This window comes from Rattus rattus, chromosome 3, assembly GCF_011064425.1.
Source record: "Rattus rattus isolate New Zealand chromosome 3, Rrattus_CSIRO_v1, whole genome shotgun sequence".
NCBI classification, from domain to species: domain Eukaryota; kingdom Metazoa; phylum Chordata; class Mammalia; order Rodentia; family Muridae; genus Rattus; species Rattus rattus.
In genome coordinates, this window is record NC_046156.1 from 101,167,750 (window position 1) to 101,456,107 (window position 288,358).

The following is a 288,358-nucleotide window of genomic DNA, read 5'->3' on the forward strand; positions in this document are numbered from 1 at the left end:
ACTATCATATCATCTGCAAACAGTGATGCTTTGACCTCTTCCTTTTCAATATTTATCCCCTTGAGTTCTCTTTATTGCCCTAGCTAAAACTTCAAGAATGATATCGAATAGATATGAAAAGGGTGAACAAACTTGTCCCTGATTTTAGTGAAATCCCTTTGAATTTCTCTCTATTTAATTTGATGTTGAAGCCCACTTATGTCAGTCAACTATGGCTTTTTATTTGTTTGTTTCAGGAAAGAATAACCTTGTAGTTTCTTTTTATTTTTTGGTTGTGAGCCTAGCCTTTAACGGCTGAGCCATCTCTCCAGCCCGTAGTTTCTTTTTATGTAGACTTAAAAAATTTATTTATTATGTATAGTGTTCTCCCTGCATGTATGCCTGCACACCAGAAGAGGAGACCAGAACTCCTTTATAGATGGTTTTAATCCACCATGTGGGTGCTGGGAATTGAACTCAGGACCTCTGGAAGAGCAGTCACAGCTTTTAACCTCTGAGCCATCTCTCCAGCCCCTTATGTATACTCTTATACAAGAGTACTGTACCAGTCTGACTGAACCATGACCTGCGTTGCTGGGCTCACCAGAAAAGCATACTTCTTTCTGGTCTGTAGGAAAGAAAGCTAATCTCCTTTGTCTAGAACTCAATGCTAGCACTCCAGGGATGGCCCTGTGGCTTAGCCTCCAAATTCCAAATGACAAATCATACTTAAGGACATCGATTTCCTTTACTGGGAAGTTTTATGACCCCTGCATGTGCTTCATCTTCACTGTGTGTTTGCTTATTGAGTTATGCTCCTGGCTGTTTTTCTTGCCAAATTATTTCTTTAAAAAAAATCCTCTCTACAAGGTCTTCAGAGGTCTTCATCCCTAATCTTGTATAGTCATAGGCCAAGCTTTTCAGCAATAAAAGGGGGGCGATTACTGTAATAGAACTGTAGATTTTAAAGGAGCTGAGGGACCATAGACTCTATCCTGAGGGCGGGAGGAGGATGCTGATCTTCAGGGTTTAATCTGAGGGTTCTGGACTGGAGCAGATCTCTTTTCCTTTTGATATACCTGAGATTCTTCTCTGGTCCCCCATGCTTGAGTTGATCTTCGCATTACTTGAGTGTTTACTTGGCAAACACTAAGGGAAAGAGATGTTTACAAAGGGGAGGAGCTGTGAGGAGAGTCTAGTGGACATTTGAGGACTGGGCACCTCAGGAAGTCTGTGTCAGTTGATGCTGGAACAGTGCTGGCATGTCCAGCAGAAGTTATGAGGTTTCCTGGTTTGCAAGGCCTCGGTGGGACAGTCCAGCACGTATGCACAGGAACACTGGCATTGCTATGAGTATACAGACAGAAGGAACTCTGGCTGCTTACAGAGACCAAGCATGGTTAACCCCAGAGAAATGGGGCTCTAGAATGATCCCTGCTTTTGGATACCCTTGCTCTGGTCTTCCTCTAGCTGCACACACACATATGGGGGAGGAGGATGTGAGAATTACAGGGCATCCAGTTATATCATGTGTCCCTAACCATCTGGAATCATAAAAGTACCCCCTCCCCTGGGAATTCCAAAGGCTCACATCACTGTCAGATCAGCAAAAGGGCAGCCCATCTTTAGTCTTGGCAGTTTGAAGGACGGGAGGAAGTGCAGGCTGAGCTGTACCACACTTGCACATGTGATGCACAGTAACAGACAGCGCTGAGGGCAGGAAGAACTCAGCTCTAACGCTGTATATCATGGAGAACTGTCCATCAGTTGACATCTGTCATGACAGGCATCGTGGATCACTGGGCAGGGAATAGCTCCATAGACTTCCAGAAAGGCTTTATGCATTAGTGGATACAGAAAAAAGAAAGAAAAAAAAAGAAATGAAAATAAATTTTATAAAAACCACTAGCCTTTAACGAGTGCCAAACTTTGTGTTAAGACTTTTTTGAATATTTTATTTTATTTACTTAACTGTTATACATAAGAAATAGGGATTTCTACAGTTTTACAAATAAAGAAATCAAGACTGAGAAGTAATGTCTCCTGTTAACACAGATTGGAAGAGGAGACTGGGAGTTTAATCTAAAATCAAGTGCATTCTATCACCACGCTATCTCCCCATTTTCAGGTGCAGATTTTGGTGCTCTGAAATGGAACAAAAATCTCTAAATACATAAGAAAGAGGACAAGAAATAAGCAGGAATTATCAAAGAAAATAAGTGGCTTAGAAGTGAGAGGAACAAGACAGAGGTCAGGCTTTTAAATGGTTCAAAACCAAATTACTCTCAATTGCCCAGCTTTCTCACAAACAGCTACACCACAGAGTCCAGAGAAGGTCTATCTTTCAGATGTCCACGAACTGTTAGCTATGAATGACTTTGCTCTAATGAGGAGTTATTTTTTTCTTTCCCTTTCTCTTTATGACCTAAATATAGTTTATTTGTGAGTGGCCCTTGTCGCCTGTGATGGATTCACTACACAGTCTTCACAGCTGGGGCTGTTCCTTCTATGTCGTATACAGGATTATGCCACTGAGAATCCCAATTGTAACAATCAGATAAATCAAGGCAGCCAGGCACAAAAGTTCAGCTGAGAATTTTTGAAGAAAAAAATATTTTAACCAGAAAATGTTGATTCTCATATTTGTTATCCACGGTGCTGTGCTTAAGGGTACCGCAATAAAAACAAGTCAGACAGTTTGTTCTCTCAGAGTTGCTAGTTTTTGTGACAAGAAACAAATTGAAAAATAAAACTGCTCTTTCCAGTCAACACCGAGTGACGGATATCTCTCGGGGCAACTGGCAGAAGAGCCATAAGGCCAAAGTAAGAGAAAGCTGTACCACAGGAAGCGGAAGTGTGAGCTGGGATGTGGCCCTCATAATGTACACACGGTCTGAGTTTGAGGAAGCGGTAAGGAGTACCATGCCGTGAGATGGGATGTGAGGAACGTCTCCTGCGGCTCTGAGTGTTGTACTCACAAAGCAAAGATTATAATTGTTGTCTACCATGGATCCTATAATGAGCTGGTCTGCACCAAGACTCTGGTGATCAACTGCATTGTGCTTATTGATGGCACACAGTACTGACAGTGGTACAAGTCCCACAATGCACTGCTCCTGGGCTGCGAGAAAAGGGCCGGGCTGACTCCTGAGGAGGAAGAAATCTTAAAATATATATATATATATACATAATATATGTGTATTATATGATCAAATATAATTTCATTTCAAAGGGAATATGATAAAAGTAAAAAGAATGTCATAATCAGCAGTCTTCTGGGGGAGCAGTTCCAACAGGGCAAGCTTGTCTGTGTTACCTGAGGACCAGGCCAGTGTCACGGACCAGATGATGGTATGCTTAGAAGGCGAAGAGCTGGAGCTCTATCTGAGGAAGACACAAATAAACCATCTCTCACAGGAGAAGGTGTTTATTGTTCTGTGTGAGGAAAGAAGAAAGGAAGGGAGGAAGGAAAGAAGGAGGGGATTAGTTATGCTAATTCCAACCCTGACCAGCACTTTCTTCTACATCCTTGCCAACCTTCTTTTTTTTTTTTTTCTTTTCAGAGCTGGGGACCGAACCCAGGGCCTTGCGCTTCCTAGGCAAGCGCTCTACCACTGAGCTAAATCCCCAACCCCATACATTACTTTTTTTTTTTTTTTTTTTTTTTTTTTTTTTTTTCGGAGCTGGGGACCGAACCCAGGGCCTTTTGCTTCCTAGGCAAGCGCTCTACCACTGAGCTAAATCCCCAACCCCCCTTGCCAACCTTCTTATGTTTGCCTCTTCTATTGTAACATTCTTAGCATGTACAGGGTGGGATCCCATGGTGACTTTCCTTCTTCATGGTGGTTAGTGATATTGGGCACTCCGGTCTCTTTGTATTTTGTCTTTTAAGGAATACTTTTTCAGGACATGTGCCATCTTAAATCAGGCACTTTGCCTTTGTCAGGGTCTCTATCCCTGCACAAACATCATGACCAAGAAGCAAGTTGGGAGAAAGAGGGTTTATTCAGCTTACACTTCCACATTGCTGTTCATCACCAAAGGAAGTCAGGACTGAAACTCAAGCAGGTCAGGAAGCAGGAGCTGATGCAGAGGCCATGGAGGGATGTTTCTTCCTGACTTGCATCCCCTGGCTTGCTCAGCTTTCTTAGAGAACCCAAGACCACCAGCCCAGGGATGGCACCACTCACAAAGGACCCTCCTCCCTTGATCACTAATTGAGAAAATGCCTTACAGTTGGATCTCATGGAGGCATTTCCTCAAGGGAGGCTCCTTTCTCTGTGATAACTCCAGCTTGTGTCAAGTTGACACACAAAGCCAGCCAGTACAATTGACCCCTTGTCAACTTGACACACAAACACATCACTATTCAGCCTCAATCCTTACTTTCTTATTCATCCCCAAGATCTAAATAACTTTAAGAGTCCCACAGTCTTTATCAAGTCTTACCTATTAAAATTTCAATCCCTTTAAAATATCCAATTTCTTTTAAAATTCAAAGTCTTTTTTACAATTCAAAGTCTCTTAACTGGGGGCTCCCCTAAAATACTGCCTTCCTTCAAGAGGAAAAAATATCAGGGTACAGTCTCAATCAAATCGAAATCAAATTCTAACTGTCCAATGTCTGGGTTCCTCCCATGATCTTCTGGGCTCTTCCAAGGGCTTGGGTCACTTCTCCAGCTCTGCCCTTTGTAGTGCACACCTTGTCTTCTGGGCTCCAGATGCCTGTGCTCCACTGCTGCTGCTGCTCTTGGCGATCATCTCATGGTACTGGCATCTCCAAAACACTGCTGTCTTCCGCTGCAACTAGGCTTCACCAACAGCCTCTCACAGGCTCTCTTCATGGTGCAAGCCTCAACTCCCTTGCATAACACCTTCAGCCCTGGGCCATCAATTGCAACTGAGGCTATACCTTCACCAATGGCCTTCCCTGACCTCTCACTGCGCCAAGCCTCAGCTGTTCTTCATGACACTGTCATGCCTTCAAAAATAGTACCACCTGGGTGACTCTTACACAATACCAAGTCCAGTCATGGCATGAGGTACATCCTTAGCTATCTCTGGAACACAGCTCTCAAAAACCACTTCCCAGAAGGTTTTAATTCAATGATGCTGGTCTCTTCTTAATCACCCCTAATTTCTTAGCTCCAGCTGACAGCATCAATAGTCCCAGTAATGCAAAGGTTTTGCTTTAGTAGCTCTAGTATCTTGTTAATCACAGCTGATTCTTCAGCCACAGCTAACCAAAAGCACAGAATCTTACAATCAAAACAGCAACAGCCACAAAAAGAGTCTTTAATCTTCCCTCTGAAATTTCACAAGCCAGGACTTCATCTTCTGCATTGTTCCCATCATTATCTTCCAAGCTCCTACAGAACATCCCACAGAGCTCTTAACATCCTAATGGCTCTTCCAGTTCAAAGTTCCAAAGTCCTTCCACAGTCCTTCCCTAAACATGGTCAGGTTGTCACAGGGATACCCCACTATGCTGGTATCAATTTTTCTTAGTCAGGGTTTCTATTTCTGCACAAATATTATGACCAAGATGCAAGTTGGGGAGGAAAGGGTTTATTCAGCTTACACTTACACTTCGCTGTTCATCACCAAAGGAAGTCAGGACTGGAACTCACACAGGGCAGGAAGCAGGAGCTGATGTAGAGGCCATAGAGGGATGTTACTTACTGGCTTGCTTCCCCTGGCTGGCTCAGCTTGCTTTCTTAGGAACCCAAGACCACCAGCCCAGGGATGGCACCACTCACAATGGACCCTCCTCCCTTGATCACTAATTGAGAAAATGCCTTACAGCTGGATTTCATGGAGGCATTTCCTCTAGGGAGGCTCCTTTCTCTGTGATAACTCCAGCTTGTGTCAAGTTGACATACAAAACCAGCCAGTACACACTTTGCTTCCTCTTACTAAGTTGCTTGAGCTCCTTTTGTATTTTGCCTATTAGCCACTTGCCTTAGTTAGGGTTTTACTTCTGTGAACAGACACCATGCCCAAAGCAACTCTTACGAGGACAACATTTAATTGGGGCTGGCTTACAGGTTCAGAGGTTTAGTCCATTATCATCAAGGGAACATAGCATCATCCAGGTAGACATGGTGCAGGAAGAGCTGAGAGTTCTACATCATCATTTGAAAGCAGCTAATGGAAGACTGACTCCCAGACAGCTGGAGTGAGGGTCTTATACCCACACCCACAGTGACACACCTGCTCCAACAAGGCCACACCTCTAAATAGTGCCACTCCCTGGGCCAAGGATATTCAAACCATGACACCCCTCATCAGATGTATGGCTCATTGGTATCTTCTCTCACTTTGTAGGTTTCTTTATCCTCTTTTTTCTGCTCTACATAAGATTTTGTTTTGACTTGAGTATTATTTGTTGTTTGCTCGGTTTTTCTATTTGTCCCTTTGCTGCCTGTGTTTGGAGTCAGATTCAAAAATATCTTACCTAGATCGATGCCAAGAATCTTTTTCCCTATGTCTTTTAACGATGGTCTTTAAAAAACTTATTTTATGTGTTAGTGTTCTACCTGAATGTAGGTAAGTGCACCTCGCGTATGTCCAGTACCCACAGAGGCCAGAAGAGAAGGCATCAGTTCCCCTGGAAGTGGAATTGTAGATGGCCGTGAGCCATCAGCTACAGACCCTGCATCCTCTGGAGGAGCAGTGAGTACCCTTAACTCTGCAGCCCTCTCTCCAGCCCTGTAATGATATAATAATCTTAATGGAACTCATAATTAATAAGAGATTAGCACATGCCCTTTATCAAATGGAACACTGGACATGTTATGTTATGAATAGCAAGGAACAGAGTGATGACTGTGTATGCCGAGGGCATAAACCTCACAGGCAGATGAAAGAACATACTGTTTGGCTTTTGTTTTAAGCTGCTGGGAGGGAGTCATTAAACACTTGGGGTTCTCTGAAACGTTAGAGTCTTTTTGCTATTCGTGTCTTCTGCTTTCTAATAAAGTGACTCACTCAGGAGAGGCCTCTAGATAGTTCAGGATGGAGGCTAGCCATGCTGGAAAGATCAGTTCTGGAAACACAGAATGGCAGAGCTGTGAACCATGTAACCTTTCCAGATTTACCTCATAGATGAGTGGACACTGATTCCACTTGACCAAGGATTCAGTCCACGTGCCCAGTGATGAAATATACCCAGCAGAACTCATACTGAAGCTCAGTTGGACGCGGAGAACACAATGGTATGGAGGAGAGCGAGGTGACCGGACATCATGACATCATACAGTGGGAGTAGGAGCTGTGAGTTCTGGACTGGTGGCCCCAGACCCTGTCCTCTGCGCCTCTTTTTTTTTTTTTTTGGTGGCTCTGATTCATTTTCCTTGTAACAAAATACAATGTAAACTGTAACAATAACGCTTGAGTGGCATTTTTAATTTGTTCTAGCTACTTACGAACGGTCAGGGCTTATGTTATAAGGACTCCTCAGCAGTGTCTGGCCAGTCAGTCAGAGGTGCAGGTGGCCGGGCAGTCACCAGAAGTAAGTGAAATCCTTTTATTAAAAAAAGATATCTTTCCTTAAGTTTTTACGTGGGTGGGTGTGTGTATGTCTGTGCCCCACATGTGTGCTGTGCCCGAGAAAGCTAGAAGAGGGAGTTGGATCTCCTGGGACCGGAATCCCAGACAGTTGGGAACTACCATGTGGGTGCTGGGAACCAAACCGAGGTCCTCTGGAAGAGCAGCCAATGCTTTTAACCTCCGAGCCACCTCTCTAGCCCTGAAAACACTGTCTTATTGGGCTCCATGCCTTCAGCCTGCGTGACTAACTTTGGGTAGTCGGTGTCAGAACTGAGTTGTAGAATTACCCCGTAGCCTCGTCTTGATACTCGTGCATTATGTTTACTGTGGTGAAGGGCTTTACTGACATTTGGACGTGTTAGACACAGAAATGTAAATTTAGGAAACAGGAAATGTGGGAGCCTGAAGATGTGGCTCAGTCAGTGAAGTGCTGGCCATGTAACTGTGAGGACTGGAATCCAGATCCCTAGACGCCATTAAAAACCCAAGTGGATGTGGTAATCCTAATGTTAGGGAGGCAGAAATAAGTGTCACTAGAGCTCACTTCAGACCTTAGGGCAAAAGAACTTTCGAGGTGGGTGTAGCACAGCACCTAGCGTTCTTCTCCATGCTAATGAGGAGTCTCAATAGCCTTAGCCTTCAGCCAGTGACCTTCCCTTCCTGGATAGTCTCATGCACTTTCCCAAAAGTATATAATCCCTGCTTCACCCTGAATAAAACGTGTGTGTCCATATCCACCCAAATAAAGAAACATGAACAAGCTAAGATTGTCTCAGAGAGCTGCTTCATTAGAGACTGCCATTGGATTCCCATGGGGAAGGCCCTTGCATAAAACAGCCAACCCAGAGAAGGCCTTTTTCCTTCTTCCACCCCTCTGGTACTCTGCACTCACTCCCTATAGGACCAGATCCTGATTGTCTCATCCCCTCTCCGCTTCAGGCCTGGATTATATAGAGGGGCACTCTGATGCCCCAAGGGAGACTCAGACCACCAACCTCCATTCCTGACTTTCTCTCTGGGTGGTGCCAGGGTACATTGGGAGGAACCCAGGAACCACAACCTTTGTTCCAGACCCTGCCTTCCCTTCTGGTTTGGCATGCTGGGTGCTCTTATGCCTGGAAGACAACCACAGACTTCAGACTCCCCACTCTGGTCTTTACACTGCCTTCCCTGAGTTAGTGAATTGGCTATGTCCAGACACCGCCAGGGGAGAGGCAGAATTTTGCACCATATCAGATAGCCTAGTTGAATTGGCAAGCTTATATGTATATGTGTATGTGCATATGCTTATGATATATATGTATATGATATATATGTTAGTGATATATATGTAAATGATATATATGTATGTGATAAATATGTATATATTTGTATATATGTGTGTCTATGTATATATAGAGATACACACATATATATGACAGACAGCAATAGAGGAGCAAATGGTGGAAGATACTGGACATAAGCCTCTGGCCTCCACACACACATATGAACAAGTACTTGTGCACATACTACACACAAGCACATACATGTGTACTTGCTCACACATACAAAGGACAAATTTGAATTTGAGGACTCTGTTATTCATCTTGCAATAGACTAGAAAAACACTGTAGACTCTGTTAGTAACAAAGTGTGAGCTGAGGGCTCCAGGAGGAACGTCACTGTCCCATCCCACAAGCACTTTGCTCAGGGACAGCAGTTGGCATTGGTAAATGGTGGCTCATTTTAATCTGCTGGTGATAGTAAGTGTGATGTCTGCAAATCAGCCAAAAATACAAATGCATTCAAAGCTAAAGTCAGCAAACGAGATCATCACGAACGTGTTCAACTGCTGATTCCATGGAACTTGTCTAAATGCTGTGTCTCGGCGTGTTTAAAGGTGTCACCACCGATAGACCAATATTTCAGAGTTTAACCATCTCCCGGAAGTATAAAAGGCTTCTCTTTACAGGGAAATTAAAAAGGCCATGAGTAGGATATATTTTAACACCACCTCCACATGGCACAATGGAAGTGGAAAAGTGAAAGGCTTTGAGAATGGGATATGATCAACAAGACAAGACAAGACAAGACAACAAAACAAAACAAAACAAAACAAAACACCTCAGGCTCTTTTATCAGAGGCTCAAGCCCTGCCTATCCTCTACTTTGCACTTCACAGAGCTAAGAGAGGCATCTTCCACGAGGAGCCAGCCCAGTAATTCCAATGTCCTGGCATTGCCTTAGTGTGAGCAGTCACCAACCGCTTGCTGCCCCGCAGCTTCTGGTTTCTAGTTTACTACAAATCATGAGTAGGCGGTGATGTGTAGCAGGCGAAAGCTGATGCGGCTGACAGGCGGCTGGTGGTATTCCAGTCAAGCTATAGTGGCTTAGAAAACACTGTGTTCAACCGATATGTATTTACTGTTTTAAAATCACCCAGAACTGTTTTCACTACCAATAGCAATTGTATTCCTTTTGTACTTATGGACACCGACAGTCTGTTTGCTGGATGCCAATTAACTTAGCTTCAACTTTCAAAATTGTAATACTTCACTGACTAAGATTTGGCCAAGGGCAACATAAGGCTAAGTGGATGATCTCTGGGGAAAAAATTAATTGGTATAAAATATAAAAACAAAACAAAAATATAATTTACTATTCCTGAATTTTTTCAAGAGTAAATAACAAGTGGAAAATATTTAATCTCGTTAATAAATCCTACTGTGGATACTTTAGCATTCGGGTCATGACTGTCCCCATCACTCCACTCTTATTCTAGTTCCAGTTCATCAGAGAACGACTGCAGTGGACACAGGACATGGTCTCTCCTGCTCTCCCTTGCCGCTAGTCTAAGGCAACAATTTCACCTTTCAAAGAACAGGCCACTAGCACCATCCATCAGCTGCGGGTTCATATTGTAAAGCCTCGGTTCTGAATAGGCATGACAGTGGGAGCTAAGGTGTTTTCCCAGTCATCCCAGCTGACACACGCAGGTGAGAGCTCAGGCCCATGTGCTATGTAAGCCGAGCACTGATGGTCTCTACTGTGGCCCGCTCATAGGGAATGGTTTCCATGCCAGTGAGTCAAGACAACATGGAAGGTCATACTGTCTTGCTGGGTGTCCTAATAGAAAGCAAAGGGTACATGGCTAGCAATGGAGTGTCATCCCAATCCGCACTCTGGTACTGAGCTCTGAGGTTCTTTTCAGGGTGAGCTACACATGATCAGGATGGAGAACTACGCAGTTCTCTCTGAATGTGGAATAGTTCCTGTGTCAAAATCGATGCCAGTATTGTGGACCAGCATTTGTGAGGGGCTTGATAGCTCCATAGTTGTAGAGCAGACCATCCAACAGATGAACAGAGGTAATTAGTGCCAGGGTCAGCCAAGAGCAGCCCTGATGTGATACAAAAAATAAAAAATAAAGTTACCTCTGGGGGTCTGCAAGGCTATGTGTGAGTGCTCCTGGCTGTATCCACACAGGAGGGATTAAGGTAGGTATGTGATGAACCAGTCTATCAGGGAGGTACCTGAGCCTTGTGGAGTGAGAGACTTAACACAGATTCTGACCAAGCTCTACTCGAAAGGTAATTTCCAGGGATATGAAAGAAGCCATTGTCCTCTTAGTGTGCCTGGAGTATGTATGGATAAGCAATGGTGTGACACATCAAGAGGCTGGAAAGAGCCAGGATGGAGCCCTAGCTTAGTGGAGAGGGCATCTGTACATCTGTAAGTTCCCATAAGTATGAAACAGTTCACACACACACACACACACACACACACACACACACACACACAGAGTTTGTGATTTGACAAAGATCAGCTTTGTCATACACCCAGAGGAAATCCCTAAGGGGCAGAGCAACCTGTGACAATAAGGAAAAAAACACGATTGGGAAATCAGAAACAGTGTCCTCCCCAGACTCAGAAATGTCAGAAGATCGATACACTGGTACCCTGTTAGCTATGACGTCCAGTATTTAATAAAAAGGAGCAGATACACAACAAAGTAAAAATGTGTAACTCATACCCAAGCGAAGCAGCAAAGCGTCTGTGAGTGGAACAAAAGATGTCCAAGCAGCTATCGAATATGATCCAAGGACTGAAGGGGATCACGTGGAGTGAATTAAAGGAAGATCTAATAATGAGGTTTCTACAGGGTATCATACGGACATCTGATGGTCAGTTTTATATGTGCTGACATGACGATGCTCGATGACAACCAGATAGCAAAAAATAGCATTAATCCTAGTGTGTCTTTTGGAGGAGATTATCACTTGGAACAGGACAGTGAAGGAGCTCTCCCTCCCTAGTGTGGGTGAGCATCGTCCTTCCTGACAGAGTGGAGAGGCAGAGAAGCTCTTGATTTTTCTTGCCTTCTCCTCCCTCAGACATCAGCACCCATGCCTCCCAGGCCTTTTGTCTGAGACCAGAAGTCTAGCAGCTTTCCCTGACCCTTGTGCAGGTGGTAGGCTACACGGCTTCTCACTCCTGTTTACTAAGTCTTTCCATATTCACAGACCCTTGTGGATTGTTTGTTTCCTGACAACACACACACATACATACACACACACAGAGAGAGAGAGAGAGAGAGAGAGAGAGAGAGAGAGAGAGAGAGAGAGCAGCCGTTTGTTCAGAAAGAACCAAGTAGAAATTTAGATATTGAAAAGAACAAATGGGGACTAGAGAACTGGCTCAGTGGTTAAGAGCATTTATTGCTTTTGCAGAGGACCCAGGTTTGGTTCCCAGCACCTACATGCCAGCTTACAACTATTTATAAATCTAGTTCTAGTTCCTGGGGATCCAATATCCTCTTGTGGCCTCTGCCAGCACCAGACATGCATATATAGTGCATATATATATATATATATATAAACACATACATGCATGCATACATACAGGCAAAACACTCATACACATAAAGACAAATCATTTTTGAAAAGTACAAAACTGTGAGAAGCATGATTCATTGGTTAAGTTTTGCCTAGTATACATGAGACCCTTCATTTGATTTCTAGTACCATATACTGACACATCTATACATACATATGCACACAGAGACAACAAAATGAAATATTTACTTTACAAGTCCAATAATATATATGAATTGGGAGAATGAGCCATCAAAGTTGGACAGAAATCAACAGAAGTAATAGGATCTGAAGAAAAGCAAGGCCAAGAGGAAGAGGAAGAGGAGGAGAGAGGGGAGGAGGAGAAAGAGGAGGAGGGGAAGGGAAGAAGAGGGGGAGGGGGAGGAGGAATAGGTTGGAGGGGAGGAAAAGGAGGAAGGGGTTGAAGGGGAGGAAAAGGAGGAAGAGGAAAAGGAAGAAGAAGAGGGGGAGGAGGAAGAGGAGGAGGAGGAAGAGGAGGAGGAGGAAGAGGAGGAGGAGGAAGAGGAGGAGGAGGAGGTGGAGAGGGAGGAAGAAAATGAATAGCTTTACAAAAATGTGTTTCACCAACACAAGAATGGTGAGATACCAAGAGAGTCAAAGGGGAAGAAGGGCAGGAGGATAAGGCCCCGATGGAGGAGAAAACTCAGATCATTCCTAGAGAGGCTGGTGCTGTTCACAGCTCACTCCATCGTGCCCCGCCTCCTGCCATGGCTCCCCCACTCTAGCACACAATCTTCTTTGCCCTTTGCACTTGCTTTGGGGCACCCCCTCTCTCCTCACATCCAAACAGTGAATATTCATCCATTTTCATTACTGAGAGAGAGAGGTTTTCCAGGTAATATCAATATATGTTATCAATAATGTGGGTGATACCTTATGCCATCATTTCACATAGTTGTGAAAAAAACACAATGACTGACCAGTTGTGATTAATGGAGTTAAAGTTGGGCAGTAAAGGTGTTTATCAAGCCTCCTGCCCAAGCAGAATTCAGCCTTAGGTCTTGACAAATTCTATCTTATGGTTCCTAAAATCACATTCTAAGATCCTTTGCCTACTTCCGTGTGTATACTCCTGCACACGTGCATGATTTAAAAAAAAATCCTGACAAGCATTTGATTCAATGACTGCTTTTTCTTTAACAAGAACAAAGCTAAAGTGAGCACTGCTCTACACAGCTTTCCTCAGAGTCACAAAAGAAAGGCTGCTCCCTCTTTCTCAGACACTGAACAAGCTTCTGTAGTCATAACTGGACTTGAAGACATGGCTGCCTGCACACCAGGACTTGTGCAGAGATCTCTTGTTTGTAGTGCAGTGTGTCTGCTCACATAGCATGGTTGGTTGCACCTCTGTTTGCATTGTAGTGTGTCTGCCCATATAGCATGGTTGGCTGGCTCTTATCACTTCAAAACAGGATGCTAGAGAAGAGGAAGAGAGAGGGAGAGGAGGGGGGTAGGACTGAGGGAAGGGGAGAGGAGAGGAGGAGAAGAGGGAGGGAAGTGAGTATAGTATGTTTCAAAAGGCAGAGGAGGGTCAGGCCTTGCATTAGCCACTTTTGCTGTGAGCCCAGAAGCAATGAGGATTTCTAGGCGGTGCTGAATGTGGTTTATCCACATTCTAGAACATTCTATCAGTGTAGCCACAGTGGGAGCTTCTTGTGTGTGAGCTTCTTGTGTGCATAGTTATTGGACACTGCGAAGGGTTTCTCTTCCAATTTTTGTACATCTTATCCTGCAGCCCTTAGCTGGACACACTTAGGTCTGCTCTATCACATATATACCTGGGAGATGTAATCTAAAAAAAGATGATACAGAAAGAGATACAGTCCTTCATTAAGTAACAGTATGGGATGTCTAGACCTTCCTGTGACATCCTAGGCCTTCAAATGTTTGCGGAAGCCAGGCACACCAGGAGCAGGATACATAGCAGAAATAATACATAGCAGAGATAACTAAGTCATTAGGGTTGGGCTGTAACTCAACAGAACAGTACAGGTCAGTTCCTGAGGTTCTGTGTTCAGTTCCACTCCTTGCCAAGAAAGGGATTCTTTTAGGAACCTTGTCACACAGAACATTAGAACTTTAGGGTGTTAAATCATCGAATAAGAATACCCTCATTCAAAGAACATTCAGTATGTGCCATATGTTGTGTCGAGGGTGCCTTGGGTAAGAGGTGGCACTTCTTAATGGATGAGGACAAATTCCCAGGCAGCAGCCCTTGTCTAGGCAGGAATGGGTCTTCACCCTAAGCCTGTTTTTCACTGACAGATGCAGTTAGTACTCACTTGGTGGCTTTAAACGCCAAGCTAAAATAGAGTTTCAAATAGAACGAGAACAAAAGAATGATTTCACCTTAAAGAGCCCAGACAAGCCAAATGACAGAAACAGAAGAGGTCAGAGCTGCCTTGCACAGTTCCCTGGGAGGTCTTGTAGGGTCAAAGAGGAACAGTCTATAGAGATGGCCTGCAGAACCAGCCCTAACCTGCTGCCACATCCCAAAGCACGAAGGAGCAAACAGACCAGACATATGTGCAGCCCCTGCTGCCCATGCAGGAAGTAGATAAGGCCCTCGGTTTTATATTATTTTTTGCCTTTGTGACCCAAAGCAGCCAGTAAAATCATTTTGTTCTCGGATCTTCTGGCTTCACCTTCCCTGAGAAAATCCAGATGGAAACAGGATATTTGTGAGGAATTCCAGGGAATCACTGGCTTCGGCCAGCAGCCCTACAGTGCTGGTCATTATCCATGTATATACTCAGTCGTTACCCCCATGTTCAGCTCTGAAGCTTGGCTTGCGTCTGGTCTGTATTTTATCACCATCTTTGCAAGAATCAGCCTTGGGATGAATACCTCATTGCCATTCATTCCCGCCGTATCGAAAAGCTGGGGGAGGGGGGATACTTAAATACTGAGACATACCGACATATTGTCTTGTGCTCATCACTGACCTGCCAGCCTCTCTGAAAATGCATTTAGCTAATTGGTTTTCAGCTAAAATTTTGGAAAATTTCAATTTCCTGTTCTTTGCAATCTTATTGTACAGAAGCAGAACTCATTTGAATTCCCCAGGACTCTGAGCAGCTTCACCCAATTTGCTCTTAACAGTTCTGTTCCTCTGAGAATCCTTAAACCTCCTAAGAATGTGGGATTCAGGAGAATACCTGAGGGTCAAGAGGTCTGAACTGCTTTCTGAAAGCCTCCAGCGGATATCTGATAAGGTGGATATCTGGTGCGTGTGTGCATGCGTGTGTGTGTGTGTGTGTGTGTGTGTGTGTGTGTGTGCTTGTGTGTGCTTGTGTGTATGCTTGTGTGTGTGCATATATGTGTGTGCATTGTGTGTTCGTGTGTGTGTATGTGTGTGCTTATGTGTGTATGCTTGTGTGTGTGCATATATGTGTGTGCATTGTGTGTTCATGTGTGTGTGTGTGTGCTCCTTTCTGCTCCTAATTCGTGCTCTTCTCAGTCTATATAACCTTCGAAAAGAAAACTAACCTTTTACATTTCCATGTCGTAGCTCCACACCAACATTGTGTATTAATTTTCCAGAATTGCCAACTGAGCTGATGCCATTTTATGGGCATTTCTGCCCTACTCTTTCCCACTTAGCTTCCGAATCAGAGACACAGAAACCCAATATTTTCTTTTCAGCTGCTGGCACTGAGCTGTGCTAGCCCAGCTAGACTATCAATAACCAGTGAATGCCCCATTACTTGCCGACTGAGTCTGCTCTGTTCCACGTGTGTCCTCAGTGTGAGCTTCCTTTGGCCACGTGCTATGGTCCATCCTTCCTCATGGTGACCTCCTCCTCCTTCTCCCTTCTCCCGGTGATGCCTACCCGAGACTCCCTACTCCATCTCTAGTACTGCCTCCTTTCTCTCCCGCCCAGTCATAGGTCTTAGCCTTTTATTAACCAATCAGGGACTATCGGGGAACACTCTCTCCAGATCATTAGTTAGTACAGTGTCCTAAGATCAGGTAGCAGTCTGGACAGGGGCACAAACAGCTTCAGAATACACAGTGCACACGACCAACCCCAACACTGAGGAATGTTTCACTATTTTTATTTGAAAATAGATTTATAAGGAAAGCTGTCTTGTAAACCTGAGACTTCCTAGAGAGCTTTTCAGTCAGAGAACGGTAGGGATATTTGCCCATTAAACGCATTAAAGGAACACGTCCTTAGAATTACTACCCTGAAAGGCAAGAGCAGACTCCTTTCAAAAGTTGTTCTCTGATCTCTACCCATGTGTCAGTCTGTGTGGACATGTGCATGTGTGCATGTGTGCGTGTGTGCATGTGTGAGTGTGCACATACACACATACACATATGTGAATATAAATAGTAAATGTGTTAATGAATAGAGCTGAAAGGGGAATTCTGTATGTTCTTTAAAGAAAGAGAAAGGAAATAACTACCTGTTTGTTTGTTTGTTTGTTTGTTTATTTATTCTTAGAAGTTCATTCTTCTATTGGTTATTTTGTTTATTTACATTTTAAATGTTATCCCCTTACCAACCGCCCTGCATCTTCCTATGCTGGGGCATCAAGCCTTCACAGGATCAAGGGCCTCCCCTCCCTTTGATGCCAGACAATGTATTTTGGTTTTGTTTTATATGTTTATATGTGGGCCTGAATGTATGTCACATGTATCCAGTGCCCTAGGAGGACAGAAGGGAGCACAGAAGCACTTGGAGCTGGAGTTACGATGGTTATGAAACTCCATGAGGGTGATGGGAACTGAGCATGGCTTCTCTGCAGCAGGATCCAGTGCTTTCAACCCCTACATGATTTCTCCAACCTTAATTACCTGCCTTCTATTCTCTCCCTTACAAATGACAGTGCATCCATATTTAAATCATCTCTCCCATTGCCTCCAATACACTGTGGAGTAAAATTATAAAAACCACGCAACCCTTGCTGTGTAAGCAAATCTATTTCTAGTCTTGGTTTGCTAGGACAAATGGGGCAAAGACACTAGCACTTTGTAGTATTCCCACATGGAATCAATTTAAAGCACTGTTTCCAACTTGGGTCTGTGGGCAATATCCTCTTGTTGCTCTTTCAAAGGTCTTCCCATGCCTCCTTGACCCCTGACACACTTCCTTCAAAAGACCATGAAAAGGGGCCAGAGGAAGCTGTTTCTAGACGTGGTATGCAGTTTCCTGGCTTCATTCTTGCCCTGAATGCTGTTTTTACTTCACAAAGGCTACTAGGGGTCATCAGATAAGGGGGGCGGGGTTAGGATTTAAGTTTCAAAAGGTGTGACGTTTCTATCTTCTCTGTGTGTTTAACTTGAGTAGTCAAGGTGTCGTCATGCCATTTGCTAAAGAATAGCATTTAAATGTCTATCCCAAGGCTGATAAGACCAGCAAGCTGTCTTACAATAAGAAACAAGATGCATGCATGTGGCTGAAGTTGTTCAGATATAACACAGTCAATAATTCACTCAGATGTGGAGCAGATACTGAACACAGAGACGTGGACAGCACAAAACAGAAGAGACAGGACGTAGCATTGTCCTTGTAATGACGAGAGTCATGTACGGAAATAGATGTTTGGCAATTTAGCCCCTGTGACTCTTGTTCAAGGGAGAAGCTATCAGGAAGCTATATGATCTGGGGTGGGGAGTCAGGCCTGCCTCCTTAAACACTGGGTCTTAGTGCAAAGCCTGAGACGTGATGTATTTCTTTAAGGTCTTTAAGCTGTGACCTCAATCACTCCTGCAGTCCAGGAAGACCCAGAGAGTACAGAGATGTTCCTCAATAGGGAGGAGGGGGTTCACATGTACAAAGGACAAAAGGTCATGGTAGCTAAAGGAACATGAAAGAGGATGACAGAAAATGGAGACATGTGCAAACCAGTCAGAAGAGATGGCTAAGTCACAGCGGATGAGGACATGGACGATGGCCAGGCTTCCCCAGGGTAGGGTTAGGGGGAAGTGAACGGCCAGGAAGATGAGTCTGGAACAGGCAGAAAGCTTAAAAGATCATAAAATGTGATGCATAAATGCACGTAACTATAGATGCAGGTGGGTATTGCATATGCAATTACATGCAAATGCAGGTCAGTCTTTGTAATCTGTGCTTTAGAGATGATAACTTCATACTCAGTACACACTCACCAGATGAAACTGCTCCAAAAAAATGACTTTGAATAGCAACAATAGATCTTCACTGGTTTGTTGACTGACATAAAAAAAAAAAGTCAGCTAGAGTGTTTCATTGGTAACATAAGTGGCCTTCAAAATTAATGAATTGACTCCGGTCCATTATGCAGACACTTCTGGGACTGCGTGAACAGTTGCGAGAATTTGCTGAGTCAGAAGCCTCTCACCTCTCGGAGTGATATTCAAGCCTAGAGTCATCTGTTTTTGCGTTCTACTTCACAGAGGCATTGAGTGCTACTTTTTTTTTTTTTAATCCCAACCACAGTTTCCCTTCCCTCCTCTCCTCCCAGCCCCTCACCTCTCCTCAGCCACTCATCCCATCCATTCCTCCTCTGTTTCTCTTCAGAAAAGGGCAGGCCTCCCATGGATATCCACCAAGTATCACGTATGAAGTTGCACTAAGACTAGGCACCTCCCTGCCATTGCCTAGGCTGGACAGGGCAACCCAGTCTGAGGAAAGGGGTCCCCAAAGCAGGCAACAGAAACAACCCCTGCTCCCACAGTTAGGAATCCCACAAGAGGAATGAGCCACACAGCTGAAACATACATGCAGAGGGTCTTGGTCAACCCTATGCAGGCTCCCCGGGTGTTGGTTCAGTCTCTGTGAGCCCCTAAGAGCCTGGGTTAGTTGATTCTGTGGGTTTCTTCCTGTGTCCTTCATCCCTCTTGTTCCTACAATCCTTCTTCCCCCTTTTCCTCAGGATTCCCAAGCTCTGCCTAATGTTTGGCTGTGGTTCTCTGCATCTGTTTCTCTCAGTTGCTAGATGAAGCCTCCCTCTCTGATGACAACTGGATTAGGTGCCAATCTATGATTATGGGAGAATATTGTTAGGAATCCCCTTTTCTACTTGTGTTTGGTTCTATCCTAGCTCTCCAGGCAATCCAGCCTCTGGATTACAACGTAGCTTTCAGTCCGAGTGCCTTCCAAAGGCTCAAGCTTACAGAAAAGAGACTGACCGTAGACAGCCATTGTGCTTACTTACAAATAAATGACCAGGCACAAGGCTGTTGAAGACTTCCTCTAGGTATAACATCGCAGGCAATAGTGCATTTGTGGCGGGATGCTTGTCACCTTTACCCTACCTAAACATCCTAAGAACAGGCAAGAGGTCTAATAAGAACTTGAAGTTAAGATTGGTCTGGGTTCAGATCAGTCATAAGTAACCAGATTAACATAGTGTCCATATACGAGAACCAGGACAGTGACAAGGTCAACAGCTTTCTGGCAGTACTAACTTCTTCCACAGAAGTACGACAGACAGACAAACTGAAGATATCTGGTTTAGGCAAAAGACTGGGTTTGGGCAAAGATGTGTGTGTATGTGTGTTTGTGAAGTCTAAATGCTACATTTGTGCAGCAGGAGGCTTAATAAATGATGTCATCAAAGCCATAAACATTGTGAGGTTGCCTAGGTAACCAGTGATGTAGAAAAGACCTAAAACACTGAGATTTAAGTGCTCAGTACCGGAGCACACAAGTTAATGGTGAATTTGATGTTATTTTAGTATTTATATATACTTTACATAGTTTTGAGGCCTGGCAGCAAAGTTCCTTTTCAGGTAAGCTGTGTTTATTAGGGACATTTGATGTGCAGTCTGAGGTGGAGAACTTCTGAGGTGTGCTTCAGGGGAATCCCTGAGTGTTGAGATGGAGTCATAGGATGGACTACTGAGCTAAGGCCAGAGTATGCTGCTTGCTATTCAAAGAAGAGGACAGAGTAGTTAGCTCAATGTCACAATGTGGGGCAGGAAAGGGACTTCGGCTATTCACTTCTGCTTGTTCAGGCTGTGTCACTGTAACAGAAGGGGCTGATGTTCAGTGATGCTGTTCCTTAAAGTTTAAAGCCTCATCTGCATCCATTTCCCCTTTTCTCCAGTCACAGGAATCCAGCAAGTGTCCCTAGCTTCAGGCCTTGGTCTTCAACTGCTCCCTGGGCCTCTACCTTGCAGGCACCACACCAAGTCCTTGAGTATCTGCTCCTTCCTCTCCTGCTTCTTTCCCTCTCCCTGACCCCAGCAATCTCCTGAGCACACACAGGCTCTTCAGACTTCTTTACCCTCTTCTTCAAACTCTCTGCTGCTCTCAGGATCAGGTTTAAATTTTTTTTCCCATAGCATGGAACACAGAGTGCTTCGAACTCTTCCTCATCCTCCAATAACATGCAGATTTCATGAGAACAAATTCGTGGGCTTTGGCAAGCGTTTGTGCCCCTCAAACAAAATACATTGGGTGTGTCTGCCAGCCTAGGGAGTTTCCCATATCCTTAGTACTTGATATCTTGTCCCCACTCCCATAGAGTAGTAATAGTTGCCATCTTTTTGTCTGCTTATTTTATTTTTATTTGTGTGTGTGAGTGAGAGAGAGAGAGAGAGAGAGTGCATGTGTGTGTGTGTGTGTGTGTGTGTGTGTGTGTGTACATGCCTGTGTGCACACATACATGGCATTACCTGCACAGGCCAGAAGAGAGAGAGGGTGACAGATCACATGGTGCTTCAGCTATAGGCAATGTGGGTACTGGAAGTCTAGTCCTCTGCAAGAAGAGCAAGTGCTCTTCACCACAAAGCCATCCCACCAGCTTCTGTTTGCTTCTATTTTTTGAGACAAAAGCTTTTATCTCGGGTTGGTCTTGAACTTGCTATACAGCTGAGGGGAGCTTTGGATTCCTGTTCTCTCAAAACAATGTTCCAAAAGCCGAGGTGGCAGCTATCACCATACTCAAGTTACCACTGCCGTCATTCCTTATGGTTTTGACAGGATCACACCCCCCCCATGTGGATCCTATTCACCTCCCTCACTCACCGTCTACTATTCCTGTTGACCCCCTTCTTCCCAGCCACCCCATCTTGCCTTCCTGTTTTTTCTGAATGTGTGACCCAGCGGGTTTAGTTGGGGTTGCTTGAACGGCTGAGGGCAGCAGATTATTTAGTGAGCGTCTCTCCCTCTCCAGCTACTGCTGCAGTTTCTGTCAACATACGACCTTGCGTGTCTGCTGTCTTGGGTTCCGTCACAATGTCTGTGAGACCGAATCAGGTTATTCTACATTCTTCCGTAGTCACTTTGTGGCCATAGGTTCTTGTTTGTGTTTTTGAGAGTACAAATACCCAGGAGGGTGCATGTTCCTATGCTCAACATTGTGGATGGAACTGTGCCTGTTGTCCTTTAACTGTGAAGCCGAGGGCCCCTCAATGTGTAGGGTTGTCAGTACTTTTACTCTTACTCACCTGGGATGGGGTCTGTGACTCCATCGTGGTGCTGCGAGTCCATTTTCTTGTCATCTGATTTTGTTGACTGTCTTTCAAATGTTTAGAAACAACTTAATCAAGGTTTTGCTCATTTAAAATACTGAATTTTGAAAATCATTCACCCGCAATAGTTTTAAATGTATTCTGTATATAACGTTTTGTCGAACATGTAGCTTGGTCTAGTTTTGCTTCACTCGCATTGTATATGTTGGTTTATAAAGATGAGAATAACTATATATATATATATATATATATATATATATATGTATGTATGTGTGTGTGTGTGTACATATGCACACACACACACACATACACACGCATGCATGCACACACATACTTTTGTGTAGGAGAAGGTGAGCAAGACACTGGGGATCAAACTTCCAGGGTAGTGTGTGTGAGATTTCAGAGTGGGAGAGTACACATGTCAGCCGACCACTGCACTGCTGACCTAACAGCCTGTGAAATTCTTTTTTTGTTAGGTTTGTTTTATTTATCACTATTATTGTACATGTGAAGGCAGGCATGCATGCGTGTGTGTAGAGGCCCAAGGGCACCTTTCAGGAGCTAATTCTGTCTCATGGCTTCTAGGGATCAAACTCAAATCGCCCTGTTTGTGTGGCAACTACTTTATCTGCTGGGCCATCGCACTAGCGTATAAAAGAAGAGTGCAGAAAAAGAAAGCCAAAATGGCTGCTCTATTAGGAGGAAGGTTTACATTGTGGATAGACAGACAGAATATCCAGAGGTATCTAGAAGAGCAGAGAGAAAAAGAGACAGACTGGACATGGCCCGGGCTAGGGATGTGGGGCATGGAAAGGTCATACGGTTTGTAAGGAGGATGAGTAGCTAGTGGGTGGGGAAGGGCCAGGAGGCAGTGTGGACTTTGAAATCTACAATGCTAATTCAGGTTAAGTTGAGAAATGTGTGCGCACTACAGAAAATACTTCCATGCATAGATAGTAAGAACGTTCAATTTCTAAACATGATGTGTATGTAGTTTGAAAACCAAATGGATTTTTTTTTCTGAACATCGAGCCAAGCTAGCATTTATTCAGAGAGGACCATTTTATTAGGGTTCAAGAGGGGAACCCTGGAGCAGCAAGCTGTAAATCTTGGCAGCTGCCTGGAGGAAGAGAATGGAGGAGAGTCACAGAAAACCGTGCTGTTTGAGTTAAGCTAGCGTGGAGGCCAGCCGCATGGTGGACCAGCATCCCCACAGTGAGGGTGGCGTTTTAGGGATATGCACAATAACTAATGCTTAATTCAGAATGCATCCATTATCTGGCATGCAACCTTTGCTCCTGAAAGGGCTGGTTCTACTAAGGAGACATTGATAGATGGAAGGCTCCCCCTCAAATCAAGGCTTACTGTTGGGGCCACAGTAGGAGACAGGTACTGCTCAAGTGGCCAAGAGCCTTGGGGGAGAGTAGGGTGAGCAACCCCAGAGTTGGAGTTCAGAACACGCGCAACACCCCCTGGACAGTGGGAAGGCAGCATGTGGCATACTGCTTGTGATGTCCATCTTGAAGTCCTAGATCATGTTGGAACCCTGCCTGTATTCCAAAATTTATGTGTAACAGTCCTGAAACTCTTCTGAGAATCTGTCGTGACTGAGCTCCAAATGAGGCAAAGTGGCAGAGAATCTAGCTAAAAGTATAGTAGACACCTTTCATGCGCTTTGTGCGTATAGGGCTTGGTGGAATAATTAGTGAAGGGACTAAGGGAGGCCTTTGAGGAAGAAATCAGACCAACAGAGCTGCCCACCATGGTGGACAGGCATTACTTAAGAGATTAGGCAAACCTGGTAAGTGAATTAAGACTCAGCGACTCAGGGAGGTATTGATCAAAGAGAATTTATTCACAGAGCTTTCAAATACAAACAAAATAGTACTTTTTTTTCCCTTTACAAAATGAATATTGAAATAATTATGGTATAGCACAGTAGAATAATGGAGAAAAGAAAAGAAGATCCAATAAATGGAGAAAGAGCTCTCTTCACTCTCAAGTCTGCAACTGAATTCTCACCTACAGGAGACAAAAGCTGTCCTGTTCTTCATAAGGTTACTACAGCAGAAGCTACTCAGATCACTACTGGATGTCTTTGAAATGCGAAGGCTTTCCTCTAAGGATCTGCATAAACACCAAAGATATGCTGTGGGCATGGTTTATGCAGGATATCAAAAATACTGATACAGTGGCATATTGGTCCATGGACTAGGCTTAATGTATGCTTGGCGATGATGCTGTACTGATGTATATTTTAAAAAAAGAAACAGGAGCAACAGTACACAGCTGACCCCCTGTGCAGTGGCGTGATGACCTGTGTGTGTGACGTATGCTTGCAATGTATGCATATGACTTGTGCATATGGTGTGTGCATGTGATGTGTGAATATGATGTGTGCATATGACCTGTGCATATGTGTGCACATGTGTGCATATGTGTGCATATGTGTGCACGTGCTCATGTGCTTTCAGGCTCAGTCCTCATCTACAGGGAATGTCTGCAGGGTGCTCATCCTGCTTCCTAAGATAATACTGTTTCTACTAGCCCTTTTGACTCCCCTAGTCCTCATCTTTTTGAAGGAGAACGAAAATGAGATCCTCGTTTGCATATATAGATTTGCTGTGTGTGTGATATACATTAACGCTACTCTGTGGAACAGAAACACCAATGTCCTGCCATGTTTTAGCCTTTGGTCCATCATCCCCTATTCTCCATGCTTTTGACAATGTCCCCACCACCCTCCCTTCCTACAGAATGTTCCAGATTCAACCAAATCTCATTACATTAACACTGTTCTGCATTTACAACCGCTATTCCACCTTGTGAAAGTCGCGGGATGCTTCGGGCCCTTCCGTCTCTGGTGTCTGTCCTCTCCTCAGCTTGCTCCTCATGGCCTCAGTAGGGGTAGTGCTTTTGCTTCTTGCCTGAGAAGCACGCCAGCCATGTGCACAGCAGCATGGCAGCTGCAGCCCCGGCCCCGGTGCAGTAGTAGGCCCAGCCGATTTCACACTTGCCTAAGGACAGAGCAAGGAGAGAAAAGCAGACAAGGTGAGGATGCCTCTGAGGAGGATGGTTTATCTTCCACTGTGTGCACCTTGACAGATCCGCTGATGACAAGGAGTCCTCACTTGCAGCGAACGCTACCATGAGAAGGAAGGATGGAGGAATGGGTGTGCTCATCTCCATAGGTCCCTGGCTCAGTGCCACATGCCAGCTAGGACTAAAGACTACCCCCCAAAAGGACTAACAACCACAAGCACAGGGGCAGTGATGGTATCTGTTCTCACCTGACATCTTAGCCCAGACCCGCACGCATATTAAAGTGTGACAGGGCAACATTTAAACTAGAGGAAGAGTCCTCCTGAGGAGGGGGCCCATTGGAAGGACAACATTCAAGTAGGCACAGTGACACATGCGGAATGCGTCGAATGACCTGCGCTCTGTGACCTAAATTAGAAAACAAGGCCTCCCAGATTGTCCTCAGGCCAAAACCCACTTTCAGTTCAATGTCCATGGAGATGAGAACACCAAGACCAGAGCCCAAATAGATCCTCACTGCCCAGAGTAGTAATGGCAGACTTGAAACCCTAAAAGATTACATTTCTTCACCATATGCCCGCTGGGTTGATTTTTCTCACCGTGCTGGGAGGTGGGGTGTAGTTGACAAGGAGACTGGAAACAAGTGCCTTCAAGATCATGTTAAGTATCCAGGACTGGAGGCAGGGTTCAAACCAGCACAAGATCAAAAAGTGTAAATAGTCTACCTGGGATTGGTGGAGTGGGACTCCATGCTTGTGAACTTTGGTGAGGGCAGCCTTTGTTTGTGAAATGGTCTGAGTACATGGTCCAGACTGTCACTCAACTCAGCCTTTCCACCTCAGTTTCGATGGTGCTGGCCTTAGAGGCATGAGTTGCCATGGCAGCCATCTTGTTTTGTAGTGACATCGGAGTTATTCTATGTGTTATTCCATTGCTCAGTGTCCTTTCTGTTCTTAGGTCTAGTTATTCCTCTTTACAGCCTTCCTTTACTTCCTTTACTTTATGGGGGTTTGGGAAGCTGTGGTGGGGATGGACCCCTGGGCACACTGGGCAAGTACCTGTGCCTGAGCTGCATATTCAGAACCTATCCCTCTTTTCTCCACTTTTATCATCTTCCAATAGCAGGCAGCTGCCTCTTTTTTATTCTTCTTGCTTACGTGTTATGTCAGAAACCAACACACTTGGATCTAACAGGGATGGAACATACCAACCTCAGAGAAAACCGTGTTCCTTTTTTTTCAAGTTAGCCAGTTTAGCTCTGTTCATTTATATAATAGTTATAATAGTAGTAGTAGTAATAATAATAATAATAGTAATAATAATAATAATAATTATTATAAAAATATCTCACTATCAAAAATACAAAGACAGTAGATCTATCGGGCCACCCAACTGTCTTAACTATAGTTACAGTCGGTGTCTAGCTTGCCCTATGTACAAGACCCAGCTGTGTGAGGTCCTGCCTTGTCTTAGCCCTGTGGGCGGAGGTGTGGTAGAGAACAAAGGCAGACATCTCTCTCAGACCGGAAGTTTCAAGAAGTGGGGGTGATCTTTGCATGCCTTTGTTCCCCTCCCACATGTCTGCCCGTGGAGCTTGACCCACCCCCTGCACTCAGTAAACCACTGCTGAGTGAGAAAGCAAGGTAAAGGAAAAACAGAAAGGAAGGAAGCAGGCAGGCATCCAGGCTCCAGAAAAGTCTGAGACTTTATTTTAAGAGTAACTCTAGTTCTGTTTTGGCACTGAACTTTAAAGGGAAAATTTCCAACCCAAGCATGCATTTCTGCCTCCCACAGGCTGTGCCGTATTTAACAGGATAATATATTCAGAAGGATCAAATCTCCAGCTTGGGGCAGGTCCCGAGGCACAGTGACCCTGCTTCATACTGGTCAATGGGGGGAGCATTTTTCAAGGGTGACAGGATCCCTGCTTCATGACCACATTTACTGACAACCACAGGCTGTGAGTCTTGGGAACCATGGCCCCTGCGAATGATTCGTTAGCCATATTAAATAAATCTAGGAGGGAGGATTAGTAGGCAGCTCAGAGTAACCAGTGGTTTAGAACCTTTCAAAGAGTCAGCAGAATGTGTGGTCTCTCTGCTCCACACAGGGCGCATAATGAGGACGGCGATCCATCGCTCATTATTAACAGGTATTGACCTATGCATGGTCCTACGACCTAATGCAGAAGGCTGAGTATATTAATTATCAGACATTCTCAGGAAAGCATACCTGGCCTGGGTAGTTACTTGAGGATGTGCATGTGGCTGTATGTTACATCTATTAAGGATGATAAAAGAGAACCACCAAAGGGCCGATTATCTCAGAGCCAGGGCGAGGGGTGATATCACTCTAATTGTTTCCTGCACAGGAGTCGGTAAGTTTCAACTCTAGGAGCCTTTAGCTGGCAGGGAGCTGCAGCTGATAGCATCGTGCACCACAGTCCTCTGGCTCTCTTGGCTGGCTCTAGGCACAAGTCACCAACATCTGTTTGTATTTGACCTCTAACAACTTACACTGTACCACGCACACTCAGGGGTCCATGAGAGACTAGAGACAACTTTCCTCTACTCAGATAGCTGTGCTTGTCTCTGACATGACTGTAGTCAATGGGGGACTCAGAACTGGCTATCAGGGTCAACGCTGGTGGCTTCTTAGCCCTACAGGGACAGGTTCTATACCATATGGAATCTTCCAGAGCACCTGAAAGTTTCAGCTGATTCTTACATCAAACTGTACCCATGCTCGATGTTTAGTCCTTCACCACCTTTGGTGTGTTCCTGCCTGCCTGCCTTCTCTGTGGCATATTTCATGTGTGTGTTCACCTGTATGGGTACCTGAGTACACATGTGCATCTGGGAGCCAGAGGCCAACCTTGATTGCTATTTTTCAGGAGGAGCTGTCCACCTTGTTTGTTGGGTCAGGTTCTCTCTTTGGCCCACTGCTCACTTGAGTAGGCAAGGCAGATGGTCAGCAAGCCCCAGAGATCTGCATGGTTCTCCCAGGGCAGGCCCTTCACACGGTCCTTATGCTTGCACTCTGAGCACTACTGACTTAGTTCTCTTCCAAGCTCACCTTGGCAGAGGTCCTAAATGTCCACCTGAAGGTCTGCTCTGACGAACTGATTTTATCAGAGAGCCTGGGACACGTCTTCAGTTGTCAAGGGCTTAATGACCCCACTCACCGTGCACCCCTCACTCAAGCTGTGCTAGCTTGTGTGACTAAGGATAGAGCAGAGAAGAGATAGCCAGGGGTGGGCGTGGAGGCAAATGTAGTATCTGCCTCACACCAGCCCTGCCCCTGTGAGGTTACCACCCTCCTGGGGCAAACTCCATTCTTCGTTTTGGCCCTGTGTACTGTGACTTATCACCCCCTTGTTTCTTAAAACACACAGTCAACCCAGGAGACCAGGTGAATGAACACTGGGTAGAAAGTAAATAAAGGTTCTCAAAACGTTTTAGGATAAAAAAAAAAAAATGTCCTCTGACACATGCCATGTTAGCTTTGTGATTAAAGTTCAGTAACTGGTTAAGGGCCAGTATGAGAAACTAAGATTTCGTTTGCTTTAAAAGAAAAGTATCCCATTCTTTCAGACACAAAGAACTCCATTTACTCACTCATGAACTAAATAACTACTGTTTCAAAGGTGGTTTAGTACTTTGTAGTATTTGTATTAAATAAAAAATATAGGAGTCTATCAAACTAGCCAAATCAGATGCAGAGACCCACAGCCAAACATCAGCCCTGGAACTCTGTGGAAGAGTTGGAGGAAGGATTGAGGAGCCTGGAGGGGATAGGGACTTTCCAAGACTAGCAGAGTCAACTAACCTGGACCCTTGGGGGTTTCCAGAGACTGAACCACTCACCAAAGAACATCAAGGGCTCTTTGGTGACACATGTGTAACAGATGTGCAGTGTGGTCTTCGTGTAGGAGCCACAGCAAGTGGAGGAGGGGTTTACCCTGATTCTGTTGCCTTCCTGTGGATCCTGTTTGTCCAACTGGGATGTCTTGTCTGGCCTCAGTGGGAGAGGACGTGTCTAGTGCTGCAATAATTTGAGGTGCCAGGGTGGGTTGATACTCGGGGTGGACCTCCCCTTTCTCAGAGGTGAAGGGGAAGATGGGACTGAGAGGAGGGGCTCATGATCAGGATATAAAGTGAATATGTGAGTGAATATATTAATGGGAAAGAGGAGGAGTTTTTTTTGTTTTTATGTTTTGCTGCTGTTGTTTCCTCATAAAGAGAGGAATGTAAAGTTGCACTTTCTAAAACTGTGTATGAGGGATTAGATCTGCTGGTCGTAGACTTGACAATAAAGCCCAGACTTGTTCAAAGGTAAGGGAAAGTAGAAAATCTACTCTGATCATGATATTATGCTTAAAACCCAACATGCAACACTGGTAACTTAGATATTATCACCGTGTTTCACAGTCGCAGAAGAAAAATGTCTTTTGGGATACATTAGGCCATTAGCAAAGGGGAGGTCTTTAAATTCCAATGTTTTAAATAGCAGGATTATGCTGAGTTGTAAGGGAACCAAATTAAACCAGGAAATAGGGGCCGTTCTCTCCTGGCCTCTCCCCCCTCCTCAGGGCAATAAACGCTTGTTATTATAATGCAAACAGAAAGCATTTTACTAGAGGGCAAGTTTGGTCTGTGATCTTTCAGGAAATTAGAGAAGCAGATCTGTTTAAGCTTTCCCTCCTTGCTCTCCATGATGCCCCATCACACAGGACGCCAAGCCTGCCTGTTGGCAAATTGCTGCTTTCAACAATGGGGAATACCACTCCTGACAGATAAAATAGAGGTTAATGGGACAGAAAGCAGCACAGCACAGCCAGCTGCCAAGTCCACAGACAAAGGCTGACTGGCAGCGTTCCAGGGCAGCTCCGGTGGGGGACAGGGCGAGGCAAGGTGTGGCTGGCTTTTGAGGGCGATTCAATTTAGTCCTATTTGCGAAGCTTTTGGGAGGACTAAGAGACAAGAGAAGAACTAAAAGACTGGATCCGCCTCCTAGAGTTCTCCTGATCTTCTTTCTCATCTTTGACTGTGTAATATAACCTCTACCTTTTCCCGAATTAGCTCAACTCTTGTTTCACACTCCGGATGAGATTGCATTGGCTGGACTCTGGTTCTGTATTCTGGTACTTGGTTAAGTGCCTAGGTTGCTGGTTCTGTATTCTGGTACTTGATTAACTGCCTAGGTTGCTGGTTCTGTATTCTGGTACTTGGTTAAGTGCCTAGGATCCCTGAAGGCAACTGATACCCATTTGTGCCAGGAGTATATATCATATACTGTGCCAGGGCTGCAGGTAGAAATTTAACATTTATAATTGTGTAACAGTTGTCGGAGGAAGACCACAGGCCAGGGGCTAAACAGGGAGGGGCCCCTCATTTTCTCCTCTTCATCTAAGATTCTTTTAGGAAATACGGGATGCAAATCCATTTGTACTTTCTCAACACGATTCTCACTTCTCAGATGCAGATATCTAGTCCCCTGCAAGATGAGTAACTTGCCCCGTATCTCCAGCAAGTGCCATACTTGGCCGTGAACTTGGGTTAAATTAATCATAGAACTTTCTCTTAGTGCCAGATGCTATCTGAGGAAGGTCCAGGCTGACTCTCCTCTTCTTGTGAGGTGCACCTGCTTTGTCGGAACTTGCATGCTGGAGGGAAAATGTCACATTTTCTCTTACCCTTTGGTTTTCTCCCCTCTTTGTAGAAGATTCTCCCCATGTCCACATTGGATGCATCCGGTTATTAAGGATCTGCATTTTGAGGACTTAGCACCCAATCATGGAGCCACTTATACCACAGAGGGCACTCTCTTGGTAACCCGACGGTAGGGTTTGTATCAAGCCCTGTACTAGTTTTTCTTGGGGAGACAAGAGCGACTATCTCTTCTCCCTAAGTAGAGTACTAATAACAGATCACAACCAAATCTAGGTTGAGGAACCGATCAGTTTTATCAGGCTTATTCACAGAAGCATGGTTACAGGCAATGGACAACAGCAATATGAATAATCCTCCAAAAGTCCCACCAGAGCCAAGGTGACCTCCTGACAGCTGCATAGACTGCACCTGTTGTGATTTATAAACCAGTATAATACGGTGAGAAGGAGCCTCACCTCTGCAGGCCCATGCCCAGGTGTCGCCCTCAGCAATCAAGCCACTAGCAGACCTAATATAAAGAAAATTTATTGGTGGGGGAAGGGAGGAGACATCTATATATATATATATATATATATATATATATATATACACAGAGAGAGAGAGAGAGAGAGAGAGATATATATATAGATAGATAGAGACAGAGAGAGAGAGACAGAGAGAGAGAGAGAGAGAGAGAGACAGAGAGAGAGACAGAGAGAGAGAGAGAGAGAGAGAGAGAGAGAGAGAGAGAGAGAGAGAGAGAGAGAGAGAACACTAAGAAGTGGTCGTTTTATACACCTGACTCCTGGCTCTACCTGTGGACAGAGATGCAAGCTGTTGCTAGGTAACTGTTGGATAGAGTCTAGCAAAATGGTTTGGAAGCCAACAGTACCCCTTCCCCTCCAGTTAATCAATCTCCTGAGACTGCCATGTGAACTCAAGAATAGAAGAACTCAGAGGCCACAGTATGTCGAAGAGTACACAAAGTAGATTGATTCTCACATTTGTGGAGGGTTGAAGAGGATTGACATTTGTGGAGGGCTGCAAAAACATTATCTTGAGCTATCTATAGCTCCCTCACTCACTGTTGACCTCTGTGTCCGACCTTGTGACAATCAACTGAAACATTAACAGATCACCGACTTCCACCAACCCCAAAGCTAAGAATTGAGGTCTGCGGCAGAGACTGTCCTGTCCTGTTGTAACCAGCGTCCCTCTGTGTCTACCAAGTATTTGAAAAGTGCCTTGACATAACTTTCTTTTCTTCTGTATTTTCATGCAACTTCATGAAAATATTTCCTGCTTGGAGTATGATATCTGGGTTAACCCAAATCCTTGTTTCTAGATCACAGACTCTCATAGTCAGTTCCAGAATAAAGTCACCTTTTCCCCTTAGTAATGGAAGCTGCATTCCCACATTAATGGCCACTATAGCTGGAGCAGGATTACTTACACCTTGAGGGTCCGTGGGTGCAGGAGGCAAGAATCTCAGAGGAGCATCAATGGCCCTGCCCATCCCCTCCTCCTATGAAGGACTGTCAGGATGTCCCTGACTTGCTGGGGGTCTTTGTCTGGTAATGGCCGCAACTCTGTTCAAGATGGCGATGCTGTGTGATGCTGTATGATGCTGCGTGATGCTTATTCTACAGTAACAGGTCAGGTCTAATGTAAACTGGCTTGTGGAACTCAGATAGTCCTTGCTTGAAAACCTAGCATTTGACATGCTCTAAACTCACTGCCGTTAGCCATCCTGACGCTGATCCTATGATGAAGGTCATGAGGATTGTTCCAATTCCACACTCAGTTGTACAGACAGAGACAGACTATCCTAGCTCCTGCCTTGAGAGCCAGTGCAGGGCCTGAAGTCAGGTCCAACAGGCTTTGTTAGACACAGAATGGAGCAGAAAAACTCAGGTCACCCATGTCACTGGACTACCTGGCATTCGGTATGGTTCAGGCACCACTTGCTTAAGTTTGTCCCTTGTGGGCTACTGTTAATGAGAGTTATCATGTGGCTAACATGAATAAGTGGTGGAACAGGTTCTTGTGGGAAGCCTTTAGGTTACTGCAGGCCCTAGAAGGAACACAGTGGCCCCGCCTCTTGTCCTAGTTTAAAATGTGATTATTCTGTAGTGTATACACTCTCTCCAAACCAGCAGGCTCACCCAGTCTTGAACTTCCAAAGGTGTGAACTACATAAACCGTTTTTCTCCACCTTTTCTTCTTTCTCCCCCTCCTCCTCTTTTTGTATAATGTTAGTTGCTTTGAATATTTGCTTTCCTAATGAAACCTTGACTGACATTCTACCCCACTCCACCCCACCCCACCCATCTGTCTATCCTGGGCGTGCCATCTTGTGCTCTGCCATAGGAACAGGAGTTCCAGGGCATCCTTGCATATTTCTCTTTCCTCACAGGGACATTCCTGACCGTCCAGCATGCCTTGTCACAGATGCCCGAGTCAGGACTTTGTAAGATGTCTGGCTTCAAGTCACATTCTCTTTCACTGTGACATTTTGAGCCTTAGTGTACTAATATGTAAAGTTCGGGTAGAGAAGAAGCACGTCTTACCTTTGTCTTTTTTTTTTTTTTTGAAGAACAAAGACAAAAAAAAGCAAAGGATCAATGGAAAGAGAAGAAATCTATAGACTTAAATACTGCAGAAAGACAGGTATCTCTCTCCAAATCCTTCATACAGACCCTGCCCGCCTTTTCTTGCAAGCATGTTGAGACAAAGGATGGATAAGATATGTGTGGTGTTTATAGAATAATTTCAAAATCAAAACTAAGCAAATTTCATTAAGAAAATGAGCTATAGATGCATATCCACAGATATACTCAAATGGGGGCAGGGTTCATAATTGCAAATCTATATAGAAAGAAATTGATAAACAATGTGACTGGGGGACAGCTCCATCAGTAAAATGCTACCACACATATACCAGACTGAGCTTGGCTCCCCAGGATACACATAAAGCAGAGCATAGCATTTGTACTTACTACTCAGGCTTGGGGTCAGAGAGTGGGAGTGTAGACAGGCAGCTCACTGCAGCTCACTGCCCACCCCAACATATGCACACACATGCACGCACACACACACACACATGCACACACATGCATGCTCACACACATGCTCATACATATGCACACATGTGCGCTTGCAGTCACATCCATACACATATGCACGCATGTGCATGTACATACACACTCTTGCACACACACTCACACTCCTACACATGCTCATATACATGCACACATGCGCTTGCACTCACACACATATATGCACATACATGCATATACATGTACATGTGTGTGGGCACACAAGCATGAACCACATGCAAAATAAAAACCTAACAGAATGACCACTCCTTCTCCAAAGTGGGCGGAGGTGTCAAATTCAGGGACATGTGTCTGTGTTACCCAAGTATTGTACAATTTAGCAACAGTTATAGTCCATGGATCATTTTTTATTCTAAAAATTTCTGAATCAAAATATTGATCTTCCCTTACATCCCACTGGCATATGTGGCAGTGTAAGAGAGTGACCACGAGTATCTCCGTGGTCCCGGCACTCTCACTGCATCCTGTCTAAGGGAATCACAGCTAACTACAGTCAATGGAGCCAACAGTTGACAAATTAAATCACCCGAGACAAAGAAGACACTCTAGCCTTATCCCTGTAATCTGGTTGTGAAGTGACAGGTCAATTAGACCTGTGTGCAGGCTCTCCGTGCCAAGGTAGGAGGGAACAAGATCCAATCCAGCCCCCTGGGAGGAGCCACAGAGGGGCAGCACCTGGGCAGGTGGCCCATTTTCCTGGCAAAGCCTCTCTAGTCTGGCAAAGTGAAATAGATTTATACTCTATGTGGGCAACAATGCTTTCCGTAGAATGAAAGGAGTGTTGCCTAGCTGACATATTTGAAAGACAAGGAACCCACGAGCTCCACCCAGAACAGCTATAGACTTTTATGTGTAACCAAAGTGGTCCCCGTGTGGTGGTGGCAAATGCTTCAGGCAAGACAGGAAGGCAGCAGGGATAAGGGTGGACACTGTGACAGAATTAAACACAACAGAGCCTCCTTTAAATTCAAGACCCGCACAGAACCAGGGCATCCCTCCTCTGTTTCCAAGACCTTTGTCTTTTTTCTCTCATGTCTACCACTAAGTGAGCATATCACAGAGCCACAGACTTTAGCACTAAAGGCATTTTTGAAAAGGAAGGCACAGGTCAAGTCTGACGATCTTATTTTGGAAAGAGTCAGACAGTAAAAATTTTAGTTCAAAGGCAACCACAGATACCAAGTATGTCAGTGAGCATTGCTGCCTGCCCATAAAATGTAATTTATAGAAGCATGTAGAGCAGACTTGGCCCACAGCTTGCTAGCCCTGTATCTAGACCACTTTCTGTGTTTTAATCACGAGGACAGTTGTCCAGGACACTGATGACTTTCCAAGATCTCACAAAAGTGCTCTCCTGAGCATGTCGCTAGTCATGGATTTATGGTATATAATGTCCTGACTCCCACATTAAAGCAGGCTAGTGTCTCTGCTAATTGCAGCGAAACATTCACTCTTGACTCTTTATCTACACAGTCTCTACAACCAGGACTATGTGCTGTATCCGCTACTTCTTCCTGCTTAGGACCAACCCTCTGACAGAGGCAGTCTGAGAAAGGGAGGATTCTTTTGGGCTCCCAGTTCCTGGAGCTTTCAGTCCATTGGATGGGGAAGGCGTGGCTGAGCGGTTCCTTGGCATGGTGAGCCTATGGCAAAGCCCCTCAAGGGGGACACAACAGGAAGGTGAGAGAGTCAAACCAGAACTAGAGTTTGGAGATGTACCTTCAAAGGTTGCCTTCAGCCACCTACCCATGCCAGCCAGTCAGAAGTGGCTTAACCTCTCAAAACAGCACACCATCTAAGAATGTGTGTCCCAACACAGAAGCCTGTGTGTGTGTGTGTGTGTGTGTGTGTGTGTGTGTGTGTGTGTGTGTGTGTGTGTGTGTGTCATAAACAGAACTGCAACATTGGACTTCATTAAAAAAAAGATTTATTTTTATTTTTGTGTGTGGGAGTTTTGCCTGCATGTACATAATGTGCGATGCCCACAGAGGCTAGAAGAGGGCATTGGATCCCATAGAACTGGGAGCTGAGAACTGACCCTGGGTCCTGTGAAAGAATCTTAGGTGTCCTTAACCACTGAGACTTCTTGTCAGCCCTGGACACCTTCATTCTTTAAAGTAATTTAACATGCTCGAAGCAAGTAAGTATAAGGTTGTTGGGGGTGGGGTGGGGAATAAACCAGAATCATTTTCATCATCAAATTAGGACATCTGGACATTGTGTCTGGCCTTGCTATCTACTGATTTTGGAAACACAGACTTGATTTAACTGAAAATCAAGGTACTCCTTACCTGCAACGTGGTGTGTACAGTGAACATGTATGTGTGCCATATCCTGTCCTTATCCCCCTCGGAGTGTCCTAGCAGGGTTATTTACATTGGAGCAGGTATTATAAGTCATCTGGAGATGAAATTAAATGTACAGGAAATATAGGGAGGCTATGGGAGTACACTACACCAACTTCAGTAGGAATTTGAACATTCTCTGAGACTGGTGTCTGCAAGGGGTCCTGGGATCATTCTCACTGAAAGGCAGAGATGACTGTGTGTAGTTCATGTGAATTTAAATTGCTTATTAGGTTTTTTTTTTTTACAGAGCAATTAGGTATGATGGGGGTTTTAGGCAGGAGGATGGGTGGTCTTAAAGAAGCCCCATTGGAAGTCTGCACCCAGCCTGGATGATAATTCCTCCTTAGCTGAGGGAATGAAAATGGGAAAAAAGCTCATTCTGCAAAGACTAATAATTGACTAACCAGAACTGTGGTGCTGTGGAACGGTTGGAATGTTGCAGAGCCAGAAGCTGGTTACCTTATCTTGGGCTAGCTTTAGCCCCCTGAAGAGCCATTCATTACTTACCTCTGTTGGAACTAACATCCACAGATTAACCTTTCTGGAATCTATTAACTTAACTTTTAAGTTGGTGGAAGTTAGTTGTCTGCTAAGAATGTTGTCAGATAGCATCTGAGGCCTATGTAGAGCTTTCTCCATCTTGCTTTAGCCTCCTTTCTGATGTACCTACTCATTACTGTATTTTAAAATTGCCTTAGTTATAGCTTTCTGTGTTCTGCAGCTATTTTTCTTAAAGTCTGTGAAACTGCTTCCATGTGGGAATATGGGACCTGAGATGACCTCGCTGTGTATTTTCCAGGCCTGGGTCACTCAAATTTGGCTCTAGAATAAATTCTCATCCCCTTGGACACAAGAGCTGTGTTTTTGCCTTGACAGCCGCAGAGTCAGATGCCCAGTTTGGTGCTTCCCAGCCAATAGATTTCTATCTCCTCCCTGACACCATGTGCACTTGGGGAAGAAGTATATGCAGCCGGTTTGGAGGAGCGACTCATTCTCCAGTAAAGGTGCTATGAGCCTCCTTCTGGGAGGCAATCAACAGTCAAGGCACCCAGATGTGCTGATATGGGGAATCTGGCACAGCAAAATTCATGAAAACCTGGGCATTTGGCTTAGGAGATACTCATGTATGACAAGAAGTAAACCAAGAAGATAACATAGGCAAAAAGGAGCAGGGAGGTCCAGGGTCTTGACTGTTGATTGCCTCCCAGAAAGAGGCTCATAACATCGGTACCAGAGTATGAGTCACTCCTCCAAACCGGCTGCATGCAATTCTTCCCCAAGTGAACATGGCCTCAGGGAGGGGATAGGAATCTATTGGCTGGGAAGGACAAAGTGAAGGATCCTACACTCAGGGAGGACACTCAGGGAGTCTAGGGAGGACACTCAGTGGGACAAGGGACTGGGTAACCAGATGATGATGTGGCCATGGCTGCATAGAACAAAGCTATTCATTCCTCAAAATCTCAGACTCCCCAGGTAACCTCGTTACCACTCCTCTATTCGATTTTCTTTGGTCTCAGATTGTCCAGGGTCCTTCCTTCTGCACTTTACATAGAATAGAGGTTCTACATCCCTCCATCCCAGCAAACAACTAAGACCCACAAAATCACCAGAGAGAAGTTAAAGGTGCCTTGGCCACCCAACATTCTCTAGTGCACATGCCAGAGAACCCCAAACATCCCTTATAAATACAGTGAGGCTTGGATGTGTGGAATGACTCACACGGTGCCCTGTGGGACACATTAGCCACACCTGTTACCATACATCCTTGCAGCATTCTTATTAAATGCAGTTTTACCTTTGTCATTAACCAGCTGGGCATCTGCCATCACGTGCACTGTTGACCTTTGCCCCTGAACACTGAAGCAACCTAAAAGCTTTACTAGAGATACCCACTGTTTGGTGTTACTGGTTGTGTGAACAGAGGCGGCCTGTGTGCTCACAGTGAATGGACACAGAAGCCAATCTCCAGGTGGGAATGGCTAAAATAACCAGCAAGGCTTCCTTCAGTTTATTGCCACAAAGACCATGAAGATCATCCTTTAGTTTCTGTCTGGGGGTGCTTTTCATAAAGGCAGACTCTTCCTGGGAAAGCCTGATCTTTGATTTCTGAATGGCCCCAAAGAAAAGAGTGAAAACCCCAAGTCTGTCTCCTAGTGCTATTGCTTGGTGAGACCCACAGAAGTTTTGCCACGACCCCGTGTAAAGAGAGGCAGCATCCAACTGTGATGGCAGCAGTCATCCACCCTGTCTGTGTCACATCTCCACTGAACACAGAGTGCAGTCAGCTTACTCTCCTTAGGCGCTGAGCTATTGGGAACCCAATGGCTCCAGGCAGGGCTTTGATGCTGGCTATCTGTCCCCAGCTAGGAGGATCTGTCCCCAGCTAGGAGGATCTGTCCCCAGCTAGGAGGATCTGTCCCCAACTAGGAGGATCTGTCCCCAGCTAGGAGGATCTGTCCCCAGCTAGGAGGATCTGTCCCCAGCTAGGAGGTTTTCCCTCTACAACCTCACCATGCTTAGAAGGCAAATCAAAGAAATATAGTTAAACCAAATCCAGTCAGGCCAATCTAGTGATTCCTTATGGTATATTCCAATACCCACCTCAAAAATCTAACAGACAATGGATAACCTCATTTTCAAAGACATTATTTCCGAGATATAAATAAAAGCAAGCCTCAGACCGAATTCCACTGTACACACACTTACTTAACAAACAAGCACCAGCAAGCAGGTGTAACACAACTCATCAAGACACATGTGTCTGTAATACCAGGTTTTGGAAAGCAGAAAGGCTGGAAGATCACAAGTTCAAAGCTAGCCTGAGCTACACAGCGAGACTTGGAATCAACACAAACTGAAGCAGACAAAAGATATGTGGCTTGTCAGACTGTTCGAGATTGCTCTTTGTGTTTGGGCCACCAATGTGTGTGTGAGAGCCACCACTGGTAAATACTGCAGGGGTCAAGCAGGATTGGGTTCCCCTTGGCAATTCACACTCACACATCCTTCAATAAAAAGACTAGACAGACCCTTTAAGAATGATCAAATGGTGCCAGACGGTGGTGGCACAGGTCTTTAATCCCAGCACTGGGGAGGCAGAGGCAGGTCTATCTCTGAGTTTGAGGCCAGCCTGGTTTGCAGAGTGAGTTCCAGAACAGCCTAGGCTACACAGACAAACCCTGTCTAGATAGATAGATAGATAGATAGATAGATAGATAGATAGATAGATAGATAGATAGATAGGCAGGCAGGCAGATCAAGTGGGAGATGCTGATCTAAGCAGAAGGCCATGGCTGGGCTTCATCACTAAAGATGACATGGTTATAGCAGTACTCTTGTCTGTTCCCTGGTAAGGAAACTGCCTTTACCAAAGCTCCCCAAATATCCCACTGGTCTTTTCTTCCCTTGAAGATGGTGGAGATTCCTAGCTTCATATCCCACGAACCAGAGTTGATTTTTCCAAGCCTCTATGTGAGCCTGCTTCACCACCGTGGACACATAGGTTCGTATTGCTCAGAACTTATGTCATACATGTTGATCAATCTAAATATCACTCGTGGTTGGACTAATGCTTCTATTCCTAGATGGAAGCCAGATTCCTTCCATGACAGGGCGGGAAGAATCTTCAGTCTCAAGTATCTTTATCAGTGAAAGTTCATTTTAAAAGATTCATCACGCTGATTAAGAAGGCACACATTTTACCAGTGAAGATCCATGTCTGGCAACTGCTATGTCCATTAAGAAAGCTTCTGTGTTGATCAAGGTTTTCCTGACAGCAGTACCTGCACTGTAGGGGAGACTGTGCACTTTATCTGTGTCTTCTTTGGATTAAAGCAATGCCACTGTCTGGGTAGAGGTGTTTTTAAAGTATTTAAAGTACTTAGAGTATTGGAACAGTAATATAAAAAGAGACAAAAAGCTGAGGTTTTACTCCACCTGTAGGCTAGCACATTAGGCTGGCATGGAGACTGTATTATTATTCAGAGCAGTGCACGAGGTATGAGCTTCATTGCATTTTCTGCCTCCCACAGTCCACTAGCGCTGAAACTTAAAAGTCCAGGTCAATAAGGCAAGGACAGTGGATCTGTGTCACAACTGATGAGATCCAGGCTTAGGGAACCTGAAGCCTCTAGAAAATCTTGGGAGAAATGGCAAGAAAATACCCCCGACTTTTATGCTAGATAACTTTGTCAATTGGGCATCAGAAACCCTCACCTCTGTGGTGTCTCCTAAGTCTATTGATGATAAAGATGTATTAGTTACCGTTCTGCTGCTGTGATAAGATATCACAACTATAGAGAAGCTTAAGGAAGAAGGGGTTTATTTGGGCTGGTGGTTCTGAGGGATTCAGTCCGCCATGGTTGGGAAGGCATGGGGCCAATGCAGAAGCAGGAGGATGCTGAGAGATCATTTTTCATCTGTATTCAGGAAGCAGAAAGAACTAAAAGTAGATCAAGGTTATAAACCCTTAAAGCCCATCCCCAGGGATGTACCTCCCCCATCAAGCCCCCATCTCCAAAGGTTCCATAACATCCCTAAACAGTATGTGACCACACAGGGGACATTTCTCTTTCAAATCACCACTGCAGACACTTTTGAGAAGGCAGTCCAGAATAAAGTACCTCAACTCTCAAGTCTGAGAAACATGGAAACATGGTGATATCCTGGAGCTCTGTCCATGCAATGCAGATAAAACTGGTTCAGATGTAGCTGGACAGATAGTCAATTCACTGGGAAGACAGGTCACGTTTTCATAGATGTGACTTAAAGTCAGAACTGTGCATGAGACTTATTTGTATTATATTGAAATAAGGGTGTTTTCCTCATAGCATTCCTTGCAAGTAATTTTCACAGATAATGAATTAGGTCTTTACAGTTTCCATTCTTCCTGGGGAGATCTGAGGCTCCTGAGGAGTCTTGAGTTTAGGGTTCAGGTCATTATACTTTCCAAGGTCAGATGAACAATGCTGTCTGCCAGAAGGGCTAAATCGTCAAACATCAAGAATGTCTTTGAACGCTATGAGTGTTCTCTTTTGAAAATAAATGCATGAGTAAATAAAATTTAAAATAACATAACATGTAAAAATTACATAAAACTTCAGTAGCTCTCTGAAACCTATGTCAATGAACTGAGTTGCCTACAGACAAGCTGAAACCCATCTGTGGGTCAAAAATTCCTGTAACACTGACCTCATTTGCAGTACCAGAGACTGAAATATATAGTTGTTTACCAAAATGAGTGCATTCATACATAATAAATAAATAAATAAACAAATAAACAAATAAATAAATGCAAAATATAACATTCTAAAAGACAGAGTATACAGGAACAAAGAGCAGGGTGGTGCTATAAAACACAATTCTGAAATGACTGTGATTAGAAAAGATATGATTAGAAATAATAGAATAAGGATGAGAGGCGTAATAGACAGCCATAAATAAAAATGACAGTATGACATAAAAGCATAGAAAAGCAACAGCAAAGCCAGAAAGAAAGGTGGGATTTCCTTTAACCTCTGATACTTTGTTTCAAAGGCGGGATTCCTTTAGCCTTTGATACTATGTTTCAATGGTCCATTTCTTCTTGCCTCTTGAAGAGGATCAAGTTCTGAGAAATAACCCAGACCTCAAAAATATACTGGAAGACCAATTCAATTTAAAATGTTTTCTGGACCAACTAACATCCAAGCAGCAGACAAGAGGAAACCATCAATGCCATATAAAAAACACCAGGGTGGCGCTGACCAGTTTCCACAATGGTGTCTAGCAGGGGCACACCACTAACAGGCACTATAACAAATGGAGAATCTTCTAAAGGAGATGAGCACAATCCCAGGATTAGTTGGCTGTTGAACATCAAGAAATCTTACTTCACACAGGTTTTATATGGAGAAGAACTTTAATCCCAACATAGATGCAGCAGGCACATCTCTGTGACTTCTAGGACAGCCCAGCCTACAGAAAGCTCCCAAATAGGCAGGGCTACACAGAGAAACCTTGTTTCAAACAACAACGACTTTTTTTTTTGAAGTGCTGAATTTCATTGCCAGAAATTGCTGCGTGGAACTGAGAAAAAAGGCAGGGGCATCCCAGCCTGCACGGGCAAAGAATTCAAGTTTTCAAAACCTATTGTCTGGTTCTTTAAATTGTGAGCCATCTGGCTGTTTTCTGAGTAGTGACTAAGCCTGAGTCCCTTAGGGAGCCATGCCTTTATTCCTACCTGGGTTTCAGATACCAAAATCTATAGAAATGGGTATAAGCCGGAAGCCATCAGAATTTTTGTAATTGTTCAGAATTAGCAACCAAAGTACAGCAGCTTTCCCTTTTAGAGGGACTAGACACATTTACTGACGGACAGCTTGAAGTGGAAATGTCTGCACACCACTGGCAAAGGTTGGCTGAATGAATGCTCCCGGGATGAGCCTGTGGTTCTTTGCTTTTCTGGAGAATAGGCAGAGGTTACCGGAAATCATAAATAATCTGAAAGCTGATGGGTTGTTCGTTGTTTGGTTGGTTTGTTGTTGTTGGTTTTGGCTTTTTTGGGGGGAGGGGATGTTTTTTGTTTTTGTTTTTGTTTTGCCTTGGTGGTGCCTTTGTGCTTTTCCAATCAGGTATCAATGACTAAATTGGGCTTTCCTGGCCAGTTTCTCTGTATCATTTAAAGCTAGGGTCCTGAGATCTCCAAGGTTCCTTGGAATATACAGGTCAGGTCTCAGCTGAACCCCCAATGGCTGCCTGACTCTGCTGTAACATCCTCCTGCACTGGGGACTTTGATAGAGAATCCAGGCCCATGAAGAAACTCCTAGATAGTATCCAGTAATCTGGTCTTAAGCTTCAAACGTTTTGAACTGGTCCAGGGACTCCCTGTGAGTGAGGGTGACAGCAGAGGCAAGAAGAGGGCGTCAGGTGGCTCAGAGCGAGTTACAGGCAACTGTGACGCACTAAACATGGATGCTGACAATCAAACTCCCGCCCTCTGCCAGAGCACCACACACTTTAACTGCTGAGTGGTCTCTCCAGGTTTCCTGGCTAAATCCTGATGTGTGTTCGGACCGGACGCTCGCTAGCCTCACAAACAGCCATCTCACAATGGGACCGTACGCCTACTTTAAGCAGTGACTGTTGAGTTGGGTAAGAGTCTGCTGCTAAATGGGAGGATGGGAAAGTAATTCTGCCTGAGACAAGGAAAGAAACAAAAAACCAACCAAACCACAAAACAAAAGGACATCTGACTTCAGCATGACAGTCAGAGGCAGGAGCTGCCGGCACGCGGTGCAGTTAGCACATCCACACAAGGCACAGGAGACTGTAAAAGTAGCTAAAATTATATAGGTCATAGTAAATGTCACAGAGGTCAACCAGAGGGTCCTCTGTCATTGTTTTTACTGATGGAGGCTTCTGTGTGTCAGCTGGAAGGCAGGTCACACGGCTGGAAAAGCATCATGGATACTACCAGGCTTGGGGAAAGCTCAAAACTGTAAAGATTGGAGGTCGGGGAGTAGGAAGAACTCCTTACTTTTCTCCTCAGCTTTACCCACTGTCCTTCATATAACTTATAGATCAAGTGTAGTTAGATCTAAGGATGGAACGTATGCCTCGGGGGTCAGGCAGCTGAAGAAGGTGAGGTTAGGGTTTAGAAAGGTGAGTTTGTGATGGCTATTCTTGGTTGTCAACTTGACTACATCTGGAATGAACTGCAATCCAGAAATGGAGGGCACACCTGTGATCCAGATCTTGAGGCTGAAGACGCAAGGCTTCTGACCCAGATCTTGACTTTTGATCCAGATCTTGAGGCACAGTGGCCGTGAAAAGCTTAGGCCCCGGCATGGTGGAACATGCCTTATAATCCCAGGAGACGGAGGCAAGCGGATCTCTGAGTTGAAGGCCAGCCTGGGGCAGCACAAGTTCCATATCCAGGCGTGGTAGTTCACAACTTTAATCTGGGCCATACCTTTTGCTGGAGGACTACATAAGGACATTGGAAGAAAGAAGACTCACTCTTCTTTGCCTGTTTGCACTTACTTCCAGCACATCTGGTGGAACCTTCTTCTTCAGGATCCCAGCTTATACAGAAGCCCAGCTGAAACAATGACCCTTGTGGGACTGAGCAACTGCTAGACCTTGGACTTCCCACTCACAGCTGCCCATTGTGGGGTTAGTTGGACTGCAGACTGTAAGCCATTACAATAAATTCCCTTAATATCTAGAGATATTCTATAAGTTCTGTGACTCCAGAGGACCCTGACTAATACAGTGGTCATTGTTTAAATGGTGGTGACGATTTTTCCTTGGATTGGAAATGCAGACAAAGACTACACATCTCTCTGCTGCTGGGATGCCGTAGCTCACACCAGCAGCACAACCTCCGGGACAGAAAACACGGTGGCTTCTTAATCAAATTAAATAGCAAAGTGAAAGCAATAATTACTCAAATTTACTTGGCAAATTAGCAAGACAAATTAATTGAAACGCTCCTTTTGAACATAAGGATGTAATTATAAAATCTTCAATAGATGAAGATATCTGTGAGGCATGAATTAAACCCATTAGACAACCTGATTATGAGCACCCCAGGTTTAGTCTGTTTTAAAAAAAAAAGAACATATTAAAAAAATACATTAAAAACGCCAGCCTTAGATAGATCAGTGGAACAGAATTGAAGACCCAGAAATGAACCCACACACCTATGGTCACTTGGCCTTTGACAAAGGATCTAAAACCATCCAATGGAAGAAAAAAAACATTTTCAACAAATGGTGCTGGTTCAACTGGAGGTCAGCATGTAGAAGAATGCAAATTGATCCATTCTTATCACCCTGTACAAAGCTTAAGTCCAAGTGGATCAAGGACCTCCACATCAAACCAGATACACTCAAACTAATAGAAGAAAAAGTGGGGCAGAGTCTCAAACACATGGGCACTGGGGAAAATTTCCTGAACAAAACACCAGTGGCTTATGCTCTAAGATCAAGAATTGACAAATGGAACCTCATAAAACTGCAAAGCTTCTGTAAGGCAAAGGACACTGTCATTGGACAAAATGGCAACCAACAGATTTGGAAAAGATCTTTACCAATCCTACATCTGATAGAAGGCTAATATCCAAAGAACTCAAGAAGTTAGACTCCAGAGAGCCAAATAACCCTATTAAAAATGGGGTACAGAGCTAAACCAAACATTCTCAGCTGAGGATTATCAAATGGCCAAAAGGCACCTAAAGAAATGTTCAATATCCTTAGTCATCAGGGAAATGCAAATCAAAACAACCCTGAGATTCTACTTCACACCAGTCAGAATGGCTAAGATAAAAAACTCAGGTGACAACAGATGCTGGTGAGGATGTGGAAAAAGAGGAACACTCCTTCATTGTTGGTGGGATTGCAGACTGGTACAACCATTCTGGAAATCAGTGTGGAGGTTCCTCAGAAAATTGGACATCACACTACCTGAAGACCCAGCTATACCTCTCCTGGGCATATACCCAAAAGATGCTCCAAGAAATAACAAAGACACAAGCTCCACTGTGTTCATAGCAGCCTTATTTATAATAGCCAGAAGCTGGAAAGAACCCAGATGACCTTCAACAGAGGAATGGATTCAAAACATGTGGTACATCTGCACAATGAAGTACTACTCAGCTATCAAAAACAATGATTTATGAAATTCATAGGCAAATGGAATGAACTAGAAAATATCATCCTGAGTGAGGTAACTCAATCACAGAAAAACACACTTGTTATGCACTCATTGATAAGTGAATATTAGCCAAAAAACTCGAATTATCCAAGATGCAATCCACAGACCACAAGAAGCTAAAGAAGAAGGATGACCAAAATTCGGATGTTCCCACTTCTTCTTAAAAGGAGGAAAAATATCCATAGGAGGGGATATGGAAGCAAAGTTTAGAGCAGCGACTCAAGGAATGGCCATTCAGAACCCACATGTGGCCCATATATATACAGCCACCAAAACTAGATAAGATTGATGAAGCTAAAAAATGCATGCTGAAAGGGACCAGATATAGATCTCTCCTGAGAGACACATCCAGAGCATGTCCAATACAGAGGTCAATGCTAGCAGCAAAACACTGAACTGAGAACAGGACCCCCTTGGGGGAATTAGAGGATGGATTGAAAGAGCTGAAGGGACTTGCAACCTCATCAGAACAACAATGCCAACCAACCAGGGACTAAACCACAACCGAAAGTCTATACCTGGACTGACCCAGGGCTCCAACTGCATATGTAGCAGAGAATAGCCTTGTTGAGGCACCAGTGGAAGGGGAAGCCCTTGGTCCTGCCAAGGTTGGACCCCCATGGCAAGGGAATATGGAGGGGGTCAGTAAGGGGGATGGATGTAGGGAATGCCCACGTTGGGGAGGGGAAAGGGATTGGGGCTTATGGACAGGAAACCAGGAAAGGGAATAACATTTGAAATGTAAGTAAAGAAATAGATCTAATAAAAAATTAAAAAAACAAAACAACCAAACAAACAAAAAACAACAACAAAAACAACAACAAAAAAACCCCCATAAAACCGGCAACCTTTCCTTACATGTCAGGTGCTCTGCTGTGTCCCGGGCTGTTCCTATCACTTACACTCTTGTTCCTTCAACAAATAATGAGACAATCGCCACTGTTTGTCTTACAGAGCTCAAACTACCATTGATCCTTGTTGCAGCCACAGGCAACATGGATGAAATAAACTCTGATGCCTGACAAAGGACGACAACAGTGGCTTTTCTTCTCTTAGCATTGATGGCAACTCACAAGTCTCCGTAAGAGACTAATTCAGACACACTCTCCCCCGCAGTAGTTTTCTGTTCAAGGGTAGATGCACTCGCAGCCAGGCTGGCCCAACTCAAAAGGTAGGGGAGAGATAGAAAAGGAGAGATGAGAGATGAGAGGTGGGAGGGGGAGGGGGGGAGGGGGAGAGTAGGAGGAGGGGAGAGGGAGAGGATGCTATTGCACTACTGGGGAGCAGCTCGCCTAGTGTGAAATATGGTGCTCAGAGCTACCAGTGCCAAACACATCTGTGAGGAGAATGAGCTGCAGGATGTTGCCAGCCTATTGATAGCAAATGGTTGCAGCCATTCTGCAGATAGTTCTTCTCAAACATGGACCCCAGAAGGTATCTCTGAGATCCAGCCTACTTAAGTTTGCACTTTATATCTGGCCTTATCCTAAACCATCTGAAATCTCCTCTTTGTTTTAGTCAATTTAAATCAGTTTTTTTAATCTAACCATAAAAGCATTATGATTTACATAAATGATCAGTATTTAAAATACCAGTGAGAAGGGGCCTGGAATATGGCTATGCAGTTAAGAATACTGTTCTTACAGAAACCTGGATTTGATTCCCAGCACCCACAAGGCACTCATGGTCTGGAACTCCAGATCTAGGGGATCTGACACAGAATGAAGCACACATACAGAGTACATATGTACACTCAGTCAAAACATGCATACACATAAGAAGACCTATACAAAATAAACAGCACTGAGAAAACAACAATGTCTGAGATACAGGAACCAAGCATTTACTTTCTCAATAAGACTCCTTCTGATTCTTATGTCAAAGACTGATAATTACTGTCAAGGTAGATGCAAGATTAGTGGAGATTCAGATACTCACTGTCCAAGCTGCTGGGACTATTAATTTTGTTTTTAAATGAGTGAATTCATAAATATACTTTTCTTCCTCATAAATCAGTGTCATTCAAACATTCACACTGTAACACTGTCTGATTGGTCCAAGTAGTTACTATTTTACAGCTGGCTCAAAACTTCGGAGTTGATATAAAAATGATGGACAAGTCAGTGACAGAAAAGAAATTAGGCGTGCAGAGAACAAACACCACTGACATCAGCAAACAGCCTTTTATTTCGTCTCTAGGAGATGGAGACATGTCTGATAGATCCTTCCCATTGCATCATGGTCACGGATGTAAACTTTCCAGGAAAGCCCTTCCTGCCTCTTATGTACATTTTCTGGAACAGCTAAAATGCTTTCTCTGGAGGCCCTCGCTAACCTCTAACCTCTTGGAGTTACTTTGTATCTTGCATTCATGGCTTCTACCTGAGACTAAACCCTGTTGCAAGATATTTGATCACACCCTGAACCTGAGATTGTGCTATTTGCTGGAAAACCCTGTTTCTAGTCGTGTTGTGGCTCCCCCTTAGCACACACCCTTAATCCCTCTGGCTGGAATACATATACTCCCTTAGTACACACCCTTAATCCCTCTGGCTGGAATACATATACTCCCTTAGCACACACTCTTAATCCCTCTGGCTGGAATACATATACTCCCTTAGCACACAACTTTAATCCAAACAGTAAAAGGTAAAGTTAGTTTGTAGAAGGAAGCACCCATAGTTCAAAGTGATGTGTAATTGAGCGGCAGAAAAAGCAGCAGATCAGACAAAGATTTGACAGAATAGAGTAGAATAGGATATGCTCAACTCTCACAAGAAGAGGGAGGAAAGGGAAGCTACTTAAGGAGCAACGTGGAGAGGGAGAAAAGGGAGAGTTTTACAGAGGCAGGTTGAAGAGAGAACAAACCAGAGAATGAGAAGGAGCCAGAAGAGTTAGGAGGTCAGGAGGAGAGAGGAGGGGGGAGGGGGAAAGAGAGGGAGGGAAGGAGGGAGAGAGGAGGGGGGAGGGAGAGAGAGGGGGGGGGAGAGAGAGAGAGAGAGAGAGAGAGAGAGAGAGAGATTGAGATTGAATCAGTCAGCTTATCGAGGAGTTTGAGTCAGAACAGCTGAGTTGAAAGAGCCAGCCAGAGTTCAGAAAGAACTAGAAGGGTGAGCGCATTCAGCAGTCTCAGAGGCTGAAAACATACTAGGGCTAGATTAGATTGTTAGAAGCTTCCAGGACCAGGCCTAGGTTATAGCAGAGAGAGGCAGTAAGCCTCAGAGAAGACAATTAGTTCAGGGAAATAAAAAATAATTTTATCAGGAAAATAAAAGTTACTTGTACAAAACCCTGCTCAATCAGAAAATCTAAACACAATGAAGGCTCCTTTCTGGCCAAATCCATTCATCTCCTTGCAGCCCAACCTTCCACACACTCTCAAGGACACCACACTCAATCTATACATATCCTGTACAGCCATGAGACCCCCATGTCAGCTATGACACCCCCAGGGAAGGCCATGTGGTCTTGAGTTTTTATTGGTAAATCACAACGTCAAGCTGCTTTTAGCTACAAGTAATGGAAGAACACAGTGTGGGGGAATATGTGTGTGAGACCAATGTCTGAAGAAGGTCCAAGGGAGGGCAAGATTCAGAGGTGATGGATCTTGGACTGGCTTTGTTATCCACCTCTGTTCCTCTCTGCTTGCTTACTTATTCTGGAGTGTCTGGGTGTGTGTGTGTGTGTGTGTGTGTGTGTGTGTGTGTGTGTGTGTGTGTGTGTGTGTGTGTGTGTGTGTGTGTGTGTGTGTGTGTGTGTGTGTGTGTGTGTGTGTGTCTGTGTGTGTGGGGGGGGGGTAGGTCAGTGTGGTTTTGGTTCTTCTCCTATAGGCATATGGCCCTTTCCCCGGAAACCTCAGAGAACATCTCCAGGGTCACTGTCTCTGGGATGCACAGGCCAGTGCAAGGGCTGGTGTGGGCCACTGTGGATCTGCAGTGCTTACCACGCCATTTTCCTCCACTGCCCAACAAGGCATTTACACAGCACAGTAGGATAACAGAACAGGGCTGTGTGGTTGGTTTTCCAGTGTGCCCAGAACATCACCAGTTGCTGCCAGGATCAGTGAACATACCCTGTATGCTGTAAGGGAACATAGCCTTTCCAGAGGAGCAATTTTCTAACGTGGTACAGGCTGTGTTTGCCTGGGATCACACATCATCTTACTGCAGTCCCACTGTCTGCTTCTGTAAATAAACATTGCCCTTTGTCCGCAGTCTCTCATGTTCCAGCTGCTGGGTTGAGTAGTCATGACAGAGACACATAATATGCCATGTTGGAAACATTGCAGTCTGGCTCTTTATGCTGGCCAACCTCTAGCTTAATCTCACCAACTAGAGCAGAACAGTATCAGCAAGGCAATCACCATGCCCGATGTAACAGCCACACTTCCTGTCTACCGTGCCTCAGATGTCTTTTTCATCACACGTGTTGGCGTGATGAAGGGGTTATTTTAGCTCACAGTCCCATCAGAGCAGTCGGAGCAGCAGGAGCCCGAGGGAGTTGGTCACGTGTCACCCATAAAAGGAAAAAGAACAATTAATGCAGTCATGCCAAACCCAGCTTACTTTTTCTGATCTCATATAGTTTAGAATACCCTGACTAGGAAGTGGTGCCACCCACAGTGGGCAGGGCTTCCCACCTTGACTAATGCAATCAAGATAACCCTGACACTTGCCCAAGGGCCAACCTAATTGAGACAACCACTCAATTAGACTCTCTTGGTTGGTGATGCTGTCCTGTGCCAGGTTGACAACTAAAACTGACCAGTACAGGTGCATATTATATATTTTTTAATATTTGTCTCTCTTGCTAGTTTTAAGTTCCTAAAGCGCAATAAATAGTGACTTTTCATTCCTTGCTGATGCCCTCTCCCTGCCCCTTGTAAGTGGTCTGGAGAATTCCGGGCTTCACTATTCTTTGGGAGGAAATCGTGTCCATACGTTGTCTCCTTTCAGAGGAGTAGACATAAGTCAGATTCTCATAAATGACAAAAGCAGGGGGTGACTGTGGCCCTCAACGGGTACACCGAATGTAGGACTCCATGGACAGGCTCACCCACGAACTCAAGCTGGGCTCATCTACCCTGCCCTAGGGGCCTTGTCAATTTAGCGTCACAGTTTGTGACTTGGCTAAAGCACCAAAACTCAGCATGGTCCATGCACAGAGGGCGGGCGACAGTTTCCTGTGGGGAGGTAAGCGTGAGCAGTTATGTGGGACAGGCCTAATAATGGATCTCTGCTTCTCCTCTGAAGTCCTTTGAAAGAAAAAAAATGTCAGCGTTCCCAAAAATAGAACCTGTAAAAAAAACAGCTCAATAAGTAAAAGCTATTTACTCAGGGGACCTAGAGCCATTTTAATCTTTAGATAAAGTCAGTTTTCTTCCCCAGGTCATCATCCAGTCTAAGAGAAACAGAAAACAAACGGGTAGACATTAAATCACAATGGGCTCTTAAATTGTTAATGTGGTTTTAGTAACATTAAATAAGTAGAGGCTGGGGAGATGGCTCAGAGGTTGAAAACAAAGGTTGCTCTTCCAGAGGACGCCCCCTCACCCAACCACGTTCAGTTTCCAGCACCCACCAGGCTATTCAAAACCATCTGCAACTCCAGTTCCGATGCATCTGGTGCCCTCTTCTGGCCACTGTGGGCACTGCAGGCACATTGGCACATAGCCGTGGAGGAAGGCAATGTTTTTACTTACATACATGATAAAAAAAAAAAAAAAAAAAAAAAAAAAACCACAGATGTTGAAAAATATTATAAACAAAAAATAAACAGTAAAAGGGCATTCAATTTTGTTTTAATTGGACATTGAATTTTCTGGATGTGCAGTGTTGATAAAGCACAGGAAACTGGGGTCCAGCAAGTCTCGTTACACTCTGCTAATTAATTCAACCATGCAAGGCGTCACAGCAACAGGTCAGGTCAGCGGAGGACAAGATTCTGCTGAGTTGGGGCCCGTGGTAAGCAGCTAGGAATGCTTCAAACACCAGAGAAAGGAAAAGCCACACAACATTTTAAAATATTTCCCCTGGACATAGTATGCACTATGCACATGTAATCCAAACTCAGGCAGGCTTGTACTGGACGAGGGGAGAGGAGGCAGACACCGGATGTTGCTTGAGGTAGTTATGCTTGTTAGGAGCGCACTGCTCTCTACTGAGGGGGCCAGTGTCCCCCCGAGGAGAGCAAGGTGACTGTCATCCAGCAAGCCAAGGAGAAACCACTTCATCTTCACCGTCTCACTTCTTTTTAATCTTTTTGTCGTTCACTTATTTCCTGTAAGCGCTGCTTAGCCATGCAGCTCATTATATTAACAGGAAAAGAATACTAATCAACATTATAACATAAAGATTCAAAGATACTGACTTAGGAGATAATAAAAACCATGAGGCCAGTTCTCTCAGAATCTTTCTTCTTGGAAGCAGATGCCTTAGGTGAGCCTCGGATGTTTAGGTCAGTAAATTGCACGAGATAGGGACGGCACGGGCAGCAGCAGCAGCTCAGCCTCTCGTCCACATGGCCGAGGGAACAGACTGGCTGCCCTTGACAGTCACAGCAGCACGGCTGCCCCACAGATGGCGCCTTGGACTTTGGGAGAAGAGCAGAGGCAGGAAAGACACTCTGACCTGCCTGAGCCCTTCTGCCCAGAGACAGGTCATGGAACCTAAGAAGACTGTGTACTCCCTCTCAGCAGGGCATAAGAGCAGCAACTGTCTGCACCTGAAGAGTGTCCGTGTCTCTTCAACACAGGCACACAGAGAGGGAGGCAGACATGGCCTTGCTACGACTATTGGCTCACACCCCACACAGCCCTGTCCAATCACAGCTCTCCGTGATTACTCGTGTTAATTACACATCAAACCTGCACAGGAAGCCATGGGTTTAGCATCTACACAATGTCGTTACCTTCTTATCAGGGCAAACATCCTGTTGAAACTTATTTTAAAAACATTCACATACTTTCCCCTTATTAACCTACCTTTTGCTACAGGGGCTTGAGTCATGAACCTAGTTCGTAGTGTCTAAAGGCCTTATTCTTTTGTGTATTAACTCCTATTCCAGAAAAAATACTCCAAGAGATGTAATTCAGCAGAGACAACACATATTCAATCAAACACTTCATTAGAGCACACCTTAAAGCAATAGGAAGTGAAATAAACGTAGTTATTTTCTCAATTTAAAAGAAGTAAGGGGTGGTTAGATCAGCACAACTTTTATTGACTGAATAAAATGGTCCCTACTTACCACAAATTAAAATCTTGAATTCTATGTGCACCATTAGAAATCATGGAGTCTGCAGAGCGAGTAGGAGTAGCATGCACTTAGCTATAAGCGGAAAACACCCGAACTTCTTCATTAGCACAGACAAGCAGAGCCACAAAGGGCCGTGCTGCCAGGAGCTTCCATCGACTGCTGGTAAACCATGTGTTCTGTGCTCAGGACGCTGGGGCAGCCCTCTTCTCCCTTTCCTTTCTTCTCTTTTTTTAAAAAAAGGTTTATTTTGTTTTATGTATATGAGTGCTTTATCTGCATTACACCTGCATACCAGAAGGCGGCATTAGATCTCATTACAGATGGTTGTGAGCCACCATGTGGTTGCTGGGATTTGAACTCAGGACCTCTGGAAGAGCAGCCAGTGCTCTTATCTGCTGAGCCATCTCTCCAGCCCCTCTTCTCCCCTTTCACACAGTGTTTCACATCCCGGAGAGAAACTTTACCCTCGTTGTACTTTCCTTGATTGCTTTGTTTGCCTGTGAATCCCCCAGAGATGTTTTCAGCATATATAATGAGTGATTAATACATGATTTTGAACAAATTAATCAGAGGTTATAAAGGCTCATGAGAGCAAGGCTATTCCTTTCCTTAGAATTTGCAATATAAATCATGGTGCTGGCAAACAGTAGGGTATCAATGACTCGTCAATAAACGAATGGATAAATATATGTAAATATATATATGTATGTATGTGTATGTATGTATGTATGCATGTATATAGGTATGCCAAACACAGCCCCCGACTGTCTTCCTTCAAGATAAGCCCCTTTTCTAGGAAGGATAACAAGAACTCACCCAAGTCAAACTGGTCAGAGATGTAGCCACAAGTCTGCCGGACTTCCTCACTGTCCCAGCCCAAGGGGTAGAGGGCACAGCCAGCGCCAATCAACAGGCCTGCGTAGAGGTAAAACAGAAAGCCTTTACAAATCAGAGTTCAGAACACGACAGAGCCATAGCGCCTGCTCTCTGAAAACACCACGTTAAATTCCTTTAAGCAACGTAAAGTCAGTTAGATTCCAAGAACAATATTGAGTCTACTTAAAATAAGAAGAAAAACAGTAACAACTCGGTTTGTTTCCAACTTTACCTTTTAAGAGCACTAAAAGCCTCTGGAGTCGTGTTAAGGAACTAAAAAGAGTCTCTTTTGATCACACTTGCAAAAAGCCAACCAATCCGGTTAATCCCGTGGAGAACTAACTCAAGAACAGGCAACATCAGTGAGTCGCACTGCACCGTTCAGTGGAATTTGTTTCCAACAGAAGAATCAACATGAATGCTGTAGCGTTGTGAAATTTTACAGGGCCCTTGAGCCTGGGAACTTGTACTGCCTGTTTTTGCTCTGTTGAGACTCACCCAACACCCACACAGCTCAGGACCGATCTAGAAGGCGGACGCATGGAAGACTAAATCTTCACATACATGTAAAACCAACCTGGTTTTATTTTAGTGTAAATCAAGTTATCTTGGCAGCAGACTATGCTAGCTGCTTCCCGTGAGCCTTTAATTTTGCATATGGCTTTATGAGAGCCCGAAAGAGATTTAAATTCTTACCACCAGACTCTATAAACTAATCTGACAGAAAGATCTAGTCAACCAATCAATGAGCATTATCCTCAACCACAGCCTATATATGCTAACCCGGAAGCACTGACGTGCAGTTGTGTGATGGGTGAGAACGGGAATTCTCAGACACCATGTAAGCAGCCCTATGTGGGAACACGCTTTAATACAGTAACATGGATGAGAAATACCGTAACAGGAGATCAACACTGACACACTGAGTTTGACACACTGACACCCAGGGTTTGCCCTACTCTACCCCAGTGAGTACCATTGGGCATATTGTCTGTTTCTCTAACAGCCATCCAGGGCAGAACTGTTCTCCCCGCCGCCCGACCCCCCACCCCCGCCAAACACCCCCCCACCCCTGTCTCCACACCCTGCCACCAGCCCTGAGCTAAGCCATGAAGAGAGACAGCCCCCACAGTGTGACACTCATTTCCTGCCCTGGTACCTCTCCTCTCGACCCTGGTCTACTGAAACAACAAACAAACAAACACAAACCCCAAATAAATGGATCGGAGGGTCTGACCTGAGAGTTCTGAATTCTCAATACAAATCACCAGCTGCGGTGTGACCTGTCTGCAGCACAGTGACGGGAGCCATGTTTTGTCTGGAACGTCATCCACAAAGCAGTAAGGCAAGGTTTTGCTGACCAGGCAAATGCCCCACTGGTCCTCAGGCTTTCCCCATTGGGAAAATATTTCCTAAGCTAGTTTCCCCACTATTATATAAAAAAGAGATAACTAAGGAAGATGACCAAATTGAAATTGCAAGATGTGCAAATTGAATCCCAGGAATATTTATAAATCAATTCAAGAACATTACATGGAACTTAGCTTTCAATAGGTAACACCTTTTTTTTTTTTTTTAAGATTTTTGTGAGTAAAGTTTAAAGAATAAGTAGAGAAATGTTTGGGATAGAATTCGTTCAAGTGTGAAATTATTTTTTAAAATGTTAACACATAAGTCATCAGTATCTCTTTGTCTAATTTGGAAATAAATATTCTAATTTACTAATCATGAAGTCCCCAAAGTCCTCTCTTGTCCTGTTGTATGCTAGCTGGATTTGTAGAAAGAGACTGACTCATGCTTAGCTCTGGATGTACATTCCTGTGCATATAGGAAGGAGATCCTCAGTTCCCTAAAGAGTAAAGCACTTGAAAATCTGTTTCTTTGCGAAATCTGGGACCGTCTTTGTTAAACCATGAGACGTAGACTCAGCCATGTAAACTCGCAATAATTTTGTACACAGGACACTCACAGTCTATGTGTGAATTTTAGGCAAACCTTCCTTTACTATCCTACATTCCAGCCCTGTGCATGAGTTTGAGAAAGCAACTGCAAACATAGGCTCACGTGTAAAAATTAGTTGTTCTGTGGAGTTCAGTAACTCATGTGAATTTTTATGTTAATATTTATGTAGACTGTGCTTTGTCATCTGCTACTGTATGTCCACACAAGGATGCTCTACACTCCAAAGATTTTGAGGAACATCTCCAGAAGGCAAGTGGATACCTTTGGGCTACCTGGTGGCCACAGGCTTTAGGATCTGTGTCTGAACACCCATGGTGATGAATGTTTGTTTTAACAGGTGAGAACCCTGAACAGTCAAGAGCTCAACTCCACCCCATAGTGAAGGGCCCTGGAAACTCCCTCAAGTACTCAGCCTTATCAATATTTCAAAATATAATGGAAGTAACAGACCGAAGACTCAGAAAACTTTAGGACATATGGACAATACCTATGTCCAACTTGGTGGAAGTGTTAATGAATTTGGGTTCATAACCTGTGTCTCAAGCCGGGTCCACTCACCTAATCCCAACGATCCAATGTAAAAAGCCAAATTAATAGTGGACAGCAGAAAAAATGAAAATTATTCAGTGTGGTCACACTGCAAGAGGGAGAAAGACATCCGGGGATTCCCTCTAGTCTTAGGGGTCCTGAGGAGAGGCTTGAGTTTGAATTGAAGGCCATGCATATGCATATCTGAGCAGACCCAGTCAAAGTGTGGCCTGCTCACTACTGACCTGTCCTTGTCTCGGCTTCAGTCTCATCCTGTAAGCTGGTCTGACATGTTGCTAGAACTTTGTGAGATCCCTTTCCTTTTCCGGGAGACAAGGTCCCACTCTGGTGGGGATCAGATTCCTGGGGGAATTCTCATTTCTTTGGGGTCAGTTGTCTGATAGACGGAGAGCCACGAATGCCTCTTTAGAATGTTTTCATTTCTGCCAGCCCCATTACAGAAGGGAGGGGTGGCAAGTGACCACCACACTGCACTGTGCAAACAGTGACCATTTTCATAGCTGCAGAGAACTCTAGTGGAGAGCTCTGCTCTAGGTGTAAGGGCCAACTTCAAAAGGGCGTGGGGCTTACCAGATGGGTATGCAGGCTCTGGTGCTGCTTTGCAATAATTAAAGCATTAATTATTAATTAAAAATAATTAAAATTTTTGCTTTGCAAAAATTAAAAAAAAAAGTCTCCTTTCTCAGGTAAGGCCAATGGGTAGGAACTCTAACTCTAAAGTCTGTCCTTTACATTGCCCTGCTGGCATGAGGTCTGTGTCACAGTGAGACACTCTCCTGTGGGAATTAGAAGATGAGACAGGGAAACTGGGCGTTTGCCACTGGCTCCTGCAGTCAGATGTAGGCCTTTCTGCAGACAGCCGATTTGAGGTCTGGGGAGGGGCTTCCAGGCACCGGCTCCACATCACCCAGAGACAGCAGTTGGTCATCAGGTTCTTCTGATCCCTGGAGCTCTGATTTTTGTAATTCTTCAAATCAACTTCTCCGACCTTCACTTTCCTAGACCTTCCAACAGGCCTACAAAACTTAAATTGAACCCATGGGGTTCCTACTAAAGTTACCTAGTATAGCTGAGTCCATGCCTCACTCGTATAAGAGACATGATACGATTTTTTTTTTTAATATTTTCTCATCCTGCTCAAACAGTATGCATATGTTCAATTAACCATCATCTTGAATAAGGCTTGGGCTAATTTTTAAAGCTCTGGGGGATGGACAGTGATATGTACTTGGAAAGGTTAGCCTTTAACCATCTCTGTGGAGACCTCTTCAGTCAGGGAATTTAACAAACTGGTTAACTTCTCTCCAGGAGTGGGGTTTCTGAGCAGATGCTTCAACTGTCAACGAATTGCCCTAAAGGTGTGGATTGCAGTTAACCAGTATTTTACGGTCTCCAAGGAATGCACCACGTTGTAAAATAAAAGCCACAAAATGTGAAAGCAAGAGCATCCTTTTAAGTGAGAAAGACCTGCGACCATCCAGTTGAGGCTCTGATGAAGCCCAGACCAGGTTATAGAAATGTTCAACCAAAGCACGATGGGGAAGCCCCTGGCTTATCTGTGTGGTCCTTATACTCCCTGCCAACACGGGGTCCGGGCTGAAGTATTCGCTCAAGGGGTATCTTAATGACCCAACAGGTTGCTTAATTTGCTCATCAGGAATAAATGGTTCAATAGCTTTACAAACTTTAACATTACCTGCAGAGATTTTCCTTGCTATATTTACAGACCTTGTTGCCATCCGGGCTTAAGTGTAAGCAAGTTCCATTGCCACTACGTTAAAAAAAATTATGAAAAAAGTCACATTATCATATGTTTTGAAAAAACAGTGTAGTCAGGAGGGGAAGTGAGGAGGGCACCAGGAGCCTTTGGGAAGTGTTAATGGGGGTGAGATTCTGTGGAGGGGTGAGAGTCAGACTCACTTGGGACTAGGAAGGATCTATTTTTGTCTTCCCAGAGACTGTGACTTTTAACAGGTCATGAGCAAGCCACAAATTAGACATCAGCTGAGTCTTCCCTTTTCTCCTAGCCTTATCACTGCAGTCCGGGCTCGGGGATAGGGGCAACACATTCCAGATAAGGTCATTCTGTAGATCCTAAAAAAGAATAAAGAAAATGGGGGGCGGGGGACTAGGTGACTCGATAATTCTGTAATTTAACAAATCTATTTGAATAAGATGGTGGCTATTTGGTCACTCCATCCTGACTATGTGATGCCTGAGGCTCACTCTGTTCAAGGACAATTAAAATATTTTAGGAGCAAGGTCCGTGGATTTTCCTTTTGAGAGAGGCCAATGTTAATGGGGAAAAGATCTTTGATAACTGCATAGGGCCAGACAATCCCGAGCGGTGCTGGCTAAAGTTAACACTTAGTTCAGTTGGAGATGGATCAGGGGCTAAACACCCTGTCGCTCTTGCACAGGGCCTGGGTTTGGTTCCCAGCACCCACACTGTGGCTTGCGACCATCTGCAACTCCAGTTCTGGGGATCCAATAGCCTCTCTTGGTCTCTGTGGGCATTGTATACACATGTAGGCAAGGCACTCATTTATAGAGAATAAAAAAATAACTTCAGCAAAAAACGTAGACGTCAACTCCTTTATCCCAGTCAGCGAGGATGCTTCATCTGCCCACTCCCTCCTACAGGGGTTTCTCAGAGTTCTTTTCGGTGCCCATGAAAGACTGGCCGTCTCTGCCACAGTACTAATTACTTCTTAGAATGTGAATGTGAAGCCTACACTCTGAAGAGTTCAGAGGTTCAAGAACAAACCTGGGGCTGGGAACTCTCTCGGCTGCTGAGCTCTTTCTATTCAAACTCAGCACTGAACACTTGGCCCCGGAATATTACCATAACAACCCTGCCCCTGCCAACGAGCCAAAACAAACCCCAAGTCAGCCACTGCCAATTATTCTCCCCAGGTGGGAAGAATGGAGTCCTCCCGTCCGTTCCTCAGCCCACAAAGCCTTATTTTTATTATTTTTTTCCAGGCTACTCTTAAAAGTTTGTATGTGACCTCACTTCTTTTCCATGACTACTGGGCCATTTTTTCCACTTTTTTTCTTTTCTTTAATAATGTGACTTTTCCCACCCATCGTCTTTCCCATCAATTCATCTTTTATGGTTTTTGGAAACGTTCATCTGTCCTCCAGACCCTTTATCTCTTTTTCTGTGACAAGCACCAAGGGAAAGTGTTTTCTTTACTGTTCTCATGGAGGCTGCTGGATCTTGCGGCCAGTTATCAGGACCATTTCCTTTGGAGCGGTTGGCAAGCTTCCATCTCAAAGTCTCCATATGCTAATTTGTGTAGGAGATGCTCTCCTCTTCCGCAGCAGATAAGGACTCTGTTACAAAACGTCTCAGAATAAGCAGCCGTGGAGAGGGAGCAGCAGCGAGCGAGCTCTAGTGCTGTAACTCTTCAGATCCCCACCCCCCAAAAAATGTAGCTAAAAGCAAACTATATGTTGTGTAACGAGATAGGTTGGTTAGGCTCCAGTAAGCCACGGCCCTCTGAATACGTAACAGAAACTGAGGCACAGAGAACACGAGAAGCTTGTCCGAGCAAAAGAGATCTCAAGTTAATGGCAGAGCTCTGGAATCCCAGTCAGGGCTCTTTCCTATCTGCTATCATCTCAGTACTTGGACATGAGTCCACTCCAAGCCTCAAGCTCACACCCTCAAGCGCAGCATGAGATCAAACAGGGACATGGTGGCTTTGAACCGAGCATCTCTAATTCCCAATATCTTACCTACTGTAAATGAGCCACTCAGTGCCCTGGAGGTCCCTGACTACTGCACCCACCGCTGGCTCTTTATGTCTTGAGATCTTTGCTTCTCTGAAAGTTGGCTTCTTTTTGTCTAATAGGGACACTTTTGTTATTGAATTTGGGGATCACAGACTGTGACCTAAGCCGGGTTTGGTCACCAATAGTCCTCAGCAAGCCAGTCAAGCGCCAACTTAACAGCAGAAAGCAGAGGAAGGAGATCCTGGGACACCCCTCAAGTCCATGTTCTGGGTCCTGAGGTGAGACTGAAGTTTAAATAGAGGGCTAAGTATATGCTCATCAAAGAGGTCATGGTCAAGGTGTGGTCCAATCCACCATGATCTGGCCTTCCCTCTCATCCTTCCCTTCTCATCTCATCATAAGAATGAGAGAGACAAGTGTCTTCCTTAATGCAGGGCCAGGAACATTTTCACTCCTTGGGTTAATTCTCAAACTCCATCATGAAAATACTTGTTGTTTAGGTCTAGAAACATCAGCATTCAGCCTCCCCATGCTGCCCAGAAGTGAGCTACTGGTTTCACCCCTCCCAGGAGCTCCTGCATACATTAAGGTTACTTTGAGGTTGGGTATTGTATTGTGGTTAATTCTGTATTATACCTTGTGCCCATGGGATTACTTCCATTCAATGCATTCCCTCATAATATTTGTTAAATATCAAGCCGTTGTAGCATTGCTATTTGTCACTTTCAAAAGCCTTAGGAAGTTATACAACAGTTCATAATCAATGAATAATATGATATAATTGCCTGTATTTAGTACAAAAGCTTATCAAAGTAGGCCTGTACTTCTAAATATGCAGTATTTCCAGGACACATACCCAGTGTTCTGAGTATCCTCCATTTCCCAGAGTCCCCCAAAGAGCTAAGTGCTCTCTGTCCCACTCTCCACATCCACATGTTCAATACCCTATGAGCCTTAGTCAACCAGCAGCCTACAATTCCAGACAAGGAACAGGCCCTCAGAAACCTGCCAATCCCTGCTTTGGTGGGGCCCAGTGACCCCAGTGTGAGCTCTAGAACACAGAGAGTCTCTGTTCAGTAAGTGGACCTGCAGGCATCCCAGTGAGCAGTGGTCTTTGTCATCACAAGTAACCCCTCCGTGCTGCAGTACAAAGTAAAAATGTGCTCATTTCTGCACTGACACCCCTGTTTGATCTAATCGCAGGCAGAGTCTTTCTTTGCTTAATCATCCTGCAGACAACTCTGGGTTTTCTTAAAATGTTTTTCCAGATGGTCCATCAATCCTCACTTCTTTCCCTTTTCCAGATCATGTGACACAGGACACAAAAGACAAATCCAGTGTATTAGACACCAGGATGCCTTTCCAGCGCACAGAGAAACCTCACAAGCTAATTTCAGCCATGAGTAACTTGTCATCTTTTCTCTTCCTAGGGTCCCAGGCAATCGCTGGTACAAAGAAAAACAGTTGTTTCTGAGGATGAAATTTTGGAGGGTACTGCCATTTGCATGTGACACTCGTCAGGCAAGTGAAGGCTTCATTTTCCCAGCCCTGGGCTACAAGTGCCTCAGCTCCATCAGCCACTTCTCCAGGGTCTACAAAATGAGGGAAGAGCTTCTCCTTGGGCATCTGAAAGATTACATAAGATGGTGTTTGTGAAGAAGTGGTGTCGTGATTGATCTCAGGAGTCAGTGAATGGTCTTAATTGGAAACCTGTCCCCCAGGCAGGAGAGTGTGGCCAGCGTGTTGTCATATATATTGGCAGGATGCTGACGGTGTCCTGTTCTCTCAAAGATACTCTTCTGACAAGGAAAAATAGAGAGGGTCCTAGTGAGATGATCCTTACATTGGTGAGTACTGAGCACTTGTTCTCCAAGTCACATCAGCCACACAGAAGCTCAGTGCAAATGGAGCACTCGTAGCCTGACAGCCCTCCCATGGGAGCAGAGGGTGAGCCCGCTGATGCTTTCCTGTCTTGCTCGTTATCTATTTTTCTTTACTTTTAGAGGTGGCACCATTTATGTGAGTTGAGTAGAGCTAGAACCACCACCGGGATGACCAAAGACAAGGGTAGTGTATGGCTGAGGCTTGACACGTTTGTCTCATGGCTTCCACTGTAAGATTTCTAGACAATGTTCACAAAAGAGACAGCTATTTTCACTGACCCAGTAGTGTCCCATATCTGTGTCAGGAATGAAAACAAAGTTACAGTAGTTTCAAATGTCCAGAGTGCCGTACAGAGCAATACCTGTGAGAACCAGCTTAGGGTTAGGGGCACTTGCTAAAATGCAGCTTCTGATTTGTACTCTAGAACAGATCCCGACGAGGCCCAGCCCTCTGGCTAGGACCCACAGAAAGCAGCAAGGGCCCTTAAAGTACTTTCTGCCAGATTTGAATCTGATATCACCCTAGTTAGATGTGTGACCATGAGCCTTTAACCTCTCTTGAGCTGAGATCTTCACACACAAAGTAGACGGAGTAACCCCCGTCTCTTAGCAAGGTGCCTACATCTGTATCATTGTCTTAGCGATACATCAAGAGCTTACAACTGTAGCATTTGGAGCATGGCATACAATAGTGGCTTAGCATGGCAGTGTATTGTAGGGGATTGTGTTGGGGGTAATCAACAGTCATGCTACTGCTGGAGAAACAAGCACTTCAGCCAGTGCCTGTCAACTTTAGATGCTTCATCAGTGGCTGAAGGTGCTCGTGAGTGAACACACAAGTGTAGCAGGAAATAATGAAAAAGGACTCGCCATGCCACACTACCCTAGGCACCGGTGGGCCACACGGTATCAGCAGAGTGTTCTCATCTTGGTAGACTTTCTCTGACCCTTTGCTCTGAAAACTCTCTACCCAACTCGCTAAGTTCCCTTGGCTGGTCGATACCACACCAGCCCCAGGCATCCAAATTCCACATCCCCTATACTTTTCTCTTGAACTCAGTTGAGTCGCAGGGTGAAGGAAAATACCACACAAACTTAGTTTAGAATCAATAGGTAACTCGATCTCTGGGTGCAACCACTAATATCCTAATTAGTAAGCCAGATCAAATTAAATCCTTCGGTGGCAGATACTGGAGGATCTGCCATCTAACGGGGGGGGGGGCTCTAGTTCATTACATCTTCAACCCCAAGCTCTCTCCCCATCTTGAGGCTTTTTGGATGGGGAGAGAGCTTGGGGTTGAAGATGTAATGAACTAAAGCCTCAAGTCCCTTTTCTCCATCTTCTTACCCTCCTCCAACCTGGAAGCCCCACCTACTCCTCGTCCAGTGATTGGTCCCCTGAAATCTTTATTCATTAGGGGGAAGTCCTTGCCACACACAAGGAATAATATAATATCATCAACAGCAAAGATACATTACTGCTTGTTCATGTCTTCACAGTAGATACATTTTCTAGAGCCAACCACAGCTCTGTGGCTAGGAATTGCTACATCTCGGGTCTAACATGAGTTTACAAAGTTTCAACTCTTAGAAGAGTTGGTAGAAATGCACAGCCAACATCTGATCACCTACCATAGTGGATCTAAGATTGGCAGGTCTTTAAAACTTGTTTATCCATTTGCTTATCGCCTACCCGCCCGTTTTCCCATTTCTCTATGGATCTGGAAAGCCACCCTTTTGGAGGATTGGAGGGGGAAGAGTTATTTGTTGCAGTCGGTATTGAGCGTCATCTAATATAATTCTTGCCATCTCTCATCCATTGCCCTCTTGCTGTATGCAAAGAGTTTGCCATTATCCATACATTATTCTCTATCCTTTGGCCCAGAAGGCACTGAAACTGGGACCCATCAACTTTGGAAAATGATTTATGCACAAATCTCAAGAAAGGGCATTTCTAATCCTTTCACAGTTCCCAAATGACTCTCCTGCACGTTAAAATAGAAACATCTTGCCTTGGCTCGCTGACCCAGAAATACCAATGGGAGTTCACAAGACACTTCAGAGAGCCCAGGGTGACAGTGGAGCTCACTTTTAAGTCTTCTCCCTTAAGGATCCCTGTGTGGCTCTGTGCAAAATAAATTATTCTTAAAATGATTTTTAAAAAAAACTCAAACAACCATCATGATTAAATATGCAAGTAAAAAAAAAAACAGGGCTAGGCTCCAACAATACCCTTTCAGAAATTAAACAAAAACAAAAAGCTGAACTCTTAAGTACACTGCAAACTCTGGCTCATTCTCTCCTTGCTTGGAAAATGCCATATTGGTTCCAACAACACTCCAGTAAGTGTGCGCCCAGCCGCAGAAAAATTTTCCAGTGGAAAACTGTTGGGGTGAGGGCTTTGGAGTCTGGCAACCTTGCATTCAAATATTTGGTCTGCCGCTTATTAGATACTGGCTTAGCAAGTCTTACTCTTGCACTCTAGAAGTTTCTTTGTAAAAATGGATATACCATTGCGTCTATCAGAGTCAGTGTAAAGGTTAGATAAAACATGTAGATAACATCCTGACTGAGAATATTCTAACAAAGTGGAAGGAACACTAGAAACATTTATTTGTAGAACAGTGGTTATATGACAGGGAAATACTGTACCCTCTGGGTACATTGTTTTATAGGACAGGTTTGCAAAATGCTGGGATTCAAGGGCAGATAACACCATGTATCTGGTCTCACAGACAGCACAACTTAGCATCCTGAAATCAAATGCTCTCCCCAGCTACCTCCCAGCCTGCCAGGCATCCAGATCTTTGCTTTGATTCCTGATAAACAACCAGTTCAGTTTCCTTCACCGAGCCCTTGCTCTGAGCGTGGGAAGCCATCTCATTCATGTCTGATGTGCTCATCGTGAATCTTCCCAGGATCCCTGGGCTAACTGACACCAGGGACCTCAGTGGTGAGATCAAGGGCCAGTCCTGTGCATAGACTGTCTCTGGAGAACAGGTTCTTGTCACAATGTCTCTTGCAAGAACTGGGGCAGATTTGGGAGTTGTGTCCTGTTTAAATGGAGATAGGCGAAAGACCTAGAAGCACTGATTCTAAGCAGAACACTCCAAGTACCTGGTCTTGATATTATACAGAGGACCCAAGGACTGGTGACCTCTGGGAAGGGCTGGCCGGCCTGGGAACCAGAGGGATTTGAATAACTAAGTTCCGTGGGAAGAAAAGAGATGCGGGAATGTGCACCAGAGAGAAGCAGACCTAGATTGAACCTTATGTAGCTGCGAAGAGAAGAGCATGATTACTTCCTCAGTTATTCCTCAGAATGAATGAAGGAGGAGGATAGCCAGATTTCACCACAAATGAAGTCCTGAGCACTAAAGGGACAGGAGGGCAGTTAGCTTTGGGGTCTGAGGGTCAGGATCTGGCTTAGGCCTGTTGATTCCTGGAGCCTCAGAATTCTGTTGGTGCCATGGTGAATAAGGTTACCTGGACAACTTGGAGCTGGTGTGACATCAAAGTAAAGTCATGACAGCACATAATAGACGTGCCAGCTGGTGGTCATCATGTCTGCACGGGGCCTCTCTCAGCACAGTCACACAGGGAGGGGACCCAGGGAAGAGAGCATGTTCCTTTCCAGGATCATTTACTTTCAGTGACAGCGACTGCCCCTGCGCCTGTGCATGACTCACAGTGTTTTACCAATGTCCTCTCCCTAGCACTGATATCCGAACAGCCTGAAATTACTGAAGACAGCAGAGATCTGAAGTAGAGGAATCTACTAAAGGAATGCCAGCACCTGAGACACTCACTCGGGGGTCGGAGGGTCAGATTCAACTGCAGGGGCTTATTTCCATTTTGACATAGTGTTGAGCCCGAAGAACGAAACTCTGACCTCAATAACAACCTGAACTCATACAGCAAGTGCCAAATGACCAGCTCATTTTCTCCTCTAATTAAAGAATTAAAAGGCAGGGGGGAAAGTCTCAGATGCATATATATACATATACATATATATATGTATATATATATGTTTGTAACAAGTTTCAAATGATTTTTAAATTAACTTTACTTGTAAACTGCCCTTTCACCAGCGAAATATTAGAAGATCTGAGCACCTCATAACATTATTGATGAGAAGCATTAATCAGGTACACGGATGGACTACACAAAGACTTTAAGCTCACAAACACAGAGACAGACAGAGAGAGAGAGAGAGAGAGAGAGAGAGAGAGAGAGAGAGAGAGAGAGAGAGAGATTGAGGGTGAGAGATTCCTTCTTTCTACTTCATGGGACTTCAGAGTAAGAATCCCATCTGTTTTCCTCAAGTCCTTTAAAAATACTGTAAATTCCACTGAAGCACCACCGCTCTGCCACCTGGAGGAGCCGACAGACAGCGACTGGGAAGACGTTTCTTTCAGGTCCTCTATAATGGTTCTCCTTTCCGTTCTCTCCCCCTCCTGAAATGCCAAGGATAACTCCAGCTCTCTACCTCCCATCTGTGATTTCGCGATCAGTCACAAGTGGGTTTTGAAAGTTGTTTGAGAATTTTGTTTCCACCGGGTCTGATTTTTAAAACTTTAACTGAATTTTCCTCACCTAACATATTGTCTTCAGTGTTTTATACATTTGAATATAAAGCATATATTATATGTTCACGTACATATTAGCATGTCTTCCAAGTAGATCGCAGTGGGGAACAGAAATGTATTTTTTAAATCCAGGGATAGGCAGCTACGATGAAGCTACTCACAATTTAAAAGGCATTACCCTAAGTAGCACACTCAAATACGAGGAACAAACTTTGAAAAGACTAAATTCTGCTCTTGAAGAATGGGTAGGAGATACAATTGGGATCATTCTTTTCAAAATATTTATTTTTATTTTACATAAAAGAGTTTTCACCCACGGGAATATTGGGGAGGCAGGAAGAGGGTGGCAGATCCCCTGGAATGGGAGTTACAGGTGGTCGTGAGCTGCAGCATGGGTCCTGGGAACTGAACTTAGGTTGACAAGAGCAGCCAGTGCTCTTAGTGGCTGAGCCATCTCTCTAGGCCCAGAACCAATAGCCTAAAGATCTAAATATCTAAATATGACTTTACTCAGAGAAAACCTGAATACAGACTTAAATCTGATACAGACTTAAGATTTAAACCATGACATATAAATATATCTTATGGATATATGATATATAAATATATCTTATGGATACATACACATATATAATATATATACACATATCCATAAGATATATTTACATACATATATAAATATATATGATATATATTTTGAACCTTGAGTCTGTATCTGTTATTCAGATTATTGCCTGTGTAATATATCTTATGAATATGGTCTAATCACATATAACATATGCACATATCAAAAAGGAAGGAACTAATGTCAGTTTGTCCCAGCTCAAGGTTGAATGGGTCCTATCTACTAACGATCACAGTATAAAGCATATATTAAGAATCATCTCAATTCATTTTTGGCAAGAAAGAGTGGACAGTGTCCTCTGGAGAATGAGAGGGTTTTACCATGCTCACTTCTTGGGTGAAGGGAATCAGTCCCAGACTGGGAGGCCACACAATGAAACGGGGCAAGTTAGGAATCAAAGGAGTACAGGAGAACTGCGGCCAAATGGTAGAGATGGGGGACAGGGTAAGCAACGTTTGCAGAACTCATTCATTCTGGACCAGAAAAGATGGCTGCCACTTAGTAGGCCCAGGGACACCATAGTGTCGATTAAAATGACTATAACAAACTACTACAGACTGAATTACTTCAACAACAGAAGTTTATTTTATTATAATTCTAGACACAAACGTTGGAGATGAAAATGTAGGCAGGCTTGGATCTTCCGGGCCTGTGTCTGTGGCACGGCCTTGGTGTGTCCTCTCATGGCTTTCTGCCTGCACAGGCCTACATTTCCTCTTGCAAAAGCATCAGATGGTTTAGGGCTCAACTTACTGCCTTCACGTTTTTAAAAAAAAAATCACCATTTTATGAGCTTATGTCTAAATGGGGACCCTTGCTAAGATATTGAGAATTAGAACTACAACATATACATTTTGGGGGTTCACGGTAGAACTCATAAAAGACACGGTTTGGGGGTTGAATTCCCCAATACAAGAGCTAAAAGGAATCCTCAAAATGACATAATGGCTCTTTTTAAAAAACAATTGCCCTCAAAATACTCCTAAAGAAAAAGAGTATGGGCCATTTATTTTTCTTATATCTATTGGAAAATCATCGTGGAAATTTCTATCTTATGCTATAGAAAATCTTTTTCTTTTTGATATATAAAAATATTTTCCCCAAAATGTGAAATGTGATACCCCATTGAGATGTTCTGGGGGTCACCCTGTGCCTCCTTTGCATATGAGCACCACGGCCATTTTTCTGTACGTACGTCGCTTGGTGTTAGCAGAAGGAAGCTAAGCTGTGTCTTGAGGAGACTAAATGGCAGCCTCGGGTCACAGAAAGTAAAAATCCAAACAAAACAAGAGCAGCAACAACAGAAACATCCGGAGCAATATGAGCTCATGTTTTCTGCCCAGGGCTTGTGTTTTTGTAATGCCACAATGTCACAGAGAAAAGACACGGGTACCTGAGAAGATTGGTACAGGCCACATAGTATTTAAAGAGGCTTAGAGTCACAACATGGTCACCCTATAGAAGACCTAGACTTCCTCCTGCATCTGGCCAGCCAACCCCCCTCCCCCACTTCAAGGTTGCAAAGAGAGCATTCTCCCAGCTGTGGCGAGGAGGCTCAGCCTAGGCTCTCTCCAGTAGAACTGTCCTCAGTGGTACATCCCTGGCTTACTCAGGACTGGAGGACAGCGCCTGAGAGAACTATGCCTTCCTCTTAGTAGACCCCAGCATCTGCTAATCAACGGCTGACAAGCGAGATGTGTACTACACCAAGCTTCATGGGAGGCATAAAGAGAGAGAGAGATCACAGCTGTGTGTTTCTCTCCCTCTCATTCCTGTTTCTGGCCGTGTTAGCACAGACAAGCAGGCTGCATCAAAACAATTTTCTAAAAATATGGATCAGCTGAGACCATTTAAAGCCTCGTTTTAAGGAGTTATTGTTAGGACTCTCCCTGGGGGTCTTCTGTGGATTCCTTCCCAGGCCCTCCTCCTCCAGCGTCTAAGAATATGAATGAAACATTCTTTCTTCTTGCCTCCCAGTGATTGATAAGTGAGTTTGCATTTTTTTTTCCCTCAGGATCTTGGGCAGTGCTCCTAAATCATCATGGGGCAAACGTGGCAAAGATCTCCAGTGCGGTTCTACTGAAGAGGAACTAGTTTGCCGGCAGACCTGTCTGCTGCCACCCAGCAAACAGGATGGTTGGGAACTCCATTTTTTCTAGCCCTATGTGAATGTAGAAGGTGGAGATCAAAGGGTGAAAGATCAAGGATTCAATGGTAGAGTCCTTGACTGACAGGCATGAGGCCCTGGGTTCAGTCCTCCACTCGAAACTCGTGTTTCTCTCCTCACCTAGAGAAAGGAGCCGAGAGCAACAAGCACAGAGATCTGTGGCCTGGTGCTGTTCCATGGGGATGGTGTCTGAAGAACACTCATTGGTTGGACTGAGCAGGGAGTCCTGGATGCGTGGATGAAGGAAATAGGTGCTGTAGGTGTCATTTGCTGAGGTGTCTGGAGGAAGATGGGCCCTTAGTACGTGAGTTGTGTATGTGATAAGACATAAGACAGAGAGAGAGAGAGAGAGAGAGAGAGAGAGAGAGAGAGAGAGAGAGATGACTGCAGAAGGTGGAGTTAGTTTAGAGTCATACCCATGGAGGAAGCAAGAACAAGCTTGTTTCTAGACTCCCCAGAGGCATGTGCCTCTTCCGGCACCTTTCTTTTTCTCTGGCTTTGAGACTTTGAGAAAGTTCATTTCCATTGTTTTGGGCCACACAGTTGGTAATCCTGTCTTATAAAAGCCTTAAGAAACTTAAACAGTTACTTGAAGATACATTTTTCTCCCATTGCTTGATGCAGTTCTTCCCTTAGGCGAAACGTCAATACACCGTGAGTTGAAAGGTTTTCTTTTTTAAAGAAGGGAACATCATTTTCTAAGCTGACTCCTTGTCCTGCACCTCCATCCCCACCCACCCTTAAAGCAAACATCTGCAGCAAGGGGCGCACATGGAAGCTCTGGTTTCTCTAAACACAGCTCAAAGGGGTGGGGCCTGTCCTCAGAAGCCGCACAGCGGCGGCGGCGTAAATCTCCTCACCACCAGGTCAAAGATGGAAGGAAGGTCGAGCTGCGATGTTCACCTTGACAAGCTGGAGGCAGCATAATTCACGCGAGACACGGCTAACCATGCATGCCTGACATGAGATGGAAACTGGGCAGTCATAATTTATATTTAAATAGCTCTTTTCTCCGAAGAGCTTCAAGAAATTTACAGACTCTTACTTAATTACTCCTTGCAAGCCATCCATGGCGGAGGGGAGTAAGGTGATCCATCCCTCTTGCTGCTGGCACCTCAAGGTTTGGCCATTGGCTGCCCTCCTCTCTCTTCTCGTTTTCACGATTGTTGAGTTTTTCCCGTCTCGCTACACATCCACATTTGTGATATTGGTATTCTATTAACATTTCCACTGAACTGCTCCTGGGAGCTCCTTGTTGACAGAAGAGATTGTCTCCATTGATTCCTCTTGGGGATATCGGGGTTTCTTCAGAAAGGCCCCATTTACTTTGAAATGGCATAAACATGATTTTAAAGATAGAAGAGGACTCTCAGTATCTCAGCAGACACTTCATATGTATGTATATAATATATGATATATAGAATATTCTATGTTCTATATTATATATGTTTTATTTTATGTATAGGATATATACCATATATCATATATATCCACTCTATCGTCTGCCTTCCGGTCACATGTCATTGATTTGCCCTCTGAGAACTGTGTTAATGGAACCAGTAGTAAAGAAGTGGAAAAGAGGACTCTGGTCCCAACCCAACGATGCTGGAAAATTAGTGCTCTGGATCTGAGCGTGGAGGCTCTTCCTCGCACCTATTGAACAGTAAGGACCTTTACCTTTACCAAGGGTGCTTCTCCTTACCCCAGGCTTAGTGCTCATCTGCCACAGGCAGAGCAGGAAGAAGCACTGTCATGTTTGTTGGCTTGCCTTTGAGATGACTATGGCTGGCACATCTCACGAGGCTTGGAAACCTTGATAGCGCTGGTTTGTCCTCCTAAAAACACTTTTTAGTGATTGCCTTTCCCAAGTGCCAACACCTCCTAATACGGGAAAACACTTTTTATTTGTTGTGGTGGTGGTAGTGGTGGTAAGTGGGGGTCAAGCCAGGGACCTCAGGCATGCTAGAGAAGTTCTCTACCACTGCTTGGTGCCATTGTAAAGCTGACAAGTGAGATCTCGTATGAATGGTGGTGCAAAAAAGTGGCATTTGCCTCCAGCCCATTGCTTTTAGAGCCATCTACTGTGTCTGTGGCCAGCCTACTCTCCCCAGATCCAACAATGGGTTCCAGAACTCACAAAAATGTAAAACCTGTGGTTACGCAGAAACTATAAGAATTTCAGCAATGGCCTTTCAAAATTTCAGCACAAAGAAGTTTTTGTAAACCAAAGGACCTTAACACTCAGTCTGGTTTATTTGCAGTCACATCTGCAACTAACCATTTTATGGATTATCTGACGCCATCCTGTGCACACATACATACATAATACATACATGCACATATGCATGCACACATACATACATACATACATACATACATACATACATACATATATGCATGCATACATTTGTTTATCATCAAAATGACCTGAAGGCGCCAGAGGAGAATTAAGTTTCATTTGTTTGGTTAAGCATTGGGCTTGATAACAACAAGACTAATGACTTAATTAGCATTTACTACAAGAAGAAAGTGATTATTAGTAAAAAGACGAAGCTGGGAGGAGTGAAAAAGTCATTGTAAACTGTTATCAAAAACTCATGCAGGTAGCTGGAATTTTGGAGAGCTCTTCCCCTACTTTAAATGTACACCATTTGCTTGGGTTTTTGGACATGTGCAGAACTGCTTACCTGAGCCTCTCTCACAGGAAACAAGAGCAGAGGCTAGACAGGAAGGAGGCAAGCACTACTTGTTTGCCCGACCATGCATACTACAACCCACACTCCAGTTTCATGATGGTACGAATGAGGGAATCAGCAGGGACCAAGATGGCTTTACTGTCCCTTTGGGTTGGATTGAATAAGCGTGTGGAGGGGCCAGGTTCCATTTGTATCTGCTCCCTGAGGTCACTGTGAGTGGATTGATGCTGAAACAGAAAGTTAACTAGGTAAAGATCTGTGAGATTTGGTCCGTTACAGGCCGAGCTTTCTCCTGGGGACTTCTATGCTGAGCCTTGTCCAGGCCTGTAAGCTTTGCTGCGTCATATGCAGTCTTCTCCTTCCATTACTTTACTGCTTGGCTGTCCTTGCATCTTCCTGGCTCGCTGAGATGGCCACCGTGTGAAGCCACTGGTCTACTTTCCATTTTCATATCATTTTGGTTAGATGAATAATTAGCCCAAATAGTGAGAGTATGAAATTTAAGATGTTAGAGTTATGTGCTTTATATCCACTGAAACCAATCTGCTATTGTTATTTTTGAAGGATGCCACCATTCAGGATTGGGAGGAGATATGGAAAAAGAATATAAAATACAAACTTAAATCTTTTAAATATTAACTATAGGTTAAAGTGACCTTTTTAATATATTGGGTTACCAAATGTTATTAAACTTAGTTACATTTTCCCCTTTGCTTTTTTTTTTTAATAGAGCAGCTAGAGAATTTTAAATGTCATGTGTAGCCCACAAGATTCTATTGACAAAACCGATAAGCACCAGGATTAGCCTGACTGCAATGCAAAGGAGCTTGAAAATGCTGACTCATGAAAAACAACAAAAAACCCACAACCTCAAAACTGATCTGCAAGGAGGCATAGGGATCCTTTGGCAACAAAAGCAGAGGCCTACTTGGGACCAGAGAAGGCACCTGGAAAACATCTCTGCTACCGAGACAGAGCTCTGTATAGGGGTCGCCAGTACCCAAAGCTTCAATATCAAAAAGAAATAAAACACGGATCTCAAAAAATCCCTGCCTTGTCTTTTGAACTGGCTGTGAGAAAGCAGCTCACAGCCCGCAGAGGTGAGGGCTGTGACTCCCACGGCAAGCAAATCCTCACTTTGATTTTCTCTTCATCAAAGATGGGACCTCAGTAATGAAAAGCAGTGAGTCAAAGGCCCCAGGAAGGAATCCCCCAGCAAGATATACAAAGGCCCAGAGATATGGCGAGATAATTTAATAACCACATCGAGAATTTTCAGACCAGCGTTTAGATCTCCAGGTACTGAACAAGGAGGGAAACTAGCAATCGATGCTTTATGTGAGAAACGGCAGGAGCAGCTCTTCTCAGATGGCAATGTGAGTCACCAGAGAGCCGGACAATGAGGGCATTGTCCAAGCTTACCAAAGGACAGCCACGCAGTCCCTCTCTCCTCCCCCATGTCCTTATCTAGTCTTCTTAGAGAGACAGGAGGAGTGCATCTCCATCACACAAGAATGTTAACCTCGTCTCCTTTCAAATCTATCTAAGCTCAGGGATACCCATTACTTCCTTGATACAAAGTCTGGTATTTGAATACCTTCAGAATAACCTATGTGACACTGTGCACGGACCAGTTGGTCTAAACTTTCTTGCCCATAGTCCTCAAGCTATCACACTATGAAGGTCGCAGGCCAAAAACACACTCTGGAGTAGCTGCAGTGAGCTCTTCTCTGTCTATATATCAATCGAGAGCAGAAATTTGGCCAATAGCAAATAAACATCAACAATGAGGTTTTATTGGTGAAAGTCATGTTTTGTTAACTACATGATAATTACAAAAGCCAGGATCCCATTGGGGGGCTTTTAGGAAATGCAAAATATATGCATGAATAAGCTTTTAGAAATACCTCCTCCATCGTCTGAGGGTGTAAAAACATCCAGCAAGACCTGTGTCCTATATAGTTCTTAGAGAAACCGTGTTTGTGCTTGATCCCCAGTTGGATCTGGGCCCAGCCAGCCAAGGGTTTGGGATGATTTCTGGTTTTTATTGGCAAATAGAAGACTTGGACCTGTGCCTGGTGAATTCTGCTGCTTTTGCCTCAACTGAACCTCTTACAAGGAAAGGTTGCCATACCTAAAAGCTGATGCCTTTACAGAACCAGATAGACAGAATGCAAGGACTGGTCTGTGCTTGTTTTGGTGCAGGCTGCTATTCAAAAAGCCTGTGATAGAATTTGTTTGAAATGTGAATGTTTTGCGACCTGGTGACCAGGCCAGTGGCGTACAGCTGCATTTTCTATTCTGATGCAAGGGAACCTTCCTTCATCCTGGGGTGTAATCCTTTCAACTTGAAGGGGACTGTCACTTTCCTTCTGCATTCTTCACCACGCCTATCCTGATTCACTCTTTAGGCTGCAGCCCCAGCTCCTAAACTTCACTGTAGTGCTAAGTTCCTGAGTTTCTGAAACCCTCACTGCCCAAGGCTTGTTCCATGCAAATTCCATTAGAACATCCAGAGATGGGAGTCAAGCATTGAGGGTCTGGTTTTTTCCCAATGATTTCCTAGGGGGCCAATAAAATGTCTCAGTGGGTAAAGATAACTGCTAAGAAGCCTGACAACTGGAGTTTGATCCCCAGGGAAAAAAACTAAGCAAACAAACAAACAAACAAACACCACAAGGTAGAAAAGAACTGACTCTTTTAAACTGTCTCTGACTTCTACACATGTACAATGGGATGGGGGTACATTATGTGTGTGGATCACACACAGATACATACATACACATACACACACATGCACACACACACAAGATATACATACATATCCACACATATACACAGAGTGGGGGTTGAGAGTTGGAGGGGTGGGAGGGGGAAAGGGAGGGAGAGAGGAAGATAGAGGAATGAATGAATACATGTAAAAAACTTTAAAAGGTACCCTGATTCCATTGTACAACAAAGCCCAGGAGTACCAATTTCATTGCGATTTTTGCAGTAAAGGCTTCACAAGTCACTCCTTCTAACTTAGGTTTCCCTGCACCCACAGAAGCCAGAGAGGGCATCATCTGGAACTGGAACAAAGGGTGGGCTGTGAGCTGCCACGTAGGTGCTGGGAAAATGAACTCTGGTCCTATGCAGCAGTAGCCAGTATTCTTAACTGCATCAACAGCCCCCTGTCTCTCAAAATTTAATTTCACTCTCTTAAATCTTCCTGAACTTTATGCAGTATTTGCCTAAGCCCGTGACCTTTTGCTTCCCTGAGTCAGCAAAGGAGAGTCACCTACACATGTAGAGGAATAGGCCCAGGTTCGCAGTGCCGTCTTAGTCTGGCTTCTATCAGGCATTTGAGATGCTGTTTAAATGATCAGCCTGTCGGATCCCAGCACTGCTTGGAGAGGCAGATTCAGGAACTTGAAAACATTCAATTTCTTCCGGTGCTTACCTTCCACTCAAATCCCTCCCATGCAAACATTTTCTGAGCTGTTTTGTCCTATCACCCAGGCCTGCATCTGGTGTGGGTAGAAAGCCTCAGGCATGAACCCAGACTGAGGGCAAGGGCTGGCTGGTGAGCATAGCTGCCAATGTAAAAAGGCGCACATATCAAGAACCGTCCAAAGGAAGCTCCCGGGCACAGCTGTCTCCTAGCACAAACAGGTGCAGCAAATTAAGGCAACGTTCCCAGGCCACATCAGAGGCAGAGGGAATAAATACTAGGGAGCTCCGGGGTGAACGAAGGCATGTGGGAATGGTACCAAAGAAGGACATGCAAGATTAGCCCGAGTTGCTGGAAGGCAGTAGCAACCCCTTTCTATAGGAGAAATTTGACTTAATGGCTGGCCTCAGACTATTAAAGCAAAGGGAAAAATTTGTCCGTCTGATTTTTTTTTGCCAATGGGTGACATTAAAGGAGCCTCGTGGGTGTGACTGACATGGATTTATTACTGTGTGGTCACTGGGTGAATGGAGCTACAATAAGTGATTCACACTGCGTCTCTCCACTTGATCCAGCTCAGCCCCTATGCGTTCGAAAGCAGGCCGGCCTTTCCCAGCCAGAACTGTCTGGTTGGATGCCTTTTCTTTTCAACCAACAAAGCCCCATCTGAGGAAGAATTGTACCCGAGAAGAATGGAGATATGGGGGTTTTGTGCACAGTGAAAACTTTTTTAAGAGTTGTTTTCAAACGAAGCTTCACATTCTAACTTATAAAATTGCTATTATCCTCTTTTGCAACCTAGCAAGTATTAACAATTCCCTTTCGGTGATCTTTGTTCAACAGCTGGCTGCATGCTCAAATGTTACCCAATTCCTTAAACATTTAAACAGTTTTCCGCTTAGTGTTTAATCTCCTAATCATCTCAGTAGCTTCAATTCAAACAAACCCTACTATAAAAAGGAGTAATTTGTATAAATACAACAAATTAAAGTTTAAAATTAATGAATAATAAAAAAACTTTTCAATAGGCTCATTTACATTAAAAAACAAAACAAAACAAAAAAACCCCACCTCTGTTCTTATTGCGAAGGCCGGGATTTAGCAGTTCCATTGGTAAGGGCAGGCATTTAAATGAGGCTCAGATCAGTCCTCACATCAAAATAAGCTAGTATCTTTTTAACTCAATAAAAATTTTGTATCTGAATAAAAGCATCAGACACCCACTTAAAATTTAATCACAACACTCAATGGAGATTCTAAAACCTAAGGTGTCATGGAGATTCATTTTTATAAAAGTGTTTGCCCAGATAGGATGCTTTTTCTTAAGTATTGTGATTTTACTCTTATACTCTTATGGGAGCAAATGAATCACCTTAAAAATAAATGTGGCCGTGCAGACCAGTGACAGAGTTGTTGTCTGCTAGAGGAGGCTGCACACCAGCTGTGGATCTTAGCATTGAGGTAAATTCAGAGATTAGAAGTGCCATGTGACCCTTACCTGAGTCACTGGGTCAACACAGACCTTAGTGTTTCCACATAGGGTGGTCTTGGTACACAGGCTTCCTGACGAACTTGCTACCAGCAACAGAATTTTGCAGCCCACACGAGGGTCTGAACTGGTTCTCTTCTCTGCCTCAATTGCATTTATTTGCATGTATTTGGGGTACACACATATTACAATTGGATCCCACAGATGCCCCCCTCTCCCTTTTCTTCTGCTGTGTACCAGCCAAGGACTTTCCTAACCTCTCAATGCCTGAGAAAGGATTCTTGCAGGTGCTACTACTTCCTGGCCATGTCCCTCCACTAACTCCTCGTTCTGGCCATGGCCCTGAGTAAAGTTCACCCTGAGGCTGGCTGACGCATTTACCAACAGCAAGCAATTTTCCATTCTGCAGACTTTTAGCTACAAAGAGCTTCGCTAATTTCTCTTAACCTCCAGGTGATGTGCTAAATGAACTGGATCCTACAGGGCTCAGAAAACGGGACAAACTGGACCATGTCAGCAAAACTTGGTATTTACTGAGGAAAACGAACTAAGAAAGGATCCACCTGTCACTGAGAAAAAGACCCAAGGCACAAATAGGAGGCAAGCGTAATCAACTCCTGAGAGTAAGCTCCACCACATCGCTAATGTTTGGTTAAAAGCCGCTTCACCTTAACAACACCAAGGAACTACACATAGCATGGGGTGCCTTTAGATCCATGATCTGTAATAAAACCCGATGCATGGCTGATCAAGTTTTTCTTTAGGAACTTATTACAAGGTTGATTTATTTATTGGACAATTAATGGCTGTCTAATAAAAAGCAGGATTCTTAGCATCAGATATCCCCTGGGGAAGAACTAAGGGGCCTCTCTCTTGAGGGAACTACAGGCAGCTAGCACCTGTTTGGGACACACAGCCACAACGCTGAGCACTCCACTGTGCTCTCCCTCCATAGCCCACGAGCCTAAGTGGACTGCAGCAGCTACTCGCTGATCATAAGGATAAACGGTAGACACATATCCATGGAAACACCACAAACATTTGGATAAAGAGTTCAGTGATGTCAAGAAATAGCCACGCACTTGATGGACACATTAATGGCTTGAGTACATAAATTACGATTGCCATTTTGTTTCTGACAGTTTCTTGGTGGTCCAACTTATTAGGCATTAGTAGCTACGTGTGCTAAAGCAGACAGAAGCCTTGCCCTAGAACGTGGAGCTAGAAGGCAGGGAATATTCTATAGTAATGAAGATATCCTTTCACTTTCAAATTAAAAACAGTGTCACAAAGTTCCTGGTATAATCACTTTAATTAAGCACAATTCATTCGATCTTTGCACAGACCTTCCAAGATTGCTGCGTGCACACAGCCAATTATAAATATCTAGAGACATCCCGCTCTCATTACAGGAAACTAAAACACTAATCAATAATTCATCTCTTCACAATCTGGACATTCTATTTTGGGTATGGTGTTTTCTTCTATTTTCACCAAACATACAATATACGTTTTTTCCCCCTTTTCTCGGAAAAGGGGAAGGGAAAGCTTGAGAGATGGCTCGACCGTTAAATGCACTTGCTGCTCTTACAGGTTCAATTCCTAGCACCCACTCCCCGGTTGTAAACTAGCATATGGGTACTGGGAACCATGACGCCATCTCTCTGACCCCCATTTAGAGAAACTTTTAAAATAATTGAAATGATCAAGAGGTCTGTACTTTAAACTGGCTAAGCTGGTGACATATAAGGAAAAGAGAAATTTCCCCTGTACTTCTATATTCTATTTAAGGCAAGCAGAATGTCTTACAAAGAGCCATCATGCCATGGAAGGAAGAACACGCTGGTCATTGTACGTGGTGGGAAAGCAGCTACTTCAGAGTAGCTCAAATTGAAATGCCCTATGACACAATGAGGGTCTCGTATCTCTAGGGACCCATGCACATCCTTGGGCCGAGCTGGACTTGCTGACTCCCCAGCTTCACATCCACCATGCACACTAACAGCTCACAGTGGTGACTCTCTGTTTCCTACAGTAACTGTTAAATTATTTAAGTAAAACTTATTGGGATAACAGGATTTAAAATTGCTACTTGGTTATTATAACAGAGATAGTGTGGGTAAAGGGGGAGAGGAATTAATTCAAAATAATTTGTTCTGGAATAGGCTCCTTCCAGTTTCACCCAGTTCCAGAAAAAGTATAATTCAATAACATTTAGAGATATTCAGCCAGGTTCCAGAGGGCTTGTTATTCTGTGCTGTGTTATTCAATAATCCTGTGCTAGGTCTTTCTTGGCACGAAATGCCTGTGATGTATTAAAAAGAAAGTTTTAATTTAGGCTAAAAGTTCTTAAAAGACTGGCTAGCCCCTACAAGTTGTGCTCAGGTAGTAAGTCATATGAATAACTTTTATGTGTAAGAATTTTCTGTCTGGGGTACTTGTCACATTTTGGATAACAAGGACATCATCTGAAGAAAGAGGAAAAGTGTTCTAACTGTGATTTAAGGGAGGGTGGGGGTGTAGAAGAGTCAAGAACAAAACCTCTTTCACCACAGCTCAAAAATCCAGAGGCCAAATTTATTCATTCATTTGGCTTTCAGGAGGCAACTGCTTTGTCCCTGCAGTATTATGCAAGCTCTCTTAAAAAAGACGCAGAACACAGAGGACTGAAAATTCTATTCCGATTGCCATGGTGAAAACTGGGAGGCTAAGACAGCAAGCCCTCCACCCATTCCCCACACAAGTGGGGTGGTCTCCCGTATTCTTTTGTAACCTCACCACTGAACTTGAAAACAATATCAGAAGTTAGACAGGAGCCCTCTGTCTAGGATCTAAAACGATACTTGATACTTCAAATATCAATTCAGGAACGAGAGAGCAGATCATAAGAGGAGAGAAGCGATCTTAAGGCTTGTGTGTGTGTGTGTGTGTGTGTGTGTGTGTGTGTGTGTGTGTATGTGTGATGGAACACATGCATTTGACATGAAAGCAAAGGAGGGCATATTAGGCGAGAAGGGAACAGGCCAAAGGTGGATGAAAGGGGCATGGGAGAGGGCAGGGGGTGAGGGGAGTCGATTTAGAGCAAAGGACTAAAAAAAAAAAAAGGGACAGTGCAACCCATCATTTCGTATGATACCTTTAAAAAGAAATCCATTTACATCCGATATTATTTCATGGAAATAGCACCTCTTTCTCTCCATCCAATCAACAAGGATACAAAACTAACAAAAGATCATCTAGACAGAGAAGAATCTTCCAGGACCCCGCCCCCGCCAGACCCATTAGTCAGTCTGGCTTACAATAGATATTCCCCACATCTTAGGAAGGGTCTGTTCCTTGCAACAGAATCTAACCAGGAAACTTCTCTACAAAACCACCCAAAGGAACCCCCACTGACACGATCCATCACTCTCAGTCTTCAACAGGCTTTCCACAGCAAAGTCTATGGAAAACAATTCAACACTTCCTTTTCTGAGCGCTGTTAAAATCAGGAAATCAACTGTGACTCATTGATCTTTACAGGGAAAGAAACACAATGGCATATATGTACAACCTCCTGATGGCTCTGGCCAATGGCTGCTTTTCAGTCAACATTCTACACGATGGGAAATGACATATTAAGCTGTCATAGTGAGAACCACCCCAGGTAGTGTCTCTGCCAAGAGACTTAAGTGGAGGGTTGAATTTACTGTCTATGATATTGCAGAAGGATACATGTATGTGAATAGTCTGATTATAACCTGAGTTGAATAGTTATTTTGGTTATTTTTTTTTAACTAAAACACAATTTCAACCACAGGTAGGAAAAATTCTATCAGAAAGCCACATCCTACTATAGTAGCACATAGTCTACTGCTGTTATTTCAACCTCTGTTACCCTGCAAATTTTTATAGTTGCAAAAATGGAATATGAAGTATGAGGCCTTGCAAGATAATTTTTTAAAGCTCAATATGTATGCATTGACTAGAATCTGAAGGTGTTCTTCTACAACACGTGTAAGGAATCTAGAGACATCCTAGTGACCTGTGGAGGGTGTACCCTTGGAAACAATTCTTGAAACAGCATTCAGGCATGAATTATGGACTTCAGTCCCCAGATGGCATCTCTAGGGTTCAGTGACATCCTGCATCCACTGTGCAACTCTGAGTGAGTGCAGAGCAGAGAGCTTAGATGTCTGTGAAGATACTGTGACCACCAGGGTTGGGACTTGGTACGTGGTCTGAGTGCAGGTCTATGTTCCAATGACTCTCGTTTTACTCAAAAGATAGCAGGCACGAAATTCAATTTAGTCTTCAAAGATGCATACCAAAACTATGCTTTCCAGCTGGGCTCTAGTCCGATGTGGGTGGTGACTGAAGTTCAGCCCAATGATGCCAGAGGAATTGCCATTTACACTGGGACAAGTGCATTCGCCCCTTGAACCATCTCGCTTGCTGAATTCTATGTTATGTGCACTGTTTTGGATTGATGGCTACTCCTGGATTTGCCACATTATTATTTCTTTTCTTTTCCTTTTGGGACTCCCAAGGACACTCAGTGATGATTAAAAAATAGGGATTGTTGAGCATTTATTCTGTGTGCCAATACCTGTCCTTAGACCTTGATTCCTTAATTCATTTTACCATTAAAACAACCAGGAGGCTGGTGCCACACTGTCCCCATTGATAGAGAAAAGATAACTTAAGAACAAACACAAACTTACACAAAGTTATACAAATTGTAAGATGTTGCATAGAGCGGGAAGCCAGACAGTGTAGCATCTGTACATACTGTCAGCTGCGTCCCCCTGTGGACCACCTGCAACACAGGAGCAGTGAGGAAGCCTTGCCCCAGAAGTTTACAAAGTTACACGTACTACAAAGTGATCCTGTATGCACCTCTAAGTGAAGCAAAATCCCATGGACTCCGGAAAAAAGGAAGAAATGCTAACTATGGGAAGATGGGTAATAGCTTATGCAGAAAAATCAAAAACTAGCACTTGTTAATCATTTTACGTCAATTGAGCATCCTTCTATTGAGAACCATTTTATGCCAAGTCTTCAGAAACTCTGTAGCCAAATAACTATAAAATGTAACCACAGAGCCACTTTCTCAGGAAAATATCCTGCCTTTAAAGTAGGAAAATAAATGAGACTACTCATAAATGATGCTTCTGTGGAAACTTCAAACAAGAGCTATATTTTTCAAAGCAAGTGTATTTCAAATGAGGCTTCTCTGCTATCGCTCTGGTTAGTAAGTGAACATGTGTTTGTATTTGTATTAGCGATTTTGATCTAGCATGCATGCTGTCATGTGCACCCATAAGGGCAGGGCTCAGGGTGTCTGTAAGTCAGATGGTACGTGTGACCTTTACTCAGATTTAAAAGATATACTGTGACCAGTGCCCAGCAGCCATCTTCTGTTCCTTCGGAATCAGGACCCCTTCCCCAGGGTAACTCTTACTCTCTTTGTTCTCACAGAAGTGAAGCAGAAACCTGCCCCTCTTCTGCTCTTCTGTTGTGGCTTATTTCTCTCAAATATGTGTGTGCTGATGACCCACAGTGCCAAGTATGGTTATTATTGGCTTATTTTCATGGTTTCACAGCATTCTTTTGTGGGAATATGCCAGTATCTATTGGACTTTAGTCATACCATTGGCAGCTTAACATGGGGACTGATCTTGTCATTTTCCACAAAGCCGTTAACACCACACTGAGCTACAACTGAAGGAATCCTCGTGGTGGGTTTTGACTGGAAGATGAGCTGGCCAACCAGGCTCTCCTGCTGGGTATGGCTAGATGGGTCTTCCAGGAATTCTTTAGGGTCACCTATTCACCCTATTTCCGATTCACACTAATGAGTGTTAGATATAATACTCAAATTCTTGTTGCTTTGGTCGCCATCTGACTACTTATGTTAAAACATCTTGCATATAAAACTTTGGTAGAAGGGATAATACTGCCAGTTATCAGTTTTATCTCTGCCTAACAACTTAAATGCATATTAGCGGTTAAGGTCTCCATACCCATTGGCATTTAGACTCCTGAGAGTATCAGGAAGATTGAAGGTAATTAAACGGAGAGAAAATTAGCATGGTAACTTATTTAAAAACATAAATAATTCACCGGAATGAGGCCAAATCAATGTCTTTGTGAAGCCACAGGGGCTTGTGTAAAATTCATGGGCCAAGTGTGGCCCTTTTTTTTAAAGAAGAGAATTCAAAGCATCCCTCGGATGGGTCTAGTGGCTCTTTTCCCTCACCTGGATGGAGCAGATGGCCAGTGCATTTGGTGGAGACCACATTCCTCATCCCCAGGGGCAGGCCAACTTGGCCTGCTTTAACTTGTGCTGGGCTTTTTTTGCAATAGTTATGGATGGTGGAAACATCTGGGAAATACCATGACTGAGTTGGCGGAATGAAAGACCTAAGTGAAAGAAACAATTTTGAATTCTTGGAGACCAGCAGATTCTAGACCGATGGAAATGGGTAGGTGCACATCCCTCTGGGTTTGCCCATCGCAACATTGCTTCACTGGATAGTGGAGGGAAAAACAACGTCGAGGAAAAAGAAATTTTGTATGTATCTGCACATATCTGGAACCTTAAATGCGTTTCCAACATGTTAACACTGTGAGCCTCTCAGAGCAAAGGCAATTCGCCCATCAGAGGTTCCCCTCTGTGTCATATGGTGGCATCTATGGGGACAGAAGGAATTCAAATGGAAGAAAACATTTTGGGATAGCAAACAAAGGCGGAGTACTGAGCACAGAGAGACAGCAGCGAGGCTGCTAAATGGAGTGTGAACTAAAGCTGTACACTGGGAGTCAGAGAGCTGGGATTGTCCGGGGGAGATAATCAGAGAAGGCTTTAGGATTTAGATAAAGGTCACATCCTCAAATAACACCCAGGAGAGCTGGTGTAATCATCAGGCTTATCCATGTATCCCAGGGTCTAGGGCAACATGTGACATAGTGTCGATGACTAGAGACAACATGGTCGTGAGGGCCTTAGTTACCAGGTTTATGGTGTGTCACAGTGATACTAGAGTTTACTTTTAAAAGGTAGAGAAGATAAAAACCTCCTCTTTTCCCATGCAGACCCTTAAATATTTGGGCAACAAAAACCACATGTGTGCTACTGGAGGAAAACAGAATCAGATTTCCTACCTGATGCATGAATGCATTATTTAGTTCTCAAGAAAAAAGATAAAATGCTGACTCCGTTTTACAGTCTACATGAGTATAAATCAAACACGGGGAAGTTAGAGAGTCACCGCGCAGTTTTTAAAACTTTCATAGTTCTGCTATAAGAAGCGGAAGAAATAATTTATACATAGCTGGCAACTCAGATTCCCCTCCTAAGGCAGCTTGCTGGCCCTCATACTTAGCATCTTCTTGTCTCTGACAGGCATATGGATTTGTCACCAGGCACTTCACGATGAGTGTGTTTTATATGCTCGCACAGGTTTCTCGTGAATGCCACCCTGTTTTTCAGTGCCCTGCTGCTACGTAAAGCAAGTTTAGAAATGCCCACAGGCAGAACGAACAGGCAGAGATGACGAATGAACAAAGATAGAGGAAGTCAACGTGCTTTCGTTACATGTCTCATTAACGTCCCTTCTTTCCGGCAAGCCACCCAGGCTGCCACACGCTCCACTCAAGACAGCTCTCCACATACTAACTAACCAGTCAGGCTTCTGACCCTGGATGCTGTTGGCAGAGGGGGTGCATCCTTGGGAAGCCATCAGTGACTGACCAGGCTGGATGTGGTCATCACTGTTCTTATATGAAGCCATGGCTGCCCAAACCAATCAGCCAGACACCTCCACTCCTCAAGGCTGGAAGGAGGAGCCAAAGTGGGAGTTTTTATTTTTCCTTTTGAAGACGCATTTTTGCGTTTTCCTCTTCCGAATAGCTCAGAGTTCTTAACTCCCTTCCTGTTCAAAGAGGCGAAGGGGAGCGGGAAGAAGTCACATCCAGCAACCAGTCTTCCCTCAGCAAAATTCTCCCTCGTTACCCAAAGCAAAAGTTCATTAGCTGAATAAACCATTCTCCTCAGACCTCATCTTTATTCCTTCCTCTCTGCCCTTTCCCCCTCCTTTCTTTTTAACCTTTCGATGTAGAATTAAGTCTTTGTGATATTCAGCACATTAAGGAACGCTCATGCAGCCAGGCCTGGCTCTTGGGCCCCTGACAGGGCTGACTTTGTGGGCTGTGTTCCAATTAGTGAATCGAGGAGAAGCAGACCCTCCGAGCTGGCCCTGTGTCTGCATGCGATTCACAGCACAAACACGTCCAGGAATTGAAGAAAAGAGCAGAGAGTCAAGGGATTGGGAGTCATGGAATCAAGATCTGGGGCATTCTGGGGGACTCATCTGTCACACTCATCTGTGACCTAGCAGTCTCTCTGTAAAGCAGAGCTGTAGCAAGAGAATGTGACACTTCGCTGCATTGAGATGGTCTCGAATTCAAATAAAACAGACCCAAACCCCCAGCTCCTCACCACACCCTGTCTCCTTCCTAGCCTGTCCTAGCAGAACAAAAGCATGCTCAGATGAATGACCGAATGGGTGAGAGAATAAAAGGAACAGCCCTTTTCTGACGATAGCCAATCACATATGACTTTTATGGGACTTGAAAAAATGCTGCAATTATATTTAAATATTCACTTAAAAGTTTCTTTAAGAATCCTCGTCTATACATGGAAGTAACCACGTAGAGTATAGTAGATTCAGAGCTAAAAACCTGGTTGGCTGGTAATATACTCTGATACATACAAGAATATTTTAAGAAAAAGAGAAAAAATTTATTTATTTTCTTAGGTGCAACAGATCTGTCTGAGTAGAAACAGGTAACTTTTCTATTAAGGACCTCCCTACCCCCAAACCCTGTTTTAAGAGAACTGATTTCATTTTGCATTTTTATCTAGAATTGGCTTATAACTCATGCAGCAGTCAGGAGTGTAGAGTAATTAAAAGCAAGAAGAGGCCTTTTCAGTGGTGCTGACATCATCAAAGGTTATTGGAGAAACACCAACAAGACCCCTTCTCAAGGTGAATTCCGCAGTTGTACGGATGGAATGAATGTTTGATTTGGTGACAGCAAGATCTCTGTGCGTCCTTAGCTTTGGAACTTTTGCCTCAGGGCTGGAGAGATGGCTCAGTGGTTAAGAGCACTGTCTGCTCTTGCAGGGCACTCATGTTTGGTTTCCAGCACCCACGTGCTCGCCACCAACCACCTGGAACTCAAATAAACAAACAAGTAGCCTCTAAAGTCCAGAAATGTCTGCTCGCTCTGTTGAGCAGGAAGAATGTGTTAATCTTCTGAAATTAACTAAAATATTTCAACCTTTAGTAAAGCCTTTCATGTTCTTAATTATGGAAAAATAGTTCCCAATTCCTTCTAACTAGCAGTGATCTTTAATCATTTTTTAAAAAATTATTGTGATTTCTATACACACTCATCCCCAACAAAAACATACAGTCCATATTTTTTTTAAAAAAATTTCCCCTGAAAGGGTCTTTTCCTAAAGTGTTAAGGGTATGTTAGTACTTAGCAATTTTTTTTTTCTAGAAATACTTAGAAAAGCCAAGTTAGGAACATAGAGAGTGATACTTTTCAGTAATGCAACCAAAGACACTAGAGGACTTTAGAGATGCCATGGTCTAGGAGCCTCATGCTCCAGGAAGATCTGACTCACCAGCACCCGGTCTGCTCGGACACGTCTCATCCGGGTTCTGTGAGTCAGCCTCCCTCGATGGACCCAATATGTGGGATAATTAGCCTATGAGGGAAAGGCGGTGAGGGTGGAATCTGTGATCTCGGCTTCATTGCTGGAGGCAAGGCTTATCGTGGAGAGAACAAATGAGAGACTGACATTCACCTCAGCCTGGAGCTAAAGAAAGACGAGGACACATAGTCTCCCTAATTATCTGTAGACCTCACACCATCCCCCTCCGCTCTCCCAGTGATGTCAGTCTGGGGAACGAGCCTTTTATACATAGGCCTGTGGAACTCATGGAGACCCAGGTACAGTAGATGTCCTTGAACTCTGGTCCTCTGGGGTCAGCAGCCATTACTCTCCCATGATTTGTTTTCTAACTGGAGCCCACAGCAGCCATCAAAATGATGTTCATTTTCCAAATACTTTAGAGTTTTGGTTATCATGGTATCCTCAACATACAGAGTATAACCATGAACATCCAAGTCATCTACACTTCAGTTTTGAACTTCTTAAACAGGTTTGATTGAGAAACCACCAGCCCTTTGCGTCTTTGTTTTGTAAATCAATATTGCGAGCATTCTGAGAAAAAGCACAAAACAGGCATTTAAAAGGACTATGGGGTAAAATGGTGGCCACTAGACACCAGGTCTGGAGACACATGAACTTAGATGAGGGGTTAATAGAAACAGTCAAACATGAGGAATTCCTCTGGCTTCCTGTATCAGAGTTAAATACTGGTTGTAACAACCTACAGTACATTTTATAATCACTACAATCCCCAGCACACAGGAAAAATTACCATCGTAGGAGACGGTAGTAATTTTCACCTTGATTTGACCAATGAAAATTGAATATTTATATTCTGTTATTATATCATATCCAATGCACATGTAAATATTATCTCAATAAAAATTCCAAGCCAAAGGATTGTTCAGGAAGAAATTCCTTCTCACTTGCCAGAAACCAGCTCAGCAGTTCCAACAGCAAAACCATGAGTTAATCCAGCCTCGTTTCTCAGGATGGGTTTGTGAATACCAAGGTTGAGGAGCCCGGAGACACTCAGGTCCAAAATTACCCCCTCGAGACTCTAAGTAGGGAAGGGGCTTCTTCTCAGAAAGCTTTCAGAAGAATGTTTGAGAAGCTTGAATGGATTGCATTTCTCTCTGAGGTGAGACGCTTGGGAGAGACGAACAAGCCAGGCAAGAGTGAGGATGTTCTGCAGAAGGTGCTGCAGACCACAGGAAACACACACAACACTGTTGCAGATTCTCCTGTTCGTGTTTGCCCCACACGTTTTCACATTGTTTTCTTAGTCAGGAAATTATTTGTCCTGGGAGGATTTCTCTTTCTCTTTCTTCCTGCAGTTGGACTTCACAAACATCAATATCATGTGACTTTTTTTTTTCTCTCCCAATCTAGGAAATAGTTTTGCGATGCCGTTGAAAAGGCTCCATGAACCATCATTTCTGTCTTGCCAAGGGAGGCATTTTTATTTCTGGTGGTCTAGCTAATAACTGTCTATCAGATCAGACAGATAGAGACTGACAGACGAAGTATGGGATCCTAAGTGTGTTTGCCCAATGTTCTCTTTGTCCCCTAAAGACAGGCTGTCAATCACAGAGAAAGATTAAAAAACAACACTAAGATTAAAATTTTCGCTGCCAAAATTGCTGTTTGAGGAGCTTTAGTCCGGACGGCAAATTCCAAGACAACATTTATTCTTAGATCATGATATTCATTTAGTTTAAATTCCTCAGTCATAAACATGGTTCCTTTAAAATACTTTACAAAAATACAAACGACAGTTTAATTTTTTAGGAAGACCACCCAATACTGAATTCCATACCATTATAGCACGGGCTCACAGGGCTCTAACGATACATGTACTGTGGTGAACTAGAGTGTAGCATATGACCGAGCCTACATACTGAAATAATTTAGAAACCATTTCAATATCATTTAGGTTTAATTGACAGTGTGTTGCTTCACAAAGTACAAAATCAGACATTTTACTCTAAAAAAGATCATCATTTCTAAATGAAGAGAGTTGCTTGGCAGGCTTCCCTGGTAACAGAATGGAAGTTTGACCCCACCGTAAACACTGAGATCATTAATGGAAACCATCAGCTGTCAATTCACTCAGCCCTACGGAAGGAGCCTTTCCTAAGAACAGGACAAGGCTCAGACTGACATGGTCGAAAGGCTGGCTATACATAAACCCTCTTCTGTAACACATTTGAATTCCTGTCACCTGGTAAAATATACACGCGCAAAAGCGACCAGAGGAAGAGTCTGGTAGACTAAAGCCACACTGGTGCCGTAAAGTGAAGTCTGGGCTGAGCCCCAATGGCTGGCTTAGGGTTGCTGCTACCGCTCTCTCGTGAGTACTGCTTGAATCCTGTGCCGGAACCCCAGCTCATGCCACTTCTAGCAGACATCTTCAGGGACAATTAGGGTTCGGTAATTGATAGGCAAGAACCTGGATCCGTTTTAAGGGAAGCCGTGTTCCTCTGACAGTTTCCTGAACATATAGCAGCGAATGGGGTGCCCCACGGCAAGCCGTGACGGATTCTGAAGAATCGGTGTGGCACGGTCCACTCCAGGGAGGAAAGGGAGTGGGGGAGCGGCCACAGGTTCTGCACTAAAATACGTTCTCTCAGCTCAGAGCTTTCTCGGTGGTTTATTTGGTATCAAGTGTCTTCACTGCAGGTGAAGCATGGCAGTGTCTTGAGCTGCAACAGGGGAAACTAAGGCAGTGAACCTTCTCGGTACCGGCATCCGTAAATAGATACAACGGGTAACAAATTCTAAAAGACCACATGCTCGGCACTCACCAAAGCCACAGTTACCCGCGAAGTAGCTCACGCATTCAGAGGAAAATACAACTGCATTCATGAGAAGCGACTCAGGAAAATGAAAGTTTTTGAAAAAAGTTTAACCTTTGGTGAACATTAGAAAAATTAGATCTCCTTTTTTATGGTCCCTATCACTATTTATGAGAATGAAATATTTTTCTTTTCTTGTGTTTTTTTTTTGATGGTGTGGGGGGGCATGTATATGTGTGTGTGTGAGGGGGTGGTTATGGACTTGTGCACACAAGTGCACATGACACATGTGTGTTTGCATGAGGAGGCTGGAGGTCATCCAGGGTCATTCCTTGACTGCTCTCCCCATTGTTTTCTGAGGCAGGCTGTTTTACCAACCGGCTTGCCAACGAGCTTCAGAGACCCATCTGTCTCTTCTCCTTTCCCTCAGAACTAAAGTTACAGATACCCACCGCCACGTCAGGCTTTTATGCTGCGGGTGCTGGGTGTCCGAACTCAGGGCTTCGTGCTTGCCTGCGAATACTTTACTGACTGAGCAAAGCCCTCATTTGGGACTGGATAGGGTCTTGCTATCCAGTTCTGTCTGGTCTGCAACTTTATAGCCCAGTTTCGCCAAGATTCCTGCCTCTCTCTCCCAAGTTGCTGCAACACAGGCATGGCCAGGAAGAATCAAATTTTAAGATAGCGTAAATAAATGAAAATTGTATAAAAAGCAATAAACACCGAGGATAAAAAAGAAATACTCGTCAAGCTACCTACCATCTCACACTGATGGCCATAATGAAGGCGGTGAGATCCCACCCACGCTGCGTGAGTGTGAAGCACAAGGCTGGTGAGCAAGGCACTCCGCAAAGTGGGTACTGAGAATTTATCACCTGCTATGTGCCGCTTTACATTCTCATAAATGAGCAGTGAGACAATGTCCGATCCAATACCACGGAGATTGTTTTACAAAGCCAAAATGTGTTGCTACAGTTTTCCAGGCTAATGAAAAGAGCTGGGTATAATTTCAGAGATCTGGAACCGTGTGACGATCATGTCTTAGAGGGCTTACACATCCCCAGATAACTTCTGAGAACTCAGAAGGCATAGAGGATAATCTCTCAGCCGATTTGCATACCGGAACTGCTGTTTAATTCTGCACTCCTAAACCATGTTAGACAGATTTTACTAGGGTAGGGGTAACACACAGCCAAGCACACAGCTTTACCACATATAATCTGGTGGCGTTAGCAGATATACACCCGTGAAACCGAGGCTACAGTCAGGATAATGAGCGCGTCTGTCAGCTCTCAAAGCGCCTTCATGCCAACTTTAACTTATCGTCCTCCCTTCCTGAATCCCTCCCTCTGTTGCTGTACTTTTCTTCCTTCCCACAGCCCTCCCCCACCTAGACTTCTGCCCCATCCAGGGACAAACACTGATTGGTTTCTAGAGAGTGTAAACGAAACAACACAGTACATAATCCTGGTCCTGAGTCACAGAGAGTAATTATCCCGAGCATCCCCCATATTGCATATATGAAAACCTCATCCAATCATTGCTTGGTCACGGTCCAAGATATGGAGATGCCAAGATTGGCTCATATGTTCACCTGCTGATAACATCTGTTTCTAGGTCTTCCCTATTACGAACAAGGTTGCGATAAATATTTGTATATAAATCTACACGTGGACACATGTTTTCTTTACTATAGGACTATGCCTAGGAGTAGTTGCATGGTACTTAACTTCTGAAGGGGGGTCCCAGACTGTTTTCAAAGGGCTTTTACCACTTGTAAGAATAGACTCCAAGAAGATCTTCTAAAACTCACAAAAATGACCCTTCCTCCCCCGCCCCCCAAAAAAGGCAGAGGAAGGAAACGGATTAGATATGAAATTTTAATTAAAGATTGTGGTTTTCAGAGTGAGGTCTGGGAGAAACCTTGGAAATTGCTATTTCTGTTCATCACACTGACACTGCTGAGTAGCGAAGTGTGAGGTGACACACGCGTGACGTCCTTCCTCCACGTCCTGAGAACACAAAGGAAATGCCAGTGTCTCTTAAGAACACCCTTTATAAAACAAACTAAAACGACATCTGTTAGTGTCAATCCTGAAACGTGCTCACTTTAAATGTTCCAATCAAACAGGGGCTTCTTAGTTTTTGGATGAGGTAGCTGGAGCCTGGGCTTGCTTTGGCGATCTTTCTGCTTTCTTCCTGTCCATTTTCTCCCCCACGAAATATCTTTTTCACTTGCAGTACAATGATCAGTGTGATATTGCTCAGACCTGAGTACTTGATAAATGCTTTCTCTGTGGCAAGCACAGGGCTGACTGACCCTTTTTATTGCTAAAAATAGAATATAAACTTTCAAGCCAAAAAAAAAAAAAAAAAAGATTTGTCTGTTGTGTGCTTGGTGACTAATTTGTAGTGAGAGACTGATAAGAAAAGGTCACTAGTGCTGTTAGTAGATATAATTTTGTGTCACAAAATGATATGTATAAATGTTGGGAAACTATTCCAGTCAGAAGAGTGACTACTACATGGCATTATAAACCACAGATGGGTAAGGGTTCCTCCTGACGGTGAGCTGGCGTGGTGGATTTGACACATGCTCTGCGTCTCACCACAGTGAGAGGAAAATGGGCTTGACACCAATCAAACTTTAAGAGACAACCACTTGTCAAATTGTCCAGTGGAATCATAAAAGAGTTTAACTATTTGAAAATGTTATTTAATATACTGCTTATTTTTTGCAACTGCAAATATGTGTAAGCTCCGGATTTCTGTCATGTGTGTAGTCAAAGCAACTTTTTGCAACAAACTGAATGTTCAGACAGATTTGACAATTTAGATCTTCTTTCTTAAACTAGAAATGTCAAGGAAATGATGATTACAAAAATTATGAAATAAGTCTGCTCTTTGGGTGGGAGAGTATATTTATAAAATACATTAATTTTAACAATATTTGGAATTGCTACAATATATTTTATCTATTTTTACTCAGAACACTACACAAAACACAATTGTGCAGTGGAAAGTAATCTGGTCAGTTAGTCAGGATGCAGATCAATTGTTAGTTTTGTATGATGCTATCTTTACAGAGATATCCAGAGTAGCATTTGAGTACATATCTGAGTACAAGCCTAGACGAACTGACACAGGTGATGACACAGGTGAGGGTATGGTGCAGGAGTGTATTCACGCAAAGGTATGGATGTGGACACAATGCATATAGCCTTGGTCTCATATTAATATACACAAGAATATATCAAAAATAGGCAATGGTGGCACAGCAAAATGGTGTAGTGGGTAAAAGTATTTGCCACACAAGTCTGATAACCTGCAATTGATCCTCAGAACCACTGTGCAGATGAAAGGAGAGAACTGACTTTATAAAGTTGTCCCGGACTTCCACACACATGCCGAGGTATGCATACACACACGCATGCATGCACTCACACACATACAGACACGCACAGCATATGTTTTCAAGAGGCAAGGAGACAGAACTATCTGTCCTTTGGATGCCAGCTAGCTCCTCGCTACAACAACCTAAGGTACAAGGGGACCAAGAGGGCACATTGGCAAAGGTGGAAAGTCAGTGGGAATCAAACATGGCTGCCCTCCGATTCTCAAGGCTCCTCTAGCTGCTGCGGTTGCTATGAAATCCCACCCTGCCAAGGTCAGAGACTGATGCAGAGCCTCTAAGATGGCCAGTTTTGGAAAGACCTGCTAGCCAGCTGGTGGCAAGTCATTATATCAGACCACCTTCACTTCAGAGACCCATACTGACCTGAAGTGACATGAAGAACCATCTTCCCTACACAGTGTCTCTGCCAGCGCCACCAGCTAGAGACTCACAAAGTGCCTGATGTACTGTCTTGCTTACATGGCATTTTATCAGAAGAAAGGACCCATTATATGTTTCTTAGTTAGGGTTTACTGCTGTGAACAGATACCACGGCCAAGGTCACTCTTACAAAGACAACATTTAATTAGGGCTGGCTTACAGGTTCAGAGGTTCAGTCCATTACCATCAAGGTAGGAGCATGGCAGCATCCAGGCAGGCACAGTGCAGGAGGAGCTGAGAGTTCTGTGTCTTCATCTGAAGGCTGCTAGCAGAATAATGGCTTTCAGGCAGCTAGAACTAGGATATTAAAGTCCACACCCACAGTGATGCACCTACTCCAACAAGACCACACCTCCTAATAGTGCCACTCCCTGGGCCAAGCGAATACAAACCACCACAGTGTGGTAAAGGAAATGCAGGAATAAATAAGATCTAGAGCCTGAGAGTTTGAAAGTGTATTTCTATCATCCTAAGGTAACCTTTCAGAGGGAGCTAGGATGCCAGGAGAAGGCCATTCTCTGTCAGGGGAGCTGGGTACCACCCATCACGGTATGATGGGAGAGAATATGAGATATTAGATAGATGACGATAGCTAGATGACAGGTGAGAGATGGACGGAAGGTAGATCAGAGATAAATAAAAATAGTATTAAAGTTTTGTCAGTTTTTATAGTAAGGAGGCTATAACACACATAAACCAGAGTTCTTTGAAGTCTTCAACAATTTCCAAGCATACAAGACAGTCTTGAACACAAGCTGTTTGGGAACCAGTAGTGCACAAGAGCCTTATGTAGCTAAATATTCTGAGAAATACTTCCAGAAATATCTCCAAAAAAGATCTCATAGATTAAAAAAAGAGAGACTGAAGGGAGATGTCTAATGTTCACAGGATCTGCAAAGTTGTGAAGTAGTAAGTAATTTTATTCTTGGCATTTTGTTACAGTTTTATAAAATGAGCACAGACTGTTTAAATCAACAAGCGAACGTTGGGAGTGAGTCAGTCAAACGTGGTAGCGGCTTTGGTGGAGAGAAGAAAGCACGGTTCACTGTCCACTTCCTTGTTAGTGGATTCCTGCTTTCCCTTTGTTAGCTCCCTGACAGAGAGCTTCCTAACACACTCATCTCTACTCCACAATGTCGGCCTCTGGGTCACAGGTTCAAGGGTTCCAAGTCTCATCTGAAACAAGGCATCGGCAATCTGCAATACTTAGCAATTTTCTATTAGAGCACTCCATGTTCTGCTTTAAGAAACTGCATCTGTAGCTGGTCACACATCAAATTAAGTTGATCATTGCCATTTCCCAAGGGAGTCTGGGATTTCAGCATCCCCACTGCATAGCCAGCAGCAGCTGGGAAGTGTTGCCACATAGATTGTATGATATTAGAATAACTTGTATTCTGGGTGCACACACATATTGACTGCCCAATGTGTAAGCCATCAGAGTCCAACAGGTCTGGGTAAAATCCATAGCCTATGTGCCTGTGTATGCTATTAGAACATCTGTAAATCACTGCTTCCTCAACCTGGCATAGTTGGGAACTGTCTCTCAAATGCCATCATCAACTCGACATTTCATTTAAGAACCACAGGACCTGTTGTACCTACATCTGTAATGGTTGGCTCAGTTCTGGAGGGAAATAGCACCCTGCCACCTCCTGTGTTCACACCCAGATCCACCTTCTCACCCTGCTCCATGTTCACACCTAGACCTGAACCCTCAGCGCACACACACCCCTACCTCCTGTTCACACCCAGGCCTGCACCTTTAGTCCCCATAGTCACACCCAGGCCTGGATTCCCAGGCCCCTGTTTCTCTCCTTTTAGACGACTAGCAGTCTTTAGTATCTTCCTCTCTCCCCTTGCATTGATAGTTTTACAAATCTCCATTTGTAGACTGCATGATGTCAGAACTCAAGAATAAGAATATCGTGGGTTTGAGCATTAGCAGTATGGTTTGAGCATTAGCAGTATGGTTTGAGCATTAGCAGTATGTAGAGAGGACTTGTAGGCAGGCATTAATGAAGATCGATTGGAAAGTAACCAGTACTACAAACCTAAGACCTCGGATGAGTTCCTGACTCAAGACTAGATTTGACCTGAACAGAATTACTGGGTTACTAGGGAACAGATTGTCAATAAGCTTTTGTTAATAAATACCTTTTGGAATCTCTAGGTAGAGGGTTTCCAATGCCAAACTTTCTGAATAAGTACTTAGGGGCTTGTGGGAAGTGAGTACTTGCTTTTTATAATTTATTTAACATCCCGTTTCAAGTAATTATTCAAGTGTCCACTAAGCAGACATTGAGTGCGGCCCACATACTTGCTGTGGAATATATCAAACCAAAAACAACGGGCGTAAGAGAACAACCTTCCGCAAATGGCAACGCAGAATCTTTGAGGCAGACGTGCCACCTTAGAGGTCATCAATGTTTGCTTGAAATGGAAATAAAAATACATCTTCAAAGACGGCAAAGAACTGCAGAAAAGCTTTCAATTTAGCTCTCCCCTCCCATGGTACTTTAAGTGTAACAGATGGATCTTCATAATTAGCACCACATTTGCATTTTTCTCTCCACAAGATGAGCTAATAATTTTAGAAGGAGAATTTAAAAGCATCATTCCATCATATTTTTATTGATCTTACTTATAATTTGTATGCCGGGCCTTTTTTTTTTTTTTTATGGTGCCTATTACTCCCACACCTTTCTGAGGAGCGGAACAAACTTATAAGTGAAGAGAGAGTCAGCGGTGTTACAGGAACTAGTGTGAAAATGACTTTAGGACAAGAACAAAATGGACAGCCCCCATAACATGGAAGACATATGGACACTCAGTTACACCTCAAGGCCCACTGAGGCAATATCCACCAATCTAATAAGTCCACTTAATTTCTGTGCACATAACCGTAAGGTTCTTGCCTTCTCCTAGTGCCTGGTGATTCCCGTTAACAGAACCATCAAGTTGAAGTGTGTTCTCAAGTAAATGAAATCGCTCACCAAATTGCCCTCTTCAGCTGTATGACTGGAGGAAGCAGCTGTAATGCACAGACCTTGGAGAGGGCCAATCAGAGAGCATTGCCAGAGCACAGAGGGGTAAGGACTAACATGCGGGGCATGAGGACCAGCCCCAGAGCTAGTCAGGGAGACAGACCCAAGGATCTCCCCATCCTAGTTAGACGAGTACCTGTATCCTCTTTAGTCCATACTGTGTCCTCAGAGAGCTGATAACATCCACGTTTGATAAATGGACACTAAGACTTAGCAAGTGAAATGCTTTGCCTAGAGTATTCTAATAGAGGGGTAAAGGTAGACTTTTCAGTTAGGTTCCATTCAAATCTCCCTAACCTCAGAGCATGCAATTTTGACCAAATATGTGCAGTGATTTTGCTTCGGTGATGGTCTTTGTCTTAATCCACCCACATTCTGTTCTATATCAGCAATAACAAGTCACCTGAATTGGGATGAGGTGTCCATCAGTGACTGCCCACAGAGAAAGCTAACTCTCAACCTTGGGCTCTCTGGTGCTGACTTCTAACTGCTCGTTAATTAACTACAAACTAATCAGACTCAGAGCCCTTTAAACCACAAGTCTGCATCGGCTCTTTAGCAATGCACAGTTAATGTGCATTGGTTTGAACATGTCCTGCTTAAGATGCAGCTTCTCCGAATTATAAGACACAGTCACATACATAAAAGGTCTCTTTCTCTCCCCTTTTCTTTGTTTCTTCTTTTCTGCTGTTTCAAAATTATCAGTTTACAGAGGATGGGGGTAGCAATGACTAAAACACCATCCATATTTTTTTCATAGTAATAAGGCTTATTATACCTTGTTATATTTTTTGAGGGGGGTGTGGAATCAACTCATTGGTACCTAGGGATGTTTAAAAGAATGTGGAGTTAAAACAAAACCTCAGACAAACAATTGACTTTCCACCAGACTTATTTAGCTCCTGGAATTATTGAAACAGTCTCAATGATTGATAATGCGAATTCCCAGTGGGAAGTAACATCCACATGTGGAACTGGTATAGTCAAACCCATATCCCTTATCTGGGGCCTGGACTTTAATATCACATGAAGCATGTTCTCCATACTAGTTCCCATGTTCTCCACACTGGCTTAGCACCATCCACCTGCTTCTCACCCCAACTGAGTACAGGGTCTGGTTCTTGAGTCAGAAGAAGCATGATTAGGGTATTCCTGTCATTCACATAGGATGAATGGGGTTTGGGTCATCGTACTTCTTGCCCTGTATGAACTAATAATTTTCAACAGGATGGGAAATAAGAAACATGAAGGAAAGAATAGGATGGGGAGGGGGTTGTTTAACAATTTCCTCTGTTTTATAGTCCACCTCAGAGAAAAGCTGTTTTAAGACACAGGATATTCTGAAGGAGCTTCATTATATAGGGAAGCTCCTTAAGTTCAGGAGGTAAACAACTCAAAAGCATCAGGAAGTCCCTGAAACTGACAAGATACACTATCTCCATCCCTTCCCAAGCTTATATAAGCAGCAAGGGCAGCCTTGTGACACTCTTAGATAAGGCAAGTTGCCTAAAAGAATTGCAGACCAGTTTAGCTGACAAGAGACCACCTGAGCTTCCTGAAAGACACTCTGTAACTTAGCTGCTATATGCTCCAGGGTTCCAGATTTCATGAGCTGTCACCCATACTAGGGTGGAATTGGTGAAGCATCTGTCTTGGAGTCATTTCCCCTCACCCTCATTCCTATAAGTAACCTCAATAAAGCTCATTGGTTCACCAAATTGGACACCAGTGGTATCTTTACTTTGATCTGTCATTGGTTCCCTAACTGGGGTGAGTAGATGTTTGTTTACATGTCTAAAGAATATAGTCACATAACAGGAAGAGGAGGAAGAGAGCACAGAAGCTGTAATAAGAAGTAGGGAAAGAGAATACAGAAACTATTCTTTCATTCCTTCTCCCTCAAGTGATACTGCCTCACTTCATTTTCTATATTCATTCTAATTTCTTAAATCAAGATATTCAGACTACCTTCTCCAAAACCCCTCGTCTTCATGCATGGTAACCAGATGCTGAACTACAGCAATCACATGACTAGAGTTGGGATGGTTGCCTTCACTTCAGAAAAGTGGAGGGCATAGATCTCACAGCTACAGAATTTTAGCAAATGCATACTTTGTGAGTTACATTTAATTTAGAAGCTCAACTCTTTATGGGAAGAACATTTTCCAAATTACAAAGCTACACAGGGCTGTTATTCAGGGCATGTGTTGAGTTAAACAGGCTGACCTGTGGATATTCTTTTATGAATCAACACACAGTTTCATCTTTAGTTCCAAGTAAATACATTTTAAAGCTCCATCCACTCCTTTTGTAGGAGCATTGTTGTACTGGGTCTTGTGCATTTACTCATGGAGTAGAAATGTGGAAAACAGAAGCCCATACTTCGAGAAGGAAGGAATGATGCTCTTTAAAGAATCTGGCTCATTGGATGTTTTCTATAATTATGGAAAGCAAGACCAGGCATTAGACAGAGTTCAAATTATTGTTATTCTCAGTATGTCTGCTTTCATTTTCTATAAACAAAGTACAATAGAATGTATACAATTATTATGATTATGTCTGGTAGCTAAGATTTAAGATATGCGCATGGGGGCTGTCTATGGTGGCATCTGCAGTCCCAGCTGCTTGGGAGACTAAGTGGAGGATTTTGAATTTGAGATCAGTGTGGACAATGTGGACAGACCACACTTCACAATAAATAAATAAGTAAATAAATAAATAAACAAACATGGGCAAGTTTCACTAAGACACAATGACAGATATATTTATTAGAATTTTAATTTGTTCATGAGAGAAGATTAAATCCAGAAAGGTAAAATATTTTGTTTTCAGATATTAATCCAACAAGATCTTTAAAGCTATTTAAAACACCGATAACAGAAATAACTTACAGAAAAAGCATAATGAATTCTTCAGTGAGTATTTTGCAAGGCAAAAAAAATTTTTTTGTTAATGGGTCAGGGTTTGTATTCCTGCAGAAAACGTCATGACCAAGAAGCAAGTTGGGGAAGAGAGGGTTTATTCAGCTTACACTTCCACGTTGCTGTTTCATCACCAAAGGAAGTCAGGACTGGAACTCAAGCAGGTCAGGAAGCAGGAGCCATGGAGGGATGTTACTTACTTTCTCAGCTTGCTTGGTTATTGAAGCCAGGACTACCAGTCCAGGGATGGCACCACCCACAATGGGCCCTTCCGCCTTGATCACTAATTGAGAAAATGCCTTACAGCTGGATCTCATGGAGGCATTTCCTCAAGGAAGGCTCCTTTCTCTGTGATAACTCTAGCTTGTGTCAAGGTGACACACAAAACCAGCCAATGGGAGAAAGAACTAATAGGTTTAGGTTTTCAGAGAAAGAATTGGGGGTGGACAAGAAGCTGGTAACACATGGGGAAAGACACATTATGTGGGAAGCAGATCCCTTAACTGACTGAATCAAGTCCATATATAAATGGACTCATGGTCCTAGACTTTAATTTCAAAGAATCAAGGGAAGTCTACATACCATCGGACACAGCTTTCAAGCATACTTCATATCTGTTTTTCACATGCACAGGACTAGAAGTCAGCTAGACTGAATGGCCAGCAGTGTTACCTTACTAGGTGATATCAATGAAACATCTACTAAATCCAAGTGTGCTTGAAGCACACTTAAAATGGGAGGCCAAAAATCCATTCAATTCTAAGTCATGGACATTACACATTTTAGTTATAGAGTTATAAAGATTTAAAGTTACAATCTTTTTATTAATGTGTAATGGGCCAGAGTATAAGTGGGCATACTATTAATAATTACTGGAAAGTGGTATTGAAAGGAAAAAATATTGAGGCTAAAGTCACTTTTCTATAATTACGTACCAACGTGGATTTACAAACTTTCTTTTTAAATATTTTGACATGAAAAATTGTTAACATTCACCTCAAAATCTGTCTGTAGATGAGTCTAGATTTATGCAGCACACTGCCCTGCCTTTGATTTATACAATGGCATTTTCACAGGATAGAGGATTAGATATACAATGAACCGTCTTATCTAAGCTGTGAAGATTTTATTAAGAAGGGCAACAATGGGTCCTACATAGGAAAATAAGTGGAATTATGTTCACCTAGAATTACTAATACTGACTCAATTGCCAAGTGACCCAAGGTCAATGGTTAAAGTGCTTCTGACATACAAAAGAATTACAAGGAATCTCAAACTAAAGTAGAATAATTCTGGTTGTACAACCAGCTGTATGTCAGACCGGCCACTTTGGGTTCTGTATTGTGAGGTCTCACAAGTATCTGTCCATCAGCCTTGTACATTTGGGACACAACTTAGAATCAGCAGCTAGTGATCCTGAAGGCAAGCAATGAAAATCTCTACTAGGTCTTGGAGGAGCGATCCTTACCACCAAGGCTAGATGTTACTTCCTTTTATGTTTTATCTAAAAATGTTACAAGCTTGCTGTCCTGTTTGCTAAGTCCAAGGAATACTAGAAGCCATGAAAAAAGGGATTAGGGGTTGACCTAGATCCTATGAGAAAAAAGAAATGATGGCCGGCAATAGAAGAGAAAACTGAAAGCCCATTAAAAGAAGAAGAACTTAAAGGGTGCAGTGCTCCGAGGAGACAGCATTAGGACTCAACACCATGCAAAAGGCACCAGGAGAACAAGTAGGCTAGACTGTGGGGAGAACTGACATCTATTCTTAAGAAAAAAAATGACTCTATTTTCTAACATGTGCGTGTGCTTGCATGTGTGAGCAACCTCTCTATATAGATGCACCTTTACATGTCTACATCTTTAGCTACAGAGCAGTGCTTTAGTCAAAGAATTAAAGCTCATTTTGCCTGCACTCAAGAATGTTGCTAGTGCGCTCAGCGGGATTCAGTGGTGGCTTCTGGATCTCTACCAAGAAGAGCTGGGTTTTGTTAGGTTTAAGCTAAGTGGATATCATTTCTACTGGTCCAACCCATCAAACATTAGTTTTTATATGTAGCTGTAGCCAATCTTATATATTCAAAACATCATGGACCATCTTATGACTTGTATTTTTTGTTATGTTATGTTTTACTGTACCTAATTATAAAAACTAGGTAAGACAGGGCTAGAGAGATGGCTCAGCAGTTAAGAGCACCAGCTGCTCTTCCAGAGGTCCTGAGTTCGATTCCCAGCAACCACATAGTGGCTCACAACCATCTATAATGAATTCTGATGTCCTCTTCTGGCATACAGGTGTACATGTGGATGGGCACTCATACACATAAAATGAATAATAAAAAAACTAGATTAGGCTATCAGCCTATAACCGGATAGTGGGGACTCAGACTTGGCATGAAAAGTGTAATTAGCGTCCTAATGGAAATGAGAGTGAGGACAAAAATGCTGACACTTGAAAGGGAACCTATTGAGATGCTCAACCTAATGAACTCACTGTGGAATGTTTGTGTGCCGGTTTACTTCTGTGTCTCAGGAGATAGCAGGACACTGAAGCTAGCTGTGGCCCCAAGGAAGCATGCAGCGAAGCTCAAGTGGGAACTGAATGATTTCTTGTGGTCATGAGATCCACTTAGTTCAGCAAGGGGCAAGAGAGAGCTAAATAAGTTTCCGAGTCAAGGGAAGAAACTATTAAATCTGTTTGTATTTCTTGCGAAACAAAGCTAAATCTGTGGCTCCTTCCCTACCCCCACCAGAGTGACTGATGTGGGAGATCAGCAAGAACAAAAGGAAAGCAGCAACTGGCACTGTGACTTCATTGTAGAGACAGCTCTCTCATAGGCAACTGGGTGGTTTGGTTTAAGAAAATCTGGATTTGTTATTGATAATGTTTTCTAGGAAGCAAGGGGCCAGTGTGGAGACTTACATGACCTGACTCAAGGAGAAAATGGTTCACAAAAAGCCACTCCCAGATACACACAGTATCTTGCACATATTGAATGAAATTGCTTCGTTTATCCTCGTGCACTGGTCAGAAGATGAAAGAGGTGAATTTTAGAGTATACACGGGCTGTTTACTGCCCACCCTTAGAGTGGAACCATTTTTAATTCAAGTTCTATTAGCATATGCCTTGACTGATAGCAGTTGCTCTCCAGTAACTCTTACCCAGTAAGGAAAAGCCAAGTGGGGTTCATTTTCCTCTTTGATCAGCTAACACCCTTCACTGACATTCCAAAAGACTAAAATATATTCAAACACATTCTGCTAATTATTGAGAGAAAGATCCTATCTCAGCGTGGTAATAAAACTATAGGAAACAGAAATGAAAGACTACAGAAGATACCAGTGGATTTGTGTAGTGCTGTTTGGAGAATTAGTGTGCTTAAGAAACGTTTTTTTGACAAGGGTCATAAACCAAGTGGACAGGGACCTCAGGGAGCCCTGAGAGGATCCTGGCTCATTAAAGGAACAAAATGTTTCTACAGAAAATGCGTTATACATAGCTCTCTCTCAAGTTGAAAAGCAAAGAACATCAGACAGCTTAAAAGAGGTCAGCAGACTGATCCCAGCTGAGGCCATCCTTACTGGGCTACAGAAGGGCTGGGGGCAACTCAGAGGATACCTGAGGTTTAATTCACATAAGCCTCACAGGAAAAGAAAAACAGCATAGAAATCTGCCTGAACAGCCGCCATCAGCTTCCAGACGGTGGAGTACGCACAGAACTTAACAAATAATGCTTGCCCATCAAAGTGAAACTCTTCTGTACGAAGCCAGCTAAGTCCAATTGCGATGTGAAATGCCACCTTTGGCATAAACGAGAAAAAGGAAGTCACACACGTTATGTTGAGTGTCATTCCCACCATGTTCTTAGACTCTGAAGAGAAGCAATGGAGCAGTGGCGTGCACTTCTCTGCCAGTGGGGTCTTGTCCCTGTTACAGTGTGGGGTGACCGAAGACTGTGCAGACTCTCACATGGACCTAATTACGATAACGCCAGATGATGGTCATCTCGCACACATCCGCCCTCTGTGCCTCGTTAAAATCTCTCCTTCAGATGCTGAGGGCTGGATGTCACAGACACATTTCAAGCTCAAGGAAGCAGAGTAGGATTGTAGCCAATGGGCAAATACAGCATTCAAAGCAGATAAATGCATTAAGTGTATTGACTAGGACCACTCTTCACTCACGGCCACTCTATCCTATGTTAGGACGCTTGTTTGCCTAGCTGGCTTGTTCTCCGTCCTACTAGTCAACCCTTGGCTTTCTCCATCTACAGCCTTTCTCTGGAGAGGATGACATCACTGCTATTCTACGAAAAAAGGTAATATATGTGTGTCACAGAGACAGCCTGCAGAAAAACTGAGATGCCGGGAACAAAGAGTCTCCCTGGAATCCTGACCTTTGCAGGTTTTTATGCAGTGCTCACTGCACTTAACTACACAGACCAGATGGAGAAACACACAGGGCTGTTCTTATCTTCACCTTACCCTGGGAACTCAGTCATTTTTTTTCATTGAAAAGAATCCATTTTCATAGACTTTCCTTGAAAAACATCATCTAAGTGGGCATGGTGATTCTAGCTTGAACAAGATGTACTTTGTTCAAATAAAATATCCAAGCGGCCTATCATTGAATATGCATGCGGAAAGAACATAGGCAAATTAAGGAAGATTAATTAGGCCACATCAATTTTAGGTTTATGCAGTGTTTGTAGTTTTCTTGTAAATAAGCCTCAAGTTCACATTTAAATTCATGCCTTTCATCTTAAAAAGCAAACAAATTTTATGTATCATTTTATAGTGCTCGTTTTTTTGTTGGTTTTTTTTTTTTAGAAAAAATCTTATGGTAATATTTGATTTTCATTAAACTGTTTGAAATTGGGAAGACAAGTTAGCTCTGTTTCAGACTAGAAACTGATATTTGAAGAAGTGAAAATTAGGGCAACACACTGAGTAATGCAATCGTCTCTAACTCACTGGGAAGTGCCTTACTTGAAGCGAGCGCCTTCTCTCTGCTAGGGCAGCTGTGTTTTCATTCATTTGATCTTCAACACCCAGAAACTAAGAACATGGACTACTGAAACCTGTTTGCCAGGACTCGATAAAGACCCAGTAAGTAAACCAGGAAATGACTGAAGAAAAAGAAAATCCAACTTCCTTCTTGATACACCAGACCATCAGCTGTTCTCCAGTTATCTCACTGGAGAAGACTCAGTTCAAGGTCAACCCTCGGAGTTTTGAGAGTTAATATGCGTTGCCTAAATATAGTTCACTCAGGTCGTTCTCCTTCAATCCCCAAGCAAATGCAATTGATTTTATAATTATTTACTGTGTTGAATGGTCTGGCCACTTTGCTTACATCCTAGGTTAATGGTTTTTAAAAACGTTTAAATTGAGACACTAAGGAGCATTTGATCTCAAGCCACCATTACAGCTTTAAAGCTTATTACTATTGTTTGTGAGTAGCTTCGTGCCATGTACACAGGCTGGGATGTGGATGCACACACCTGTGCGTGTGTGTGGAGAACCAGATGATTTGGGGTGTCCTCCCTATCACGGTCTAGCTTCTTCTTTTGAGACTGGGGTCTCTTTGATGACCCTGGAGCCAAACTGGCAGCCAGCAAGCCTCAGTGACCCTCTGCCTCTCACAGTGCTGCAGCTACAGGCGTGTGCACAGTCGAGCACAGCTTTTCATGTGGGTGGGAACTGAACTGAGTTCTTCCTGCTCTTGTGGCAGGTGTCCTACCCACCGAGCCCTCTTCGCTCTCCTCATTACAATGCTCTCAACGCCTTTGTTATAGTTATTCTATCTCTGTGGGTCAGCCTAAGAATCTAGCAAGGTGAACGTAGGATTATATCAAGGTGCAGCATCATCTGTTCTGGGTGGGGACTCTCGTGTCTTTTCTCAGCAACACGCCTGTAAGGATTGGAATCAAGAGACTGCAGAAATGGCTTGGTGGTCAAATGCACGTGTTGCTCTTGTTGAAGACCCAGGTTTAATTCCCAGCAACCCCATGATGGGTCACACTGCCTATAACTCAAGTTGCAGAATGTCCTATGACCTCTTCTTGCCCTCAGCTGAGGGCACTGTATGCACATGTTGCATGTTGTATAGTACTCAAATCCTTTCTGAAATTTCATTTTAACGTTACTAAAGAATATTTCAATAACTAATATTTGTAGACAAAATGGATGTATAACTATACACTGTCATTGCTCTTGGTTTCTTAGTGATACTATTTTGAAAGACAGAAGGTTTTCACCCAACAGATCACAATGTATGTAATTGCTGGCATTTTAAGCCATTTGGAAAATTAAAGTTCTAGTATTGTTATACAGTGTTCTTTTCGTTTTCCCCCTCTCTTTATTTGCCCTTTAAAGACTTTGTTAATAAGAGTTGAGAGCTTTTCAGTTGTTTCATGTCTAAGTCATTTAATAAAATGTACAGAGTACCTAGCGCAGGCTGGCTGGAATGGCTGCAAATATCAGAACCAGCATCCTTAGCTTTCCAGAACCACAATCTGGTTTAGTCATTGAAGAACACAGGACACGGAAGTACCCACAGCACACTCTGCACTAACCCATCACATGCTTTCCCCAGATTAAAAAAGGGGGGAGAGGTTAGTTCCATAGACCAACAATGTTTATAAGATAAAAATGCTTATAGTGTTTAAAAAAATTATCTTTGTGGGTTTGTTTTTGCCAAAAGGGATGGCCCAAATCCCGTTTCCAGAAGTTTCATTTCTAGAGAAAGCAGACATTAGCTAACCCAGGAGCTAGGAGGCTGGTCCAGAAGCCAGGGCCTTCTGGCAGTTTATGGGAACAATAATCTGGTTTTATTTCACTGGGGCAAGGCTTTGAAGTCTCCTGTTACACTGTGAGGTTGCTGTAATGTGTTTATCAAATGTTAGGAAGCTGTTACTTCATTGGCTGTAATCATCAGCGACAGTATGAGACAGAGAGAGAACGGCTTTCCGAAATACATCCAGGGCATTCCATAAATGAACAGATACATCCAGAAAGCAAAGAAATTTCAAAAATGTCATTACATTTCTGGTGAGCCCTATCATATAGAGAAATACTCCCACCCAGCCCTGAAACTCACGTCTTTATTCCCTAAACACTCAATATAAAACATAAACACATTGATTCTTAGAGTCGCCCTCGAAGTTGAAGGTTCAGAAAGCTGCAGTATTTTGCCGGCATTAACAACGCAAGAAGAGGCCAGTGGCAGGCAAGGGATAACAGACACACCTCTTGAGGGCAAACACCCTAGCTGACCTATCTGGATGCACATATGGACAGGTGACAACTTCCTAAAAGGGCTGATTAACCAACTTCAACAAACCTTCCTGAGTGACTTACAGAGTGAGGAGAATGGAGGTCCTTGGGGAGAACTGTGTTTGCTTGTCCAGACTTCAGGCTATAAAGAGGCTGCCTACTTACGTCTTTCACTCCATTCCTGCCTCTGCAGAAGGTCGACATCATGCTCACTTTGATAAACTTGGGGAAATGAAGGCCTCAATCGGTATTTCCTTTCCGGAACACGTCCCAGTGCATTAGTGTATTCATGAAACCAGCAGCCTCAGGATCTTGGACAAGCCCAGGTGCCTTAGTCAGTGTGGTAGTTTGAGTATTGGTCCAGGGAGTGGCACTGTTGGGCGGTGTGGACTTGTTAGAGGAAGTATGTCACTGTGGGGATGGGCTTAGAGAGCCTCCTCCTAGTTGCCTGGAAGATAGTAGTCTGCTTCTGGCTTTTTTTGGATGAAGATGTAGAACTCTCAGCTCTGCTAGTACAATGCCAGCCTAGATGCTGCCATGCTCCCGCCTTGATGATACTGGTCTGAACCTCTGAACCTGTAAGCCAGCCCCAATTAGATGTTGTCCTTTACAAGAGTTGCCTTTGTCATGGTGTCTCTTCACAGCAATAAAACTAAGACAGTGAGGGTTTCCTTGCTGTGAAGAGATACCATGACCAAGGCAATGCTTATAAAGGCATCACTTAATTGGGGCTGACTTACAATTTCAGAGGCTTAGTCCACCATCACCATGGTGGGAATCATGACAGTAAACAGGCTGGCATAGAGAAGGAGCTGAGAGTTCTACACCTCGATCTGAAGGCAGCAGAAGGGGACCGTCATCTGCAGGCAGCCAGGAGGGGACTTAGATTCCCCACTGGGCTGAGCTTGAGCATAGGAGACCTCAAAGCCACCTACACCATGACACACTTCCTCCATCAAGGCCAGACATCCTGATAGTGACATTCTCTGTGAGCCAAGCACTCAAACACATGAGTCTCTGGGGACCATTCCTATTCAAACCAGCACATGGGGGGTGGAAAGGATTGACAGAATCCCAGTGTTTTCACTGAGTTTTATCTCTGCATTTCAAACACGAATTAAAAAATAACAACGAGCCTAAGAACTTCCTTCAGAGACACAGAGAGAGGGAATATATACAGCTCATGTTCTGAGGACATCACAAAGAACAGAGTCAAAGGTCAGATGCCCCAGGCATCAATATAAACAAAAAAAAAAATTAAAATAAAACCTTAACATGTTAAGCTCTGTACTATATAATTGGGACACCATATGATTTAGTGGGCTTTTTCCACGGGCACAAGACAAATCAGTACTTTGCTGTTACATGTTTCTGATAAAAATGTCAAGATAATCCAATGGAAGAAAGGCCAGACATTTCAATAAATGGGGTTGGATCAACCGCGCAGAAAACAAACAAACAAAATTCCCTCACGCTATGTTCAAAAATGTATTGCACATTTTCTAGGACTCTAAGCAATTCTAAGATTATGGATCTCCACGCAAGAATAAAACTATAATAAAATACCCATGCTGTTTGGTTAGACATGAATTGCTTAAACACAAACTATGAAAGAAAGAATTGCTAAAATGGGCTTAATCCAAATTTAAAAAAAAAAGTTTATTATTTGAAAGACAGCTGGGAAAACAAGCACAAGCAGCAGACGTGAGAAAATATTTGCAGTGTTCCCTTCCATATATTGCTTAAATCCCCCAAATGTATACAGAAGTCTTATGGTTCAGGAAAAGAACCCATTTAAGAAGGAGAGAAATGCCTGAACAGGGCCACCACTAAGGAAAGCCCGCAAATGGACTCTGGGTACATAGAAAGGAGGTTTACCCTCCCAGTTAGGAGGGAGATGACAACACCTCCATCACACAGTTACAGGCAGATGATATTTAAAAGGACACGAAGTGTTAGGTTATGGGAAGGATATGAGTCAGACACTCCTGATGAGGGTACAAAATTATACACCTATTTCAGAAACTGGAATGGTAAAGTCTTATAAAATTATAGGTCTGACCCAGAGAGTCTATCCTTAGGAATTTACTCAAGGAAAGTAAAAGCATATTTACATTTGCCTAAAAGAAAACCACAAGGCAAAATGCACACCAAGGAGAAAAGACCACAAGGCAACCTTCTAAGGTGAGGGAGGTGCTTTATGTATCAAGCACACAGTAGTGGATCTCACCAAATCTCACCATAGCCTGTGTGCATTGCATTGCACCAAATAATACGTCACAATTCCAAGTCCAATTCAGGAGAGATATCTTTTTATTCACTGCTCGTGGGCACAGAAAACAATAGGAACAGCTGAGATTAAGGATAATGATCGGAAGCAGAGACCCCCCACAATATAAAATGTAGGTCAGACAGAAAATCATCCAGGGGCTTTTATTTTGTAGAAAAATGTTCTCAGAGAGAAAAACTAAAACCAGCAGCCCAGCTGCTGCTGTGCACACTCAACTGCATAACGGGGAAACAGCTGAGCCCTGTCACAGAGCACTCCTGACGGTCCACAGCAGTGATACTAGGAGGCAGGGAAAGGGCAGGAAGGGATAGGATGGAGAAAGACATCAACAGAAGAACAGGAAGGAAGGGGGACAACTAGGAAAACACAGACTCTGAAATCTGTAGAAAACTGCCAGGCAGGGAAAGAGGTCATGAAACTTGAACAGTTGGAGGAGAAATGAAAGAAGAAAAGACAGAGGTGTGAGAAATGTCACGAGGGCCAGGCAGGAAAAAAGCAAAGAGACTCGAAGCCAAGGTGAGCCAACAGAGAGAGAAGAAACGAAGAGAGAAGAACAGACTGAAATTAAAGAGGGCTAAGAAGTCCACATCTGAATGCAAATGTGAGCTATGAAAATGCCTGCAGATTATTTTCCCGTTAAAAATAAAATAAGGAAATACCAAAGAAATAACGAGAGGAATTTCTTCTCAGATATTTTCAGTATAATCTTGTTCCATCTATGAAATGTAGCTTTCCGGGGGATTATTTTTAATTCAGCTTAAATTAAACTTTTGGCCCAATGATTTTTTTTTTTACATTTTAACGATTTCTTTCAAGAATTTAAAAAATGTTTAGAGATTGTTCTATGCTGAAAAGCAGAGGACCAGCAAGAGGGAGATGGACGGTGGAACCAATCTGCACTCTAGTCCTGTGAGATGGGCGCACACTTGGGCATCTGCGGTAACGATGCTGGATACACCTTGCCAACTTCAATTATTCCACTTAGCTCTTGTCCTCTCATACCTCCCTACTTATCTTCCTTCCCTTGGTCCTCTTCTCATTGCCTTCCTTCCTCCCTTTCTCCTCCCCACCCCCATGCCGTTTCTTCATTCCATCAAGTGATGCTTTGGGCCAGGCTGGATGCTCAGCTGCTGCCAAGGACACAGAACCACGAGCCATTCAGTTCTGCTAAGCACGTGGACTTGCTGGACGCCAGCTAGAGCTCCCAGTGCTGTGACGTAAGAGAGAAGCAAGTATCAGACAGTCTGCCCTAGATATTAATCCTGTCGGAGATGAACGCATGTTTTCCTTTTCTGTAGGAACGTCAGCCTTTTGTATACAACATATTTCTAGTTGCACTCTCCTAGTTATCTCCACGTTTCCTGAATGTCATGCCTTCCATTTCAGCTTGGAATTTTAAAATACATCCTGACAAGAAAGCCTGGGGGTCCTTTTGTACTTCAGTCTGTAACCACAATCACGGGAATGTAAGGGCAATCGCTCCTGACATCAACAAAAGCCACACCGACCTAACTATAGACACCCCTAGAAAAGCCTGCTCTACTCTGCTAACAATGTGAGGTGCTAGAAATCACTTAAACTAGGCTTGCAACTCTCCTAACTGGTGTTGGCATCACAGCCCTCCTTTCAACTCTCCTAGATTCCTATCATCAGAAGGAGCATGGAATAAGGTTGTTTTAACATAACAAATACTATAACTTTATATATCTTAATCCTTTCTCTTAACTCTGTGCTATTCAACTCATCCCCTGAGGATCTGTGAAAATTTCTGTTTTTACCCTGTGACCAATGGATCTCTGCCAATTAGCAGGTGTTCAATGAAAACTTCCTGAGAGATGTGTGGGGAGACACCTGATATACTACAGAGGCTGCCAAGCTTCAGAAATAGCAAAGCTCTTTGTTTGACTCAAGGTTGCTTAGCTAACTTGAGATTGTGAAAAGTCTTCTGAATGAACGAAAAGGAAAGTCTGATCTTTCTCCTTTGGCTTCTGCCCCAGAAGGCTGCACACAGTTTCAAGAGGGGACACTGCACAGAGACAAACAGAAAGCATGACAAACAGCTGGCCTAAGACTCAGGCTCTCTCTCAGTGGTCCCTGATTATAAATAGCAACTGGTTCTTTCAAATCACTTAGTGCAGAGCCCAAGGTAGCATTTGTGGGTAACTAATTAACAGTTTGTGGTAATAATGCAATTCGTGACCAGTGAATATGATTTCATAACCCATGGCACATCTGCAGAGCCTAAACACTCTACCTGATGGCACTGGTGGCAAATAACTGTAAACCCCTCACTGGTGAGGATGAGGCAGGAGAATTAAAAGTTTGATGCTACTATAGGCAACAAGATAACAAAGTCACTCTGTCTTTTCTTATGCTGTGATATCAAGGACAGTTTCCTTTCTATTTAGATCTGGGAACATGGGGCTGGGAGGCAGAACCAGGACTAACTTCCAAAAGAAAGGTAGAGACAGACGGACAGACAGACAGGAAAACAGAGAGAATGAGAGAGCACTGTAATGCCAGGAAAGACCTTTAAGAGGTGTGAGTGTTGCTTAGGAAAATATTCAACTCTTCTCGACTGGCACCTAGCAGTGCCAAGTAATGATGTGTTTGGTCCCTGAAGGGGACACTAGTGGAGTGCCTGATTTCTAAAAAGGATGTGGCTGTCTCCTGAGTGCTTCATGTTAGAGGTGTGGTAACAATGCATTATACTAAGAGATTTTTGTTTTCCTTTTTTAACTTTTATTTATTATTTTTACACTACAGATTTTATTCCCCTCCTGATCCACCTCCCCTGATAGCTCCACATCCCATACTGCCTCCTTGTCCCTCTTCCTGTCCCCGTGTCTCCACAAGGATGTCCCCACCCCGCCCAACCCACCAGACCTCTAATCTTCCTGGAGCCTCCAGTCTCTTGGGGATTAGGTAAACTTTTTCTGACTGAACCCAGACATGGGAGTCCTCTGCTGTTGGAGGCCTCATCTCAGCGGGTGTGTGCTGTCTGGTTGGTGATCCAGTGTCTGAGAGATCTTGGGGGTCCAGGTTAATTGAGACTGCTGGTCCTCCTACAGGGTCATCCTCCTCCTCAGCTTCCTCCAGCTTTTCCCTAATTCAACCAGAGGGGGCAGCAGCTTCTGTTTGTTTTTTTTGAGACAGGGTTTCTCTGCACAGCTCTGGTTGTCCCGAACTCACTCGCTGGCCTTGAACTCAGAGATCCTTCTGCCTCTGCCTGCTGAGGGCTGGGAGTGTAGGTGTGTACCCCCACCCAGCAAGATGATGATCCTTTTAAGGAGTGTGCCTTAAAGCAGGCAAATTGAGTTCCTGGAAGTCCTGCTCTTGGGAGGATTAGTGTGTAGGACTCAAGAGACCAGTGAGAGAAGGCTAACAAACACCTGGCTGCTCTCCACCCCACAAGCTTCTTCAGGTACTTCCTCTCCTCTGTCATACTGCCCACCACTATACCCTTCTGTGAGGGAGAATGGGAAAGATCTTGGACTTCTAATCTCTAAAACTGAGTAAAATGAGTCTTCCTCAGGGAGTGTGTTACAGCAACAGGGAGGGCGAGACAAAACAAAACCAAACCCTAACAGCTTGAGAAGCCACAATAAAACCTGCTGCTGGAGCATTTCCCCATGCAAAGTCTCAGCCCTTCATGCAATGCTACTCGGTCTTTCCTAAGCTTAATACAAGCATTTGCCATTCATTATTACCGTTTAGAGTTAGACGCCTCACAACAGACAGATTTGCAATGGGAAAAGCTGCATGACTATCTCTTAGGAGACTAAGTCAGGAGCACCCATCTTAGCCCACAGCTCTGACCACAGCAGTCTCCTGCCTCAGTCAAATGTGTCATGGGAGGTCTACACTATCTGGTTCACTGTGGATGAGAGCAGAACCTCAGCAACTCATTCCTTTCCCCTTTTCATCGTTCTCTTCAGAAAGACTGGGGATTGGGGATGGCAGTATCTTAACTCCATCTTTGCAGGGAGACGAGGTGGCCCAACCCTCAGATGCGTGTCCCCAAAGGCTTATTTATCTACACTGGTAAGCTAGGCCCTGACCCAAAGCAGCATTTCCCTAGCAGGGCTGCTTTTCGACTATGCTGCAAGCCCTGTGCTTTGGCGACTGGGTGTTGTTTGGTGTATATGCTACTGCATGTCCCGTATCAGGTCTCTGGAAATGTTTAGCAAATTCCAAATGTTTGGTTCTTGCACTCAGCCACACAGTTGTCAAATGTTCTAATGTCACAATCCTCTCTGTAAATAACATTCCTGAATTCTACCATCCTAAGGCTTCTAGGGGAAGCGAACGAGCCTTTATTAGGCAACAAATAAATGTGACATACTATGCTATGGACTTTCTGTTTATGGCCTCTATGAAATGGAGATTAGACATTGCTGTCAATGGTTTATATATAAAGACACAAATTCAGTCGAGTCACAGGGTAGCGCTATGGTTGCAGCCTTTCTCCACATCACCCACAAGGCAGTGGGGGAAAAAAAACCCCAACAGAGCTCATCGTTATCGTCAGCTGACGACAATAGACTATCAAGAGTGATGGGCGGTAACGATTCTGGTTATAACAACAGCACATAGTCCATCAGCACACTTCACTGCGGTTCACCCACTGATGGGCCCGGCATGAATCTGACCAAGAAATTAGAACCTTGCATGGCCCCAGTCTTCTCTAGCATTCACCTATAACCATCTCCCAACTCTCATCCTTCACTGTGAATGTACATACTTTCACACTGGGTTGGAAGTGGGCACAGCTGAGCTAAAGTAGAAAATGATTGGGGGCTAGCTCGGTACAGGACTTATGGTAATAAGAGTTGTCAACGTGGCAGAAACATAGCCTGTGTAAAATGCTCTAGTCTCTCCAAATTTCCATACTAACACACACACTGCATAGCCACATTTATTGGGTAGGGATGAAGGTGATACTTCATGTCACCTTAACCCCTATGTAAATGGCTGTGGTAGTCCATGAATCAAGTCCCCATGTGGTATAGAAACTCCCTGCTATTGGGTAAATGTCTGAATATTTCTGTTAGGAATTTTCAACCAAGCAACTTAGGATAGAGAAGAGCAGGGAGGTGTGGATTCTCAGTTCTTTCTTGTAGAGATTCTCTCGTATCAATCGGTGTGGTCAGGGCTGTTGTGGTATACCCAGACTGTACGTAAATAACAAACCCTGTTATGGATTGTAGATATGACACTTGTCTGATCTCCCTAACCAGTAAGCTACATGATCTCCAGATACGGAAACTGAGGCAGCATTGTCTGCTGATGCCAATTAAAAGCAAAGGCCCTCATTTGGAAGAGGAAACTATTGGTGTTGGCAAGGCTGTGCCAGAAGTGGTGCTTGTAGCTCACCCACTACATACATTCCACGGAGTAACCTGCCAGGAACTGAGAGAGCCATGAGCTAGGCAGATGCTCAGAAAGGCAAGGTTTCCACTGGGATCTGCATTTCTTTTATAAGTTCAAAGATGAAACAGATCACAAATGTGAACTCAATGGAATTAACACGGTTAAAAAGTCTCCAGTTCAACACAGACACACCGGTGAGAAAAGATGGCTACGGCAAGTGAGAAGGGCTATTTTAGTGCCAATTAGATCTGTGCAGTGACAACCCTGAGATATATATATCAGCAAATTGATAGGTTGATAGGTTGACGCTGGGAAATGGATCCATATAAACTCACAAAGGTTAATCACCATTCTGCATTTGCCCTACCTACACCCATGAGATTAAAAGATAGCTATCTGGAGATGGAAGCTAAGTGAAACAGAAGGTAAACACATAATCATAATGGTTGCTAAGGCCTACAAATATTGAACTCAGTGATCTATAGACATTGATTCTATGTGAGAGAGTGTATGTGGAAATGTGGATTAAGACTGAGCTGCTCTAATATATACATACATACATACAATATATATATATATATATAATATATATATATATATATATATATATATATATATATAAACTTACACATGCACAATCTAAATTTCTTTTCCATGAAGCCTATTAACTAATAAAGGTATAGCTAGATATGATTTGTATTATTATAACATTTGACAAGCCCAATAATTCAGTAAATAAATTCAACTACCAGGAAAACTACAAATCTTCTCTCAGACCTCAGGTCTCCTTTTAAATTTACTTTTATGAATATGGATGTTTTGCCCACATGGATATCTGTGCGCATGGATATGAGTGCATGCCTGGTGCCCCTGGAGGCCAGAAGATGGAGTCAGATACCCAGGAACTGGAGTTACAGACAGTTGTAATCGGCCATGGCAGTGCTGGGGCTTGAACCTAGTTCCTTTGAAAGAGCAGCCAGTGATCTTAACTACCGAGTCGTCTCTCCAGCCCCAGACTTCATGTCTTAATTTGAGGCTTGAATATCTGGATGGTATGGAAATAAAGTATATGATCTCTCTCAGAAAATCTGTTTCTGTCCTTAATCAATGACATACACGCAGGGAAACGCATCCTGTGCTGCTATTTCAGCTAATTAGCCTGCTCTGAGGTCTCAGACTTACACTCCAAAGGAGTCCTTCAAGCCGTTCAATGTATGTTTTCCTTGGGAATTGCCGTCTTGAAACAGGGGCACTTATTAGCTAACGAGGAACAAAGAGCTGGTGATCTTCAGGGATGTCTGCTGTCAAACACCATAAATCAAAGACCACTATTGGCTGACTGATTCAAGCAGTGAAACAGACTTTGTTGCCGTGGCGATAACGGAAGGGTTGAAAACGTGATCACCCACGAGAGTTTTAATTCTCACAGGATTTCACGGGAACCAGAAACACACAGAGAAAGATCTCCACCGTGTTACTAACTTTAGCTATAAAATAATAATTCTCTGCAAAATCGTCCCTCTACAAAATGTTTTTAACCAATGCCAGTTTTTAAGGTGACCTGAGAGGAAGTCACATCTCCACCTATAATTAGCAAGACAACTTCCACACGGCACGCAGGGCGGGCTTCAGAATCTCACTCCTGTCTGTGCCTTGTGGGGTCCAGCTGACTCCCTCATTTATCAGCTCCTCAACATTTTCAGAGCGTCACAGTCCCACCACCTCATTAAGGAAATTGTCCTGCTATCCTTACATCATAGCCCGCTAAACTGCTTCCTCCGGCCCAGGCTCGCAATTCCAGGAGGAAAAGTCGAAAATGGGACATGTATCGTAATTGGACAGAGTCACTGGAAAAGGACGAGCTGCAAAACGACTTGATATTGCTTCTCTGGAAATATCTGAAGCTTCCATCTGTAGGGAACAGCAACAATAAAACACAGCGTGTCTGCCCCACACTGGCTTCCAGGTGTGGAAGGTCCACGTGGCTTCAGAAGGCAGGAACGGCTCATTGTACTGACCCAAGTTTTGAATCAACTTGGGTAAGGAGGAAAGGAGGTCGCTGTCCAGTCTGAATTCCTTTCACTAGCAGACGGCAATGACAACCCGCTGAGGTGTACGTTTGGGCTCAGAAGATCCTGACGACGTGTCACAGGACCCCGTGAACTCATCAGCCTACGTGCCTCGATGCTCATCATCTTCCCTGGAGCACTGCTTTCTTGGCCTTTTAGGGGACTGCTCCCTTTTGAAGGCCATGGTTTGAGCAGGGATAGCTGTACTTGATGGAGAAAGCCCACTTCTTTACATTCTCCAGCTCCATATTGGCTGTGAGGAGAAGAGATGTGGAGACACAGTTGGGAAACGTTTAAAACGTGCAGCTGGTTTTCTAAAATCTTCTCGCTCTTTGGCCGTCGAGCGGCCCCAGGAAGTGAAAAGTGCGACTCCTAGGTTTTGCATTGCAGGCCGGGGAGCCATCCCCTCTGCCACATGTCTACTTGATATCGGCATAAATCATGTTGAAAAATACTGGTTGTTTGCTGGACAGAGGCAAAGAACTGCTGGGTATGTGATAAGGCCGTAAATGTTCCTGTCACGCTTTGGTAATTTTCTTCCCAAGAGTGAGCTGAATGACAACAGAGGGATTGGTCTTGTCTTGCTCCAGGGACTTGGTGGATCATCTGAGGAGGAGGGAGGAAGAGGGGGAGGGGGAGAGGGAGGGGAAGGGAGAGGCTGAGTTCTTTGAGTCAAGTACCATGCAATTCCTTGGCATTTTGTCAAGGGTAACGCACTTCCATGATGCTTTTCATCCTTGGCCACGTTCCAAAAGTAACATCATGATCTTCCAAAGTCCATCAGGGCTACTCGTCATCAGAAGGTAATTATCTGAAAATAGTTTCCTGATCAAAAGCATCCAACTGCCTTTACACTGTCATTACCAAGGGATTACGACTTCCCTATCTGTGATAAAATATCCTCAGAGGAAACTGAACCGAATTGTTTTTCCCTCATCAAAAATTCAACCCTGGTTTCACAAGGGAAGCAATGCCATTAATAGATTGTATACTTCCTATTTATAAGGCTGGAAAGGTGCTAAGGTTTAAGACAAAGACTATAATGGGGCTCAGATTCCAACATTCCATCAAGAAAATGCCTATGCATGCATCGTTTCCCAGACAAGGAATATTTTAGCCAACTTTATACACCTCAGGATCATACTTCTTGATATCCTAGGAGAAAACCTCTCCCTGTGAGACTTTAAGTGTCTACAGTAAGACTTTTTATTTTTACATAACTCATTTCTTTTCACTTCTGTGTATGTTCGTGTCTACCAGTCTATACATGGACCAATAACTCTTAGAGGCCAGAATAGGGCATTGGATCCCCGGGAGCTGGGGTTGCGGGTAGCTGAGAGCCTCCATGTGGATGCTGAGAACCAAATCCAGATCCTTTGCAAGAGCAGCCTGGGCACCTCCCCTCCCATCCCGCTCATGCCCTCCACTTTACAACACATTCTCTTGACGGACAGCTTGGGGAGGAGCGCTTCAAATCCATCTGTGATTTGGGCCATTGTAGAAGTTTAGGTCATGGCTTCTTTGTCACAGGTACCACTGAGTGTTGCTCTCTTCCTGGAATCATCCAGCTCAGGGTCCTGTGGTACCTTTCCCCTTTCTTCATTGGTTTTCACTACTATAACGTGTAGAACACAAGAGAGTCCCAGACTGTCTCCTCCTGGGAGTGAGCTCTACATTCTGCTCAAGAGACAAAGTTTTGCTTCCTTGCTGTCCTTAAGTCAAGCAAGTGGATGATGACATAGGTTACAGTCAAAAGTAAACCAGGAATATCATCAGAACTATATTAAGTCCTATGTAATGTAGATTAGGTGGGCTAGTAGAGTGAATTCCTAACGAACATTGGTGGAGTTTGACCCAGTTGGCTCCATCTATCTCCTTGCCAAATAAAGCATAGTATTAAAGGGTAATTAAGTAATTTCAGAGTATGTGATGAATGTCTTTTTGAATTTGAGGCTAGCCCTGGCTCCATACTGAATTCCAGGTCAGCTAGGCTACATAGCGAGGCCTTGTCTCAAAAAGCAAATGAAAAATGCATATGTAAGTAAGACATACAGAGTGAAAATAGGTTTGCTAGAATGAAATGGTCCTTTAGTAAAACATTTGTTAGACTAAGTAAGATACCTCCGCTTGGTGCCTTTCCTTTATCAGCTATAAAACCACGCGCCGGCTGCAGAGACGGCTCAGTTGATAAAGTGCCTGCTGTACAGCCTAAAGACCCAAGTCCTGTCCCTGGTCCCTGTGTGAACAGCAAGGCACAGAGCATGCATCTGTAACCCCAGCTCTGGGGAGGAAGAGCGGGAGGATTTGCCCACAGACTGCTGACCAGCTAGTCTAGACAAACGGATAAGTGTTAGGTTCTCCATGGGAGACCTTGTCCCAAAACACTGAGATAGGAAGCCATGGAGGAGGATGCTCAAAATTAACTCTGTGTGCACAATCTCCAACACACAGGCATGAGTTCACGTATACAAACTCTGATACCCGCATATACCCCAATTCACAAAATAGCAAAAAGATAAGGTTAAAGATAAGCAAAGGAATGCCATCCACTGTGTTTAATTTTCTAAGAAAATTCTCGTCAAAGTTAGAATAATGAGCTTCACTTCAATTTTAGTAATATTAACGATTTGTCTTCAGTTCATATTCTGTCTTCCTACGGCGTATCACTGTCCTATGTGGTAATTAAGCATCCCTGTAAAGATCTAGATTAAAAAGGAAACTTCTCGGTGACAAACACTGACTTTGAAAAAAAAATCTTAATCAATCAAAATGAAACTCTCCTTTCTTTGGGGATATAATAGATTACAATCTCTCAGCATACACATGCTCCTAATCTAGCCAGCAGAGAAACTGGCACTCCGTAAGCTGATTGTCCATGATATATGGATCTATTAGTCCCAATAAATTGCTGATCCTGTGGATAAACATATCAAGCTATGGAGGAGATTGTTTCTGCGTCCACGAACCTGGTGAACTTGGAAGTTAACCTTAAGGGGATTTTTAATAAAAGTAAGGGAACTTTAAAAGAAAAACAAACTCACAGATTTCAAAACACAGAAAATAGTGACCCAGATTTTAGGTGATGGACAAATGCGACAGATTATCTAAAAACATCAACTAAAATTTGGGTCACTACTTTCTGTGTCCCCAACCCCTCTACCACACACATCTACCCACATCTTCCCGCCTCCCTGTCCTGACATTCTCCTACACTGGGGTGTCCAGCCTTGGTAGGACCAAGGGCTTCTCCTCCCATTGGTGCCCAACAAGACCATCATCTGCTACATATGCAACTGAAGACATGAGTCTGTCCATGTGTACTCTTTGGATGGTGTTTTAGTCCCTGAAAGCTCTGGTTGGTTGTTGTTGTTGTTCTTATGGGGTTGCAAGCCCCTTCAGCTCCTTCAATCCTTTCTCTAACTCCTCCGATTGGGAGCCTGTTCTAAGCTGACTTTATTCTTTAAACAGAAAACTTTCAGAGGACCTAACCATGACCACCAATCCCATTCATTCTCGACCTTCTAAATCCAAAGTTAATTTCAACAACAAAGGATTTGACTCTAGTTTTTTAACAGCTCACCGCCAAATCACTGTCAATCTTTCTTCACACAATGGTGGAGATAAAGTATGCAGAATACATGTTCTCCAGGCAAGCTATCACAGAGAGAGGATAAAGAGTCCACATAGGAGAATGGAGGCGCTAAAGATGTAGCAGTTGATGCATGACAGAGCAGTGCACGACAAGAACCTGGCAGCCTTCTGGCTCTTGATTCGTTTTTCTTTCATCTTCTCACTGGGTCTAAGCTTGTGGTTTATAAACACACTTTCTCCCTGTACGTTTGTGTCCCCTTTCTTAGAGACCCAGTCATTGGTATAGAAGACAGGAGCCAGATGGTAACAACTAAAAGCACAGATAGCTTTTAAAAGCCTCCCCCTCCTCGGTGATTGACACCTTCACAATGTGCCCTTCTTACTCCCAAACTACGGTGAATCCAGACACAGGGAATGTGCCTGCTTCCTGCTCTTTTGCTGTTTTTGTTGTTATTTGATCTGAGCTTTGAAGTCTAATAAACAGAATGCAGTTTTTGTGGGGTTTATTTCTGAGGGATTCACCATGGCTAAGCAGTGAGAGAAGGGGCGTTTCTTTCCTCTCAGTGGACACGCTCTTCCCTTCTCCATCAACAGCAACCCCACATACCAGTATTAGCCGCTTTGTTATAGTTCTGCTTTGTGGGGGCAGCAACTGTGGACTAACAGGGACAAAGTCACGGTGTATCTGCAGAGTCAAGCTCTGAAGCTGCAGGAACACAGATGTCTGTCCTGGGCTGCCTGGCAGGGCCAGAATTCCCACAGAGCCCTTCTCTCTCTAGTAAAGTTCCAAGATGGCCTAGGCTCTCATTGTGTAAATGTATCTTTTATTTGCCAGATGGAATTGTCACCTTGGAGGCTTACTGATGAATAAACTCCAGCTTTCTTGTTCTTTCTGAACTCTGGCCGGCTGGTTCAACTCAGCTGTTTTGGCTCAGCTTCCTCTCTAAGCTGACTGACTCAAACCGGCTTCTCCTGACTTCTCAATGAATTGCTCTCTTTGGCCTCAAACTAACTGTGACAATCTGTTCTAATGCGTTATTCTTTGGCTTGTTCTGCATTTTCTGTTTCTGCAAAACTGTCCCAGTAAAACTGCCTCCTCCTCTCTCTCTCTGCTCTGCTCTGCTCTTAAGTAGCCTCTTTCCTGTCCTTCTGAGAGCTGGGCATACCCTGTTTCTGACTCATTCTGCCAAATCTTTTTCTGATTCGTCACTTCGTCTGCCCCTCAATTAGACATCACTTTTTAACATGACTGCTTCCTTCTACAAACTAACTTAACCTTCACTGTTTGGGATTAAAGGTGAGTATGAAAAGTATGTCTGTATTCCAGCCAGAGGGATTAAAGGTGTGTCATTCCAGCCAGGTCACAGACCTAGAAGCTCTTTGGATATGATCCCTTGCCAGAGCAGCTGTGTTGCCAGATTAAAATTCCTCTATACCTTTATATCTATGATTCACAATGCAAAGGACTCAATGACCCTCTCCTGCCCTACTTAAATAGGTACACATTAAGAATATCAGGTAACTAGGGAGACGGCTACCTGTTATAAAATAAGGACAAGAAAATAAAGGTTTCTCTCAAACATGTCACACATGGTTATTACCCACCCAATATTCTAGGCTGAGATGGATGCTACAACCTTGTAGGCAATCACTGTGTTCATGAGGGACTCCAGAATGAGTAACTGTGCATGCATAAGTAGTAGTGCATAGCACAGCCCATAGATCTCAAAGTCCTGAATGTAGGGGTTAGAGGTGATGTTGGGAGGTATAGGCTCGAAGGTGGAGTCTGAGACCAAGGGACCTATATGGATGTCAGTCTCTTGGGACTTCCTGGATGAGCATGTTCAGTTAGGCAGCTAGTTAGCTGGGGCATCTTTTATCAAACAGGACTTAACCTCTCAAGTCTCCTTTCAGAAGTCATCAGTTCTCCGTGGTCCCTAGAAGCCCTGGAGAATGAATGGTAGCCACAGTGCAGGTCACGAGTGGGCATCTTTGTTTCTCCACAAAGCTACTCAGATGTGGTTTAATTTCTCCCAAGATAAATGTGTCTGTATTGGTTCATCTTCATTACCAACTTGACTGGATTTAGAATCTAAATTCTAAAACCGAAGAGGCATGTCTATGAACATATTGGTGAGGGTGTCTGTAGAGTTTTAACCGAGGAGGGAAGACCCAGCCTGAATGTAGGTGGCTGTAGTCCAAAACTAAAAAGAAAGGTACAAAAGAGAAACTGAGGCACTGCTTACTAACTGTGTACACAGTGTGGCCAGCAGCCTCATACCCTCAAGCTCTAGCCCCGCACTCCAGCTGCCTCCTGCTCCAGCTGCCCCGCACTCCAGCTGCCTTCCTGCTCCAGCTGCCTCTTCCACTCCAGCTGCCTCCTGCTCCAGCTGCCTCCTGCTCCAGCTGCCTCACACCCCAGCTGCCTTTCCTTTTCTTCCAGGATGGACTGTATCTTCTCAGCTGTGAGTCAAAATAAACCCCCTTTGTCTTTGAGTTGCCTTTGTCAAGTATTTTGCCACAGCAACAAGAAAATGATCGATTTCAGTTATTCCATTAGATTACTGATCCAGACTGTCAAGTCTACTGACAATTTATTTCAGATCCACCAACACAGTTCCCCTTGACTCTTGCTTGCCAAGATCCCTGCTTGAGTCATGGTTTAAAGGGTCTGCTATGACAGACCTGCGTTCAACAGTGAGGCCACTTTTCTGTAGGTGTGGGTAGAAAGTGCGAAGAAAAAAAAAATGGGTCATTTAAAATGTCCGAATGCTAAACGCTAGTCCAGTACAAGTGAAAGCAGTTTGGCCAAAAGAACATTGCAAATGGCTGAGTGGCCCACGTGGGGCTGTTCCTAGACACTGGCTCTGAACAAGAACTTTGTACGGCTTGTAAATATCAGAAGGTAACCTCGTGGCTTGTGGCTGAACTTACACAAACTCGCCTAGGGACAGATTTATCATTAACAGTCGGACATGCAGTGTGGAATCTTGGGAAAGAGCGATATTTAAATTAATTTAAAACCGAATTATCACCATTATGTTGGTGTCTCCTTTTGTTCCTTCTGTGTGGCTACAGAGGACATGGAGTTGACCTCTATTTCTTAACTCCTGCAGAAAAAATAGGCACATGAGTAAAACCTTCCCAGAACTAGATGGTCATTTACTGAGTTTCTAGTTACACAAAATGTCCTCAATACACCGGGGCTCAGACTGGAGAGAGTCGCCTATGTAAACACTCAGCCATGGATTCCAGAGCGATGGTGGGCACTTTCATCTCCTGAATAAGACTGCAGTTGGAACACCAGGAGAATTCCACCTTAAAGCTTTTGCTCGGAGGTATGTTGTGGCTACGGCTCCTTGGAGACACAGTAGGGAACATTCTATACTTTGCAACCTGTGATAACGACATACAAAAAGGCTTATATGCTATTACTTTAGAAAGAAAGAACAGAAACATGGGCCTGTGGTAACAACCCAGCTTCCCTATTTTGTGGGTCTGTTTAAATAGCAATGCAACTTATTTTCCAGACCAATTAAGAACCTGTCTTTATCTCCTCACTGTCTTTTGATCTGACTCAATCTCACTTTTCGTGAGAGAAGAAACTTGGCATGGTGAATAGGTAGTAGCTTTTTATATCTGGATTTGGCTTCTAGCTCATAATTTGAAATGCATTATTATCGTTTTTCCTCCAACTGCTTAAGCTACTCTCTCTGTATAGAAAACGATACCTTCTTTCCTTCTTCCTCACCCCCCTACACTCAAACCATTAAGTCATTGTGACTTTTTAAAGTATTCTTAGGCTAAATTTTTAATACCACAAAACACGAAGGCTAAGTTGGCCCTGAAAACAAACACCGATTGAGCAGTTTCACATGAGACCTTGAGAGACACATTGGCCAGGGGAGGCGGCAAGGTGACATCTCTGCTCACAAGGAGCTGTGGATGGGTTGCGGGGGCAGGCACAGGTTACAAACAGCAGCACGTTTCTCCTGAAGCACAATGTCCTAACAGCAGGTGGGAAGGAGAGATGGGACAGACCGTGGGGAGCAGACAAGGGCTTCCCCTCGTGTCCACGGTAGATCTGACCCTTCAAAGGAGGAAGTCATTTTACAGCTCAGTACTCCTCACATTTTGCATTGAGCTTATTAAAAATAGAGCCCGACATTGCTTTGTGAGAGACTCACATATACCCTATCTCAGATGTGACCCAGAAATCTGGGCTTCTGATGTGCTTCCCATCTGATCTTGTTCCAAATGGCCCCAGGATTCTGCTCAGAGAGCTACACAGCAGATGGGATGGGTAGTGGGGGTGGGGGTGACATATCAGGCAGAAAGAACCATCTGGGAGAGAAGTAGGCCATGCAGGCATGGGATGTATGGGAAACTGGAGTGAAAAATCCATGGCCTGTTGGAGCCTGATCATGACTTCCTTCCTTACTACATGCAGGAGCTTAAATGCAACCCTGAGCAATATAATAGCTCTGAGAAATAAGCTTACACATGCCTAATAAAACTTACTGTAGCTGATCTACAAAGATATGAGAACTGAGCCAGGCATGAGGGCATATGCCTGCAATCCCAGCATTCAGGAAGCCGAGGCAGGTGGACCACAGTTGTCAGGTCAACCTAGACTACACAGAAAAATAGCAAGATCCTATCTCAAAACAAAGAAAAAAATAATAATTTTTTAAAAACACAAGCAATCAATATAAAACTAGAAAACCAAACTACCATAAAAATGTGCATATCACTGGGCCCCATATGAGGGTATGGATCCTTTAATGATTAGGGCAAGGTAAATATATGTATAGCCTTGGACTACTATCACTTATAGTGAAAAACATTAACATATTTACTTCTAAGCTTTGTAGACTACTGACTGTATTGCCCAGATGTGCAAGTTACACACCATCCCCGATCGCTTCTTGACTGAAGCTTGGTAGTTGTAGAGTAGCCTTTTCCCTCCTCTGCTCTCCCCAGCCCTTGCTGACCCCTCCACTGTGTTCTGACATTGTATGAAATCAAGTCTTTTCAGGTGGCAAATATGAATGAGATCGGCTCTTTCCACGGCTGGCTAGCGTTGCTTAACACAGTGGTCTACAGGTGCATACACACTGTCACGTGACAGGCATTCATCCTTTCCACAGCACATTGTCTTGATCAGATCTTTCTCAGATATGAAGTAGTGTCTTCATCTGGCCCTGTTACTGTGATAAAACTCTGACCAAAAGCAACTTAGGGGAGAAAGGGTTTGTTTTACCTTACACTTCCTGGTAACAGCCCATCTTTAAAGGAAGCCAGGGTAGAAACATAAGACAGGAACTTAGGAAGCTGGCATCGAATCCAAGGTCAGGGAGGAATGCTGCTTACTGGCTTGCTCCCTCTGGCTTGCTCAGCCTGTTTTACAGTGCAGGCCCACTTGCCCAGAGGTGGCACCACTCACAGTGAACTGAATCCTCCCACATTAAATCACCAATCAAGAAAATTCCCTACACACATGTCCACAAGTCAATCTAAGGAAGCAATTCCCCAGCTGAGGCTCTCTGACTTCCTAGGTGATCCTAGTTGGGCCAAGTTGACAGAAAACAGCAAATAACTTTTAATGGTAAGTGGAGGGTCAATCCTTATAAATTTAAGCTTGTAGGATAACACCACAGAGAAATGTTTCCAAAAGTAAACATTAATGTCAGAATGCAATGAGATAAGAGGTTGCTGTGGTGGGAGCTTGTCTGATCCCAGGTGAAATCAGACGGCCCATGAATGCTGCAGACGTCATCGATAAGCCACATACAGGACCTTTGAAGACAACCCTCATTTTCCATCGGCACCATGATGTGTTTACCAGCGCAGCTCTGCAACCCAGGAGGAACGGCTGCTGGAGATACTGAGTGACATCATAGGAAAGGAGTCCCAGTGATCAGAGGACAAAGGAAGCCAGAGCAGATAGCAGTAAAAAGTTGTGTTATCACCACCCTCCTTCCCACACTTCCACAGAGAGAGGACAAACAGCATGTGGCCCTGCCGTGAGTAATGAAGGGCCAACTGTACTCCGTCTGGTCTCAGAGTGGAGCAGATGACTCGCAGAGAGAGGTTCACAGCACTGGAAGTGAAAACCAATACAGAAAACAGCCATGAGCTTCACCTGTGAGTATGTAGGGTACGGCAGTGTTTTTTGTTTTATGCCATTTAAAAATTTTAATTTTTAATAAAAATGGAGCATTCATTGTTTCTATTAATCAACTGTGGCCAAACACATGACTTAGCTCTTCCTAGCCTAAAGGATGCACTTTGAGTGTCTATATTGTCTGTGAGTCTGGCTCCATTGCACAAAGGTCAGCCTGACTGACCCAAGAGGTATTTAAACATCTTTTTCTGAGTACGTCTCCAAGTGTGTGTTTCCTGATGAGATTACCATTTAAGTCACTGGGTTTAGAGAAAACTCTCCTTATTTGAGCAAATATTCTATCATCCTGGATAGAGAAAGAGGAACTCACTCTCTCACTTCCTGTCTGCCGGCAGGAACATTAGTCTGTTGCTGCTCTTGAACTTGGGTTCACACCATGGTTCCCTGTCTTAGTTAGGGTTTTACCGCTATGAACAGACACCATGACCAAGGCACATCCTATAAGGACAACATTTAATTGGGGCTGGCTTACAGGTTCAGAAATTTAGTCCATTATCAACAAGGTGGAAGCATGGCAGCATCCAGGCAGGCCTGGTGCAGGAGGAGCTAGAAATTCTACATGTTCATCTGAAGGCTGCTAGAAGAATACTGGCTTCAAGGCAGCTAGGATGAGGATCTTATAGCCGACACCCACAGTGACACACCTACTCCTACAGGGCCACACCTACTCCAACAGGACCACACCTACTCCTACAGGGCCACACCTACTCCAACAGGACCATACCTTCTAATAGTGCCACTTCCTGGGCTGAGCATATACAAGCCATCACACTCCCTGAGTCCTCAGGCTCCTGAGAGAAGTAGACTTTCACTAGAACTACACTCTTCTTCCTAGATCTCCGATGTGCACAGAAGGTACCATGAGACTGCTCACCTCTAAAACTACATGAGACAGTTCATATATGTAACTGAGACCCAATAGATATTTTTATGCACATTAATACATGACAGACAGATAGATGACAGATTTTTATATGTATGTATTATATTGTACTCCATATCTTGGACAATTGCATTTTAGTTTATTGTTATAACTTTTGTTTTCCAAAGTTCATTTTATTTATCTTGGACAATTGCATTTTAGTTTATTGTTATAACTTTTGTTTTCCAAAGTTCATTTTATGAACATGTATTCATTTTTAAAATGAACAGAGTTTGCTGAATGAAACTTAAATTGGAAAAATGGTTAAGTTGCCCAAGAGACTTGTTTGAACCTCCACTAAAAGGTGGAAGGACTTTTTGTGGCATGATCTCAGCCGCACCCCAGTTCTTAAGCTGTCAATGAGCATCCCTGCTTGCCTCGTTTTCTCTTGGGATTGTGTTTGATGCAAAGAATTGAGAAACTACTCCAGTGACTGGGACTTTGCAGCTCAACCAGAAAATGAAACTCTTCTGTGCCCTTGACTCCAGTCTAACATTAAAATGTTTTATAGACACACACACACACACACACACACACACACACACACACACACACACACACACACACACAGAGTTAACATTACTCCAAAGCCCTCTTCCTGGTTACTTTTTATTTTGAAGGACAACCAGGCATCTTCCTGTTCTTCGTCCAACTCTGCCTCAGGCAATAGCCCTTGATGATATCACAGTATAGATTCCATTTCCTTTAATTTTTTTAAAAGATGGAATACCGATGCAGTTTTCTTCTCTGGTTTCAGAATCCAAGTGGACCCAATTGAAGAGTTTACAGAAGCATCAAAAATCAATGAGCAAAGAAAGAAGATGGGAGACCCCAGTGTAAATAGCTATTGACCAAGAACTGGGAATGGTCCAAATATTCACCCAGCACAGTCTTGGATCTTGCATTAGGAAGGGAGAGACATGAGATGGACTGTGTCTAGTTTTCCCTTTCGCATTTTACAACAGATTTCAGGTGTTTAAGATAGCTTAAACCTCACCTTCCAGATTATTGACTGGGTCCCAAGAAATATCACTGACATTTTTAGTTAAATGATTAGGGTTTTTCTTTCCCACATAAGGGATTCCATCTGAGATGTGGTTTTAGCATCGTCTTTATGCCCACAAGCCTCTTTCTTTTCTGCCAGCCCAAGCCTCCTCAAGCTGCAGGTTCATCTGTTGCCTGGTAAGCACTTCACATATAAAACAGCATGGCCAGCAGGGACTCTCAATGCCCAGTTCACACATTCACTGTGTGGGCACAGTGGTTGTTCCCCTCTTAGCGTTCAACATAGTCTGGCTCCGCCACGGACACACTGGCTTCAACTCTTACTTGTTATAAAGTACAATTCCTATTGGATGTCTCTTGTTTTGTGCAATTGTTAGAAGATTTAGTTAGAGGAAATCTGTCTGGTCAGAAAAATAATTTCTTCAACAAACCCTCATTTCTAAGCAGTCTAGATGCTACCATGGAAATCAAGAATGGATAAACAATAAAGACCCCCTGCAAAGCTGACCTGTTTCCCTCTCCCCTCATGGACAAGATGATGTATTTTTCCTTTGGAATCCCTTTTTACCAATGCAGACTTCCTTTGACAGAAATGAGAATTCAAGCAGGAGGTTAGACTCAATTGTAGGAGTTTTAAATCCTTTGGTGTTTTCAACATTCACAACTAGCAGCGTTGTCTTTCACCATATGCAGAGGGTATCACTTGGGAAAGGGGCGAACATCAACCTGAAGTTACAGCCTCCGTGAGGTGGACATGGGCCCTCCTGCAGAGAGTCACACATCTGACTGCCTTCTACTGCCATAGCCTTCCCAATGACTGATGGGCTTTCTCCCTCCCCTTGTTTAGCCAGAGGGACTCACTGATATTTACAGTGGCAAACAGATGACCGACGGTGGCCTCTCTCATCTTCAGACGAGGCACAGTTACCCATTTAGAGACCTCTAGTCTTCCTCATGGCCCATTTCCCATTCCGGATGTGTGCTCGTACCTGGCGTGCGTGCTTCAGGCTCACTTCCCTCTCATTTGTCAGTGAGCACTACAGGAATACAAACCGTGTTTGATATCAGATTAAGCAAAATATGAAGGATGATAAATCATCGAGAAAGATTATGTTGCATACAAAACACAGACAGGGATGTTTTTAGCCATATCCTACAATCTCCCATATCAACATCACTATTTTCCAACAATGCCTCTGGGGCTTTTGAATACTTTCCAGAAAGTTCATTTGTAAGTCAGATTCGAAGAATAAGTTTCAGGCATTTTTAAAAGGTATTCTGCAGTCACTGAATTCCAAAAGCACTCAGCAGGAATCTTTCCTTTTCCCATCTCACAGCCAACCTGGAGTCATCGCACAGGTTCCTGCTGGCACTACAGGTCAGTGGGGCGGAATAGAAAGAAGATTAAAAGCAAGCTCATTTTGCTGCTTACTAGATTTCAGGCAAATGCAAGATTAGAGTAGAAAACAGATGAAGGGAGCCTTCTTGGTACCTTTTCTATAAAGCAACGTTGAAATGTCAAATGTGTGCATGTTCCTTCACTTCCACTATGGCATAAACAAGAACTAGCCAGCCTGGGGGTAGCTATGAAAATAAGGACATTTTAAGGAGAAGGAGTCAAAATGAAAATAAAACAAATCATGAATGAATTCAATTTTTACAGTCTAGAAATTGCAATGAAGGGGACGAATCTGACTTCGATGGTTCATAGCATTTATATAACACCAGGTCTGGCAATCAGAATTAACTTATTGTTAAAGCGATAGCCGTTATGGTGATGATGGCTGGGGGTGTGGTGGTCATGATGATGATGGTGGTGGTGATGGTTGTGGTGATGGTGATGATGAGAATGACTGGCATTTACCAATCCTTTGCTAAGTTCTTGGTTATGTGAAATACACCCCAATGTGTCTAATCCTACCAACAACCTATTGCTCTTCCTGTTTCGCTGAGAAGAAAACCTGTACTCAGGAATAAGTGACCACCAGCTCAAGGCTTCAAAGACAACTGAGTCACCCAGGGCTGTAACCAAGACTGGCCAAACCTACCCTACTTATAGAATGTTGTCCATGTCTGGTACAACCTCTCCAGGTCTCATTCTCTTAGTGAGTCTGGAAGCATTTACTGCTGGGTGGGGTGGGGTGGGACGGGCTGTTCCTGGGTGTTAAGTGCAAGACTTCCGTGTCTTTACACCGCTCTGCTGCTCTGGTGGAGTGCTCAATAAGCACTATTGACAGTCTCCATATGGGTAGAGGATTTCCACTTGCTGGAGTGTTTTGTTGTTCCCACAGCATGCCTACCTGAGGCAGAACAGTTGCCCTAAAGAGAGAATAGAGCTTTTGCTGTAACAGTGTAGACCGGATCAGCTAAACGCATTTCAACCCTGTGCTATTTGTGCTTAAATGGGAGGTAGGCATACAAGCCCAGCTCAGGTAGTGTCAACAGACATCTCAGAGGCAGACAAAGGCTCCTGCCAGCCACTGATGGGTCCTGGGATACCAGTGCTATAAACTGTATCATCCCAAGAGGTTTACTGAGTATCACTGCCAACTGCAGTCAGGGTATCTTGATTCTTTCCAGATACAGAGTTGCCAATAAGAGAGGCACTGCAATCTGTCACTGCAGAGAAGGCACAATCTCACCAGCATGAAAAGCAGGGGCCACCTTGAGCCCCTTTGATAGAATGAAAGAAAATGCTCTCATATCAAGGCAACTGATGTCAAGAGGGAACAGCGCTGATCCCTGCTGGATTACTTACTCAGCCTCCATCATTCCAAATGAGGGCTGGCCCCAAATAAAAGCCAGAGGCCATGCCTTTGTTTATTTTTAAAAGTCTACAAAAATTGCATGAATGTCCTTAATTCATTCGATTGTACTTAATAAGCAGGTGACAGAGACGAGAGGACAATTCTGCTGTCTTTTTAGGCACTGATACTTGATGCTGTGTCAAAGCTCAACTTCATGGACTAGAAGTAAAGAGCTCGTTAGCATAGGAAATGTGAGCTGCTTCTCGAATAGGTATAATGCTGGAAGTTTGGGGACTGTCACAAACACAAGGGTCTACTCTAGGAGGCAGTTTTGCATCCGCTGTCAAAAGTGACAAACAGGCAAACAGCCAACCAGGCAACCAAGCAACCAGGCAATACTCTGCTCCTCTCCCACTATTCAAAAGAACAGTGGAGAAGGAGTGCATTCTCCAGTTCTCAAAGTCTGTGAGGTCATTCACCAGTCAAGAGCACGGGCTGCTCTCGCAGAGGACCTGGATTCAGTTCCCTGACCCCACGCAGTAGATAACAGGCATCTATAACTCCAGTCCCTGGGAATCCAATGCCCTCTTCTAACCTCTAAGTGCACAAGCCATGCATGTGGTGCATAATCATACAAACAAACACTCATACCTATGAAACAAATCAAATAAATCAAAAATGGAAAAGCACGAAACGACATTCTCCCATCTTTGGTGCACAGAATGGTGCTTCTGGCCCGGGGAGCCCCCATTTTTCCTTGACTGCACCATTGACTCCCTAAGGACCTTGAGCAAAATTCTTAAACCTTCCGGTATTTTCATATGTTCAACTGTGAAATAAGAAAGGTAATGGCAGTAAGGTCTTACGCCTGTGAACCTCACTGAAGTGTTCTATGGATTCATCATATTGTCTCTGAATGTGCTTCTGTGATTTAAAGATTGTGGTAACAGCGAATACCACAGTGATGGAATCTCTATGGCCAACAGAATTCCATCAGGGACCGTGCGTGGTAAACTACCTTCAGGTTACTTTATAGGGAAGGCTTTAGGGGGACATTAAAAGAAATATATTGCTTAATTGATTATGCTGTTTACTCTAGTGAAGAGAGGGAAAATTCTAGTTAAACAATCTTATCCAACACCCACTTCTTGGCTCATGTATTGGAATCTCTCTCACGAAGGTGAGGTAACTTGGCCAATGATCAGCAAAGGTTTCTCCAAGTGGGGTTAGCACCCGGGGAAGCAAAGCTCAAGGATGCTCATTTATCTTTCCAACGTTTACCAAGGCTACAAGCAGGCACAGTCCGTGAGGACAGCACTCTACCAGATGGTGCCCTCTAGGGCTTAGATCTGGGGCTTACCAGACCCTAGAACCATCAGAAACAAGTAGTTATAGTCATCTTACCTCAGAGGCCAGTTTTATGCAAACCAAATCGTATCTAAGATTAACCCTCAGCTCTTCTGATGCCAACTCTGGATTTGGGATGGATAACAGTAAGGTGATTTCTCTTCTCTGGCCCAGATTATGTTCCTTTCCCAAAACCCTTTACATGTCTTTCTCTCTCTCCACCCTCTCCAATCCTTTTCTTCCATCAGCTATGTTTGGGATGACCTTAGACTAGACCAACTCTCCTAGCCACGTGAATAGAATCTTGACGCTAAACTGAAGCCATGATTGTGTCTTTTTAATCACACAATCCGCAGCTGACGGCAAGACACTTTATGTTGGCATTTGTCCCTTTAGACTCAGTTTCTAGAGCCAAACCACGGCTCTCATTACCTGAAGTGTGGCAGGAAGCTGGTCTTCCCAGCTCCTGGCCACAGAGTGAATGGTGCTGGTTCATTTTGAGCATTCTTAGACATTTATCACGGCTCTAGTTCCAAACAAGGCCACCTCTCAGATGCCACACATGTGGGTTTGTAGACACAATTTGCATTCTATGGTCCTTACCATGAAACTGGTAGGTATGGACAAAAGGTCCATGATATAAACGTGTGGGTTTTCTATGGCTCCTTTTTCTTCCTGTGTTTGACCCACTTCCACACGGAATCAAAGGCTTGCATCTCGAGCCTCCTATAAGAACAGACCTGCCTGCAATTAGTCAGTCCTGTCAAACACTTGGTTTCACGGTGCCTGTGGTATCTTATTAAGGCATTGTTTAATGCCCACATCAAAACTGGTACACAAAGATTATTATAAAAACCAGGTTATGGGTAGGTAGGTCTACAGTTTTTTGAGGTAAAGCTCCCGGGGGAAATTCCTTTGCAAAGATGACAGGTCCCTCTCTTTCTAGAACTGAAGTAGTCTTTTTAATCCAGCTCTAGCCTGGAGGTCAGGTGGCCCTAGGGCGAGCGCGATGCTTCAAAGTTTATGAAGCAGTGCTTTTTCAAAAGCGGTTTTCACGATCTGTCAGAATACACACAGAGTTTTCCTACAGGTGAATGCAATGAAGAACTGCGCAGCGGCTTTCTGAGTGACCAATTCCAAGTTTCCTGTAAAACTTTCAGACATGGAGGAGTTTACAGACCCACAACAGCCATAGTCCATATAAACACTAAAAGGCAGTAGAGGCGAAATCAAAAGCAAGCACCATCCAAACCCATTGTAAGCTTTTGTTTCTCCAACTATGGCTGGAAACCTGGAGAGAAGCAGCATCAGAAAACAACAAAGAAAAGTGGGAGGAGCCGAGAGCGATGAAGCAGGACCCCCCCCCCCAGCCCTTTTCTTCTTCCTCTCCACAGATCTCAACCTTAGTCAAAACTGGAAAAAAAATCACACTGAGTGACACCAATAAGCCTTATATAAGCCATGCCCCAAAGAAGGACAATCCTAACTTTCCCTGAGACAAGGAAATTTAAAGAGCAACTCTTCGATGGGGTTAGCTGCCAACCTGACGGAACCTAGAATCGCCCTGAGAGATGGGTGTGTCTGGCTTGCCCGTAATGGATCATCTTGATGTTCCCTGATGCAGGAAGACTCATGATTGCAGGCAGGGAAATCATGAGAAGAGCGGAGCAGCAGCATGCACTCACAGTTCTCTGCTTTCTGATTGCAGATGCAATGGGACCAGCCTGGCCCAGGACCTGCAGTCTTGCCTTCCCTGCTACAATGGTCTGTACCTTGAAATGTGAGTTAAAATAAATCCTTCTTCCCATAGCTGCCTCCACTGAGGTCTTTCACCACAGCAACAGGGAAAGAACAGAGACAGTCACCTCCACTCTGGGAAGCAGTTGTGCCGGGCACAATGGACGTCGGTTGCTGGAGCGTCCTGGAAACCAGTCTGTAGTTACAGCTACATCTGTGGCCATGTAATTAGCTGTGCAGCAAAGCAGCTACCATAAAACCACAACTCCAATCGCTATGTGAGCTGCTGATAGGAACAGTTAAAACAATCATGTCACAAAGTCTCAAAGAAGCTGTGGTCATTTATTTAATCTGAAAAGCCAAGCCAAAGAAGACAGATGCAAGGATACATCATCTCTTTATCCACTATTTCTTATTTTCCTTATTTGGCTTAGGGCTTTTCTCTTGTTACTGTTAATTCTCTTCCATATTTAATGAACTCTGGTTTTCCTGGAAGTCTTCCTAAGAGATCAGTGTTACATCCCAGTACTTCCAGTCGCACCGGGCAGGTGGGCAGAATAATAGCCCTCTAAAATGGACAGTCAACTCCACCCCCACTGGAATGGGGATGAGTCTGCTATGCTGTGCACTCAAGCTGTGCAATAAAAATAAAGATAATGACCACAGCATGCCTCCAGATTTAGTCAGCAATGACTTGGGAGTCCTAGCGTGACATGTATAAACTATGCCAGGATGTTACAGCAGAGCAAGGGCACGCATACAGGATATGCACGTTAGATGCATCACGCCATGTCGGTCGATGATGTCTTGTCACTTACAAATTTGGAGTCATTAGCAGAAAGGAAAGGGTGACTTCTGACTGGAAGTCAAAGAATGGCTGGCCACATAGATGGCATTTGAACTGATTTCTCGAATGGTGTGGTCCTGGTTAGCTCTTTTTTATTTTGTTTTGTTTTGTTTGTTTGTCAATTTGACATGAGCTAGAGTTACCTGTTAAGGGGATTCACACGTGAGAAAATGCCTCCAAGAGACTGCCTGTAGGTAAATCTGCGAGTGTAGGGGTGGGGTAGGGTGGGGGAGGGGTGCAGCACATGCTGTATAAGAGGTCTCTGCCCACTAGGTGTGGTGCTACCCCTGGGCACATGGTCTCGGGGAGTATAAGAAAGCAAGCTGAGCAAGCCATGAGAAGCGAACTGGTAAGAATAAGGAATGTTTCTTCTTTTTCCCAGCTTTAGTTCCTGCCTTCAGGTTCATAAGTTCTGCTCTGATTTCCATCAGTGATGGTGTATGACCTCCGAGTTGTAAGACTTAAAAAACAAACAAACAAAAAAACAAAAACCTTTCCTCCCTAAGTTGCTTTGGTCATAGTGCTTTATCATAGCAATAGAAACCCTAATTAAGAAAGGCATCAAGGGAAATGACGTTCTGATTAGCTCAATTAGCAAGAAGCAGCAGAAGCTTTAGAAATGAGAGACGGTTGCAATGACTGGAATCCAGAGATGGACGGAGCCTAAAGGAGAGACGGGGTGTGGCTTAAAGAGGGTTCCACAGCCCTCCTAGGAAGCCTGCACTTGCTTTGAAAGCCAGTAGGTAAGCCAGCCCCTAGCTCTGAGTTGGTGCTCTCTAGATCTACTGTAGTGGTATCAGTAGTATCCGTCTAATGAAGATGCACAAAATCAGTTGCTCCTATGGGAAGGTGACAGTTAAGTCTATGAAGGTCTTGATGAGGTCATGGACTAGGGACAGCAGAAGGGAGAAGTGTCCTAGAGTAGTGCATACAATAAGATCTCATGTGGTGTCCAATGCAGCAGCCACGGCCACTTCTGGATTCTTAGCCCTGAAATGTGTCCAGGATGACAGGGAGGCTGTATTTTAATTCTATTTCATTTTAATTAATTTCTATTTGAATAGCTACATGCAGTTGCTGGCTACTGTATTGGACAGTTTAGTTCTCATTCGATAAATATCACTATAGATAAGGTATCAGGTAAACCAAAGAAAGGACCATGAAAGGTGTTTAAATAACTGAAGATTATAATACTTTTGGCAATTTCTTAAAGACACTGGCATGAGTCAAGTATCAGTTAAAAATATATTAAGTCATGGCCTTTGGTGGGGAAAATGGAAATAGTTTTCATTCATTCTTCTGTGTTTTTCCCTACGGTGACTCAGTGAACTACAGGTACCCAATGAAGGAATAAGTGGGTGAGCAATGCACGGCCACATGGTGAGCACACAGTCAGTCATTTGCAAGGGACACCAAAACCAAAGCTCTTGTGCACACAAACAAAGCAGCCCAACGACCAGCATTCATTCACCTCTCCTGGTAACACAGGAGGCGCTACATTTGCTCAAGTAACACTGAACAGTTCAGACACAGATGAACCTTAAGAGCTTCAGGCTCTTAATTGTGTGCACTTGTGAAAAAGTTCATTTGAAAATGCAATATATAGCTCTTCCAGAAACGTTGGGATCTATTACACTAGTAAAATAAAAGTTACTCCTTCTCCTTCCCTCCTTCTTCCCTCCCTATGCTCCTCTCGCTGCTGCCTCCTTTCCTTTCTTTACTCCTCCCTTCTTTAGAGACACTGGTCTTGACTGTGGCCTAATGAGGTGGCCTCATGTCTTGGCCTCCTGAGTGCCAGGAGAGCAAGCGCTCACCTCACTGGAGGCTCACCCATACCACTTTAACCAAATAACCTGTCATGTTTCCTTTATGTCTTTGTTCTTAACATATAAAATTTTAAAAACTGTATACATTTTTCTCCAAAAAATGTAAATCATAGTGTTATTGAAATTCTCAATATTCTTCTAAAATAATTCGATAGCTATAAATGCCCCATCATGTGATTGTGTCATAAGTTATATAACCATGCCCCTACCACTGCTCTTGTGTTTTTCCAGTGTTCTAAAATGACATTTGACTATTATATCGGGTGTCTTAAAATCCTTAACGTCTCTGACATGAAAATTCAACTCCTAGGCATCTACTCTAATGAAATAATCCCCAGTGGTCAATAAAGCACGGTAGGTAATGGAGTCAGACAGCTAAGGACAAAAGACCAAACAAAAAAACCAGTGAGTTACATCACAAAATATCATTCCACATACAAAACACATTAATGGGAAGTTCAAAATGAGATAGGAAACACTTATAAAACTAAAACATACACAGACTCAAATTAAATAGTTATTAAAATGTCCAGGTTTTAGGATTTACTTTTTCACTTATTTTTATTTTATGTATTGGCATTTCGCCTGCATGTATGTATGCGCATCACACAAGTGCAGAATCCAAGGAGGCCAGAAGAGGGCGTCAGATCTAGAACTGGAATTGCAAATGGTTTAGGAGCTGTGTGGGTGCCGAGAACCCACCCCATGTCCTCTGCAAGACCAGCTAGTGCTCATAGCTGCTGGGCCATCTGTCCAGCCCCACTTATTAAAACATTTATGATCATCAACTAACTTTAAGTTCAAACTTAAACACAAGCACAGGGACAGGAAACTACAAAAATGGCAAAACATGTCTACTACTTGCCCTTAGAGAAGAAATTATAACTTTGCTTCTTCCTCTAACTTTTCCATATATTGAAAGTTTAGTAAAAGACATAAGACATACTCTTCTGTTACTGAGCTTGCTCTTAACTAATAGAATGTTCTGATCAAGGACACGGGGAACTCGAGGAAGACATCAGGCCCCACGGTGTTATCCAGTAACTTCTGACTGTTCGAGACACTGTGAACAGTTGCTCCCTGACCCTGCCGAGAACAGCAAGCACAATGGACTTATTTTTAATCACCACACAAAACATTCAGTTTCTTGATAGCATTTTTGAACAAAACTTGCTTTTGTCTCTTCTCCTCCTTTCTCCCTTACACCCCTGCCTTTCTCATACACTTCCACCCACAGCAGCATCCTTCTGACAAGCTTGGTTTCTAAGCAAGGAGAAAGTCCAGGAAGACCTGGAGCGCTGCACACAATTGCACCCCCTTCTGAGAAGGCGCGAGGACTTGGTCACCTAACTTTCAACCTTAGACAGCAAATAAGTGGCTTGATATCAATGGGTCTACATCCCAAAAGGAAAAAAAAACTTGTCATTATGACCAAGAGTCTTACTCCCAGTGTTGGGGATCCCGTTAGGAGTCCCCCCTGATATCTTTGCAACCCTCTGAGCAGGTGTTTGTGTGTCTTGCTCCCTCCCATGAACAGGAAGTAAGGTTGCTAAGCGCCCAGGCTCCCAGAGCCATAGCTATACTTGAATGACAATGGCCAACGTGGACACGTGTTCAACACTGTATTCCGTGACAGTTCCTATCTTTTGATTCATGTCCTCACTTTCCTCCCTGCCTTCCCACACTAGAAGAAGAGCAATGGGGAGGGCTTACTGTTTTCCTCGATGTTGAACAATACAGAGATAACTTATCTCAAAAGTAAGAGTCCCACCACCAGGGTCCAGACTTGACTCTTCCGTACCTTCTCTCATTTCCACACAGCTTTACGGTGCTCTTAACTTTGCCCCAAATATTTTTACATAATCAGATTATACTCTAGAGCTTGATTTTATGCAAAGGATTTTGGTTGAGAGAGAGAGAGAGAGAGAGAGAGAGAGAGAGAGAGAGAGAGAGAGAGAGAGAGAGAGAGTATGGTGGGGGTGGTTGAAATAATACTAACATTTCTAAAACTCCACAGAGGGCCAGTCAGTCAGACGGATATCTCAGCAGGTAAAACTAGTTGCTGCCAAGGCTGATGACCTGAGTTTGATCCCCAGGACCAACATGGTAAAAGGAGAAAACTGATCCCACAAAGCATTCTGTTACCTCTACATGCACACATGTACATGTACTCACATACTAAAGAAAAAAAGAAGGAAGGAAAGAAAGGAAGAAGGAAAGAAAGAAAGAAAAAAAGAAAGAAAAAAAAAAAGAAAGAGGGAAGGAAGGAAGGAAGGAAGGAAGGAAGGAAGGAAGGAAGGAAGGAAGGAAGGTAGGTCATTTGAAAGATCCAGAGAAGCATCTTTCTACAGCCACACTTCAGGAACTGCAGGTTCATTAGCATATTTAATTGGAGTTAAGTTCAACAGTTATTAATGACTTAATTTCAATAAAATGCGTTAGACGTAACTTCATGTCCACACTCGGGGGAGAGTGGAACAAAGCTGTGCCAAAATAAATGTTTCCCTGACTGAGATTATGCATGTTCCAGTTCTAATTAATTAAGTAGCTCAGAATTTCCCATTTATGTTGACGGATTGCTTGTGCTATTGGTCACATAAGCTGGGAGCAGGGACGATGTTTCCTCCTGTGCATTGAGCTATGCACAGTCACACGACTGCCCTTCTTCTGCTGGGCTTGGCATCTAGTTACAACATGAAATGTCTACTCCCCACTTGAAGCACTTCCTGCTCTCCAGAGCTCAGGCTGCTGGCAGGAGAGACGGATGGAAACAAGAGGCCTCCATCCCTCTAGAAAACTAGGCCCATTGAAACAGATATCGTGCACCACACAAGGAAAAGTCTATTTCCCAAGGACACATCTATACTGCGTACCGCCTGGAGGCTCTGCAACATGTTCCATGTCTCGGCCTAACAGGTCCGTTCAGATTTCAGGGCACCTGTCTTCGAGAACCTCTTGCCTAGTTATAGTTCCAGTTTACCACTTCTTTCACCACCGTCTGTTGACTTCATTTAATAGGAGTCTGTGAGTCTAGTCGATCAAGTATGGGACTTATCTTGCAAATCGTTTGATGATATCCTTCATTCATATTGCACTTTATAGTTTTTGGAATCATTCACTGAGTGACCACGTGTGTGGCAAAGCATTATACCCACTTTATGGAAGAGGGAAACCACACAAGCTGTGTGACCACGGGAAAGAAGAAATTCACTCGATCTACGTGTGTGCACCTTCTTATGGCTATGCTGGCCAAGACATAAATAGAGTCATCCCTCTGTGCCTGGGAGAGGGATTGACTCCAGATCCCCTAGGAACCCAAGTCCGGGATGCCTAAGTCACTCTCATAATGGTCTACTGCTTACACAGACCCAGTGTCCATCCCCGTATACCTGAGTCATCTCTAGATAACTTAGTAATAGTATACCATGCAAACCATTGTTTGCCTATTGCTCTGGGAATAAGGACAGAGAGAGTTTATACCTGTTTAGGAAGGATGTCTTTGTACTTGGTCAAATCCATAAATGCAGGGTCTGTGGATATGGAGGGTGCAGGGTCCTCTGGGGCTAATAATTCTTAATAACTTAATAACATCAATCATTTCTCATAACTGTAACATCTGGGATGCCTGGGATCAGTGGAGTTGAAAACTGGTGAGGACCATCTTCTGGCTGTGTCTTCACACATAGAAGAGGCCAGGCGGTTTTCTAGGGCCTCCTTTATTCAACCATGAGTCTCTGTGATCAGTGAAGACTCTGCAGGCGAGGCCTAACTACCCAGAATCCTTTTCTACCACCTAAGGCTGAGATTCCAATACTGCAACACCTTGATAAGGCCGGTTTAACGAAATGTGATGTGTTAGGACCCCAACGAAGGCTCTTCCAAACCTCAGCACCTTAAACAGACACATAAGCTCGCCGCTCAAACTCAGAAAGGGATCACGTAGCCAGATGACAGACAGAGACTTTTTCTAGACTAAACAGACCAGGCCAGGTAACTCATCAAAAGAGAGCTACAGAGGGGGAGCACACCTCAGGATAGCAGGCAATCCGTCACCAGTGAAAGGACTAATTACATTCTATTTGAGAAAAGGCTCGCTCTACTGACCACCAAAAAAAAAATACCCGGGGGTCGCCCGTGCCAGGAGCATTTCCGTTGACCAGCTGGGAGGAAAGAGGCGCCATTACTTTCCCCAAAACCCTCGGTGTTGCCCAGTCATCGGTAAGAGCTCCGCACTGGCAGCCTCCCCGGCTGCCAGGCTGCAGGTGGCTCCGCGAAACCTCTGCTCTAAAATCTCAGCTCTGTGACCGCGGAATGAAAGACCCCTCCGGTGCTAAGTGCTGGCTGCACACCGGATGGAACCAGAGTAAGAAAATTGCACCGTGACCTCCGTGAGTGGCACAGATTCAGCGGCAAATCTCTTTGTGCCCCCCCTTCAGAATCTTCCAATGGGCGTCAGGCCCTGCTAACTGCAGTTGTCACGGCATCAGACCCGGGTATGGAGTCAGATTTTCTGGTAATGTTTAGCAAAAGAAGTGAGTAGAAAACTGGGTAATTGCAAAATCACCAGGGTTTTAGTTACTGGCACAGACTCAGAACTTAGAAGGAAACGTCGAGGTGAGAGAGGTCTGAAGGAATCCTGGTCCTCCTCACAGAAGTCCTTACTTTGCCATCTCCAACATAGCCCAGGGAGGGGCCATGTCAGCATAGAAAGAGGAGAAGAAGCTTCTAGAACAAAGATTGCATTGTAAAACAAACAAACAAACAAACCCACTTTGGGGGAGAAATGGCTCCTTAGTGAAGAGCTTCGGGTGCTCTGACTAGAAGACCAGGGTTTGGCTCCCAGCACCCACACGGTGGCCTCACAACCATCAGAAACTCCAGTTCCAGGGAATCGATCAGACACCCTCTTCTGAACTCCATGGCTAGCATCCATGCAGGCAAAATACTCATACCCAAAGAGTTAAAAATAAATGAAATCTTTTAAAAAATGTATCAAAGATAGATTACTAAACTATACTACTTTTGAGCAGTAAGATGTTCACTTTTTTTCTACTCTGGGGGAAATTAACTTGTAACTAATGAGATTGTAATGTTTGTAATGTTCAATCAGTTGGAAGCCTTCTTGCTTTGATTTTGCATTTAATCTCCTGGATTATGGCGGCAATCCCGAAGACAGGGGCAGGCACACGCCGATGTTTAACTCGGGGCTTATTTTCCCCACTCTTTTTAGTATTGAGAGTGTCAGAGATGACAGTAATAGCATTATCTGATTTGATTTGAGTGGCAATCTTTCCAATTTAATAACTCTGATGTCAGCTTCTCTTGTCATGTTGCCAGGTCTAATTCCCACTTCTCCTGTGATTAATACCCTGATGAAGACACTGTCTGATTTCAGTGCTAGCATACACTCCTGAGACAAGGCTCCTCTAAGCTGGGACTGGAGCCTATGCAGTGAACACCATGATAGCCACCCCCACCTAGAACACCTGTCAATCACAAGACTGGCTTCCCGCTTTAGCACTTCTGGCATTTTAGTTCCAATGCTTGATTGCTTTTTTTCTTTCCCAGCAATTCCACGAGAGGTGAGTGAGTAAACGTCTGATTCCTAGTCAGGACGTCGAGAGCATAAGCGGTTTGTACAAGATCAGTCATTCAGGGCCCAACGAAGAATCAAATGGAAGCTTACTGGTTTTCTGGTTAGCCAAAGCAGGCAGCAAGTCTTGGACTGTGAATGCTAAGTGAGGCCTGGCTAACAAGAGTTAAGATTGGCCCTGCCTGTTAAAGGTTTTCAATGATTTACATAGTTTTAAGCTACATACAGAGGTGCCAATTTATTTCAAAGATCGAAATCTATCGGTAGAGAAGAAAAGTCCGAATAACCAGAGCATGCTGGGAAGTGCAAAACAGCTCTACAACTCAAGTTGATAGCAACACCGGAAAAGGTCCACAAGACCCAGACATCTAATCAACAAGGTAACAAAAAGGTGCGAGCAGTTCTCTGTGTTCGGAACTCAAGGACAAAGGGTTCACAAGCGAGTCCCTTATCGCTGGCCACTGACAGCTGCAGTTTTTCTTACATCTTCCTCCGAGACTGGTGGGGTCCCGCTCAACCTCACCATGGCTGTGACAGCCCCGATTCGCCATTCTCCTGTGCTCACAAGGGCGACATGGAGCTGGTTGTCTCTCAAAGTCCTAGGAAAGGTCACCGGGATTATTTTTCACAATGTGGTCAGAGTCGGGTAACCTGTATGAATCAGTTCTCATCCCGGAGACAAAACACCTACCATAACCAACCGCAGGGCTGGAAAGATTCCCTGGCCTTTTCAGAGACTTTAGTCCCGTAGTGGGGAAGTTATGTGGTCAGGTGTCAGCGTACGGACAGAGGAAAGAGACATGGCAAGATGCAGCCTGAAGAACACTTCACTTCCCAATAATGGCATCATTTTATGAGTCTATCAAATGATAAATCCATCGACTAGGTAAGAGCCCTTGGAAGCCAATCAGCTCACAGCTATGGGGGCCATTTCATAATCACACCCTGCCAGACTCCTCCATCATTTAAGGTCATGGCGTCTTCCTCACTGGCCTTCCTTCCTGAGTCCTTGCCTCCCTTCATTCAAGGACACACGTGACATTTAGTCGTCTTAGTTGTGACAATGAAATTCCAGGCTACCGTGAAGCCTGTGCATTTTCATCTCCAGTCAAGAGATATCATTGGCCCATTTGCCCACTCCTCTTCAGACAGGATGAAGACCAGGTCTAGCCTGTTTGAAACCAGAGTCTCAATCCTAGACTTCCGAGCTTCAGGGGACTCAGTGTAGACCAGGAGCTTCTAGAACTCGTGCCTCAGGAGTGCTGCCTCCCTGAACAGGGGTTAGCACAGAGATCGTAAGAATTGCCCTTGCTGGAGCTCCGGGGTCAGCTATCCCAAACCCAATCTCCCCTCAGTCTTCATGAGCCGATGGACTCTCTTATTTTCTTTCACCAACTTTGAATTGGGTTTCTGTCACTGGCAGCTAAATGATCACGACAGATACAAGTGCACTCTTTTCTGACATGCCAGTCTTACTAAAGGAACATTTTTAAAAACTTCTGTCCTGTTCTGGACGCCAGCAGGCTTTTGTGTAACATCCAGAATTGCCATTTCTTTCTAATTCCTTATCTTCCAATTTGTTCCTTTTATTTTCAGACAGAGCGGTTGCTCTCTGGCTTGCTCCTTGCAGCCGTGCCTTGGCATTGCCTCCCCAAACCGCCTGTGCTTTTATTTTTCCCTAGGTAAAGGCCCCTTTGCAGCTCCCAGGGCTTCTCGCAAACACACCTCAGTTCCTCATCCTGCCTCCTGTCAGCTCGTGTTCATTAGCTGCATTCTTCTCTGTGCACCCGATGATGGATTAATACAGATGCAGCTTCCTCCACTAAATGGGAATTTCTCAGGGAAAGGACCGTGCCCTGTACGATGAATGTTCTTATACCTTTTGAAGTGCGTGCTTCTCTTTTTAAATAATTGGGAAGATTCGGTGCCAACTTCAGTATTGTGAGAACCTTTAAAAACAACTGCTCTGATTAAAATCAAACCTAATATTCAGTATAACACTAAATATGGGTTTTTCTTAAGCTTGGAGAAATTTGGATTGTGGTTTCTCAAGTAAGTCTAGAACAAGACTGAAGTTTTTTTTTTTCTCAACTTTGAGAGAGGATGAGAATCACCCAGAAAGCTTGGGGGAATATAGGTATCTAGACCATACCCCAGCACAGAGTGAATTTCCAACACATTCCACATGGGTGCAAGTGCTTACTGACATGACAGTTATCCTTCTCGTCTCTCACCATTAACTGTCATCCTAAAATATTTGATGTCAGGAGTCAGAATGGCCATCCTCAGCTGTGCAACTGTGGGGAACTATGACAGAACTCTCTAGACACACAGAAGAGGTCACCATGCCATCTCTATTCTGTTACTAGGTGTCCTTGACTGGCTGGGGTAGAGGGGGGCTCGTTCAGAGGTAGAACACTTGCCTAGCATACATTACATTAGATAGTGGGTCTAACCTCAAGCGCTAGCACTGAGAAGAAAAGCCAACATTTTGAAACCACTTGCATTTCCTCATGGGACGCATGAGGCAGCAACAGGAACTAAGCTATGTGTGAGGGGTAAGAGCCAATTGCTTGTCCGAATGTATGGAGTGTCCTGTCAATTCCCCTGAGACTACGGACACTGCTATTGTTGCTGTTGGCAAAGGGGATCCACATCAGAGAGCACTAGTGCCCATGGCTTCTGATTCCTAATCCAGATTCTTTTAGCTCAGCCATAGCATCTCGAAGCTTCCTGTAGGGTGATGGGTGTTTGTGACATTTTATGACCTGGAGGGCAGGAGAGGAAAAAGTAGAAAGATAAGAAATATAAAAGGGGGAAAGAGGATGAAGAAAACTGAGGGAAAAGGTAAGGAAGAAAAGTGGAAGAAGGAGGAGGAGAAGGAAGAGGAGGAGAAGAAGAGGAGGAAGAGGGGGAGGAAGAGGGGGAGGAAGAGGGGGAGGAGGAAGAGGAATGGGGGAGGAGGAAGAGGAAGAGAAGAGGAGGGAAAGGAGGAAGAGGAGGAGGAAGGGGAAGAGGGAGGGGGAAAAGGAGGAAGAAGGAGAGGAGGGGAAGGAGAAAGAAGAGGAGGAAGGAGGAGGAAGGAGGAGGGGGGGAAGAGGGGAGAGAGGAGGAGGAGAGGAGGAGGGGAGGAGGGGAGAGGAGGAAGAAGAGGAGGGGGAAGGGGGGAGGAGGAGGAAGAGGAGGACAGGGAGAAGGAGGAGGAGGAGGAGGAGGGGGAGGGAGGGGAGAGAGGAGGAGGAGGAGGAGAGATTCACTAATTTCTGTCTTCATTTATTCCAACTACAAGCTTGATACCTTGATGTTGGTCACAGAAATGCTAAGTCAATGTCAACCATGTACTCAAAAGCTTGACAAGGGGTTGTGCATGGAAACAGGATGCTAAGAGCCAGAGCCAAGAGTCAAGCAATTAACATTTTTTCCATGCCTCACTATAATTAGCCAGATCAAAGGGGACCTGGAATTACAGATTTCATCAGACCCAATGACTCTCAAAACAGGCAAAAATCTGTCCAGCAGGCCTGCAAGCCACCTAACTGTTCTCAGGTAGAACTGGTTTTTGAATAGATTTCTCTCTCAGGAGTCTTTTCTAGAGTGTTGCTACTCTGAAGTGCTAAGCAGGAAACCTTTCATGCTTGCTGGGATCTTAGTCACAATGTTCCCTGTGCAATGGACACATTGTTCAGAGATCTCTCTACTTAGCCTTCTGAGGTGGACATTAAGGTCAAATAACTGTTACTGCTCTGTCGGGAGTATTTTATCTGCCTGGAGGAGACACCAACGATTTCTTCAGTCTTGATAGCCTCAAGGAAGCCTTTCTAGTTTTCTTTCCCATTGCTTGACGTTGCATATGGTGTAATTGACACTGCACGGCTTGATGAAGAAACCCTCATCCTAAGCTGTCACGTCAGAAACTTACTGGAGGTGTGTGGCAGTAAGGTGACATCTCTCATATAACATAGATGGTATAGAGAGAAGATTTGCTGCTGATGGTGGGGAGCGATGGGGACGAGAAGGTAGAGGAGTCACTTTTGTGCCACTTAAAAAGGGATCTGCACATATTATTAACAGATCAGTGTGTACACTGCTAATGGCTTCCTTATTTTGAGAAAACTCTACTCCAGATGGCCCTGGAGGTTTCTCTCAGCAGACAGTAACTAGACACAGTGTTTTAAAAAGTTCCTGAGCCTAAAATGTACAGAAAATGAGGTAGCAGTGAAGAGTTTAAAAAAATGAAACAAGAGGCTTAAACAACACAGGACTCAGAATGTGGCTGACTGCCTGACCAGAGTGGGGAGACAAAGCCCTGGAATGACTGGCTACCTGTTTCTCCTCCCCACCCTCTCCAAACCTGCAGCCTATAGAACAAAGGTAGGTTTTGGGTTGATTTGTTGTTGTTTTGTTTTTGTTTTTGTTTTGCTCCTCCCTCCCCCACCTCAGGATGTGAATTCACTGGGTTCTCAGATCACTGAATAAAGTACAACTTAAAGATTCAACTCCTAAGGGCTACGAAGTTGGGTTTCCGGTTCAGAGCACTTACTGGTCTTGCAGAGGACCCAGGTTCAGTTCTCAGCACTCACATGGTGCTTCACAGCCATCTGTAATTCCAGTTTCCAGAGATCTGTCACCCTCTTCTGGCCCCAATGGGTACTGCATGCACATGATGCATATACATAATGCGGGTAACCATGCACATAAAATAAAAAAAATAAATCTTAAAATAAAAACAAAGGTCCAATCCCTATGCCTATTCATCAATGTTTGTGACAGGCAGCATGAACTCTGTTCTAGCTACACATCTTGATCAATACCTTGTTGCTAGGAAGAAGCAGCAATTGAACTCAGATTTTCAAATGCTCCTAAATTATAAAAGAATCACCACAGCTGTTCATAAGGACCCACAAGAGCAGAGTAAAGTTGGGAAATGGGATCTTGAACAAATCCTAGTGAATTCTGATTTCAAGTTTGTGGTCTACTTTGAAAAAACATGTGCCAAACTCTCTGTTGACTCTCAGTACATTAAAAGCAGAAATGGCGTTTCACAGAGGTTCTAAAGAGCCCCTGGCTCAATGTTACAGACGGTTGTCAGCTGCCATGTGGGTCATGGGAACTGAATCCAGGTCCTCTGGAAGAAGAGCCTCTTAACTGCTGAACCAGCTTGCCAGCCCCGCCCCATCCCACGGTGCAGCTTTTTAGCAGACTAATACAAAAAGTGTCCTCCACAAAGCCTTGAGGAGATTCTGGGTGAGGAAGTTGTGGCATGGTCTGGCCTCCAAGCTGCTAAGAGGCTGAAGCGGAAGAACGGCTTGTTTGAGGCCAGCCTGGGCTACAGGGTGAGCTTAAGACAGACCTGGGCAACTTAGTACAACACTGTTTCAAAACAGGAAATAACCGTGGAGCTCAGCCTTGAAACACTTACCTGGCATTTATGACTGACTGCCTTCGACTCACCACAGTACAACCAAAGAGAAAGAGGGGAAGGGGGGGGGAGGGGAAAGGAGGGGGAAGGGAGGGGGAAGGAGGAAAGAATTCTTTCGGGAGACATACATGATAGATCATAGCAAAATAAGAAAGATGACAACATGATACAGCAAGATGTTTTAATTTACCATTCCTCTGGGGAAAGGTTAGCTTTGGTGAGCACAGCAACGTTGTAATAAAGATGGGAGTCTAGAATGACAACACATCACTTTCTTCCAGGACTATGGACATGTTTCAATTATCTTCACTTAGTTACAGCAGAGAGTGTTTTAAAGTGCAGCTTAATCACCATGTTTTGGGACTGTGCCTCTTGGCCCTGTTATATAGGAAGGATAGGTTTTATTTTGGCTGAATAAATTCAGACGAGCAGGATCTATTCAAGACCCATCATTATCGATATAGACTAAGAGTTTGTAGTGTTAGCCTATGAGGTCTTAAATCAACTGTCTTCTTGAATCTCAGTTTGACTTCATGGTTTGTAACTCATTCTGTCAGTCTTTCCTCAGGGTGGCAGCTTACAGGAGCTTCTGTAGCAGCCATCACGCATGGCATGGTTTAAAGAACAGATTTCCCTTCTTGCAATTCTGGGGCCTGAAAAATCAAAGATCAGAGCTTGGGTTGGGTTGGTTTCTTCCGAACCACACTCGGTGGCTTGCAGAGAGTCTCCTCCCTCTGTTTTCACACAGATCTTTGCAATAGTTTGGGTCCTGATCTCCCGCATGCCCTGCGAGCAACAGTCAAACTACTCTGAAGACTGACTGACCAGGAACAGTACATCCTGAGGTACTGGAGGTTAATTCTTCAACATTATGAATAGAGGGATATAGTCTTTAATGCTCACATTGCTAATTTTAGTATTTAAGGCTTACTTGGAAATAATTCTATCCCTTTACATAAATTTATCTGCTATCATCTATATAGATAAAAAGCTAAGAGAAAAAAAAATACACCATTTCCCAATGAATGTATGACCTTCCTTGAACAAACAGAAATGAACTAGCCCCATTACAGAAGTGACCTCATTAAGTTAATGGTAACCATGATCTTTAGCTGCTATTATCAGTTATAATAAAATAACATATTTTCCTCAGTGGTCAGCATTCCTTCTGGTATCTTTTGTTTTTGGTCAGCTTGCCCGGACTTGCCTTTTCTCCCTTCACATTCTCCTCTGGGCACTGGTTCAAATTAAAATAAGAAAGGAAAGGAGGGTTCCCTCAACCAATGTAGCAGGAAACACCGAGTCAAGCAAATGGTTTAAGGCCAATCCTGTGATGACGTCAGCGGGGAACCATCCCAGGAATGGCTGCTATTTCCACATCTGATGGGGCACAATCTTCTATGCAAGCAGTTGGGAGGAGAATTTTGATGGAATTCACAGTATGGTTGGCCTCTGCCAAGTTCTTCTCTGAGAGCTTACTGTCTGTAAGGGAGAAGGCAAAAGCCTCCAAATTCAGACAGAAAGTATTGAAAGGAGTGAGGAACAGAGTGTCTCAGGTGTAGTTGGGGGAAAAAAGAAGTTTAGCCCAGAGGAGCAAACTGTGGAAAAAGCCAAGGGGCTTCCAGGCAGGTAAGTGGTTTTATCCAGAGGCTACACAATGATGGGATGCACCAAATGCTGAAAGGCTTTTCCTAAAGGAAGGACAAACTTTCTCAGTAATGGAATCAAGCAGGTGCTGTCAGTGGCTGCACCATCTCTTCAGCACCTCAGTCAAGTTCTTAACAAAGGTGAGATTCCCCAACAGTGCTCTGGCCTCAAACATCATGATTTAATACAACACACACACACACACACACACACACACACACACACACACACACACACACACACACACACACTCACACTCACACACGGATTAGAGAGCAGCACAGAAGGGAAGAGAAGACATTTGTCAATGTTGAGTTCCGTCCGATTTCATGGGCTGCTGAGCAGTGGAAACCCAAATCACCTACCTCTCTAACCAGCCAGACCCAGCTGAGGGGCTGCAGCAAAGAAAACACCTTACTCCACGTCATTTGTTTCATTTCATTTTATTTTTTTTCTTTTGCCTGTCGCCCCAAAATTAATAAGGGCCAGCGCCGTTCAGCACCTTAACCAACACACCTCCATCTTCTGTCAGGCCCTTAAGCAGGAAGCACAGGATGAAAGCATGGGGGGGGGGGTGGGGGTGGGGGTGAGTGGAAGGAGACAGAGCAAGGGGGTGTGTGTGGAAAAATGTGAGACCTTACGTATTCTCTGAAGCTGAGGCAGCCGTGTAATTATAAAGCTAGCTTTTCTCTCACTTGACAGCACAAGAAAAGGAGGTGAGGAGAGGCTTCTAAATGAAACATGACATTCCCTTATTAAAGTCTGATTTAGATTTTAAATGGCTTAGTGCTTGGCGCCTACTTCCCTGCTCCGGGCTAGCCACGAAGTACACAGATAATGGAAACAGAAACTGCAAAAAAAAAAAATTTTTTTTGGAACAATGTATGCACTTTTCAAACAATTTTCTTTATAAACAATTTTATGCTTCGAAGAGATTTCCTTTAATTATTCAACCAATAGTTGTCTACCTTTTGGAAAATATGAACATATTCCAACACATATGGTATGCCTTGTGCTTAAAAATAACACGGGACATAGTATGTGCAATGCATTAAGAATTTACTGCCTGGTTTTGCTTCATTTCCTCCCTGTTGGGGGTCGCCCACGGAAACTGCCTGTCCTTACAAGCAATGCTCAGTGGCCCACATTAAATTGCACCATTGCATGCTGGGACCCGCAGACTTCAAACCAAATGGCAGCTGCTGTACGTTTCTTTTCCACTTAGAATCCTGACAAGGTTTGTTTCCTTCTATCCCTTAGAAAAGCCTCTTCCCTCCATCCCACAGTCTGCTTTAACATCCACCTTGAAAGGCTCCAGCCATCCCTCCTCTCCTTATTGTGGATGGGAAAGGTTTATGACTTTGACAGTTTCGATCCACCATCAGTAACACCCATATCAGCATTTACCTGATTGCTGAGCATTCTGTACAATGAACAATAATCTACATACATTGTCTCTATATGAAGTGGATAGAAGTAACTTCATCTTATAAAACACAGAACTGAGCTCTGAGATGTTACAGAATTTACCATGGAAACCAGCACCTAGGTGACAGATCGTCAGTCTCAGTCCAGGTCTCTGAATTCAAGTCCAAAGTTTTCCTCTGCCCCTTAGTCCCTTTTCTCTTCAGCTGTTTTCCCTCACTTCCTTTTCTCTTGGTAGGAAGAGAATGAACGATTAGTTTCGCCTGAATTTTAGCAAAATTCAAGAGCCAGAAAATTTTAAGACCAAGGCTTCCCTGGATCAAGAATTAACTTTGTATCCGTTTGGCTTTCAGAAAGGACTCACTATGTAGCACTGGATGGTCTTAATCTCATGATCCTCCTGCCGCAACCTAAAATACTGGAATGACAGCCAGAGTACATTTTACCTTGCATTGTGGAATACAAATAAATACTGAGTGCTCTTAGGAAATATCTTTGATAACAGCAACAATATGCAATCGCTTCTACAATTCATTCAATTTTCAGAATTTTCTGGAAGCTATACTTCTCACCATCACAGTCAGTGTCTAGGGATGCTCTTAACAATTCTTTTTTTCCCTGTTATTTATTTATTTATTTATTTATTTATTTATTTATTTATTTATTTATTCACTTTACATCCTGATTGCTGCCCCCCTTCCAGGTGCCACCTCACACAGTCCCTCCTCCTGCCCCTCTTTTTCTTCTCTGAGAATGTAGAGCCTCTCCACCCCAAATCCCCCAACCTTGGCAACTAGATACATCCTCTCCCACCGAGGCAGCCCAGTTAAGGAAATAGGATCCACAGGCAAGCAACAGATTTAGGAACAGCCCTCCCTCCACCCCCACCCCCAGTTATTGATAGACCCACATAAAAACCATCTGCTACATATGTGCAGGAGGCCTAGGTTCGGTCCATGTATGCTCCTTGATTGATGGCTCGGTCTCTAAGAGCTCCTAAGGTCCTAGTTTAGTTGACTCCGTTGGTCTTCCTGTGGAGTTCCTATCCCCTCCGAGTTCCTCAATCCTTCTCCCGTAACACTCCCCAAGCTCCTTCCAATATTGGCTGTGGTTCCTTACATCTGCTTCAGTTGGCTAGGTGGAGCCTCTCAGAGGACAGTTATACCAGGCTCCTGTCTGCAAGCATAACAGAGTATTATTAACAGTGTCAGGGATTGGTGTTTGCCCGTGGGATGAGTCTCAAGTTGGGCCAGTGATTGGTTGGCCGTTCCCTCACTCTCTGCCCCATCTTTGTGCCTGCATTTCTTGTAGACAGAACAAATATTGGGTTGGAAGTTTTATGGGTGGGTTGGTCCTTATCCCTCTTTGGGGGGGTCTTACATGGCTACAAGAAGTGGCTACTTTATATTCCATATCCCCACTGCCAGGAGTCTCAGCTAAAGTCACCCTCATAGACTCCTGAGAGCCTCTCCCATCTGAGGTCTCTGTCATACCCTAGAGATGTCCCTATCCCCACACATACCCTCACCAGCTGGCTAATTCTATGTTTTCTCCCAGCCCTCTGGCCCTTCCTCCTATCTCTCCCCACATTGATCCCAAACCCCCTCATCCTTCCTTTCTTCCCACTCAGTTCCTTCCCTCCATCTGCTTCTTTTGACTATTTTATTCCCCTTCTAAGTGAAATTCAAGCATCCTCACTTGGGCCTCCTGTAGTATGGGTATCCTGTATTTCATGGCTAATATCCACTTATAAATGAGTACATACCATGTATGTTCTTTTGGGTCTGGGTTACCTCACTCAGGATATTTTCTAGTTCTATCCATTTGCCTGCAAAAATAATGATGTCCTTATTTTTAATAGCTGAATAGTATTCCATTGTGTAAATGAACCACATTTTCTGTGTCTATTCTTCTCCAGTTTCTGGATATTAGCAATAAAGCTGCCCTGAACATAGTGGAGTGTATGTATATCCTTGTGGTATGGTGGAGCATCTTTTGGGTACATGCCTAGGAGTTTTATAGCTGGGTGCTCATATCATACTAATTTCTTCTCTTCCCTTCCCCTCTCACAGTTTCTCCTCCTAAGAAGGAAGATACACCTGTGTCTGTCTCTGTCTCTGTCTCTCTGTCCCTGTCTCTGTCTGTCTGTCTCTGTCTCTGTCTCTGTCTCTGTCTCTCTCTCTCTCTCTCTCTCTCTCTCACACACACACACACACACACACACACACACACACGACCAACACCTCAGTCACTATTGCAGGACTAAGCACATCCTCTCTCACTGAGGCCAGACGGCCAGACAAGGCGACCCTTGTAGGGGAATCCACAAGCAGGCAACAAATGAGTGGCTCCCAGGTCTCCCTGAGGGCACCTAGTAGCACCCATGGTTTTCTGATTCGGAAGTGAGATAGGCCATTGAAAGTTTTTTTTTTTTTTATTTGAAGATTGTGTAAGCAATTAAGTCCTAAATATTTACTTATGGTTTCAAACTTTTCTAATTCCTTACTTCATTGTGCTTAAAGGTGTGTGTGTGTGTGTATGTATGTGTGTGTGTGTGTGTGTGTGTGTGTGTGTGTGTGTGTGTGTACATGTGTGTTTTCAGGTCCTCTTAACCATGAAGCCATCTCTCCACCAATGCTTAAAGTCATAAAGATTCTTATCTTTATGATGTGTCTATATCATCTATAAAGCTGTATGCAGAATCTGTGTCTTCTTGACTGAAAACAAAGGCATACCTCACAGAGCACGTAAAATTCATAAGAAATAATATCAAATGTCTTTGCCATAAGTTGTAAAATGACTAAGTCAATCTCTATTTTGATATTGTGCTCTGCACACTTGTTTTGGAAAATATCCTTATCTTTAGATTACTGCTCTGTTCTAAAGGGGGCCCGGCATGTCTGGAATCTGGCAGAAGAGGAGATAGGAATCCAGGCTCTCCCTGCCAGCTTTATCCTATGCACTTACTGGGTGGGATGCCAGTCAGCATCCTAAAGGTCTTGGCTGCAGTCTGCCCTGTTCATTTCTCTAGTACTGGCTACCAGAAAGACCACCTATGTCATGACCCAATGCCAACCAAGATGATCCAAGCATCTATAAGAAATACCCTCAGCATCTGCTGATACAGACTGCTCACCTCTCACCCCAGTTCCCATTCTCCAGGAGTGTCGAACAGTGTTTTCCAAAAACAGATGACCTTAATAGCCATGTGCTGAAAGAGTTGTTCGAGGCGGGGATCAACTGATACAATATTTGCCTTGCCAACATGAAGATACATGTTTAAATTCCAGTGCCTACTTTGAAAAACAAGGCATGGTGGGGTGGTACACACCTTTAATTCCAAAGCTGGGGGGGTGGAAACAGACAGAGTCCAATGATTTGCTGTCCTCCAGACTAGCTTACTTAGCAAGCCCCACGCCAGGATGAGACCCAGCATCAAGAAGTAATAGGGATGCCCCCTCAGGTGCGATGCCCAGGGTGGACCTCTAGCTTCTATATATACATACACGGGTGCACGGAGCTGTTAGCCTGTGCAAAAAGAACACTGTCCTTGGCTTTAGTCAGGTGTGCTGTTGCTGTGACAAATACCTGAGCAGAATGGGCATTTGGCTCATAGTTCTACGGCTGGCTTCATTGCTATCGGCCTGAGACGAATCTGAAATTTATATTGGGAAACGTGACAGAAGAGGCTGCAGAGCTCATGGTAGGCAGGAAGCAAATAGCCAGAGGGGAAGGAATCATGTCAAGGTATATCCTTTCAAAGGCACCTCAAGTGATCTATTCCCTGCAGTCAGGACCTTACCCCTATAGCCCATTCGATGACCTCACTGGGTTGTCACCATGGAGCTACTGCCCACAGAACCAGGTGCTTCTCAAAGATTGGATCTACTAACTGGAGACCACGCCTCCAACATAGGAACCTTTTGGGAGGACCGTTTACACATAAACCATAACTTGTTCCTTAGAGCACCCCATGGCCCATTGTTCTAAGCATGTTTGATCAGTTATCATCACGGGTGCACCATGTCTATACTTTCTGTACCCATGTACAGAAAGTACAAGCTTGTGTTTTAATTCTGTATCTTCCCATGTCCTTCTCATCTGAATTTCTTTCTTAATATAGTGTCCTTTCAATACAAAAAATAGAATGTTTTTTGTGTGTGTGTGTGTGTGTGTGTGTGTGTGTGTGTGTGTGTGTGTGGGGTGGGGGTGGTGCGTGTGCGTGTATATTCTCAAGTGTTTAGTAAAATAAGTTAAGGGGAAATAAGAAAATAAGGAGCGTTAAGTGCAAGCTGGAGCGGCTGAAGCCGGGGCTGGAAGCTTGGCAGCCTGTGGCCTACGATACACAATGAGTTCTGGACCAGCCAGACTTCACCTGTGACTCTATATAAGCAAAAGAAAGGGGGAGAGAAAAGAAAAGGCAGTGTAGGCCACTTGTGTCTCCTGGCTAATTATGGTGAAATGCTGGATGTCAGATACTCCAAGCAAAACTGAAGGGAGTATGAACTTAGAATAGGTACGTTCAGGGGCAGCCACCCCCTTGCCATTCTATAAGATAGTTAAAAAAAAAAAAGAAAGATGACGCCCACCTTGACATCAGACTTGACAGCCAGATATTTGCAATCCAACAATTAACCTTCATGGATTAGTACTAATGTTGACTCCATTCATCTCATTGAAAGCTGAGTGAAGGAGTAAAAGGAAGTTGGAGACAGGTTTCAGAAGACCCACATCCCAGTCCCTGGCTCAGGCAGGGATAATCTAAAATATTCAAATCGATGTACCAGTGTTCCTCCCTTCAGATTTGAACTAAATAGATGGTTTTGCAGCCCCTTCAGACTCTGTCTAGCTTTTTGTAGTCCCTTCTTAGTTCCCTGGTTAGGAATAAGCCAGAAGGGAGGAGAGGTAAAGCCACAAACAAGTACCAAGGCTATTTCTGAAAGCACAGAGGGAAGGAAGGTCCTAACCCTTCCCTGTACCTGCAGGCCCAAAGGCCAAGGCCTGGGAGTCTATTTTCTTGGACTCTAGCTCCACGCTGCTGAGCTGAAGATACTCTCACCTCCACAGGGTCCCCCTGGGTACCGTGTGTGCCTCTTCCCTGAAAAGCAAGTTACTGTTCTCAATTACAAAGGAAAACCACTGTGGTCTTAAGGGAGAACATCAGGCTGCATGTAAAAATAAGATTTAGCAAAGAAACATCAGCCTCACACCCTGCCTAAGGGGCTCCTCGTTGCTCAGCCAAGGTTAGCTGGGTGCCACGGGATGGGAAAGAAAGGAAAGACGCCTGCCACCCTCAAGAACACTCCAAAAGCGGGGCCATGGAAGGGGCAGCACATTGCAGAATTAAAATGTAAATGCATTTCTGAGCTTGTACAGGAAGGGAAAAGTATATTCCCAAAGCTGAAGAAGTCAGCCAAGGACATGTTGATTGATGTAAACTTTTTAAGTCCGACACTCCAAACTCCTGAGGAAAATAACAAGGCGCTGAAGATCAGAAACCGCTCTTGCCAGTGTAATGTCACCCAGTAGAAAGAAAGAAAGAAAGAAAGAAAACTCAAAGAACCACTACAGGAGCGCTTGAGCTTTCGAGGCATCTGCAGGGATAAGATCAAATCGATAAATGGCAACCCATGCAAACCTGCACACTCCCTCAGACCCAGCCGCTCCCTCGCTGCACACCTGTGCCTCTACTGATCCTGACGAGATCAGAATCCCCTCTCAGAGGAGCGGCTGTGCCTCAGACAGCTCTGCCCACTTGACCTGGAGAAGAATCTTACTCTGTTTTACACTCAGTGGTATTTCCGACAAGGTACCGTCCGCTCCCTGTTGCTTCTGCCCCCACCTCTATGTCAGCTTCGCCCCCAAGAAACGATGTGCCTGCGAACTTCAGCAGCTTGCTATTTTTCTACTGAGGATTGAGATTTTTTTTCCAGGAATGGAAAGAAAAAGCCCATAGCGTAGGGAGCCATAAATCAGCAGCAGAAAACAAGGTCATGCATTTTACAGCGCATGATCCAAACACATGCGGTGCCAAATTGGCCTTTAGTCACTCAAACTGACATAAAATGTGTCTCGGCTGACACTTTACTTTTACCATTTGCCCTTCTGGCAAGATAAAGGCCGTCCCTTTCTCCTTCCTGGGGATTTCTCTTTCGCTTAACAGCTCACTAAATGCTTGCCTTTGTTTGATAATCTTTTTAAGGCATTGTTTTAAATCATCCCTTTCGCCCTCTGCCAGCCCGGCCAAGCAGCCCTGTGTCTGCTGAGCTGGGTGATTAACTGGCTCGCTGGCGTCTCGGCATTAACATTGCCAGCATCTTCCCAGCCAGGATGATGGGTGAGCGGTGATGACGGAAGAGAGGAAAGAGTGTCTTAAAATAAAAAATAAATTAAAAAAAAAAGCATTATTCACCAAAGGGGAAACCAAGAAGGGAAACAGTCTCAAGGGGTTTGGGGAAAATTAAAAGTATAGCTTGCACCCCAAGCTTTTAGATGATTTCATCCCTCAAGAGTTATATAATTAGAGGGTATCTGTCATTACGTTCGTGGTATGTAAAAACTTAGTCTTGTCGATTAAATTACAACCAAGAAATTCCCTGTGTGCTGTGCGTGCTAGCAAGTTTTGGAAGGATGAAGACGACGAGGGCTAATCAATTACAGGTTCCCATTGTCTAACCCCCCTGGAATTACCTCCTCGATGGTTTTCTGTAGGCTTCATATTTGTGTCTTGGTGGACAATACCGTCCCCTGGCATCGACACGACAGCCATGCCTGCACTTCCAGCAGGCTCTAGGAATGACGGTAGAGTATCTGTGTCCTGGAATGAGGTAATTCATCTGCAGGCCTTCCCCCTTCCACCATGCCAGCCTCGAATACCACACACTCCTCAACTTACCATTCAACTCTAGTCAAGGGCCCAAGCAGCTCAGTGTTGATTTTCTGGCAGAAGTTAACAAATCCCTAGAGACCCTCTTCCTGCACACCAGAGATTATCATAATTGATCTCTATTTTTCTTACTTTCTTAATTTGCCAGATAAAAGATAATTCATGAGCCTACAGATTTCTCATCGATCCCACTGGGTGTTGGGATCCCTTAAAACAACCAGTTCACAAGCAACAAGGAGGAAGAGGTGCTAATTAGCAGGCAGATGAATGTGTCAAGCTGGAATCAACAGGGTCTAAAAGGAAACTTATCTGAGCTAAGACATTAACACGCCAGATAACCTTGGCCAAGGCACTTGACCTCCATAAGCCTCAATTCGCTGCACAGTAAAATTGGATAAAAGGAAAACCTTGATGAAAATTGGATGTTGAATTTAATTGACTGTGATGAGTCTGCCTAAGTAATTTACAATCCCAAAGACAATAGTCAAAACACAAAGCAAACGTCTAGAGTGCCAGCCCAGGAGGGGCCATATCAATACCGCTGTCCAACACAGCACACTAAGCCTCTTATATCAGCCTCATATTAATTGAAAACATACCACAGGATGGCAACTTTTGTTTTTATAATGGAAATTAGAGTATGCCTGGAGTTTTAGAAGATTGGGTTTTTAAAGCTTCTCATCTCCCTACGAGATCCCCAAACAATAGATGTTTTGGAAATGGATTTAAAGGAACCCTACCATGGCGTTAAAGGGAAAGGTTTGCCAGCTGCACAAAAGGCGCCAAAGACAAGCGCTGAGGACGGTAGGGGGGTAATGAGAACATTTACACTTCTAAATTATATCATTAGTTCCTGCCTACCCAAGTCTATTTAAAATGCAATTTGCTGATTGGAAAGGAAACAATGAAATACACAGAGGACAAGTGAAAATAACACTTGTTAAAACCACCCATGGCACATACTCATGCTCTAAGCAGGTTAGACTGTCAGGGGGGTCAGAGAAAACCCATACTTCCCCCACCCCCTGGCTTTAAAAATAGGTACATGGCTCCCCTCCCCCACGCCCTTTATATCTCAAGTCTGAGATAACCTCAAGTCCTCTGGACACCATCTTTTATGAGAATCATCTACTAAAGACCCCAAGTGTCATGTATCTAACGTCAGACATTTTTTCCTTACATTCTAGATGCAACTCTCCACTCCCCTCTGGTTGTCTAGGGCACCTTCAGTTGTGCTAATACATGGTCCAGAGGTCTCCATTAAAATGTTCTATTTTGATGTCAATGGTCTAGACAGGGAAAGTAAACTATGTGTCCGCCATGTCCACATTTCCAGCCGCCTCCATATTCACCTCCTGCATTGCTAAGTCTGTATCATTCTCTCCTGCTCCATTGGCTGGACTTCTAGCCTCTGTGGCATGCTTCCTTTCTTCCCATGCATCTATTCCCAAAGGGAAAATCTACCAGCATGCATCCCTCCTTCAATGGCTTATCCAACATTCAGAATGAATGCTTTAAGGTCATGCCACTCAAAGTCCTTCATGTTTCCATCATTCAGCAAATGTTTGTTGATGTCAACTGCACTGAAACTTCCCAAATAATAGTAAAACTGAAGCACTTAGGACTTTTCTAAGATACTGAAGCATTGAAATGTGGGCATTTTAGGTCTTAAACAAGTTGTCTTCCAGTAAACAACATGCAATCCAAGATATCTTTTTGAAAAACAGTTTGCCAATATCTTTCAGCCATCTAGATGGTCAGCCAACATATGTTCTGAAAGTATTATAGAAGCATTTTTAGTTGAAATGACCCTTGTAGGAATATTTTTGAATAGTGAAAGTCTAATATAATATTTATATTTTCTACTTCACTAGCTTCATATTTTCTACCTTTTTCCCCTAAAATCTTGTGACAGCTCACCTGGACCAACCCATGGGAAATCTCAGGACTGGCAGTACATCTCCAGGAACTTGTTCTGTGAGAGTCTTGTGAGAGTCTCTCAGCTTTTTGATACATCCAAACTAACTGGAGAGAGAGAACTTTAAAATTCAGATATTCAGAAATTCCACCTGTGAAAACAGGTATGTCTCCAACTTGAGACCCATCCCATAGGCAAGCACCAATCCCTAACACTATTAATGATACTCTGTTATGCTTGCAGACAGGAACATGTTCTCAGAGGCTCTACCCAGCAGCTGATGCATGCAGACACCCACAAACAATGAACGGATGGAGCTTGGGGAGTCTTATGGGAGATTAGGAGGAAATATTACTGGTCCTGAAGGGGCTAGAAACTCCACAGGAAGACTAACAGAATCAACTAACCTGGACCCTTGGGGCTTTCAGAGACTGAACCACCAACCAAAGAGCGTACACAAGCTAAACCTAGGCCTCCCTGCACATGTGTAGCTTGGTCTTCATGTGGGATCCCAAACATCTGGACTGGGGTTGATCCCAAAAGTTGTTGCCTGTAGGTGAGAGGTGTTCTTCTAACTAGGCTGCCTTGTCTGGCCTCAATGGGAGAGGAAGTGCCTGGTCTCTTGAAGAGACTTGAAGTGCTATGGTCAGGGGGGCCCCACCTGCTTAGAGGAGAAGGGGAGGGGGAGGGGAGAGGGGGTGACCTGGAGGGAGCAGTGAGTGGGGTGTAAAGTGAATAAGTAAAAAAGGATTAATGAAGTTTAATTTAAAATAATAAATAAACCAGGTATGTGTCTGTAAAGTCACATCTTGCCTGATGTCAGAGGGAAAATGAATCAATAAACCAGATATTAAGCAACGAGGCTGCTTGGGTCTAAATATAGGAGAGGCTTTAAATGACCTAAATAATCCCATGAAGCTCATTCATTATGCTCTCTTTATGCTGTCTAACCAGGCAAACTTTGCCTAAATGAAAACTCTGTTTGCACGCACTAAGGACAATGCAGAACTGAGCATATTGTAAAGTCAGCAGTAAGAGGAAGCCGGGTCTGGAGTTCAGATCAGCTTTCTGTGCTACTCCTGCAGGTTTTATGACAATTCATACAGCTTCATGCATTGCACTGCCCATGATATAACTGACCATGGTGGTTCTAAAAGATTCACTCATCACTTTGAGTTCTACCCTGGTAATGGTCACTTTTTTCCAATACAACACAGGCAAAAGTGCTTCACTGTGTGTTATCATGTCATTGTCCTCACAACATTTCTATAGCCCTTAGGCCCAAGGGATTAAAGAATAAATGATTGACCCCATAAGCACTCAAAAGTATAAGCTAGGCTTCTCCATCGGAAGCTACCTACAAAGCTCATTTCTCAGAAGCTCTTCCTAATCACCGAAAAATAAAACAGCTACTCCAAGCCAAAATACTATTGATAATGCTTCAGACAGTTCTCCCTCTGTCAGCTTTCAGAGACCCCCAAAGTTCCATCCTGCTCAGGACTTCCTCACCCAGACCCAACTCAGCCTTTCCTCTAAGATGACAGTTGATGTGATTAGTCAAACGATTCACCAAGTCAATGCATTTCATGTATATTGAGACTTTGATCAGTCAGGGCTAAATGGCCAACAAATAATAGTCAAAACATTTCAAATGGCTAACACAAGCCAGCTCTACTACTGCCAAACAGTAGCAAAAATAGCCCACTCATAAAAACTATCTTTTAACAAAAGCAAACATCCGAAAACCAACATCTTACCAAAATGAGAAATGTTATCACTAAAACAAGTCTTTCTACTCCGGTGCCTCAAAACCAGAGATTATAAGCATGTCAACAGAAACATGACACATGATATTGTAAATACCACAGAATTTGACAAGACTAATTCAAATATAATTTTACTTGGGAAATTTGATAAGGGTAGAAATTCTACCTCAAATCTTCTTTTAAAGAGTTGCTAATGTACTTGACCTAGCTTGACTTTTGAACATACCAGTTTTTAAGTGAAGTTGGTGGGGACCATTTCTTCAAATTACTGGTGGGTTATTTAGCATCAAAGCCTTAGCATAGTCCGAAGGTTGGAAGACTTTCGGGGATGATTAGTGAGTCTTCCTTCTCATCTTGCCCACACAACTGCAGGAGAGCTCAAATATCAATTACACCGAGGAATTTTCTCATTTCATAACTTTAATAACAAAATACCCACTGAGCATTTACACACAGACACACACATGATATATAAGAACTGTGTCATCAAAGCTGAGAATGGGAATTTTGTTCTATTTCTACTCTTTTGTGACCATTAGGTGAGGCCCATGCATAATACCACCTTTTGCAATAATTCAAGAGGGGTTACCTTTGTATGTATCTAGGTTTCTGAAGGGTAAAGAAAGTAATTTTGGCTGTTTTAAGAGAGAACAGAAGATAATGTGACTCCAGGTAGGTCATGCATAGCATCCAGCATGATCTAGATACCAGCATCCAGCATGATCTGAAAGGAGATGCCTATGCTTAAATTCTGCATAGTCCTGGAAGGTGTCTACAAAGATACCAGCTTCTACAGTTTTTGTCTCAAGTCTCCCCGAAGTCCCATGTATTTCAGGCTTTGTTTCTAAGGTGGCACTCCTGGGGACAGTAGGCGTTTTAACAGGTAGGAACTCCTAGGAGACTTCTGTGTTACTGGGAGAGCATGTTCTCAAAGAAGATTGTGGAACCCTGCTTCCTCCTTTTCTCTCTTTCCTGGCCATGAGGTGGTTTTTCTCTACTACATGGATTCACTATGAAGAGCTACTTCATCACAGGCTTTAAAGCAGGGGTTTCACCCAATTGTAGACTTGCACTTCTGAACTTTGAGCCAAAAATAAATCCTTCTCTTTATAAGTTAATTGACTCAGGCATTCGGTTACAGTGGTAGAAAGCGATCACACTATTGCTTTCTTCTCTCACCAGCTGCCTTGCTTTCACAGGATAGAGGGAACGTAAGCTACCTGCAGCCTTTCAGATGGACCATTTCGATAAATCAGAGACAAAAGCCCTTGCTCTCAACTTCAATCAACACTTCTTCCAAGTTTGAAGTAAAGATAACCTATTTTTAAATCACGCCCCTATCTAGGCCTACACGGTACAATATCTGTGTGATCCTTTCATCTTGGCTTGGATTTTAGCAAGGAGGCCTTCAGAATGTCCTAAGCTATCAAAGGTACATGTAACCAGGATGTACCACCAGCCTGTGATTCTTTATACATGTGTTTCGTGTGCATTCTGTGTAGTGAAAAGGAAATTAGAAGCTGAAACGTGAAAATTCAATGCTTCCACAATATTTGAAGATCCCCCTGTGTCATTATTGGGTTCATGCCATCTGACCATAGGACAACGCAGGATTTTCATACTAGTGAGAGTACTCGTAAAGTCTGCTGCATGTCAGGTTTCTTCTATGTGTGCTTGCTGTTTACCGACCACATTAACAGGGACAGCAATGAATGGGCCTTTTTCTTAAGTCCTACAGGAGGAGCTATTACGAGAGTCTTTGTCTATCTAGCAGCAAGATGCCTTACTGTGCCAACTGAAGAGCAGCTGAGAGAGTCCGCAAGACTGACTGTTGGCTGATAACTTTGTTGTTTCAAAACGAGGAAGAAAACAAAAGAAACCTTGTGATTTGAGGTTTAATTAATTCTGATCAACCAACAAGTAGAGACTAATCAGCGAAGGAACAGGTAATGGAATCCTGAAAGGAAGTAGGTGGTCACCATCACTTGTTCACCTTCCTTCATTGTTTCCTGCCCATTACACTGACTTTCTAAATTGCTTTCCTCACAACTACCAACTCACCTTGACCCCTTTGTGTGTATGTATACACACACACACATACAGATACTCACAGGCATATACACTCACATGATCACATACATGCTCATACACACACTTACATCCACACATCCACACACACATACACACATTCACATATATACATCCATATACGCACACATATATTCATACATGTATGCAAACACACTCAAATACACACATATACACACTTATACACACACTCACACACACACACACACACACAGTGGTGGTTTGAATAAGTTTGGCTCTCACAGACTCCTGTGTTTGACTGCTTGGCCCACAGGGAGTGACACTATTAAGAGGTGTGGCCTTATTGGAGGAAGTGTGCACTGTGGGGGTGGGCTTTGCGATTTCCTATGCTCAAGCTCTGCCCAGTGTGGAATCAGAGATTCTTCTGGCTACCTGCAGGAGGACAGTCTCCTCCTGACTGCCTTTGGATCAAGATGTAGATCTCTTGTTTCCTACAGTACCATGTCTGCCTGCATGCTGCCATGCTTCCTGCCATGATGATATTGACTGAGCCTCTGAACTGTAAGCCAAAACCAATTAAGTGTTTGTCTTTATAAGCATTGCCTTGATGATGGTGTCTTTTCATAGCAATAAAACCCTAAAATACACACATACACACACAAATACACACAAATACACACACACACATATATATATACCAGACATTCATATACACATACATACATACACACATACTCATACACATACACGCACTCACATACATATATATACACACATTTTTACATACAACTCATATACACATACTCACATATGCTCACACACACAATACTCTCTCACACACATAAACATACACCTAGATACACATGCACACACACACATATATATACACTAACACACACATACACAAACATTCTCTCACACATATACACATATACATACAGACTCACATACATTCATATAAACCACACCCATATTCACACATATACACTTGAACATATATACACATACTTTTACATAATCACACAAACATATACCCACACATACATGCACATTAACATACACACATATATATATATATACTCATATACACTCTCACACACATACACACACAGTTGCATACTCACACAAACATATACATACATAGTTACATACAAACACATATCCACAGTTATATACTCACACAAACACATACACATAATTACACACACATAGATTACCACAAATTGACCACCACTGGTCCTATGAAAACCTTGTATACTAACACTATACTAAGTGTGTTGAGTAGGAACAGTCACCTTGCTATGAAACCCCCCAGACTGGGCAACCCTCCTGTGCATCTGCGCCTGTCTGGAAAAACACTTTTTGCTAAATACTTAGTGAGTATTTCTCAGGTACTGGAGAATGCCAAGCTGTAAGCACAGCGACAAACGACAACAAACATGATAGAAACCAGCCTGGAAGAATGGGCTGTAATCCACATAATTTAAATACTGTGTGACTGTGTATCTGGCATTAGCAACCACAAAATATAGGATGAGGGAAATTTCATGTCAGGAGAGGGCTGCCATAAAATAAAGGCTTACTGAGACTCTTAACGTATCTATGTAGTTGGACAATTTATATAATCATTTGGGAATTTCATTTCCTCCCCCATTTAATCATAGGTTTTACAACCAATATATGTAAATGTATCTGCTATGCAGAATTACATGCTCTCTGGTAACCAGTATGTATTACTTGGACAAGGGCTTAGGAGTCTAGAGACTAGGTAGAAGCCAACAGCGTCACATGACAACTAAAATGGACATGAAGACCCAGATTGCAAGAGGACTGACCCAACTGCACTCAATTGGTAAATAACTTATAATTAGGCTGGGTTATGGAGAACATTCTAGGGTGATTTAAAAACTACATGTTAAAGGTGTTAGTGAGAAATTCAATGTCTGTAACTTTACTTTTGTACCATTTTATGCTACAGCTCATGTGTTGTCTGAATAAATACGCAAACACAACACCCATCTACTTTACAAAAGATGAAATAGAAATAAAAGTTCCAGATTTGAGGCTGGGATTAAAATAAGTCAGAAGAGTGTGGCAGAAAAGACATTTTTCTTTTTAAAATGTTGGTTGCTTGACCCAGGGTCTCACTCTATAGACCTGGATGATCTGGGATTCCATATTTAGACCAGAAAAGCTTCAAACTTATCACGATCCCCCTATTTCAGCCTACTGAGTACTGTGGTTGCAGGCATGAGCCACTATTCCTCACCTAAAAAGGGGCTTAAGAGGAGTAGAGAGGACAAAAAAGGATAGGGAGAGAGAAGGAGAGCAAAGGGAAAAGCTGAAGTGGGGGAGAGAAAGGAAATAGAGGAGAAGGAGTATAAAAAAATCATCTTTCCTTTTTCTAGCTCCTGCTCCTGGAAAGACAGCTCTGAAACTAATTATTTATTAATAAATGCTTTGGGCATAAGCTTTGGCTCATTCCCTGACTAGCTCATAACTTATTTAAGCCATTCAAACTATTCTATGTCTTCCTCATAGTCAGTTACCTCTCCTTCAGGCCTGACCTGCTTCCTCCTTGGTGTCTTCCTCAGCATCTCCTCCAGTGTCTCTCCCTTAGCGTCCCTCCCAGCATCTCCTTTTTTTCTCTCCCTATTTCCCAGACTCCCCTCTCTTCCTGCCAGTGTCCACCTCATATTTCCTGCCACAGCTCATTGGCCATAGGTATTCTTTATTGACAGGCAATGCTTATAAGAGATTCTCTCTAAAGAGGAGGAAGAAGAAATAGAAAGGAAAAGCAAATTAACATATCTTAACACTGACAAGGAAGGACTGTGGAAACAGTTATAAGATAGAGGAACAGGAGAAGACAGCAAGAGTATGAGCAAAGGCCATGTGAAGCCAAAGTCAATGACAAGATAGTTGGAATACGGCAGGCTGTACTCTTGGGATGTAAAGAACGTAATAGCCATCAAGAACTCTACACAGAAGCTTCACTAATGGGCTGGAAGAAGGGACAGGATGTAAAGATACCACTGCTTTTTTGAGAATGAGGTGCAATTAACCTTTGCTGTGTGGGACTTGGTCTAGCACTCATACCAAACCTACAGGTATGCAGTCCCTCTCATAGGACATCATAACATCTCTAGAGTACTTACAACCCCAGATACAGTGCAAACACCATGTGAACAGAGGTCTCTCTGCTTAGGGGACAGTGGCAAGGAAAAGAGGGGTCCTGTTAGGGACACAGGATGATTTCTGAATGTTTTTGACCTGTAGTTAGTTGAGTCTAATGAGAAAGAAAGAACCTGGACACAATGAGGGTGGGCTGTATTCAACAAATAGTAAAAGTGTGTGTGTGTGTGTGTGTGTGTGTGTGTGTGTGTGTGTGTGTGTGTGTGAGTTAGAGAGAGAGAGAGAGAGAGAGAGAGAGAGAGAGAGAGAAAGAGAGAGGAGGGGGGAAGACAGAGACAGAAACAGAGACAGAGAGACAGAGACAGACAGAGACAGACAGAAAGAGAAACACATGAGAGGGAAGAAGAAATACTGAGAAAGTCTGAATTTTCTTCAAAAAAATTGTGATTTAATCAATAATTTTTCTTTTTAAAAATTTTTGGTTTTGTTTTTCCTTATTTATTAAGAGAAGATACAATTTACAGGTAAGTCTAGGATTAGGGGGTTGGGGGAGATTCAAAACCACGTTTATTTACACATCTTTCGAGCTTCGCTACAATTTTGTATCATATGGTTTCTAGGAAGTCGGCATATTTGGGGTTGGCACCACCACCTGGCTCACTAAAGGTCCAAGCCCATGGTTCACTCCCCTGGGACACTTTGCGTGTAATCTATTTTGATCTGTAGAAGGTACGGTGTGAAAAACAAAAGGTGTCTAAGCTTTTATTAGACTCCTGTGTTCTTCCAGGGAAAACCACTCTGGAGGATAAAGAAGCAGCTGCCACCCTTGCTCCTTGTCCGCAGGCACTGTGTAGGCAAGGACTGAGTGGGAAAAGAGACAGACACATCTGCTATCAGGGAGCAGAGAGGCCATATTGCCATGAGTCTAGTACAGCCCAGCACAGAACCAGCTAACTGCCCTTGTGGTAAATGGTGTGAGGAAGTGGGAAGGGCACAAACAATTGCATCCACCTAGGGTTCTGAGGTATGCAGAAAGATCCAAATGCAAAACCAGAAAAGGGAACAAAACTCGAGGAGTGATTCTGTTACCTACCAGGAGGGGAATTCAGCCAGGAGGTAGCAGAAATAAAAATGAACTCAAATGGTTCAGGTGAGGAGACTCTGGCTGACAGGAAGGACCTTACCACAGCACAACTTGGGCACTCGAGTCTACACAAGAGAACCATGGAGGAAGGAGCAGGAGAGAGGTGCTGTCTACTTGCCTCCCAGGTTTCAAGTAGCCCCGTGAATAACGTGCTTTTGTCTTTGATTTTCAGGTCTTTTTGCATCTGGATCCTAATTCTTCCCCTTCAGATCCAGCTAAGAACCATTTTCATCACAATCTCTAATCACAGGCTTGTGGATGGGGTCACTACCTGAGAAAAGGTATTATCTATTTTTCCTTAACGTTCAGATTTCAAAAATGAATGACACCCGGGCACAGTTCTCTCCTCACTTAAAATTTATATTGAACAGATAATGACATAACTAATTTCCATAAGAATGTTTTTCATCAAAGTATTGTATTTCTGGAAGGATTTTATCCAGTGCAGCAATGCAATGGATCTCTCTGTATTTAATATTATCTTTAGTCTGTATATCAGCCATAATAAATTCATTGTTAGCTGCTCACTTGAGACAAACCGCTCAATGGTTAACTTAAAGCCGTAAAGTCCCCTAGGAAGGGACAGTAACTGGCAAATGTTAATCAGGATCCTCCATAGCCTTCCATCTTCCTCACATACTTGACATAGAAAAACACACACGTGGAATAACAAGGCTGTCCAGGCTAAGGACAGAAGCTCATGTTGTTAAGGAATTTTGCCTCTAGGGTGTGTGTGTGTGTATGTGTGTGTGTGTGTGTGTGTGTGTGTTATGTGAGCACATGTGTATACATGTGTGTTTTGTGTAAGTACATGTATGAGCACATGTGTGTTTTGTGTAAGCACATGTATGAGCACATGTGTGTTTTGTGTAAGCACATGTATGAGCACATGTGTGTTTTGTGTAAGCACATGTGTCAGTACCTGTATATGAGCACACACCCATGTACATGTACATGGAGGCCAGAGGAGGACATTAATGACCCCCTCTATTCTTCTCTACCTTGTTCACTGAACCTAGACCTTGGCTAGTAGCCAGCAAGCCCCAGTGATTCCCTAAGCTGTACCATGATGACAAGTGCCACAGTTACAGGCTACAGGTACATGTGTGACCATGCCTGGCTTCTTATGTGGCTGCTAGGTTCCAAACTCAGGGAGGTCCCCATGCTTCGGAGACAAGTCGCCTTGACCACCACACCCTCTCTCCAGCCCATTTTGCTTCTTTCTAAGCTGACTTACAAGGAAATGTTCATAACTGCGTGACATAAACCAGTGCATTCAAAGGGCATTTATGATAATCAATGCAGCAAGCATAATTGTCATAGAAAGACTCAAGGTTACAGATTCACTGCAATAATTCTTCCTTTTACCTAACAGTTGGTGGATGCAGAGGACAAAATGTTACACCACAGGCACCAGCCCTTACGAAAGTCAATAGTCTAGGCTGTACCGAGTCTTGTCCATTAAAATAAAAACCTTCACCCCCCCCCTACTAAAACAGATTCACTATTATCTGTGTTTTGGTTAGGAATTAAACACGTGCATGATCATCTCCTCAAATGGGAAGAAATCTTAAAAAAAAAAACCACAAAGATTTTAACAAGTAGAACATGTCCAAGATTGACTAAAAAAAAAAATAAATCAAGAGTCTGTTCACCATTATAAACCCAGACCTGACACAGATATCAGCAAGTAGAGACTACGAATTCTGGTTGATCTGAGATGGACTGAAGTGCACTTTAAATAGCCCATGTTTTTAGCAAACGTTCACGTGGATATTGATAAAGAACTAAGTAATGCGCAGGAAAGAGAGGCTGCAGACAGAACACAATTTTATATCTCAACAGCAACAACCGAAGCTGCAGGATAAACAGCACAGATATCATTGTTCAGAAACATCTGAGGCCATCCCCATCCTAACAGTCACTTTCAAATATTGCAATTACAACTAACAATAAAGGTAAATAAATTGGGAGCTGGGGAGATGGCTCAGTCAGTAAAGTGTTTGTTGTACAAACAAGGTCCTGAGTTCTGATCCTGCACACTCCCATAAAGACCCAGGCATGGCGGTGCGCACCTGCCTGCCAGCACACTCCCTTAAAGATCTAGGCATGATGGCATGAACATATGTCCCAGCATTAGGGATGTGAATTCTGGTCAGATGGTCTAGACAACCAGTGAGTACTATGTCTAGTGAGAGACCCTGTCTCAAAAGTGTGGATAGCAATAGAAGAAGTCACGGGTATTAATGTCAGCCTTTTACACGCTTGCATGTTGCCTGCCCAGCACTCTGGGGTGTTCCTCAGGACTCTGCAGCCACTCCAGGTGAATGCTGATGTGCTGAGTCCACAGGACAGGATTAGAGCATAGAACAGCAGTTCTCAGGAAAGCCAGACATGCATTCTTCCTGCCCAGCTCACTTTACCTTCAGCCCCATCAATCTAGCATCAAAGTAGTCATTGACGCCATTGAAATTACAGCGATCTTGTTTTGAATCTATAATTTGAAGGCTTTAAGTGATTCCTCTGGAAGAACCAAAAATGTTGAAATATACCTTCCAGACTCAAACTGCAGATCCTGAGAGACCCTTTCTGCTATCTATATTCAGTTAAATTCACTTCTAAATTATATATTTAATCAAGTTTCAAAATGACATATTCTGTTTGTTCAAAAATCGGCTAAATTATACTACAAGTTATATATATTCCTCTTTAAATGACAGCTTTTTTACCCATCCTCAGTGCATGCTAGCTCTGAAAAGTTTCAGCAATGCTTGATACACTAAAACACTAGATATCTAGGACTTTCCTTCCAGTTTGTTAATAGCTTGTTTTCCCTCTTCTTCACAGTCATACAGATTTTGTATTTAATGATGACCCTCTGGGGCTTGTGTGCTTCTCTGTGTTCCCAACTGTCTCCTGACCACTGAGCTGGCCTCTACATTGTAAAGACTTCCACTGCCTGATATGGTTTGACTAGCAAAAAGTCACCTGTCTGATATTGATTGCAATAAACTGAAGAATCAAGCAGTTTCCTAAAGTAAACTTCATGTTGGTAAGTTCCTCTATCCTTTTCCTCTGAGCTGCTGACACCATGATTGTCCCTACTGTGTCCCACAACCCAGCAAATCCAGGTCTACCCCTTGAGCAGATGACACATCTGGAGTTGTGTTTTGCTTCTTTCCTAAGACAGCCTCTTGCTGTGACCTGTGGACCTGACAGGGCTCATCTCTCAGGGCCGCACCAGGCTCCCAGCAGCTGAACCATGAAACACTTCTTGATCATAGCAGACATGTGAGGTTTGAAGTCTTGCTCTGAACCCAGGGAGTTCCCAGTGTTGGTAGTAAACAAAGGCTTCTTTAGGTAATGTGCCCCTCCTCCTCCTGCATCCCCACTTCTTTGCTTTCACAGCTGCCTGTAACCTTTGCAAAGAGAATAAAAACCCAGTGCTGAACGGGTTAAACCCCCACAGCCCCCTTTACTGTCATCCTGGAAATATCTTTGCTTGTGCCAGGCATTGGCCAAGTTGTCAAAAACAAAGATTTAATAACAACCAGTTATTTCTATCTCTGATTGCCCTCTTGAATTATAAATTAATCTTTTTCCCTAAGAGACTTAGGGTTATAAAATTTAAACCAGAAAACGTTATTTTCCTGACTTCTCTCCCGCCTGGTAACGCTTTGCTCGTTTACTGTCTTGCTGCTCGCACAGGCCTGCATCTGCTTTCAATTGGGGGTCCCCTGTGAGAAGGGTAGAGGCCATTTGACTTTTGGTTCACATTATAACGCAAGGCAGAATACAAACAGATGAACCGCTTGACCCACTCCCCACCCTCAGCCTCGGAGTCTAGGCCAACTCTAGATATCTAAATATACTCTAACCCGGGCCTGATCTCCTGGCCAAGCTAAATATTCTTCTCAACAGATACAGCAGAACTCACCCCTTCCTGACAATCCTTCCCCTAATGTACCTGAAAAGAACTAGGCCTTTGGATTGTGCTCGAGCTGAGCAAGAAAGGGAAATTAAAACACTTCTAATTGGGACCCCTTCCCTGCTATTGGAAGACCTCAAAGAGTCCAGAGTCCAGCTACAAACACAGTCCGACATCCCTATGAACCGCCATTTAGCACAGAGCCACTTTACACATGAAAATGGAACTTCCCCACCTTTCTCTGTGGTATTAAAATCACTTCCATTTTAGAGAAAGTGACTGGCAAGATAAAACAGAGACGGATATAGAATTTATGAGGTGCTTCCCGCACATCTGGGCTACAATTCTTGCACTTGTCACCCCTGTTGACAAGCTTAAAATAAAACCAGGATTTTTATTTTTAGGTCTCTAGATGGTCTTCCTGGAATTTCTTATAAATTTATTTTTCCCCTTTGGCAAGAAGAATTAGCACAACACTGAATGAATAATAAGTTTATTCTGTTGCTTGGATTTTTTTTTTTAAGAATGGAAAAAAATTCCTGCATGACTTGATTTTCAAAGAATTACTCTATCTTGTCAAAAGAAAGAAAGGTAGCCAAGGCAGTGAGGGGTAGCGTCTGTAACAGCAGCTGCAGGGCAACCTTACTGTCTCTCAGCACCCGATCTGCAGAAGTGCCATGGCCAAGCAAACACACACGATACCCATGCCTGGTCAACATTACCCTAGTCCAGGACCCAGGCCTACCCAAAGCCATGTTTATTGGCAGAGTCCATGCTCAACAATAAGTATTCACAAGTTCCTACTGGGTGAATAGTCCCAGAAGGAGGGAATGCTGGGACTACAAATAGATGAACACCTCAAATGTTCATATGACATGGAAGGGACACTCGTGATAAAGCACTGTACTAAGGCTCTCGTTTAAAGTCTAAGGAAAGAGTAAAAGCAATGAATGCACCATGTTGAGTTGACCTAGTTGGATACTCTTATCCCTAACACTCTAACTGGAAAGCCAGGGCTTAAAGTTAAATAACCTTAAGTAAGGACTGGGGTTGGGATTCCAGTGAATCTCATTTTATGCTCACTTTTACATGTTTCAATGAACTGAGCAGTTTTCTTGGGAGCAAATAAATAAACAAGTAGCCATATACTCAAAACACTTAGGATCAGGAGTGAGGGGTGGAGAGGGATCACAGATGAAATAAGCAACCAGGACATGGCCCAAAAGTAACAATGTAAAAGAAAGTTTTGCACAAAGTGACAAGATGAACAAAATTGGATGAAAGAAATCATTTCTAGCTGAGGTTTGCCCAATGATTAATCTACTCGAACCAGGATAACTGAATGTTTTCTATGTGTTTCATTTATGTACATTGGCACCATCCATAGCAGAAGCTTAATAAATAACTATTAAATACTAAATAATTAGTCTTAACTAATTAAGGCGTATTGGGCGAACACAGTGTGGAGTTACTGTAGACGGCAGGTAGCCAGGAAACCGCATGTTGCTGCATACCATGCAGGAGCTTGAGTGAGGGGGAGGGATGTAGGACCAAGTGTGCCTGGAGGTGAGGGTACAGGCAAGCTGAGCATCACAGACTGTACTTATGGGGATGCGCTTGTTCCCACCTGGGATGAGGAGACATTCTGTCCTTGAAAAGGTTCCAGTGTGTGCCACCAAGACCAGGGTCATCAAAGGGCACCATCCACGTTGTATCCCCAGTAAAGAGCATCCCCTGCAATGTAGCCAGTTGTAATTCTTGACAAGCAAAATGAAATGCTATGTGTGTGGGTGTGGCTGAATCTGAACTATGGCATCTGGAAAAAAGAAGAGATTCTCGGTGGCATTGAAACTCCCAACTGTAGACATCCAGAGACAAAGCTCCACCAGGCTAGTGTCCTGGGTACAGAGCTAGTTAGAGAATGAGCTAGAAACCCCACTGGACGCAAGCATCCCCCGCTTGCTATAGACAGACAGACAGCAGCTTATTAGGCTTGGTAACAAGAATGGTACCCATGGGTAACTTCAGGACACACTGAACCACTTCCGGTTTTCATAGACGTATTGCCAAGCCAGACCAGGATCATTACCACAGCTAATAAAACAAGCCACAGCTTTTATCGATGACGTTGGTGAAGAAAACAGGTTGACACAACAGGAACAAAACAATCTGGGCACAGACCCTGCCCCAGGGACATGCTCTGAGTAAACAACATCTTTCTGAATATTACCGCAAGCTATTTCTGACAGAAAAAAATGGGCAGAACTGGTGGAAACCGGTTGGGTTTTAGTAGGGCACAGATGAGGCTTTAATGTACCTTGTGTAGATAGCTTTTCCTACATTTTGTTTCCATCTGAGCATATAACCTTTAAAAAAAAAAAAACAGCGAAATCTTTAGGGTACACTCAGGAAAATGGCCTTGATGCCCTCTTAAGATTCCAGGCAACTCAAGCCAAAACATTTTTTTCTGAGATTGAAGCATATGCACTTAGACAAATAAGTATCCATGAATGGTATATTTAAGTCAAGAATGTAAAACTGCTGACTGTCGGGGCAAAGGCTCCTGGGACCTCAACCAGGTTCCACACTTATACACACCTGAGAAAGAGGGTTTGTGGCCCCAAGGCTTTGCAAATCTCCCCTCCAAACTTCAACTATCACACAGGTCTTCAACTACAGAAAAAATTGTTGATGCTAAAGAAAAAATATTATTATTTCACCATTCAACCCCCAGCCACAAGAACACTCTAGAAGGCGGAGAGTCTGAATTGGGAAATGGTGTGGTTGTTATAGTGTGTACCATAAGGAAACAAGCCAGGTTTAACCCGAGTTTGACATGCATAGCCCCAACTTAGAAAAGAAAAGGAAGAGATGATGGACAGAAAGCAACACCTTGGCTTGAACTCTACCCCTCCCACACACACAAGAAAGAAAGGAGAATCCTGTGACACAGGGGTGATGGCACAACCAGAACTCACCAAGTGCACTTTGCCAGTGCCCTTCCCACGCAACTGCCACAAGCCATGCTGAACACAGGCCTGGCTTGGACAGTTTCAGCGCACTTCAACTTTTTGATCTCATAATCTTGTTTTTTGGTTCTAAAAAGTCACAAGCCAGATCTGCTCAAATACTGCCAATGGAGTCGCTATGGATGATGGGAGGTCTGGAAGTTATCCGAACCATCTTCCCTTTGTGCTCATCCCCTGCGTGGCTAGAAACTTCCTGACCAATAACCCTTCCTCCCACCAGCCCAGCCTAAACCACTTTGTGTTCTGATAAAAGAGCAGAAGAGAAAAAACGATGCTGACTTTACAGCTGCCCTGCTCAACCCCCCAGTGGCTTCCAAAGGGGTATTACAACACATCTAAATTCATTGCCCGCCACAGCTCAGCCCCAGTTGATGTTTTCCAATATAGCAACTGCCACTTCTCAACAAATACCAGCAGTGGTTTATTGACTTATTTTTGTTACGGTAGAATCTTTCCCAGAAAAATCGGAAACATAACCCAAATCACATAAAACAAATAAAAATATATCATCATTACAATGTTATGTCAGAATTAAAACCTGTGTCAGCTCCTTTTTCTAAAGCCCTGTGCCTTTTTACTCTTCCCATGTATGTACTCCCTAGGATTAAAAGTGAAGGAAAATAAAGTTATTCTCTACACTTTAAAGCAAGACATGTAAACTACATAGCTATCTTTATAAGGAACCTGTAAATATGGTATAATGGTAACCCAAAAGGTTGTTACCCTTAGCCATGTGTGAGAACATTCGTTAGGTGTTTCAAAGAGAGAGTTCACAGCTAAATTACATTGGAATACATCACACACCGTTCTTCCCTCTGAAAAATGAGGCACAGTTGATCCTCATTGAGTGCCTTGAAAAAATGGGCTAAAGTCATTTGACCAATGACTTTTTCAAACCACTTTCAACGCTCACCCGTTTACTGCTTTTGAAGAAACACTCGTGAATACAAGGTTTCTGAAAAAGCAGTTTGGAAAATATGCTACAACTAACACGATAATAGCCAGGCTTACCTTAAGCCGTCGATATTCCTGAAACACAAAATTGAAGAAATAAACAGGAAAAGTACATTACAATCTTGGGCTGTAGGATGCTTCCAAAAAACCCCATATTATGTTCAATATTTGATTCAGAAGAGATATAGATGTGGGTGGCTTAGGTCCCTGTCAACATCTGGGCATGGGGTGAATTAATTAGGACACGATCTTCATTGGGGAAACAAAGAATGCCCCCCCACCCTCAAATACAGCAGCTTTAATGAGAGGGGTAGCATCCCAGATTGTGAGATGACCATCAGCAACATGTGGCTTTCCCACTGACTTTGAGGTGGCAGCTCCTCTTTTCCACCATTACATGTGTATCCCCACAGTGATTCTGGAACCAGCAAAGATATGCTTTCTCTACATGATGACCATGTAGGGAAAAGACATGACTTCCACCTACATCTCAGTAGTGCAAACTTGCTTGCCTACCACACGTAGGAGCCAGAAACGATCTCCTTAGCCAGGACACCCAGGGTGTTTCTACAGAGACAGTTGAGTAAAGCTAGAGGCCCCCCCACCACTACTACAGGCTACTGTAGATCAGAGAGGGGTCTTTGGAGTGCTCTGCAGGGACCTAACCTTCCCTGTATCTATAGCACTTCTGAAATCACACTGCTTTCCTTACGTCCATATGTGTCTCCAGGTAAGTGATGCTTCCTTCACTGACATAGACAATGCTTCCCGTGTCAGTGAGCTTCCCACTGACAAGACCATGAAAGAGGTGCAGCATTACTTGTACTCTTGCCTTCAGAGGTTTCAGTCCATGGCTCCGCTTATGGTAGGGAGGGCAGAGAGGAGCAAAGGTGGTTACCACATAGTGACCAGGAAGCAGCATGAGGGGTCAGCATAAGAATCAGTGCAGAACAGGACCCACTGACCTATTTCCTTTTGCTATGGGTCATCTCCCAATGTTTCTTGAACCTCTCCAAATAGTGCCACCCTGACTCCTCCCTCCTGTTGGCAGCTGTCAAATCTCCAATTCAAACATGTTTGGCTGTGATGGTCATGATAACATGGGGTCAACACACTGAGTTGTGCCTATCATGGGCTCACAACCTCAATACAAAACACATATGTACCCTTGTTGTCCTGTGCCTAGTGACGGCATTCAGAAATATCAAAATTGGGTTTTTCCTTGCTGAGCGTAACCTCTTACACAGGAAAATTAGATTTATGACACCAGAGAAATATGTTTTCCAGTAATGACAAATAAGAGACAAGAGATATGTATTTTAGCATGAAGCTCACCTTGAGGCAATTTGGCAATAATCACAACTACTTATAAAATTGCCAGTCTTCATTCTTTTCAGGAGTCTACAGCACAAATAGAAGTTGATCCTGCTCCAGTAGAAAATCTCTCTTTTATGTTCTTTAGAGTCAGGAAATTGGTGCTCTCTTGTTACTCTCCTACCTCCACCCAACAAGTTAGACTGCTTTATATAGCAAGTTCCTGGCTCTTGGGTGGTAGTTAAGTATGAATGTGCAGTATATCCATCTGATGCATGCGCTCTCTCTCTCTCTCTCTTCTCTCTCTCTCTCTGTCTCTGTCTCTTTCATGCACACACATAGACACAGACAGACAAACACACACACATACACTCATATACACACATGCAGACAGACAGACAGATACACACACACTCAGACACACACACAGAAACACACACACACACACACACACACAGAGAGAGAGAGAGAGAGAGAGAGAGAGAGAGAGAGAGAGAGAGAGAGAGAGAGATTCATCTGATTGCTTGAACCTGAACGGGTGAAGCTTTTTTGAGAGGTTGTAGAGTCTTGTGGACATGGGCCTAGCTAAAAGACATAGAACAGGGTACAGGGCTATTGACCAGCTGCCCTTCTGGAACCCTCTCCACATCCTAGGTCTGAGGAGTCGCAGCCACGTTCTTCTGCAGCCTTGAATCCTTGCCAGGACTGACCACACCCTGCCTAAGTATGAGCCCGAGTAAAGCCTTCCTCCCTTTGGTTGCTCCTTCTATTCCCTTTGACCCCATGAGAAGAAGAGTAACGAATACAGACTTGGCAAAGCATGCTGGTATTAAGCATTCGTATGTGACTATGTGTGGCTGAGAGACAGTGACAGAAAGCAAGTGAAGGAGACTCCTAGGATTAACTAGGGTAAAATTTTAAAATCCTTTCTTGCACCTGGGTGATGGTGGTGCATGCCTTTAATCCCAGCACTCAGGAGGCAGAGGCAGGCAGATCTCTGAGTTTTAGGCCAACCTGGTATACAGAGCAAGTTCCAGAACAGTCAGGGTTACACAGAGAAATCTGTCTCAAAAAAAAAGAAAAGAAAAGAAAAAGAAATAGAAAAAAAAGAAAAATTTTTGCACAGCTCTATAAATGTTAATATTCAAAAATTTCAAAATATCTTTTTAAAAAACGTACTAATTTTGTTTTATGTATTTATATTAGTGCCTGTCTGTGCACCAGATATATATCTAGTACCTGCTGAGGCAAAAGCAGGCCATCAGATCTCTGAAGTTATAGGCAGCTGTGAACTATGGTATACAGGTTCTAGAAACAGAGCTTGGACCCTCTGTGAGAGCAGCAAGTATTCTTAACCACTGAGCCATCTTGCCAACCCTCAAAATATCTTATAATTTAAATAGTCAAGGTCTCAAATATGCAAATGATAGGTTGTCATTTGTTGAAAGGAATTGGAGAAAAGATATGTGTGTGTGTGTATATATATATACATATATATATGTGTGTGTGTATCTATATCTATATATATCTATATCTACATCTATATATATATCTACATCTATATATATATATATATATATATATATATATCCTGTCGTGCTTATGAATATCCTGCATAACCGTATAGTAGGAGCAGAGTCCTCTGGAGAGACCTGAGCAGCAGACAGTGAGTGATTCTTCTACTCTCTGTCATTAGTGAGGCTATAAACGTGCAGCACACCCATGCATTACCCATTCAGATAAATCAGTGGGGATAATTATATGTTTTCATATTGTTACTGAATTATTTCCACTTGAAATGTTACCCATGTTATTTTCCTATGGCTATCATAACTGGCATCATAAAAGAAGAATAATTTGTTCTGTCAGGGTTCTAAAGGCTAGAAAAGCCCAAGGTTCAGGAAGGCTATGCTGAAAGTCATGGCTCTGGGGAAGGACCCCTCCCCACTTGAGTGTAGAGTTTTTTCTGTATGTCCCTGTCCAAAACTCCCCCATTGTTTCAGCAACCTCAGTCACATTAGATTAGGGCTCACCCTAATGATTTCATTCTAGCTTGACTGTATCTACAAGGGACCTTGTATTTCTAAACAAAGTCGTACCCACATGTGCACGGAGCTAGACTTCAATACCTGTCAGGAGACAGTTCAATGGCACTGCCATAACCACACCACTGCATGTCAGGCCCCATGCATCTCCTTTCTCTGCTCCTTCAGTTTGGTCTGAGCTTAATACAGCACGGGAACTGGGCAACCCTAACGGCTACCTACCTGCCCTTGGTGCTTTGGCTAGTATCATAAATGGTAAAAAATTAATTTCTTTTTTAAAAGATTGTTTATGTAGTTTATGTAAGTACACTGTTGCTGTCTTCAGACACATCAGATCCCATCCCATCACATCTCATCATATCACAAATGGTTGTGAGCCACCATGTGGTTGCTGGGAATTGAACTCAGGACCTCTGGAAGAGTAGTCGGTGCTCTTAACCACTGAGCCACCTCTCCAGCCCCAAAATTAATTTCTTATTGGAAGAGATTTTGGTAAAAATTCATTTGTATCCACTTTAATAAGGAAATCAGGCCATTTGTATGAAGCACTGAGTGGCAATTGCAGGTTCTGGGTGAGGCTGCTTTATGAATTCAGATCTAGTACATACTCTTTGTTTTACTAGTTTCCCCATTTTTATCTGATTGAAGATGCTCTAAATACATATGCACTATTTAAAATTTTACAGCTGAGGCAAATAAAATAGAAATTAACCTGAAGATTTATTAAATGCAGAATATCATCCTAGTGTGGTAATTTTATCCCTTTTTGAGGGTCACCATCACCTGTTCTTGGTTATTTAAGTGAATAAGCAATCAAGCTCTGGGCACAAAACAGAGGAGGCAGGAGGTCTTGCAGAGACCATTAACAATCCAAATGAAAAAACTCAAGCAATAAATGAGCAGAATAAGCGTATTTAACCATCCATGAAGGGTACTTGATTAATGACTTCAGTTTTGTCAGAAGGAGGAGGAAGGTGGGGTAATCGAATCTCTCCATCTTTGTATGTCTTTTCATCTTCTTGGCAGAAGATCTACCTGCTTGTCAGGTAATAGCCCTGTGTTCATATGAGCTAGCAGCAAACTTCTATTATCATGAAAGCATGTTTGCCCTGGAGCAAGTTCTAAAAAGTCAAAGAAATGTCCAGTGTTGTGTCTCTCTTTGACACTATTAAGGTCTTGTGTTCGATACAATTATGCAACCGTGTGACAACAGCAAAGTTATGGAGACCATGACAGAAGAGAAGGAGGCATGATTCTGGTTATTTTTGTGGATGATCTCTGGTAGCTGTGAAGTTGAATCACTCACATCTCCCTCAAGAAGGGTGCAGAGTCTGTTCACAGATGAGTTGTAACATCTTCAACCCTCATCTTCCAAGGCACTCAGCCAATGAGTGAGTACCACAGATATATGAAAATAAGAACTCAAGGTTCGTCTTACCTTGCTCAGAACCAGTCCTACTTGGCCTGGTTAAGACCAGAATGGTAATGAACTCTGAGATCTTCCTACTTGTCCTTCTTCAGTAACTTCAGGGAAGTCAGACACCAGCCCAGTTTGCAAATCTCTCCCCCTCTCCTCCCCCTCCTTTCTTATCGTTCACCAGCATTTCCTATCATTCATCCAAATCAGGGTTAAAATTCTATCTTGAGTAGTGAAATAGTAATGGATCCAATTCTGGTTTCCCTCCTAGGCCAATCACAGGCCATGTTCTATGAGATAGCAGTTGCCATTTCAATTAACTGTCTTCCTACTCATGGGGACCTTTGGGCCTTTTAAAGTTCATTCACTGTCTACAGTGTCTTCCTTTCTCTCATTCCAGCTCTCTTCTTGCTTGAAATGAATTCCTCCTTGAAAAGGATAAGGTAGGTTAGGTCCCCGGCAATTCTGCTTTCATGGTCCTAAAAACATTGGACTATCAAACACACCCATGTGGCTCTAGATAACATATGGACAAAACTAGACTTGGCTGTAGAACACAGGTTTGTAACAACAGAAGAAAGATGGACGTACATCAAAATAAAACCCTAGATCAACATACCAAAAGTCCATTTTAAAAGGCCACAGATTCGAGTGCCTGTTATTCTTCTATGCCTGGTAAATTTCATGCCAAGGAAGATTGAAGTCCCTACAACCTTGTGTGCCAGGAAATTTCAGAGCTTTGACACTGAATTCAAAGTTGTTACCTATTATGCATACCTAAGTATAATTATTCACTTACAGTTTACCTTCTTTATATAAATCCCAATAATCGTATTTTTATTCCATTTCCTTAAGGTTTATAATCTTTAATCATTTGGTTGTTTTCCTATGACATTCCTTCACTTAAAAATGAAGTCCTGGCCAAGCAGAGCGACACATTCCTAAACTCTTAGCACAAAAAGGTGCAGAGCTCTGGGTCGACCTGGGCTATGTGAGAGGTCCTGTCTCTGAAGCAGCACTGAGGTCCACCCGTATTAAGCTGCCAAGTATTTCTTTTCACAGCTAGTCCTACTTCCAGCAGCTATCGCTGTGACATTTTAAAACCATCTGTAGTTAAAGGTAGTTAATGAGACAAACATTAAGGAGAAAAAATTCAGCTCTTGAGAAGGTTCTCCTAGCTCATGGGTCATGAGTATCAGGGATCTACGGCCTGAGCCTCATCAGGGCTTGGTCACTGTGTAAGTTATTGTTCTGGTCCTATAATGAAAATCTGAGACAAATCTTCCTAAATGAGGTCAGTTCTGGAGATTTCATCGATTCACTCCATTGTTTTGTGGTGCTGTGTACTGTTAGGTGCATGGAAGGAGGTCTTTTCACCCCCTATTAGGGAACAAAGGATCAGGAAAAGACTGAATCCCACAATCCCCTCTCAGAACTTGTCTCCGTCACCTAGTTCTGTCCCACTTGGTTCCAGTTTGGCCATCACTTCCTGGTGGTACAAAGCTAGAGACCAGTACATGGGCCCTTGGGAAATTTTTCAGAGCTGAGCTATGACAACTAGATAACTTACAAAGACAAGTGGGCAAGTCAACAGGTCCCTCCCCCCTGGAACCAACACACTCTCTTCCAGGACCATTGGAAGACTACTCAGAAATTCCCTGGCTTGGGAAAATAGATTCAGGTCTCACTGCCTCTGAGTAAATCAGCTTCAATCTGGATGCTCTATAGAAGAGTCAGGACCTCATATCAAGCTATACAGATATTATTAGAATATATTTGTCTGTGTCTCTGGGTTCCTATAAATGAATTATCTTCAAGAATGACCCTCACAGACTCAGGCTGCTCTTCAAGATGACATTAGAAACATAAAATTCGGCATTAAATATTTAGACAGTTAATCAAGTTACACCATCGGTTCCGACTTCCCATTAAGGGCTCACCTAACATCAGAAGCTCCAGTCTATTCCGCTCTTCTATTAAAACCAAAAGTAATAAACTTTTATAGGCTATGACATATCGTGAAAGTTAAATAGACTTTGTTTCTGAAGGAACTTCAATCAGATGATGAGTAAAACCTGAGATATGGGAGCTGGAAATGGCTCAGTGGTTAAGAGCACAGCCTGTTCTCTCAGAGGACCTGGGTTCAGTTCCCGGCACCCTCACGGCTACTAACAATGATCTGTGATGCCAGTTCCAGGGGATAAGACACCCTGGCCTGGCCTCCACAGGCACTGCATGCCCATGAGGCGGAGACATACATGCAGGCAAATATCCATATAAAATAAAAAGAAATATATATTTTCAAACTGAGAAGAGAGCCATGTTATATAGACTCATTATTAATACCAAATCATGATTTAACTTTTTTTTAAATAAACCCACAGAGTTAAGATGGCCAATAAATTCTCTGGAAACAGAATATGAGGGTTGGGGGTAGAATGCCTGCCAAGCTTCAAGGTCATAAAAGCAGATGAAATAGAACATAAATCCATACAGTCAGGATCACATATTTCATGTTGACATTCTTTGTAGATCAAATTGGATAGTAAGTAGGAACCTTTAGAAAAAGAATGCTTACATTATAAATTGCTAATTAGTTCTATATATTGCTTGAGGAGTCATTTAAATTGGCAGATAAAAGAAAAAATATCTAAGTATTGTTTAAAGGCTGTTTATAGTCATGTTAATTATTGTTTAAAAAAAAACATTTCCAAGGATCCCACCCACCCAGGAGACAACACAGACATTATTAGAAACGTTACTATATTTTTATACTAATTGGTAGCTTGAAACATATGTCAGTGTTGTCAAGAGGAGGGGAGATTTATCTCCACCCTAACCTATTAAAAGGCTTTTTTTGGCAGGGAATGGTGCCTATGCTGCCAGCCATACTAGAGGCTGAAGTAGGAGGGTTGTAAGTTCAAGGCCACCCTGGGAACGCAGTGAGATTTTCGTCACAAAATTTAATAAAGAGAGCACTCACTGGTGGAGGACTTGCTTAGTATGAATAAGAAACTGGGTTCAGTTCTTCTCGCTGGAAAAAATAAAGCATTGGTGGGGAGGATGAGGTCATTGAGGATATCTATAGTCTGCTTAGAAGAAGTTTCAAGCCACTGAGGGAGTCTTTGGGGTTGCTAATTAGTGTTATAAGTACAAAATAGTTTTACCCTAACCACAAAACGAGTTTATGTTGGACAACACTCGTCCAAGAATTTAAACCAATGTGTTAAGGGGGAAACAAAATTATGTTCTCCTCAACATAGGTTTAATTGTCAAACCTCTGATTTCTGTCTTGGGTGGAGGTCTAAAGCCAAGACGAGTATTCTGCTATAGAGAAGCAACCATGCAGGCAAGCTCTGTAGGGCACCAGAAGCCTGTGAAGCTCGGAAAGGTTTATGTTTCCTGTCACTTGGCAGGTCCTTTCAATGGCAGCCATTGTGGTGCACACTTGGGAACAAACACCACTCCACTCAATTCTGCTCTAAAAGCGTCCTCCACCTCCATGATCCCATCGAGAAGATGCATCACAGAGACAGCCACCCTGGGACGGGTTTCGTCTGAGTCACTTTAAAGCCACAGCTAGAAGATGAATTAAGCCCTGTCACTTCCCCATATTTGTCCTTTAAGAAAACTTTTAGATGGAAAAATAAAATCTGCAGACATATCTCACAATTCTGGGGTCCAAATCTCTTCACTGCCCTTCTGTATTCCGTGACGTCGCATTGCCTGACCTCTTTAACTACATGCTGTGGCTGTTTCTAGGTTCTATGCCTCGCTTGAGATCCTCAGTCTCATGCTCTGCTTCTCTGAACTCTACCTAATAGCTCTCAAGACCCTCACATCTAAGCAGCTAACTATCTTAGCTCATGTGAAGACGCCGCCCCCACTCTTAAGAAGCTTCCTACCATACCTGTGGTGGAGTTTCTCCCATGTTTACTTCCTTTTCTGAGATGTGACTTATTCGACAGCAGGGGTGACCTTACTTATCTTTGTGCCTCATACCGCCTGGTGTGTAGTCGATGCTTATTCTAAGTGTGTATTGCAGGTTACCATATTGGTAGGTAGGACAGGGAAGGTGAAAATGAAAAAGAGAATTAGGAGACTCTTGATGTTAGCAATTTTCTACACCTTCACCAGGATAATAGTTGTATAGTAGAAGCATGTCAAATACAGAGGCGAATGCTAGCGGCAAACCACTGAACTGAGAACAGGTCGCCCATTGGAGGAGTTAGAGAAAGTATTGAAGGAGCTGAAGGGGCTTGTAACCCCATAAGAACCACAATGCCAACCAACCAGAGCTCCCAGGGACTAAACCACTATCCAGAGAGTACACATGGACTGACCCTGGGCTCCAACTGCATATGTAGCAGAGGATGGCCTTGTTGGTCACCAGTGGAAGGAGAAGCCCTTGATCCTGCCAAGGTTAGACCCACAATGTAGGGGATTGTTGGGGGGTTGCAGTAAAGGAGGTGGATGGGGAGGAAAACACCCTTATAGGAGAAGGGAAGGGGAAGAGGATGGGGGCTTAGGGACAGGAAACTGGGAAAGGAAATAACATTTGAAATGTAAATAAAGAAATAGCCAATTTAAAAAAAAGGAAAAAACATCTTCAAAATCTTCACAAAAAAAAAAAAAAGGAAAAAAAAAATATAGAAGAGGTCAAAAAACAACCAGCAGAAAGTACACAAAGTAATATTGGGTGTTTTTATGGACCCGGCTGTGGTGTGTTTTAACGGTTTGAATGGTACGATGTCTTTCTTCAACATTTAGTGAGAGTACTCAATAGAAAAATACAAGCATACATACATACGCATGCTCTCTCTCTCTCTCTCTCTCTCTCTCACACACACACACACACACATACAAATACATACACGCATACACACGCACACACACACACACGCATACACCATATCACAAGTTGCCTGCCTGGCTCTTACTTAGCTGTGCTGTGTTTTGCAGGAAGACTTTTCTCCTTTTCCTGTCTAGCCCACTGCCCCGCATAGTGCTGTCACATAAATATAATAAAGACCCTACTAGCAGTTGCTTGGTGATGGATGTACAATTTGGGGGGCTCTTCTAAGGAGACTCTACAGTTTATTTCTTTCTCTTTGTCCATGATTTGGGGTCTATACTTATTTCCTCCTGCATCTGTGCAGTGGAAACTGGTCCGGAAGACACAAAGATTGTTTTCGAATCATTTCTGAGGGTAGCTAAACAAAATGTTAGCTATTTCCTTGGTACCCATGAAGACCGCCCTGGAAACCAACAGTTCCTAGGACTCCCTCCATCTAACCAATCTTCCTATGTCCCAATTCTTTATAGAAAATGTAACAGTTGCATATAACATACACACATCCTCCTGTGTACTTCAGGTCATCTCTAGATTAGTAGAACACTACCTCAGAATAAATGTAATGCAAATGGTTGCTGTGCTGTTTTGCTTGTGACAAGGAAAGAAGTCTGTGCAGCCAGGATGGACACAAGTCGTTTTTCTGGACAAATGCAGTCTTCTTCATCTGCAGCTGGTGGAATTTACAAACATAGACTGCGAAGACACAGAAGACTGCTCTGCGAGCACAAGCCGTCTGGACTGGGAGATCAGGGCTGCTAGGAATTTTAGTTCCAGCCTTGCATGACACCACCAGTCCCTCGGACTCGGGAATCTATGGCTATATACTAACCTAAAATGAAGATTCCGAATGGGTCCTGTGCAGTTCTGCACTTCCTGGTATTGATTAGCATGAAGACTTGCCAGTATCGCGATGGAAAATTTCACACATAGCAGAAGGATGTCCAAGGTTTCAAAGCATTCTCACGATCTACGAAAAGAGTTTGCTTACGGATTCTTTAGCAACTCCACTCTACCACTTCCTTTGCAGTTCAAACACTTTGGAAAACTGGCCAGAGTGCCATTTTCTGTGTGCAAAGGAGCTATCCATTGTGGCTAGAATACACAAGTTAATACCATTGACAGCAGAAGGAAAGAAGAGAGCAGTCATTATCTTCACTGAAATCTTGAAGCACAACATAAGCCTGTTACTAAAAGAGGGGGCAAAATGGATAACAAATAAAACTTGGGTAAAAACTGATTTGGCTGCTTCCCCAGGACAGAATTTTCTTGCTGTCAACTTTAACACATGTGCTCTGTTACTGCGGGATCTGTTAGTGTGGGTGGTTGTTTGACAACCTTCTGTGTGTGTTAGAACAAAATGATAAATCATAGACGTCTTCCATGACCATCCAGTCCTTGTTGACTATTTGCAGAGGAGAAGATATACAGAGGAAGAATCAAAACACAGAGGGCTAGGATCCCACAAGACAGCTCCACAGGCAAAGGCATCTGCTTCCCAGCCTGGAGACCTGAATTTGATCCCAGATCCCAGATCATTCCCTTGAAGGCAAGAAGAGATCATTGGGTTTACCCAGCTGGACTTACAGGCGCTTGTGAGCCATTCTTTAGATGCTGGGAACCAAACTCAGGTCTTTTGCAAGAACGGCAAGTGCTTCTAACCACTGAGACCCCCTCAAGTAACATCTTGATAGAGATGGCATTTAAAAACAATTTTATCTTCAACCAGAGAGGAAGAAATAATCTTTAGTACTATGATTTTAAATTTATAAGTCATCCTAGAGGACTTGTTTATGCTTAATTTGTCTTTAAATTTTGATAACTAAAGTGGTTTCCATCTCCTGTTTTAAGTTTTGCATAACTATGAGGTAATGTAGTTAATATACATTTCCAGTAACAATTATACAGCTATTAACTAGACCTGCCTCTGTTGATTACTGTTTATGAATAAAATAAATCCAGTTTACGTATGCTTATTACATTAGCAGCGGGCTTTGTATTCTTGAGAAGCAACTAGAGACTAAGGGAAATGCTCTACGTAGAATTATTTCAATTTTGATACCAAGTATGTGAAGCTTTTCTAAGAAAATAGAATTTTTATCAGGAAACAGGCAAATGTGGGAAGGATTTACCAGAACAACAATAGAACTTTTACAATTATCTATCATTGTTATTGTTTGAATGTGAAAAGTCCTCCATAGGATAGTGTACTTGAATACTTGGTCCCCATATGTAACATTGTTTTGAGATATTATAGAACTTTCAAAAGATATGGTTGATGGTAGTGAGTCACTAGGGGAAGGCTTTTGGGGGTTGCAGTCTGTTTCTGACAAGAGTAACTCCACTCACCAAAGTCAGATTTGTGATCATTGAAGAATATAGTCATTATTAAATTTTGATTTACTAATATGTTAGCTCTGTACCTGCAAGTTTCAAGTAAGTAAAAATCATGAATGTCTTGACTAAATTCCTTACTTAGATGTGAATGAACTCTGGAGTTTTTATGATGTGTTTGGGTTAACCTCAGTTGGATTCTCTTGTTCTTGTTCTCTCACTGAGTCCGGAGCTTGTTCATGTTGTTCGACTGGCTGGCCAGCAATCCTCCTGTCTCTGCCTTTCTAGCACTGAAATTACAGGTGCACCCTGGCCTGGATATGCCCAAATATTGAACATTGAACTTGGGTCTCCATGCTTACAGGGCAATCACTTTACCAATTGAACCATTCTTCCAGGCTTCTGATTTTTACTAGACAGCATAATCATTTCAACCTCAGAAAAATTTCATGGGAACACAAAATGTGAATACCTGTGCCAGGTACATGCGCCTTCATGGGACAGTACATGGGAACACTACATGTGTTCATCTCATTCATGAGAGCTTTTATCAAAATTAATTAGACACATGGTCAGGCTACTCTTGACATCAGCAGAACATTTTAAACACATCCCTTGAAGACTGTAATCGAAGCGAAAGGCAGGCACGAATACGAGGAGAATGATTTATCTGAGAGAAACACACAGGACCACATTCAAAGGCTATGATTGCGACGATAATTGGTAAATTGGATATTTTTCAAAAGCTCTCTTTGTTCTTCGTGGCACAGAAGCTTCTGTTGAACTATCCTTGTTATGAACGAAGAGCAGAGAGGATTGGGGCATGGACAGGATCAAAAGATGTGATGAAAGGGTCTGTAATTAATAATAATTGCTTCCCAAGTGTCTACTCTACATAAGATTCTGCCTCATAAGGAATGTATTCAAGTCCACCAGATAGGCTTAATATTCTCACCACAGGTGGTCTTTCCTGGAGAAGCCATTCACAGGCTCTGCACGGGGCAGCTAAACATGATTACTGAAACTGAAGTCAAGTCACGGAGACAAAGCACACCTTGCCTGTCCTACCAGAGTTTGTAAGGCACCAGCAGCACAGCAAGTCAGCTGTGCAGTTTGGGAAGCCTGTGCGCTGAAGGCCTCCACCCAAGGACTCTGCAGGCACCTGCACTGCCACGTTCAAACACTTATTTAATGGATGCCTTGTTAGAAATGGTAGTCAAGAATGTCAATAATGCTTTTAGAGTCTGCATTGGCAGGGTCACATGTCAGCATATTCTTCTAGGTAGAAGAGACTTTAGTGAGGCTAAATGCAGATATATAAAGCCTAAAACAACAGGAGAGGGAAAGCAGAATAGTATTTCTGTATGTCTAACAAAAAAATAAGTGAAAATTAAGTAAATGTTTCAACAATTTTAGACCCACATTAGAACACCATTTATCTTAATTTTTCTCTGGGAAGCAGATGAATGAAATTAATGGAATATAATTTTTAAATTATTTTGATACACGCTTAATGATTATGAGTCATTCTGGTAGACTGATTATAGCAGTCACCTTACCCGGACATAAAATGTGAACTTGTAGTTCGCCCTATGAAACTGAACAGACAGCCCGGTCGCTTGCTCTGGCTAGGAGAGTGTCATGGCATATATACTATTTCAGTATAGAGACTCAGTCTCCAAAGGCCACTGTCACATTGGCATCTTGCTCTGCAATCATGAAAACAAACCCGAACATGCCTGCTGTGTGATAAGACCCAGACTAGAGAAAAGATGTGAGCTGAGGTCGGCCCAGGCTGGCCAGCCAGAGAACAGGCTCTTTCACCACACAGGATAGACCCATGAATGAAAGGTGATTGTAGCCTAATCCAGGCCACTTAAGAACCATATTGCCAACTCATAACCTCATGGACACAGCTGTCATGTGATTGTTGTTTGAAGACATTAAATGTGGGGATTACTTATAGTACATGGTAAGTTACAATAACGATCAGTCCCAAGTTGCTCCTTAAAACTCAGAATTTTATTTTTTCTCCTCCTCCTCCTCCTCCTCCCCTCCTCTCTCCTCCTCCTCCTCCTCCTCCTCCTCCTCCCTCCTCCTCCTCCCTCCTCCTCCTCCCTCCTCCTCTCTCCTCCTCCTCTCTCCTCCCCTCCTCTCCCTCCTCCTCCCTCTTCCTCCTCCTCACTCCCTCCTCCTCCCGCACCTCCCTCCTCCCCCCTCCTCTCCCTCCCCTCCCTCCTCCTCTCCCTCCTCCTTCTCCTCTCCCTCCTCCTCCCTCCTCTCTCCTCCTCTCCCCCCTCCTCCCTCCTCTCTCCCCCCTCCTCCTCCTCCTCCCTCCTCCTCCTCCTCTCCCTCCTTCCTACCCCTTGAACTTTCTGTCTCCAGTATCACCATGTGCTATGAATCAGGATTAGTCACTATACTCCAGCCTGTCCCTCTCCCATTCTTCCCATTATGGGTCATTTAAGTCCTGTTTCTCCATCCTTTGTGCCCAACAAAGCCCTTCACCCGTTGCCCCCTAAAAGACCTCCTTTTCCTCATTCCTTTTAGTGCATTCTTTAATCACTGCAGTAATTTCCTGCTAAAACAGAATCATTATTTTACTAAAATACCTGTGAGGACATGTCATCCCTTAAGTTCAAGTCAGGAGGCTTAAAAGCTCCCAGGATCCCACAGGATGTTCTGAAGAGCTTAGCATGAATGCCAAGATACTCCATCATCTGATGCCAACTTTCTCTTCTTGCTATTCACTACTGCAGCCCTCTGCACTTCTTCAGTCCTGTTAAAACTGGAGTTACCACCAAAGGAATCCATGCATTTTCATATCTCAGCGCTCTGAAATGCTGTCATCCCTCCTTCCTCTGTTAATGACCTTCAATGAACCGATTTCACTAAGAACTCTCCTGAGTAGGCGTGCATCCTGTCATTCCCCCATGGCATCTTGGGTAGATTTGACCTTTTCCTCAATACTGTGACCACACCTTCATCCTGGTAAGATCTTCTTTGTAGCTCCATCTCTATTTAGTTAGGATGCTAGAGGGTTGTAAATCCATTGGCCACACAGCTCCTGAATCTTTGTGCCCTTTGTCCACCGTACACACAGCACAGGTTTCCTAGGCTAAATTTAATATTAATTTAATATTATATTACTAAATATAATATTAACTCAATAAATTAATGATCTTGGTTTCCAAGAGGGGAGATAATGTGATCAGAAAAACTACAGTTGTTTGACCAAGAAGCACAGCCAAGATTTGGGGCAAATTAATTCCTATGACCAAGATCAAAGCAGGAAGTTCAGCACAAAATGAAGCTACTTTTGGCTGTTTCAATAGTCTCGCTTCAACGTCACAATACAGCAGCAGATGCTCTACTCCTGATCCAAAGACTGTCAACAACAACTATGCTAATTTCAATTAGAATCAAGACATTCCAGAATCATCTTTCTAGCCTCATTCTTTGGCTGTCTGTCACATTTGGCAGAATCAGATGCATCGGTGATGTTTATGCATACAGCAAAACTTTGCAAAACAGAACTCTCTGGTTGGTTTTTTTTTTTTTCATTTAAAAAAAGTTTTGGTTTTTGCTCTGAAGAGAAGAAAGAAAATGACACATTAGTATGAGTACTCATGAGATGGCTTCTTTGAGATATAAACAACGAGTTCTATAAACTCCTTGTTGGTGTTCTTGAGAAAGCAGCTCAGCGACCTTCAGAAAAGGCTCAGAATCACCATAGGTCACCATTTCCTTAATCTATAAAGTGATTTGCTGGGACTAACATAACAGTGAGCTTCAGTGAACTTATTAAACGTCAGTTTCTTAGAACTCGTACACCAATGAACATAAAAGACTTTCTATGATATTAATTTAGGTATTGCATTTAGTTATAATATTCTTGTCATGATAACAGTGGGCACCTATATAAGTGTTGGAGATTCCTAAGGTTTGTTTTATGTGTGTGAATGTTGGCTGTATGAACGTATGTTCACCACATGCATGCAGTGCTCATGAAAACCAGACAAGGGCATCATACCTCCTCTAACTACATAGTTGTGAGGCACAATGAGTGTACTGGGAGTTGAACTCGGATGCTCTGCGAGAGGAGTAAATGCTCCTGACCATTAGGCCAACTCTTCAGCTCCGAAAGATTTTTTTTTTTAAGATTCATTTTATTTCATGTGAATGAGAGTTTGCTCACATGTCTATGTCCCACATGTGTGTAGTATCCATAGAGCCCAGAAGAGGGTGACCGTATATATTACCTTCACTTGTAATGATAAGAATTAGGTCAGAGAACTAGTAACTTACATCATGGTTATAAAGCTAAGTGTTAGCCTTTCTTGACACTGTAACAAAATACCCAGAAAGTCAATGGAAATCCAGAAAGGAAAGACTTATTTTGGCTCATGATTTCTGAGGTTTCCATCTATCCTCACAGAGTAAAATATCCCACATCATGGTGGTCGGGAAGCAAGGAGGGAGAATAGTTTAAGTATGCAGACTTTTTCTTTCTTTCCTTTTTCCCTGGGCCCTGAGCCTAAGATGTTGTGCTGCTGTTCACATTCAAGTCAGGGCTTTCTCGACAATTCTCTCAGGAGACACACACACACACACACACACACACACACACACACACGGTGTACCTTCCTGATCAACTAGGCATGTCTCATCTAGCCAAGCTGAGAACCAAGATTTGTCATGACAAACCATGGGAGGACTCCATCCCTGTTCCACGTGCCTCTAAGGCCTATGAAAGGCTAAACATTTGCACCTCTGCTTAGTCTTACTCTTTCAAAGGGCATTTACGCCCTGCAAGTATTGAGTATCCAAACACAATCTACCTGGTGATGAAAATTTCCCAACAGTTTTCTATATACCGTGCAACACTTCTACTGAACCTTCTGCCTCCTACTTAACTAGTTAATGTCTACACTGATTCTCAGAATTAGCCTTGCAAACAGAGCCAGTTCTTGCTCACCTGGCTCTAAGTTATCTTTCTAGGCTCTTCTCTTACCGCAGTCACTGTCTTTAGCTTTCCTCACCCGCTAGCTGCAGTTAGCTAAAGTCTATGTCAGGATAACCAAAACCCTCCTGGGTTTCTGCCTGATTGCCCATTTCTAGGCGGTGTGGCCTAGCCTGTCCCTTCTCCCCAGCAGGAACAGCTCCAACTCCTTCTCGGTCTACTTTCTGTTCAAGCTTTGTGCTTTACATGCGAAAATTGGACCCAGCTGTATTGGTGCTAAGCACGTGCTGACTGAGCTTCACTCCAGCCCTACTGTTCCTTCAGAAGACCACGACGGCTCTTCCTGCTTTGCACTACGGCTTGCTAACAGCTCCTTAGAGCCTTTAGATTCCAGTTGTGCTCTGTGGACCAGCAACATCAGTCTCCCAGGCATCTCAAGCCCTTCCCAAAACCTAGAACAGGAGATCTCATATTCATAACGTCTCATGAGGCATGTGCAGACTATATAGACCTTGTCAAGACCCCTCTCCCCTTTCACAGTCTGGGAAATCAGGAAGAAAATGGTTGGATCTTGTTTATCTTCAAACTTAGCCCAGGAGGGCTGGACTGTGGGGATGTTCTGTGAATCAACAAGGAAATACTTCCAGGGTGTCTCACGCCAGCCCTTAAGAGCCAAGAACTATCATCTCACTGCCAAAGATGGGAAAACTGAGGCTAAATACTTGAGAGACATTCCCCAAAACTCAGTCAGTGGTTACTAGGATGAGCGCCAAACTTATCTAAATTTAAATTTTGAATTCTAGTCATTTCCCTACAATAGAATAGAATGCACATCTATGCATTCACTCTTGCAGTGTTTACCTTAGCATTAGGATCATGTCCAGGCAGGATGAGTAGTCACTCGCTTTAATGTTCACGGACTCTTTCATTCCTCTGCTCATAAAACCTTATCGAGCTCCCAGCATAAAGCTGTGTTCGGTACTAAACATGGAGAGCAGAGTAAGCCAAATCATTTTCTCATTCTCATGGGGCTACCAAGCAATAAGGGGCTATCTTCATACATAGAAAGAAGTACCATGGCTCTGTGTGTGTGTGTGTGTGTGTGTGTGTGTGTGTGTGTGTGTTATATACCCATAAAAAGGAGAAAGATATGAGTAAATGTACTTTACACAACCTACTGTATGTGCTGTCAAACAAAATCTGGTATGGAAAGATAGAGAAAAAGACCCACCAGGGCACCATTCAGTTTTCAATGCATCAAAGATTTATAGACTCTTCCCATTATCATTAATGACTGTTATGAACTTAATTTGTCCCCACACACCAAGGGGGGAATAAATTCTACACAGAGGGGAAATAGAGGGTATGCAAAGGGAAAAAAAACAGGTATTTTATGCGTAAGGATGAGTGACAACTGGTAATGACCACAGTGGGGGTAGTAGTAATTTTTTTTTAATTCCTCATTATGAGTCATAAAAGACACAGGTCAATATGTGTGTGTGTATGTTTGTGTGTGTGAGAGAGAGAGAGAGAGAGAGAGAGAGAGAGAGAGAGAGAGAGAATATGAATATAAATGAGAAAAGCAACACATTCTTAGTTGACTCTAATGAATGAGTCCAGGGGGTTGATAAGTGACTTACACGGGTCAAAATAGATGTTAGAGAACAAGATAAGAGGACAATGTTTGCAAGTCAGCAGCACAGAGGCATTCTGCAGAGCAGCACTGTGACATATTTTAATGTCTTCCGGCTAATAAGAGTAAAACAGACAAGCAAGCACAAGCATGGGACTTGGACCATAATTTCTGCTGCCCTGGGAGCCGCACTTCATAGAGTGATCAGGAGATTTTTGCTCCTCATCAGATCTTTATTAATCTACTGTCATGTCTCTGTACTTTATTGTTCCTGCCAGGTAACAGATTATATTAATAATTTGAGGTCATAAATATAGAGGCTAACTCGGGGAACTGAGAACAACATGAAGAATGAGTCTGGCATGATCCTTTTCTTCGAAGAATCTCTGCTTTTCCTGTTAGGGGAGGTGAAAAGGTAGCACTCCCAGGGCTGTCTGTCATATGAAAGAACAGAGGCTTGTGCATCCCCCAAAGGCAATCAAAATCCTGCAGCGTGCATGGAAGACTCATAGTACAAAAGGCACATAGAGACCGCTGGCTAAAAGGCACTCACTGGTTTATCACTTGGACTCTTGGAAGCCTGGCTTTTGCCCTAAAATTCAAGTTCCATTAATACCATGTCAGGTCCATGGTAGAACACCAGACGTACAGGAACTGTTCCTATCATCATACCAGAAGGATCGCTGTGAATCTGGGCGTTTGTGGACTGGTTTTCTCTGGAGAGATTGCTTTTGTTTTCAATAAAAAGAAACACATAGAAGATTTCGCCAGATTAGCTTGCAAAGCGCCCTGGCCAGATTCTAATTCTAGCTAGTATGTTCTGCATATAGCACCTAGTACCATGACAAACACTGAGTGTTTAGCGAGGAGTAGTTGATGAAGCATGATACACATTGCCATGACTGAATCCAGTGACCTTTTGAATTCCTTCCCGGTTGGAAGTGGCAAAGGAAAATATGAATAACAGACACCCATCTATCTATATCAAAGCCCTCAAGAACAGCAACTTCCTGTGTACCTGTGAACGTCTACACAAGGCTCATGCAATCAAGACCCAGAAGCAAGAAACAATGGTCTTTTAATCTGTGTATAAGACATCATATGCCTCATCTTACCCCAGGTCAACTAGACACTGAAAATAACCACTCTCATCAAATCTCTATAAACTGGACAGTAAAACTATACAGTTCTGGGTTATACAAGCTGGAAGCATCAAGCCAAGTGTATATGAGTTGAGTTTGGACATGAGGTTATAAAAACACTGGAAGAAGATTAAGTGTGCACACTTAAACTGAGATCCTTTCTGTTCATAAACCACCGAGAATGCTTGTCCCATCTCCAGCGACCATCTAATTCTCATCTGGAAGTCGAGGCAGTGTACCAAATGATAATAATATAAAAGTCTCATGAGACAAGGGTCTGTAAGGAGTGTCTACGGTCCTTATTATATGTTGATATTGTGAGGCAAACAATGATAAGCAAAATTAATCTTTGTTTCATACAGACTAACCAGGTCAAATGAGTGGCACGCCTAAAGACTGTATACCTATCCTACATTACTACAATCCAAGAGTATTCACAAACTAATCAGTATTGGTTGTAAAAGATGGAACTCAGGGACGGAGGTATAGCTCAGTGGGAGAACACTCACGGAACATGCACAAGCCCTGGGTTGCATCCTCAGCAAAGGGGTGTGTTAGAATTCTTTCTTAAAAAGTAGAACCCCAGTGTATATCAGAGAGAATGTCAATTCTAAGCACTTCAGACAAAAAAGAAAGGTTACAACTTAACTGGGTTCACTGCAGGCTACATATGATAATACAATTGTTACTGCAAAACGAAGCCTCAGTTACAATCTTGGTGCCCTGGTTTTTATATTTAGGTGGTTGTTAAAATAAGATGGAATGCTGGCAAACTGCCACAGGACAGAAAACAAACCACAGGAGGAGGAGGAAATGGTCAAAGAAACACAGCAGAAAAGAGACTAGCAGTTTTCAGGGGACTGTGTGGGAGGCTGGGAGCTTTAGGCCTCAGTGCCCAGTACTTTCTGAAGGAACATTTGTTCACTAGAAAAAGAACATCCCATATACAATTTAGTCCAAATGTAAATTCCTGGCAATGTGGCTTCAATAGTGTGAATCTGGAAGCCGTTCTTCTGAGAGTTGAAGAATGGCTTGCATGGAGACCATCCCTCTGGAGCTCACAGATTCCAGTGCATTGACTCATAGCCTGGGCCACCACACTGAACTGGGGAGAATGGGTCACACCCTCTGTCCTCTCCTGGGCCAACCAGCTGTGTATGTGTGTGTGTTGGGGGGAGGGGGAGTCAAATGGAGAATAACAACTCTATAAGAAAGGTGGATGCCACATAAAAAGGCAAAAAAAAAAAGGCACCGAGGCCATTTTGTTTAGATTTTTGACTCAATTTATAACCAGCAATGCCCTGAGGAACATCTGAGAGACAAATGCAAACAAATGCGGAAACGACCTCTGGGAACTTGAGAGACAACATTTTTTATGGCAAGTTGTTCTTCTCCAGTGTGAAGCACCACACACGTGGTTTTTGCTGTGGTGGGATGGCTGAAGGAAAAGAATTGTGTCTTCAGATGGGGCTCTCAACCTGTGGGTGAGAGGGTGGAAACTGTAGAGGAGTTCAAAGGAGTCTAACACTGCTAGGTGTCCATGCTTTTTTATTTTCTTGGTAACCAGGGGTTTTCTACCTGCCAAAACTTCGAGCACCATTTTGAAACATTCCCATCTCAGTATAGCAGAAACAGGCACAGTGGTGGAGTGTGGAGTATATGCCCTGTGCTGTGGTTACTGAGGTTGAAGTGACAGCAGACAAGAGTTGTTGGGAACAGAGATGAAGGAAAAACTGGACAGGATGGCTTCTGCCTGTTACTTTAAACTTGTTACTTGCCTTCCCCTAAAACCAGAGTTTATAACTTGTTTTAATATACTGAGGAGATATTGGCTGAACATGCAGCTTGGTGTCTTTCCCGTGGCAACCATGGAATGAATACATGTTAAGTAGTGATGTTTATAAGAATACCCTTGGGAGGGAATAGGGAGGCAAAGTTTAGAACAGAGACAGAAGGAACACCCATTCAGAGCCTGCCCCACATGTGGCCCATACATATATAGCCACCCAATTAGATAAGATGGATGAAGCAAAGAAGTGCAGGCCAACAGGAACCGGATGTAGATCTCTCCTGAGAGACACAGCCAGAAAACAGCAAATACATAGGCGAATGCCAGCAGCAAACCACTAAACTGAGAACGGGACCCCCGTTGAAGGAATCTTAGAAAGGACTGAAAGAGCTTGAAGGGACTCAAGACCCCATATGAACAACAATGCCAAGCAACCAGAGCTTCCAGGGACTAAGCCACTACCTAAAGACTATACATGGACTGACCCTGGGCTCTGACCTCATAGGTAGCAATGAATAGCCTAGTAAGAGCACCAGTGGAAGGGGAAACCCTTGGTCCTGCTAAGACTGAACCCCCAGTGAACGTGATTGTTGTGGGGAGGGCCGTAATGGGGGGAGGAGGGGGAGGGGAACACCCATAAAGAAGGGGAGGGGAAAGGGTTAGGGGGATGTTGGCCGTGAAACCAGGAAGGGGAATAACAATCGAAATGTAAATAAGAAATACTCAAGTTAATAAAGATGGGGGAAAAAAGTAGTGTTGTTTATGCATCACATCAGAGCACCACAGCTACTGAGACAGCCTTGGAGTCCCAAATGCAGGCTAGGAGACTCCAATCTTACAGCACACAACGGGAAAGGAGTGCTTTTAAATGATCTCACTTAGAGACAGGTTTTTCAAGACCAGACTCTGCGTGTGTGTGTGTGTGTGTGTGTGTGTGTGTGTGTGTGTGTGTGTGTGGGTGTGTGTGTGTGTTTTTTTTTTTTTTTTTTCCTATAAAGGGCAGGAGAGATGGCTCGGTGGTTCAAAGCACTGGCTCCTCTTCCAGAGGACCGGACTTCAGATCCTACATGGCGGCTCACAACCATCCTTAACTCTAGCTCCCAGGGTCTGACACCCTCCTCTGATCTCTACAGACACTGTACTCACTGTTGAATACATACATGCAGATAAAACACCCATACACACAAAATAAAACTACATCTTTAAATGCTCCATAAAATATTAAATTCTAAAGGAAAGAAGTCACCGAAGAAAACTGCCAGTTTGTCTTTCTCTGAGGTCTGATACTTTACGAACTTTAAGGACCACACATTCTGTAGTGATTTCTCCTTATTCCCTGTTACTGGAGGTGAGGGAGAGCAGAATAGACAAAGACGCCCAAATCCAAACATAGCTTGAGATTGTTAAGAAAGAAGTAAGCAGTCTTTTACAGAGTCACAGTAAGCTTTTCCCAAAAATTCAAAATAAATATTTTGGGCCTTGCACACACCACATAAGTTTGTTTCTTTCTTCATCCTCTCCTCTCCTCTCCCCTTCCCCCTCTCCTCTTTCCCCTCCTCTCCTCTCCTCCCTCCCTTCCCTCCTCTCCTCTCCCCTCCTCCCCTCTCCCCTCCTCTCCCCTCCTCTCTTCTCCTCTCTCTTCCTCTCTCATCTTCTCCCTTCCTCTCCCCTCCTCTCCCCTCCTCTCCCCTCCCCTCCCCTCCTCTCCTCTCCCCTCCTCTCCCCTTCCCCCCCCCTCCTCTCCCCTCCTCTCCCCTTCCCCTCCTCGCCTCTCCCCTCCTCTCCCCTTCCCTTCTTTCCCTCTTCCTCTTCCCTCCTCTTCCTTCCTCTCCTCTCCCTCCTCCTTACCCCCTCTTCTCCCTCCTTCCCTCTACCTCCCCCCTCCTTTCCTTCCTCACCTCCCTCCTCTCCCCCCCCTCCTCTCCTCCTCCCCTCCTCTTCCCTTCTCCCCTCCCCCTCCTCTCCTCCCTGCTCCTCTGCCATCTTCCTCCTCCTTCTTCCTTCACTCTCCTCTTCTCTGACAAAAATTTAAAACATTTAAAAGAAAAAAAAAAGACAAAAAAACCCGGCTTCCAGGCTGGGTTTGCTGGCAGGAGCCAACAAATCGTACAAATACAGAAAGCAAATTTAAACTGCAGCCTGTTTTTTAAATAAAACTTAATTATTAGACTCAACTTTTACTTGTCCACAGCTATCTCCAGACTCTTTCCCATAGAGGAGAATCCCTTTCACGGAGATGATATGGCCCATGAAGCCCCAAGTACTACTTACTGACAGACCCTTAGGGAAACGATATTTTCTGCTCTAGAGCAACAAAACCACTTCATTCCTACCACTGTCTCCCTAACTCTCGACTGCAGAGAGAATTCAAGCAAATAGTCCCAGTTACTTGGTTGGGGGAATTTTTTTTCTTTTTGCCAATATTATATATCATAAAAGTCAAGGCATGATAAATTTTATATATGAAACCAGTGCGAGGAAGAGAATTCCTTCCTTAAAATGGGTGGCTTAGCATAGATTTTCATCGTTTGAAACAACCTGGAATGGGAACTACTGCCTTTTATGAAATGTTTTATAAAAAGCTGAAATAGCCTGTTACAACTCCAAAGGAGTGTGTACAGCGTACACTTGGGCAGAAAAACCTCCTTCGGAGAAGCATGAGTTTGTGGTGAGCCTGAGTAGAGCTTAGTGGGCACATCCTCCACTTTACGCAGAACAATGGCCTGCCCAGATCTAAAATGCTGCTTCTACAGATCAATTTCAATTCAGAGCTATAAAAAGATATAAAACAAGTAAATGGAGCAAAATGCGCTCTCTCTCTCGCTCTCTCTCTCTCTCTCTCTCTCTCTCTCACTGTGTGTGTGTGTGTGTGTGTGTGTGTGTGTGTGTGTGTGTGTGTGTGTATGAGAGAGACAGAGAGAAAGACAGACACAGTTTTAGGGCAAGAGGTCCTGATTCAGCAACTTCAGTAGAGACACACACACACACACACACACACACACACACTCATACACATATACACATGCTCACATACGTACATACTCACACACACTCTCTCTCTCTCTCATACACATATACACATGCTCACATACGTACATACTCACACACATTCTCTCTCTCTCTCTCTCTCTCTCTCTCACACACACACACACACACACACACACACACACACACTTTTGACTTCTGTGTCTCCAGACTCAGAAGGGTTGATATAGTTCAGGTAGACAGACACTCCTGGAGGACTACCATATGTATGCAAAGTCAAGCAAGAGTCTGTCCAGAGTCCTTACAAGAAGGCAGAGATCGCAGGCATTGAGTGACTTTGTGGGCCTCAGGGAGGAGTCAGTGCTTTGCATCCAAAGCAGTTTCCAAGTGCCCGTTACACAAAAATTGAACTGAAGTCAACTCTCTTCCAAAAGTTAGCTTTCTCAGCTGGTCATCTTTCTCTCAACTCTGTTTGGGTTTCACCCTAGAAATTAAATTTGGAAAGTACTACAAGATTGTTTCTATCCTGTTTGTGTTTCGCATTCCTTCTGCATTACAAAATTTCTTCCTGCCACCCATCTCCGAAGCTCCAGGCTTGTCCAGCTTAGAGGGGGGCAAGTACTACCTCCAAGCAAAGGGCCCAGCACCAGCAAAGTGACCTCCATCCCGAAGTCAGAGATGTTAGAAGACTGGACAAACAGAGGCTTCCTGTGGAGGTGCCTCATTCCTCAACCATCCTTCCTGAAACCCGAGCACCCAATCATTTTCATTAGGGCCTAAAACCATTTCTATCCTGGTTTCCACTGTTAACGTAAGTAAGTATGCAAGCAAGCAGAATTAAAAAGGGAAACTGTTTAAGAGCAAAATCCACGCATCCTAGCTCGTTCATCTAAAGCTATTCAGCCCTCTGCTCACTTCCTGGATAGATGGACAAAATGGCCAAACAGCAGAATTATGTTTCTTTTCTATTCTACAAAGTGGTAACCCACAAATGCCTTCGTAAACCTGTTTGGATAATAGCTCAATGCAGTATTAGGAGTTAACATTCGAGAAATCTATTGACAACAAACGATGACAAGGATCTTGGCAGCTTTAAGTGACTCTTCCAGCTCATCATAGGTATAAGTTATAAGTTATACCTATGGTATAAGGTATAAGGGTATAAGTTATAAATGCTAACATTAAACCAGGGAGGAAAGACAAGATGGATAAGGTATTATAGCTTGGGCAAGAAAGTTCTGGAGCTCTGCCTGTGTCCTACAGAAGAAGCAACCAGCTAGGAAGATAGGAAGCCTCTGCGAGTACCTGAAAGGTACCTAAAATTAAATAAAAACCAAAACATAAAAACCAAACATAAAAAGAGCATTAAGATACAGAAGAACCACAATTACTCATGTAGTGCTTTGAGCAGCTGTAGTATAGAGTTCTTAGTAGTGTACATGTGTACACGTGCATGCACACATGCACATGCACCTACACATGCAATGGAATCCACTCAGGAAGCCGAGTATCTAAGACCTTATAGTCCAAGGAAATCTGTGCACATGAAGCAATACACAGCCCAGCTAGAATTCTTCTAGAGATGTCTGAAACAGGAAGCCCTGGTCTGAGGCGCAGGTTTTGTGCGTGTAGTAAACAGTACAAGCTAACAGTGCCTCTTCACCTTTCCAGAGTATTACCTCTGCTTTGGTAAAGCACACCACTGTCCAGTTTTCTTCACCAAGAATGACTGGCCACTTACTTTCCTTGTGTTCACATCTAAAATGTGCTGACAGGCTGTCTCCTCCAGTCTACCCACTTCCTGTCTGTTCCCTAGGATCATTCCGTGTACTGGCCTCGGCCCTCACACAAACAGCCACATCTTGGCTGAACCTGATGCCTAGGCCATCAACGTTTTATGGAAAAGCCATCTTTCTCCAGTACAGAAGGATTTCTGGGGACTAGATCAGTCATCATTAGTGCCTGTTTCTCCCATGCCAAGTATATAATCTTTAAGCCTAAAGTCAAGAGACTCTGGGCGAGAAGATCAGAATTCACAGGAGAGTAATGGAGGCTGTTAAAGGTGAGACACAGTGTACTGTCTCAATGATCACAAATGTCTAAACTTACTTTTAAAAGCCAGGTCTCAAACTAAATGCATTGTATCTGTCCTTTAAATTTAATGAAAGCTATATATAATAGCGTTGCTTGGAATTTTCTAAAAGTGTATGGTAAACAATTCTCAATACAATTCTGTATTTTGATCTTGAAAAAGTTGACTAGAATTCCTCCTCATTAGTACAGATGAAAATAGGAAAGAGATTCATTCTTGTTTAAATACTAAGGAAACAAAATTGGGGAAATAAATTATTTTATAATTTAAATAGAAATATTTACAAAAAGGTCCAAGATTTTTATAAGAAGGCATTTTTAATATAGATTATTTAAAACAATGGTCTTTGAATAGGCATGGTAGCACACACCTTTAACCTCAGTCCTTAGGAAGAGAGGCAGGCAGATCTCTTGAATTTGGGGTTAGCCTGGTTTCAACAGTAAGTTCCAGGACAGCCAGGACTAAACAGAGAGAGAGAGAGTCCTTGTCTCAATGGCCCCCACCCCCCAAAAAATGTTTACATTGAGTTCTTTCTAGAGTTAGAATATACTTAGAGAGTCTTAATTAAAATGTAGAACAAGTAAAATCATTTTAAGGAGTCAATAATCATCAAAATAGATTAATATTTATAAGTGAGTATCTCCATCTGTTCTAGTTTCAATTCTGTTGCTGTGATACAATATCCTGACCAAAAAGTAAACACACAAACAAACAAAACAAAAACAATTTGGAGGAGTCACAGTCCATCATTTGGGGGAAATCAATGAAGGAGATAACCACATCACTTGAATGAGCTCGCTTCTCTCTATGTAGTTCAGGGTCTGGCCTAAGGAATGGTGCCACCCACAGTGGGCTGGGTCTTCCTACACCAATTAACAATCAAATAAATCTCCCACAGAGGTACCCACATAACAATCTGATCTAGATATCCCTTATCAAGTCTCTCTTCTGGGTGACTCTGGGTTTTTCAAATTGACAGATAAAATTAGCCAGCACCCCATGTAAGGAAAAGCAAACGAGTTGCAATGGTGAAATTTCTGAGCTTGAAGATTAAAAACCTCTTAAGCCCTTTCTTTTATAGGACTCACAAAATATTTTTAGTTCAAATAAAAGGGCAATAAACCTTTGTTGTATTTTACCTCACAGAGGAAATATCAGATATAATCTTTTAGTCATTTTGCAACTTTATAAGGAATATGTATAAAATATAAGAAGCGGAGTTTGAGACATTCTTCCTCTATTTTCTCTTTAAACCATAGATGTTTCCAGGCTTATACTGCATCTGTAACCACAAGCCGCAGTAAAATAAAGGGGGAGAATGGATTGCTATGGCCCCACTGGGAAGAAAATCTCAAATATAGGGATTCAGTGACTCACCCCAAGTCAATTTTCTCTGGCACTCCACATTACATAAAGTGCAGGAGGTGTTCATAAATGAGTGCCCCTGGTCAAGGTGGAGCCCTGCCTATCACTGACCTCTCAGTCCTGCTCTGTCTTGCAAAGCGATCTGCTTGCTTTTCAAAATCAAAATTGTATGGGACCATCTCCTGGAAAGTCAGGGCCTCTGGCTGGCGTCAGAATTGTTTCCTTTGTTCTTTGCTCTTTCCTCATCATGGTATTTCTGGGAAATTTTTCAGTCTTTGGGATCCATTACTAAAATAGTCTGATATATGAAGTGAAGGTCCCTTTTACCTCACGTCTGTGGAGGTCACAGAGTGGCTAATCGTCACTGTCCATTCAAGTTTGTGTGCTGTGCAAGGCGTCCTAAATGAGACAGCTCTTCCTCCTCCTGCCTTATTACAGTTCAATTTCTTGTGTAAACTAAACCTCCCAGGGGGATTTCCTAAACAGGAAGCTTCCTTTCTTAATCGTGGAACCAGAGGCTCTGATTATCTCATTTTGGCCATATCCGTATTTTTTTTTTTTTAAATCTAGAATAGAACTCAGTTCACTTTCCACTGCTCTGGTTTATAATAGTTTTACCAGAGTTCCTGCAGACTGGAGCAGAGTCATCGACTTACCTGTGAATACACCAGAAAGCCTAAGAACCCTTGGGCTGCGGATAAGAACAGGCTGCTTAGATTGGTAGGATGTAAGGCTGTAAATGCTGTCCTTACTGATAGATACAAGGCGCTTGTCAAAGATGGTAAATTAAACCTAGGGCCAATTTGGGTCAGGACAGGTAGGAGGATAAACATGCATTCTCCCTAGTCCAGAAGAAGTCTAAGCAGGAAGTTTTCTTACCCCTGCCTAGAAATGAGATGATGGTGTCCAGTCAGTTCACAAGACAGGGGGCTGAAGGGACAGATCAGGGAAGCACTAGTTTCCCAAGGTGAAGATCTGAGTCCAGATCTCCAGCAACCACAAGAAAAGCCAGGACTGTGCTGCTGCCTGCAACCCTATAAGGGGCAGACATAAGAAAAGGATCTCCAAGGCTTTGCCAGTTTCCAAATTAGCTCTAGGTTCAATGAGTAAATGGAGATCAATAGAGTAAGATACCCAAAGTCTTCCTCTGGCCTCTGCCTACACTGTCAGGCATGAGACACACACACACACACACACACACACACACACACACAATACTAATTCAAATCTCTGCTTCCTTTCCACATTAAGAAGAGTAGGATGATGTCCATCCTAGACAGACACACAGGCTCGCTCATAGTTTTCAAGGCTCTTCTATTGTCTTTTCAAAATTTTTGATAATTTTTTTAACCTTGGAGGCCTGTGTGTCCATTTTGACTGTTCTTCAAATTATGCCACCTGCTCTATGTTAGAGCTACAAATGTCACTATTCAATTGCTCTTTTGTTTCCACTAGCAGAATTAAAGTAGTTGTTTCTTGCCCTGTTAGACACAGCACAGGCAGCTTGTAAACTTGCTGTCCTGGCTGGTTTTGTGTGTCAAGTTGACAGGACATGAGCTGGAGTTATCAGAGAGGAAGGAGCCCCAGTTGAGAAAATGTCTCCATGAGACCCAGCTGTAAGTCATTTTCTCAGCTAGTGATCAAGGCGGGAGAGCCCAGCCCAGCCTGGGCAGGGCTCTCCTTGGGCTGGTGGTCCTGGGTTCTATAAGAGCAGGTTGAGTAAGCCAGGGGAAGCAAGGCAGTAAGCAGGACCCTCCATGGCTTCTGCACCAGTTCTTGCCTTCAGGTTCCAGCCCTGCTTGAGTTTCTGTCCCGACTTCCTCCAGCGATGGATTGTGATCTGGAAATGTAAACCAAATAAACCCTTCTCCTCCCCAACTTGCTTTTTGGTCCTGGTGTTTTCATTGCACTTAGACACCCTGACTAAGACACTTGCCACATGGTAGGGTTGGCCTCCAACTCTTGATTCTCCTACTGCAGCACCCTGAGTGCTGAGATCATAGGCATGTGCCACCATGCCCAGTTTCAAAATTACCTGTCCTTCCATCAATGTGTCAGGCAATCAATAATGAATTCTCAGTATGTTAGACGTGCTACAGGTATGAGAACATTCAGTTGGACAGATTATCCTGAGCCAAAAGAAAAGAAGTGGGGGATGATACTACTTTCCATTCAAGTTTGTGTGCTGTGCATGGTATCCTAAACGAGGCGTCTCGTCCTCCTCCTGCCTCACTACAGTTCAATTTCTAAGTGCTAAGATGACCTGTAAAACTTGAACACGGGGTACACAGAGCAGTTAGGAAAGAGGTATTCCTAAGCCAGCAAAAAATACAGAATTTAACTGTCTACCCAAGTGCCTGCCTGCTCCCCACCACCACATATGCAACGATACAGCAAGAGCCTGATGTTCCCTGCCCCTCCCCCTACACAATGATACAGTAAGACATCCCAAGCAAAACAAAAGCAGTAAACATTTGAGGGGCTCAGGAAACTCCTTTCTAATGTTGGAAAAGCCCATATTTTAGAGAGGAAGTGAGGTACTCCACAGAGAAGAGTGGGTGACAGGCAAGGCACACACATTCAAGAGTCCACTTGTCCCAGAAGCAGCAGCTTCCAAGCATCAGGATGAGCTACGAGGTGTTCCATGAACTGCCTTTGGTCAGCCAGGCATGGGGATACCCAGGTACATACCTTTAATCTCAGCATTCTGGAGGGAGAGGCAAGTGGATCTCTGTGAGTTTGAGACCAGTCTGATCGACTTATCAAGTTCCAGACCAGTCAATACTACATAGGGAGACCCTGTCCTCAATCAATCAAGAAATGAATAAACGAATCAATGTATATCTTTCAGTCACCTTCCAAAGGTGATCCCAAAGAAAAATACAACAATTGATTGCGGTATTTACTAGAGGTAAAATTTCGAGTATTTACAGTTTTAGTTTTTGCTTGGAGGAACTCGGCTATCTCACTCCATATGGATGGGTCAGGGACTAGGTAGGCATATGCACAGATCAGGATCAATGGACAGCTTAGATCCTTCCACGGCCCAATACTAACTCTTGGATTAGTTAATTCCCTCAAATAGAAACACTAAGTAGCACGGAAGACCTTGGCAGCCTGACAGAAAACATATGTCCACAAAGACCTACCGCCTTTAACACACACAGTGGTAACCTTCATTTTACCCTTTCAGAAAAGGAATTGGCTTTTGTTTGAAGTAATTGGCTGAGTCAGTCATCTTGGAATAAGGCAAAAGCACCCTGGCCTGTTAGATGCCCCTGAGAGGATCATCAGGAAGCAATAGCTCTGAGCTCAAAGGAACACTCATGGCATTGACTACCTCAGCACGGACTGTGGGTAGGAAGGCATGCAAAATGGGGACAGAAAAAGAGACCACCTTTGGATACTGGGTGCGGATCGGAAATATTTACACCCAAACATGGCTTTATTTCAGCATAGAGCCAACAGAGTGCAAAAGAGAAAATGCCAGACCCTGCCTTGTGCAATGAGGTACCCAGGTGTGAGACACAAAAGTGACTTCGCTCAGAGAAAGAAGGGACTCAGCAGTACAATACCAAGAACATGGACCACGCGCGTCATCAGCCCCAAATCTGATCTTGCTCCAATGAACACCTGGATGTAAAGTTTTCCTGAATGATTTTATGGGAGTCAGCAATCCAACGTGTGAGAAAATGAGACAAAGTTTGCTGACACTGCAGCAGGGGCACATGACAATCACACACGGGGCACAGTGCTCTCGCCACCTCCGCTGATAGACTCCGCAGGAGCTGTGGCAGCGGGGCTCCTCAGCAGATGTGCAGGGGTGATGCCATTGAAGTCTGCTCTCGCAGGGGGTCTGGAAAGAAGCAGAGCTGGCTCTGTGGAGGGGGGAAATTAAAGGTGAAAGACAGAGCTAGCTCTCAAAAGCACGGAGATAGGACTCGGCACAGAAAACCCTAAAGGATTCAGTTTAGCTGATATGGGAAGAAGTCCAAGGCTCCCACCATCACCCGTGGGGCCCGAGGCACCTCACAGGAAGCCCTTGTCTTACACGGGCAATTGAGAAATGAAGGGCCACAATCAGCCAAGATTATTCTTTCAGACATAAAGATAGATAGGAAGGAATAAAACAAACTCAAAGGGGAACCACGCAGAGGGCTGACTCTGAACCATGCCAGTGTTAAGTGTGCCAGGACACTGAGGACGATACTGAATGCTACATGGTGAATGGGCACCGGAGCCACGGCTATGGCGGCATACTTTAGTTACATAGAAGTTGCATTATCACCTGAAGTAACTACCTCCAAGTATATTTGAGACAGAATTCCTTCTCATTTCCAGGATTCAATCTCTGGTATCAAAATGACTCATTTTGACAGCGAATTCCCATGACCCATCTCTAATATCAATGTCAAAGTATCTTTCTCTTACACTGTACTGGGACAGTTTTTAAAGATATATTTTTTCTTTATTTCTTCCATTCCCCTGAAAGTCAGAAATACAAACTCTCAAAAAACCTGAGCTCAACTCTGATCATCACATCTCTGCAATACACACCTGCAAATACTGTTACAAGCATCACTCCGGGAAGATGGCGTGAGGATCTGGTAACAGGGGTGAAGCTTTCTGTTCCAGGAATAACAGTGGCATGCTGCTAAAGGTTAGAGTGTAGCAGCCAGAGCAGTGAACTTACAAACTCCTCAGGGTTATACCCTGAATCACAAACTCTCCTTGTATTCCACCCATCACAGTTGCAAGCGTTGTTGTGCCATCTCAAGAGTAAGTGGGAAAACATGTGGGAAACAGTTTAGTACATGATATTCTTGTTATGTTCAAAGGTGTTATCAGGCTAAAAATACATCTGCTGGAAGAGAGATGGGGAGTTAAAAGAAATGTGTCTTGGTACCGGTGTGCCTCAGAGGTACAAAGCCCCGAGTTCTACATCCAGTGTAGACACAGGCAGTGTCTCTCAGAAGAAACAAATAAGACTGAGAAGTATTTAACTGAGAACATCAACAAAACTTGGCAGAAGCAAAACCAAGCAAACCACAGTTGTGTGGACACTGAGGACATTGCAGACACCCACAGGGCATCTCAAACCGTGGTCTGTGGGAGGCAAACACAGAGTAAAAAGAGATGGAATTGGGAAGGCTTGGGAAGATGACTTAGCAGGGAAAGTGCCTGACACACAAGCCTGTGGACCCACACAAAGCCAGATGGTTATGGTGGCCCCAGGCAATCCCAGTACATGGGAGGCAGAGGCAGAAATCACCAGCACAAGCAAGACCAGGCAAGACCAGGCAAAGACCAGGCAAAGAGACAAGCACCAGTTCGTGGAGAGACCTACCTCAATACATATGGTAGAGAGTGATCAAAAGGGTACCAACATACACAAAAAGAGGAGCTTTTTATGTCTTTAATAAAATAAATAATAGCTATAATAAATAATAGTAATAAAATAAATAATAATATATAATAAATAATAAATTATGTAATAATTAATAAAATAATTAATAAATAAGAATACTAATACTTCACAAGCCAACAGGAGAGCTGCAGTGGTGCACAACAGGTGAAAATGTAGCCCACAGTCCTCCCCTCCTTCCTTCATTCTCTCTTCCTCCCTCCCCGCCTTTTCCTCAGTGCTGTGGATCCATGTTCTTCCCTGCTGGCGTGTTCTTACTCAGCTTCAGCTGTTGCTTCCCCTCTAATTGGAATGCAGAGACCCAAAGCAGGAGTCAGTAAGAATTTATTCTGCAGCCCATCAGTGATAGACAGCATTTATCGAGAATCTATTTTATCAGGCTTGATAGTATATAGATAAATATACGTAAGACTTCAATGAGTTGTTATTTCTAAATATTACCTGAACGAATGGAGGTGGGGGTCAGAGACACTGATGCATGTGTCCTGCCTACTTGGTTTTCACAGAAGCCCATGGACAGAGAGCAGTACCTGAAGAAGTGCTAGCACAGAGAAAAAAATACTAATATTTCATTTGAATTGCGAGTTCAAGAAGAAAGACTTTGTTTTACAATCTAACTCCATGTCAATTCATACATCGCATGGGGTGAATATTAGTCTGCACTTGGGCTGTGGGTAATACTGCAAATACAGCCCGCTAAACACTAAAACCCTAACAGTAATGCCAAAATAACAATATAAAATATAATAAATACCATAGAACACTAGCAGTAACACCAATAAAATAAAATAAAATGCCGCCAAACACTACAAGCTCAGCAGCAAGAGGACAGAGAAAAGTAAACCTTTCTTCTATGCAATTTCTCCTGTCTTTGGACTCCCTCGGACTTGGATCTCTGGGTCTACCTTAACTGGGCTGGAACACTATTACGGTGAGGCCATTGCACGCAGGGCACAGCAGCCTGAAATTACAGCAAAGTCAAATGTGTATCAAAAGGGGCCACGCGGGGAAGGAGAAGTCACCGCTGTGTCATTTAATAAACCCACTGAGCACCGAGGGGCCCGGGCAGCCAAATTGAATTTTAAATGGCTCCTACAAGAGGCTATAATCAGGATAGCCACCAGTGGAGATGAGATGAATGAACTGACTTTTTATCCACCAGGGGATCAAAGTGGAACACCATCTTTATGCATGAGACCAAAAAAAAAAAAAAAAAAGCCTACAAAAAGTTATGGTGCACACCCTTCACCTTTCTGCCTTTTGTCCAGTACTTGGACACTTCTAGACTCTCTCTTCTTCGAGGCAGTCTTTTGTTAACGAACATTATGCAGAAGGATTTTATCCCACCTTGATTTCCATTGCATTTTGCTCCAGACAGTGAAAACTACTCCCATGGAGTGAAAAGTCCCCTGTGGTCCTGAACCATCACATAATAACTGCCAAGCAGCTGGCTCTCTCCAGGGGCGGCTTAACATCCACCATTAAGTCAGCCGCTGCTAGACGCTCTCCTTTCAGTCAGTGCAGCCAATGGTAGGAGAGAGCAGGAGATGCGAAAGCTCTGCTGACTTGAGAGTAAATGAAGACTCGTCCTCTTACACGAAGTTCCAAAGCCACTATGCCGGTAATTCTGTGTGTTCTAATCCTGCTCATTCTTATAAGCTCCGTGCTCAATGTTCCCAACTTCCCCCTTGACCTTGAGAAGCTGGAACTCCCACCAGAATCTGAATGACAAAATGTCCCAAGCTGAGCTGACCTCCTTGCTGTCCAAATCTGTAGATATCTTCCTCCTCGTGAAGGACAGTGTCCTTCAAGATGTCACTTGGACTTGAAACCAGAAAGACTTTTGCTGCTTTATCTTGTCAGTGGCAACCAGTTGCCTATGCTCTCTCTCTCTCTCTCTCTCTCTCTCTCTCTCTCTCTCTCTCTCTCTCTCTCTCTCTCAAAGACTTGGGATCTGAAGCTGAGTTTGGATAAGCACACCATGGGCTGATCTTTTGTCATACCTACCCAAAGGGTGTACACAAATAATCTTAGGCAGGTACTGGAAGCTTCTTAACCTTGTCAGCACATCTGTTTACAGTTTCTGATAATAGAATTTGGACATCTTGATGGCAGATGCTAATATCAATATTCAACACGAGGCAAGCATCTGCCGTTCTGGAAAATAAAAACCTTTCAAAGAGCCCGTATTGCATTTAGTTTGGGGCAGATAGCAAGTTATTACTATAGCTCTCTCAGGCACTTTGCTGGACTCCAGAAATAAGATCTCATTTTAACATTTTGACTTTGTTCTTTCCCTTCCTGGGATTTTATGTGAGAATGACATTTGCAATTTAATTTTGCAATTAGAGGTATAATGTCTTTTTTCTCTCTGATTGTAAATTTGAGGGTAGAGCACAAAATGGAAACAGTTATATTCAGTTATATAATCAGATAGATAGATACATAGATACATAGATAGATACATAGATACATAGATACATAGATACATAGATAGATACATAGATACATAGATAGATAAGTTAGACAGCCATATTACAAATCTACAGTGGGGGACAAGGAAAATGGAAGGATTAGTTTCACAGACAAGAGGACTATTACCACCAACCTGCGATGAATATTTGAAAAGTTCCTGTATAATACAACTACCAGGTTTCTGCCCGACTCATAGGCTGAGTCCAACAGAGAAAAATATTCGCCCCAGGGCAGAAGAGATGGCCCGGTGGTTAAGAGCACTTTCTGGTCTTACAAAGGCCCTGGGTTTGGTTCCTGGGCACCCGCATAGCAGCTCACAACCATCTGTAACTCCAGTTCCAGAGGATCCGATGCCTTTCCCAGCCTCTGAAATCAATGCACACACGCAGTACACAGGCACACACGCAGACAAAACATCCCCACATATAAAATAAAACGAATAAATCTTCAAACTGCTCATCTGTGTTAAACGACTCAGTACTGATCATGCTCGGAAACTCCGAATTTGAAATATAGGATAAAATAGCTTGTAAAAGGCTGCACTGTTGTTGATGTGTATGTGCGTATGCGCACATGCGTGAGGGTGCCAGAGGGAGAACTGATCTCCAGGAGCTGGAGCTACAGGTGGCTGTAACCCACCCAATGTGCTGAGAACTAAACTCGGGTCTTTTGCAAGAGCATCAGCTCCATAAGGCAGCATTTAATTAACACTTTAATAGGATAGTGATAGTATTTATAGTTTAACTGATAAAAAATGGGGCTATCTTTGCTCTTACTCTAAATTTGATGTTCTCATCTATAAAAGAGTGAACTACGTGCTTAGTTGAGGTGAAATGAAAATTGTACCACAGATTTCTTCACTGGATTTAACCCAATTAAGTTAAACACTGTAAGTCCAGTCCCTTCTCCCCAAAGACTGTCTATTTGCCTCAATATACCAAAGGGTCTGTAAAACGGTGTTGTAATGTAGTCTGATAATTCTCATAACTAAGCACTTTGGACTCCTCTTGTTCCTGCTAATTAGATTATTCCTGCTAACACATCTCGGTACACACAGAGATTAATGTTTCTCAGACCGTCTTGAAGATCGTGCTTAGAAGGCAGCAAGGTCAATTCTAAAGGCATCAAGGATGAAAATTGTTGGTCTGGTATAATTATTTTTCTGATTACAATACATTCCTACAGAGCCACCCTGGCTAAGTTGGAAGGTTCAAGTCCTGATGGCCAACAGTGGTACCTCTGTGTAGTGTGCAAACTTTGTGGGTCTTCTGAGGCCGTGTGGAAACAAGGTAAAGATCTCAATTGTCTTTCTTGAGCTTTTTCTAGCAAATGTTTAATTCACATCCCTCAGTCAGTCCACGCACTGACAAACCAGTTTGTAGATGATGTACTAGTGGGGCTAACTAATCCATTAGTGACTCCAGCCTCTGTAGTCTCTTGCTATGGATGGATTAGCTGGTGGCAACAAGGCAGGCAAGCAAAAAAGTCACATGACTCTCCACTCTGAAAAAATACAGAGGAACGGAAGCAGGAAATCTCAGCAATTGAAGGGAAAATTGTTGTGGTGCTGACAATATGGCCAGCCCTGTACCATATAAAATCTGTCATTTTTAAAGAATTATTGTCATTGTTTATTTCAGAGATTCAATGATTAGAAAAAGAAAAGAAAAACAATAGCTCAAACTGAGGATGGGGTGGGGCTGGGGTTGAGTACAATTTCCCAAAAAAGAAACCAAGAACCTAAGACACCGAAAGATTACGAAGTTGCACCACAAGATCTCAAGGTGAAGGACTCAAGCACAGCTCACAAAATATAATCCTTCCCAAAGGATAGCATGGAAAATAACAGTTGGTTCTCTTTTGCTTTATAATTGCATGTATTAAGGTAACTATCACCTAAGGCAAATAGGATAATATGAAGAAGGCAATCTCCAAATTAACAGGTCTGTTTCCACAGTACCAATTCTGATGTTCTTCACCTTAAAACTTATTATCCCCAAATAATGGGTCGGATGGCTCTAAGATGGACACCTATATACGCTATGCTGTGACCTATGCAATATGACTTACACATAGTAAAGTTTGAGGGTTTCCGTGAGTAGCTTTGGCTTGTTCAAGGGTTCTGTGCACCAACTGGGCCTGTTGGCCCTAGAGAAGCTTGGTAACCTGTTCCACCTGGGCTCAACCAAGCCCTAGTGAACACTCTCTGTGGCAGAGCTCTGGACTCTTCATGGCGAAGAAGCTCACTGGTGATATTTCTAGATCCCTCATAGAACTAAAAGAATGCTACATTGAATCCCTGCATGAGAAGCTTGGACACTCCATATCAAAGTATCAAAACAACGGAAAAAGCCTCAGATCAAAGCTCAGAAAAGCTCTTCAAGCAAAAACTAAGGCTGACATCAATGGCTACCTGAAACGTGCCATTCACAAAGAATGTACACACTTTGGTGTTGCAGATTTTATGAATGAGTAGCTAATGTGCCATCATTCCTGCATATAAGAAACCTAGAGCTTGGAGCAGGCAGGCTCTGACGTGCACTGCCAGAGTCATACCACACAGTGCGTCTTCCTCCTCCCACCGTGTCACTCTCTCTGTCTCCAGCTCAATCTGATTCCTTGTGTGTTATCAGTCCACATGATAGGTATAATGAAAGGTAGGGACTGGGTGACCAGAAAGTCCTGCCACTGTGCAAGAGTGGGTGATCTTCTTGTGTGCATCTGTTGAAGACCAGGAAACTCTTCACCAATCAAATGTGGTTCCTCAGGTACCCTCCCCACCTAACCATTACCAGGTGTCCATGGTGGCATGGAGTTGACCAGGGGCTGCCTGGGCCATCCCAGTGAACAATTCCTTCCTGGAGGCCCAGACCCATTACATGCCAACTACAGAGGCTAAACTATGGTCATGTTTTCAGTTTTCTTCCTATAAAAACCCTGTTTCTGATATTAAAAGAATGATAAATGAAGGGAAGTTTTATATAATATATATCATAAACATATTATGAAATGCATATTATATATTTAAAGCTAATTCCAGAAAAAGAACAAGTAACAAGAACAAGGCAACCCAGATGTACCTAATAAAGCCCACCTCTAAGTCAACCATGTATCATCCTAAAATAAGAAATGCTGTTCATAAAACAACAGTTTGAACTGTGCCCCCAGAAGCAACAGCGGTGTTATCACCTAGAAACTTGTCAAAAATGCAAACACCAGGTCCCCTCTAAACTGTGTGTCTCCCTGTGGTGGGGGGGGTTGCTCTACAGTTAAAGACCTGTAGCTAGGGGGTATAGTTTAGTGGTAGAACATTTACCCATCTTATGATGCCATAGAAGGCATAGAGTGACTGAATCAATCTCTCTCTCTCTCTCTCTCTCTCTCTCTCTCTCTCTCTCTCTCTCTCTCTGTGTGTGTGTGTGTGTGTGTGTGTGTGTGTGTGTGTGTGTGTGTGTGTGTGTGTGTGTGTGTGTGTGTGTCTTTTGGCTACACAATTTTATACGGACAAAGAAAGACAGAAGTCAGACATCTATTTTTCTCAGAGCACCTTAAACATACCCCACACATGCTAATATTTTATTATACATTATATTTTTCAAAGCCTTTCTACATTCCTTTTAAAACCTAAAGAAAGAGTAAAACTTAATGCTCACTCCTTTTAAATTATGACCTAAGTATGCTTTCTAATAAAGATAGCAGCAACACAGTTCACCTACAAGTTAGGGACTAGCACCTATTCAACTCTTGAAATAGTCCTAAGATGGGAAGTCTTCATACAGAAGTCACCATTGTATGTTGGTCTACTGGATGAAAGGAGACATTTTAACTTCTGATCACAAGAATACTCAAATTCAAGGTTGACGCTCTGTCCTTTACCTTGCTCCAAAATACTGCAGGGGTTATACTGCCCGATGTCACACCATATGGGCAGACTCCAGACCCAGCAGGCAATGGTAAGCAGGATGCCTCTGTATCTTGCCATTCCGCTGCTTCCTGTTGTTTTTGGAACAACCCTCACTTTAGCTAAACATACCCTTCTCAGAGGTTCATTTTTAGTCGGGGAGTCTGTCTGTTCCCGGCAGAGTCTCCTAAATGCTCTCACCTTCTCACACTCATCTCAAGAGTCTCGGAACGCACCGACTCGCCACCTCCTGGTCTTTAAAAATACTCACCCACTTTATGAAAAAATCAAATAAAGAAAACTACAAACTACATAAGTTTTGTAAATTTAAAAATAACAAACAATTATGTAGTGGCCAAGGGGAGGAAAATCTTCTGAAGGCGTTTTGTCTTGTTGTCTGTTCTCCTATTGACTGTTGATGGTTAGGGACCGATTCTCAGACTTCATGCTCCCTGCTCCTTGTTACTTTTTACCTCTAAACTCACAACTCTCTGCGATACTGGGACATCCATTTAAGAGGTAGACTCTTGTTTAAAAACCGTCTTAGGATTCCACTGTCAGACTTTTGCCTGCCCTAAGAATCATGTATAGGAAATGAGGCATTGCCAACTATTACAGACCTGTGACATGGGCAAGAACACTCACTGTGTAAGTGCGAAGGCCTGGGTTTGAGTCCTGGGACATGAGAAAACTCGAACTTTCTTCTACACGTACCAAAACCCCAGCACTGTTAGACTTTCAAGCTGCTGGCCTAATTACAGATTCTGTGAGAGACTGTCTCAAGGGAATAAGGTGGGGGTGAAGGAGCAGGACACCTGACCTCTGGCCCTGCAGGCACCTACATATGTACACGAACCACAGAGAATCACAGGCACACACCAGAAAAAACTGAGAATGGAGGCAGGGAGGGACGGAGGGACAGAGGGACGGACAGACGGAGGGACGGACGGACGGAGGAGGAGAGAGCAAGCCAATGATATTTATCTCTAACTTAAAGTCAGTAACTCTTACCAAGCACAGGATCATGAAACATATATACAAAGCAAAACATGATTACCTAAAAATATATATAATTTCTCAAGTGTCTGTGCCCTTGGGCATTCTATAGAATGAAGAGTTAGCTCCATATAATTCAAAAGAAATCTATACACAGGATCATGAAACATATATACAAAGCAAAGCATGGTGTTTTTTATATATATATATATATATAACTTTCTCAAGAGTCTGTCCCTTTGGGCATTCTATAGAATGAAGAGTTAACTCCATATAATTCAAAAAGAGAATCTAGACCCAGCTTAGAGAAGGAGGGAGAAGTCTCCTGGGTCTCAGATTCACTTCTTGTGGCCTTCCTTCATTACATGTTTAAAGGTAATCAATAAAAGCTGATTTCTCTTTGTAAGCATTTTCCTATTCTGCCAGAAATAATAGCAGTCTCTGCCCTAAAATGAAAAAAAAAAGGATGGAAAGTAATATTTACCATAAGAGGAGAAAATGGAACTGCCTAAGCATTTTTCCTGAGCCAAGGAAAACACAAGCAAGCTCCGTTTCTTCTTAAAGAAAAAGGTTCTTCTCAATCGTCCTAGCCTTAGCTCTGCTCTAAAAGTCTGTGACGACAAGTTTTCAAACGCTGTGTGACTTTCAGTGATGACATCCCTATTTCCTAAGAGTTTCACTACATTTCTGTGTAAACATGTGTATTAAAGTCAATAAAAGAATAGGGAAACAGGCGGGAGAGACTGACAGCCCCCAAAGCACCCCCTTCCCCAGCACAGTCTACGTGTGAAACCCCAGCAAAGCGGATTCTGGATAAGAAAACAAGGGAGTGCACATAAATCTAGGTCTTGCCTCGGAATCCAAAGCCACTTTGCTGCTCCCATTCTTAGCACACGTACAAAGTTTTGATAGATAATCTGAAATAAGGAACTGGGGCTCTCTAATCTGTATCAGATACGGTCATTTTAAGGTCCTTTTCTCCTTCTGGATTCTTCACAAAAGACTGTAAGAAAAACACCAAGTGGAAGAATAATACACTCTTCCTTTGTTATGAAGTTATGCACACATTTTCCCAGCTTCCTGTTTCCCTTCCGTCTATACCGTCTATGCAGGCTGTCATATTTCACCAGGCCATATTGTAAATCAGACAAGTTCAGCCAGCCAGGTTGAAGGATGGAGGCGAAAAAGCCCAGTGGAAAATATATAAAGTGCAATTAGAACCATATGACCAGAGATATTGAAGCAATACTTGTTGGAAGAGCGCCAAGTGAAAGTCAGCCCTTGTCTGGTGTTGCTGAGACTATCCAGCACATTCAGGACAGCACACACCATTCTTGAAACACTGTATGCTCCCCCCCCCACACACACACAAAAAAAGTTACCAGAGAAGTTAAGATCTCACACAGTAACTGTATGTAGAACTGTACTTGTAACATAGAGAAAAATATACTTGCCAAGATGAAATTGCACCCGGAAACTTACTTCGAAAGGAGTATAAAATCAAACGAGGGTCAGCGTATATCCACCGGGAGTCTTACAGGGTCTTCATGATCACAATATTGAATCAAACCCTTTTTGCATTTTTCTATGAAAGCTTGGCCTCTAAAGACCTCAAGTGTCTAACAAGGCAAAGACAATCCAGGGCTCTCCCGTTGGACCAAAAGACCGAGATGCTATGAAATACCAAGTATCTCCCTAGTACATATGTTACATATGACCCATGCATGTTTGTGTCACATAGGTTGTACCCAGCAGGCCAAGGATGCCTGTTTCTAAGGATGAACAGGCATGAAGGACCCTGACACTATAAAAGAATTCTGGTAAAAAATCTTGGGCCTTGCCGGGTCTCTTACCATGGCCACTTCAGATCTATTTCTCCTTGCACTCCAAATGCCAACTACAACTGTGTCAGTAGACAAATGAAACATAAGCTCCAACATTGCTTTGAGAGTCTCTTGAAACAACTCAAGTTCGGCAAAGTCACTTACCCCCCAGGAACTGGATTCCCCCAGCCACTCTTCCTACTGTCCTGGAGATGAGCTCTGACACGCAGCAACCCATAAGGGCAGTGAGAGCCACCAGGAGGAGCAGGCCACAGCCCAGGCCTGTCACTATGGTACAGATCCTCCACTCGGTGCTGGGGATGCCCTGGAAGGAAGCATAGCGCCCACACTCCTCCACCATCACCATCATCTGCCGACTCTCATCGTGTACGGGATAGGAGCACCTCCGGAAAGTGCCAAAGGACACGGGCTTGCCTAGCTGAGATCCCCAGAGCCAGTAAGGCATGAAGAACCCCACACAGGATGTGGCAGCGGAAAGGAAAGAAAGCAAAGCCCAGATCACTCCAGTACAAGTCAGGCTGGATGCCATTTTCCAACATGCAGTGCAACGAGGACCCAGTGGGATCGTCCCGAAGGTGTGAAGGAAGGCGTGTGGTCACCAGAAACTCCCGGGGAGTCCACAGTTCTTCAAGGCCTTTGTAGCTACTTGGCTACAACAGATCTTTTGGTCTTGCCGTGATTAGCTTCTCATGCTTTATGGTAATGATGGCGGCCCCTGGTAAAACAGAATGGGAAACAGTGAGAGTTAAGCATGTCTAGCGCATTCCTATGTCTCAAGAAGCGCCAGGATTTTCAGTTAAGAAACTTCAGATTTCCCTCAATGCTTCAAAGTGGAAAGAGCTAATTCTCTCCATACACCTGCATCTCTGCATAACATTGTATCGCTGCACAAGTTTGTCAAACTAGCACAAAGCTCTTCCCCGTGTCCTTAGCTCCTGTAAAACGCTTCCAAATTAACTCTGACAGCTATTTACGCAAAGAAACGAATGGCTTCTATTTGCCAACCCAGTGGATTCCCTTCTCATGCTCACATTAAAAGCAGTGTAGCATTTTTACTAGCAGCAGACATAATTCCGGTTAGTAAGATAAAATGAACCATACAGTGGTTTGTTTATTTGGCTTTCCCGTTCACACTTAGTTTCTAGCAACTGCTCGGCATCACTTGATGGGTGTGCCAACCGAGCGAAGTGATGGGGGGGGGGGGAACTTCTTACAGTTACAGAGCACTGTGAATTTAACTAACAGTATTCGCCATCCAGGTGTGCCTGCATTGGCTAGACCAAGAAGAGTTACACACTCCCAGTACTTGATAACACTGAGAACACCTTCCGTCTTAATCTTCGGGGGTGGGGGTGGGGGGCAAGTGCAAGCCTCTTATGTTCACGCCTATTTTGACTCATTGGCTCCTGTGATTTCACCTGCTGGTTATTTCAGACCAGGCACTCACATTTTCCCAAAACTCAATGTCAAAAGTCAACTGCTATTCAAGGGGTTGGACGAGGTGGGCTGACTTGCACACCTGACTACACTTTTCTCAAAGAACACAGAAGAGCACCCGCCCTCGGGTGGGTTCCGTCCGGAAACTGCTTCCAAACTCCAGCTTCAGAACCTACAGCAAACTCTCGTCTCCTACACTTCTCTCACCCTCAGTTCTGGATTCTACCCAAAGGGAGCTCCCTCTGGCTACGGTTTTTAAAATCTTGTCAGCTGTGAGCAGAGGCTGAAGTTGAGTTTGGGGGTTACCAGCAAAATGAGGGGTGGAAGGGAGGCTCTTCCGTAGCTAGAGTGAGTTGTCCTAGTCCAGATCAACTCAAAGCCACCACCCCACCCCACCCCCAAACTGCTAGACGCACCCACTGCACCCTGGGGCACACAGGGACACACACAATCATCTCCGGATGCTTGGCGGCTCGGGGAAGTTCTTGCAGCCGGCTCTGAGAAAGGGAAGGCTAAGGATGCGAAGGAAGGTAGCACCCCCCGGAGGCCGACAGGACTGCAGCTGAACCTTGCCGCTCGGAAAGACAGGAGGGACCCGGGCGCGGGGCACGGGGCCGCGGGGCGCGCTACTTACCCGGTCGGGCGGCGGCCGCGGTCCCTCCCGGCCCCTCGCGGTCCCAGGCGCAGCACAACTTGCTGTCTTTCCCTGGCGGAGACAACGCGGCACCGAGGACTGTCTTTTTCGCCTTCGACACTATCCCGACGGAGATCAAGGCGAGTCTGGAGAGCCGGGGTGGAGGGTCAGGAGGACCCGCCTGGAGAGCCCGCCGGCTGTGGCCGTGCGGCCCCGGAGCACCGTGGATGCCGGCTCCAGCTTTGGCAGGCAAGGCACGCGCCGCCTCCTCCCCGCCCTCCCCTTGCCGCTGTCCCCTCCCCTCGGCCCCGCCGCGCAGTCCTGGACGCGCGAGAGTGGGGGCGGCAGACACACTGAGAATCCAGGGAGAAAGTTGCTCGCCTTCTCCGCTGCTCCCCGGGGGCGCCGAGGCCACACCCGACCCCTGTTTGGCTTTTCTGGGTCAAGCGCTGGGGTCTGGGGCTGCAGTGTTCACACAGCCTTTATGAGGACTAGGAAGGGAACTAGACTCAGAGAAGGGTAGAGCAATCTCTGTGAGCTTTAAGGGGCTCTTGAGACGTGGTCACTTTGGAGGGCAGAGACCATGAGGGGTGTGGACGTAGGAATGAGAAGGCTGGGCACGCCACGCAAGGCTGCTGGATTCCGTGGGGGCAAGCCAGAGAGAAGTAAGGCAACTGCAAACCTTTGGGAACTTCTTTTACCCCACTCCCTTACCTCCTCCTCTCACCCTCTCCATTTTCCACTACCCTCCTTTCACCTCCCGCCCCCTTCCCTTTCTCTTACTCCACTTCCCCAACCCATGATCAATCTTAATCTACACAACCTTTGGATTTCCTTTCTGAAAATCCTCTCCTTTTGATTTCTTCTCAGGACCTACCCTTAGTTCTGACTTGCCATCATCATTTAACCCTTCAGAAGCCGGAGCCGTGTTCTGTGGGTGACTGACTGACCCCTAGAGTCTCCACAGAGGACAGTTATTTTAGGAAGCTACCATCTGGGACCAGCAACTTTTGAAGCACACACTTTCCCAGACACAGTTTTTGTGATGCGCCTTTTCAAAGCAGCTGGAAGTAATAAATGGGTAGGAATATATTTCATAATAAAATTTCGAGTGCACCGTTTAATTAGGCAGCATCAGCTGGAGACAGGTTGTTTCAAGATTGTTTGAAAGGTTTTAAGGGACGGTCCCAAGCCTTTCCTTTGCAGGAATATGATATAGGTAATAAGCGTCCCAGGAAAACAGTGCAATCCACATTAAGCTTATCACAATATTCTTGATGAAGAGAGAATAGTTCCTGGGAGACATTTGGCAGAGTCTGGAGATGTTTTGGGAAAGCATGACCCATAGACTGGGAAGGTCCATAAAGTCCAGGGGTCTGCTCTGAAACTACACAGGGCACACCCAGAACAATCTAGCTTGAAGTGTGAATATAGCCAAGGCTGGGAAGTCATGTTTCAAAATGTCACATGGTTTAGCTCACCGATGAGTCTCAGATTTAGAGGTCTGGATTTGAAGTTTTCCTTTGTTAACTTACGTTTTAATTCTGCTTGTGCAAATCACCAGTTACTGAGCGTGATGACCATATAATAACAGGTTCAACTTCTAGCTAAGCAACACTGCCTGGCTATCACATATCTCATATCTATGTAATGTGGAGGTGGCAGATACCAGCACTGACAAAATTATACAGTGGCGGCCAGGCTCACCCACACACAGACACTCACACACTACCCACTGGAAAGCCAGTCTAGGACACTTTCTCAAGCTTAGAGGAGCTTTAGAGAGTGACATGGATCATCAAGGAGCCATCAGTCGTGGTCACGCCAACTGCAGATTCTCTCACTACCACGTGTCAGTACACTAGCTTTATGAATAGATGAGTTCATCTAATTCTCCAAAAAAGGGGAGAGAAAAAAGCTATGGAGGTAGTTATCACTTTACAGAGAAACAACTGATTAATCTGTAAGCATATGATTAAAACATGGACTTCTTTTTAAAAAAATCTCACTATTTGCATTCTATTAAGTAATGTAAATATTATCAGAGAGGTTGGGCTAATATGCAAAAGGAAGAAATGAAGAAGTCAAAAGCTTAGAATCCTGTCAGTATGAAATATTAATTATGTGTGGAGTCCTTGTGTGCTGCATTCCTGGGACTCGACATTTCGACTCAAATGAGTCTGTTGCCTCATTTGTAAATCAGGGCTCGAAACCAATTACATTTAATGTTTCTGAACTGTCAGTGTGAAGACACTATGGGCACTCCTACCTTGGAGAAGGGAGGTAGGGCTCATCTAATCTCGTGTGACTGCACAGATGAGGTGACAGGCTCCAGACCCTTCCCGTATCTCACTCAAAGCAGGCTCTAACATCACGAGTCATTCCTTTTTCATTCCACCATATAATTACCTTCCCAAACTATAAGATCTTCTGAATTACCCTCCAGATTCCAGCATGTAGACGTTACAAGCACATGCGTTATAATATCTTTAAAAACCTTTGCATTCGATTTACATCTTCAACGGATCTTCAAGCTTCTTCACAGCCAGAAGTTCCCACACAGCAGATGCTGGTACACCTCCTGTTCCAGGCTCTGGAGCAGAATGTTTGGCTTAAGTAGGGCTATTGAGTAGGGAGATGCTATCGTGAAGGTATGGGAGATGTGGGTGTATGGGAGACTGTGGGCATTCATGACTACACCTTCAGTTGGCTATCCAACACGAACTTGCACTCCCGCCCCCTTTGTTCAACAGATGCTTTTCTAACTTCCCTTAAACTCAGTGGTGGTTACACAATGCTCCTGTAGCCAATGAAGAGGCCAACTAAGGAGGCCTTGGGGAAAATATTCTGTGCTTAAGCAGGGAAGCTTGAGAGAATGTTTCTCCCATCTTCCTGGCTGTCTTTGCTCATGTTCTTACAGCATTAAATGTTTGGCATTATAACAGCCATCTTGTATCCATGAGGATGGGAAGGTTATGGAGACATGAGCCCAAAACCCTTACACTGTCAGCTCTTTAATTCCTTTTAAATTTTCTTTCTGCTGCAAACATGGGCATGTGCCATCATGCCCAGACCCTTGTGAATATTTTCAGGTAAACAATAAAGAGTTCATATGGTTTAAATCACTGCAAGTTGAGTTTTTTTTCTTCTAATCACTGTATCTCTCACTGAGCACTACATGTACTGCACATGCTCAGTGACAGTAACACACATGAGCCAACCTGGTACTGTGGTGCTTGGCATTGTGCGTATAGCAGAATACTCACTAACTGAACATGAACAGAAGAATTAGTGAACATATCAACATCGTGTGGTTGCTGTACTTGCTGGGGTGCAAGTGGAATTTCCTTTAAACAAAGAAAGTGTGCTATGGGAAGTCACTGACGTAGTGGTGAAACGCAGGGAGCAGAATCAAGCCCTTCTGATCCCTGGGGAGAGGAACAAGAGATGTCTTTAGTTCGTATCTGTTGGGATCAACATTGTCTAGCTCCTTCACCCTCGTGGCCTGTTCCCCCTTCCCTGTCTTTCTCTCTTAAGGAAGCAGCAGAGGCCAAAATCTCCATTTCCAGTCTGCTTGTAGGGTCAGGTGGTGATGTCTCAGCTCTGAGAAGTGATGATGGGGCCTTTGCATGCAGTCTTTCCTGGGCCAAAATCAGATATGGTGGCCATCTAACTGCACCGTACCTGTGTTCTGGTCATGGGATGATAGGTATGATGATAATAGTCGACATTGCAGGAATGAGGAGACAGGATATAGAAAGACTTGGGATTCTTGATGCCTTCAGTGACTACCGGATTACATCTGGGGCATGGGAGATAGTCACTGTATTTGAAACACAAGCTTTCTCAAAGCATAGCAATAGAAACTGGAATAGTCTTAAAAACCATTTATAAAAGTCAGATGTGTGAACGATCAGAGGGAAGTTCTCAGTGTTGTAAGTTCGTCTGATCCAAAAGGTTTCCCTTGAAGCACAGGCAGGAAGACTGTTGGTACCAAGGAAAACTGTAGACAGGAGAGGTACTGACGCGACCAGGGAAGAGAGGTTTACCTGGCTACTCGCTCCTGCAATGCCCACCAGCTCCTCACCAATGAGAAAACACATGCGTGTTCCTCAAGGGCACTGTGGATCTCCCCTCAGACGCTCCACCCTACACAGCAGCAGCCAGTGGTCAGAATGGAAGCAGTGAACTACTTTCTTTCCCTCATTGTGAGCTAATCCATCGGCTTCATCTCATCTTGAGTCTGATTTGAAAGGCCGCTGTGAAGGTATCTTACTACATTTTGTCAGTCTCAGACACGGGGAACAAGGTTCCTGGCCCCTGTGAGATCGTGTGGGCAATACTAACTAACATGCCATGCATACGCTTAGCATAGCTGTACCAAGTAGGGCCGCCTATCCCATTTCCTGTGAACGTCCCTTAATGCTTTTGTAGACTCGAGTCACCTTACCCCACAGAAGTTGTACTTGTCTACTTATGTACAATTTCTAAGCATTCTGTACGACTCTAGTCCCTAGACCACTCGTGGAAATAATGTGTGTGCTGCCTCTGACCTGCTCCCAGCAGTACTGTCTACAAATTACCTTGGAAATGTAAAATGTCATGTAATTTCTATATATTATCCCTTTACACATTAAAGTAGCAGACAAATTTTAAATCAATAATTTATTCATAAGTTGGAAAATGTGAGGTATTAAATCACGTTTAATATACTAAGGACTTCACACTGAGCTGTCAAAATGGGAAATGACCACAATACATATTTCAGCAAGATGGCCAGTATGCATTGTGCATAGTTAGGTTTCTAATGAATCATGGTTTCTGTGCCACTGTAAAACTATTATTCTCTTCTTTCACCATCATCTCAGAAGGTGTCTATGGTTTCTCTCTGGTTTTTGTCTTTTTCACAGTATGTGAAGAGATTTATTCTATGAAGACAGTTGACGGTAGATAAGAATTGCTGTCATATTCCGTGGGGTTTTAAGGCAGTGTATTGCTAAACATCCTAGGCAGGGCTTTCAACTCACAGCAATTCTCCTGCCTCAACCTACCAGGTGCTGTGGTAAGAGGCGCATACCATTCATTCCCTGAAAGAGTTAATTTGTATGCATAATAAAGGAGACCAGCAATTAGTTGTAACTTCTGAGAATTTTGAAATCTTCATCCTCTCCATCACACAATAAAGGGCATATGTGGACCACTATGTTAATAGACTGAACTAACAAAAGAAAGTTACAGTTGAAACTTGATATAATTCCCCAGAGGAAGTGTTTTCCGTTTTAGGTGTAGTGAAATGGAATGCTTCTCCCCAGCTCTCTGGTTTCCTGCAAGCCCTGGCCTCTGGACTCACGCCTGTCGCCGAGACCAACTGAAGGGTCAGGATAGGGAGGCAGTGTACCTAGTGACTCTCCCACATCAGCAGGAGGCTCTGAACCCAGGAGTCCAGCTCTGACCAGACCGCAGAGACTGAGAGGAGCAGTATGCATGCCATGCTCAGGTTCAGGCCAACGACATATTTGCCCCTCACCAGGTGACAGGCTTTCGATCAGCTACCAGCAGTGAGATGGACGGTACTCTGGGCTCTACCTGTCACTTATCCCCGTCAACCTGTCCAGATTTCAGATGAAGATTACTACTTGCTGCCCCCCTTCAGAGACCGGATGTGAGCGATCACTCTCATTTAGCCATTATTTCTTTGTTGAGAGTTTGCTGGGAGCTCCTGAGCAGGGCCAGTAAGACAAAGAGGAAACAAGGAAACTAATTTTCCAAGCTGACACTGAGTTGAACTGCCAGAGATTGTATCCTAAATGCTCTACTTGGTTGACCTGCCAGCTAGAGTGAACGAGTGAATGGGAATGGAATGACATTTGGCTAGTTACGTCTCCGAAGATCAATATCTGCATGGCAAAAGCTAGAGAGTGCAGGCAATGTGACAAGAGCAGAAGATACAGGGATAAAAATAGAGTTAGAAGCAGGATACAGCCAGATGCCGGGACAGGCAAGAGGAAGTTCGTGCATGCACACATGCATACATGCACACATGCATGCGGGGGGGGGGGAGACAGAGAGAGAGAGAGAGAGAGAGAGAGAGAGAGAGAGAGAGAGAGAGAGAGAGAGAGGAGTGAGATGGATCCACAACTTCTTTTTCTACCTGAACATATTTTGGACTCAAAGCACCTAAAGGCCTAACTATAAGAAAATTTCTCTGAACCTCAGGAGGCTGACCTTGACCTCTTACTTCTACCTTTATTGATGGAGGTGCCCACCTTGCTATTTGTTTCTTGGAGAAAACTCTCATTGGGCTGTGGGTCTCAGATTTGTCTCACCCTCCCACACTCAGCGTTGACTCCAAAATGGGAAAAGAGTTACTACTCATGGGTCCACAGGAACTGATTAGTTTTTAAAATGACAAAGGAGAGGTTCCCTCTTTATAACTTCATTATAAACCCCTCAAAAGGAGGCATGTGCCTATAGTCCCTCCCTGCAGAAGGCCCCATAATTGGGGAACCTAATTGAGGAGCTGTCTGCTGCCTTTGTGAACAGCCAGGTTGGTTCATCTCCCCAGACCCTCCTCCGTCTTGTGCCTCTGGCCCAGGCTGCACATGGAAGCTGAGTCTTGGTTCTGGTCTGTGGGCATTTTCAACTCTTCCCATTTTTATCAATGTTGTTTGTTCTCATCCTTGGTGGGAAAAGGGCATAGACAAAGAGACCATAAACATCTCTTCCCCTGCCACATCTCAAGTAAAAAAAAAACATTTCTCATGATGAGAGATGCTTTGAATGTGCCTTTCTCAAACAGGAACTGACTGCACACCAGGTTTCTTTTTAAAATCATTTAAAATAGAGCCTGGGAGTTGGCCCAGCTGTTAAGAGCAGTGGCTGCTCTTCCAGAGGGTGTGGGTTCCATTTCAGCAACCAAATGATGGCTCAGCCGCCTGTGACCCCAGTCCCAGGAGATCTGATGCCCATGATGTATAGAGGTATATGCAAGTAAAACACCCTATACATTCATCAGTTAATTAATTATAATACGAAGTAAATTTGTTATATCATTAGACTCTAGTCTTTGCTAGAAAAAAACAATGGTTTCATAAGTAAAGTGCTCACTACGCAAGCACGAGGACCCGAGTTCAGATCCCTAGTGCCCACTTAAAAAGCACAAGGAGCCAGGGCTTGGTGCTGCATGGAGGCAGGGAGTTTGCAGGAGCTTTCTGGAGGTTGCCTGCTTGCTAGAGTTTCCTGGAGCTTGCTGGAGCTTGCCTGCTTATTACAGTTGGCTGGAGCTTGCTGGAGCTTGCTTGCTGGAGCTTGCTGGAGCTTGCTGGAGCTTGCCGGAATTTGCTTGCTAGAGCTTGCTGGAGCTTGCTGGCTGTTACCCAGCCCCAGGTAATGAGCTACAGGTTGTGGGAGACCCTACCTGAAAAAGTTAAAGATGCAGAGTAAGATACTTAGCCTTGACCTCTGGCGTGCATGCACTCAAACACACAGACTTACACATGACTGTATTCTGAAGGATTTATCTTTTAAAATCAGTAGCTTTTCATCTACTTAGCATGTATCTTATCTCATCTTAGATATATCCAGCTAAAATATTAAAAATAGGAAGTCCACATAATGACATTTAAGACAGAACACATACATCTGTCTTTTCCTAAAGAGCCATAACTAACTTCTGGCCATTGTAAACAAAGTGTATGTCGTTGGAGGAAGAAATATTATGAAGAGTCAAAATGCTGAGTCTGGACCTTAAGCAAACTGATAATGACTCAGAAGCTAGTTGGAATGTATTTATTTATTTGTTTGTTTTTTATTTGTTTGTTTATTTATATTCTGGTTGGTGCCTTTACCTAACAAAACTATTAACAACATGTCTTGCCTGAGGAGAGATGGTCAAGCCCTTAGTTTGTTTCAGCTAGGGGTGAGGGTTTAAATGAATGCTGGCACTGGGATTGCAGTTTTCTACAGTGGTGTGTGCTTGTTTCTTGATACTAGAAGCCCCCTAGCGTCCAAAGAGCACCGATGGGGGAAACAGCTTCCATAAGTTTTTCTGTAGGGAAGAAGGTGCTTAGACTGCAGCTAAACTGACTTTTCTGGTAATAACTGACTAGCTTCCCAGCACCGCTCTACTCGGAACATTTCAACCTGAGAGCATGTGTGATTTAGTACAGAAGTGTTGACAATACCAATAAACCAAGGGTTCTCAAATGCCTCCTCTGCTATATGCATTCTTTCTCAGAAAAGATTTCTCTGTGTAGCCCTGGCTGTCCCAGATCTCTCTGTAGACCAGGCTGGCCCTAAACCCGGAGATCCACCTGCCTCTGCCTCTAGAATGCTGGGATTAAATGTATGAGCCACCACACCACGCTTACAAATGAAAGCTCACTGGGCTTTTCTTTCAGAGCCATGATTCTGAATCAGAAATCACACATATTATGCTTACTGATAAATCGATACATTCTTTCATACCAGCTGCTGTGTTGGGTACAGACCATCATGGGTCTTCTTTGAACATGTGTGCAGCTCAGAAAAGAATGACCATCCAGTGAGGGAGGCTACCTGAGGCACCTAGATTCTAAAGAGTTTGAATCTGGTGGAAAGGAAGAGACACGAACATCTGCTGCTTATGTAATGCCCTCGAACTTGCATTTTTATGTAAAAAGAAAAAAAAGAGTCATGAAAAAGATACTTGCATACTTAGAAGGAAGGAACACCCAGTTCTGGGCTTGATTTAGCTGCCAAATCTTTGTCTGACCTTGGACAAGTAACACTGTAAAACGAAGTATCCAATTATCCTGTTTCCCACTCCAGACACAGTGGGATAGCACTCTGAGACCCACTGGATTGCAGAAACAAAATCCAAGAACCCCTGAGATGGCTTAACAACACAAATATCTTCCTCATAGTTGTGGTGGGTGTGACGTTCTTCAGAAGACTCCATGTATGCTGAGGCTAGCTTCCTGGCTCACAGACAGCTGCTGTCTTATCTTTCTCCAGTTCCTCTTATCTGGCAGAGGGGAGGAGGTTCTTTGCTGCTGCTGCTTCATCGTCATGGTCATCATGGTCATCATGGTCATCATGATCTCCTATTTCTTCTTCTTCTTCTTCTTCTTCTTCTTCTTCTTCTTCTTCTTCTTCTTCTTCTTCTTCTTCTTCTTCTTCTTCTTCTTCTTCTTCTTCTGCTTCTTCTTCTTCTTCTTCTTCTTCTTTTCTTCTTCTTCTTCTTCTTCTTCTTCTTCTTCTTCTTTTCTTCTTCTTCTTCTTTTCTTCTTCTCCTCCTCCTCCTCCTCCTCCTTCTCCTCCTCCTCCTCCATCTCCTCCTCCTCTTCCTCTTTTTTCCTTCCCTCTTCCCCTCCTCTTTCCTCCCCCTCCTCTTCCCTTTTTCTCTTCCTCCTCCTCCCTCTTCCTCCTTTTTTTCCTCCTCTTCCTCCTCCTCTTCCTTCTCCTCCTCTCCTCTCTTCTCCTCTCTCTCTCTCTCTCTCTCTCTCTCTCTCTCTCTCTCTCTCTCTCTCCTCAGATCTCTCCTTCTATCCTGTGGATCCTGAGGACAAAACTCAGGCAGTCAGGTTGGAGGCAAGTGCTTTTCCCAGCTGAGGCATCCTCCCGGCCTGCCATGATTTAAGAGATTTAGGCAGGGGACTCACTCTATAGAGTGAATTCATGAAGAGTCCAGGTGGTTCCCAGTACCAGGTATAATTGTGTATGCCTGTAACCCCAGACCAAAGGAGATTAAGACAGCTGGACAGTGCAAACAGAAGTTCAAGGTAAGCCTGGGCTATGTAGGATCTTTCTCAAAATAATAAATAATCCCAACCACAAAATAGTCAGAATGCATCCCTAATTTTAATGTTTTTTTTTTGCTTTTGCAATATTAAAATAATGATCAGGAAAACAAGTTCCCTGCAGTTGGTTTTTGATAATCTGCCCTATCTATATGGATCTATCAGGTATATAAATAGAGAGATAAATGTTTACTCCACTTTCATGAAATCCAAGTGAGATGACTTCAGAAAGCTTGTCCCCTAACAAAGCTTTTGTTCCTCCCACACTATCTCTTAACCCATCTTGTCAATCCAGCTTAGCAGCCACCTAAAGCATCCTCCTCTGTAATTTGAGGACCAGGTGGTCAGCGAAGTAACTTAGAAAAGTAGAAGCCGTTTGGCTACACAGCAAAAGCATTCATATGACCCCCAAATCCTTACTAAAAGGCGCCAGGTCAAAATCAAAATACCGGTTACCTATTTTCTTCAATTCTAATAATTATTCTTGAAAGTGATTACTGGGTCAGATACAAAATAGTTTGCAAAAATATCAGTGATCTTCAATTCTTTATTTTTTATTTTAAATTTTACTATAACAAGGTTTCCAAAAAAAAGCTCACACACTGAAATGAATCAGACCTGGTAACATAAACTCAACGAACTTCTACGCATTTAGAAAAGGCATCCAGACCAGAAGCTGTGAAGCTTCACATTACATTTTGTAATTTCAGTATCGAATCTATTTTATGCCCTTACCCTTCTCTTGTCCCCATTTAGAGTCGAGACAGATCTGAGTACTAAGCGGGAGGAAGCCTGCTAAAACAGCACTAACTTTGAAATTGATATAGAAGCTCACATACACCATTTCATGTTGCTCGGGTTTGAGAAAGTGAATGTTATTTTTTTCTTATTTACTTAAAAGGGAAATCGTTCCTAGAAGAAGACTAATGGGTACGGTTCTTTGCAGGTCTATGGACGAGTTTAGTGTTCGGGCAGAGAGAGACTCAATTTATCTTTCTCAACAGCGACACCTGCTGGGGCCTTCAGGGTCTAGTTTGTCACTTAATGGAGAACCCGTATGGCCAGAGGAAGCCTGAACTCCAGGTTTCAGGGCTCTCTGCTTACAGATTTAAAAGTTACATTTCTCATTCTTACCAAAATATAAGGAAAAGTATAGGAAAATAGAGAGAAGGAACATCAAGCCAATCAATTTGTTTCCATTATTTGATGGCTTAAAAAATTACTAGTTTCCCTGATAGAAAAATCCCGATGAATATATGTAGCTATATCCCTCCACCCCAACACACAAACGCTACTGCTATCTGTTCTCTACTCTTCCCCATGGGTATCACTTTATCACGGGTCCTTGAAGGTGGGCTTGTCTGAGTGACCCACATCCACACTGGTGTATAGAAAGGGCATCAGCGAAACTGCAGCGTAGACGGCTATAGATATGACGTCACCTGGGTGAGTAAGTGAACATCCCCACCCGTGCTCTGTAGATCCCAGGTATCCTTGCTGCCATGTTGTTACCCCAAAACCAGGCTAACCACAGCGGATCAGTGAAGACTCGGGCCAGAGTACTAAATACCCACAGAAGTCTGCACCTGTTAATCCAGGAAAAGTAAAAGGAAGTTGAGAGAGATGTGCTGTGCTGACTGGTTTTATGTCGACCCGACACAAGCTAGAGTCATCACAGAGGAGGAAACCTCAATTAAGAAAATGCCTCTGGGCTGGAGAGATGGCTCAGCGATTAAGAGCACTGACTGCTCTTCCAAAGGTCCTGAGTTCAACCTCCAGCAACCACACGGTGACTCACGACCATCTTCTGGTGTGTCAGAAGACAGCTACATTGTACTCATATATACATAAAATAAATAAATAAATCTTAAAATATATAAAAAAGAAATGAAAAGAAAATGTCTTCATAAGATAGGACTGTTGGCTCGCCAGTAGGGCATTTTCTTAATTAGTGATTGATGAGAGAGGACCCAGCCCATTGTGGGTGGTGCCATCTCTCAGCTGGTGGTCCTGGCTTCTGTAAGTAAGTAGGCTGGACAAACCATGGTAGCAAACCAGTAAGCAGCATCCCTCTCTGCCCTCCAGGTTCCTCCCTTGCACTGAGCGCCAGCCCTCACTCCTTCCTTCCACTAGAAGGAACTGTGAACGAAATAAACCCTTCTCTTAAAGTGTCTTTTGGTCATGACGTTTCATTGAGGCAATAAAAACCTTAAGATATTTTCCCAAGGAATACGAGGTTCGAATTCAGCATCCTGCGTGGATCTCTGTGATGGAAAGGGCAGTAAAAGAAAACCCAGCAAAGTCCGTTTGGTGAAAGTTTGGTATTAGCTAATAAAATACCAATGTCAGTTGCTTGGTGTGAACAAATTTACCATGGGACTTTAAGACTGACAAGTCCTCTTTCTACTGAAATTTAAATTTAATTGACAGGAGAGGACACCAACCTGGATCGAGGGGGGGTATGGGGACCCACAGTGTTATCTTTGCAACTCTCATAATTTAGAAATATTCTAAATAAATAAAAATTTTATTTCAGGAACATTATTTTCTCTCCTGTATCATGATTCTAAGGATTAATTAAACCTCACCTTTGAGAAACACATTGCAAATCATTTAAGTTGCAGAGCAGTGGTGTCTGTCAAGGGGAAAGATTCTTTCCATCCACCAATGAGGAAAGAGTCTCGGGGGTTTTATTCTACCCGACCGATGTCATGCCAGGAGTAAGCAGCCTAGGGCCAAGCCACCGGGTTCTTATATCTCATCACTCGTTCTGCTCCAGCCACAGGTCACGTGAGTCCTAGCAGAAGGGATTGTACTGGGGCACACTGCCAAGGGCCTGCTGGATTTCACCCATCTATGCTATCTCACTTCTTCATGTGAGGAGGCAAGTGCTGAAGGCAGAATGAGTGTTGAGAGGGGAAAACTGAAGTGAAAAAACAAGTCAAACTCGAGCACTTATTTTCAGACTTCACCCTGACATCGAGTTCTCCCTGGCAAGGAGAAAGCCTCTACCGTCCCTCTGTGTTCGACGGAAATGTCTTTGTCGGTTCCTCCTTTCTCCATCCCTGCATATCCGCAGCAGTTTTGAGTCATGGCAAAACGAATGTTAAGATGGAACGTAAACAATTCGTGTTTAACTGCACATAAAACCCCTCCCCTTAACAATTTCTCTTTCTGTTCAAATTTAAATCTAATTTTAAACATATTTTAGCAAAAATGGCTCAGCACAGATGAGTATATTAAATTACTTAGAAGTCTCAAATTATAATGGTTTCCCAGACCAGCTAAGGGGTAAATAAAGGAGTCCCAAGCTCAGGGAAAGTCTAAATGTCTTCTTTATCTTTCTTTATCTAGATGTCTTCTTTATCTTTCTTTATCTAGATGTCTTCTTTATCTTTCTTTATCTAGATGTCTTCTTTATCTTTATCTAGATGTCTTCTTTATCTTTCTTTATCTAGATGTCTTCTTTATCTTTCTTTATATAGACGTCTTCTTAATCTTCCTTGTTCAGAATCATGAATTTTTCAGATCTTAAATACTGATATTTTTTTCCTCTCCTATGAGTAAAGACAGGTGAAAATGGCCACTGATGTTTGTTCTTTATGTGGGGGCAGTGGACTCAGTGATGTATGATGGGGATCGGGAGCATAGGTGGATTTCCTGGGATATCACCACAGCAGCACATTCTCAGAGCACAAGAACATACAGGTCAGTGTGGATAGGCTGACCTGACCACATCTGGGACAATTGGAGCATTTAAAAAGCATGCACTAGCAGACCACAAGGTGTCAATAAAATAGGGACCCACAAATCTTAAATGAAATACTTTAGAGAGTATCTAAATGCAGGATATTGTACAGTTTCAAATCACCTAAATACTTATGTAATGCAAAGGGTGAACTTGACCAAATCAAAGAGAACTGTGTGTGGTGCCAGGCATGGAAAGTAAGCACTTCACTGGTTGAGGCAGGAGGTCTTTGCTGGTTACTTCTCCAGCCCTGACTAGTAGATTTCTTACTTTAACCATTGTGCTTTTATAACCTTCATAGGGTCTTCCACTGGAGACCCCACGCACGCAACTTGTGCCCTGCCCTTCTCCCAGCAGCTATCAACTGCCTATAGCTCCTTAACTAGAGGGGTGTAACAAGGGTGAGGGCTTTTAAGGTCACCAATTTTAAGTCTTTATCTAACAAATCTGTGATCACAGACAGTTGAGAGCTGCTATGTGAGTGTGGGGAATTAAATCTAGGTCTTCCAGAAAAGCAGCTAATGCCCTTAACTGTTGAGCCATCTCTCCAGGTCCCTCTCCCCCCTCCCCTTTAAAGTTGTACTTTGAAATTTGTTTGTTAACTAGTGGTTTTTGTGTGTGTGTGTGTGTTAGTCTGGGTTCTCTAGAGGCACAGAACTGATAGAATTAATCTATATATGAAAGAGGATTTATTAAAGTGGCTTACAGGCTGTGGTCCAGCTAGTTCAACAATGGCCGTCTCCCAGTGAAAAGTCTAAGAGTCCAGTAGTTGTTCAGGCCACGATGCTGGAAGTCTCAGCTGGTCTTCAGAATATTTTGGAATCCCAGAGAAGTTGTTCCTAATAATAGTGAATTAAGGGTGAGGGCAAGCAGGCAAAGAGCAAAGGCTGTTTTCTTCCTTGTCCTTTCTATAGGCCGCCACAAGAGGGTGTGGACTAGCTTTAGGGTGGGTCTTCTGACCAAAATCCTTCACAGGCAATGCCCAGTGACTAGGGTTTTGTTTAATTCCAGATGTAGTTAAGTTGACAACCTAGAACAGCCATCAGTCTCCATAAGGGTTTTGCTTGTCCGTTTGTTTGTTTTGTTTTTAATAGGCCTTTGGTTTTAGTTAACTCACTCACTACCTCCTCCTCTCTCTCCTATTCTCTCTCCCCGACTTGGTCCTTCAGTATTCATACCTCATCTTTGAATTCTGTGTGATCCACTATCCTTCCACTACTGTAAAGTTGGGCTCTGTGACAGTAGGCTCCATACGGTTCTCGTCATCTTTTCCACACTCCTATTCCCCTTCTTGGTTAAGACTTTCACCCTCAGAATTCCACATAAATACATTTGTTTTACCTATTATGTATTACTCCCCTTCACAGAGCCACCAAGGCCTCTTTCTAATCTACTGGCTTTCATGCGGGCTCTAATGTAAACAGGCAAGCAAAACAAAACAAAAAATTGAAGGTAGGATCCATGTAGGAGGCAGAACAGACAAGCTCTGTTGTTCTGAATTTGAATTTTTAAACTCAATATATTTCCCCCAGGTACATTACCCAGCAGTAAATTTGATGATTTCATTGCCCATCATAGTTGAATGTTAATAGAAGGATGTTAATTCTTCATTCTTTGTATATATGTATCACATTGCTGTTATCCAGTTATCTATCGATAGACATCTAGGTTGATCCCATTGCCCAACAGTAGTGAGTGGAGCAATAGTGAACATGAATGTGTCTCTATAGTGAAACACTGTGTCTCTATAGCCAGTAGGTACATGCTATATTAGAGTTCTCTAAAAGAACAGAAGATATATATGTATATATATGAAATATGTTATAATTACATATGTAACATATATAATCATATAAAATATAATATAATATAATATATGAATGTATAAATAAATATATAATTATATAATAAGTGTATAATATATAAAATATAAAAAATTATAATAATAAAATATATTGTGTTATGTTTGGTTATATATTATATGTTATATGTGTTACATGTTGTATATTATATGTTGTATGTTGGGAGCGATGCCCTTAAAACCCTCCATTATTGATGTTAATAGTATAGTTAGAGTTAAGTATGACTGGGTTCATGGAAAATCCCCAGCCAGCTGCAGAAGAATAATACAAATCTGGTGGTCAGGATGAATAACGATATGATAAAGTTGTGACCTTGCTGAGAAATACATCTGACGTCAGGATGCCCAATGATATGACCTGTAACCTTTCTGAGAAACCAACATCCTGCTGACTAATAGACAAATCTGTGACCTTTCTGACATCCAGTTGACATCAGCTGACCACACGAATACTGTGTTCTTGGCCTGTGTAAATGTTTCACACTTCCCCCCTCCCTCTGTTACCCCTGTTATGGTATAAATTCAGCCTTGGGAAAAAGTAAAATTGTTGCCTTGATCAGACTCTTGTCTTGGCATCCTTCTTCGCGTCTCTTGTCGCTCATTCTCTTCCAGGTACCCTCTGCACTCTTGTTGACAGTTGTATATTTATTAAATGTTATATATTATGTATTATATGTTATATATTATATTATACATGTTACATGTACATTTATTGTTATATTTTATGTATTATATAGTATACATTATATATTACATTGAATATCACATATTATACATTATATTATATACTATACACTATATATTATATAGTGTATCTATGTACATATATGTATGTGTGTGAGTATATGTGTACGTATGGAGAGAGAGAGTGTGTACGTGTGATGTGATTATTAGACTGGCTTACAGGAAGTGGTCAGGGTAGTCCAACAATAGTTGTCTCACAATAGAGAGGCAGATAATACAGTAGTTGTTCATCCATGAAGTTGGTATCTTTGCAGTACCAGTTTGGTGTTGGACTCCTAGAGAATTCCTGGAGAGCTGCTGATTTCAGTCTAAACGTTTCATTGTATAATTATGAAGAAGCAGCAAAGACTATCAATGAAGTAATGCCACAGCACGAGGACCAATGGACTTACTAGAAAGAATGAGAGCAAACAGGCAAAATACCAAAGTTTCGCTTTTTATGTTCTTATATGTGGGCTGCTGTCAGGAAAGGCAGCCTGGATTTAGGGTGGGCATGCCTGTCTTATGCAATAAGATTAAGACATTCCCTCTTGGAGTGCCTAGGGGCTTGGGCTTCGCTTGATTCCAAGTAGTCAATTCAAAATTCAAGATCAGCCATCATACAGCCAGGATGTTACAGTATAGCTGGGCCATATGGCATTTCTCCCCCCCCGCCCCACTTTTTACAAACCAGTTATTGTTATTTATTTCCATTTCTAATGGTATCCCCCTTCCTGGTTTCCACTCCACAAACCCCTTATCCCATGCTCCCTCCCCGCTGCTTCTATGAGGGTGCTCCCCCACCAACCCATCCACTCCTGCCCTAGCATTCTCCTACACTGGGGCATCAGGCCTTCATAAGACCAAGGGACTCTCCTCCCATTGATGCCAGATAAAGCATTCTCTGTTACATAATCAGCTGGAGCCATGGGTCCCCCCGCCATGTGTACTCTTTGGTTAGTGTTCTGGCCCTAGAAGCTCTGGGGATCAAAATGGCTAAGATCAAAAACTCAGGTGACAGCAGATGCTAGTGAGGATTTGGAGGAAAAGGAACACTCCTCCATTGTTGGTGGGATCGAAACTGCTACAACTAGTACAACTACTCTAGAAATCAGTCCAAAGTTTCCTCAGAAAATTGGACATAGTACTACTTGAGGACCCAGCTACACCACTCCTGGGTATATACCCAAAAGATGCTCCAACATATAACAAGGATACATGCTCCACTATGTTCATAGCAGCCTTATTTATAATAGCCAGAAGCTGGAAAGAACCCAGATGTCCCTAAACAGAGGAATGGATACAGAAAAAGTGGTACATGTACACAGTGAGTACTACTTGGATTTATTAAAAATGATGACTTACTAAACCTACAGGCAAATGGATGGAACTAGAAAATATCATTCTGAGTGAGGTAACTCAGTCAGAAAAGAACACGCATAGCATGTACTCACTGATAAGTGGGATATTAGGAAAAAGACTCAGAAAACCCATGATACAACTCACAGACCATATGAAAGTCAAGAAGAAGGAAGATCAAAGTGTGGATGCTTCAGTATTACTTAAAGAGGGAACAAAATACTCATGGGAGGTAGAGGGAGGGAGGGACCTGGAAGGGAGGGAAGAAGGGGAGAGAAAAAGGGGGACAGGATCAGGTGTGGGAGGAGACAGGAGAGAAGTACAGAAGTCAGGAAATTGAACAGAAGGGGCCACCCACCCATCTCAAGGGATAAATTCAGGATAAAGAGTGAAAGCAGAGACTGAAGGAAGGCCATGTAGAGATGGCCCTACCAGGATCCATCCATCTGCAGACACCAACCCAGACACTATTCCTGATTCAAGAAGCACTTGTTGACAAAAACCTGGTATGGCTGTCCCTGAGAGACTCTGCCAGAGCCCAACTAATACATATGTGGATGCTTGCAGCCAACTATCAGACTGAGCATGGGGACCTCAGTGGAGGAGTTAGGGGAAGGACTGAAGGAGCTGAAGGGGTTTGCAACCCCATAGGAAGAACAATATCAGCCACATGACATTTGTAGCTCTAGGTTTTGAGAGTCTGACTTGCATTTGTTTACAATCCCGCCTCCGGTGTATAGCTCTGTTTTGATGCACCCACACCAGCATAGGTTGTCATTTGTATTCCTGATGCTAGCAAATCTCCTCTAGTATCTGTTAGATAACGCAGGTTCATTCTGTCCTCAGCAACATTCAGCCCATATTTAATCAGGCCTCTCATTTGGATCCTGGCCTCACAAAGGCTGCTAGTCTACTGCCACTCTTTTCCTAAACTCCTCTCTGTGCTCATCTCTCTATCAGCTGGATCGGGTGGCCGTGTCCATGGTGCAATGAATTGCTTGACCGTAACAGAACAGACGATCTTAGACACCAGGCAGTTCTTTAAGCAGACTGGCCTCAGACTACCACCAAATCAGCCCAGAATAAGCTATTTACAATGCGTGTGTAAATCCTTCAGTGTCACCTAGAGTGATTGACAGTTGCTAACCAGTCACTGTTGATGCTTTGCTCTCAAGTCTATGAGTCACAGCAGATTTAGGTCTTGCTGTTTCTGGACAATTATTTCCTTAAGCTGACAGAATTGTCCCACATTAATATTTTCAATTACAATCAATGATTGCTCTAGCACAGTGACAGAATGCTGCTGTTGAACATCATTGAGCTGCTCGTTAATATTAATTTGCAGTTGTGGAGAAATGGCTTAACAACTGGGCTACACATATATAATTTAAATATTGATTAACTGGGCCATAAATCTGTGCTCATGAAACAAATTGCTTTTAGCCATCTGTGTTTGATTTTTGTGGCCCTACTTGGCATTTTTAAAATGCATAATATTTTAGTAACAACTTGCACATTTTTAGTAGCTTCGTTGTTAGCAAATATTTGCCAGTTTTCTCATCGACCTAAATTTTTTTAGATTGGTATATGTCAGAAAGTTCTTTATTCCATTCTTTAACTAAAATATATCACATAGGAATGCACTGATATAAATAACATCCTTATCACCTGTAGTTTACTGAATATGTTTTAGGAAACTGAGGTTGACCTAAGAATTTGGTTTCCCTTAGGACAGAACAATGAAGTTAACTGAACCCAGATTAGAAGGATTCTTAATGTGAAAATGTGCTTTTTTCCCCTTGATTATAGTCAACAACTTGCAGTATGTTTAAGATACTAATATGCATAGCATAACACGTTTGTAACACTGCAGGGACACAGACAGAAACTATGTTGCAATCCTGAAACAGGGCGTTCTAAGAAGCAAAGCTACAGCAACAGGATAAGAGAACTTGCCAGGGAGAGTGAGGACAAGGAAGCCAAACGCAAAGGCTTTCCTCTTAAGTCTCCTTTAATGTGGGTTACCACCAGAAGGCCTGCGCCAGATTTAGGATGGGTTCTCCTGCTTCAGATAATCTGATAAGCAAATTCTTCACCGGAGTGCCCTTTGGATTTTAATCCACTATAGGTGTGATCAAGTGGACAACCAAGATTAGTCATTACATGTTTCTTGTGTGTCTGTGGATGACTGAAATCTGTAAATGTAGAAAAAATTGCATAAGGAGTGTTTTGTACTATCCATAAATTCAGATATCTACTAGGGATTTTAGAAGTTACCCTTTACAGATAAAGGGGGGGCTCCCATACTGTCATAATGTGCCTATTAATTTTGTACCTTTAAAAAAATTAAAATTAAAACTTTAAGAGCTTAAATAGCCCTCACACATATATGGTAGGTGTGTCACCGCTCAGTTTTCATGTGGTTCCCCCAACAACTGGAGGTCCTTAAAGCAATTGTCCATCTGTGGAATATGTTCCTCTAGCTGGGCTGCCTCGTCTGGCCTCAGTGGGAGAGGATGCGTCTAGCCCTGCAGAGCCTTGATGTACCAGGTGATGTGTTTTATAAAATGAGGTATGATGTGTCGGGGGGATGCCTTAGCAGGTCCATACTTGAGGTGTTCCCCTGAGGTATCAGCTATGTGACAGGCCTAGTATAGACGGAAGTTTATTAGGGACCTGGGAAGGAGGTCTGGAGAAGAAAGGAGAGGCAGAGAAAGAAAGGGGACAGAGAAGGACAGAAAGAGAGAGGAGAGAGAAAGAAGAGATGAGGAGGATGGTGGGAAACCTGTGGGAAGAGAGGGAAAAGATAAAGAGGGAGAGAGAGAGAGAGAGAGGGAGAGAGAGAGAGAGAGAGAGAGAGAGAGAGAGAGAGAGGGGAGGGGGAGGAGGGAGAGGGAGGAAGCGAGGGAGAGAGGGGAAAGGTAGAGAAGGAGGGAGAAGAGGGAGGAAAGGGAAGGGAGGGAGAGGGAGAAGCCAGAATAGTCCTTATATGCCTGGCCATTGCCAGGTAACTGTTGGGCGTGGCCTAGGGAAATGCTAATACCAAGGTGGGGGAATACCCAGGTAGGGTCTCCACCCTCTCAGAGGAGAATGGGATGGGGGATGAGGAGAGGGACTGTGTTAGGGCGGTACTGAAAGGGGGACAGTGATCAAGATTTAAAGTGAATGTCTTAGTTATAGTTTTACTGCTGTGAACAGACACCATAAGCAAGGCAACTCTTATATAAAGGACAGCATTTAATTGGAGCTGGCTTACACAGATTCAGAGGTTCAGTCCATTATCATCAAGGCAGGAACATGGCAGCATCCAGGCAGGAATGGTGCAGGAGGAGCTGAGAGGTTTACACCTTCATCTGAAGGCTGCTAGTGGAAGACTGACTCCCAAGCAGGTACAGCGAGGCTCTAATATCCCATACCCACAGTGACACACCTACTCCAACAGGGCCACACCTTCTAATAGTACCACCCCCTGGGCCGAGCACACACAAGCCATCACAGTGAATGAATAAATGTTTTTTAAAAAGAAAAGAGGACTGAAACAGCACGTTCAGTGTGCCAAATTTAAGAACAACAGTATTCCCATTATCGAGGTGGACAGATATACTGTGAAGATTGCTTCCTCTCCTTTTCATGCATTTCTGTGTTGTGTGACCTGGTTTTGCCTTTTCCATTCTAAATTTGGTACAAGACGATTTAGATTCCTGGATTTGATTCAGTCATTGTCTTCATCTATGCATATCTTCACACCATCCTAAGAGCGCTAAGTTATTTCTCTTCCATCTGTTCGAAATGTTTGGTGTAGTTCTTACTGGTTCTGGACGAAGACTTGGAGCCTATTTTCTCCAGAAAGTTTGACTTAGGTTTCATGTCATACATTGAGCCCACTAATGTGGAAAAGAGGCCTTTCAAGTCCTTAACTTTTCTTGCAAATGGCTTCATCTGGCTACTTTACTTTTACTACAACACCCTACGCAAGTCTTGCTCTAACCCCTTTCATAAATCTAACTGCCTAATTTGGGGCCTTGACATCTTATTGCTAACTCACCTCCCTCCCAGTTGCCATCAATCTCCACTGACTGCTAAAGTTAATTGGTTCTTACCCTTCTACGTCCCGGTGCTGGCGCTGTGACTAATATCTTTACTACCTAGTTGGGTTTTGCACCTTTCTTATATGGATGACTTTCTTACCTGTCTCACAAACCACAAATTTATAGTTATTACACTGATGAGAAATAACTCTCCTGAGTTGTATCCTGTCAGGTTGGGTCTGTAAATCACAGAGTCTTGATCAATAGATGGGCAAGTGGCCAAAGTGAGCTTGTGTCCAGACTTTGAATGTTGTGCAAAAGCAGAAAAATGGCTTGTAGTCCTAAAATCTGTCGAGTGGCTCCTCCCCCAAGACCCCACACTGCTGGTTAATTTTCATCCAGGTCTTTATCATTCCTGCAGTTCCATGACTTGCCTTCTTATCTTGCCAATAAATCAGCCTGGGGATCAGCATGGGGCACCTCCCCATGCCAACACACACAATCATTTTTGAATCCTCTGAGAGGCCCCACTACAATGCAAGCAGTAACATGTCACCAACTCTGAGTATCCATCATCCTTCTCCCTAGTTACCCATTGAGGCCGGTGGACAAAGTAAAATAATGTTAGGACTATGGATTGAACAACGGGTAGGTCCGTACACCTGTCATTCACTATTGAGCACCCAACTTACCAAGGGCAGCCAAGGCTGAGCCTCTGAATATTCACATACACAAGGAGGACCAGCTGCATAAAACAGTTAGCCTTCTTCCCTTAGGAAGGAAGAAATATTTTCTTTTCAGCGAAAGTCATCCTTGAATCCTTACTGGTTTTCTACCTCACCATAGTTTCATATACAACTTTCTCCCTACATTAAAACAAATTCTTGGGGCTGGAGAGATGGCCCAGAGGTTAAGGACACTGGCTGCTCTTCCAGAGGTCCTGAGGTCAATTCCCAGCAACCCCATAGTGGCTCACAACCATCTACAATGAAATCTTGTGCCTTCTCCTGGTGTGTAGGCATAGATGCATGTAGAATACTGTATAATAAGTAAAAATTCTTACCTTTAAAAAATTCTTTACCATGAAAGAAGTATTAAACCTGTGGAATTCATTAGTTTTATTATACACCAGTTTGAAGAGGTAACTGCACTATAACATAGAAGTTATCAACAACCTGCTAGCAACAGCCAGGAGATGGCACCTCATTAGTTTAGGGTCCACGCTGTTCTTAACTAGAGTTCATTTTTTATTCATTACCTCCTATAGTCAGAATATTAAGTAGAAACAAAGCAAGATGTACAGGTGGTGTGTGTGTGTGTGCGTGTGTGTGTGCGTGTGTGTGTGTGTGTGTGTGTGTGTGTGTGTGTGTAACTTACCATCATATTCTTCTTTGTCTGTAAAACTATATCATCATCTTAATGCATACTGCACCTTAAACCTGCTGTGACATCTTGGTGTTTGCAATGGACAGAAACGAGGTCTTGCACTGAAAGATATTAGGACATTAAAATAGAGCATCAGCAGGGACTCATTGAACTAGAGGTTAAGAATTCCTCATGATGCTGAGTGACCAAACCAAGACAGACTCAGGTGGCTGTATGACGGCCCCTAAGGAGAAACTGGAGTCAGCTGTGGAGTGTAGGAGTGAGGATGGGACCTAGAGAATCACCACACCATTTCCTAAAACCGCCAGGCTCTGGGGCAAAATGAAAAGCAAACTATGAAACCTCAAACAGACAAAGCCAACCAAAAGCTCTGATTCTTTTTGTGTGACTGTGTAAGCCACCTCACCAGATATCAAACCCTGGTCAACCAACATTCTGGAAAAGACAGAAACCGTGCATTCCAACAACAGCTTAGCAACAGTTGTGAGGATGGGAACTGTAGCATTTATTCTCTGTTTTATTCTATTTTCTTTCTTGAGGAACAGTTTCTATAGGATTGGTAATTGAGGGTTAATCAACTGCTATTGAAGCTAGATCATGACAAAGGCAAAGTTTTCAGTAGAGTACAAAAACAGATTGGAGTAAGGGTCACCCTCACGCAGATACTGAACAAAAACATGAAGATCTTTATAATTTTTTTTACAAATCATGAGGAACTTAGAATAGGAGTTGTATATTCCTATTGCCATGGGTTTTGCATGGGGGAATTAATTAATTCCTTTAAAGAAAGGTGGGAAGAGAGTTGCTTTTTGAGAGGAATATAAAGGACATATAGACGTTGATAAGGGTTACATGGACTGACATCCTCGGAAGAGTGGTGCTGTGGTCTGAATGCTTGTGCTTCCCCAAAATTCAGACACCGAGTTCCCGGTCTCTGCCGTTGGAGGCTGAATCTTGAATTATGACTAGATCAAGAGGGCAAGTTATTTGTGATCTTAAAAGACAGCTCTCAGAGAGACAGCCCATCCTTCATTTCCACCAGATAAGGTTAGCAGCACAAACATGTCCGTCCAGGCACACAGAAAGGGACCCCCAGCAGAATCCAGGGCTCTTGGTGCCTTGATCCTGGACCTCTCACCCTCCAGAACAATGAGAAACAAATTCCTATTGTTTATAAACTACCAAGTATATATTATTTTGCTATAGTAGCTGAAAAAAAAGATTAAAGTAGATTGTAGGAATTAGTATATAGAGATTTGAAATTTATGATGCCTGTGCCCAGTAACATGTGGGGGGCACAACAGCGAGAGTGGTGCTGCCATGGTGCAACTGCCAGTAAGTCAGAGCAGCTTGAAGTGAATCTGAACACGTAGGTCTAATTGAGAAGATCCACTCACACTATCACAACATGGTCAGTATTAATAATAACCACCACGTTTTGTCAATCAAACAGTGATAGTGGAGGCTGGAGAGATGGTTCCGGGGTTAAGAGCACAGTTGCTATTGCATAGGACCTGGGTACAGTTCCTAGGACTCATATGGTGGCTCGGAACCATCATAACTCCAGCTCCAGGGGAACATGATGCCCTCTCTGGTCTCCACTGGTATTGCATGTATACAGTCACATCCATGCATGCATACGCGCATACAAGACAAACACTTTCTTGCCCCCTGCTTTCCAGATAAAACTGCTTTTGGTCAGTTTGTGAGAAAGCAAAGTTCCTTGTTTTGCGGCCTTTACATATACACTTTCTCCTATTTGGAGATTTCTCACAGTTCTGAATCTCTTTTTAAATCTCAAATTAAAGGCCCAGGTCCTTCCAATCCTTGAGTAACCAATTTGGCCTGCATTTTTTTTCTTCGTTGCCTTCTGTTTACTGTCTTGGCCCAATAACGTGTTTTATTTCCTTTGTGTCAGTGCACAAAGTAGATTTTCCAGTGCACACTAGTTGCTCTGGCAAATACTATATCTTCGATATATGCTTTTCAGAAAGATGAATTCAGATAAAGGGAATTTCATTAGAATCAGTTCTGTTGACCATACATGCCAGCTACTGGTTTCGGCGTATTTTACACATACTACATTATCACTTCAGCTTTTCAAAGATTCAGATTCCTGAAATCTCTTTTACTACCTCCAATTTCTGTCCTTCTGAGCGTGTCCTCACCTCCCAGGATTTTAAAGTAAACCCGGTGAATAAAGCCTGTCGGGTCGCGATGCGCGTGCGCGGCTAGGTGTGCGCGTGCGCGAGTGGGTGCACATGCGCAATGCTTCCGTTACGCCAGTCCGTCCGCGATGGCTGACACCAGCGGGGAGGTGGCGGCGGTCCCCGCCTCCGGGGCCGCCAATGGCCTCAGCAATGGGGCAGGCGCGACCCCAGCGCAGCCCAACAACCCGCTGTCGCGCAAGCTGCACAAGATCCTGGAAACGCGGCTTGAAAATGACAAGGTAACCGGAAGGGGCGGGGGCGGACCCCAGGTCTCTGGCAGGGACCTGCCCCGAGCAGGAACTGCTGTCCCAGGTGCAGGGAAATTCACTTGTATTAGCTCTTAGCTGTGCCCAGATCTTGTGTTCTTGCTGTATTCTTTACTTGAGCACCTTCCCACACGCCCTCCCATCAACTGTCTAGAGCAGTACTTTGCGGCTCTTATCAGAGCTGGCTGTCTCCCCTGCAGCTTGGAGTAGCCAGGTATACGGGCCTTGCCAACGTGGCACAAAAGAATACAGTAAAGTGGGAGCTTTAAAGACATAGGTAAAGATATAGGTAGTGAAAATAAGCTGTCAGCATTTCACTTCTATGTGTCAAAAACAGAACATTAACATGTTGAGTTATAAGTAAAGCCCAAGACTAGATAGGGTTGTGACATGCTACAGAAAGTATTTTGAATCGGTCAGCTTAGGATAACAAGCTCAGTGTTTGCATCAAGAAGAAACTACAAAGCACTTCACAAAGCCAACCTTTGGTCCACAAGACATAGCAAGAAGAAGCAAGACAAAAACATCATGATTTGAGAGGTTTGCTGCGGGTCTGATCATAAAACTTTCTGAATCCCAGTGAACCACGTTGCACTTGAGAACTGTACTGTAAACCCCGCTCCAAGGACTGGTCAACATAATAGACCCATTCCTCCAGAACTGCCAACTGCCAGGCACACAAGCAGATCTTCACAGTTTGAGTGAATTGAGCTGTAACGCTTTCCCTCACCCATTGTATTTATCTGACCTCTTGCCAGTTGACTTTCACTTCTTCAAGCATCTTGATAACTTTGTATAGGGAGCAACACTTTCACAAACAACAGGATGCTCCCTAAGAATTCACGGAATCCAGAACTCATTGGCAAAAATGTGTCAATTGTATGGTTCCTGTTTTAATTAATAAAGGTGTTTGAGCCAATGATTTAAAATTGACATCCTAAAATCATTTTCTTTTTCACCAACCTAATATAAATGTACATATTTTTATCTCACGATAGTTGTTGCTAAAACTTTCTCTACTTTGTCAGTTCACTTACAGTCTCTCAGAACATATACTGTGCCTTCTTAGAAATGGAGGAGGAATGGCAGAGGGAGGGGAGAGGGACTGGGAGAACAATAGGGAGGGGTAACTGGTTGGGATGTAAAATAAAGTTAAATATAAAAAGGAATTACCCTCTTTTAAAAATTAACAAATATATTAAAATTCAAAGCAATTCTGCTGTGCATTACCTTTACATATATAATTATATGTAAGTATACTGTTACCTGTGTCCTGGGAGTAAGTTTCCTGGTTAGTAATTAAGTCAGGTATTGCTTTCTGAGTTATTTAATGGAAATAAGGCAATTGAAAATAATTTCATTGAGTTTGGCTGGATATCAGGAAACCACTGAAAAGTCAGTCCCAGTGATGTCTCTTTGTTGTCACTTGGGTAGGAGATGTTGGAAGCTCTCAAGGCCCTCTCAGCCTTTTTTGTTGAAAATAGTTTGCGGACTCGACGGAATCTACGCGGTGATATTGAACGTAGAAGCTTAGCCATCAATGAGGAATTTGTAAGCATTTTCAAAGACGTAAAGGAGGTATGTAACTTCTTTTAGTGTTTTTGGAGAGCTATATGTTTGGTGTTTTGATACGTTTTTATAAAATTAAATTGCAGTGTTCTCTGATAATGTACAATGGTCAACTAGAAACCAACTTAACTGTTTTTATTTAAATTATTGTCATTTCTAAATTCTTTACCTCTATTAAAAACTTACAGTCTTTACTTTTAGAAATTATCTTAAGAATTGTAATTTCTTAATAAAAAAACCATTTTTCTCAATGGTTTTCCAGAGGCGATATTTCCTCATTTAATGTACTACCTTAGAAGATCACTTCTTCATTGGAAAGTGATTAATACTGAATTACTTTTGTTATCTCCTAAAGTATATGATTTCCATGTCAGGGTGATTAGTTCAACACGAATAACAATTCAACACACTTGACTGGTTTATTCAACTATGGGATGCAGATAAACGTTATTTATTACACTGTGATTTCTTTATTGTGTAATATTTCCTGACTGTTACTATTACATTGTTAATACTGCTGTATACTGACATATTAATGCAGAAATCAGATGGAAGTGATAATACATGGTTCTAGCAAGGGCTGGATAAAAACAGTTCTAAAGTGTTTGCTAGGGTTTCCTTGGTGGAAGGCTAATAATCTCAGAGGTGCAAAGGAAAGCTTTGGTTTTCTGAATGACATAAAAATAATTACATGGATAAAATTACATTTGGAATTGCCTATGAATAACTCACTTAATAAGAAGAGAAACGTGGATGAGGGAGTGAGCAGACAGAAGAAGCAAGAATGGCCTCGGGTTGATGCTTGCTGAAGTCGGACGGCGTCTGTGAGGTGTCACGGTGTCAAAAGTCTAATAGGTAGCACCGTGTGCCTGTGATGCTCTGTAGCCCAGTGAGCACAGTTAGGTAAGTCAGTGAGTTCAAGTGAGAACTTTATAGATAGGGCTGTGCTTGTCGCTCAGTTGGAAGACCACCCGCCTGTCATCACTCAAAAGTAACACCGTCCTGCTGTGTTGAATTGCTTTCCTTCATTTTGAAAATAAAGTAATTTTTAAAAGAAATGATGAGGCACTGGGTGTTTCAGTTATGACTTTTAACTTTGTGTAGATGCCTTTGAAAAGCGCTGGCTCATCCCAGCTGCTAATCCCCTCCATGGTTAGCCAAACTGACTCAGTCAGTTTGCTTGGAGACCTCTTGACTGTCCTGCATACGTCGTTGCGTGTTTACTTTTTTGTTCTACGATCTTTGCTATTTTAGAAATTAACAGATAAAACACACACGCACACATAATTTTATATATAAATATACATTTGAAGTACATATAAACTTGGAATAGTTAGGTCCAGCTAATATTATATTTACTAACTATATAGTTATTCTTAAGTTCTTAAGATATGTAGACAGATGTTTATCTGTTTGGGTTTTGTTTTCATATACCCCCTAAAAGAAGTGGACCAGTATCTTAACACAATAAACAGCAAAAGTTGTGGGATTTGGCCTAAAAAGGAAAGTTTTCCTTGTGCTCTGTACAGCAGTCGATGTCGTTTTTCCCCTTTCAGGAACTCGAAAGCATCAATGAAGATGTACAAGCAATGAGCAGCTGCTGTCAGGACATGACAAGTCGCTTGCAGGTACCTCACAGTGGCTGGAGTTAATGTAGCTCCTGGTGAAAGTGAGGTTTCAAACGTGTGAACATTTGACATGGTTTGTAACGGTGTGTAGGAAGTTGATATGTTACGGTTTTTAGAAGCGCACAGACACATGGATGTCCTTGCGTTTCACTCCCAGGTTTGGCCTTTATCCAGAGCCATTCAGCGGCTGCGGTGCCTGTGCTGTGCTCTGTAGTCTGGGCTTTGGAGATTGTTGCCGGGTCACGAGTGCTTTGTTGGAATCTGCTTCAGATGCCGGGTTATCTCTGGATCGCTGGCTGCGGTTCACCAGATTCTTTCTTTCTTCTTCTTTTGTTTTGTTAGTGGCTTAAAAGGGGGCAGGGGAGGATTTTCTTGGTATGAAACTTGGGCAGGAGAAACCAGGTCTGTCTCCAGCACCTGGTCTTCAGGTCCCCTGTTTTCTGGCTCTGAGACTTGATTCCCATCTCCTGGGCTGTTGAGATTTGTGTATACCTGTGACATAATTTACAGCCCGTTTAGTGGTTTTATAGTATGCAACTCGCCAAAGCAGAGCAAGAACCACGCTCTTGCCTCAGCATTCCTGCCTCAGCATGCTTGCCTCAGCATGCTCTCCCAGTGCTGCTGCTTCACTCCAGAGCATCCAGGTCCAGTTCTTCTCTGAGTTTCAGCACCGTGTGTGCTGAGAGAACTCTGAGGGGCACCTGTTAGAAAGGTAGTTCATGAGCCGCGAAACATCTGTGCCAATTACTCGGGCCCCTTTGAGCTCCTTGTGATGTGTCTGAACTTCAGGAAGTGGGGATATTAGCTTTATGAAGTAAAATGACGTTGGAGTATACTGATGTTTGGTGTCTCTACCATTTTAGGCAGCAAAAGAACAGACTCAAGATTTAATAGTAAAGACCACTAAGCTTCAAGCGGAAAAGTAAGTTTTTCTTTAAAAGTAAATCACCTCATTAATGCAGATTAGGCGGAAAGTCATAAACAATACTTAGTCAAGGTGGAAATAATGTAGAATGTGGAAATAATGTAGAATGGGATTCTTGGCTCATGGAGGACACAAGTTCCTAAACTATTAGTAAGCAACTTTAGCAAGAAAACAGTCAATAGGAACGTCATGCCTGGCTCTTGGTTTGAGAGATCATTTTGTTTTGGAATAGAGGCTATCTGGTATTTGGAATCAGCTGTAGTGATAGGGCATGTGATCAATCAAGACTGCAGGAGCACCACTTTAATAATGAAACCACAGGGAGAGCAATTATTTGTGCTCAAGATGAGTCTAATGACAGCTCCAAAAGAGGTTGTTAGTAAACTGGTTAGTTTCTGATGATTCCGGGAATTTTATGAAGCTTTGTTATTGCTTTTAAACCTGTGTGATGATGGTTGACCCCTTATCTGAAAATTAAAATCCATTAGATGACTTTTGGATAGTTGGACATATATCTTTCAGCTCTGTGTAGTTAATTATGGGTTACGTTATTGATTCAAGTAAATACCTGGATTTTGTTTCCATTTTAGAATTTTGTGTTATTCATTACAGTGACATTTGTTTGGTGAATTTAAAGTCTTCCAACCTAAGGATATAAGTAACACAAGGCAGACATGTCCTGCCATTAGAATAACTGTAATGCTTATCTTTGTTAATTCTCAACAGAATGTTTTCAGTGTAGAATATTGCTACTCTATGTGTCAGGCAATGGCTCTATCACATACATCCCAGCCTCAAATTTGCAGTCCTCCTGTTTCCCTGCCTCCCAAGTGTTGTAATCACAGGCAGATGTCACCATGCCTTGCCGTATACCCATTATGTGTACAGACCTCGGGTTCAGACCGACACCAGGAGTGTTGAGTTGCTGCACAGGGAGCTCAGGCAGTGCAAGGATGTAGATGGAAACTCTTCCAGTCCCTCGATTGCTGCAGACTGCCTTTCCTAATTGCCAGCTAGCCCATCTATGTTACATCTAGAATGAATAGTTTGCAATATGTTTTTTATTGTCAAGTAGAAAAGTGATATATTAGAGATCTCTAGAGTAGCAGAACTTATAGAATGAATCTCTGTCTCTATAGAAAATGGATTTATTCAAATGCCTTACAGGCTGGGGTCCAGCTAATCCAATAGTAGCTGTCTATGAATGGAAGGTCCAAGAATCCAGTAGTTGTTCAGTTGGTGAGGCTGGGTGTCTCAGCTGGTTGTCAGTATACCCTGGAATCCTGAATAAGTAGTCTCTAATGGTAGTGAAGGAATGGACTTGGTAGTGAAGGCCGGAGCTTCCTCTCCCATGTCCTTTCTATAGGCTGCCAGCAGAAGGTGTCCAGATTAAAGGTGGATCTTCCTGCCTTAAGGGATCTGGATTAGGGGTTTATCTTCCTACCCCAGAGATTTGAATTGGAAGCGAGTCTTCCCACTTCAAATGATTTAATTAAGAAAAAAATCCGTCACAGGTGTAGTCATCCATTTGCATTTTAGTTAATTCCAGATGCAGACAAGCTGGCAGGCAAGAATAGCCACCACAGGTGCCATCTGTGAACATGTCCTCCTTTACATATGAACAATACCTTTTACAGCGTGCACATATGCAGGGCAGAGCAAGAGCTTCTACCTATGAGTCCTGCGTGCCTGGGAGCTAGGAATGATTTCACGGTGTGCCTGCAGTGATCCTGTGACATCTGAGATGGAAACAAGGCTTTCTTGTAGAGACTCTTTCACAGTTTGGCTTTGTTCTCTCTGTGTTGGGTATTTGCTTTGTAGTGGTACAAAAGCATAATATACTTCATTTTGCTTCCCGTTTTAGCCAAAGACTAGAAATTAGAGCACAAGTTGCAGATGCCTTTTTATCCAAGTTCCAGTTGACTTCTGATGAAATGACTCTCCTCCGAGGTACAAGAGGAGGCCCCGTTACTGAGGTATGGGCTTGTCTGCCAGGGCCACTTAGAGTGTAGCAGTTACAGATGAATTTTAAAAGCTGAATTTTCTCATCTAAGAAACGATAATGTGAAAATTTTCTAAATTTGAAATTAAGGCACGTATTTTAATTAATTTGGGGTTTATTTCAAACTTGTGCATATCTTTTTGAAGTCAGTACAACAGAACTTCATTACCCTCTTTTCCCCCTCTGGTCCTGTGTGAACTTGTTTACTTGTTAACTATCCCTTGTGCAAACTACATTTATATTTAAGAATGTTCTCTGATTATCCTGTCTGGTGTGGTGTCACATACCCACCAGTAATTCCAGCAAATGGGAGGCAAAGGCAGGCAGATCTCTGAGGTTCAAGGCCAGCCTGGTCTACATAGGATACACGTAATAACATGGAATACAAGGAGTAGCCTGTCATGGCACCTCCTTCAGTATAAACGATGCAGATACATGTTTTTCTTGTTTCTGTTTTCATTGGGATAGTGATACATAGCTTCTTTTTTCTTTCATAACTTTATCTTGCTTAAGTTGGAATTTGTTTGATTTTTTTCTCCTTTTTATGGTTTGCCACACTTTGCAGATTGAATCACAGACCTATAAAGCCTCTCAAACTCTATTTTCTTCTTCTTTTTCCTTAAACTCATGCAGTTTGTCCAGAAAGGACTCTTTGTGTCTCCTAACCCCCGAGCCTCCAGTACATTCTTCCTGACGAGAGTCCTGTCTGTTTAATGAGCATCTTCCATTCTCTCCTCGTGGTGAGGGAGCAGGAGTGCCTATGGAATGCATATGGATGCATATGGGATGCATATGGAATGCATATGCAGCAGAGGCATGAGGCAAGCCAGGATTGCAGGCCTCTCACTTGGCCGTGTGCTGGCTGGGGACAGGGACTTAGTCTTTGCACATTTCTTATCACTAACATAGTGTTTGTCACGTAGTGGGCACTGGGTTAGTGTCAGGCTTAAAATGTGAAGAAATACTATTATGCCTTCCATTAGTGCAGTCGAAATCTGCAAGACTTCATTAGAGCAGAGTAGAATTTTGTTTCACCTTTGTAGTAATCTTTTAATTCAGAGTAGTGTATGTTTTCCTGAAAACACAGGTTTTTTTTTAATGACGTTTTCAATTTTAAAGGACTTTTTCAAGGCTTTGGGAAGAGTGAAACAAATTCATAATGACGTCAAAGTTCTTTTGAGAACCAACCAGCAGACGGCAGGGTGAGTGGCTGCTCGGTGAGCCAATTGCAGTGCTGCTTGTACTGGGACACTTAGAGTCTCTCCTGCTTCTGACACGATAGTCTTTGAAGTAGCAACGAATCTTCATTAGCCTTTGGGAAAGGTGGGAGCGTATAGCCTCATATGTTCGACTGTAAAAAAAAAGCAATGGGATTAGCTAATGGAATTAGGAATTGACGTTTACTTAACTGTAAACAAATTACTGAAAAATTCCATAAAATGATAAAAAATTAATAAGGGCCAAATTGTTATATAATTAAACCTGAATAACTAAAATCTTAGGTACAACTGTTGACTATAGTTTGTATTGTAATAATTCTTTAATTTTCACTTAAGTTTGGAGATTATGGAACAGATGGCCTTGCTTCAAGAAACTGCTTATGAAAGACTTTACCGGTGGGCTCAAAGTAAGTAATTTTCTCATGCATATTCGTACTGAATTCTTTAAATCCCATGTGGCCTTTATTTGCTTTCCTGTGTATGTGTATGTGTGTGGAGACTATGCATGTGTGTGTGAGTGTGAGTGTGAGTGTGAGTGCCCACAGACGCCAGATGGGGTGTGGGCTCCCCAGGAGCTTGAGCACAGGTGGTTTGAACCTCCCAGCATGGGTGCTGGAAACAGAGCCGGAGTCCTCTGCAAGAGCAGCTGTACTCTTAGCTGCTGAGCCATCCCCAGTCTCTAACTGAGAGTTTTTACAAAGCGGAGCAAACTTTCCCTGTTCACTACCGTGTTTATGTGTTTATCGGGAGCGTTGCTCGGGAGGGGGTAAGTGAAGATGGTGTCTCTGCTCTAAAGGAAAACAGCAAAGATGATGGATGCTTCTGTCCTGGATAAATAAACGAGGCAGCAGCGTGAGGCTGGGCAGCTCCTGCTGTTTGTGCGTCTGCAGTGTTAGGAGTGGTGAACTGTGGTAAATCACCACAGCCTGACAGCAGTGGTGAGTGTGTCATGTCTGCAGTCTCCTCAGAAGTCAGGCGTGCTCTCACATGCTGACATTACAGTGTTGGAAAAGCCCTTCCTTGGTCTGTGTTGGACGGGTTGGCTGCTTGCATTTGCAAGAATGAAGGCTTGAGTTTCCCTTACTGGCTGTTACCGGGGTTCTCGCTCCTTGCTTAGTCATGTGACCCATCTTTTCCTTGTCTCTGCCATCTTCACAAGCCACATGGCTGGCCACTTCACTTCTGTCTTTCATTTCCCCATTTCCTATCTCTGACTTGTTAGTGGCGTCCTCTTCTATTTTAGGGCTGGTGATTACCTTGAACTTACTTAGGTGGGTTGAGGAAATGCTCCAATATCAAGGTCTTTCACTCTCAGGCCACCGGCCACGTTCCTTTTCCATGTAAGGCAGTAGTAACACTCCCAGGTTCCAGAAACTTGAGTGGGGTTCCTCACAGCTTACTCAGCCTTGACCCAAGAGCTCCTTAGGTGTCTCCAGTGCTGATTCAGGTCTTGGTGGTCCTGTAGACTAGTGTTTGCAAAATAACACGGAGTGTGAGTGGGTTAGTAGTAAGCACGACTGGCTGGTGCAGGCGCTGAGTTAATCCAGCTAGCTGGCTGCCAGCGTGCTCTGGAGGCCTAGTGTTCTGTTGGTTTAAGGTCGAGTTTCCTTGTTTCTCTACCTCCTCCTGTTTATACAGTCTGCTCCCATGTGGACTGTTCTTTCTCTGTATCCAGGTCTTACTTCGTCTTCCACACAGCAAGAGGTTCCGTGTGCCCTGCAGCGGCCCACACTCACAGTGACTGGCTGTTACTGAAAGGCGGCCACTGGGAAGTGTAGCATGCTGCTGTTTGTGATACAGCTTTGCACATGTGTGTCCTATCCTCGTGGCTGGACTATGCGTCCTCAGAGGTGGGACATTGCCTCAGCTCTCTTTGTTCACTCTCCCTTCACTTTTAAGCTAGTGCTGGCAGCTGTGCGCCTTGGTCCCCCGGGGTGGCAGAGCCGTGTTTAGGTGCCTCAGTCGGTGCCTCAGTCCGTAAGTCCTCAGTTCCTTGACGTGGCGTCTGCAAGCCCTTCACAGGAGAAACCGCGGCCTAAGGCGAGATGGTGTTGCGCGGAGGAGAGCGGTGGGCGGTGGGCGCAGCTGCGGGAGTTACAGCGCTGACTGTTTTCCAGGCGAGTGCAGAGCACTGACTCAGGAGTCCTGTGACGTGTCTGCGGTGTTAACTCAGGCCATGGAAGCCCTGCAGGACAGGCCCGTCTTGTACAAGTAAGACGTCTGCTTTGCCTTCCCTTGTCCCTGGACCGTAATAGTGCGAAGCTCAGTGACCCTTCACCCCGTGCCTGTCATTGGAGCACTACGTGTAATAAAGGAGGCTGGGGTGTCCCCACAGGACCATTGCCTCTTGGTTGTGTGGCAGCTGGGTGACTTAGTCAGTTTCCATCTCATCAGCTCCTTTGGGATAGTACCTCACTAAAATCCCTAGAGCAACAGTGCCCTGGAAGAAGGCGGCCATGTAGAGGTGTTATACTATAGTCACTCTGAGAAGAAAAAGGGATGCTCACAGTCGGGCATGTATTTAAAGGTTTTTCGGGTCTTTGATCTTATAAGTGTGCCAGCCAAGATCTTCAGACTAATGCTTTTGGTGGGGACACTGCATTTAAGTTGTTGGTTTTTAAATTCTGTATTTTACTCACAAAAGTCAGTATATTTTTAAAGCTCTGGAACAGAATAAAAGCCAGGTGTAAGGACAGCACGTGTTTATGCTCTGGGTGCCCTCCAGGGCTTTATCCAGAGCCACCCTCAGAGGGGCCCTTTTCATCGATGTTTACAGGATTACATCACAGAACTTGAATGCTGTGCCAGGCCAACTGTGTGAAGCAACAGTGTCAGACTTACAACTCCTTTTCACAGGATAGGCCCTGTTCTGAGTGCTAGGGATAAATATCAATCAGACGCTTCCCTCAGCCTCCTTTAACTTGGGAACATCATGTAAACAAGCCTGTTTTAAAGGAGGGGTCCTTGATAGTCTGAATGCCATGTTCGAGGTGTTGTGTGGCCCAAGTGTCCTGTGATAGGTGAGGAGGATGACCATCAGGGTGCACTTCCTAAGGGAAACAGTACAGTGAGCCCCAGGTTGAAGAGGTGTGTTCTGGGAGGGGGCAGAATATTCCACTTAGAGGGAATCATGGGCGTGCAGATGTGAACTGGTGGGAAGGTGTGAACTGGCTGTGCACATCGGTGCCAAGCCGGTGCTGACCGCTCAGCAGCTTTGCAGTCCCTTCCAGGTGACAGACAGCAGTGATTACCACAGTGTGTCGTTCTTGGACACTTCTGTGGCTTTCAAACAGGTGCTGCATCGGCTGCAGGTTTGTCCTTATTCAGAGGTCAGTGCTTCCATACCAGCACACGGTGTGGTTGGTGACATCTATACCAGCACACAGTGTGGTTGGTGACATCTATACCAGCACACAGTGTGGTTGGTGACATCTATACCAGCACACAGTGTGGTTGGTGACATCTGTACTATGGTGACATCCATTGCCTCCTGCAGTTCCTGATAGACCTTGCTTCAGGGGAAGGGTTTGTAAAGGTGAGGAATTGTTTCACAATTGGCTACAAATTTGCTAAACTTTTATTTTGATTAAAATGACATCCATCCATTTTTGTTGCAAAGGAAAAGGTTTCGGACTTCTTTGTAGCTCTGTGCTACATATGTACCAAATACATTCTTCTGTTGACGGGCACCAAGAGGGAGTTATGTCTTAGTCAATGTTGGGTGTCTTACCACTGAACTTTGTTATTATGAATTATTATTATTATTTTTATTTTTATTTTTATTATCACTACTACTACTACAGTTGTTGTTTTTGTGAGATGTGATCCCTCACTTAATCTAGAGCTCACACATTCAGCAAGAGCAGCTGGCCAGTGAGCTGCAGGAATTCTGTTTCTGCGTCCTCAGTGCTATGATTTAGTTAACTGTCATGTATAGCTTTTACATGAGAGCTGGAGACCTGAACCTAGATCCTCATGGTTGTGTGGACGTCCTCTTCGGATGAGCCATCTCCCCAGCCATTCTCCCCAGAGTGGATTCTTGAAGAGTCAGATATCCTGAAGGAGTCCCTAACCGTCTGTGCACTTTTGTTCCTCGTTGCAATGAGGATGATAGTGGATTCCAAGGCTGTGGAGGGCTGGTTTCTGCAGCCCTAACTCATGCTGAGCAGTGTGGAGGCAGGCAGAACTGCAGCCTACGCAGGGATTTGTGAGCAGGGGTAGTAGAGGAAGAGGAAGGAAGCATAGATTACTCTGCAAAGCACAGACCACAATGATAGAACCTGGAAGGCTGTAAGAAACGTTTGGAGGTTGAGTGAGAAAGTAGGTGTCAGGCACCATTCATTAGGCTAAGGTGAGTGCTAAGAGGGAAAATGGCCTTTTCTTAAGTAATCACCGCTCAGTGCCAGGTCCAGCTGTTACAGCGTCTCAACTTCATCTAAGCAAAGTGTCCTGTTAACAGCAGGTGGCAGTGTAGGAACTCCATCTAAGCAGCGTGTAGCCCTCTCAAGTGACAATCTCGCCCAAGAAAATGTCAACTGAAGTCCTTGAGAAAGTTGCCTAATTTGTGTTTCTTAGTAGTTGTAACTGTAAGGCTAATGTGCTGTATTAATAAACCACTGTACCAATCAGTTCTTCGTCATTGTCAACTCACACAACCTGGGGCCACCAGGAAAGAGAGCCCCAAAGATGAATTTTCACGTCATGCTGGCTGTGGCTCTGCCAGAGTGAGGTGGCTCTGTCCTGACTGAATTGAGGTGGAAGGCCACCTGGACGTGGTGACAGCACATGGATGGGTGTGAGTGGGGAAGAGGGAAGAAAGGAGGCTGAGCTAAAGCAGCGGATGAGGCAGCAAGTGTGCAGTAGGTGCGTCTTCCCGCTCAGCTGTGGTGCGGCTTCCAGTTCCTGCCTGGACTTCCACTGGCGCTAAAATCAAGTCCTTTCTCAACAGAGTTGCTGTGGGTCGAAGTGTTTTTATCACAGCGACAGAATCGACCAGAGCAGCTGTGCACACACACTGCTTTTAAAGCTGAGTATGAGTGGACATTTTTAAAAACAAATTGCTAATCCTTTCTCCCTTAACAAACTGAAGTGTATGTTACCTCAGGATGTAGAACTTGTACAAAACCGATGCTTTGTTTTGGTTTTGTTTTTGGTTTTTTGGTTTTTTGTTTTTTTTTATGAATTTGTGTTGCATTCCAAAACGGAGATTCTACATTGTTCTTTTCTTTTGATTTGCTTTTTGGGCAGAAGTTTAGACTATTTATATATTTTGAACATTCAGTCTTATAAAAGCTGCCTTTTGCAATTTTGACCTTTGTTGGGAAAGTGCCATTTAGTTTTCATTTGTCTCTGAGAAAGATGTTCCATGTCCAAAGATGGCTGAAGGTTCTTTCTGCCTCGTGCTGTCTTTTCCTAAATTATGTTTATTCTGCAGTAGGATTGACCCTAGTGTTCAGTGAGACTTTAGCTTTTGTACAGGTTAAACCCCAGCATTCTCCAGGCCTGATACACACGTCCCTTCTGCACTGAGTAGCTTCAGTGTGTGGTGGAACTGAAGTGTTGGCTCTGCTTGTCTAAAATATAGAAAGCAAATGTGAGGCATTGCGCAGCACAGCAAAGCCTTCTCTGACCCCTGCACTTCCCTCCCCTTGCTATGATGTATCTGCAGAGAGCTCAACACCAGAGTGAACCTCAGGAGAGGTCCGTGATCCCAGCCCCCGCTGTCTGTCACTTCGCTCGCCTCCCTCAGTTGGTAACGGTGTGAATAGTCAGAGCATCCGGCAGTGCTCTTGTTATAGATACAACATAACTCAGAAAGCAGTGTCACCTGAGAAAGTAACTCTTCTGGACGTCTTGAGGAAACTTTGATAAATTTATTTATTAGTTATTGAATTCATTCTTAATGTTTAGGCTGGTAGAATACTATTCAGGGATTTAGAAATCTGTGGTATGGAATCTGCTGACTTTATATTATTAAAATTTTTAAAAATTTTTTGCTGTGTATGGAATAGTAAGGGCATAAAGAATGCCAGGTATTTTAGGATACAAGAACAGATTCTGTCCTTCCCCACACACGTATCCCAGATCACTGCACTCTGAGTCAGAGCTTCATTCTCTGTCAGTTCCTCCACCACAGGAAAGTTCCCCCGTCTTCATCAACAGTGAGTAACTTCTAACATAAAAGATACTTGCTGTGCATACATAGCCAGTTAATAAATGTATCAAACAACTAATATGTCCCATTCAAGTCAAAATAAGCTTTTAAAAATCAGCATTTTTGGTTCCATTTTGGGTGCTAAGTGATAGTAACAGAAGGAGAAATTTTTAATATGGAAAAAAAGGGTCTTGCTATTTGGGCTGCAGAATTCTAACTAGCTCCTGAGAACTAGGTGTGTGGCTTTCTGTAATCTCTGGAGCCAGCTGTTCCTATTTCCGCCACCGCCACCACTGCCATTGTAGTTCTTGGTCCAAAGCATTCCCTCTTGGAAGGAGAAAAGTTTGTACCTTTAGGTTGAATTTTTAGTGTGTTAGAATGACTCATAACTTTTAGTTGAACATTGCAGTTCTTTTTTTTTTTTTTTTTTTTTTTTTTTTTTTTTTTTTTCGTGAGTGGGGGCCGAACCCAGGGCCTTGGGCTTCCTAGGCAAGCGCTCTACCACTGAGCTAAATCCCCAACCCCGAACATTGCAGTTCTTGAAGGGTGTGCCTAATGATGGTTTCCTGTCTTGCTGATCTTAGGTACCGACTGACGTGTGTGTCTGTTGTAGGTACTTCTCACATCATGTGTTTCTTCTAGGTACACCTTAGATGAATTTGGAACGGCCAGGCGAAGCACTGTTGTTCGTGGGTTCATTGACGCTCTTACAAGAGGAGGGCCAGGAGGTACACCTAGACCCATTGAAATGCACTCCCATGACCCGCTGAGGTATAGTGATTGACATTAGTAGAGCATCAGACCGTTTTCCCTGGAGCGTCTTTACTGACAGGTGGCTTTCCTTAGGTATGTGGGAGACATGCTGGCCTGGCTCCATCAGGCTACTGCCTCTGAGAAGGAACATCTGGAAGCTCTCTTAAAGCACGTAACTGCACAGGGTGAGTTATTGCTAACTCTAATAGAGAAAACGCACATGGCTTCTGTGCTTCCGTTGCTGTCTTCACAGAGATAAACACTTGACACTTAGATGCCATGTGAGGTATCCTTAGAGACCCCCCCAACCCCATTTTGCTTAATAGATTTCTGTGCTTTTGTCTATTGCTCGGCCATTTAAATTTAGGGTCTGCCCGTCTTCCCGTGCCCCTGCTGCCTTCTGGTAAGATGTGGTTGGAGAGCCAGGCGTACATCTGCTCAGACCTTCAGCCTCAGCCTCAGAGACCAGGATGTAGTGAGTGGCTGAGTGTTGCTGATGTCACTAAGCTGTAATTGTTCGTTTGTATTACCCAGAGTCTTCTTTCTCTAGGGACTCTTCTAAATGCTTAAAACTTTTGGATTTTAAGAGTGAACAATAACTATATCCCAGAATTGCTGATGTCTATAAAACTTCTAATTTTTTAGTTGTAACTTTTTAAAGAGGTATCAGCTACTATTGTGGTTGCCATGATAAAATTCCTGATGAAAACAACACAAGGAGGGAAAGAATTCTATCGTGGCAGAGAAGGCGTGGGAGCAGGAGTGGGAGGTGGTTGGTCATAGTGGTCCACAGTCAGAAGCAGAGAGATGAGCTCCATCTTAGTGGTCCACAGTCAGAGCAGAGAAAGAGGATGCTGGTGTTGCACCATCATGGTCATCCACAGTCAGAAGCACAGAGAGAAGCTGGTAAGCCTTGGGCACCCTTGTTCCTCTCTGCCCTTGAATCAGTTTGGGCTCTGTCCACACTTAGACTGAGTCTTCTGCCCCATTTAAACCACACTGGAAATGCCCTCACAGATATCCCAATATTTGTGTCTTGAGCAATTCTAAAATCCAGTCGAGTAGATGAGAACAACCATTATAAGAGACTTATTTTACACCCTGGGGGTTTAGTGTGTAAGTTGAGGGTATTCTGATTTTGATAGAAAGTAGAGAGAAATACTATTCCTGGTATTATCTGACTGGGTGGCATAGTGTGTCCATACATTACTGTGGTCACAGACTCAGCTCTTCAGTACTGAGATTCAGTGCAGCATATGTCTTAGATTGGTACAAAGCTTGCAGTTTTTGTTTGTGTGAGACCTGGTCTTCCATGGTCTAACTATAGTCCAGATTGGCCTCAAACTGTCACTCCTGCCTTCTCCCTCTAAGTTCTGGGTTATAGGCATGAGCCATTGTGCCAGCCAAAGTCTATACTTTTTCTCTTTTGTCACTAGCCCTATTGCCCACGTTTAAAGAATGTATTTCCAGACTGAGCACAGTGGCACATGCCTTTAATCCCAGTACTCAGGAAGCAGAAGCTGGTGAATTTCTGTGAGTTTGAGGCTAGCCTGATCTGCACATAGTGAGCTCTAGGCCAGCCAGACTACGTAGTTAGGCCATGCCCCCTCCCGAAAGGGAAAAAGAAAGAAAGAAGGGATGTGTTTCCTCTAGGTGTCTTTCGAGAGGTTTATATGAGAAACTGCGGTTAGAAGCTTGAAGATAAGTTAAAGTTCGGTGAAATTCTGAGCCTCACTCTAAAATGAGAGTGGTTGCCTGTCTGCCCCGCTTTTTAAGTGTGTCACGCTTGGTAATAATTAGTATGAGCAAGCTTGGCTTTTCCTTGGCTTGCACGGTCAGCTCTCAGCCTTTCGCTCTCAGTGCCACACCACCTCGAGTGTTTGCAGCGCCATCTGCTGCACCTTCCTGGACCTCCAGCTCACAGGTCACACTCGGGCCTTCATAAAAAGTGTTAGCCATCGTTCTCATAAGTTGTCAGCACTTGTAGACTCATGCTAGTTACCAACACCATGACAACTCGTAATGTCCCAGAGACACCCAGCCTAGCAAAGTGTTGCTGTTTGTGCAGTTTGTGACATCACTCATATGTGTTTCTGTTGAATGGTTCTTAAAACTTATGATCAGGTATAACTTGGGAAAACATAATTATGATGTACTTAATTGTAGGTGTTAAAGAAAATATTCAAGAAGTTGTTGGGCATATCACCGAGGGCGTGTGTCGGCCTCTAAAGGTAAGGGTTCTGTCTTCATTGTGTTTTCAGGTATCTGACCAAAGTATTGGCTCATTCTTAGGAGCTCAGAGAAATCAATGGGTGATGTTGTTTTAATACTAATATATAATGAATCATCCAAATATGAACATATTTGGAGTCAGGAGGTTCTGTCCTCATTTCAGCCTGTGCTAAATATACTCACATGGCCCTGCTCTCAAGGGCTCCTTGTGACAGCAGTGAGGGTCAAGTGAGGCAGACAATACATGGCTCCCAGTTTGCACCCGCCACAGTCTTCTTTCCATTTACATCACCCTCTTTGAGGAAAGTCTGACAGGGACTCAGATGGGAAACTGGAGGCAGGAGCTGAGACAGAGGCCATGGAGGAGTGCTGCTTACTGGCTTGCTTAGTTGGCTTGGTTATACATTCCCGGACTACCTGTCCATTGATGTCAGCCACAGAGCGCTGGGACTTCCCACATCAACCACAAAAATGTATCAGAGGTTTGTCCACAAGCCAATCTGGTGGGGAGAGTTTCTCATTACACTTTCTAAAATTAGCCTAGCTTCTGTAAAAACTAGCTAGCACTGTTTATTCTTAGGATATTGTGTTTTCTTTTGTTTTGTTTTGTTTTTAGAAATTTGTGGTCTAAGTTTATTCCACTGTATGTAAGATGCTGTCTTGTCAGCATCACTTATAAAGCAAACTCAAAAACAGTCACCAGAATTTGAGTCTGCCCTCCAGTCCAGGGGTTACAGCCCTTCCTTTTCATAAGTGTTCCATTTCTTCTAATATAATCCTTAATGTGTTCCTGACTTCCATAAATCATGCATTCTGTGAAGACAGACGAGCACACAGAGAAAAGAGGCATGGGAGATGGAGCCGTGAGGCACAGGGGTGGGGATGGGCAGGTACACTGCCTAGACAGATGCCAGCACTCAGCTCCCGGTAGGTTAGAACCCAGAGGCTTGTCAGTATCCCTTCCTCCCCACCACCTCCTCCCTCCCCACCACCTCCTCCCTCCCCCCCTTCCTCCCCATCACCTCCTCCCTCCCCCTTCCCCCTCCCCTCCTCCCCTCCTCTTTCCTCATCCCCCCTCTCCCCTTCCCCCTCCCCTCCATCTCCCCTCCTTTTTTTCTTTCCTCTATCCCCCCCCCCTCCCCTTCCCCTCCCTCCATCTCCCTCCTTTTTCTCTTTCCTCTATCCCCTCTCTCCCTCTTCCCCCCTCCTTCCCCTTCATCTCCCCCTCTCCCCACGCTTGCTCTGGCACCAAGAGATCAGCACTCCCCCCATCCTGTGTCCTGGCTTTGCTGCTGTTAGAACCTGCCTCTCATGTGCCCTTGAAGCGTCTGCCTGAGCCTCCCTTGTCCCTTTCTAAGCACCATGGTTCACTGAGTACTGGGGTGTCAGAGCTGTACCAGGAGCTTCCTATCTGTTCTCTGCCCAGGTCTTGTTCTCTACCACCAGCTCCACTCCAGCCTCAGCCGTGCTCTGTTGTCCCAGTCTTAGTCTCCTAGGTTATTTCTTCTTGTAACCATTTTCTAAGACTTGGTTTTGCTGAATGGCTGGTGTCCCCTGTGGCCTCTGTCAGAAAGGCTGTTTCCTTGTGTATTGTTTGTCACTCTGCTGTTGCAGCTGTCTCTGCTGGGACTCAGGTGTTGCTTTCCCTTGAGCTCCAGGCTGTAAGCTGTGGGCTTTTGTCAGTTCTCTATCTTCCCGCTTCCCTCTGTCCCTTTCCTCCTTGCTCTACCCTTCCACTGTTCCCACATTCTTTCTAAAGAGAGTAGGAATAAGAATTTTCTTGTCTCTAAGTTCTCTAAGACTGATGCAGGATAACTGAGCTGGTGTTAAACATTCATCTGCCCAGGAAAACCTGTCTGCAGCTGGAGTCCTTATGGTGTAATTGTGTTAAGTTTTTTAAAATACCATTTTGAATAATGCATATAATTATAATCCGGGGGTCTTGCTGACCAGCAGTCTACTCAGTAGGTGAGGGCCAGGTTCAGTGAGAGGCCTTGATACAAAAGACAAAGTTGAGAGTGTAAAAGGAAGACTCCCTGTGTAGATTGCTGGCCCCTACACAGGCCTGCAAGGGTATTCACACCCACATGGATGTGTGCACACACACATACCAAGAAATGTGTTCATTTAGAAATTGATTTTTAAGGGTAGGTGTGATTCCTTATCTGGTTGCCTCATGCCAAAGAGGAGTCACTTTCATAAACATGCAAATGTGAAGATAAATTAGTGTCCCTAACTAAAGAGTTCTTTGTAAAGCGGGACACGTATAGTATCTATATCCTGAGACAAAAGAAGAGAGAGAACTCAACTGTGAAAGAGCGCATTGAACATCTGTGGTGTGCACTGCTGCAAAGACTGGAGGATACAAGAAATCCTGTGTCTGCTTTTAGGGAGCAGGAGATAATCGTGTGAGAGCATGTAAGAGCAGACAGAGTAGATAGTGTCGGCATCATGGGTAACGGACTAAGGGAGGGAGCAGTGCGTGGCAGGAGTTAGAAGACTCCTGGAAGAGCAGGTTCATCTTCAACCAGATCCGGCTTTGCCCTGGCAACTCCGTAGCTGGACAGATGTGTGGTGCTATGATTCTCCTAGTCTCTGCTGACAGACACAGCCAGTGTGACACAGACAGAACTCTGTGTCTGTCTGTCTTGCTCTCTGTAGCTGCTTTTGCAGTTCAGTCCTGACCAACTCTGCATACGCAGTGGTGGTCTTGCTGTGGTTTTGTTCTTACCTGCATAGCCGAATGTTCAGGAACCGAGTCACCTTCAGCAGTTTGTGTGAAACCACTTACCTTGTGACTTAAGATGCAGAAGTCTTTCAGAAAGCGTTTTGTGATTGCTACAGCAGTGAAATTGTTTCTTGAGTGTTTTTTTACTGTGTATCCCATCATTAATGAAGAAAAGGTATACTTTTAAGAAATGTTCACGGTTTTCTTTTTCATGTTTTCTTAGGTTCGAATTGAACAAGTAATACTTGCTGAGCCTGGGGCAGTGTTATTATATAAAATTTCTAACCTCCTCAAGTTTTACCACCATACCATCAGGTAACAATAAGCAGTGAATTAGCGCCTGTCCTCTGAGGTGTTTATCTGTAGTCAGGACACAGTCTTGTGCCTACTATGTGTGTCAATGACTGTATGTGCGCGTACACACACACACACACACACACACACACACACAATGTACATAACAAAATAGACCTACAAAGTAAGCCTTTCTGTATCAATAAGTGAGATCCATGACAGCTTGAGCCCCCTACACAGTGAGTGAGCTGTGTCATTTGGGCACCAATGTCCTCAGTTTGTCATTAGTGTTTAGTTTTGCATGTGTGATAGAATAGACGTACCTTTATCTTCTCTCCAGAAAAGTAAGTCTATAGGATTTGAATGCAAATTAAAATGATTAATATTGTTTATATTAATTAATGCTGGAAATTAATACAATGACAATTATTCTTTAATTAGCTTTTTCCCAAATAACCACACAGAGACCTTTTAATACTTCAAAGCCTTAGGCTTTAGCTGGGCAGATTCTCAAATAGCTCATCTAGGCTAGCCCAACCACCTAGCCCCATCCACCCCCATGGATAGCCGTGCCTTCCAGGCCTTTAACCATGTGTCTTTCCTCCCATGTCTCCTTTCTTCCTCCTCATTCCCAGAGTTCCTTTCTCCCTCCTAGGATGTCCCACCTTCCACTCCTGCCCAAGAGTGACAATCAAATTTTTATTAAAGCCAACCAGAGAATGCATTAGATAGGTGAGGAAGGATAGAGACAACAGTTTCACACAGTGTAACCCAACATATGAAACAATGTCTTATCTAAAAATATTAAAATTAAAATTCCTTTCAGTATATCAGTGAGCAAAATACATAAACATACTTTGCTCCTTGCAAAAATGAGAAATCTCTTTAGATGGATCAAAGTATCATCTTTTTAATAGAAAATTGAAGATTATCAAATATGCTAATATAATTAATTGTTTCAAAATAATGCATTTTTATAGTTAGTCTAAATATACTAGTCTCTAAGCAGATGTAAAGACTTGAGTAACTACAGTTTTGAGGTAAGTTGTTGATAGGATAAGCTAGTTTTAACGAAGAGAAATAAGTGTTACACAATCTAGTTATCAAGTCACTAAGAGCTATTAATTGTCTTTATTAAAATTAAAACTAGACTTCGCTGTGTAATGAAGTGCATGTGTGCTGTGCTAGAGAAGAAAGGGTTTGCGTGTCAGATGTCAGTTCTGACTCACAGCCTTGCTAACGGATGTTGTGACATATTGGGAGCACAGTACAGGTTGAATAAACCTTACCCAGAATGTGAAATAGTTATAAAAAGCCTTTGCCAACCCGTCTTCACTCATCTGCATATCCAGATCCTGAGTCTCTGAGAGCCGAAGCCTTCCTAACGTGATGTACACAGTTCCCTATTCCAGACTCCATACTGTGGGTGCTCAGGCTTTAGTTTGCTTCTTTCCCTTTCTAACCCCCTTACTCAGATGAAAAGAAAACTGATGTATTTATGTGAAACTAGAGTGATTGTTTTTAGTTTATAGAACACACACACACACACACACACACACACACACACACACACACACACACACACACACACACACACACATGCCTACTTAAGGCTATTTTTGTTGAAAAGTCACTATTGTAGCCCAGGTCAGTTGATCAGTGTCTCCCCTCCCCTCCCTTCCCCTCTCTCCATGTCTCTGTGGTGTATATGCATGTGTGCCTGGGTGTGACATGTGCCCGTCCTGCGTGAGGAGGTGGGGGAGAATGTCAGATGACTTCCTCCATCGCTGTCTGCCTCATTCCCTCGAGAACCTGAAGCCTGCCTTTTAGACTGGTCAGAGGGCTCCTGGGGCCCCCAGTGCTGGGGTCACAGGCCCTGCAGCCATGATATGGCTTTTATGTGGGTGCTAGGGCTCACACTCAGGCCGTCAAGCCTGAAAGGAAGCAGTCTTATGTACTGTGTATCTCTCCAGCCTGCATCCCTTTAAAGACTGCTCCACGAGATAAACTTGTTGACTTTTTAACCTGAAATGGATATTCTTTGCTTTTAGTGGCATTGTTGGAAATAGTGCAGCTACTCTACTGACAACAATTGAAGAAATGCACTTGCTAAGCAAAAAAATATTCTTCAGTAGCTTGAGTCTCCATGCAAATAAACTGATGGACAAGGTGGGTTCGCCTGGCCTCCCTGGGCTGTGCCCATGTGAATGGGGACTTTCATGTTTGGACTTTAGTGATGTTATTTCTTTTCAAGTCCACGTTGGGGAGTTTAGTATACCTCAGGTCATAGTTTATCTTCCAGGATTAGTGTACCTTCACCCTAATATGAGAAAATCTCAAGATGAGTTTCATTACTTTGTTTTCTAAAAAATTTAATTGTAAACATATTTTTAATACAATTTCTCAAGTATCTGTGGCTAAGGCAAGCTTAGAACTATGCCTGTGTTGGAGCTGATGTGACACAGTGAAGCCTGGAGCTCTTACAAGATGTTTCCAGTTTCCTGGTTTCATGTTGTGGTGGTGCGGCTTTGTCTTCTGTATTATATTCATAACGCTATGAAAGTGCGTAGAAAACCACCATGTAATGTAAGCAAGCAACAGAACCCTAGAGATCCGTGTGGTGTAGAGTTTTAAGTTGAGCAGAGCTCTGGAGCAGGAATAATTATTCTTTGTCAGCTTCATATTTGGGTTCTGCTGTTAGATGCTTCCTCGGAGGGAAGTAACTATTGTAGCTTCTATCACATATTGATCTTTTTACTCTTGTCAAAGCCTTTATTCCTAGTGATACTTCTGCCTTATGTGTTTTGTTCAATGTCGATGTGACTGTGCTAGTTTTCACTTGAATATTCGCAAAGTATATCTCTCTTATGTCCTTTTACTTTTGGCTTGTTAGAAGATAGCACACAGTTTTTTAAACAAAAAATTCATCCATTAGTCCTTGCCTGTTGATGAGTATGTTTAACCCATTTACATTTGAATGGCTTCTGGATACTTGATTTGTTAGATTGCTCTTTGTTTTCTGTATATCTTAAGTCATCATTCCCTTTTCTCTCCATTACTTTAGAATTTTGCTATCTTCCTCCTATACTGCCCACGAACATATTTTGTAATTATAGCTTCATGTAGTAGTCTTTCCATTCACAAAGAGGAAAAGAAAATATAAACAAAAACTACTGGGAAAATATATTTGTCCTCCTGATAGTTTCAATTTCTCCTGCATTTTAAAAGGTTGTCTTTCTGGCTACTATTTTACTCCTGCCAGCCATTAAGTCTGTGTAATCTAATGCATTCTGGTTTTGCTAGCAACACTGTAACAGCATTGATTGCTAATCTTAATGAGTTATAGATGGTTATGAGCCACCGTGTGTGTGCTAGGAATTGAATCCAAGTACTGTAAACAGAGCAGACCATGCTCTTCACAGAGCCGTCCCCCAGCCTCTCTATCTGTTGTTACACTCTGTCTCCATGGAGACCAATGTAGACTTATGCTGGGATTCAGTCACTTGCTTGGCCAATCAGATCAGTGTTCATCAGATTTGGGAGGTCATCTATTTCTTCAAATACTTCCTGCTCCTCGTTCCTTGTTTCTTCTGACTCACAGTCTCTGATGGACTCCATTCCTCTCCATTTCACTCCATTTCTCTCTGCTCCACAGAGCATGTGGTCTTAGTCGGTCCCTCTCCACATTCAGTAGCCATTTTTTGTGTCCACCACACTTGTCACTGAACCCTGTAGAGAAGTTTTCATCTCAGGTGCTGTGTCCCCTCAGCGTTTTTGTCAGCCGTGCCTGTGTGTGGCAGCCGTTGTCACTCTCTCCTGTGGTTCCTCAGACATGCTTTCCTTAGCATTGAGCGGATTACAGTCATCCCACTGCCTAGCCCCCACCAGTGAGAGCGTCTGTTGGCTTTTTTCCTCCTGTCATGGACCGTATTTTCTTGTTTGCTCATGTGACTTATAGCATGTCTTGTTAATATTACTTTCTTAAAAGAAAGAAGGTTTTCATAAGCACTCTTCAATCCTGCATGAGAAGATCTTAAATAAATCCTCACATTTAAATGTTTTCTCTTCCTGTCTTCCTGGCACAAGGCTATAGTTTCTTAATAAAGACTTCTCATTGCCACATTTCGTTTTGTTTACCATCTTATCAGTTAAAGTTAAAAGTATTCTGATATTCTTTTAAAGCTTCATGGCAGAATCTCATACTTGCATAAGATCCTTTTCTATTAAAAAGAAACAAAATTAAAAGTAGGCTCGCAGGCGCCCTCTGGTGGTGCTTTCAGTCAGCAGTGTTGTGTTAGGCCTAGCTTCCACTTCCTAAGTAGCTAACTCAGCAGGGGATGCAGGAACTCCATCCAGGCCTCCAGAGGCTTCCCAAGGTCACACTGATAGGCCATACGTGGTATATCCAGGATTTAAACCAACTTCAAACTGTTCGCGGTTCTTACTTCCTGCGAACTCCTTTTCCAAGTGAGTTCCTCAGAGCCTCTCAGTGAAGAGGAGCTGAGAGCCCCAGCCTAGACACTGAGCCCTGAGAGTAGTGATCACTCTCTGCAGCACCGCCCTGGGGGGCTGTGTGGACTTATTTATTCTCAGAACTTGGGCTAAAACCAAAGTACACTGGGTATTTCTCAATATGTAACAAGTACACTTCTACAGTTTAAGGGAATACCAGTTTTTCTCATTAGGCCTTGAGCTTTAACATAGAAAGTTGTAATAGTGACTCTGGATGAGCTGACAAAACCTTGAACCCTGAGTGGCATCCTTCAAAATCAACTTGATAAGTTGTGAGTCTGTAATTTGTTAGACACGGCGTTGTGTTACATTTGTGTGTTTATCATGCTTTACACTTTGTGTTATGTTACATTTGTGTGTTTATCATGCTTAACACTTTGTGAACAAAACAGCAGCAGTGGGTAAACTGCTCTTTTTGTCCAGATCGAGCTCCCACCACCTGACCTCGGACCCAGTTCTGCCCTGAGTCAGACCCTCACTTTGCTGCGGGACGTTCTGGCCTCACACGACTCTTCAGTGGTCCCCTTGGATGCTCGGCAGGCTGACTTTGTGCAGGTAGTTTGTAATTCATTGGTCGCTTGCCCTCCTCTGCAAACGCAGGTGTGAGTGAACATGTGCTTTGACAATCACTTCCTTGTCGATTTTCTTCACTGTTAAATCAGTTCTTGATTGTAAAGGTAATTCAGCGATGCCCATTTTTAAGCTATCTGGTTTTGTTATTGAATCTTTTCCTCATGTACTTTTTTATAACTTAGCTGACAGTCTTCCAGTTAGTTTTGTATTTAATTCTGAAAGACTATATATCCAGGATCATCTCCTGATTAAGAAATAAAAATTCATTGCTCCTCCTCATTTACAGGTTTTGTCATGTGTCCTGGATCCTCTCCTCCAGATGTGCACAGTGTCAGCCAGCAATTTAGGCACCGCTGACATGGCCACGTTCATGGTCAATTCACTGTACATGATGAAGACGACGCTGGCTCTGTTTGAATTCACAGACAGGCGCCTGGAAATGCTTCAGTTTCAGGTGAGCTCTGCTAGAGTGGATCCTCTGATTTCGCTTATGCAACATGCTAGCTTTGGACAAATGTCAGTGGCCTAACTCCATGAATTCCTTAAGGTAGTCTATCCAAAGGATGTAAACACACACACATTCATGCATACACGCATGCATGTGCACACACATACACACAATTTGAGTTTTCTGCTTTAGAGATGCCAGAACGTGAGAAGGTTGAGGAACCTGATCAGATGGCATCGGGAAGCTCTCTGACTCACCTGACTCTTCAGTGCTCTGCAGATGCCGTGTTGTATGGTGTGCTGGCCATGCAGCATGTGTTACGGAGGACAGAAGCAGTGTTAGGGAAAACACTACTGTTTGTTTAACAGTCACTGTCCCCATAAGCCAGCTGGTGTCCAAGACTGAATGACGGCTGAGTCAGCTGCTTCTAAGTCACCTAACACCCAGGCTCTGGTTCTGATGCACTAACTGGTAGGTGCAGCGTTCTAGGGAGCAAGCCTGAAGCAAAGACCCCAAATGTCCTGTTTCCCAAAGCGTGAACACTTTGGTAGTGGATACAGCAAGTTTGATTTGTTGCTCTGTGTTTTTCTGAGAAGTAGCTTTCGATATATGTAAATTGTCTAATTTCTTATTCTTTTAAGAATACTTGAGATTGATCAATAGTAATAACACCTTCATGTTGAGTTTGGTTGTGAGCTAGCATCTCCCACCTACCTGTTTGTATATTCTTTTCTTCTGGAATGTTCATTGGCAGCTCTAAACTCTGGTGTGTGCCACTTAAGGTTTTGGAGAGGCTCGAGGTTTTAATACTTTCTAGTTCAGCGCACAAATAAAGGGTTTCCCAATGGCCTCTGCATGGGTGCGTGCTCACTGTCCTCTCCATTGCCCTCCCCTGCGCTCCGTTCCCCTCCCCTCTCCCGCTGGCTGCTTCCCCTCAGCCCACTCACGCTTCTCTGTGTCTTCTATTCCTCTCTCTGTGTCCTACTGCCCTCACAACCTCCTCCTCCTGTCTCAGGATCACCTTGGCCTTCTTGATCTACACTACAGTCTGAGGCAGGAGACTGCCTTCCAAGGAGTCTTTCCTCTTTTCAGAGCTGATGACTGAGCCATGTAAGGGAGAACAATTAATTTCCTATCTTGAGGACCTTTTATTTCCATATTTCTTAATATGCTTCGCATATTTGTCACTAAGTCAGCCCCAAGTCTCTGCCACTTGTGTCTGATTTGCCTTACCAGCAGTTACACGCTTGTCTTTAGAGTTCTGCACGGTACAAAGTTCTGTGTCTGTTAGATGGAGTTTGTCAGTGTGTCAGAGTCTGTGTTCTCACCCCCACATTGGTGTGTCAGCTGGACTCCGCACACACTGGAGACATACAGGGTGGAGCTGGACTGGGTCCTTCGGCTACAGTTTAGACTGTGGGACTGAGGGCTCCGCCCATCTCCTCCTCGTCTCCCGCTGTCACCTCCCTGACCCCAGCACCACTGCTAAGACCAGGGAGTCTGCACCTCCTGGAGCAGCCAGGTCTGTCCACCCAGAAGCCTGGAGGGATTTTTCTTTGGGTTCAGATACTTCTCCAGAATATTTTAGGTATTTCTCTTTTCCTATTACGCCCATCAAGTACATTTGAGAGCCATTTCCGTTCAAAGCTTCAAACTTTTCACTCACTCACTCTGTCTGTCTGTCATCTCTCTGTGTGTGCCTGTCTTATGCTCTAGAGATCCTTTCTTCCTTTCATTTTATACCACGGGTCTCTTCTCCAGTTTAGTCTGAGTCTCTTTGTCCTGTTTGATATTTTCTCTGTCGTTTTTCTTGTTCAACTCACTGACTTGGCTGTCAGCGTTAACTGTCTTCTTTTTCACTTTCATTAAAAGTTTACATTTGAACGACTTATTTTTCTTTGGTTTTCAGTAAATCCAGAAGTAAGGACTCTTAATTGTACTTCTTGGCTATTTACATGAGAAAGAAGAATGTGGGAGGCTTCTTGGTGCTGACGCCGAAGCTGCTTTAACTAGGCAGCTTTGACATCACGCAGACATGGGAGTTGGGGGTGCTCTGTGTAATTGGCAGATTGGTAAAACTGGGGGTGCTTCATGGTGTATAAGGGAAGGGGGAACCTCGCAAATGGGCGAGCAGCTTCTTTTTATTGAGGTGCTTTCCTTCATGTGGCCCTTTTCTCAGCCGCAGCACCAGTTCCCACCAAGGTTCTTCAGAGATTAGGCTGTCCAGGGAATGGAGAGGAGGCTCAGGATGTAGCCTTCTAGCCCTCGTTCTCCCTGACTAACTTATTTTACATGGTTGTTATGACTTCTGAGTTCTGCTCTTGAAACAGCTGAGAAGCAACCCATATTTCTTAGCTAGTGGCCAGCCCTAGAACTGTCCTTAATCGTAGCTGAGGGAAGCAGCTGCTGTCTCGGAGGCTGCCTGTCAGGTCCATCATGGCCGTCCCCTCAGTGTGCTCTGCTCTGACTGCTCTTGCTGACAGTTCTCCTCTAAACATTTCTTCTGCTGTGCTTTGTTCTAGATCGAAGCCCATCTGGACACTCTTATCAACGAGCAAGCCTCTTACGTTTTAACTAGAGTGGGCTTGAGTTACATCTACAACACGATACAGCAGCATAGGACTGATCAGGTGAGCCCCACTTGACCCGCAAGGGGGCAGCTCAGAGCTGGCTCTGGAGATGGACTCTAGATCTTAATCATGGCCCTGCTACTATCAGCTGTTCTGTGTTCATGTCGTGTGAGACAGGCTAAGCACGGTGACTGTCAGGGATAAGAGAGAGCCTGAGAGTGAGAATAACGCTTGGTGAGAAGTAATGAAAATATTTAGGAATTAGTGTGACAAGATGTGAAGACGGAGAAATTGGCATCATAAAGTATGTACAAGGTTCATACTGATTAATTTTTAAAGTCTTGTTTCATTTTCAGCCAAATGAATGTATAGATTGCTATACAAGAAGTAATATCCTCCATCTAACTTAGCAGATCATTAAAGGAAAATGTTCTGAACTGAAGTAATCTTGCAGAACTCCAATAGTAATAGGTCCTGGGGTGGTGGAGAACCCTAACACAAAGTAGCCATCCTGCCTTAAAAAGCAAAGAATTAGTAGCTTTTGTCCTTGCGTTTTGCTGAAGCAGATTGACAGGGCAACCACTTCCTCCCTGTTCTCTGCTTGCTAAGAGGGCCATGGCCTCCACACCTGACCCCGGCCTCCACTCCTGGCCTCAGCCTCTACACCTCTCCACGACCTCCAAGCACTTGTCACTTTCCTTCCCTTGCTCTGAGTACAGCTCAGGGGTGGTGTTTCTGTTCCTGATGAGTTGCGCCTTTGCTCCTCAGTTACAGCCCTGCTCTTAACTGCAGTTATGAGAAGCCACCTTTCTTCGGAAGCAACTACATGATTTTCTGAACTTGGCCAATCTTCTAACGGACCATTTGTATAACCTTCTTACAGGGCTCCTTAGCCAGCATGCCCAACCTAGATTCTGTGGCGCTGAAGGCTGCAATGGTAAGTGTGAAACAAACATTTGAAGTGGGATTTCCTTAGGCAGCGCTGGCCATGGCTTACTGTGTGTGGTAATGTCCTAGGTGACAGCTTTTCTCTCTTGACATTCAATTGGGGCCCAATAACAGCTCCTACATGTAAAGGCCATGGCTTCCCAGACTTTACTGTGTGCTGAAAATGTCCTCAGGACAGCAGTTTTCTCTCTTGACATTCAATGGTGGGGCCCAATAACAGCTCCTACATGTGCGCTCCTTATACGAGCTCTCCCAGGATTTACTGTGTGCTGGAAACCTTCCATCGGGCCTCAGTCACGGCACCAGTGCAGTTTAGGAATTCTTTATTTTCACAGTTTGGTTCCTAATCTGGTGGAGAGGCAGGAGCGGTGACAGATGTGGTCAGGCTGTGAACCTCAGACTTTGTACTACCATGATTCCTGCTCTAAACTTGTCTTTCCTGAGACAATAACTGAACTTGGATTTCTGTCTTTAGAATAGTGTGCTCCTCCAGCGGGAGACTCACGAAACCTTCAGTTTATGTTTTCAAGTGAACAGCTCCAGTTGGAGCAGTAGTAGAATGCTTGCCTGGTATGCACACAGTTCTGTGTTCAGTCCTAGCACTGCACAACATGCATACACACACACACTCACATACACACCCAGTCACACACAAGATTATACCCATTCACAAACTCACAAACACATACACTCATACACATTCACACAGGTATACACATACTCAGACACATTCACACTGATAAACATATTCACACTCACTCATACATACACTCATAATCACATGCATTTAAACATACATTGATAGTCTCATGTATGTACAAATACTCATACACATTAATACATACTCACATTCATAATTCAGTCATTGATACATCTATACATTCATGCATACTTCCAAACACACACCCATCCACATACTGACACACACACACGCACGCACGCACGCACGCACACACACACACACACACACACACACGCACACATGCACACACGCTCACGCACACACACGCTCACGACACACACACACACACACACACACTGGCACCCACAAGCAGGTGCACACACACAGAAATGTGCACACACAAAATGACAGTTGTATGTTAACTCTCACACTCTCTTCTCTATACTCTCTCTTTTCAAACCCTGCTACATATGAGTTTCATATAGGCGTTTTAGGGTGTTACAGGTATAGTGTTTTAAGAAATGCTCATTTGAAAAGATATCCCTAGACAGCTGCAATGGGGATTTTCTGACGTTTCAGTGCTCCCCAGGAGCGGGTGTTTGGTGCTCCTTAGCCATTCTTACATTTCCTGTCCCACTCTGCTCTCAGGCTCAGTTCGACCGCTACCTCTCAGCCCCAGACCACCTGCTGATGCCACAGCTGAACTCTCTCCTCAGTGCCACCGTGAAGTAAGTGTCTGCTGCTGGGATGTGGGGAAATGCATACAGGTTTAAATATCAGATATGTTTCTTAAAAATAAGTTATTTTTAAGAGTGAGATATTTGCCTTTGAAGAGCTGTAGTCTTCAGAAGTTTTCCTGCCTTAGGACCCCAGAGAGTTAGCCTTAGCCATACTACTCCTTGCCTCTGTGTCCCTTCAAAATCTCTCATTAGTACACAGTCTTACTTTGCTAATGTTTTTAAAGTGCTCTGACTACAATTGAAGGCAATGGACATGAGACCAAATTCCTTTCTACTGTGAGCAGGTGAGGCAGTGTGGATGACTGTCTTATGGGCTACTTCGCATCTGGTTTTCTCTAGATATAAAACTGTTAACTATTGTACGTGTCTCCTTAATTTAGAGTGGGGATTCGTCCTGGTACACTACCTGAAGTTAAAATTCAGTTACTGGACCTGAACATCATAGTTCGGAACATAGCACACATGGTCCACACTAGCACAGCAGCAGAGCACAGCTTGTCACTGCCCATGTGAGAGAGTACAGAGAAGCCTGCCATCAACCTTGGTAAAGTTCAAAGTTCAGCATTTGCCTTATGGTTTCCACTGAGCATGTGCTGTTTTCTCACCAAGACAAAGTGAAAAATTGTATGTCGAGCCAGCCTGTTTTTGGACAATGTGTTCAAGACAAAGAAACTACATTTAGATCCATTTATACCCAAGAGACTATAATAGTACAGTTACAACTAGCAAGGGATTCTCTAACTTGACATCCTTGGTTTTAAGAAAAACTAATACAATTTTCTACAAGTAAGAGATTAGGCAATACTAAATTTGCATTTTTCTTTCTACTCTAGTAGGTAAGAAATAAGTACTTTCAATATACCAGACTAGTGATTAAGGGTTAAGCCACACCCTTCTGTCTTTGTGGAAATGACAGCCTGAAATGTCACTTAAACTTAGAGCAACAGTTTTATTAAGAATGTAGAAAATAGCTGCTGAATTTGAATAAACACTGCAAACTCCTGAAAGGATGCGGTGTCAGAGTGAGCACACTGGTGTTCTGTTTCCTGAGGCTGGAACTTGGGGGGGGGGGGTGGGGCCACTGAGTGAGGAGGCAAGGAGGCCAGGGCCACTGAGTGAGGAGACGAGGAGACCAGGGCCACTGAGTGAGGAGACGAGGAGGCCAGGGCCACTGAGTGAGGAGACGAGGTGACTTGGTTTGCAGTGAGTAAAAGCTTACTTATATGTATCAAAAGTGGCAGAATGGGATGAACGTAGGTCTCTTGCACAGATGCAAGAAAGTCTCAAATTAGGTGAATGTTAAGAAATTTAATGTATTTGATAAAGTTCATATTTTATTATCCTGTAAATATCATATGTAACTGAGTTTAAGTACCTAAGAGTTCATAAAAGAAACAAGTATATTGACCCTCAACTTCTGTTTCTAAGCAAGGAAAAGAAACTTTGAAAATAGCATTACTATCATAAAATTATGACATGATTTTTGTTTAAATATTTTCACTTCATTTTTAAAATTTTTTTTATTATATTTGATGTGTGTACAGGGTATGTATGTGTGTGTGGCATGTGCAGGCCACAATGCACTTATGACTCAGGGATCAAAGTCAAGCTGGCCGGCTTGGCAGCAAGCAGGGCTGGCTACCAGCTGACAGCCCTCCCAGCCCTTTCCACTCACTTTTAAATCAGCGTCACTTTGAAAATGTAGAGCTATTCTTATTAGATGTGTTTCTGGTTTTGGCTGGTAGCATTTCATTTTCTTAAAAAGTTAATCCATTTTTATATCTATTATAGTTTATATTTGATATTACACAGTAACTGATCTAGTTATTTTGCACCTTTTCAAGAGTTTTCATACATTTTAGGCAAGAGTAACTAACTGCATGCTCTGTGGGAGGGCTTTGTCGTGTGAAGCATCCTCACACCCACCTGCCCTGCTTGCTCAGTCCTCTGCAAACACAGTGCCCCACTCAAACTTGTTTGTCCCAAGGTTTATCTTTCAATGGAGATTTTGATTGGACATTTGGTCTTGAAGGAAACTATTAAGCAGATTTATGGGACCAGGAAGTCTAGAACATAGGGGGAGAAATAGAAAAAATAAATGGTTTTAAAGGCTTTTTCCTTTTTCCCTTTGGATAAATTAGAAAGGTGCTACCCTCTTTGATGCCAGAATCCAGTGTTCACCTTGAGCATGGTAGAAACCTCACTATGGCTCTGCCAGTATCAGAATGCATTCTGTAAGGAACTTAAGCATGGATGTTTCCAAATGAACATGTGGGAGTGTATATATGATTTAAGAGCTATTTTTGTTTTAAGCTCAATTTTTTTCTTATATTTATTATATTTATTAAAAGTAAAAGCATAGACCTAGTAAAATAATTGGGTTTTATTTTACAGGGGTTGTTTTTTTGTTTATTTATTTTGATTTGAAGGAACTGGGATGTGTTTTTCTTGGAACTAGCAACTGTATTCATTATCTGTATAAACAAAGCTAGACAAGTTTTTAATTAGTAGAGGAAAGAAGCATGAGAGAAAGAGTAAGTCCTGGACACTTACCTGCTCAGGAGCCCTTGGGAAGGATGTTAAAGAGGGGTTGACGAGCGGTGTCGGGCCAGAGCCTCTCACTATGCCATGCCCTCCTGGTCTCGGCTCGCCGCCTTCCTAGCAGAGCTCACTGCCTTGAATGCTGACTGGTAGTGCTGTACATGAAGACGTGTGCCCAGATTTGTAGGAACGCCTCAGATCTGCTTAGGAACAGAAAATGTAAACCCAAAAGAGAAAAATGGGTCCGTTACTAGAAACAGACCCACAGATGATGTGTGTAGAATTAGAGTTGTACATGGATTAGAGGAAAGCATCAGTATATTGAGAGAATAAGGAAGGAAATTTTACAGATACAGCTTCACTCACACTTGAAAAGTACAGTATCTAAAATGAAACATTCATCCCTTCAGAAGGAAAGACCAGGCAGGGAAGCCCATGAGCAAAAAGAACTCATGCAGGAAGAACTTTCTCTACATGTGATACAAAATGTGGGTCTGCCTGCCCAGTAAGCCAAGAAATCCTGAACAGAGAAGTTGCACAAGGGCATTCCAATGTCCTCAGATTGTTGAAAGCTTTGTCATCACTGTATAGTTCCTTATTACCATAAGAGCAGTGCCTTAGAGCAGCCAGAGGGAGGAGTCGGAGCTTATAGGAGGTGACTCTAGCTTGGAAACAATGAACTAGAAGACAGTGTTGTCTTTAGCTGACTGAACATCAGCATGAACTGCATGGTCCTCAGGCCCCAATGGTTGAGAACTTACCTGGGGTCTGGGCAAACCCTAGGTTCAACTCCTAGCCCCAGAAAAGCAAAACTCATACCAGAAGAACTGTTGAAAGCAAATAGCAAAACTAATAATATATTTTACATCTGCGTAAACATCAGGACACTTCACTGTAGGAGATAATAAAGAAAATTCCTCAGAATGAAGGAAAAAGATGAGGAAAATAACCTCAGAATTATGGAGACTTTTTCAGCCTGAAGAGAGGCTGAACATGGAAGTGAGTTGGGGGACCATTTAAGGGACCCTATAAAGAGAAATAGAAGTGTGCTGCTGTGGTGACATAGGCTATGGAATTCTCTGTGGGGTGTGCAACACTGTTTGAGGGCGGACAGTAAGCCTTTCCGCAGCCACTGAAGCAACCAAAGAATGGGGAAGAAAGCACAGATGGAACAGGGAAAGCAAACAGCAAGGCAGGCCTAAGTCCAGCCCGGTGGGTAGCTGTGCTGATGTGAGGTCGGTGCACTCCAGTGGAGAAGCAGGGCTCGCTCAGGCTGAATGAAAAAGTGTGGTTCACATCCCTGCTGTCTGTAATACATACACCCTGAGTGCAAACTGCTTTGTCCTCACAACCCTTAGCTGTTCAAGTCTCCCCCACCCCTTGTGCATTTGGTTGCACCCCAGGAAAGCTCAATCTCAGTGTCTCAGAACCTGGATGTGAAAAGAAGCTATTTTTAGGAACAGTAGGTTTGTGGTGATGCTGGGGGTTGTTAGGCAACGAGAATCTTAAGTACTGAATAACAAGCTCCCTGGTTCCAGGAGCAAGCAATTCATTTGGTAGCTCAGTGCTTTAAATAAGTGTTTCTAATACAGCCAATTTACACGGACGTGTTTTAATAAGAATGATTTCTCTGTGCACTTCCTGAGTACTTAGTACTCAGAGTTTTGAAATTTGGACATTTGTAACGGGTAAATGATTTCTTAGTGGTCAGCATTTTGAAGGACTTAAAAAGTTGGTAAAAGTGTGAAGGTGATGGATCCTCAGTTCACGCACTTTTCTCATGGTAAATTAGCGGTGTGGTTATTCTCTCTGCTCTGTGATTTACAGTTGGGTCATTTATAACGTACTCTAGCTGTGAGATGTGTTGGGGAACAACCTGGGCTTTGGTTACACTTACAAGGCCCCACAAGGGAAGCTGGTGGGAGAGATGGAGATGAAATGATTTTTCTTCTCTCGTGCTCTTTTAGCTCATTTCATCAGATGGGAGCCCACCATAAGTCCAGGCCCTTCTATACGTGAGGCACTGTTCTGGTCCTGATGGCCAAGCAGTGGGTAAATACAGCCCCTGGCTTAGGAGGGACAGAGACTTAATAAGCAATAAGTGCTGCCCATTAGGAACTGGCCAGCATGGCACTGAAGCAGGACACCATTCAGACCTGTGTCTTATGGTCACTGGGCTCGTGTCACGTTCTGGTTCTGCTTGCTCATCCCTAGGGAGCAGATTATAAAGCAGTCTACGGAGCTTGTCTGCAGAGCCTACGGGGAGGTGCATGCAGCCGTGATGAATCCAGCCAACGCGTACAAAGACCCGGAGAGCATCCTTCACAGGTCACCCGAGCAGGTGAAGACGCTGCTCTCTTGATGTTGATGGCGTTTGCAGAGTATGGCTGCCTGGCAACAGCACCAAGGGTGGTTTGGGCTTTTAATCTATGAGTCTTTACTTTGAAGATTGAGAGTTAATAGTTTTCCTTGTATGGGGTTGTAGGTCAATTTCTCCCATTCTCAGCTAACATAGAGGTAAATCAATATTGACTTGAATCTGTACTGCTCTGTCTCCTCTGTAGGTAGCAATGCTCTCTTGTCCATTAGCTGCCTCTACACAGCAGCTTAAATGGCCCCTGGATTTGGGATTAATAGAGGCAAAAAGTCAGATGGAAGATTTCAGGATTAAGTACAATGACTTCTAAGTTAGTCCTGTGTAATATCTAAAGCACGGCTGCTGTTGGTAATGAGTGTCCCCAGATGGGAGATTCCTCTGCTTTCACTGTAATGAATAGCTTCTTGAACCTAGCCCATGTCTCTGTCCCCCAAATAGGTGTTGAGGGGGTTGATGGGGAAAGCAGAATTCAAGCAGTTGTTCCTTTCTGTCTACTTTCATGTCTGCTGCACGTTTGTATGTGTTTAATACACTCAGCTGAAAGGTTGGAAGAAAGAGGGAAAGAGCCCTCAGGCTTCCTGTGCAGACAGCTTCAGCCTGCACACGGGAAGCCTCCTCTTCCAGGATGGGTATTCGCCATACAATGTACACTCAGTCTGTCCAACCCCAAACTCTGTTCTGTGCTCAGGCTAGCGGGGTTGTGCAGAACAAAAGCAACCACGTAATCCATGAGGTATCAATCTGTCAGGTCAGTCGGTTCAATGAATGTATATGGCATATTTATCAAAACAGCATAATACAAGGCAGGAACTTACATTGTACATAATTTATTTCTACTGTGAAAAGAAGACTGATGCACTTAGCACTTTGTTTGCTAAGAGAGAAAATATTTTTTCTTCTTATCTGGTTTTCTTAATATATATTAAACTATTTCTGGATCAACAGTCTTTGTACTATTTTTCTACTTCTCACAAACGCATTTTGGAAAATATACCAATAAAAAGGAAGAACACCAGAGGGAAACATGTACGGTGGGATGTGGTGCGGTGTAAGCTGAGAGGCATGTAACAGCGAGTTACAAAGGCCACCGTCAGAACAACACTTAGGCCTACTGAGTGCCACGCCCTATGTTGGACTGTACCGATTTGCATAAATATAACCTAATTAAAGATGGCTTGATTCATGAGAATGAATACATGTCATGTGGGCGGAACTAGAGATTCAAGGTGGCTGCACTCCCCGGTAGCCAGAGAGTGGAGTCCCTGTGGAAATTCCATCCGCCTATTTTTTTCTTTCAGAAATGGACTGTGGATAGCCAGAGCATCTCAGTGTTAAAACGCAGCCCAACAGTCCTCAGTCTAATATATTGCCATCAGATGAGGCCTGCTCAGCTCACTCTAGGGTTACATTCCAATAAGCCCAGACCAAGACGGCAGTGCCTGTGGAAGTGCATTCCATCGACCTGACCGTGAACTGCAAAGTCACCCACGTCGCATGAGCGTAGAGCACCAGTGTGACATGCTGGGCTGGCCTGGCTGCTGCTGCTGCTGCCAACACTGACAGGTGTAGAATGTCAGAAGCCCAGGAGGAGCATCAGATCCAAAATGGGAACTGTGAGCTTTACTGAGGGGTAGTTTAACTTTCCCGCTGTCATAGGCAGGGAGTTACAAGGGTTAACTACTACACACCCGGACTGTGGTTGAAATGGAATTTAGAGTTCAGATGTAGACCTATATATCTAGACAGTTAATGTTTAAAAGGCAAAGGAGGCTGCCTGGACTCTTCCGTAGAGCATTGCCCAAGTGGCTAGAACAACTGTAAATCCACCGCATCTCGGACCATATTGAAAAGTGAACTCAGTGGAGGGAAAACTATAAAAAAACAACTTGTTAGAAATCTTTTAACAGTTTCTTTTCAATGACACTCAATAGGAGGGGAATGGATTTTTTCAAACGTTTTTTTTAAAAGTGTGTTAAGGGCCAGGCTTGTGAAAGTTAAGCCAGAGAAAACCCAGTGTAGAAGAAGAGGTTAGCACTCAGCCTTAAGCTGATGAACTATTGGTCTGTGAGAGGAAGACAATCAGGTTTCTTGAACATTGTAATCTCTTGTACTTTTTCTACACTCAAGGGTAGATCCCATACCCACAATTCGCCAGCATAGCACAAGCAAGGGTTTGAGTGAGACGGAGAACCTAAAGTTGGATAGGCGACTAGGTAGATGTACAAGGAGTTGGGAGAGGGGATAAATGTGATCAAAACACATTCTATGAAATTCTCAATGAATAAACAAAATTTAAATAAAATGGAAAGCAAGCCAGGCATGGCAGTGCACACCTTTAATGCCTGCACTCAGGAGGCAGAGGCAGAAGGCTGAGTTTGAGGCTAGCCTTGTCTACATAGCAGGTTCCAGGACAGCCACACAGAGAAATGATGTGTTAGGAGGGAGGGAGGAAGAAAGGGAATGAAGACAATGGAGAAAACCCATTGCCAACCATGCATTTGACAAAGGCCTGTGGTGCTGGCTGTGTGTCTTCAGTGTATAGTACACAACTCCAGTAGGACCGAGTCGTTACCTGTGCAGTCCGCCTAAGCATTTCCCTAAACCAAGGAGATACCAGGGGGGGGGGGAGAAATCACTAACAGGAAATGGCTAACACGCTATTAGTCTTTAGGAAAATGCAAGTCTTGAAGCCACAGTAAGATGCCATTTCTCACATACAAGGGTAGCAACAACATTAACAATGTCTAGAGGGAAGTGAAGAAGCTGAAATGTCATTCATGGTTGTGAGAGTGGAGAACAACTTAATGCCTTTTTAAAAAATTAAATAGGGGCTGGAGAGATGGCCCAGTGGTTAAGAGCACCAACTGCTCTTCCAGAGGTCCTGAGTTCAATTCCCAGCAACCACATGGTGGCTCACAACCATCTGTAATGGGATCAGTGCCCTCTTCTGGTGAGTCTGAAGACAGCAACACTGTACTCAGGTACATTAAATAAATAAATCTTTAAAACAAAAAAATAGGATTGCAATATGACTTAGCCACTCAATATGCCAAGAAATCTAGAAAACCACATGTGCACACAACTTTTATAGAAATATCCTGGCAGCATTTGTAATTGCCCTAAGTGGATAGAATCCAAAAGTTTACTGAACACTGATATTCGCCCATTAAAAAATTGAGTGTACTACTTTTAACACATGCTATGGTATGGATGAGTCTTGATTGAAAGGAGCCGGCACAAAATGCTGTATCTACCTTGACTTGCGAGTTTGAAGTGTGCAGGAGGGGCCCATGTGGAGATGCTCATACATTAGCAGCTTGTAAGGGGCTAAGGGACAAGACCATGGGAGCTGACTGGCGATAGATACCTTTTGGGGAAGATAAAAATATTCTGGATTAGTAGTGATGGCTCTATGGTATTGAATATTCTATCAAACCACTGCATTTTACTCTTTAAAGTTACCGTTTGGTAAACTTAATTTTTTGGTACATTTTAATAAAAAAAAGTTGCAGAAGGTGAACCTGAAACATGCCAGTTTGCTCATCTTAAATTCAAATATTGACATCGTACATGATTTTGAAACGTAGAAACACCACCTGGCAACCTATTTTGAAAGCAGAAGGTAAGACATTTTTTTCTCCCTGAAAACTGCCCATAGGAGTGGTATTAATTGTCCAGGTTGAGAATATTTATCTATCTAGAGTTTTATCTTCTCTGTATGATGTAGGTTGAACTCTTGAGTAGAATGTACAGTCAGTGATACTGAGTTCTGGAAGTAGGTTATCTTTCTCGTGTGTGGGAGCGGTCCCTGTGAGCAGAAGCCTTCCAAAGCCAGCGGTGCATGCCCGGGGGTGGGGCTTCCTCTCTTGCCCTCCACTTTATTTTCCCATGGAGTCTCTCATGCCTTGGAGCACACTAGTACAGCTTGGCTGGCTGGCCAGCAAGGCCAGGGATCCTCTGGACTCTTCCAGTGCTAAGATTGGCAGTGCCGCTCAGCCTGGCTTTTACATGGATGATGGGGGAGCCAAATTTGATTCCTCATGCCTGCTTCACAAACTCGAAAACAACTAAGCCATCCCCCCAAGCTATTTTTTTTAAGTTAGATATGTTGTTTAGTATTACAGCCAGACCTACATATATGGTCATTTTGGGGTCATAATTATATTTAAGGCTGATTATCAGTCATGATTATGAAAAGACAGTTTTGCTTGAATTACTTTAGAAAATAGATGCTGTCATATGGGTCCAAATATAAAATGGACATGTTAGCTGAGGATATAAAACATGTTAGCTGAGGATATAACAATTGCGTTAATAACGACATGCCAATCTATCAAATACAGCTAACATTAATTCTGATGAATATTGAAAATGAAAACATTTTGTGCTGAAACTACATAAAAACTCATCATAATACTATGCTTATAAACATGAGCTAAACTGGAAGAAATTGCGGATATGGACAAAAGCATTCACATGAAACATTTGCTTGCTTCAAGGGATATGTAATTTTCTGGCAAAAAGTTGGGGATTTTTATAATTAAAACCAGCAAATTCTGAGCCTGCCTAAAATTTTCAAAAGTTTTATATTTTATATAAAGGGTATAGCTTTGACACCAGGAAAGTAATTATATACTAGTATATATCATGTTCTTAGGTATTATAAGTTACTTTTTTCTGGTAATCAAAATTAAAGCATACTAATATTTCCTAATTAAGGTAGTTTTGCTGTCTTCCAAACAATTTTCTCCCCTTACAGGTTAACAGAACAGTGTGGTTTTCTCTCTATGCTGTGTAGTGTTTAGTCTGATCTCAGGGGTGTACACTGTCAGTGTTGGCTGCTCTGCAATGAGAAGGAATCTGTGCGTGTTGATAACATTCATGCAGACATCTTTCTAACTGACCATGCTTCCTCTGCTTTGAGTTTTCTGCATATACATTTATACCCTTTGCCCTTTACTTCTTATTTAGGCTATTAAAGCTCTCTTTCTTTTTCTTTTTTCCCCCACTTTTATTAAATTGGGTATTTCTTACTAACATTTCAAATGTTATTCCCTTTCCCGATTTCCTGTCCATCAGTCTCCCTAACCCCTCCTCCTCCCCTTCTATATGGGTGTTCCCCTCCCCATCCTCCCTCCATTACTCCCCCCACAACAGTCCCCTACACTGGAGGTCCAACCTTGGCAGGACCAAGGGCTTTCCCTTCCACTGGTGCTCTTACTAGGCTATTCACTGCTACATATGCAGTTGGAGCCCAGGGTCAGTCCATGTATAGTCTTTGGGTAGTGGCTTAGTCCCTGGAAGCTCTGGTTGCTTGGCATTGTTGTTCATATGGGGTTGCAAGCTCCTTCAGGTCTTTCAGTTCTTTCTCTGATTCTTTCAACAGGGGTCCCGTTCTCAGTTCAGTGGTTTGCTGCTGGCATTCGCCCCTGTATTTGACATGTTCTGGCTGTGTCTCTCAGGAGAGATCTACATCCGGTTCCTGTCAGCATGCACTTCTTAGCTTCATCCATCTTATCTAGTTTTGGTGGCTGTATATGTATGGGCTACATGTGAGGCAGGCTCTGAATGGGTGTTCCCTCAGTCTCTGCTCTAAACTTTGCCTCCCTATCCCCTCCTATGGATATTTTTGTTCCCCTTTTTAAGAAGGAGTGAAGCATCTGCATTTTGGTCATCCTTTTGAGTTTCATGTGGTCCGTGCATTGCATCTTGGGTAATTTGAGTATTTGGCCTAATATCCACTTATCAATGAATACATACCATGTGTTTTTTTGTTTTGTTTTGTTTTGTTTTGTTTTGTTTTGTTTTGTGATTGGGTTACCTCACTCAGGATGATATTTTCCAGTTCTATCCATTTGCCTATGAATTTCATAAAGCCATTGTTTTTGATAGCTGAGTAGTATTCCATTGTGTAGATGTTCCACATTTTCTGTATTCATTCCTCTGTTGAAGGGCATCTGGGTTCTTTCCAGCTTCTGGCTATTATAAATAAGGCTGTTATGAACATAGTGGAGCATGTATCTTTGTTATATGTTGGGGAATCCTTTGGGTATATGCCCAAGGGAGATATAGCTGGATCCTCAGGTAGTGTGATGTCCAATTTTCTGAGGAACCTCCAGATTGATTTCCAGAATGGTTGTACCAGTCTGCAATCCCACCAACAATGGAGGAGTGTTCCTCTTTCTCCGCATCCTCACCAGCATCTGCTGTCACCTGAGTTTTTGATCTTAGCCATTCTCACTGGTGTGAGGTGAAATCTCAGGGTTGTTTTGATTTGCATTGCCTTGATGACTAAAGATGTTGAACATTTTTTTAGGTGCTTCTCAGCTATTCAATATTCCTCAGCTGTGAATTCTTTGTTTAGCTCTGAACCCCATTTTTTAATAGGGTTATTTGGCTCTCTGAAATCTTAACTTCTTGAGTTCTTTGTATATTTTGGATATTAGCCCTCTATCAGATGTAGGATTGGTAAAGATCTTTTCCTAATCTGTTGGTTGCCATTTTGTCCTAACCACAGTGTCCTTTGCCTTACAGAAGCTTTGCAGTTTTATGAGATCCCATTTGTCGATTCTTGATCTTAGAGCATAAGCCATTGGTGTTCTGTTCAGGAAATTTTCCCCAGTGCCCATGTATTTGAGACTCTTCCCCACTTTTGCTTCTACTAGTTTGAGTGTATCTGGTTTGATGTGGGTGTCCTTGATCCACTTGGACTTAAACTTTGTTCAGGGCGATAAGAATGGATTGATTTGCATTCTTCTACATGCTGACCTCCAGTTGAACCAGCACCATTTGTTGAAAATGCTATCTTTTTTTCCCCCCCCCATTGAATGGTTTTGGCTCTTTTGTCAAAAATCAAATGACCATAGGTGTGTGTGTGTTCATTTCTGTGTCTTCAATTCTATTCCACTGATCTATCTGCTTGTCTCTGTGCCATTTGTCATACAGTTTTTATCACTATTGCTCTATAATACTGCTTGAGATCAGGGATGGTGATTCCCCCAGAAGTTCTTTTATTATTGAGGACAGTTTTAGCTATCCTTGGTTCTTTGTTATTCCAAATGAATTTGCAAATTGTTCTTTCTAACTCTATAAAAAATTGAATTAAAATTTTGATGGGGATTGCATTGAATCTGTAGATTGCTTTTGGTAAAAATGGCCATTTTTGCTATATTGATCCTGCCAATCCATGAGCATGGGAGGTCTTTCCGTCTTCTGCATTCTTTTTCAATTTCTTTCTTCAGAGACTTGAAGTTCTTATCAAACAGATCTTTCACTTGCTTGGTTAAAGTCACATTGAGGTATTTTATATTATTTGGGACTATTATGAAGGGTTTATAGCCTGTTTATCCTTTGAGTAGAAGAAGGCTACTGATTTGTTTGAGTTAATTTATACCCAGCCACTTTGCTGAAGGTGTTTATCAGGCTTAGTAGTTCTTTGGTGGAACTTTTGGGGTCACTTAAATATACTATCATATCAGCTGCAGATAGTGATATTTTGACTTCTTTTCCAATTTGTATCCCTTTGACCTCCTTTTGTTGTCTGATTGCTCTGACTAGGACTTCTAGAACTATATTGAATAATTAGGGAGAGAGTGGGCAGCCTTGTCTAGTCCCTGATTTTAGTGGGATTGCTTCAAGTTTCTCTCCATTTAATTTGATGTTGGCTACTGGTTTGCTGTATATGGCTTTTACTATATTTAGGTGTGGGCCTTGAATTCCTGATCTTTCTAGAACTTTTAACATGAAGGGGTGTTCAATTTTGTCAAATGCTTTCTCAGCATCTAATGAAATGATCATGTGGTTTTTATCTTTGAGTTTGTTTATATAGTGGATTACGTTGATAGATTTCCCTATATTGAACCATCCCTGCATCCCTGGGATGAAGCCTACTTGATCATGATGGGTGATGGTTTTGGTGTGTTCTTGGAGTTGGTTTGCAAGAATTTTATTGAGTATTTTTGCATCGATATTCATAAGGGAAAATGGTTTGAAGTTCTCTTTCTTTGTTGGGTCTTTGTGTGGTTTAGGTATAAGAGTAATTGAAGGAATTTGGTAGTGTTCTATCTGTTTCTATTTT

General features: G+C 43.5%; 2 protein-coding genes across 2 annotated transcripts; one reads left to right on the plus strand and one right to left on the minus strand.

The window, feature by feature from the left end:
- Window positions 1-23,646: 23,646 nt before the first annotated feature.
- Lhfpl6 (LHFPL tetraspan subfamily member 6) lies at window positions 23,647-220,283 on the minus strand. The gene is made up of 4 exons (XM_032898427.1): window positions 220,026-220,283; window positions 218,099-218,669; window positions 53,746-53,844; window positions 23,647-24,829 (listed from the first exon to the last, which is right to left on the minus strand). The coding sequence occupies exons 2-4, from the start codon at window positions 218,481-218,483 to the stop codon at window positions 24,711-24,713; spliced, it is 603 nt and encodes a 200-aa protein (XP_032754318.1). The 5' UTR covers window positions 218,484-218,669; window positions 220,026-220,283; the 3' UTR covers window positions 23,647-24,710.
- A 24,912-nt stretch (window positions 220,284-245,195) lies between these two features.
- Cog6 (component of oligomeric golgi complex 6) lies at window positions 245,196-281,225 on the plus strand. Its single transcript, XM_032898428.1, has 19 exons — window positions 245,196-245,358; window positions 246,820-246,963; window positions 248,511-248,582; window positions 249,446-249,504; window positions 251,372-251,483; window positions 252,629-252,711; window positions 253,066-253,136; window positions 254,847-254,940; window positions 259,526-259,654; window positions 259,730-259,821; window positions 261,803-261,867; window positions 264,820-264,911; window positions 266,942-267,059; window positions 269,826-269,957; window positions 270,262-270,429; window positions 272,946-273,053; window positions 273,877-273,930; window positions 275,272-275,351; window positions 280,119-281,225. Exons 1-19 carry the CDS (start codon window positions 245,206-245,208, stop codon window positions 280,264-280,266), a joined length of 1,974 nt encoding a protein of 657 aa, XP_032754319.1. The 5' UTR covers window positions 245,196-245,205; the 3' UTR covers window positions 280,267-281,225.
- The last annotated feature ends 7,133 nt before the right edge of the window (window positions 281,226-288,358 follow it).

What these genes read in the sequence shown, in the direction of transcription:
- Lhfpl6 (XM_032898427.1), bottom strand. Translation starts at nt 218,483, where the DNA reads ATGGCATCCAGCCTGACTTGTACTGGAGTGATCTGGGCTTTGCTTTCT. An exon ending in GGGAATCCAGTTCCTGGGGG is followed by an intron (nt 53,845 to 218,098) that starts GTAAGTGACTTT and finishes ACCTCTACGCAG; the next exon opens with GCCTGTTGATTGGCGCTGGC. An exon ending in CTCTGACCAGTTTGACTTGG is followed by an intron (nt 24,830 to 53,745) that starts GTGAGTTCTTGT and finishes CTCTGTCCTTAG; the next exon opens with GCAAGTGTGAAATCGGCTGG.
- Cog6 (XM_032898428.1), top strand. Translation starts at nt 245,206, where the DNA reads ATGGCTGACACCAGCGGGGAGGTGGCGGCGGTCCCCGCCTCCGGGGCC. An exon ending in AAAGCACGTAACTGCACAGG is followed by an intron (nt 259,822 to 261,802) that starts GTGAGTTATTGC and finishes ACTTAATTGTAG; the next exon opens with GTGTTAAAGAAAATATTCAA. An exon ending in TTTTACCACCATACCATCAG is followed by an intron (nt 264,912 to 266,941) that starts GTAACAATAAGC and finishes CTTTGCTTTTAG; the next exon opens with TGGCATTGTTGGAAATAGTG.